This window comes from Artibeus jamaicensis, unplaced genomic scaffold, assembly GCF_021234435.1.
Source record: "Artibeus jamaicensis isolate MK-2021 breed Jamaican fruit bat unplaced genomic scaffold, CSHL_Jam_final scaffold_537, whole genome shotgun sequence".
NCBI classification, from domain to species: Eukaryota; Metazoa; Chordata; class Mammalia; order Chiroptera; family Phyllostomidae; genus Artibeus; species Artibeus jamaicensis.
Window position 1 is genome coordinate 22211827 of NW_026522047.1, and position 288358 is coordinate 22500184.

Sequence of the window (288358 nt, forward strand, 5' to 3'; positions counted from 1 at the left end):
TGACAAGGAGGAGCCGGAGGTGACAATCAGGACAAAACTTTCCAGGTAGAGAAAACAGCAAGGGCAAAGGCCCTGAGATTGGGGACATGCCTGTTGGGCTTGGGGAACATGAAGGTCCGAGGGTTGAAGAACAGTTGTCAAAGGGGAAGACTGCTAGAAGGTGTGTTTGGAGAGAGTGGATTGTGTCCTAATTTTATGGAAATCCACTAGAGAGTTTTATACATAATCTGAATTCTCTTTTTAAAAGGTCGTTCTGGCCACTATTTAAGCAGGATGTGAGGGGTAAGAGTGGAAGCAGGGAGACCAGGAAAAGAGAATTGTAGGAGACTACATTGGGGACAGGGTGCTTCCACTGGGGCCGTGATGGAGAAAGGATAGGTCTGGGGGACGTTCTGGAGGTGAGCAACACAGAACTTCTTGATAGATTTAAAAGGTACAAAGAGAAGAGGGATTAAATGTGACTCCTTGGTTTTTGGCTTGAGCAGCTGGGTAGATGGTATTGCCATGGACTGGAAGTTAGGGATGTGCGGGTTTGGATAGGCAAAGTCAAGAGTTTTGCATATGCTGGGTTTGAGATTCTTATTAGACATTCAAGTGGAGATGACAAGTAGGCATTTGGATCTAGGAGTGTGGAACTTCAGGTCAAGGCTACAATTTTCACTTGGAACTCATCAGCTTATAGATATTATTACTGTTTGAAGTAATGGGTCTGGATGAGTTCATTCAGAAAGTGTAGAGTGGCCAGGACCAAGCCCTGCGATGCTCTTACTTTTCGAGGTTGGACGTAGGAGGAAGAGGCTGCAAAGCAAATTGAGAAGACGGGGGAAAGCCCACAGATGGTACCCAGAGCTGTCTGTCTCCTGTGCCAGGAGAGCCACTGCACAGCCTGAAGGTGATGGCCCTGGTGATAGCGCTGTCCTTTGAAGAATTAACTAATTTGCTAAGTGACAAGCACTGTTTCTCTGCAGTTGTCTCTTTAGTATTTACTGTTCTTGCTTTTACCTATTTTGCTAATTTTATATAACTCTGTGCACAATAGTTATTTGTGCTTGTAAGTAAATCAAGTACTAGTTTGCCACTTTTCCCGTTACATGGCATCCTGTTAATGTCTTTGAGGCCGGTTATTGTTAAGGATGATTGTTTAATTTTATTATCGTTTTGGTTGACTTTTTTCACTTTCACTTTGGCTATATGGAACAGAAAACCTGGCCGTGGTAAGGAGGGCTTGCTTTTGCTGACAAAACAAGATATCTAAAGTCAGATAATCTAGCAGTTCCGTAATTCGACCAGAAACCCAGACTTATTCTGCCTTTTTGATCCACCACCCTCACCGTAGAGCCCCTTCCCTCACATCTGCCTGGTGGCTGCAAATCTCTGGGCATCGCATCTGTATTCCAGCAGGAAGAAGGACACAGAGAACACCTGTCCTGGCCGAATCTATTCTTTTTCATTAGGAAAACAATAGCTTTCTTTGAAGTCATGTTAGTCAAAGTCTGCTTGTATCTCTTTGACCAGAACTAGGCCAAATAGACATGCCAGGTTGCAAGGGAAAACGAGGAGGTGACTATGCATTTTTTTATTCATGTGTCATTCATTCGCTCACATTCGGACATTCAGCAGGACTTGAGGTGTCCTGTGTATGTCCCATCCTAGCCTCCCTTTAAAAAATCCTGTCTTTAACTTTTTAAAAAGTTAGTTCTTAAAGAATGTTAAACAACTTAATTTTAATTGATACACGGTAACATTAACCCTTTTCAATGTATAGTTATTTGAGTTTCGAAAGAAACAAAGTTGACTATTTTTAACTGTAAATGCTGATGCTCCCCAAATTGCTTGATATTTCCATAATGGAAAAGGACAATTTTTTAAAAGATTTATTTATTTATAGACAGAAGGGAAAGGAGGGAGAAAGAGAGGGAGGGAAACATCACTGTATGGTTGCCTCTCATGTGCCCCCCACTGGGGACCTGGCCCACACCCCAGGCATGTGCCCTGACTGGGAATTGAACCAGACCCTTTGGTTCACAGGGCAGCACTCAATACACTGAGATACACCAGCCAGGGCGGAAAAGGACAAGTGTTTCACACGAAAGACTAGTTTGAGAAAGAAGAGAATCCTTATCAAATGCACCTAATTGAGGCTTCCTGAGATGAGATGAAATGGAATAAAGTTCTAGAAATAAGGGTCCCCTGAGTCAAGAGGCCAGTTTGCATCTCAAGAGTACCTGACCTTAACCATTAAGTTTCTATTGGGCTCAAAAACCATCCACCCTGGGCAAGGATAAGACTTGGATCCCAGCAGGACAGTGGGGTGGTTTGACCAAATGCAAGGTTTTGTTGTCATAGTTGGGGTGAGGCTCAAAATGGAGGGACAGATAAACCAGCAAACAGCTGTGACATGTGCATGTTCATTAGCCATTTCCATCTCTAGCCTGAGTGATAAATGACATGATAATGAATGATATGGAAATTCAAGTAATAATTGTCAGGATAAAATTTACCATATTTGGCTCTGGCTGGTGTAGCTCAGTGGATTGAGCACAGGCCTGCGAACCAGAGGATCGCGGTTCAATTCCTAGTCAGGGCATATGCCTGGGTTGCAGGCCAGTTCCCAGCAGGCCAGTTCCCTGCAGGCCAGTTCCCAGCAGGGGGCGCACAAAAGGCAACCATACATTGATGTTTCTCTCCTTCTCTCCTTCCCCTCTAAAGATAAATAAATAAAATCTATAAAAAAACATTTGATTAAAAAAACGACCATATTAATGCAAAGTCTGACATGGCCCCACAATGTGAATATGTGATCATTTTATTACTAGCATTTATTGAGCACCTATGTCAGATGCTTACCATACATTTAATCAACCACTTGTGACCTGGTATGTTGACTCTTCTCTGGGTTAGGGGAAGGTGATTTGGGCTTGATGCTTCACTGTCAATTTAATGCAGAATGTGTTAAGATGTAACTCACATTTACAGACTTGCCTGGTTTTCATCTGTGCTCATTAAGAAAAAAAGAACAGCCCTGGCTGGTGTGGCTCAGTGGATTGAGTGCTGGCCTGTGAACCAAAGGGTGGCAGTTCGATTCCTAGTCTGGGAATATGCCTGGATTTCCGGCCAGGTCTCCAGCAGGGGGCATGTGAGAGACAACCACACATTGATGTTTCTCTCTCTCTCTTTCTTCCTCCCTTCTCCTCTCTCTAAAAATAAAATAAATAAACTCTGAAAGAAAAAAGAACAAGGGTAAAGTAAGTCATAAGCATGGTCAACACCTTTTATATTTCAAAATAAGTGTAGACAGTCAATTTTAGCTGCACTAAAAAAACCATTTAAACTTACATGGACCTACTTTAAAATTGATATACTCTAGTATCTCTTCCTTGCTTTACTCTTGTGTATATAATTTAACTATAAAGTTCATTCATATTTACATTAAGGTTTTCAGTTACCATTATTTCACTTATACTTTTCTAGAACTCTGCCACTATAACTTGGTATTTCTCATCTTTTCTGGGCTTTACTTTCCTCTGTAAAGGGAGGCATTGGGGTGATTATTTAGTAGCCCCAATTTTTCCAGCTCTAATATCTCAAGACAATAAAATATCGACTCTCTGCAGGGGAACAATGGAAACATAGAACAAATGACATAGGAGGCTTCTTTGGAGAGCAAGTTTTCTTTAAAACAGGGATGCTACTTAATGGGCCGTAACTTTGCTGTTGTTCATGAGTCAGCATGAATAAAACCTCCAGAGAAGGCTCAGTAGGTCAGATTTATCTAAGAAGACAGCTGTGTAATCCTGTATCCCTCTCCAACCCCGTGGCACTGCAGATACATGTTTCTGGCTTTTTGAACATCAGTCAAATAGCATTACCCACTTTGTAAAGTCCACGAGAGCACAACTTGAAAAATCAAGCTGGCTTTCTTAAAGGCTTCGGTAGAACAAAATAGAGCTGTATTGATACATGATCCACAGCTATTTTTCTCTGTCTTTAAGTCATTTCCATTGATTCTGTGATACTGGTTGGTGTGGGAAAGACTTGTACTAAAGAATTAAAATGGTTTAAAACTTAGTAAAAAAAGTTTTGTGCCATGACTTTTTATACCTAGTAGACTATCACTTTTTTTTGCTTGCTCTCCTTTCTAAGTAGTATTGTCATAAGAGGACTTCAAAATACATAATGTAAATAACCAGGCCAATGAGAGAACTTTCATTTAAAAACAAACTTTGAAGGTGCAGTTACTGCCTTATTGGGCTGTGCAAGTATTCTTGTCATAAGGCGACCCCCCCCCTCAACACCATGGAGAACCTTCAGAGCCCAAGGGCAGATAAATACGAACCTAGAGAAGTGACAGGAAGAGAAGAAAGGATGGGGATCCTTACTAAGAAAATAAACAGGCTGGCGGGGAACCTTGGAAAAAGACAAGAAACAGAGAATACTGAAAGTGTGCAGGCTGGATAATGCAGTGACTTTTTTTTTCACACCAAGGACTTACATTTCTGCTAATCTTCTTAAACATTAGGTTCTGGGCAAGCAATTAGGCAATTTAACCTTATTTAGAGTTTTGTTCAGACACAGCATGAGGCTGGGCTTGTAGTACTGTGTTATGTCCTTAGGAGAGAGAGGATTGGTAATTGATTTAGTCCTCCGGCATCTGTCCTGCTATTCGACCACCGTTTTCCCATTGTCTAGACTGTAAGGCACCAGAAGCAATTAAGTAGAGGATCAATGTGAGCAGACAGGTGTGCCCTAGTCACTTCCCCTCTTTACTTTACACCGCTCATAGTCTCTGAATTTCATACAAGCTATTTTAGAAACAGCAAATTAATGAAAAACAAAACTGAAGATTGCCAGTACTTCCCCCCTGGAAAGGTGATGTAAATCGATTCCTGAATAAACCCTTGCATGGTATAACTTTAAAGAGATCTCAGATCTGACACGTGGTTTTCGGTTCTAAGCATCAAAAATGGGGCTAGGAAATAGATATTCAAGTATTGCTTCTATTATCCTGTTAATGTTAGAAACAATAAACTTACCACGTCCTCGACCCCCACCATATTACAGAAGAGGCTGGCTGAATTTTGCAACAGGACTCCGAAGGGGAGAATTGGTAAGATCTTTGAAGCTAGAAATCCCCTAGGAAGAGGCTTCCCCACCTGTCACAACCTGGATCGTCTCCACGGAGGGCGCCGGGGACACCGCCGCCACGCGGCGCTGAGGTCAGCCTCTCCAGTCCTGGGAGAGCTCTTTTTATCCTAAATTACAGACTTTGCAGCCACCGGATATCCTCGCTGCAGAACTGGCAGTAGCCATGTGGCTGCACTCGCGTTTCCTGACAACCACTGCATTATTTCCACTAATATCCTGTCTCAGGCCTCTCGCTGGGCGACTCCGCACTCCCACCACCCGCCGCCGCTTCCCTGCGGATGGGTAACAACTCGACTGTGGTCCCTGTGCCCAAACAAAGCGGACCGCCATCCCCCTCCGAAAGTTGCTGAAATCACACTTGGCCACAGTGGCTGGTTTTCCCTCCCGACAGCTCTAAGTCACAGCCGCATAAATTGCTTGCACCCGGTAGATTTGGGCAGACTCGCAGCCCTGTGCTCCGTGCAGGGGTGGGGCGCCGGCAGCCGAGGCGTTCTCATTGTCCACGTTCCCCGCACCCCGCGGCGTTCCGTTCCCCGCCCCCCCGCCGCCCGCCCCCCTATCTGTGGCACACACGCGCGCAGGGCGAGCGGCGCGCCCGAGTCTGGAGCTGCTGCAGCAGCTGCTGCGGCGGAGGCGGGGCGGGGGCAGCGGGGCGGGCCCCGGCAGGCGGCGGGGGCGGGACCGGGGCGAGGCAGCCGGGGCGCCAGCGAGCGAGCGGCGAACGCGGCGAGCACCGAGAGGAGCGCGAGCAGCAGCATGGCGGGGCTCCGACGCCCGCAGCCGGGCTGCTACAGCCGCACCGCCGCGGCCGTGAACCTCCTGCTAGGCGTCTTCCAGGTCCTCCTGCCCTGCTGTCGCCCGGGAGGGGCGCAGGGACAAGGTCAGCCTTGCGCCGCTCTGCTGGCTTTCCCTCTTCACCCTGACCGCTCCCCACCCCCCCGCCCTTTCTTTTAGGGAACTGCTGAAATCTATTACAGGGCAAGGGGAGGAAAGGGAAAGGGGCAGGAGGAGGAAGGAAAGCGATTGCAATTCTCGGCTGATAACATTTTCTAACCGCAGCGTCCCCTCTCGCGCCCCCCGCCCCCATGCAAACAGAAAGCTGGGAAGTCGCGGGGCTCGGGGACCGCGGAGCGGACCGCTAGCCGCGCGCGCCCCGGAGCCTTTGTGAGCGGCCCCCTGGCACCCCCGGCGCAGCCCCCGCTTTGTGTGGCGCGCGCTAGGGCCCCGCCGCGGCCCGGCTTCCTGCAGCTTTGTTCCTCGAGCCTGGCCGCCCAGGACCCATCCTGCAGATGCCCGCCCCAGATGCTGCGGGATGCGAGCGCGGAGTGGCCCACGGAGTGGTCTCTCCCGATCAGTCCCCCAGCACGAGACTCCCCGACCCTGCATGCTCTCGCCTTTCTGTCACAGGGGCTGTCGGCACACACCCCGTCCATTGTGTTTGTGTCCTCGGCAGGCTTTTTTTGGGTGGCTTCGCTTCTAGAAGGAAAGGGGGACTTGTTTTGGTGAGGCGGGTGCATAGGGGACGGTAGGGAAACAGGAAGCGTTTCTTTTCCATGCATTAAAAACGCGGTGTATTTTTTGGTGTCCATGCAGCGATTGAGCCCTTGCCCAACGTGGTGGAGCTGTGGCAGGCTGAAGAAGGGGAACTCCTCTTGCCCACTCAGGTGAGGACGACCAGGGGACAGAGCGGGGATGGGTGTGCGAGCGTGAAGAGGACGGGAGGCCACGAGGCCGCTGGCCCCCCATTGGCACAGGCACTCGGGCCACTTTGCAAGGCAAATAAACGGTCGGGCCAAGCCCGAACACCTGGCAACGGTGGCCTTCTCAGCCTCCTCCTGCGCCATGTGACAGGGTGTGAGTCACGCCTGCCCCAAGTTCAGGAGGTGGGACCTAGGCCACCTCAGCAGGGCCTTGGCCAGCGACTGCTGTGTGGAGGGAAGGGCGGGCCCCTAGGCCAGCTGTGGTCTTGGGTGGGCGAGGGACACGTGCCCTGTTCTGTTAGTGAGCTGGCTCTGGGTGCCTGAGGACAGCAAGGATATTGATTTCAGAAGCATGAGCCAGTGGTACTTGCCATTAGCATTAAGTTGCTTTGGGTTGAAGATATGACTTTAAAGAATTGTCATCTTGGATTTTTTCCAAGTGCCTTAAATTTGCGTTAGGATACACTGTCTAAAGAACTTCAATTTCCTGTTTGGGCTCCTGCCCCCAATATGATACAATGATTACATTTGGAAAAATAAATACTAGCATTTTATTGGAATCTGTGGCATCGTATAGGATTTACTGCTGCTATAGACACAGTACTGCAAAGCTCTTGTGTTTAAGGGGTAACTTTTAGGAGAAATCTTCATTTGACTGTAGTTGTACACATTTAAATATAATATTGTGACTTTTTCAGCAGTTACAGTAGTGACCCCAAATGCATTTTTCCTCCTGGGGGAGAAGTGTTTTGAATTCTAAGGGAATATTCAGCTTGTGGGCCGTAATTTTTAAGATGTTCATTACTGCCACATCGGTGGCAGTGCTTAATTCTATGCTGTCTCTTGTGGCTGTTTAGAAAAACAGGATGTCTAGCTGTAAGTTTACTGCAGAGGCTGTGCAGTGTTATATTTCAGTTTTCTCCTTCCTATGTGAAAGCAGTTGGAGTGCTGGTTTTGAGATATTTGGAATATTCATTTTAACCAGGGCTAATGAATAACAGCTTCAAGGAGGAGAGGTGATTTTTTAGAGGAAAATTTTTCTGGACCTTCCCTAAGGCCAGCAGGCTGAATAAGACCAGTCCTTTGAGAAAAAGCCCCAGCAGGATGGGAAGCAAATAGTCTGCCCTTCTCTTGAAAGTTTATTCCCAAGTGGAGTCGTTCCCTGATTATAAAGAACAGATGTGTATTGTTGAATATTCAGAACATACAGAAGGATGAAATGAATAGAATAGACATTGTTTGTAATAATCCTACTGAGAGAACCACACCTAACACTTGAAGTATTTACTATTAAAAAATAAAGTTCTATTTGTCTATATCAGGTTGTTCAGGAGCAGCGTTTGTGACTTTTGGGGCTGGAGAATTCTTTGTTTTGGGGGTGCTGTCCTGGGCCCTGTATGATGTCAATCAGCCAGGGCATCTCTGCCTCCGCCCACCAGATGCCAGTGGTGTGCACGTCTCCCTCTCTTGCCCTCAGCTGTGACAGCTAAAACACATCTCGGGACAGGGCCAAAGGTCCCTGAGGAGCAAAGTTGCCCCAGTGGAGAAGCCCTGGTGTATATCTCTATGTATGTGCATTTGTACTCAATTGTAGCCTCTGTCTCTTACTGGTTATTGTTAGAAGCCAACCCAAGCTGAAGGAAAGTAAACTACAGACTCTGATGTATTACAGCATTAGTTGAAGATATATTCACTCTGCTCAGAGGTGGGAATGTCAGGCCTGTGATATGCTTTTATTATAGGCTCAGACATTATTTTATGAAATTCTTAATTTCTAGTTTTATTTATATAAATATAACATGGTTTGTTTTGGTAAAAATGTTAGACTTTGAACTTGGATGGTGTAGCTCAGTGGATTGAGCACGGGCCTATGAACCAAGGGATTGAGGTTCGATTCCGAGTCAGGACACATGCCTGGGTTGCAAGCCAGTTCCCAGTGGGGGATGCACAAGAGGCAACCATACGTTGATGTTTCTCTCCCTCTCTCCTTCCCTTCCCCTCTAAAGATAAATAAATAAAACCTTTTAAAACATGTTAGACTTTGAAGCTGTTTTTCTGGAATGTTCACTATAGAAGTGTTTATAACTAAGCTATTTTAATCAAAGCTGTATTGAAAGTGAAACTGATATTCAAAGTAATTTCCTAAATACTTTATCTCTACCTATATGAGTATCTTTTAGAGATGCTTACTCTGCCTATATACCTGGACTGGGGGCGAGGGTAGGTATAGATCTACCTGTAGCTATCTATCTAAACTGCATGCCATATATATGCATATGTATCTATCTAAACTATCTGCACACACATGCAGTAATGTATATATTACATATATGTAAAAGCTGCAGAGAGTTCTGAAGAAAGTTCTTTTTAGCGCGTTCTTTTCAAAGCACTTTGAATATCTTTCAGAAAAGTTTTCCTCATGTGTGTCACGGAGTCTGTTGGAAAGAGGATATATATATAGATATTATTTAAGTTTGAGGGATTTCTGCTTTGTTAACTTATAGGTTGGGTTCCTTTCTTTTGGGAAGAATTAAAGATGGCTTCAGAAGCTGAGATTTTTCAATTAGAGTTGAAATGGGAGGATCAGAGGATGTGGCATTAAAAAATCAAATACTAACATTTACCAACACTAATTATTTATTTTGGAAATGTTTTCTGTTGATTCTGGGAGAGGCCCACCCCATGGGTCTCTCAGTGATCAAGAACTTGAGAGTAATGCATCATTAGTAAAACAAAATGCAATGATGGAATGGTTTTAAACTGCCTGACTCTCTGCCCAGCCTCACGATTTGACTCCCTGTCTCATCCCTTTTGACCTCCAGCCTCAGTTTCTTCATTTGCAAAGTGGAGGTAATAATGGTGCTGATCTCAGAGAAATAAGCACCTTGAACCTAGGAAGCACTTCATATACAAGGCCCACCCCTTTTTACTACAAAATCATAAGTATGTAATTCTGTAATAAAACAATATCACACTCAGGGATACCGCATGACATTCTAGGTGAAGTGTTCAAATTGCTGTCCGTCTCGTGGGAGACATTCACACACCCTAGAGACCACATTCTCGCAGGTGTTACTTCTGCCGGACCCTGTACGATACCTGTCATTCTGGCAGCAGCCACCTGTCTCCCGGTGATTTGGTCGCTGGAGAGCATGGGGCTGGAGAGCATCCTGCTTTGAAGGGGCTGAACCAGTGCAGATAGCCTGGGATCGTTCTGTACCTTCCCATTGTACAGATAGATAGTATTACTCATATCTTTTTGTTATATGCTCTTTTATGTTGTTTAATACCTTGGTGTAGGAACATAAAAACTATCCATGGTGACGATGAGAAGGAAGAAAAAAATGTATGGTTTTATTCTTAGATTTACAGGATTTTTGCTTCCCTTTGACTTTGCTTCATGTGACCGCACTTCATCACACCATGTCCTAAGTGATGATGGGTGTAGAGACGAAACAACTGTTTCATTAGCTTACTGTCCAGAAGTAATTGCATGTGTGCGAGGCCCTGCCTTGTGCACCTTCTTCCTTTGCCTTCAAGGTCAAAAACCTCCTGTGATACCCTGCCATCTGCTTGACCTGAAGGCCTTCCATATTCTGACCTTGACTGCCTCTCTGGTCAGTGGTCAGTGTCTGGGACGCTGACCCTTGGCCGAGCAGGCCCAACACGGATCTGCTGAGTGAAGGAATGGATGCTGTTGCCTTACAGGGGTGGTGCTTTCTAACTTGGCAGTGGCACCCTCATTTCTCCTCGTTGAGTTTCTTGAGCGTCTGCGTTTTTTGCTTCGTCTTGTTGCCCTAACTTGGTTCCCCTAAAGAGGGCTTGGGGCTTCTAAGCCTGGTGGCCCCTATTGCAGCCACAGTGTTCAGTAGGCAGTAGGTGTGGAGTAATAGTCCATGAGTTCTTCCTGGGGAGGAGAGGCAGTTGTCTGTGTTGTCCAGTTCCCGTTCATAGGTTATTCAGTTCTGAAGATGGCAGGCCCAGGGCCTTAACCATTGGTTTTCTATTATTGTTGAATAATTACATTTTTGTTTCAGTTCTAGCAGCTGGAAGGGCAATGTAGAACTTGTTCTTTTAATCCCTTTAGTCTTTTCTGAGAGCAGAAGCCCCACTCCTGACGTCCCTGGTTTGGCTGGGGACACAGAAGTGGGTGCCGTGTAGGAGCAGCTGGTGCCTGATGCAGCCGCCCGGGGCTCCAGGCTGGGCTGGCAGGCTCCCCGCTCTCCCGGTCTCGCCTGTCCCTCTACAAACACCTCGCAGAGGGGTCTGGCCCATGGAGAGCCCCGGGATGCAGTGATGAATCACAAGGCCTCTGCTTTAAAAATCTCATGTCTTGTTGAACTTATCCTAAACGTGACACCTGAGTGTAGATAACGGAAACTGATAGAAAGCGAAACAGGAAATGGGCCACTGACTATGAGAATTCTTTATTATCTCAGGTACTGGGTTATGTAATGGCATCTTGCTCCAGTCAGCAAATCATTAACAAGTGTTTGGAAATATTTTTGTCATAGAGATTTATTTTTGATTTAATCTACCTCCACTATCAACATAAAAAAGCAATAATTAACATGGGTTGAATAATAACTGCAATTGTTTAAGCACTTTATGTGTATTCTCTGCTGTTAACATGGTAACAACTACAAAATATTAAGATCCGATTTTGCAGATAAAGAAACCGAGGCCCTGAGTTGTCATATAACTAACTGCCCAGGGTCTTCAGGAAGTGGCTGTGGTGGGATTTGAACCCAGGAGGTGTTAGCTCCAGAGCCTGTGCTTTTGGCCTCTACACTGTTGTAAGAATTTTCGCACTATCTGGCCAGAAAAATACATTGTGGGGGTAAAATGCCTGGGCCTAAGGGACATGATTTTCAGGTTCTGTTTTGATTTAGGAAAATTTGCCTAATGAAGTTTTCAAAAATGGTCATGCCCACTAGTATTTTAAAAATCTTTATTAAAACATTTTTATTGAGGTATAATGGACATATAACATTAATTTTAGCTGTAAGACAGAATGATTTGATATTTGTGTCTGTTGCAAAATGACCACCATATTAAGTCTAGTTAACATTTCTCATAGTACATAGTTACAAAAATGTTTTTTCGTGTGATAAGAACTTTGAAGAGTCACTCTTAGCAACTTTCAAATATGCAGTACAGTATTATTAACTATAGTCACCATGCTGTACACTATATCCTCCTGATTTACTTCTTTTACAACTGGAAGTTTGTACCTTTTGACCACCTCCCCCCATTTAGCCCATCCCCACCCCTGGCGGAGGGGGTGGGTTACAGGATTTGGTCCCTGACCTTTAAGAGCTTGGTGGTGTTGGGGAGATAAGGCTGGGAAGACCCTGAGAGGGCGATGAAAAGCTAAAATGTAGGCACTGAGGGGAGAGTGGAGGGGCAGAGTGTCCTGGGGAGATCAGCATTAGCAGCCATGTGACGGCTCCTAGCCTAGAGCCTCCCTCAGGGCTGAGGTTCAGTGTTTTGTGCTGCTGTGTTAACCTGGAGCCCAGAGCCCCTGCTGAAGCCTGGTTGTGGAGATGGTGATGGGTGTGTCGAGGTCGACTGACAATTGCTCGATTCCAGGTTAAGGGGCTTGGGACATATCTGCCCAGCAGTTGGGGAGCCGTGGCAGGACCTTGAGCAGAGACCCGAATGCTGGGTCCATACCACGTGGGTGGTGAAGTGATCAATGTTGAGGAAGATTGGTCTCTCAGCGATGCCCAGGAATGGATTGGAAGCTCACGTCTTAGACAGAGCACAGAGCCCCATCTGTGGTGGCAATGGTGGCCCGGGCAGCTGCTGGTGTGGGCTAGTTTGCTGACAGGAGGGATGGAGAAGAGAGGCCAGGTCCGAAGTGTATTTTGGGTGAGTGGGTGGGTCAGTATAGTTTGTGCTGAGGGGCCGAGAGCAGTGTAAGATGGCCCTAAGGTTTGCCTGTGGGTCAAGGAGTGTCACGCTGTCTTTGACAGAAGGAGAGGCCAGTTAGAACAGAAGCCACCTGGCAGGGACCCCTGATGTTGGTAAGCCTGTTGCTGGTCTTACTTGTTTTGGGGGAGACAAAGTGCACACATCCCAGGGACATTCGGCAGCGGGGCTGCAGCTGTCAGTTAGTTCACGCTCCACCCGTGATGGAGTGGCCGCTGCGTGCTGTGCTGACTAAAACCACGGGAGTCTTGGCTCCCGTGGAAAGATAGACATTTACTGAGTGTCTGCGTGTGTGACTGAGTGAGAAGTTGGGCTGGTGAGGGGGACTGGGCCCCACGGTTACACGTGTGGGTGAGCAGTTGGTGGGAATTCGCACAGAGGGGCCTGGGCCCAGGAGTCCTGGTAGGGACAGGGAGGAAGAGGGCACTGAGGCAGTGTTACCTGGAGAGCAGGGTCTGGGAGAAGCTAGAGGAACAGGAAGGGTTGGTGTGCCTGAAGAACAGCGACGAGCTTTAAGAAAGGATAGTCAAAGTCATGGCCATCAGGCAAGTTACAATGTAGTGTTCAGTGGGATCGGCTCTTCTTTCTACTTTTCTAGTGATGGCACATGTTGCATTTTTCGATGGGAAATCTGGGAGAAGATTTTGGAATCACTTTTGAGTGCGATTTTTATGCCATTTATAACATGTATCAGACTTTTTTACCTTGCTGTCAAAATATATCAGGTGTTCATTTAGGGAATTCTGAGTGAAAGAGTATACTTTCTACACTCGGGAATTTGAATTATTATTAAACTTTATCTTGTGTGATTGAACTTAAACCCCACTGGTTAAAAAAATGCTCTTGGAGAGAAGTGATATCAACTACTTCTGAGATCATGTTTAGGCCCGGATTGTAAACAGGCAGAATAGTTAGGATGAGAATGGAAGGAACACTTGGCAACTTGGGAGCGTCATGCATTATCGGTGTCATTCTTTCTCAGGAAATACTCACTGAAAGCCAGCCATGAGTCAGGCACGGTTTTAGATGTTCATTACATGCTCATCACTCCTGTGGGGAAAGAAAGAAAGAACTCTTTCTTTCGGAGATGTTGCGTTCCTTTGAAACAACTGTTAAAGCATGTTCTTTTTCAATAGGGTGATTCTGAAGAGGACATGGAGGAGCATTCTCAAGAACAGAGGTAAGGGAAGAAATGGGAGCAAATACCTGCTAAATATCCCTGCCCACTTTGGATGCTATCCGCAAAGGATCAGTATAAGTCTGTGCTTACATATTTAATATTTTCTGTAATGCACCTTTCTCATTGGCATTTGGGGTATCTGTATTCTCTAATAATATGACTTCATTTGGAAATAACGTTGCACAGAAAGCTGTTAAAACACACCCCCACGCTCCCGCCAAGTTCATTTTTCCCGTGGCATGCTCACTCCCTCCACCTGGTTCACACACATTGAGCATCAAGCACTGTCCCGGGGGCTGGACATAAAACACAAAACAAGACCTGGGTTGCATGTAGTGGGGCAGTTAGGCATTACTGTAAACAAAACAAAAGAATGATGCTTTTTAAAAGAACTATCAAGAATTAGATTGCTGTGGTGGAGAATAATGAGGTGGATAGGGGGGTCAGGGGGGGCCCCTTTTAGGAGCGCACATTTGAGCTGAGGTCTGGAGGGTGTGCAGGAGTATCCATGCAGCAGGCAGAGGGAGCGTGCTGTGTGCAGAGGGGATGGCAGGTGCAAAGGCCCTGAGGTGGGAAGCCCTGGCAGCAATCCAGGAACTCAGAGAGGGCCAGCGTGGTTCAAGTGAGAGTACGCTATGGTAAGACCTTCTCAGAGGTCACAGTAAGGGGATTAAATTTTACTTTTTTAATAAAATAAAATATAGTTTGTGGTATGAGTTGTTAAAGGACTTGAAGCAAGGGCTAGCAGTTGAAAAGATGTGAACTACCTTTTTAAGAGAATACTTTTGTCATGGGCAGTCTTGTCAGTTGTCAGACTCGGTGCTGCCTGGGCACAGGGGTGACCTTCAGGGAATTGGGTTCTGGATCCTCAGCATCTCCATTGTCTCATAAGATTGATTCGTCCGAGGTTGCACGTTATAGCTCTTTCCACTTTACCAAAAAAAAAAAATGGATGACAGATTCATCTGCAACTCTCTGGCGGTTTACAAATACTGACATTCAACAAAATTAAAGGAGGACCCAATAAAACTGGCAGTTGCTAGGTCATCAAAAGCTATTTTTAACCGTAGGTCTGAGTTTTGGATAAAACACTGAGGGAGTTTAGAGTACATAGAGATGATGCTGTCGCAGAACTTCTTCCCATGTCTGTTTATGTAAACAAGCTTTTTCAGTGCTCATATGAAACAAAAAAAACTAAGAAAATAAGGTGAAATTGATGCTAACTAACCCATGCATCACATTCTTGCAGTAAGTAATATTCACATGAATTATTGGGGCGAGGGGAGAAGACTGTTCATCCACATCAGTAAAGGATGCATTTTCAATAAAATTTGACTTATGTTTAATTACGCATCAAACATAAAATAAAAATAAATATTTTGTAACATAATAAATAATAATAAAATAATAGAACATTTTGTAAAAAATAAAATAAAATTTGGTAAAAATGCTGGTTTAATCAGTTGCATGCTAATAAAAATCACAATCACTCAGTTCAGAAGAAAATATTTAAAAATTATAAAGATTTTATTTATTTATTTTTAGACAGAGGGGAAGGGGGGGAAAGGGAGGAGAAAGGGAGGGAGAGAAACAGCAATGTGTCATTGCCTCCTATGAGCCCCACACTGGGGACCTGACCTGCCACCCCGGCATGTGCCCTGACCGGGAATTGAACCGGCGACCCTTTGGTTCATAGGTCGGCAATCAATGCACTGTGCCACACCTGGAGGGCCAGAAGAAAAAATGTTAACGCTTCAATCTTATGGTCACAGAAAAAATTTTTACCCTCCCCCCCAAATTTCAGTTTAAGTCCATAGGTTTGTTGCAAGTCTTTGAACACAAAGGTAAAATTCTTTGAGGGAATATCCAGCAATCTAGGAAAGCCTGTTTGTGTATTTGAAAAAAGTGAATGAATGATGATGGATATTGTAGTGGTGGTATTTAGATTCCATTGAAGATATTTTAAAAAGTGATTGAGTTTTATTAAAAATGCCAATATTTACAATATTAATGTCCTAGCGACCATTTAAACTCAGCATTTAAACTGTTAAATGGGAGATAACATTCGTACGTCGGGCAGAGTTCAGGGTTCGTCGCAATCCTGTTTGGGTAAATGGGAGCAAGGAAAGTGGAGGAGGAATGAGGATGCTGTGTCCGGCGAGGCCGGCCATGGCTGGGATGGAGGGATGTGCTACGTCCTGAGGTGAATTTTGCCGGGTGGCACAGATCCATCACCGACTCCGCGGTGGAGAAGGAGGAGAGGAGGAGTCACGGAGGGCTGCTGGCATTTGGCCGAGCATTTGGGGAGAGGATGACTGGGATGGGAAAGGATTTGTGGGAGGGAGATCAGGAAGTGTGGTTGGTTGTCTCCCAGGAATCTCAGGCTTGATGTAACACGTCCAGGCGGAGCTGGCAGGTAGGCAGGTGACGATGTGCTTGTGGAGCCAGGAAGGCCTGGGCTGCGTCTCCGGGGTGGGTGTGCCCGTCCTGCAGCGGGCCTGGTGGCACACGCTTTGGAGTTCGTTCGCTTTGTTTGCAAACGCAGTTCTCGCCTTTTTCATTAATTAAACTAGTTTCTTTTCTTTTCACCAATTTTCTGTCCTACTTAAAAGTATTAGTAGACTTTATGTTCATTGGTCTCTTTTGACTCAGTGTCAGATTATCAGAGCAGAGGTGTGGGGTGAGGGAGAATTATATCAGGGAATTTGAAGAGTGGCCTCCACGCTTTTTGTCGGTGGCTCATGGTAAGAGATGCAGTTTACATCATGATTCCTTACTTACCCATAGGCCTGTATGTGGATGTATGAATATATGTGTATGCCTGCTGATTTATTTATATCATAGTGCTTACCCTTACTGACTGTGATATATTCTATTTTCGGTTTCATTTTTTGGGTGGTAAAATACATAAGATTTACCATTTTAATCATTTTTAACTGTGCAGTTCTGTGGCCTTGAGTGCCTTCACACTGTTAAATGTACCCATTATTGCTATATGCTCTCCCCAGATATTTTCTATTTCTGATCATCGAGCACTGAAAAAAAAATGCTGGTTGCTGCTACTGGATTAATTCTAAACCTCCTTAATCATGATTCACAGTTCGATCAACTTTGATTTATACAGTATTTTAATCCTTCTGGTATAAAAAATTTCAGTAAGTTGCTATTATTTTATCCCTAGTTGCTTTCCTTTCAACTTAATTTCCAAGCCTCTTTGTTTTCTTTTGGCTTTTTACTTGGTTGAGGTTTGTTCCTTATACGTAAAGACAAGACCATGACACAGGTTGGGTGCTGCTGCTAGAAAACCTTCTTTGTGTCCGTTTTCTGAAAACGTGGCATCTGGAGTTCTGTCCAGTCAAGGACCTCTGTGAGTGTAATGTCCTTGGGAGGGTGAATTCCTGAGTACTTCCTGGTTCTTGCTGTTTATTTACCTTTACTGTGCACGTGGGATTTTTTTTTAATGAGAAGTTTAATACCCCCAAGGCTCATGTAATGTCTTGCTACTTTTAAAGTAAACCTTTTGCTTTCTAGTAGATGTAGATTTACAGGAAACTGTGGAGATGGCGAGAGGGTACCCCTCTACCCCACACACAGTTCACCCGGATATTAACATCTCAGTGACTGTGGTCCATTCGTCACAGCTCAGACACCGACACTGACACATGACTGTGAACCGAACTCCGCACTTTACTGGGTTTCCAGGGTTTTCCCCTAATGTCCCTTTTCTGAACAAGGAGCCTATCTTGGATGCCACCTTACTTTCAGTTATTCTGTCTCCTGAGGATCCTTTCGGTTGTCTCAGTTTGTCAGGCTTGTTTTTGCCGTCCTGACAGTGTTGAGGAGGACTGGTCAGGTCTTTTGTAAAATGTCCCTCGGCTTGGGGTGGTCTCATGTTTTCCTTGGAGGTCAGTTGGGGTTCTAGGTTGGGGCAAGGAGGACCACAGATGTAAATTGCCGTTCTCATCACATATCCTCTACCTACTGCCGGTGTGACATATTGCTTTGCTGTTGAATTTGGCCACCTGGCTGATACTATTTGTCAGGTTTTTCTTCTGTAAAGTTACTGTTTCTCCACCTCTTCCCATGCTGCACTCTTTGGAGACAAATCATTAAGTGGAATTAAGCTCCACCTGCATAAACTGTTGAGATTCCTTTTATATGGGAGATTTGTCTATTGTCCTTCACTTATTTACTTGTTTGATCATTTATTTATATTGCTGTAGACTCACGCATATTTATTTTATAGTGTGGGTTACCCAATACTGGATTTGCCCTGCTATTTTAATGTCAGTTATCCTTAATCCTACATTTATGAAGTTATTAGTATCTCCTTACACATTTTTCCAACACTTTCCTGTTGTTCATTTTAATCACTACCCTATAATGCCAACTCTTAGTGATATTAAGATGGATTTGAAGTCAGTAGGGTGAACACTTACGAACTCTGCAAAATGAATGCATTGTCACTGAGAGAACCCACACGGAGGAGCAGCCGCTCCCGGGGACTCGAGAAATAGATTTGACCGTGGAACAGAGTCTCAGTATGTCCCAAGAAAAGTGTGGGTGGTACCGACGTCTGTCACTGGAGGGAATCTAGGTGGTGAAGGAGCTCCATGTCCCAGCCCCCAGGCTGGCCAAGACAGGGCCAGGAGCGAGCCGCCGTGCACGCTGTGGTAGAGGGTTCTAGACTGGCTAGCCTACGAGCTCAGACACAAGTTTGGGAAAGCTTTCAGGGTAATTGGCCTCATTGAAGATTTTGTTTATAGTATCTTGATTTCATCTTCTGCTAATGCTGTGTAATTGTATTTGGTCAAAAGCCAGAAGAGCAATATTTGAAAAACTGTCTTCCTCGTTTCCTCTCCATCCCCATTTCCCTCCTGGGTGTTCTCAGATATCAGCAGTGACCTACTGCTTTGCTGAGAAGGAAGGGCTGCTGTTGGGACTGGGTGATGAGAGCAAATGAAAGCTGACTTCAGCTCTTACTAGAATCGAGCCTCTCTGGGAAGCTTGGCCGGCTCTTTGGGCATATCTCAGATAAGCCTTTTTGGGGCCTGTTTATTAGAATGTGCAAAGTTTAAGCATTGGCAGTGTATGAATAATACATTATTTCAGCTTTAAAAAATGACTATGGAAATACTAATTGATTAGGTACAGTGTCTGTGGAAATTTTTTGTTTTTGTTTCTTTTTTGGTTCTTGACTTTTTTTTTTAACTGTGCCTTTGTCTGATTAGTAACAGTAGCAAAATGTGCTTTCCTAAAACCATTTATATCAGTTAAAGGCAGATCCTGAGAGTCAGAACATGAAGAAAATCCTGTTAACCTTTCAGCAACATACTGAAAGATATAATTGCAGACAAAAATGACTTACTCTTTAGGGAAACTTTCTTAGGCAGTGGAGGGGATCTCAGAGTCCCCTCAGGGATTGGCACTACTCTTGACTTTTCTTTGTTCTCCTTCAGATCAAGCTGTGTTTTCAGCATAACCCCAAGTTCTCGACCCGTTGATAGGATCCTACATGTTGAACCTGAACATGCCTCCCCAGGATTCCACTGTGGACAGTTTCTCTTCCCATCTGGCATTTCCCTAGGTGATCTCACCCACTCTCTTGGGGTTTTATATCCTCTACAGGAGGAGCTTGAGCTAGGATTGTACCTCTGCCCCTGCCCAGGGGTCTTGCCTGTTCAGGTGCCCACAGAGGCCTTCCTTCCGCCTTCCCTGCTGCTAAATTAGTCTGTTAAGAGCTGAGCTGTTGTGCTCCTCTTCCCCCCTCCCTCCCCATCACAGCCCCTCCCCCTCTCATCCTTCCCCCTTCTCAGCCCTTCCCCTGCTCCTCCCCTGGCTGAGCCCTCTTAGTGAGTAGCAGCACCAATCAAGCATTCATTTAGATGAGTGAGAAATCTGGATGCTCCCCCGCCACTCCTTTCATATTTCCCATCCCCAGTGGACCATCAGGTTTGGCAGGATCCTCTCCCCCTGACTCCGTGTTATATGTACAGTTCCCCCAGCCTGCTCTCCACACTCCTCTTTGAGTAATGTATATAATCCATACATCCTCTCCTGCCAGTCCTCCTACAAGCAGCCTTTTGTGGAGCTCCTTACCTGGAGGGTGAAGGGCAGAGGCCTGAGTGTGGCACAGAAGGCCTTTTGTGATGTGTGCCCTGTTCACCTCTTTCAGCCTGCCTTCTCCTGCTTCTCGCTTCCCCCCATTCGCAGGGTCCCCAGACCCCAAGACACTCTTTTTCCCTGCCAGCCCCCCACCTGATTCCCTCCTGGGGCCTGCTCCACACCGCACTAAGCACGCTGGGCTCCCCTGCACAGGGCACTTAGCCTCTGTTTTGCAGTCGCCTTTGTCAAGATACCCAAGTTCCTGTCTGAGTCTCCATCCCCTGACTCCCCAGCACCTAACCTAGTGTACCTGACACCTAGGTGAAGAGCTGCTAATGGGAGAAATGCACGCTTCTGTTTTTAAATTTAAGTCTTATAAGTCGATTCCTTGTCATGTTTCGCATGGTCTTCATATCCAAGCTCATAAACTATATTTGCCATTGAAACTGCAGTACTGATACTAGTATGAGGTTCTGTGGTTTTTCAATTGGGTTTTTGCAGTTGGTGTGTTTTGAAAGAGAATGGGTGGTAACCCTCTCCACATGTGCCCCCCTCCTCCTCCTGCCAGTGCTGCGGGCCCCCAGGGGTTTGCCCAGTGAATGCGTTCAGTCACGGGCTTCACGGCCATAATGGGGAAGGGGAACTTTCTTCAACTGTAATAGAGCTCATAATTTAGGAAAATGGAGACAACCGTGCTTGAACAACAATAAAAAAAAGAATAAAAGCTTTGAAACGGGGTTCCTGGGATATATTAAAAATTCTTTTCAAACCACAAAAACCTTGTTGGGTTTTTTAGGTTGTTAAACTTTTAGTAAAGGTTTTTTTTTTTCCTTTTAGATTTTATTTATTCATTTTTAGGGAGAGGGAAGGGATGGAGAAACAGAGGGAGAGAAACATCTGTCGGCTGTGCTTGTGTGGACCCTGACTGGGGACTGAACCCACAGCCCAGGCCTGTGCCCTGACCGGAATCAAACCAGCGACCCTTCAGTCTACGGGACGATACCCCACCAACTGAGCCACCCCGGTCAGGGCTTCAACAAAGCTTTTGGTGTTTATGTAATCATTGAGCCCTCAACTGGAACTGATTAGAAAAAGAGCATCACAGGATCAGAATCCTAATTCTGATTTTCATGGAAACTTTTCCCCTTCTTAGGTTTATCCTTTTATAGACTCTGGAGCGATTAGCCTTGTGCTGATTTGTATCTTCATGTTGAACAAGAGAGTGGAACCACCTTTAGTAATTCCAGGTGTACTTTGAAGGGCTCATTGAGAAGAAAAATAGGCAAAATGTTTCATTCACGTTGACAATCTTGAACCAGAACAGAGGAACTGGGGTCTGGAGAGGCGTGGTGTGCCCGGCGGCAGACCAGGAAATGCCTTTGGGAGAAGGGGCTGATTAACTGGGCGCCGAAAGTGTGACTTTGTGGCGGGCTTCGTGCAGTCTGCTGCTTGGTGGCTTGACTGATCATTGCTACTCGTCCCAGTCTGTGTAACAGTAAAGGGACTCCATGGAATCCCATTCGGTCAAGTGCACATCCAGAAGAAAGAGCTAGGCAGGTTCAACAGCCCGGAGACCTGCCTGTGGAAGTGACAATGTGCTTATTAAAAAGCACATAAAAGCCTTGGGAGAAGCTGCTTTCTGATGAGTGAAGGTACCACCGTGAGCAAGAGAGGGTGGGTGTTTTGCCACGAGCACAACCCTGTCATCGGGAAAGTGTAGAGCTCTGTCGCTGCAGCGGAGCTGACATCGTGGTGCTCCTCTGATGTCGGGAGCACTGTGCTCTGGTTTGCTCTTTCCTCGGGGTGATGGGGTGATGAGCAATAGAAGCACATTTTGGGTGGGTCCCAGTGTATTGGCAGCAGCGCTGATTAGTTCTCTGAAGGGGTCTGGACATGTTGTGATGTCAGCTTCGTATGCGTGGTGGGAGGGCCTGGGGTTTCGGGGTTCAGGGGAGAAACGTAATTCCCCGAGGCAGCACGCTCTGTCTAGGAACACCGGTACGAGGATGGGGGCCTCCCGGGAGCTTGTTACTTTAGTTGTAAATGAACTGTCATCAGGTTATTAGTGTGTTGTGACAGGGCTCCGCACACGAAATATGACTCGAGAGGAATAGTGAGCGCCCCCCCAGTAAATGTAAAAAGGGCGACTGCCACTGAACAGGTAATTGCCGCGGTCTCACAGGTGTCCTGCTCAGTAGAGGTGCTTTGGAACCCTTTGTTTTATTAGGATTGCCTTCATCACTGATTTGTACATGCTACAAGGAAAAGTCTTGTTTGTTTATGGTACTACTTCCCTATGTTTTCACCCAAAGTAGTAGGAATGTGGTATTACAAAGTCTGTTATGAATATGAAAATTCTTTTTTAAAGATTTTATTTATTTATCTTTAGAGAGAGGAGAAGGTGGGGGGGGTAAAGAAACATCAGTATCAGTGTGAAACAAACATTGATCAGTTGCCTCTTATATGTGCCCCGACCTAACCCGAAATCCAGCATATGCCCTGACCGGGAATCAAACCTGCAACCTTTTGCTTTGTAAGATGATGCTTAACCAACTGAGCTACAGCAGTTAGGATGACTTGATCATTCTTTGAAATTAAAAAAAAAAATTCAAAATTTATTGAGATATTTTCATCATTTAGTAATTCCTCACTGGTTGTTCCTTTTTTTTCCCTCCTCCAAAAATCTTTTAGTAAAATTCATGCTTCCAGAAGACGGCCATATTTACCTCGTGGCATTACTTTCTGCGCTAGGCAGATACGCCAGTCTGAGCAACATGGATTCTGTGCCACTCCTGTTGTTTTTGTTCAAGTATTTCCTTTAGAAAACACAGCTCTGAAGGACACGTGAATTGTTGGCCTAAAACTAAACTTCCATAAACAGATGATGTCCTAACTGTGAAATTTCCAGAGAAACTCACAGGCGCTTTGGAGGTAGTTTCCAGAGAGTAGCTTCAGGAAAAGCATAGATGTCACATGTGGCCTCCCAGGTCTACCACTGTGCATAGGAGTCCGGGCAGTAATTTACCTGGAGGGCACACCAGGTCCAGTGTTGATATGGGGGTTGAGCCACCAGGGTGGATGTTGGTGCCTCGAGCTGCCACCAAGCTATTGCTACCAGGGGGAGTCCACTGGGAATCTCTGACCACCAGAGTTCCAGCTAACAGTTATGGTGGGGGTATGTGCTACTTTGGTGCAGTCTTGCTTCTGGGATCCTGATTCATCTTTGTCTGTTAAACTCAGGCCTTGCGCATCAGGTTAATCCATTACAACTGGATTTAAGGATTTGCTGTTGTATTGAACTGTATGGTTTATAAAGTACTTTTCCCAAGTATTGTCCTCAGGTAACCAGGTCTGCATTCCCATTTTATAGATGTGGAAGCAAGTTCATAAAGATAAAACAGCTTCAGATTGCAGAGCTGTGAGATGGCTGAACATAATCCGAGGTGTCTTCTCTTGGAGACGCTTATCTACCTTGCATCTAAACTGAAGGAGGCTGGGGACCGTTTTCCCACTCACGGATGCTGATTCTCTGCTCTCTGTAGCAGGAGACTCAGTCTAAGGTTGATGTTGGAAGCAAATGAAGCCTTTAATGAGCCCTCGTATCATGTGGTTCCTAGCAACCCCCTGAAGAACATGAGCATGGCTCGTGGAGGAAAGAACCAGAGTCAAGCCTTCAATTATCCTTTGTTGTGTGCTAAGTAGCTTTTTTTGGTGTTACACTATTTCTAGGTGTTGTTGCCCACTGACATGCAGTTGCATAGCTTTTGAGGGGATTTGGCAATTTTAAGGTTTTTTTTTTTTAGGATTTCTTGTGGATCACGTGCCATTGTAATGTGTGGTGAGAGGCGGCCTTTAGTCCTGGGGCGGATGTGTGATCCTGTTAGCTTGCTTTGGTTTGTGATTAGACAGTCAGCTTCAAGTAATAGAAAGCCCTGACTCAACCAGCTCAAACAATAAAGAATGCATTAGGTCACCTAACAAGAAGCCAGGAGGCCAGGGTGGTTCTGGGTTGGTTTACTCAGCAGGTGAGCGTCAGCAGCAGGCGGCCAGGTTCTTCCCACCTGTCTGCTCGGCCTGCAGCCCAGCTCCCCTCAGGGTGCAGGTGGACGGCAGGCTCACAGCCTGGCATCTTCCTGCTCAAACACACAAAGGCAGGCTACAAGAACCTTTGTCACAGGTCAGAGAATGGGTCCATACTCACCTTGAGCTACTCCCCGGCCTAGGGAGTGTTGGGACCCGTGGGACTGGGACCTGTGGGATCGGCTCTGTGACGGGGTTGACCCAGTTATTGGGGGGTGGTGCTCACTGAACACACCAGGACTGTGCCCATGTGGGAGAGGGGGTGTGCCTGGGTGCAGGCCAGCAGCAGGGCCTGCTGTGGAGCTTGTAGGTTGTGCTGAGTGAGGGGTGAGAAGTCTAGAGCGTGTTTCTCCAAGTCCCAGAATGAGCAGAATCAGCTCTACCTGGGAACCTGTTAGGCCAGTTCTCAGGCCCCACCCAAGGGCCACTGAATCAGAAGCTGTAGGGGAGGGGCCTGCGATCTGTTTTAACAAGCCCTCCAGGTGATCCTGATGCCTGCTCAGGTTTGAGAACCATTGGTCCCAGGGTAAGGCAGCTAAGGAAGCATGTTTCAGAATATACTTGGTTGAAGACTAAATAGTGAGAGGCAGAAATGGCATTGTAGGGAGAACAATGGAGGGCAACTGGGAGGTGGAGGTTGGTTTTCAGCACCACTCGCCAGCCCCGGACTTTAGCAAACCTAGAATATGTAGGTATTCTTTTCATGTTATCACGTTTCAGCCAGCTGGTCCCATTTTTCTAAAGCGAGTTCTGGCATGGTTCTGGGGGCGGGGGTAGGGTTCCAGGTCGAGCTGCAGTGTCTACCCACTGGGGTCCACCATGCCCTGGCATGCCTGGGGAACAGGTGGTGCAGGCCGTTGCAGGTCGGCTTCCAGGGGAGAACTGAGGAACTTTCTCAGGGATAATTCATTCATTATAAGGGAAGTGAGTCTGTTCGAAAGCCTTGGCCCAGGAACAAAAAGTCTCAGTTACTGGATGGGAGTGGCCGCCCACAGTACAGGGTGGTGTGTGTACTGAGATCTGTCTCCTGGCCCAGCTCCCTCTGGGCACGTGGCTGTGTGTGTGTGTGTGTGTGTGTGTGTGTATGAGAGACAGAGACAGAGATGCGCTGTGGGGGGGGGTGTTTGGGCATGAGGAAGGATGTTACTTAAGTAAAACTGAAAGAAGTGTTCTAAAAATTCTATGAGAAACTGGGGTGAGCACTGCCCACACTGAAGGGAACTTCCACCTCCTGCCTGGCTCCCCCCCACCCCCAGCAGCGCTGCCCAGGGCAGGGCATGGGTGGGAGGGCAGGAATAAAACTGGGACGGGGCCCAGGATAGCTGAGCCTGTCCTGTGACTCTCTGGGGAGGCAAGGCCTCCCCAACCAAACCACAGACTGGGGATTCCCTGCGGCCCTTTCTTGGTACAGCGGGAGCATTCGCCCATTGAGGGGGCAGGGTGAAGGAGGGCAAGAAGCAGAAACCCGAGTTCAAGTGTGGGATAGTAGTTTCCTGGGGTTGCCGTAACAAAGCACCACAAACTGGGTGGCTTAACACAGCAGAAGTTTATTCTGTCTCAGTTCCGTGGGCTTGAATCGGAAAGTGAGGTGTGGGCAGGGCCATGCTCCCCCTGAATCCTGTGGCGGAGTCCTTCTCTGCCTCTTCCTGGCTTCTGCTTGTCACTCCAGTCTCTGTCATCACATCCCTATGTGTCCCATGTCTGCACATGACTGTCTTTTCAGAAGGCCACCAGTCCTGTCAAGGGACTACCCACACCCATGTGGTCTGATCTTAACTAATTATGTCTACAGTGACCCTATTTCCAAATAAGGCCACATTCTGAGACACTGGGGGTTAGGACTTCACTATGTCATTTTAAAGGGACACAATGCAGACTATAACACACGGAGATTCATTTGTGAGCCCTTGTGAGGGTCCCCCCACGCCCTTTCCCTGCCCTCCCCCAACTCTGGGGCCCCCAGGAAATGACTTTGGTATTGGGCCTGTGCCCTGAGTGGCTGGCTGTGAATTTTCACTTAGAGCTGTGCTTGGCTGCTTCTTTGGATTGCCAGAAGTTCAAGGGCAGCTACGAGCCCCACAGGTGTTCTTACCAACTCATTGAACCTGGCCTTTTGGTCGAATGGCTTTTGTTTCTGTGTTATTTCTTTGCATATCTGTAAGGGCATAGCCAAGGTTAGTTCTTCATTTTATTTACCTGAAATGGTGAGCTCTGGGGACCATTATTTTTTTCTGTTGTGATTTTTTTTCTTGTGGGAAATAAGTGGGAAGATGGAGGAATATATCACTGTATACTGAAGCCTAGCCCGTAGGCGAAGCCTTGAAATCAGACCACGTCCCTTTGATTAGACTTCAAAAAATCCAGCCACTGACACAGGAGCCAGGCCCTGGGTGCTGCGTTGCGTCCGCCAGAAGCCCTCAGACTTGCTTCGTTCTCACTTGAAGCTCAGCAGACAAAGGCCTGTGGGTTGGTTGACTCGCATGCTGAAGCAGATCCTGTGAGCCGTTTACTGGTTTGGCGGGAGGATATTTTGGTGTTCCCTGGAAGTGCTCGAGTCAAGAGGAGTCTCTCTCTGCTTCCACATACGGTATTTGCACCGCAATTATCCGGGTGTGTAATGGTGCTAACCATAGGAATAGCTGCTGTGAATTTTAATGCTTCACCCATACGTCTACTTTCAGGTGGATAAATGTCACGTCCAAATTGCCTGTTACTTTGACTTTCATGTAACTTAATTAGCAGATTCATGTTTTGGGAAAATCTGATCTGTGATCTTGAAATTGGTTACGGTTGGTTTAATTCATGGTAATTAGGCGCCTTCGCAGCGACTATTCTAGTCATTAGGGGGCGAAGGTAATTTGAGGTTGAAATGTGAGAGTGAAGTGTAGAGAACGTTCACTCTCTGTTCCTTAATCTTTTAATCCATTTAACCTGGGCTGTAAATTCAGGCTTCATTTTAACTTGGAAGGATGGTTAGGTAGTTGGGCAGGGGTTGCTTAATTCACCACATTCACCAAATGAAGGGAGGAAGGTTATTGCGAGTCCCCTAGCCCTGGTAAAATTATCGTGGGGTGCGATGAAGCTTCATAAAAGTTGTGTTGCTCCTCATTGGAAAACGAAATTCTAGAAAAAATGAGCCTAAAACTAAGTTAAACAAGCAAGACAAAAACAAAACCCACACAGAGGTGTGTCAGGTGGATCGGCCTTGAGAGTTCAGAAATGTGTTTGGCCAATGGAACAGGGCTGATGGACACACGGATGTCCAGTTACCTGGCCCCTTGCTGAATGAGAGGCCTGTGTCGTTTAAACACACATGATTTCTACTTTATTTGTGCTTTAGAATTGGGGCTAAAAGGGGAAGCCAGAGAAGGGGTGAGGCTCTCGGAGACATGCCCACCTGTAACACTGAGCAATAAAAGGAGAGAAGTGGGGATAGGCAGGAGGTGGAGTGGGGAACTGGTAAAGAAGGGTGGAGGAGGGAAGAACATCTCTCAGTCTGGGTTGCAGGCCTTTTTTCTTGGTCTACATGCCCCTTTAGGGATTTTAATCAGGTAGATAAATGATTATGTATGTTAACCATATGCAATCAAATCACCAGTCTTTTGTGTTACTGTTTTCTAAGTGATCCATGTCAGTTTTTTGTTCCTTTGTAACCATTCAGGTGGTTAGTAAAAATCATTTTTATTCTTATAAGCCTGTTTAGGGACAACTTCAAATATTTTGTATGGTGTGTGCATTTATTTCATAATATTATAGTAAAAGCCTGCCATGCACATTCAGTACAGGGTGGGGTAAAAGTGGGTTTACAATCAGGAGTACATGAAACAGTTTATTTTTGTATTATTAGTTACTCATTACTGTATTATTTTTCCATATGAACAACTGTGAACCTACTTTTGCTCTACCCTGCATAGTTAAATCTCCAGGTTACTTTTTAGTAGTACTTTAGAGTGCTACTTATTTTTTGTTTTTTTTGGTAGAGTACTTTTTCTTTTTTTTTAAAGGTTTCTTTTGGTTCCCCAAATAAAGACTTTTAGTATCCAAAAGTTATTTAGGCTATTCTACTGTGTTAGTTTTCTAAACTTTTATAGCTCTTAAGAGTATTTTTCTTGTAATGTTTAGTTTGGGATATATTTGGCAGCACTCAGCACATGTCATTTCTGCTATAAAATAGAAACCTGATTACGAGGCTTTTGCATACATCTTATTATAAAAATTGAAGCCCTAACATTTTCATGGGAACTGAAGCCCTGAAAAGCTGAGTCTGTTCTGCCTTCAGGGAGGGGCCGGGCTGACTGTAGCATCTTGCTTTCCAGCCCTGCCCACGGGCGTCCCGGCTGCCCTGGGAGCTCTGTCCTCCTAGAGGGGCCTCTTGCTCAGACTTGTGCAAAAGCACCATGCGGGCAAGCCCTGAACATAATGCTGCTTTCTACAGTTTTTATTACACTGAGTATGTATTCCTTTTGTAGCCTAAAAATTTAACTCAGAGATTCACTGAAAGATGTTAATTTTTAAAACTCAAATGCTTCAGCCTACTGGCTTTTCTACACAGATGCTAACCTAGCACACTTTTGAGTTTAAAGTGTATTCTCATTGGGCTGTGTATTCTCATTGGAACCACTAACCTTGTGAAGCAGATCTGATCTGGCACACAGGGGTCGGGAAACCGAGATTCTGGGTGTAGAGAACTAACATTTATCAAACATTCAACAGTACCGTGTTTTTTAAAAAATAAATATTAGCTGATTTAATTTATAAAAACCCCCAAGAGAAAATAGCTTAGCCTCATTTTAGCGTGACTGTGGAAACTCATGCTGTCGGGTTTCAGTTCCTGTTCTAACGGAGGAGTGTGAGACCTGAGCCTGGGGTCCAAGGTATGGGGCCTCCAGGTTTCAATGTCTCACATTCACAGACACAGTGTCCATGGAAGTGACTAGAAAATCCTCACTTGTGTCCCTCTATTGGGACTAGATGACTAGACCAAGAAAACAAGGTGGAATAGTATTGTTTATCTATGTATACTGATAGGTTGTTAATTCATGTAAGCTGGGAAAATACAGTTTTGAGTTAGGTAAACTTTGACCTAAAGGTTATTTAAAAGAACAGTTGTTAAAACAATGTTTTTTTAAATTTATTTTTAGAGAGAGGGGAAGGAAGAGATAAAGAGAGGGAGAGACACGTTGAAGTGAGAGAGAAATACTGATCGGTTGTGTCTTTCACGTGCCCTGGTGGGGGCTTTGGCCTGCAGCCCAGGCATATGTCCTGACTGGGAATCAAACCAGGGACGTTTTGCTTTGCAGGGCACTCCCAACCAAATGAGCCACACTGGTCAGGGCTTTAAAAAAAAAAAAAAGTAAAAGAATACACATTTAGCTCAAGGGGTTTGATCAAAACATCCATGATGATGGTGACTTGCAATTAACATATTGGGTTGAGTGAGTGTAGTTGATTTTTATGATTAAATGCTTAGTATTAAAATATTTTCCTCTTGAGTTCATTATGAATTAAAAATAGAGGGAGCTAGTTGAAAGTTTGAGTTTTTGCTTACCCTTCTCCAAATCATTATATTTTCCAGATTAATGATGCTTCAGTTGGAGGGATTTTCAGAGGCTATTTTGAATCTGTATTATATTAATAAATAGGCACAAAACTTTGCTTAAATCACTGCCTGAGCCTCAAAATCACGCATGTAATAATATCTCAACTGTATGAAATTGGACTTGGGGAAAACAAATATTGTGCTGTAATCAGTGATTAAAAGACAGTATTCTGGTACCAGGAGACGGACATTGCATGGTTATTAGAAAGCCCAAAGCATGTTGGTTAAACTAGTAGGTTATAAACACAGGCCTGCTCTCAAGGGATGTATAGTTTTAAGAGAAGGAACACGTGACTTTGCTGACCCCATGAAGTACTGTGTGTTTATGAGCATAGTTTTTAATTTAGTTCTTTTTTACTTGTATTTTTTCTGGCTTCATATAATGTTGGGTTAGGGCTAGGGATGGGGTGGGGAGAACAGAGTAGAAAGTGGGACAAAGATGAGGGGGTTGAGGAGTAGTGGTGGGAGGGAGAGTAGCAGGCAGAGTTGAGGAGGAGATAGCTGGTAAGGAGGAGTAGGGGCAAGGAAGTTCATGAGCCAAGGTCAGGGCTGTTTGCCTGGAACCTGAGGTGGTTGGAAGCAGGCTGTGAATGAGGTGGTAGGACACAGGTAGATGCGGTAATGATTATGTGAGGCAGGGGATTTTTTTTTTCCAATCTCAAGTTGGGGATTTTTTTCCAATCTCAAGGTGGTTCAGGGCTGCCCTTGCAAACCCCTCATCTGGGTTTGAATTTGACTTTCTACTTACTAGCTGGTGACTTTTGGCAAGTCTCCAGAACTTTTCTGTGCTTGAGTTCCCCCTCCTTTAAAAGGTGGGTATTATGTTTAGTACTACCTGCTGAGTTTGTTGTAAGAGTTAAATAAATACAGGTTAAGGCATTTAGAGCATGCATGTAAGTGCCCCAGCCTTACCTTCTGTGAGGCTGAGAAGATGGTTCTTTGTTTTAGCTGTGGCTGCCTGATGTGAAAGGTACCCCATCTGGCCTGGCCTGTGCCGTTTATGGCTTGCAGCAGGGACTCTGTTTTCTTTTCTTTTTTCTTTTCTTTTCTTTTCTTTTCTTTTCTTTTCTTTTCTTTTCTTTTCTTTTCTTTTCTTTTCTCTTCTCTTCTCTTCTCTTCTCTTCTCTTCTCTTCTCTTCTCTTCTCTTCTCTTCTTTTCTCCTCTCCCTCTCCCTCTCTTCTTTTCTTTTCTTTTCTTTTCTTTTTTAAGGAACTATGCATTTGAGAAGCCAGAACTAGTACAGGGAAGGTCCCAGGCTCAGGGTTTGAATTCTGCCTGTGGTTTACTAGCTGTGTGATCTTGAGCTGCAGTACTCTCATCTGTAAAACTGGGACGAATAGTCGTACCTCGCCCCCAAGACTGCATGAGGATTAAAGCAGTTCGTGGGAAAGAAAATCTTCAGAGCACTGTACGCAGTAGGCAGCACATACCAGAGTGTGTGGATGCTTTAAAGACATTACCCCTTTAAGAGTTTCTTAAGGAGACAGTAGGATGAGTTTACAACGTCTATTTATATTGGGAAAATGAGAAATAATATGAATGTTTGTGCAACACTACATCCACATAGGTAATGTTGCAATAAAATGTTTGAAAGAGAAACATGTCCATGGGATTGAATTTTTTTATGGACAGAGGTCAACTAGACTTACTGTGTTGATCACTTCACAATTTATACAAATATCAAGTCATGAAGTTTACACCTGGAACTAGTATAATGTTTTATGTCAGTTATACCACCCTAAAATCATTTATCTTGAAGTACAGTATGAACATTGACTGAAGTGGGGGGGTCTGTGCCGGGTTCCCATATGTTGCTTTGTTTTGTCCTTAAAACAGCTCCCAGGGCCGCTCTAGAAAACACAGACTACCTGTGTGACACTGTCCGAACACACCCAGTTGTGCCAGCTGGAAGAAGACAATGATGTGAATGAAGTGTTTTCGTCTGGTAGCAAAATGTTCTTCCTTCCCTCCATCCCTCCCTCCCTCTCTTTCTTGCTTATTATACCATAGGTGCATTAAAAAAAATAAATAAGGCATTCGGCTTAGGGAAACCGGGAAAGAGCTAACGATCATGCCTGCTGCGGTCTGAGTGCTGGGAGCCAGGTAGAGTCCCTTCTGCTCAGGTGCTTCTCACCCACTTGTACACCTTGCTTCTGGCTTCAGGCCGCCTCACCGGAGGAACGGAAAGTTGTCTTCTTGCAAATGAGGACTGACGATGAGGTCGTGGGAAAGGGGAAAGTGAGAAGCGCTATTTTGTTCACTGGACTTGGGGACCGTTGAGCTGTCAGAAGAGTTCTCATGGAGCTGACCCCAGAGGGCTGATTAGGGAGGTGCTCTGAGCACTGGTCCGGAGACAGGGGTGCCGTGGCTGTGGGGGGAGTCCGGGTCTGCCAGTGTTTCCCCTTTAGTCCCTCAGTCCTGGGGAGGCGTAAGGGATGCCGGGGGGAGGGGCAGTAGCAATTTACCAGAAGCCGTTTCAGCATGTTGGCAAGGATGTGGCGGGACCTGGGCTGAGAGTGGGTTTCAGCCCTGGCCAGAAAAGGAGTCTCGAGATGAATTCCTAGAGTGCCAGCAAGGCCTTTGGATGCCCAGGCAGCCTGCCTCTTGGCTGGTGCAACCGAAAGGCAGAAAGGTGGTTGGTGGAAGAGAATCCCATTCAGAGTCAGAGTATCAAAACAGATTAGGCTGTGGACTTAATGGATAGGAATTCTTTAGAAAGGTGTCAAATAGTCTTGCCTGGGCATTACTCCAGAAGCCTGGCCTAAACCACAGCTTCAGAAAACAAAACATTTTCAGTCACTGAGCGCTGTATGTAAACAGCATTTTCTGTAGAAGCCTGGTGGACAAAAGAGAAATGCAGGCCGCTGTATTACCCCGGCATGGGGAGGCCCGCTGAGGCAAACGGATGTTTATGCCCCCACCCCTGCCTCGTCACTCAGCTGGGGTGGCCATACATGGCAGAGAAGACCAACCCCATTCTCCCCACCCCAGAAATGGATCTCAAGGCATCTTAAGTCACTACCCTTTGTACAGATGTGTGTGTGGTGTGACCATGGCAATGTCATGGTGGTCCCCTTGATTTTGCCGACAGATGAGTTAGAACTGGTTGTTAATGAAGACAGTTTGGAAGGGAATGCTGTTTGAGGACTTTGGGGCAAGTTTTCCTTACCTCTAAACAACACCAGTGAGGGCGTGATGCTAAGGCGTGATGCTAAGGTGTTGGCGAGGGGGGAAGATTCCCCAGCTCAGGGCCTTGGACCTGTACCTGTCCGGGCCTGTTAGGAACCGGTGAGCTTGAGTGTAATGCGCTTGAATCACCCTGAAACCATCCTCCTGAGCAGCCCCCTCTCGCCCCCGGCCTGTGGAGAAATTATCTTCCACGAAACTGGTCCCTGGAGCCAAAAAGCTGGGGACCACTGCCCTAACTGGTTGAGCCGCAGTCAGCCCGCCCTGGAACGGTCTGCTCCAGGGCTTCAGGTCCTGGGAGTGCAAGCACATGGATACTCTCCCTGACCCCATCTGAGTTGGGCCTCTCACTGCTGCAGGCTACGAACATCCTGTTACACTCCCGTGTTAGGCAGGCGTCTGCCCAACCGCCCCGGAGATAACCCGGCGGCTGTCCAGCCTAGCTTGACACGTTTTGCTCCGTGGACTCATCTACCTCCAGAGTTAATTTGATTAAATTGGGCCTTAGATTTTATGTTCTTTATATTTTCCAAGGCATGGTTTTGAAGCCTGCCCCTCAGGTACAGCGTGGCCCATGCCCATTGTTACTTTGGTACCGTATTGCCCTGTCCTGCAACAGGAAGTTGTCTGTGGGCCGAATTCACAGGCTTGAAATTGGAAAGTGATGACAGACATTAGCGCCTGGTTCTTTCAACACAGACCATGTTCTTTCCCTCTCTGCACGCTTTCGTCTGCGTTCACAAAGACATAACACGAAATACCAACATAATGAAATACTCTTCTGCAAGTTTCAAAAATAAGAACACCTTGAAAGAGCTCTGCAGTGACCACCCAGATATACATCTCCTGGATTTGGCTGCTTTGGATATCCTTGAGGCTTTCGATAGCAAAGGCGAAGGTTGCAACATTCGGAAGATTTGGGCTAACTGAAGAAGAATGTTGTGTTGCCTTCTGGGTCTCTGGGTTTTGTCAGATTCAAGGCGCAGCTCCTTTTCTGTCTGCCTGCCATTCCTGGGGTTTATGTGAGTTGCAGGAGGCGGGTGGGAGAAGATGGAGTGTGGAAAACGAACATCTCGCTCATTCACAGACGTTGCTCAGTGGGTCCTGGCCAGGGCTGGGGGTTTGGACGCATCCCGCACAGGCAGTTCTGTCCCTGCAGGCCTTCCTTTACATGCTTTTGCCCTTGAAGAGGATGAAGAGACTGGGAGGGGCCTTCCCGGTGCTGGGAACTTTTCCTAAAAGTCCACTTTGGGCTGAAAAGCCCAGAGGGAGCAGCAGAGCCAAGAAGGGCCGAGGCCAGCTTTGCCTGCTCTCCCACTCATTTCCGGTTCGCTGTTTAATTTGAAATCCTGGAACATGTGTTTTAGTGAATTGGTTAATAAAAATGTTTTTTGCAGGATTCTGGAATAGAGGCTGCACATTCTTTGGTACAGCCTGCGCAGATCCCTACACTATGTGAGTGTGAGAGGCAGCGAGTGTGTAGCGTAGTGTGTGTTTCTGGAGGTGGGTAGGGAGGTGGAGGGTGAATACAGTCCTTTTTAAACTCTCCTCACATGCTGCAGTCTTTCCCCCCTCAGTGTCTGTGCGGAGTGGAAACAGTGAGGAGTTGAGCTTCTGTGGCTCTCTGAGTTTTTAGGAGCTGCTCACTCGGCCCTTCTGGGCAAGACTGGGCTTCCCAATTGCCCTCATCTTTTTCTGTCTCGGTCACTTTGGAAACTAGTCTTTGGAAGCTGGAAATGGAGAAGTTGCCATTTAGAAGTTTTGGGACATAATACAGGACAGAGTCTGTTTCAAACTTTGCAGGTCTATCGGCTTCCAGCTTTGGCCAACCTTTCTTGGAAAAACAACCTGCCAGCATTGAGAGGACCCTGACAGGGCGGCCCCCCATAGCCGGTTCTGCATCTGCAGTGTGTGAGCATGCGGTGTGTAAGCCCGGGTTGGCTTTGTTGTCCTGCTCTCTGAATGCAGTCTTCCATCGAGAACCGGGACTGCCTCTCATTTTCTAAAACCTGTATCTGCTTTACTCTAGGCACAACTCAGTTTTTTCCTTTCTTCTTTTAGTATGTGGGGGTGAGTCAGACCTGACCTCACTGTTGCATGGCCCTAGGGCCGTGCTGTACATCTTATGAACACAGGTCCTGAGCAGTCCCTTTGCCAAAGTGTGCGATGCTCAGTGCTCAGGTGCTGGAGCTCAGAATCGTCCTTGGGACATTTGGAATTTGCCCCGCACTCACCTGCTTGTGTAGGCAAGGCCAGGGTATATCCTCCACTGGTGTGTCAGTCTCTACAGGTATTGTCGTAGTCTGTGCCAGTGAAGAAATAAATCCTGGCACCTTGACTGATTATTCATCTTCAGCTCGAACACTTCAGGTGATGGGGAGTTCACCACCTCTGAAACGGACTTCCCATGGTGAGCCTCTGTCATTGTGAAGACGCTCTTGGAGTCACATTTACCATCTGGGGCCCTTCTGCCAGTTGACCCCAGTCGGCCTTCTGAAGCCACATGGGACAAGTCTTTATTTTCTGCCAGATTCAGAGACACTTATGAAATCCCAACTCCAGGTTGATTATACCTAATAAATTTTTTAAAACTTTTTCCAGGCTAAACTGTTGTTCACTTTTTTCCAGTTCTAATGTTAAGTTGCTTAGAACTCTTTTTTTTTTTTTTAGCTTAAGTTCAGCCAAAACTGGGTAAAATGATTTAGTTGTCATCTGAATGGCACTGTATGTGGTGAATTAATTTTTTTCTTTTCTTTCTCTTCTTTCTTTTCTTCCTTCTTCCCTTTCTTCCTTCTCTTCTTTCCTTTTCTTTCTTTTTTCTTTTCTTTCTTTCTTTCTTTCTTTCTTTCTTTCTTTCTCTCTTCTCTTCTCTTCTCTTCTCTTCTCTTCTCTTCTCATTTTAATGAAGACTAAGAGTTCATTATATCAGTCACTTCTGGCTTGAACCATGTTGGTTTGATGGCTGAACAAAAACAAAAACACCCTTATTGCTCTCTTTTTCTTTCTTCCTTGTCTTTTTTTTTTTTTTTAACCAGGAACCGTTAGGTTCTTTTTCTCAATATACATTTAGGTGGTTAATTGCCTTCTTTTTTAAGGAAAAAAACTTTAAGTGTTTACATTTGGTCTTATTAATGTTTCATTTTGCTGATTTGGACCTACTTTAGCTGGTTGAGATCAAAGAAATGCACACATGTGTGCACACATGCACGCACGAGCGCTGTTTTCCTAATTGTGAAAATTGATTCCAGAATGACCATGTGACTTAGTCTCCAATTTCTCCCAAGACCTCATTTATTAGGACAGACAGTAATTTTAAAGGTAGAAAAGGTTTATTGTGAAGACATGTTTGGGGAAAGGAGCTATTAGTTGATGAGAAATTGGAAAAAAATTCTGGGAGATTGAAAATGAATGAGATGGTTAATTGATGGAGAGAGAAAAGCCTGCACCAGTAAAGATGAAGAGGGTCCCTAAGCATCCTTTGAAATCTCAGCATGACAAAGATGAAGGAAAGAGTCTCAAAGGTATTCAGGGGTGGGGTGGGGATGGTGGGCAGGGTTTGGCAGGGAATAAGCTGCTAATGAAGACATCACGGTTCTTGGACTTATGATCTGGCCACACTGGATGCCTCACTGAGGATATGGGACTGAGAACGCCCACCCCACAAGGCTGGTGCAGGTATTCAATAATGTATGTAAAGCTCCCACTGTGTTTTCAGGCACGTGGGAAGAACTCTCAGTGTGTGTTTACAGGCATTACTGCTGTTCTTACCATCACTGCTACTAATGTAATGGCGAAGACGTGTATCCGTTAGGATTTAGGGTTGCTGTCTGGAGCCAGAAAACCCAGTGGCATCGATAAGGTGTAAGTGGTGTGAACAAGATAAAAGTTTCCCTCTAGACTGCTGCCCTGAGGGAGCAAGGGGCGGCCCCGGGCTGATGGGTGGTTCCGGAATCTGGCCCCTGGTCTAAAATGACTGCTTACCTGTCAGCTCACTTCTTGGAAGTAGGCCCGGAATTTCAATGCACATCTCGTTTCTAGAACTTAGTCACGTGGTTGCACCTCAGTTGCAAGGTTGGCTAGGAAAAGAAATCTCTTCTACAGCCTTGTGCCTAGTTAAGAATTTCTTTCAAGGGGGAAGTGGAAAACAGCTATTGGGGCAGGCAGCCAGCCTCCTCTTTCTCACAGTCAGCCTTCACTTATCAATCCATTTCGATCCTAAATTTCTGGCATCTGGGATTTGTTTCAGTCTTTAAGAATGAACACACACACAAAAAAAAGAATGAACACAAATGTCCATTATCTATACACTTGGGTTGACGTGAATTATCGTGTGTTAAAGGAGGCATTAAAACCACGGAGACTTTTCTTATGCTGACATACCTTCAAGTGGCCGCTGCTGGAAAGGTGCAGCTTAACATTAGTTTTGAAAACATCATCAGAGAAGGAGAAAACTGGAAATGACTGAGACCGTCTTGTGAGGTTGGTATCAGTCATTCGTGATTTGGTTGGGAGACCATTGGCACAGACGGGTTTGACTATTAGAGGGTGCTCACAGGATTTGGTGTTTGTTAAGTTCTTGTTATTTGATCTCTCTGCCCTGGGAGTGCTATAGCGCTCCATGATCACTCCTGGGAAATCTGTATCTTTGATTTTTCACATTATTCACTTGTGTTAGGAGCATAGCTGGGGGTGGGGAGGGCATGACTCTGTTCCTAGATATGAAATTTCTAGAAAGCCAGTTACTACAAAGCCTCATCTTGCTAGATGACCCTTTTCCCCCATGGTCTTCCTGACCATGTTTATTTCTATTGACCCAAATACTTGAGATTTATTTTTAGCTGGAAAAATTCAGAGATGCCTGAAAGTTAATGTTAAACTCCATAAACTGTACATGCATACAAACAAAGGCATAATTTTCGTTTCTCACATTTGGAGAGTGCTTTCTCACTTAGGAACAGTCTCAAGAACCTCGATACTTAGCAGGTAAGTATTCATGTGATGTGTTCTATTGCTATAACTTTGTTGTTTAATTCACTTTTTTCCTTAGCCATTTTTAGAATGCAAAGGGGATCGCTTCTTGGCCGTTTGGCTAAGGCCAAGTGTAGAATGCAAAGGGATTTTCATATTTCAAGGATTTGGTTCTTATTCTTTTGTTTCCCTGTGGAGCATAACATAGTTTTAAACATAAACTAGGACAATATTAACCATGTTAAGATAGAATGGGGTATAGTTAAATGGCTCAAGAGGAAAGCTGTTTATAACAAAAGGAGTAGACCGTGTCTGAGTTACTGTTATTTTAAAATTTGAACATTATTTATACTCAGTTCTATTTACAGCAGCTACTAGGAGATAGCTTTGAAAAGTCTGTTAGGATATACTGTTAGGTAAACTGAAATACTAATAGTTCAGAAAAATTTTGAGTATATATTAAGTTAGTGCTTATTTCAGTATCATGACCAAAGCCAGGACAAAGGGTCAGAGAACCTGGGTCCTACAGCTTCCTAGTGGTGTGACTGGGGGCAAGTCGTGTGACTTCTGAGTTTATTCTACCACAAGCAAAATAAGGCTAGTGTCTGCCTTGCCAGTCTCATTGAAAGACTGTAATAAGATACTGGTTATGGAAGTGCTTTGAAAGTGATCAACAGTCATGAAATGTAAGGGTGTGTTATGGTAGAGTCACAGGTGAGACTGGAAGCAAGTCTTTACCATGGAAAGAAAACGCAGAAAACTCACATCCCTCAGTTCAAGGAAACCTATGACATCTACATCATTACTCATTCATTACTCATTACTCAGTATTGGGACTCTATTCAGGGGGTGACATGATCTACAACACAGGTGAGAAGAAAGCACGGATGAGAAAACATTCACAGGCTCTGGCACATTGCTCGGAGCTCACCAGAAACTTAGTCATTATGCTTTTTCAGTTCTGAGCTTGGGATACAGACGAACAGCTACATGAGTTTCTAACTTTACAATGCTAGTCTTTATAGTCTTTCTTCATTTGATTTACTGTGACTTCTCAGATTAAAACAAAAACAAAAACAAAAAAATCCCCAGCCAGCCAACCAAACAAAAAATGTTCAAACACAACTATAAGATACAACCAAAATTTGCTATTTGGACATTCCAAGTTTTCTAATCATTCTGGCTCAAACCTTGGCTCTCTTTTTTAAAGTTATGAAAACACTCTGAGCATATAGCAAACAATATATAGAAGGGTATAAATTGAAAAGTATGTCTTCCTCCCTATTACATATATGCAGACGCCCTGACATCACACCCAAATCCATTGCCCTGAGGCAATGCTGAATGTTGTCTGATTCCCCCCATCATTTCCTTATTCTAGCCATTGTTAAATGTGACTCATTTCCTCTCCTTGTATCCATTCTTAGTGTTCTCTTAATTCCGTCCTCGTTCAGGCTTCCCCAGTTCCCAACCTGGACTCCGTGGTCCTTGAACTGATGGTTTCCCTGCCTCCAAGCTGTTTCTCCACAGCCATTCTCTGCACGTGTCCTGTGCTTAGTTGCCAATCCCAGAATCTACTGTGTGTTTGAAAGGCTCTCCTTGCAGCAGGATACTGGGTCATACCCTGTCCCAGGTCTAGGCTGAGTCACATTGTACAACTGGGCTGGTGAGGGAGCAGCCACGACCCCAACTCGGCTCGGATCAGGAGGCTGCCTCTGAGGCCACCAGAGCCATCAGAATGCACGCTGTAAGCCGTGAATCCTTTGTCACATTTTGCTTCTCAACCCAAGTCTTGCTAGGAGATTCAGATGGGCAGAAATTGTTGTATATTCTCTGTTGGAAAGTCAGGATTCATAATCCAGAGAACTCTTCAGATGTGGACCGTATGTTCAAAAGATTCTGGCGAATCCCTAAATAAGAGGTCTGTAGCAAGGAGAAGAAATTCATCTCTCTAAATTGTCACTTTGACCATTGTCTTCTGAAGGAAAAGCAAGTGTGGTGGACATGGAGATGTGCTAAGCTGATAGCATGGACAGACAGCCATCCATCCACCCCAAAACATGCCCTTTGAAAGGCAGTCCACGCCAGTGACTGAGGAAGACATGGTTATAAAACCCAGTCGCTTCTGCCCAAGACTGGACAACCCTGATGGGCCGTAAACACTCCAAAGCTCTGTGTGCTGCTGGCCAAGGCTTTGCCGACCTACACTGCATCCTCACTTCCCTCTCCGCCCAGTCCTGCTTCTGTCCCCTCCCTTCCAAGGCGTTAATCCTTCGTAAATATCCTGTACACCAAAAGCCGTCTCAGCGTCCACTTCTAAGAATCCTCAGAAAACCACCTCCAAGAGCTTCCAGTTCCAGGGAAGGTTTCATCCCTCCCATCTCTGACCTTTCCTGGGTTTTAGTCTCAGGTCTGCAAACAAAATGTGAAATGTCAGGCCCGGTCCCTTTGCAGAAGTTTCCCGGTCACTTCTCGGGTAAAGGAAGTCCATTCTCTGAACAGATTCCACCACGAGAGTTTTTTTAAAACAAAAACACTGCCACTGCTGGCCTCACCCTACAGTGATGGATGAGAATATGGGCACCCAAGAGGCAGAACTGCTGCAGGGAGATTGCTTTGGGAATAGACCAGCCGCTGCTTTTACGGTGCCCTTGTTTTGCTCTCACTGACTGGAATATGATCCGTCAGGGAAGGGATGACAGAGTGCGTTTTGGGGAAGGCTGAATTTTCATTTCGAAATGAAAGTCCGTCTGACGGTGGGAGAGGGGGGTGAAAATACTCATCTTTAGGGGAAGGTTTTGATACCTGATTCTCATTTGTCAAAGAATATGTGTATGGAACAGCCCAAATGAGAATCAGACTTTGGATAGTTTTTTTTCTTGTTCTTTATACTGGGCTTCACTTTCATCCCCACCTGCCTTTGAACTTGAGGCCTCTCCATGCCTGAGTCTTAGAGTGAAGACCTTTAGATCTAAGAGGAGGCACACACCCAGGGGTATGCAGATGCCCATAATTTAAAAGAATTGATTTCAGATTCTTAGATCTTCAGTGTAATTAGTCCTCCAATTGACCTGCCTCTGAGAAAATGCCTGGTGGCCCCGGTGGCCTGCTGGCTCCCCTTTGACACTTCCCCTTTCAGAATTACGGTTCTTTACAGAGAAGACCCACCTCTCACTTACCCCTAATCATCAGGGTGCCAAGCAGAGGGATATTGATGTGGCTTCTGAGAAAATGAATGGCCGTACACACTGGGTAAAAGGATTCTTTTGTGAAGAATTTTCCCATTCTTTGAATAAAATCGAGAGAATATGGAATTGAGTAGTCAGCTGATACATTCTTGACAATTACGCCTATGGATGCATATTACTCTTCTTTGCTAGAAAAGTTCATTTCCATTTTTATCCACCTATTTCTTCGAACACGTTCTCTTAGTGTTTATATCTGTAAGAACTAAACTTCATTAATAGATTTCATGTGAAATCTTGTCTTCAGTAGTAATCTCTTCAGTAGTAATCTTCTACAAAGAATGAACTCATGGGAGGGAAAGTCCTTTCCATGCCTTTAAAATATACAACGCCAATTCAATTTTGCTTACAGTGAATAAGTTATAGTATCTCTTTTGGTCAGTTTTGTCTTTGCAACAATAATTGCATTTAACTCAGTTTAGGAGAAGCTTAACACTGATTTCTCTGGCTGAACACCTAAATCTCAGCTTGCACGCACACTTTTGCTGCAGAGGTATAAGAGATGTCTCAGGTTTTACATAGGTTTGGACGGAATACTCTAGGGAAAGTGGAGTGGAAGGATGAGATCCAGGAGAAAGGGGAATGAAGTACAATTTCCAATTCTTAAGGAGTTTATTCATTCTTTTAAAATGGATGTTGGTATGTGGGAAATAGTGATGGAATTTAGACCAGAATAGCTACACATTTAAAAGTGATGTAATGGTTTTATTTAAAACTGAATGTTACAATATGCCAGAAATCATATTTTCTGCAACCATTTAAAATTACAATGTGAAAATTTGAATGTTAACTTAAAAATGTGTGGAGTACATCATCTTTTCTTTCTCCCAAATCTTTTTTGGGATTATGCAAATAAAAATGTAAATAACCCTAGGCAGTAAGGCCTATTTCATGGGGGTGAGGATAATGTGGGGCACAGGGGCTTTTATTTATTTTTATTGGTTAAAAATACCCGAAAGATATGGTTGGATATTTCGAAGCCTCTCAGCAATATTTTAACAACAAAAAGGATAGTTGCCAACCTTTAAGATGGGGTCAAAAACCGCACACTCTTGCTTTCAGGATCATTTAACGTCTCCAGGCCCACCCTTCTCCTCTGAGCCTTGGTCAATGTCATTCCCGATGACTCTGTGTCCTCCGCCTTCCTCCTGCTCAAGAATCCCTTCTTTTACGCCATGGTATTTTGGTCATGCAGGATGTCCGTGTTCTCAGTAGATGGCAGTGGGGTTTTAACTCGACAGTTTGTCACAACTCAGGTATGCCTTCATCTTTTGCGAATTTTCACCGTTCACCTGCTGGTTGTAGTTAGGACGGCGCTTGGAGAGAAGGGGAAAGTACAAAGAAGTGGACAGAGTCCAGGTACTCTGTGGTCTCATTCAGGCGCTGCTGCCAGTGAGCTGCTTGAATCACAGGGACTTTGCAGACTGTCATGGTAGCCCAAGCAGAGAAGGGGGGCGGTGTTCATGCCTTTCTTGTTGCCTTTCCCAGAGCACATTTTGTACTTATTAGAGAGAACTGTGAGACTTGACTGGGAACAGCTTGCTTTTGTTGGTTCCAGGTCCCTACTGGGTAGGACAGCGGTGCTGCTCAGTCATTGTTGAGCAGCCAGTTTGGAAGAGAGAATCATCTCGTGAGTAACCTGAACGCTGAAATAGGACAGAAGGCATTCAGGTCGCTTTTCACGTTTCATGGGCAGTTTGGGTATTAGGGAAACAGAGTTCGAGCTCTTGTTCTCTTATTCATTCTCTGAGTTCTAGGACCAAGGTTTCATGGGAATGCAGAAGCTGTCATAACAGACAAATATGCACTAATCAACGTAGCCCTGTAAAGTTGGCCTTCATTCAAATGTGTCTTCTGCTACATACTGGCTTCTCGTCCACCCTTTTCTTATTGGGGCTGTGTCTTTGTGGTGGCAGTTGAAAGAGAGAACATTGACAAAGATGATGTATTTGATGCTTCAAAAGAGGGTAGTTCAAATGTCAAAGTACTAAGAGACGCCCTTGTGTAAATGAATAGGGCCCGTCTATATTTTAGCAAAAATTACCTTTTGGGGATCCCCTCTGTGTCCTGTCATTGCTAGAGTTTGTCAACAGTCAAGTTCAAAATTCTTAACTCCTGACTCATTCTTTGTTCCCACAGAGACTTCGGGCATGGTTAGGATTATAATAAACTTTATTAAATGTGCAACACTTATTTTTATAAGTCAGTTTTATGTTTTAAGATGTCTCATATGACTTACTCTTTTTCTCTCTCACTATTGTGGATGTTAAGTGGATTCCTTTGAGCAGCTTTTTTTTTTTTCCAGGTACCAGTTTTTCCTTGAATGTGGCACAGCACAAGCTTGGAAACTTAAGCCTGGGTTTGAATCCTGGCTCAGTCCCTTGCCCTGGGCAACCTTGGCCAAATAAATCTGTGCGAACTTTGCTTTCCTCCTCTCTAACATGAGACTAATGGTGCCTACCCCAGAGTGATGCTGAAAAGGCTTAATGGTAGAGGGCACCCAAGGCACATGATGGGGGCAGACACAATAGCCAGTGCTCCACAGCTGGACCAGAGGCCGGGGTTCATTATTTGTCAGGTTAATGCTTGCATCTCCGTTGCTTTGCACTTGGCATTCGTCTCAGCCGAGATGAGAGTTGCTTCTTAAAAGATGACAAGCAAGTCAAGAATGTGTAGTGATGTAAGCAGGAGGTCATGTTTCGGTTTTCAAAATGGAAATGGTTTTGTTTATTTTAAAGCTTATAACCATAATAGCTAATTTTTGAGTGCTTGCTTTTTGCTAGATGTTCTTTAAAGCCCTGTGCAAATGGAATCTCATTTAATCCTTCGAATAAAACTATGCACTAGGTACTGTTAAGATGGGTCCCATTACCATCCCCATTTTATAAAGCTTGCCAAGTTGATAAGTGTAATTAATGCCTGTTGTTAAATGTTTTTTTCTTTAGAAAAGACTATAAAATGCTAAGGAGAAAATTAAAGCCACTATAGGTACTGAGGTAACTGCTGTATTTTAATTAATTAGTTAACTTGTTGTTTGTGTTATCTGACTTTGATGTCACCCACTGTCCTCCTGCTGGTCCCCTGTAGTAAGAATTTTTCACGTCCAGGGTCCAACCCAGGATCACCTGTTGCATTTCAGTTGTCATGTCTCGGTAGCCTTCCTTCGTCTGGCTCAGCCGCAGTTTTTCTTTGGCCTCAGCTTTGACATTTGAAAAGGTGGGGGCAGTTACTCTGTAGAATGACCCTCAGATTGGGTTTGTCTGGTGCTTAGTGAGATGCAGGTCATGCGGAGGTGGCAGGAGCACCCCAGGAGATCCCATCAGGCGGCCTAACTGCTATTATTATTATTTTAAATAGCAGCTTTATTGAGATAAAAGTCACAGAAACCCACATAAATGCACCCTGTGAAAATGTATAACTTGTTGGTATTTAGCATGCTAGCAGTTGTACAGCCTTTGCCACTATCTAATTTTAGCACATTTTCATGGCCCCCAAAGGAAACCTCACACCCATCGGCACTCCCCTCCCAGGCGCCGGTTCAGCCCCCGGAAGCACCGCTCCACGTTCTCTCTCTCTCTGGATTTGCCTGCTCTGGGTATTTTGTATAAACAGTCATACAACATGCAGTCTTTCGTGACCGATTTCTGTCGTTTCACACAATGCTTTAAGGTTTGCCCACATGGTAGCACACATCAGCACTTCATTCATTTGCATTACCAAAAACTTGCTGTTGTATGGCTGTACCACACTTTGTCCGTCCACCAGTTGATGGACTTCTGGGTGTTTCCTGTTTTGGGCTACTTGCTGCTGTGAACATCGGTGGAGAAGCTTTTGTGTGGACCTGTGTTTTCAGTTCTCTTGGGTGTATATTTACGAGTGGAATTGCTGGTCCACGTGGTAACTGTGTTGCACTGTGGGAAACTGCTGTTATCTAAAGTGCCTGTACATTTTACATTCTCACCGGCGGTGTGCGAGGGCTCTCGTTTTTCTACATCATCACCAGTACTTATCACCCAACCCTTTGACTGTAGCCCTGCTGGTGCGTATGAAGTGGTACCTCGCTGTGGTTTGCGTCTGCATTGCTCTAATGCAGTGCTGGACATCTTTTTATGTACTTATTGGCCATTCGTATATATTCCTTGAAGAAGTGTGTGTTCAATCTTTTGCCTGATTCTAAATTGCATTAATTGTATCTTTCTTCTTGAGTTGTGTACTATAAGGTTTAATGTATTGCACCAGGATTTTTTTCTGTTAATAGAGTATAATATTTTTGCCATCTATTTTTAAATGGGATTTTTGACATATACTGTTTTACAATTTGATTCTTTTTTCCTAGTTCAATTTAGATGTAATCGATATATATCCCTATATAAGTTTAGGGTATACAGTATAATAGTTTGAGTACATATGTTCTGAAATGATTACTGTAATCAGGTTAGTTAGCATTCATCATCTCATATAGATATAATAAAAAATAAAGCAAAAGGAGAAAATAATTTTTTCTCGTGAGAACTTTTAGGATCACTCTCTTAAAAACTCCCCTGCATGTTACACAGCAGTGCTGACTGTGGTCATCACACTGTGTTTTACGTCACAGTGTGGTTTACGTCGCTAGTGCTTACTTGTCTTGTCACTGGAAGTTTACACCTCTTATTACCTTTCTCTGGTTCTCCCTACCCCCCACCATCCAGTAACAAGAAGATCTCTTTTTCTGTGAGTTTGGTTGGTTGGTCTGTTTTTTATTACACATGTAAGTGAGATTATACAGTGTTTGTCTTTCTCTGACTTACTTTACTCAGCATAAATGCCTGCGAGGTCTATCCACGTTGTTGCGAGTGGCAGGATTTCCCCATTTTTAATGGTTGAATAATAATCCATTGTGTGTATGTATAACAACTCCTTCATCCATTGCTCTGCTGATGAACATTTAGGTTGTTTCCCTGTCTTGGCTGTTGCAAATAATTCTGCCATGAACATGTGGGTGCAGGTATCTTTTTAAGTTAGTGTAGCTTGATGTTTTGGCTTTAATATAATTGATTATATACTTTTATTGTATTTATTTACTCATTGAATTTATTGGGTGACATTTGTTAATACAGTTACAGGTTTCAGGTGTATAATTCTATAATAATACATCCATATATTGTGTGTTCTGTATCTCATCTTCTTCCATGACCATTTATCCCCCCTTTACCCTCTCCAACCACCCCTCACCTCCTTGCCCTCTGCTGATCACCAGGCTATGTCTCTGAGGGTTTTTTATCTTAATCCCCTGATCTTTTTCACCTAGCCCTTCCACCCCTCCCCTTCGACAGCTGTCAGTCTGTTCTCTGTACTTGAGTCTGTTTCTATTTTGTTTGTTGGATTCCACATAAGAGTGAAATCATATGCTATTTGTTTTTCTCTGACTGGCTTATTTCACTTAGTATAGTGCTCTCCAGGTTCTTCCACGCTGTTGCAAAGGGTAAGATTCTCTTTACAGCTCACAGTAGTATCCCATTGTGTAAATGTACCACAACTGAGAGTAGTATTCCATTGTGTACATGTACCACAGCATTTTTATCCACTCATCTACTGATGAGTAAGGCACTTGGGCTGCTTCCATAGCTTGGCTGTTGTAAATAACGCTGAAGTGAACAGTTACTTGGTTTTTAAAGTTGATCTGAGTTTGGAACATCTGGAAAAGCCATTGTTAATTCGAGTGTACCTCTTTTCACGTGCATTCATTTACTAACGAAGTTGGCTGGTCTCTTCTTTGTTTCCTGCCCTTGGATTAGCTTCCCGAGCCTGGAGACTTCCTCCTGCGCCTCCTCCAGGTGGATCTCTCCCTGGAGGGACATCCTTGACCTGGGGAGGCTTTCCCACCCCACCCCCACCCGCACAGACTCAAACACAGTCTCCTTCTCACTTTCACAGGGTCCTTCTGAGGCCAGGGAGGGATTCTAGAAGTGTGTTCACATGGTTATGTTTTCTATTAAACCTCTGAAAGCAAGATATATTATGTGTTTTCCCCCCTTATACACCCCGCTGCCCTTACAATAGGTTTCAGCCCCACGACAGCTGGATCTGCCCCGGCCTAGGACAGGCTAGGTGTTCAATACAAAGTGGAGTTGAATGGAACTCGTGAAGTGTACTGCTGTTTTTTTTAGCATTTAGGCAAGGAGCCTCTTTGTTCCTCTGAGGCTTGGTTCCTGGTAGGCTCATGAAAAAGGTGGTAGCAGTGAAAGAGGTGCTCTTGGAAGGTTTTTAACATGTGAGATAAATTCTGTGTGCGGTGCGTGTTCCCACACCTGTTAACCAGGAGTCGAAAACCCGTGTTGGTGCAGTCCTGCTTTTCTGTGACAACCCAGTCGAATTTCTCGGGGCCCACGGAGCCCCCGTGCTACCTCACCGTGTGGCTCATGTCTCTTCGAGCCTCTGCACTGAGTGGGGGGCTTCTGGAACCCCATCTTCCATGTCTTGAAAATTTGCCCAACTCGAGTGATGGGGTTTCAAAGGTGATTTATTTACCAGTTTTCCCTATTTCCTAAGTTACTTTAACTGTATGTTTAATAGTCCAGTATGCTTTTGGTTGAACAGAATGTTTCTGACTTGTTTTTAGTGAGAGCTGAGACCTGGAGAATTGGGGTGAACACACGGGGCTTTAGTTTGACAGCCGGGTTCTTGTTGAGAACGGAGGTGGGTCAGCAGGTGTTGCGTTCTCACAGGTCCCCTAGAGCATGCTGTGCCCTGTTAATACAGGACTGAGCACTTGAACATAAAAACGTCTCCTTATTTCCTGAGCACCTTGGCGTAGTACTCTAGGATGCTACTGAGTATTTCAAGACAGCCTTTGGGTGTCACACAAAGCTGTGGCAGCCCGGCGTGGGGCTGGGCTTCAAGAGCCAGTGCAAAGAGAAAAATAGAATCAGAAGAGGCTGAGCCCACTGCCGAGCGAGGTCTGTGAAAGGAAGAAGCCGGTGTCAGTAGCTGAGAAACTTGTTAATCGGCTATAGAACAGCTTGAAAACGTAGTGAGGAAATTCATTTTTGTCTTAGCCGTAGCTTTTCCTTGACAGGAAAGGTATGTAACCAGCGCAAGGTGTGTGATGTTGCAGGGCAGGGAGACTGGTGGGACTCCACCCCATGGAAAGGGAAAATTGGGTGAGTTAATGAGAAATTTGCCACTGAGTACAGTCGTGCGTGACAGTTTCAAGAAGTAAGGACAGTCTCTGGCACATGCTGGCACAGGTTTTCTGTAAAAATCGATAGCCTCACTTGGTGCTCAGACACTATCTGCAGCGGCCGGAGAGTGGATCAGTGCGAGCTTTCAGCCCCTCGCTGGAATTTACGACTGCAAGGGACACACCGGGCTGTTTGCTGATGGGGCAGCCACCCCACAGGCCTGACTGTGGCCACACAGACGTGGAGAGACTTTAACCTGTGGTCTACTTGCGGCGTTTTAAACTTCTGAACACCTTTCTTACATTCCCTGAGATCGGGGAGGAAAATTCGGCATGTCAAGGACTCGTTAAATTGGTGATGTGACCAAGCAGCCTTAGGACAAATGAGAAGCCGCCGTGAGCGGGCAGCACGTGAGCTGGGGGTATGTGGCCGCTGCATGGGGTACCTTGCGTCCTTGGCCTAGAGATTTGGGAGGAAAAGTCCTCTGGGATTTCAACAGCAGCTGTCTGATGTCATGTGTAAATATTGTCTTTTGCAGTTGCTTGCTTGGGGCCAAGCTTTCAGTGAAAGTTGCTGAAGTGACAAAAGCTGTGATAGAAAATTATTTGGTGGCCGAGCACGTGTAGTTTTGAAGCCGAAGACTTTGTACAGCAGGTCCTCGAATAACCTCATTTCATTCACTGTCCTTTCATTATACTGCTGATGACGGGGGTAGGCATTTCGCTCATGTTTACATCGCTGGCCTGGGGGAAGCTGGTTTCGTTATACATCGTTGTGCTGGAAGTCACAGGAACTCTTGTGACTAAGGCTTCCACTTTTTAAAAAAGGTTTTATTTATTTATTTTTCAGAGAGGGGAATGGAGGGAGAAAGAGGGAGAAAGAAAGGGAGAGAAGCATCAATATGTGCCTGCCTCCTGTGTGCCCACCACTGGAGACCCGGCCCTTGACCCAGGCACGTGCCCTAGGCCGGGAATTGAACCAGGGATCCTTTGATTCTCAGGCTGGCACTCAATCAATCCACTGAGGCACACCAGCCAGGGCTTAAGGCTTCCACTTTTTATTCTTGCTACAGGGATGGTGAAGTTTTAGTCTGACATCTGGTGACATGAACACCTTAGAAGGAGAAAAACTGGGATAAAAGTATGGAGAGATTTGAAATTGCTATGGAAGGAGTTTGAATGTGTTTACCTGTTTGACTGTATTAGTTGAGACATATAGAATATGGAGAATGAGCTACCTTATTTTTGAAAAATCCTCACCAGAGGATATGTTTATTGATTTCTTTTTAGGGAGAGGGGGAGAGAAACATTGATATTAGAGAGAAACATTAATCAGTCACACCCCCTCCCCCATTCTGCACTGTATGTGCCCCGACGGGGGATCGAACCCACAACCTTTTGGTGGGCGGGATGACACTCCAATCAACTTAACCACCAGGTCAGGGCAGAATGAGCAGCTTTAAACTTTAATACTTGCGTTGACCTGGGAAGGAAACAACAGGCAAATGTAACTTTAAAGCAAATACGTGCATTTAGTACATATGTACTTTGGCCTATTTCAGTGGCAGGGACCAAGAAAACATGGCCCCTACGGGCAGGGGGACGAATTCCTGCTGTCCCCATCGGGCCGGGAGACGGAAGGTCACTACAAGTCCAGGAAGGTGGCCTGGCGGCTCCTTCCACACTTACTCCTTCCACACTTACTGTTTCACACGGGCTTTTTGAAGAACCTGCTCTACCAAGTGTATATTACGGGTGAGAAACAGGAATCAGTGTTGTAGACAAATAGGGAAGTGTGACCATCCTGGAGCACAGGGAGTTTACACGTTTATTCACTTGAAAACGAAACCACCAGGGTAAAGCCCGGGGCATAAATGCCAGCAGTCGTTTGCTCCGGGAAGATCTTGCCAGGAATTCATTGGGGGCCGGCCCCCGAGGGCCTCTGCCTTTTGGGACAACCACACCTGCTTCCTCATTTGAGCGAACGTTGGGGGTGGAAGGATTCTGGAGGCTTTAAATGTCCGTGGCCCACGTTTCTTGGTGCCAATTTTACTTAAGACTTTGGAAGGAAGATTTTCATATTAAAATAAGCCTAAAAGTAAAACGCTCAGTTTGCATCCATGTTAAAAACAGACTAGTCTTTAACTATTTTTCACACTTTAGGTAGGGAATTGGGAAGGTCCCGGATCCCTGCGAAGTGAATTGTCATGTGAAGGGAGTTTCTGGGGGAAGTTGGAGAAGTGATGATGAGACATCAGGAAAGGCCAGCCCCATGCGGCTCCTCTCCTCCTCCTCGGGACTGGGCAGGTTTAGAGAGGGAGCCACTTTCCCTGCCTGGTGCAGGTAAGTGAGGTGCCAGGGTTTCATGACTGAGCGGAGAAATCATTCATTGTAAACCATGGGAACGCCGCTTGAAGTATTTTCGCTTTAGAGTTAGTTCATGGGAAGCACTGTGGGGCTTTTCATGGGGACTGGTGGTGGCTTCTGCTTTTTCAGCTGAGGTCTTTGGATCCAGCACTGAAAACAGTGTCCTGAGCCCTGGCCAGGTAGTTCGCTTGCTCAGAGCATTGTCTTGATATACTAAGGCTATGAGTTTGATCCCTGGTCAGGACACATATAGGACTCAACCAATGAATGCATAAATAAATGGAACAATAAATTGATGTCTGTACGTTTGTCACTCTCCCCTCTCCTTTCTCTCTCTCTCTCAAATCGGTAAATAAACAAATTAAAAAAGTGGAAACAGTTCCCTGAAGTCACAGAGGTGTATATGTGCTGAAGGAACCAGTGGCTGAAGTGACTTGACTTTAATTCACCTTGGGATGCCAGTCATTTGTGGGTGTGACTTTAGTGGGGAAGGGTCCATCCTGGATGGGTGTGGCCAGCACTGCCCACAGGGTGGTGATGCACAGTCGTGAGCCACTGTCATCTGTGTAATCTTGGGCTTTCTTTCACGTCTAGAATGTGGATGATACCCACTCTTCAGAGTGGTGGTCCTGAGGATGGAGATGATGAGTCTCAGCTGGACGTGTTAGGGGCCAGTGCATGGCGGTGGTGGCCGTGCTGGGCATAATGGTTCTAATACCCCCGGGAGGGAAGACAGTGGCTATTTCTGAGGGAAAATGCTGGGCCCTGGCCTCCTGGGCAGGACTCACTCAGTCCATGTGCCCCCCCCATAATGTTTCGTTTAGTTCAGACTTGGATAGCCTCCATTATAACTGCCAGAAACGTCGTGCATTTCTTAAATACAGATGGGCCCTAGTTTAGACAGTAAATTCCTGAAGACTGTTTTTTTTAAAAAATGCATTCATTTAAAACATTTTTTACTTACTGATTTGAGAGAAAGAGAGAGATTTGTTATTCCTCTTATTCATTGGTTGATTCTTGTATGTTCCCTGACTGGGGATGGAACCTGCAACCTTGGTGTGTTGGGAGATGTTCTAACCAGCAGGTCAAAGACCGTACTCATTTTAATCGTGATAACTATGTGTAATACAAAATTCACCTTTTTAATAAATTGTAAGCGTAGAGGACCGAGGCATTGAGTATAGTCACATTGTTGTGCGGTCATTGTCACCGTTCGTCCACAGAACTCTTCATCCGTGAACTGCAGCGGTGCTTTTTAAACTGGCACCACCCACCTGCCCCCGGCTGCCCCCACCCCACCCCTCTGGCCCTTGGCAACCACTGTCCTGCTTTCCACTCTGGGTCCCTCACACAAGTGGAGCCACACGGTCTGTGTGCTTTGGGGACTGGCTCCTGACACTTAGCATTGTGTCTGCAAGGGTCATCCACGCAGCAGACGTGTCCTTTTGTTTTGTATTTCTCAGTCTTATTCTAGAAGAAATGCATGTTCGTTTAAGCCTTTTAACCATACAGAGAAGAATGAAAACATCCCGTAAGTCTCCGACCCAACGTGATTCTCACTCTCCCATGTCTGTGCCTCTCCTGGGGCTGGGTCTGCTTAAAGCAGACCGGGCTGGCGTAAACCCCCCAGGTCCGGGGGCCGTTGGCCTCCTCTTGGAGTGCGAGGGAAGCCGCTGAGCAGCAGTTCTGAAGGCGGTGAGAAGTGAAGCGTGAGTCTGTGTGGGACTGTGGTGGAGGAGTGGGGGAGAATGTGGAACAGCGAAGTGGGAACCCTCAACCGCCTTTTATGAAATGGGACATTCTCACCTTTGAAGCTCGAGCTTGTGGGTTTTGAGTTCCTGTTTTGTGCCCTTTAATTTCAACTTTCTAAGTTCACGAGTTTGTCATAAATAAGGTGTCCCGGCTTTCATGATGTGCCCACACTGGGCGACCTCACAAGGATAGTACCTCTCTTTCCAAGGTGGGTGGGTTGGGAGGGGATCTTTGGGCTGAGCACCTGGGGGAGGAGGGGACCAGGTAGAAGTGAAGGCACCTCTGGTCCTCGAGACTCAGCACAGCGGGGAGAAGCTTCCAGGAAGCTTCCCCTTCCCCCAGTCACCCTGTTCCTTCTGCCAGAACATTTGGGGCTCTGTCTGCCTAATTCTCAAGTCTCTTGTTTGTTTCCACCCAGTGAGATGGAGTTCCTTCAGAGAAAGATCCTCATGTTATTTCGAAATGTTGGATCTCCAGCCCTTAGCTGGGTGCTTTAGCTGTAAATATTCTTTAATAAATGTTTCCTTGAGGGATTGGAGAGCCTGCCCAGAAAGTAGCTGTTCCTGGGCCTCATTCTGGGCCATGCCCACTTGGACTCTGTCCCCAGTTCTCGAGTCCACCGCCTCTTTCCCTCTGTTTTTACCTGCCCTCCCCACCCACACTTCCCCACCCTCCCACTCCACAGACCACTTTCCACACTGGGTTTGCCTGAGGCCCTGCCTTGAAGTGCCTCCGTGGGTTAGGGTGCAGGAAATCCCCCGAGGCCTCCGCCCGCGCCTGCAGAGCTCCTGGGCCTTCCCGGAGCCTGCTCGGGTGCCTGGTGTTGAGCCTGTTCAGGACTTCAGGATTGAGTAGGTTTTCGCGGCTTCGTTTGTTCATTTAACCATCATGTAGTATTTCTGTGGCACTGTGTTTTCTTTGGTAAAAACAAACAAACAAACAAAGCCTAAAAACCATGTGGCTGTAGGATTACCTGTGGGTTTTTTGTTTTGTTTTGTTTGCTTTTAGCATTTGTTGTGCCTTTAGCATTTCATGTCAAAGACCCGAAATAGATTTTCCTGGGAATATCAATCTCAAACATTATGTCAGGCACTGGCAAACCATGATTATTAAAACTGTCAAAATTATGTTGCTTTTTAACTAGAAGCATTGGTGACATTGAGGAATTTCCCCTGTTGGTCTCATTGCTGTCTGTTGAATGAAATTCCTTCTAGAAGACATGAGGTTGAGCAGTTTGCCTAAAGGGAAGGGGAGACCTAGAGAAGGGGACAGTTGTCTCAGGAATGCAATGAAGAGGGGAGAGAAACATAATAAACAAACAAAAAAACAACCTAAAATTTTGAAGGGAAACAGCCCAGCCTTGTGTAGCAGGAAACCAAATCTGATGCAAGTCTGAAGGTAAGACTATGAGGTAAAAAGAAGAGGAAGTCTTTGAGGAAGAGGAATTAAAATTTTAGAGATGCAAAGACCGAAATTTGCGGAGGTGGTTGGCTAACGGTTTTGAAGGGTGTGTGGAGGTGAGCAGTCACGGGGGAGGGGGAGGAATGGTGGCTACTTCTACAAATTAGCCCCAGCTTTCCTAGTGGCTAAGAATGAACATAATGTTATCAGTAGGATTGTGGGAGAAGGTCTGCAGCGAGCCAGTATTCCAAGAGAATGAAAATTTAAGCCCAGATTAGGGCCCTCCTAATATCGCCCTCCTCCCTGCAGTTAGGCCTATGGATTCTGTGGAACATTTTATTGTTTTCCAGGCCAAGCTCAGGGTGATACCCAGGGACCCACCCACTCAGAAGAGGCAGCAGACAGTCAGTGGAGGAAGTCCCTTCTAGCCAAGGATCAGTCCTGCCCTTCGCTCTTGACACAGTTTTGTCCTTACATTCCTGCTTACAAAATTCATGGTAGTTGCAGCCAGATTAGGTCATTCATAAAAGAACGGAGAGAGTGGAAATCATCATCCCATCCCATCCTGTTCTGAGACTGTTTTACTGGCACATCTCACTGTGGGTGTGCCAGGCTGTCTTTACGTTTCCCACCTGTCACTTCTGTTTGACTTTTGTCGTCTCTCCTGCAAAAAATTGGCAGGGAGTTTGGCCACTGGCTGCACTAGATGGCCCTCCTGAAAGCTTTGCACCCTGAGGATTCCTTTCTACTGCTCGTGGGCCTGGCAAGGGCCTGGGTGCACCTGCCTCAGTCACATGCAAGTGCTGGTGGCCAGGGAGGAGCCTGTCCATGTCCTGTCCCACAGTGCTTTGTAAATTTTTAAAAAGGCCCCAAAGAAAAATGGTTGCTGATAACAAGCACCCATAGGGCATTTTTAATGGCTGACCCTGTTTGCAGGTAAAATGTGTTATGGGTGTTTTAAAGTTGCTTTCTGTATGTCCTATTTTGAAGGCAGTTTCTATAATAACAGAGTATGCTTTTTTTTTTTTTTGGTTTGTTTTAAGGGACTTTTGTCTAGTAGGTCGTGGACTGTTTGGTAGAAGGTCTGGATCCGTTTCTCTGTTGGCTTCTAACTAGATCCCTGACCTTGGGTGAGTCATCCTCTGGGTTCCCTGGCCTGGAGGCAAGATTTAGACCCTCTGGCCTGTAAGGTCACTTCTTAAATCAAATCCCAATGTTATGGCTTGATTTTATCCCTCTAAATTAATTATTTAGAGGGTTGGTAGCCGTGTCGTTGATTCTGTGCAACATTGTCGTTGCTGTGATTTATTGGGTGCTTTTGGCCAGGATGTAGCCTTTCCACTTCAAAGTAGTTGCCGTGGGAAAACAGGATTGGCTTTGCGTGTGTTATGTTTCTAGGAACAGGCTGGGGAGGGAGAGCGGGGACGCGACCCCTTTTCCAAGACCGCCCTGCTCGGCTGGCGCTGTGTGCTTCACGGTGCGGAGTGTGCTCAACAGCCCCCGTCTGCGTCTTTGACAGGCATCCTTTCACTGCGCATGCTCGTTTTCCCTGCCTTCCTAAACCACCTTGAGTTTGTTTCCCTGCAGTTTCATCTTTTGGGTTCCATCTTTTTTTTGAGGCTCCTTGGATTTTTTTCGTCCTGTGTGTTTTTAGAGCGCTAGCAAGCCAAACCATTAACATAAGCAGCTGCTTTCTCCCTTGGTCTGGGCCGGGTCTCCTTGGCAGGCTGAAAGCCATCGCTGGCTAAGGCCCGGCGTGAGCCGTCACTCACCGGCTTCTCCGGTCTCTGAAATGGAGAGCAGGGCGGGTAGGTATGGTGGAACAGTGTAGCCTCAACGTACTTCTAGATTTTATCATCAGATGACATAAAACAGGTTGCAGCTTGCCTCTTCAAAGAGTGGGTTATCGAGTTGTAAAAATGGAAATTTATTGATAGGGAGAACTCCAGTATATGAAAACAGAACAGAGTAAGGCTGTGTTTCAGCTCTTAGCAGTTGGTGTTGATAGATTTGTGTGGGTCGAAAAACATAAGTTTTATATTTACTGTATTCTTTTCCAGTGGCTGGGGAAAATTGTGGTATGTTTGAACATACTGAAAGAAGATGACTGGTTTTAAAATAGAGTGTACAGTCTGATGGCAGAAATGCACATAAACACACTCACCTGTGGAAATTTAGGGGAAAACCTCTAGGTTTAAAAGCAACAAAATACTTAAAAACAAGGTGAGAACAAGTGTCCATTTAAAAGCAAGTAGAGGAGAAAAAGGATCACTTTAGAACTTGTGGAGGAGATAACGTTCTCACTTCCATTTTCTCCTATGTTCTTCCTGCTTCCCTGAAAACCCTGGTCTTGGCTCTTGTAGGTTCCCTTCCCAGACATGTCTCATAATGTGTTTTCATAAAAGTTGCTGTATCAAGCAAAGCAGTTCCAAGGTATACCTCAGTGGTAGAGTTTCCTAGACTAAGAAATACTATGGGGAACAAGGGATTCGGTTGGGGTTGGGGAGCCAGTCCCTCCCTTGGGGAGTGTGGGAGAGAGATAGGGTAGACTTGGAAACTCAAGAGAAACCTTCAGCCAGTGTGTGCTCAACCTGGTATGTTGTAGGTCACACTGGGCCTTGCAATTTCGCTCCCTTTCTGTGGGGCTGCTGGGTATGAATTTAGTCTGGTCTGGGAGGGCTCCATCCTCTGGGCAAGGAGGTGAGGTCCTATGAGATGAAGAAGGTCCTTCCATCGCCATCCAAGGGGCTACCGAGTCCCCTCGTGGTCTCCTCTGTCCCAGGATCATTGGTGATTGCCAGGATATCTTGTGATTAATTTGATCCCGAGGTTTATGGGAAACGACACTTCATCTGGTGTCGGGGGACGTTTGACTTTCATCTCCAGAGAATGGAAATGTTCTGTCGCACACAGACTTGGTTGTAATTGCAGTAGTAAAAGAAATGATTGACTATTTTGAATTTTCTATTTTAGGGAATTGCACACAGCATGCTTCACAGTGTGGCAGGTGAGGTGGAGTCCTTTTACAAAAGAAAGTAAAAAGTTTCCATTTAAAACAAATGAGCAAGCTTTTGTGGGTGCCTCTGCCATCTAAAAGTGAATATGTAAAGTAAGAAGCCTGTGTGGACTCCTTATTTAGAAACAGATGGTGCCAGTCTGGAAGGGGTGGGTTACAAAAGGTGAAGAACCCGAGAGGAGAGGAGAGAAAGCTGAATCCTCAGGGTGGGGGTGGGGACCCTAATGCAAGCACAAATAGGATACCAAGTTAAATCTAGAAGTAAAAGTAGTTTATTCACAGGAGAAAATAAATTCAGAAGTCAAGGGCCCATGTACCTCTTTTTGATCACACCTGTGGTGTATTCCCAGGCCCGACTCCCTGCATTGGAAATGGCTTTGTTTGCTTTAAAGATCTCCCTGCACTTCCCACCCTGTCCAGGTGACAGTGGGAGATTTTCCATATTTGACATGTGCCCTTGTTTTGAAGTCACCCAGTGTATTGTATTAAGATCTGATTGCAAAAATGGGCTCTGTGGGCTGTTACTCAAGACGTCACCATATGTTCCTGTGCGAGACTCATGCATGCTTTTACAACAAGGACAGCTATCCTTTCAAATTTGAGTAGCTTATAGTTCATATTGGTGTCAAATATTCTGTTTGCAGCATCTAAAATTCTCGCTGTCTCTACCGCTCTTTTTCCTTAGGTCTCTGCTGCTCGTCAGAGGCGGTTATGCATTCATAGTATCTAATGCTGTGTTGGACATCTGGTCCAGAAAATGCTGTGTCAAAAATGTTGGTTGCTTTTGGGCAGATCTTGCTAATGTGATTATTAGAATTTTCCAGTGAAGGTGGTTAGTACATTTTGTATTAATCCTATCTGTTTAGTTCAAGTGTCATTAACTTGGTGAATGACAGAATTTGGGGGCAAACAGCCAGTTTATTGGATGATAAAAATCAGGAGCCTAAAACAAACAAACAAACAAACAAACAAACAAACAAACACTAGACAGGCTGCACTGTAAGCCAAATGGGAGAAGAAGAAATTCAGAAGGCATCATTAGACACCCTACTGGAATTTGGATTAGCAGTTGTCCCCACAGGAAGGGGGATGTGGAGAGAAAAAGGGCAGAGGAAGCCAGGCAGGTGAGAGAGACTTGGGGGAGTTAGAAACTGCTTGAAAGCGAGTGATGTATTAGTCTGTGTTACTGTTGGGGGCCTCTGTTCGGGGTAGGTTGGCATGCTGGACTCAGTTCTGATGACTGCTGGCAATGCAATAGCACCAGAAACACATGCAATTAACGTTAAGTTCAACCACCCTCTGGAGTGTAGCAGACAGTGAGCGATTCTTCCTGTGAGTTGACTTAGTATGCATTGGTTTAGGACCCAGGATGGTGGCAGACGCTGCTCCCAGGTCCTGGGGGTCACAGCTGGCAGGATATTCCTGACTCAGTGGTTCCAGGTAGCTCCCTGAGGTGCTGCACCTTCCCCAGGTGCCAGAGGTACCAGCACCCTTGGGGGCCAGTTTCCTGTTGTTTGGGAGTCCTTCCTGGGAGCCCAGCATGCAGCCTACTTCCTTGACCCTTTCAACAATCACATAGGTACCAAATTCCCTTTATAAACACCCTCTTTCTGCTTAAAATAGCTAGCTTATTTCCTGCAACCTGGCTCTCCCTGGGACTGAAGAATTTTGTAGGGAAATGAGCTGCATTAGAAACAGAGGCATCTCTGGAAGGGTCCCAGAATGAATGGCAGATAGATGGATAAAGGGGCCTGTGGCTCCCGAATGCACACACTCCTCCTGCTTTCCAGTGGGAGCAGAGACCGTGGAAGTTCTTGGGGGTGCTGTTCCCCAAATTCAGACTTCCGGGCTCTGTGCCCAGAGAACTAGCTGAGTCCTGGGATCCATATTTTCTTTTGAAAGCTGCCCCTGGTTCACTCTTGTGAGGGATGCCAAACTGGCTACCAGTGGCCCAGATTTCCTGACTCCCTGAGCTGGTGCTCACGATTTTTCTTTTTTAAGGGAGGAAATGTTTAGGAGCTAACATTTTTAAAGATTCCCTTGCAGGGGAGTTCCCTTTTCTTGAATTTAAAGGGATTAATTCTGAAGCTGCTGCCAGAATGTGGCAGTCTTTCTAGCGTAGGGGGTGTAGGACTTCCCTCTCTCGTTATTACTAGAGGAAAGAAATCTATTTCGAAAGTGTCACTGAATACTCAATAAAAATGGAAGTTGTTTGTAATGAGAGTTAAAAAGTTCACTAAATACTTTATTACAGTAGTTCGTTGAGTAAGTATGGCACTTGGCAGTGTAACACCCCATTTCGCTGTAGCAAGGACTGTTAGTGTTTTCTTATCTCTGTTTATATAGTTAAAGGAAAACCACAATGGAAGCTATTTAAAATAGGGAAGTGCCTCCTCTGAGAAAGGTCAAGGGACTCTTTGGAGAACAGGCGAATTAGAATAGTTCAGTAGCAGGAGGGCGCTGAGCTCTGAGGGCCAGGTGGTTTGAGGGTCCAGGCTCCCACATCCGTGAAGATTAACTAACAGGGCGATGGTGATGCCGATAGCTTGGTGTAAGCACTTGGTCTGCTCTTATTTGATTTCTTCATCCTCCCCCCAGCACCCCCACCAAAAAAAGAAACTAGTCTTGGTGTCTGCCCTTCCCTTTATCTTCTCGTGCTGGCTTTTGAAGGTACAGGCTCACAGAAGAAGGAAGTGGCCTTGCTCTCAGGTCTCCTCCTGCCCACTCGATTGAAATTGATTAGCCCTTTGAGGAGTGGAGCCCTTGCAGCAGCAGGGGTTATGTGTCAAACGAACCTCCTCGGAAGGGCAGCACCGTTCTTCCTCTGCAGCTGCCAGGCTGCCTGAAATGAAGCAGATTGATCTTGCACTTGGATAATAGGCAGGAATTAACTGCAGCTTGCAAAGTGCTGCATAATGATGGGAAATGTGGCCGGCCCTAATCAAAGGCATCTGCAGATGGCATTTTCACCGTGCAGAAGCCGCGTTTGTGTGCACGGAAAGGAAATGAGCTGGGAGGGATTGCCTGGGTGCACGTTTGAGAAGAGGCAGAGGGGGCGTCCTCTTCCCTTCCCTTCTTTGAATCCCAGCAGCACGCTTGAGGTTGGAGGCTGGTACGTTGTTCTCATGTATCCGCAGGGTTGCGCCGCTGTCACCGTGATCGAATATGAGAACATTTCTGTCTCTCCTAAAACAAGCTGTTGGTTCTTTTGTAAAGAAGAGGTAGTTTGTAGTTTATGCTTGTCTCCCGCACCCCTCCCACCCTGTTTTTGGTGAAGCTACAGATGGTCTTTGGCCTTTTGCAGAATCATCTTATTTTCTCAGAAAGCTTTTGTTTTCATAATTAGTCATAAAATGTATTTTAATGTTCCTGCTTTCCTGGACCCAACCTCATGAATTATATTTGAGTTACTGGGTTCATCTAACTACTAGCTAGGACATTTTCAGCTTCAGGTGATACATTTCAACGATTCAGCTTGAGCATTAAAAGGAATTTATTAGCTCTTATGACCCGGAAGAAAGAAGGTTGTTGGCTTTAGGGATAGGTGAGTTCAGGGATTCTTTCTCCGTCTCTCAGATCTCTTAGCCTCGCATGGGCCACATTTGCCCCTCTCCAGTGGGGAGATTAGATGTGGGGTACACATTCCCCATTGGTGCCTGAACCAGGCAGGCAGCTACAGAAGTGAGGCTGAGGGTCAGGTGCTCAGCTTGCCTCTACTTTTATAAATACTGTAGGTTTCGGTCTTCATTCTGGGATTGCGGATCCACTTGTTCAAGCAGTGGGACCAGAACAGCTGTCTCAGGCATTTGCAGTGACTAGTGTTGCTGATTCAGATGGTCAGTCCAAGGATTTGAATCAGACCCCGGCCTGGATGCTGCCTAGCCAAGGCTTGGCCAACTGGATCTCTTAAGGTCCTAGCTCAGTCCGCTCCACGATGTTTCAGTGTCTGATTCAATGCCGTATTTTTCTCAACAGGTCCGGTATCCTCTGTTTTTTAATTTCTTAGGCATCTCTGAATTTTATTAACAATCATAGCATTTGTAATTTAGTAAGTTACTCAAATTCATACCCTTGACACAACTAGACTTGACTTTTATTTTAAGGTGAATAAAAAATAACTTACCTGACGCTGGTTTATAAAACTGTCCTACTTCCCTCCCTCCCTCCCTCCCTCCCTCCCTCCCTTCTTCCCTCCTCCTTCCTTCAAACAATTTTGGAAAATTCAGGGAAAGGGAAATGGTACCCATGCCCCGCTCATCCTGACATTGTCGTGTTGACTATTCCGCTAATTGCCTTCTCATCTTCCTCTGAATATCTTTTGGTTCTAATCATGTTGCACATGACAGCTTTTCCCCCCACGTTGCTACTATTATCTTCGAAACAATTTTTATCAGCAAGCGGTACTACTTTCGGAGTTGGCGTTCATTGATACAGGGATTGAATGGAGAAAATAGCGTTTCAGCCAGCTGGTCTTTGCTTTCCCCTCTCTCCTCTGCTGCCAGGGCCATGCTGGGCTTTGTCTGGAGGTGGAGAGGGCTGGACAGAGAGGCAAAGGTGTTGGAGACAGGCTGGGCTGGGGCCGGCCTGGCAGTGGGGCAGTACCAACCTGCCGGGTGGGACAAAGGAAGAGCGGGCCAGGGAAGAGGGGCCTCTCTCTTACCCCAGTGACCTCGAGGCCATTCTTTCTTCAGTGACATCTTCAGCAACAACACTTCAGTGCTTTAAGAGTCTGAAAGAAAAATTACAATTTAAAAGGAAAACCCTTCATGCACTATTTGCATGTGAGTGGCGTCTGTATAATTAGGGACAATTAAACTCCCCGGGCTGAATCGAGAGGGAGGCTCCTGCTACTTGGCTGGGGGAGGGGGGGCGAGGGGTGCTGCCCGGAGCTGTCAGTGCCTTGAATGAGGCTGCAGGCGTCTGCCTCCCACCCCCACCCCTGTACGAGAATTTCTGAAGCACACCTTTCAGCCTTGGTGTAGACTGATTTGCTTCTGTAGATTCTGTAGAGTCCATGGAACTCAGCAGGAAACACTTTTGCTTTTCTGCTCCCATTGGAACTGACACTGGCTACCCTTGCCCAGGAAACACGCTGCTGGGCAATTTGTAAAGGTCTTGACAAACAGATTTCATCGAATCCTCCCAGTGGACTCAATGAAATCGGGGTGTTACTTTAATTAAGGCAGTGGGAGCTGAAGTTCTGATCACGAGCACCTAAGACCCATCTGTCCAGCTCGCTCGCCTTCATGAGTAGGCCCTGGGATCTTAGCACGTGTTTCTGCTGTTTTAACCCCCTTACTCCTTTTTCCCAACACTGACTAGGAATCAGGACACTGTCTCCCCCAGTTTTTCTCTGGGTTTTGCAAAAGCTCTGCTGCGTGAAATGATGTCAAAGGACGAAGATCAGGGAGGCAGCTGGCTTCCATTTTAGGGTGGGTGCCCCAAAAGGAGGGGAAGGAGGTAATGTATCCCACTAATTGAGGAAGTTTCAAGCAATCTTTAAAAGAAAAAAGTAGGGTACTTTTTATTCCTTGCCTTCACTGCAGTGTAGAGTGTGTTGGGTTCTCGTCGGCAAGGCCCCTTTTCTTCCTACATGGCCGGGTGGGGACCTCACCTGTGTGTCCCTTCTGGCACCTTGTGCACGTCTGGTGTGGGCGTCTCAGTTGGTGCTCCCTGAAGTGTCTCACAGCGGCCCTTGCGTGTTCCTGCACGGGGTCTTGTCCCTGCATGTGCAGCATGAGGCTGAATGGGAGGTTCTGAGTTAGGAGGTCATTTCTGTGTGTCCAGTCCTAAAGGCAGCTCATGTGTGGGTAGCACTTCTTAGTTCACACCCGCCTGTGACCGAAGCCACCAAAGGCCACCACCCCACCACATCCCGTGGCTGGCTGTTCCCAGTGAAAGGCAGCAGGAACCGTCCTTTCTTTGCTTAGAGTTTTCTTCATTTCGCCATCCGTTTTGGGTTATGTTCGAGTTACTTTTATTACTTTAGCCATTTAGCTTGTGATTTATTGGGGAGCTCTGGTTCTGAACCACATGAAAGGCAGGCTGCCGGGGCCTGCCTCCCCTGGGGCGAGCAGAGCCGGGGCCTGGAGCCCGGGCCCCGGCCAGTTGCCTAGTGTCCGTTCTGTTGAGCAGTGGCCTCTGGCAGGTTTTGGTGTTTGAAAAGGGTGAGAAGCTGTTCCAATTAGAATTAAATCGTGAGGTACCAAAAGTCTGAAGTCTTCAGTGGCCCACTCGCTCCAGAGCACCGCACTCCCTGGGGACGGGACCTGGGGTGCAGGGCGGGGGGCGGGGCAGCACATGGGAGCCAAGGGCCGAAGGGTTTCTGGAAGCTGCCACAGGGTACTTCAACTCATATCCCATTTGCTGGATCTTGGACCCAGGGCCATATCCAGCTGCAAGGGAGCCTGGGAAATGGGCCAGCTAACAATTACGGAAGGAGAGGGACATTAGGGAACAAAGAACAACCTCAGTCGTGGAACCCTGGAAATGACCATGAAACCATGAGCATTGTTTTTCAGAGGAAAACTGCTTTGGACATGACACATTTTTAAGTTACCACCTCCTCCCCCTGCCCCCCGGCCCCTAACAAAACCCCCCAACCCCTCTGACCTGTGTTAAGGAGTATTTGTTTTGCTGGGCACATTTTACACTGGTTTCTTCAGAGTCCGTATTCCTCAGGTTTCACATGAGAAAAACCAGCTTTTCTGACAGTGGGATTGTGTCACAGAGGCGAGCTTGGCAGTGGCAGGGCACGTCTGTGGGTCAGGGTGAGTCTGTGGGTCAGGGCGCGGTGCCTGCCGGTGTGTTCAGTGGGCAATGAGCAGTCCAGTCAAAAGAACTTTTACATACCTGCTTTAAAAATTATATTCAGAGGGTATATGCTTTAAAAGGAGAAGACTTGAGCTTGTGGAATAGCGTTACCCAGGTCTTCAGAGAAACAGCTCTGTCCTGATACGTGCGCCGGCCAAACTACCACTTGCTATGTTCTCCCCAGGAGGCCAAGCTGTAGGCCCCTTCCTGCACCTGGGCCAAGGTGGTCCTGCGGCCGGCCCTTCAAGGACGGTTGCAGAGTTTAGAATATTTTCATTAGATTTTTTTCCAACAGCATTGCCCATATTCTGTGCAGTTGCCTGAAGATTGTTCTGATGTATTTGCTCGCATTGGGATTTTTACAAAATGACTCAGTTCATTGTGGTCAAATTAGACTATTATTCTGTGATATGAAGGTATACAGGAATATTTTTTTTGTGTGAAAAGGAAACAGAATGTTTATTTAATGCTATTCAGGCCTAACGCCTCCACTAAAATATCAAAGTCCTTTAGGGTATACTCCTACACCCATACAGCTCTCCCTTCTTCCACTGTCCCAACTCCGGGTACCGTAAATCAGGAAAAGAGCACACGTCTGTTTTTCAGGCTGTTAGAATCGTCAGCTGTGTCAGGCAGGATCTCTAGTTAATCCAAAGTACTGTGGCACCTTCTCATGGTCCACTGGCAAGAGTTCTTTTGTACCCAGTTCTAGTCAAAGTCTCTCTTGCTTTCCAGGCCACATGGCCAAAGGGGGCACCCCAAAGCCGCGTGGGCCTCTTCTACCAAAGCTGCAGGGGTTCACACTCCACCAAAAACGCGTGTCTTTCTTCGTCACCTGGCTGCAGGGATCTCCATTCTGGCAAAGCTGCGTGATTTTCCCTTTCACCTGGGCAGTTATTGCCTCATGTCCTGGAGCCCATCTTTTCCAAGCTCCCACACAGGCACCAGGAATATTTTTTTAAGGTACCAAGAAACTCAGAAATCAGCTTCCGTACTTCAGCTTTTATCCCACCAACCGTTTATGCGCCTTCGTGTGTCTCTCCCCTCACCTGGAACTCCCGTCCGTTTTCACTGGGAGGCAGTCTGTCTGCCCCCCTTCCAGGCCCTGCTCAGATGCTGCTCCCCGCCAGATGCTCTTCCTGACCCGCCCTGCACTGCCTTCTCCCCTGCGCTCTGTGCTCCGCCTTGTACTGTCTGTGAGACTGTAGGCCTGGGAGCGAGGCGCCTCCCATCCCTCTTTGGGTTTGGGTCAAACTGCCTTGGTGGTGATACTGTCTTAATGCAGGTGGTGTGAGAAGCGAATGTCAGTGGGATTGGGCATCGGTGCTTTGACAAGATGAGTAAGTTTAGCTACCGATTTACTTAAAGGGTTAGAGATGAGCGTTACAAAAGGAGCTGGTTCATGTTCAGAGAACTGATATCGGAAGTTAGGTGGACACTTTGGGAACTCAAAAGTTGGCTTTCTAAAATAAGCTCCAGGATTGCCCGAACCTTCACTGTCCACTTGTGGTCGAGGGGAGAGTCCATCATCCCTCTCCCCCCATTCGCGCGTCGTCCGCGGGGATTTGTGCTTTGGCCTCCTGCCCAGCTCTGGCATCTGCCCGTCTGAGTCACTGTGAAGACGTCTAATACTGAACTACCTTTCCATGCTAACTTGTCCTGGAGCTGAAAGGCAGCACAAATGCATTTTGTATTTTACAGGTTTAAAAACATATTTAATTATTTTAACATATAGTAGAGTCTAGGGAAAGATGTTAAATCTTTAAGCCATAGATGAGAAGCCGTAAGGAGAAAGGAGAAAGTCGGGACAGAACTTAGGAAACAGGCCCTTAGTCACTGGCCTTTTCTTTGATTCGTTTTTGTGAAGTCACTTAACCACTTATCTGCAGGGGTCCTTTATAGCACACGAACTATGACAAGTTTAAGTGTGCAAATGTAATAATACACTGTAAGATTCTTTAACTAAGATGCAAATGTACTGCATTCTGATGATAAGATTCTGCTAGTGAGCCCATGAGGAGCGAGAGAGAGGGTGGAGTGGTGCCCGTGTGTCAAATTCCCGGACAGCCCGCCGCAGGCACGCGGAGGTAAGGGAGGCGCAGCAGGCAGGTCTCATCCGGGCTGCCTGGCCGGCCAGGTGGCCATCACTCACCGAGACGGTGTCACAGGGCTGTGCACTGATGGGGGGGATAGGGCAGGGGGTCAGCTCCGCCTTTGATTCCATCTGGACATGCCTGTGGACCCGCAGCAGGAGGGTGTCTGGCTCCAATGGACACGTGAGACAGGGGCTCAGCCGAGGAGTCCAGGCCACAGACACACAGGCTTGGGAAATGAATCAGTCAAACCGCAGAAACCAGCTCTGGCTGATTTAAGCAGACAAGGAATTTATTGAAAAGCTGTTGGGCAGCTTACAGAATCTCTAGGAAGACTTAAGAACCAGGCTCAGAAAACAAACAAGCCAAAAGGAGACTTAGCAGTTAGAACCACAGCCGGGACACGTCACAGAAGTAGGCCGCTGAGGACACTGCTCCCCTGCCAGTCACTTTGCTGCCCAGCTGCTGTGGTCACCCCAGAGCCATTCTCCACCTTCCTGTGTGGTGGCATCAGCTCCTGGTGCCTGCCCCGGGACACGATTCCAGCCAAGTCTAAGTCAAGTGCCAGCACCTAGCTACAACAGGGTTAGTAAAACCAGCAAGCGGTCCTTTCACAATCCGGAAGGGGTGATGGTGGGGAATCTGTGAGTGCAGTAAGGAGGCCTCGCTGCTGGCCAGACAAAAAATGGCAGATGTCTGCACAGGAAGCATCACCCAGTGGGTGATGAGTGACCCTAGAGGGTGGGAGTCAAGGAAGAATGAGGAAGCAGACACACACACACACACACACACACACACACACACACACACACACAGGAGATCGACAGGGAGATGAGAAGCAGCAGCCCTAGAGAGAGGGAGGAAGACTGGGCAGGATTTCCTGGAAACCAGGGCAGCCCTTCAGGAGAGAGTGGCCTGTGGAGAGATTCAGGAGTTCACAGCTCGTACTCACTGCTGACCTCAGCTAGAGCAGTCTTGGTCGAGTGAGGGCACAGGATGCCGGAGGGTAGGGGCCGGTGCGGTGTAGGGGCTCAGATTCCCACTCCGCCGCCCAGTGGTGGGTGGGCTTTGGTGAATTGTTTAAATACGCTAAGCGTCCCCATCCTTGTGTGTGGAAATGGCATAATATTACTATCCACACCTTAGTATTACGTGGGATAACAAAGGGCTGGATGCATCATCGGTATACTGTGAGTGCTCAGTGAATGTACTTGCTGTCATTGGTGCTTTTGCCAACAGTTTGACCGTGAAGGGAAGAAGAGGGCTTGCAGCAGGTGGGGATGCTGGGAGGGTTTTCTCAAGGGGGCGGGGCATGAGTCTCTCTTGGAGTGCAGGAGGAAGACGGAGCAGCGAAGGGGGTGGTGGGAATTTTAGAGAAGGCAGGATGGGGATGAGGCCCCGGCGTCAGTCCAGGACCTACCCAGAAAGGGGTGGAAGGGGTTAGTCTCAAGAGAAGGGACACCTCCTCCATGAGTGGTGTGAACTTGGAGGTCATCAGCAACCGAAGGGACAGTCTTGCATGGGGGACTTCTGTGCTGGCCTTGGGAAGGCTTGGCCATCAACATGCCAGGGCGGCTTAAAACCCCCGATATCCTGTTGTGGGCAAGAGCGCCTCCGACAGATCACTGCTGGTATTGCTCCAAGGACTTTCCTTTTTGCTTTGACCTTGAAATCTGAGGCTTTCTGATAAGAAACTAGGAAAATCATTCTACCAAATGACTCCTCCCACCCCCACGGTGGAAATTTAATGGGGAAAAATACTGGCGTCTGCCTTCATTGTTACGTGGTTCTTTACGAGTTGTTCATTTACCGGGAAGAATGGCAAGTCTAACTGGAGTAGGTGTGCCTGAATATTTCATATTTTCCCTCTCAAGCTTCTTGGAAGAGGAGTTTTTTTTTTAATGAAAATAAATGCAGAAAACAACTAACCGGTAGCACTACAATTATGATGTAGAAATTTATGACTCATGTGCTTATAGAACTCATTTTATAAATTAAGCCGTTCGGGCCATTTGTTTTTCCCAGAGGCCTTCAGGCCGAGGACTCCCTGGTAGGTCACAGAAGTGCCTCAGGCAGTGTCGGTGCCAACCTTCCTGGGAACCTGGAGGCTCTGCTCTGGAGTGGGCGAGCTTCAGGAACAGCTGCCCCAGGCTGGGACTGCTTATATCTGTGCGGGGGTCAATTCCAGGTTTATTGCATAACAGAAAAGTACCAGATTCCTCCACAGTCCCTGGGAATATGAGCAGGGTCCTAGAAATAGCTGTGTCCTGCTCAGGGTCCAAGGAGATGAACAGTGCAGGGCTCTGACCCTACCTTCCCCAGCAGTGGGGCCTGAATGGGCAGGCAGTCTCCTGACTCTGAACAGCCCGGTTCATTAGCATAGTAGGTCTCTCCTTGAAACCTTTAGACAATAGCATTATTTATGCGTGGTCCAAATTGTTACCTGCCTGAGTGTGAAATGGCTGCCAAACCTTTTCTCTTGTTCACACAACCTTGTTACCCTCATCCTGTGGCTAAAGCTCTTGTCATAGCCTTAAAAAATCTTTTTTAAACATGTGCTGCTTTCTGCAGGTATTGAAAGAGTTTACATTTGAAAGGCAGCTAGCTGTAGATGGCGGAGGGCCTTCTAGAGAGAGACGAAAGCCAGTCTGTTTAGGAAGGCAGTTCCACCCTCCCTGTAGGCGGTCAGTATTGTTTCTCAAATCCCTGTTGGAAGTCGAAGTTGTTTTGCACCTGCTTGGAGCAGCTTCTGCGGCCCCTCTTCTGACCCACAGCGGCGGCACCTTGAGGGGTGAGGTCCCGCACAAAGCCAGGGTACACAAGACTTGTTTCACGGCATGTGAAGGCAAGCGCCTGACTTCCCCACTGTGCGCGGTTCTAGTTCAGCGAAGCCTTGTTTGTTAACTGCGCTGCTGTCTCAAGGCTTCACTCCTCCCTGCTCTCTCCTTTCCTCACTGCTCACACTGGCCTCCTTGCTTTTCGCTCTGCACCCTGCAGCCCAGAGCCTGACGGCAGGCTAACTCTCCAGCATGGTCTCCTCGCTCAGATGGTGCTCCAGGTGTGGCCCGTGCATCTTCCCTCTTGCTGTTAGCCGTCCTGAAAGTGCTCTCCATTCGGCTTCCATTTATGGTAGATGTTCACTGAGGACCATTCCCGCTTTCAAGTCCACCCTAACTTCTTTTGTTGGCAGGGTTCTCCTTTTCTCTCTTTGAACGCTCTTGCTCTTTGAGTTTTGCTTGTCTAGCTTGGGCGAGCCTTGTCCAGCTTCCTGGATTTTAACCTCGAGGGGAGAATATTCCTGGAGGTGCGCCCCAACCCCCCCAGCCCCAGGGCAGCCAGGCTGTACTTACTACATTGCCGAGAGCTATGAGGGTGGGTCCGGAGTCCCTGGGCCCGTTGGGTGCTCATTTTGGAGAGGTGGAGCATGGCATTGAAATGATGTGTCTTGGTCAAATAACATCTGTGAATGGCCAGAATAGATCTCCATTACTGGATCTCCATTACTGGATCGAAGGTTTCTAAAGGGTGTGTCTGATATCAGCAAGTAGATGTAATTTCCCTGGGAATAAGGAGTCTGGGCAACCCACCACTGTTCTAAGGATCTCCGAGTCCCCTGGTCCAGCCCGCTCAATTTGCCAAGAGGAAACTGAGGTCTGTGTCACACGTGAGCTCGTAACACAACTACCTGACCCCAGGGCTGCTCATTCCACTGAAATTTCTTTTCTCTTGTACCAGCCACTTTTTGAACTGTGTTTGTTTTATATGCAGGGGAAAAAAGGTGGCCAAAGTGGAAAAAAATAGAAGGAGAGAAAAATATTAAAAGAAAAAGATGTTAGGTGATTTAAGGCCAAGATAATCTTCCACAGTAACTCGGTATGCTTCCTTGTCCACGTGTGCAGCTGCCGAGGGGAGGGGAGGCTCTTGGCAGAAGGTGGGTGTCGCAAGAAAAAGGGCTAAGAGACTGTGTGGGATGGTGTCCACGTAAACAAGAGCTCACTCACCTCAGACCATTATACTCCTAGTTCTCATCCCTATGCCTCGCTTCTGTTCCAGAAGCAAAATGGCCCCTCTTTTATTTTTCTTTTAATAAAGGGGTTTTTCTTATAGTTATCTTGTGGGTATAGAAAGGATGCATATTCCAAATGTGTCATACATTTACAATTTAGTTTTACAAGAGTCATGCTTTTATTTTATGCCAGATGAGGGGATCCCTAAGGCTGAAAGAGGTCCAGTGACCTTTGACATAAAAGAATCATCCATGTTATTAAGTGTCCGAACATGAAATGGTTCGTGCCAACTTCTGAGAGAAGGGAGAAAAGGGAGAAAAGGGAGAAAATTATCATTTATTGCAATCGCTCTTGAAGCTTAATTCACTTCTTTGACACTGTCAATTTAGAAATGAAAACTTTGACATCTTCTAAAACGGTGCAATTTCATAGTTAGCGTTGCTCGAGTATAATTGCTGATGTCCGCTGTTGACTAAAATTTGGTGGTTTGCGGTTTTTTTCCCCTGCTTCTGTCTTTATCAGGTACTTGAGGACACGTGTCTCTGTGTGAGTTTCTCCTCAGGTCGGTACCTCTGTCTGAAATGGTTTCACCTGTAGGACGCATCTCTTAAATTTGTAAGAGATGCATGAGGTTAAGTCTCCCTGTCGCTTGATGTAGTTTCCAAACTGAACAGTCAAAGCTGAAACTAACCAGTGAGAAAGATGGTTTGTTTTTTTAGGGAAAAAAACTTTGACATAGTTTTATTTCTCCACTGTGAGGTCAATAGAGAGAGACAGTATGTTTTAAGTTGGAGACATTCTGGGTCTTTCTACCTTACTGCTTTGATTTGGACCTTAAATGTCCGATTTTCACTGTGTAGGTTAAATGTCCTGATTATAGGATTTAAAAATCTGCTGTGGTTTGAGGTGGCCCAGGCTTATATTCATTTGTTTTATTCAGAGGTAATGACTCCTGCCCCATTTGGAACTTTCAAATCAGAGTCAACTCTGACTCTAAGTTCAGCTGGCTTCTCCCTCTGTTCTCATTGCTTTTGTTGTTGGATGAGAATCATCCTCTTAGTGATGCGATCTAGTGTTTATTGCATTTAATTGTTTGCCAGTGATGAAGCAGAGGCATTTTTATCACATTTTAAAATGAGACTCGGGAGGACTGCAAGGTGTAGATACTGTTGTCGTCTCCCCTTTCCAGACAGAGGGGCCTTGAGTTGACAGCTGGCCCACTCAGGATGGGGAGGTGGTGGCCTGGACTCTGAAGCCCAGACCCTCCGCAGGTGAGGCTGCCTTGGGTTCCTCGCAGGTCCCACGACCTTGGGCAGACCCGAACGCCAGACTGTGTTCATGTTCGTGACCTGGACAGATCTGCCTTGCAATTTTGATTCTGCCCCTAGCAACGGTGTGGTCTTGGGTAAATGAATTCAGTCCTACAAACCTTCCCGATTCAGAGGTTGGCTGTAATATCTGAAGAAAAATGTACTTCTGGGACACAGGGCAGGAAGGAGACTGTCATGAATTATTTTACTTATTACCGACACAGCAGCTTGACTCTTTTAAGATAGTGTTTGGCCTGTGGGGCTGCCTGCTTTCTTTCTCTTCTGGCAGGCTGAGCCCTGGCCAGCTCGGTCTGGAATAGGGCAGCCGTGGTGCGTCTGCTGCTGGAACCTCTTCATGTTTGTCACCTCCTCTGAGTCTTGAAAATATTCCGGAGGCGCCTGGGTGTGTTTATGGCCCTTTTTTTGAAAGCAAGTCGTGGAGTTTGTGCTGGCTTTTTGAGGTTTGAAAGGACCCAGTAGATAGCATACTTCTTCTCTGCTCAAGCTCAACACCAGGGAGAGGTTGGCAGGAGTTAAGCAGTTGGAGATTTCAGGTGTCACCTTTAAAATTAATATGGCTGACGTAAGAGATAGAATGAAGGAGGTACGGACAGAAGATAACAGAGGAAGGGAAAAGGAGTCTTGGGGGAGAGACTCCTCTGTCTAAGGGAAGCTTAGACAGAGGCAGGAAAATGGAGGGAGGAAGAAAGCACCGCGGCCAGGATTCTCCCTGGAAGATGAGGATTTGAAGGGCTCCTCTGGTCTCTGTATTGTTTGCCCCTCCCAGGAAAATGGGAGAGGGACTTGCTGAAGGTCACAAAGCTTCGGTTGGCAACTCCGATGTCCACTCCTGGACCATGCCTGGTGGAGGGCTCCTTGGTGGGAGGAGAAAATGGGAAGACTGTGTTTTGGCAAGCTTGCTTGAGTCTTTGGAAAGTCATACTAGTTACATTTCGGAGCTTCTTCACAGTTAAATATTTTTGGATTACATGGGTACATATGTACACATACATTCACACATATACATATAACATATACATACATACATATAACAGGGTCTGGTGCAAATAATGCCTCTTTATTATTACAAAATCATAAGCATGTAACTCTTAACAATATCACACACTCAAGCACACCGTATGATATTTTAGGTGAAACATTCAAATTAAAACTATAAATTGTTACACCCATGTTATTACCCTACCAGCCACACTCAACCAGGCGTTACTTCTGCTGGACCCTATATTTTATATTCTATATATTATATATGTTTTGTATTTTATGTCTTTAAGTATGCCTATAGATTGTTATACCTTATATTTTTTCTTTTATGTGTTCTCTTTATACACTTTTTGATAGGTTAATTTGTGGCTTTTTACTCCGAAGGACAATGAAATCATAATGATGTTTAGCAACTACTGAAAATGTGACCTGCCACACGTGGTTTTGCGTGGTCATTTTCCTTAAGTACACTGACCTGGCTCCAGATGCAGCCTTCAGGGGCCACCCAGCCAGGGGCCCTGCCCTTTCCTTGTTACAAGTCGTGTAACAGACTGAGGCCAAGCTTCCTTCTCTGCACTGCCCCCCCCCAACCCCCACCCACCTGCCTTAGCTGAATGTCATTTCTTGGATTTGGGCTTCAGAAAACAGTCATGTTATCTGAATTCATCCAGAAACGCAGCCTATTAAAAATTAAATCCACCCCCATTTTTGTCTGAATGCTCACAGAACTTTGTATGAGATATGAAGTTCTATTAACCATCATCTAAAAGTATCTTAGATTTTTTACAACTACAGAATGATGTTAGATTTCTCGTAGTCCAACTTGAGCATTGAAAGTCTGGTTCAGGTTCATTTATAAGGGGTACAGTTGTATCTCATGAGAGCTGTTGGCCTAAGCGTGTCCTCTTAGCTTAGCATTCAGATTTCAAAAGTACAACAAAAGTTAATCTCTCATTTCTTTTCTTTTTTTAGCTTCTCAGACAAACTATTTAGTGGAAAGGGTTTACATTTTCAGCCGTCAGTCCTAGATTTTGGAATTCAGTAAGTATCTTTTCTTTATAATTTTTAATAAGTTATTTTATTTGCATTATTTGCTTTCAGCATATTTTATATGTGTATGATGTGAAATACTTTAAAATATATTCAGGGTATCAAGGGAAATTAATGCTGGGAATTGTTAAAAGAGAATATTTTTTGTGCAAAGGAGAGTATAAAGAATTGTTTTAGCCCTTTTTTTAGTTTTTTAAACAAATGTACTTTATAGTAACTTATAGTGATTGGAATTTAATGGGAAGCTAATATTAATTTCCTGTTCTAAAACAGATCTGATTACTTTATAATGGATAAACTTTAAATATTGCTAGTTTCAGAATTCTTTTAATTAGATTCATTTTCCAACTCACTTTTACTGCTCACGGTGCTTCAGGATTCAAAGTAACACTGTTCAGACATTACGATTATGATTAAGAGTTTGGAAATGAGTTAAGTGGGGAAGACATCATACAAGCTGTGATTACTTACAGTGCATCGTGTTAAGAACCATGAGGTGAAGGAAATGTGGTGAGTGGCAGTTGAGGGACTAATCCGGGAACTCAGAGAAATTAAGGAGGAGAAGGGAGAAGCCCCGGGGAAGGAGGGAACTTAGGGACTCTTGTTGGCTGTGACAAAGTTTGAAACTTAAAGTGTTCAGCTCCCTGCATGCAGAATATTGCTGGGTTGAACAGGTAGAATTTCCAATTAGTAGAGTTTCAAGGCTGAGAGAGGGTTCAGGTGTAAAAGCGCTGCTTGCCTTAGCAGCTGGGAACATCACTCCTGTTTTACAAAGAGCTGTTCGGAGTTACAGGAAAAGTTATGTGAATGAAATAACCATGGTGTTAGGAGAGCATTGGGGTGAATTTTAATGGTGGTCTTCTGACACAGCCTTCCCTATACAACTGGGTCTTCCTTTGCATTTCCTTCTGATCATGGAAGGACCAGAGCTGTAGTGAGGCAGAAGGAATTTTCAACTTAACGCACCTGGTTGAGCTTTCTAGGAAGATTCCGTAACAGGGAGGAGAGGTGAAAGTGTGAAGGGAGATTGCTCACTTCATAAGACTCCGGGTGCCTGCTTTTTCACTTATGAATTTTTGTGTTTTTTTATTCTTTAAGTCAAGAAACTAAATTACAGGTGCTAAATTTATAATAAAACCTCACTAATTTCAAAATCTGGGAGAGCTCTTTGCTTTTATGGAAAGTCTGTATCATAAAGAGAAATTTTAATGTAGGATCTGCTTTTAAGACTATCTAGTACAGTTCAGTAGATATCAGGAGCTGGAGAGTAGTAAGTACAGGTAGATTCGGATAACAGTCCCAGGTCGCAGGATGCTGGCTGTGCATGATGTATTTGCCCTTCAGGAATATAAAAAGCCTGTCACTAGTGCCTGTTGTTGCATGTGTATATTAGCTACACATGTTAATTAGCTGTGTACTGTATATCACTTACCGGTCCTGATGGGTGAAAAAAAATGTTTAAATCCTTTGATTTGAAAAAGTTGTTCATTCTTAGACTTGAGTGACTTTTGGGTGATTTAATTATGTTTATGTAGTACTTTTATAGTTTTCCAAGTACAATCTTGTGTCTTGTTTGAATCTTATGTCAGTCCTGGAAGGATAGGTAGTGTGTGTGTGTGTGTGTGTGTGTGTGTGTGTGTGTGTGTGTGTGTGTGATTTTCCAGTGCCTCTGTTTGACCACGAACTAAAATGTGGTCATACATTTAATGCAGAGGGGTAGCACAGTGTGCCCATGGTCATTTCACTAGAAGCGACAGAATAAAACTTCTGGTTTCTAAGCCAGCACACACCATGCTATTTTTCTTGTAAACAAGATCTATGTGGGAATAAATTGTTTTCACTGAGGTTTTTAAAATCTCAGTCAGGACAAACTAGAGTCTAAATTTGAACACTTAAAACATTAGTCATTTGACTTTACAACTGACAAATGGCATACCTTAAAGGCCATTAGAGTAAAACTTCAGCCAGAGTTCTGATATCCTCCCTGCCCTAGTTCAGCTTTTGCTATTGTTTATTTTGACATTGACCTTGGGCAAGCCTCATCCTTTTTTGTAGCTTTGATTCCCCTGTAGGATGCCTAATCAGGATCATGTTATTCAGTTGCGCTCTGCCTATGTCTCAGGGTTTATTTTAATGGTTAATATTCTTCTGGTCCTGAGATATCAAGTGCTAATCACTCATAAATCACCCAGGGTTTATTTTAATCATCCTTTTGTAGTATTGAATTAATAGAGCATCTTCCAGTTGTCACTGGTGAAGGAAATGCTTATCCTCATAACACTTTTAAAAATAGAATTAAAAAATAGAATAAAAATAGCACGGTGGTAACTAGGTTTCAGCCAGCCGGCATTCTCTGGCCGGTCTGGTGAGTTTCTGGGGGGAGCGGTCTCGGCATCACAGTTGTGCGGACAATTGTGCGTAGTTTCTAACCCAGTCCTCCGGGAGTCATTTGTGTTTTTTGACACAAAAACCCTTCTCTTCCAATTATGTGGATGGATAGAAGGCTTTGAGGATAAGTAGTAATAACTTTGCTAGTGATTCTTACTATTTACTTAAAACCAGGGAAGTCCCTTATGTATTTAATTTAATTAAGAGAAGAGGCAAATGTGAACACTGTACTTTTGAGGTAGGACTTTATAAGGTGACCTTTTATGCTTCTGGTAGTATGAAGAAATTTTAGTTGTGTTATTTAAGAACACTGAAAAAATCAAGGTTTTAATCACACTGATGTGTATTTAACTTGTAACTGGCTGTAAAGGATTTACTTTTGAAAATACACATTGGTTGTATGAAACCTTCAATTGACACCCGTGATTAAAAGTAGGAGAAAAAGCTAGAAGAAAAATGCCAAGGGAATCCTTGGTGAATAATACAGTGTGCTGAAATCCCATTGTGTATAAGCAGAACAAGCTTTGCTTCATTTTTCGAAAAGCGCACATTTCTAATGTCAGAAATCAGAATAAAATCAGAGAAATACAGACATAATGTAGATGAGTTTTTTGCTGAATTTAGAACATAATTTTATTTGTGGGCCTTGCTAATGAAAACTGTATATTTAGGTCTCTGTCACTGAGGGCGTGAAAACTGGAGAAATGACTTCAGTGAAATTTGTGCAGGCTCTCTATGTATGGCAGCTAACTGAACTAGAGTGAATGTGACCTTGGGCCGTAGGAACCAGAGGGAAATGACTGGAGAACAATGGAGGGAGCTCCGGGAAGGTGGGCCAGACACCAGCTCCTTTTCCCTTGTGGTTCCTTTGTCAGAGCCGCCCTCTGGCTGGGAAAGTCCACCTGAAGGCCTTCCTTAGCTAGATTCTTCCTCCAAGGTTCATGGAAAATTACGTATGAACTTTTGTGTGAGCCTGTTTGTGCAGGGAGGAGCCAGACCTTCATCCTTCATTGGGGTGTTCAGAAGGACCGACGATATTTAAATGGATAAGAACCACTGCTGGAAAGAGATGCAGGGTTTTCATTTTTCTTAGAAGAATGGTCTTTAGCAACCAGTTAAGTGTTCCTTTTATAAGACTGGCTAGTTGAAATCCATCCCCCTCCCCCCCAAACAAGCCTCTTTAAATTTATTACTCAGGAAACAAACCCTAAGACAGTTGGGTTTTCCTATGAGTACAGTTTCATAACTGAACGTATTTTCATTTGATTTTGAGTCCCAAGTCAGACAAGTATTTTCAAGCATGTAAAGACCCAGATGGGTTGAATGCTTCTAACTCAGAAACCAGTGGGGCGCTGCTGTGGGTGGGTATCATAAGTCTTGTGGAAAGAAAAGATTTTTTTTTTTACTGTCATGGATGAAATGCTTTATTAATAATAGGATTTGATAATTGTTGCTTTGAATTTTGTAATGAACATCAACAGCTTTTGGGGTTTAAAGTATATATAGGGATGGTTGGATGGTTATATTTATAACCACACAGTATATTCTTTCCCTCCGATTCCCCTCTTAGGTTCCTGGGACACCCTGCGGCGAAGATTCTCTATGCTTATAACCCTAGTAGGGACAGCGAGGTCGTGGTGAACTCCGTGTTTACAGCTGCTAGACATTTTCACGTGCCTCCTGTTCACTGCAGGGTAAGTGTTGATGGACTCTTGGAAACTGTGCTGTGGCAGGCTGCCAGCTTTTCTTGCTTTCTTTGGCCTGAAGTTTTGACTTTCTGCTCCCTGTCTCCCCTTTTTCTGCTACCCAAACTGTTTCCTTCTGTGGGTTAGCATTTGTTTTTTTTCAGTCATTCATGGTCATGATCTCGGTGGTTCTTGTTATCTCCAAAAAACTGTTTAAGAGTCCAAACTAGATAGTAGTGGATGCATATTTAGTGTGGCTTTTTATCATTAAAGAAACTTAATATTATTTGTTTTGAAATGACTACCAGTGTTGAAGAATCTAGTAACTAATATATGTTTATAGTTGTGATCACTTCCCCTGGTGAACCTACTAAGATAGGTAGGGCTTTTTTCAAATGTAGCACTGAGAGCTAATGAATAGCTCCTTAATAAGCTAGTTTGCGCCATTACAGAGAGCTCAAGAACCTAGGTCCTGGTAGTTTTAATTTCAGTGGTCTTTAACTTTTAATGAAGATCCCAATTCCCAGTGGGTTTATGTACTTATTTTGCCTACTTCCGTCTACCTGATGCACTTTGTATAAAAATACTGTGACTAAGAAATGGCATAAGAGGCAGCCCAGTATTTTGTTTACGATCGTCTCTCCAGATGAATGCTGTCCCTGACCTTTATTTAGTGCCAGTGTGTGTACACTGGTGGTTCTCTTTACTTAAGTGGAGCTGGAACTGTTAGGTAAAGGGTGGGGAAAAGGAAAGTTGTGAGGCAGGTGACTCCAACCCGGAGGGAAAGGACTTGGCAATGATCTTGCCGTAAGTCCTAGCTGCAAGCTATGTTCTTTTTTTTTTTAAGATTCTATTTATGTATTTTTAGGGAGGGGGAGAGAGAGAGGGAGAGAAACGTTGATGGGTTGCTTCTTGCACAACCCCAGCCAGGGACCTGGCCTGCTCCCTCGGCCTGTGCCCTGACCAGGAATCAAACCGGCAGCTTTTCGGTTTGCAGGATGACACGCAACCCTCTGAGCCACATCAGTCAGGGCCAAGGCTATGTTCTTTGAATTATTCTCTTAGATTGCGATTGTTGATCGGGTTGGGAGATTCTTAGGGATTTCTGCTACTCATAAATCAAGCATGCAGAATATGCAAACATCTGTTCACAGAAATTGTCAAAAAGAAAATCTGTGAAAGGCAATTAATTCATCAAAGGGGGCATTCCCAACGGGTCATTCGGTTCCTTTTTTTCAGGTAATTCCAGCAATGGGGAAGACTTCCTTCAGAATTATTTTCTTACCTACTGAAGAAGGGAGCATCGAGAGTTCTTTATTTATTAATACCTCCTCATACGGAGTCCTTTCCTATCACGTAAGTGGCTTCTTCCTTCTGTCTCGTAGTTTGGTTGTTGACTTAACAAAGGGGTTTGATAGTTTAAAAAGAAGATATTTGGCTATGTTGCCACAGCCCAGCTTGTGCTATTCATGCTCTAAGGCTGTGTGTGATGCCGAACTCCCCGGGCTGCCCTGTTTTATGCCTCTCGTGGCACCGCAGGTGGCCACAGGTGGCCACAGGTGCAGAGCTAGAACTCCCACCGAGGACCTTTGAAGGGCACTGGAATCAAGTGGTGGAATCGACCACTCAGTTTTCTAGTATAAAATATAACAGGCTTTCAAAGCTCCCAGTCCTCACCTCAGAAACAGTCCAGGGGGAGGGAGCTCTGGGGGGGAAATTTCTAGAGACTCAGCCTCCTCCCCAGCTGGGCTCAGGAATAGTTCTCATCAGGGAACATGGATTGAGCACTTGGAGGCAGTTCTCAGGGGGCTCACCACTCATATCAAGGCACCAGGAAGGCTGAGTGAGGTTTCTTTTTGTTGTTGTTTCCCCAAATAGTCAGGAATCTTTATCTTAAGTTGTCCCTGTGACACCTTTGAGAGGACATGGCAAGAAGTGATTTAAGTGCTAAGGTCTACTTAACCATTTTTGTGGCTAATTCTTACTGGATTCCATTAAACTCATGGTCCCTCATCAGAAAAGGTGACTACTTAAGAAAGGGTCTGTCATGATGAGGAACATTCTGCTTGAATACAGCAACTTTTGTTGCTTTTTTTAAAAGACAAAATTAAGTATAATAATGGGATAAATAGAGTCCCAGAATACAAGTGTCCTTTGGAAAGGTATTTTGGCATTATGGCAAACACGTTTTAAAACTAAAAAAGGACTAATCTGCTTCCCCCGCAACCCCCTGCAGGTATCTGGAATTGGTACGCGCAGAATCTCTACAGAAGGGTCTGCAAAGCAGCTTCCAGATGCTTACTTTCTGCTTCCCCAGGTGCAGAGCATTCAGCTTCCACAAACACAGGTAATCATAACAGTGGACTTATTTAGAATGCTAGTCAACACCATCTTTGTAGCCCTCTAAATTTATGTATCTTTTGTAGAGTACATACAGCCTTTTTACATAATCAGAATGAGAGTTTGACTTTTTTTCTGCTTCTTTGAAAAAAACCCCAATGTTTATTGAAATTGTGTGTGTCTGCAAAGTGTCAGTGGAATCCGTGTGCTTCTTCCTTTGTTTGTTTTTAAAGAGAGGGAGAGAAACATCAGTTGGTTGCCTCTCACCCGCCCCCAACAGGGGACAGCACCTGTCCCGCAACCCAGGCATGTGCTCTGTCTTGGAATCGAACAAGTGACCCTTTGGTTCGCAGGTCAACACTCAATCCACTGAACCATACCAGCCAGAGCTGTATACTTCTTTTTAATGGCCATATAGTCCATGGTGTTGACATTTTATAGTTTTCTTAAAATCCTAATGTTGGTGATTAGAAATGTTCCCAGTTTTTCATTATTTGTTTTGTTTTATTTTGTTTTTTAAAGATTTGTTTATTTTTAGAGAGAGGGAAAGGGAGAGAGAAAGAAAGGGGAAAAACATAAAAGTGCGAGAGAAATACTGATCAGCTGCCTGACACCCCCCCCCCCCCAAATGGGGACTGGGTCCACAATCCAGGCATGTGCTGTGACTGGGAATTGAACCGGCACCATTTGGGGTCTCAGTCCACTGCTCTCAATCCACTGACCTGCACCAGCCAGGACATCGTTATTGTTACCATTAGGCCATATACATATTTTATAAGTTTCTTAGTTCCCTTTACATTGCCTGTTTCCTTGGGGTACGTTTAGTAAAGAGAGACCTGTAGCTAGAGACTGTGAACCTCTTTATAGGGCCCGTTAAATCTGGCCAGATTGGTTTTTAGGGAGACAAAGCCTCCACGGTCACCAGGAAAGACATCCGCCTGGAACATCTTACTGTCTTCCCCCCTCCCCGCTTCCAGTCCTGCCCGTGTGTGGCTTAGGGGCAAGAAATATTTTTGATGTTTTGGAAGGTATATAATGGTATCCTCCCATTCTTTTAATACACATTTCATTAATACCGCCTAGGTTTGACCATTTTTTCGCCTTTGATTATCCAGAGTTCCTTGTAACTCTGAATACCTTTCAAAATTACAAAAACTCTTGAGTCAATATATTATGAACCTTACCTGCTGGTTTTTAAAAAGTTAAAATATAGTCCACATACAGTGTTATATTTTAGTCTCAGGTGTACAGCATAGTGACTCAGTGTTGGCGTACTTATAACATGGTGGTTGTGATCAGTCTCGTCCCCGGCTGTGCCCGTCCAAAGTTGTTCTGATGTTATTGACCGCCCTGCCTTTCTGCTCAGTGAAGAGGAAACATTGCTTGTCAGTCACAGCGTCCCGTGGGTTTTCCTTCACTCAGCAGCCTCCTTGCACTTCTGCGTTTCTGTGGTCATGGAGCTTACGTGCCAATGGGCGCGGCAGGCAAAACGGATTCACTTGTAATGTCACGTCTGGGAGCTTCGTGACCACGTACAAAATCATTAAGCATTTTTAACGTTGTCTTTATTTGTATAAAGGTGAATGGCCCCTCCTGTAAGGATTTTAAGGAAGAGTTAGTTCTTTTACTTAGCAAATTTGGATTTGGTTGAAATCCAAAGACCAGTGGGGCCATATTGAAAGGTTTAAGCAGGAGACCAATGCGATCTGACCTGCATTTCTGTAAGAGCTTGAGAGAGCTGGGGTAGGTTTTACGTGCCTATGCCAACGGCATCATTTTCTTTCCTGTGAACATTTTCCGCCTTGTCTCAGGGCTGCCCTGTGGCAAAGGGGGGGCGGCTGAGAATGTCCCAGTTTTGAGGTTGGGAGCTTTGAGAGCCAGGTGCCGTGTTAGTGGCTGAACAGGTGCTGATGCAGAGACGGGTTGTTTGGGTTGCTTTCGTTAGTGGGGTTAATTTAGGAGGTGTGGAATTAAAGGTCTCACCGTGAGACCTGATTGATGAGAGCAGGCACATTATTCACCCTTCCTGGCAGATCCTATTGGCTGTGATGCCCGCTGTCCTCGTCCGTGTCCACGCTGTCACCGTCTCCCTCCTGGACACGATAGCAGCCCCTTTACTAGTCTGCCAGCCTATGCTCTGACCCTTCCTAGTCCTTTTCTCAGAAATGCAAGTTGGACCTCATGAGTCACCTCATTTCACACCTTTCTGTGCATTCCTCCTGGTCTTAGGGTTTACAGCCAGCGCTCACAGGAGGGGCGGCTGCTGCATGTCTGCAGTCTTGGGGCACAGCACTCGCTCTCCGAGTTCCAGGCACACCAGCCTGCCTGTGCTTGCTTGCACATGCTGTTGCCCCCGCTCCCCCCACTTTTCTTCAATTTAACCCTTATTTCACTCCTCCTTTATCCACTCAACTGCTTTCAGGAATCTTACCGTTTCTCCCCATTAAGTGATCGCCCACCCCATAATGTGGCTGCTTAGCCACTCTTTCCTTGACTCCGTGGAATGTATGCCCCACGAGAGCAGGGGCGATCTACCCGATTTGGCTCTCCGCTGTGTTCCTGGCCTGGCCCGGAGCCTGCACCGGAGGTGCCTAGTGAGCCGTGGCTGAGTGAAGTGCTGGCCTCGGCAGGCCTGCAGCTCCCCCGTCGGGAGCACTCTCTGTTGCCCCCTGCCCCGTGGCCCTCCATGGGGGGGACTTGGCTTTCCTTGGTCTTCGTGTTAGCTAACAGCAGACTCTCTCAGTCTGGTGCCTTTCTTCCTATTTGAGATTTTAATGTATTTTTTAACAGCTTTGTTGGAGATATGATTCATGTACCACAAAATTCACCCATTGACTACAATTCAGTGGTTTTGAGTAGTCACAAAGCCGTGCAGCCGTCACCACTACCTACTTCTAGAACATTCTCATCCCTCTAGTCCCTGGCGACCACTCTTCTATTTTCAGTCATCAGTCTTTTGTCCCATTCCAGTGCCAAATGGTAGATCATTGTATGGACATACCACAGTCCATATAGCCATTTATCGACCGGTGGACATTTCAGTTGCTTCCACTTTTTGGCGCTCGAAGCTTTTATACCTAGAGGTCTAGATGGGATTGGATTTTAGTATAATTTATTGAGTATTTTTAATTGATCTGGTGTAAACATGGGCAAAAGGGTTAAAAAAAAAGACCTGCGCCGGAAGATCCCTGAATGTGAGTAGTCCGAAGGTGGAGGCTCCAACACCCAGGCACTGCTCGGCTCCGCCCGGCTGTGCCCTGCGGAGCAGGGGAGGAAAAGCAGCAGAGGTATTTCATCGAACTGTGAGCCTGTATCAGAGCAGAACCTGGCAGGTGTGCTTCGCTTGATGTGCTGCTAAGGACACAGCTCAGATGGCATTTTTAAGGTGGCCATAAGCTCTCAGTTTCAAAACCTGAGAGAAACGTGAGTGGAGAGAATGACCCCTGGCGACATAAGATACTTTGCTGCTGCAAACCCAACAAAATTGCATCACGAGAAGGGAAACAGAAACAGCCGGTGGGTCCCTCTGTGCAGCACTGCAGTGTGTGTGCGATTCAGCACATGTGATGCACTTCCCTGCACAGTCACTGGGGCGGGAAGAAGCCGGACTGGGTTCTGGTTGTGTGCCAGGGTGGTGAGGGGCTGGGGCTGTAGAATAGTCTGGGACCTCAGCGTTCAGAGTGGGAGCCGTGGGTGCCTGTTCCCTGTGCTCTGCCTTACATCCCACGGCTGTTGTGTAACCACCTGTCTCTGCTTCATAGTCCCTTCGCCTTTTTCCTCCAGCCCCCCAGCCTCCCTCCCCTCTGGCCAGTGTCAGTCTGTTCTCTGTGTCTGTGAGTCTGTTTTCCATGTCTGTGAGTCAAAGAGTATAACTCTGTGAAAGCACTCTGAAAGGGGCATTATTGGCTATTTTGTCTTTTATAAAAGTATTATTTAGGAAAAACGAACAAAATAAGTCCATTTTATTGGATCTTATTTCTCTGAATAGGGGAAAATAATATTAATATCTGTGATATATAGGCTGTGATTGGTTCTGTTCTCTTAAATGAGTCTTAAGGTTAAGATCCCAGTTTGTTTTTTGGAATGATAAAAAAATATATCCATCTTGGGAAATAAACGAGTGTGTGATCAAAGAATTATCTTTTTTTTTTTTTGGTAGTATGGCTCTTTTCAGGCCTTTTGGTTTGCATCTGTTGCCCGTTCATATCTGAGTTTTGTGTTTTTTTCTGGCTCCACTGAGTTGGATTGAATGGCTCACGTCCTTCTGCTGAAAACAAGTGTTTGTGTAATTTGTCTTCTATCTAAAGTCTCGGTGGCCTGGCGTTTCACCGCGATCACCGAGTCAATGGAGGGGAGGGAGTATACACTTCAGTCTCTGCTGCACGTATGTCTGTTCTTGGGAAGAAAGCAGGGAAACCCAAAGAATTAAGATTGCCTTTTTCTCTGTACACCTTTTCATTTGTTCCTTCTTTTGTTGGTCTTGACCTTTAGGAAGTGAGAATTCCTAGCAGATGAGGCATCATAGTGAGTCTAAGTGAGGAACTGAGGTTCCTCTGCTTTGGTGGCAGTCTTGTCACCAGCTGGCACCTGGACTGTCCTCCCTGCCAGGCTTCCTCTCTTCTAGTCCCCAGGTGACACTGCTGCTGGCCATGGCTTCTTAAACAAACCTGTTCTTTATTTCCCTTGTCGCTGTGCAAACTGGGTCCCCCGCTGTCCACAGGATAAAGTCTAAGTGCCTTTACTTTGTGTGTACAAGGGCCTCCCTCACCTCATCGCCGGAACATGGTGTCCCTTCTTACAAACCAGCTCACCTCCATAAACTTTTACCGAGTTGAACTCCAGTTGTCCTTCTAATCCTGTCCTTCGAGACCCAGTTCTGACACCACCCCCTCCGACACCTCCCCAGATCCCCAGGCAAGTCTGTGCTGTAGTCCCTGTGGCACTTGGCTCAAGTCCCCGCCTTCACAGGTACCATCCCGAGTTGCCCCCCTCCCCTGCTCCTCCACGAGGCTCTCCAGGACAGGGTCTGTTTTTTGTTCATTTTTGCAGTCTCAGCATCAGCTTTGTGTTTAGTACATCGAGGGCCCCCGAGTTTTTAATAGATAGCTGAGTCAATGGGCCTTTGAGTTGACATCCTCAAATAGCACTTCTGCCCCTCGTACCATCTCAGGTTTGCATCATTTCACCTTTTTGCCACATCAACCGTTTGACCTTCAGCAGATTTACTACCAGGGCAGGCGGTAGCATTCTTATTTTAGAAATTGTAGACTGGACTTAGAGTTTAAGTTACGTGGTGGAGGTTGAAAGCAGAGCCAAGAAGGGCAGATCCAGCTCAGGGTGCTTTCAGTTTTTACCCAAATATAGGAAGTATTGTAACCATTTTCCATTTTTTTGACTCAGTAATTTGTGTTGCAGGAAAGATAAATGCACATACAATGTGTTTTCTTTTTTTGCAGCATTTTCTAATGGCAAACAAGAGTAGAAACAGTTTAAAGGCTCAACAGTGGAAAGATTTGATCAATTTGAGAATATCAACAGAGTAGAATATTGAGTAGTTCTTCCAAGTTATAATTATGAGGCTTACGTAGAAATCCCTGACAAGTCATTAGTAGGCTACAAGTTCGACCATGTGATTGTAACTCTAAAATGTATGATGGGGTATAATACGTAACTATAGTTGTATCGGGCTCATGAAAAAGCAAGAGATTCTATTTTTTCATGTTTTCTTCAGAACTGTCTTGGATCCAAGCTGCTGAAATTTGGGGGATTTTCGGTGATTTATTTTGTATTCTGTCTTCGGAATATTTGAAACTGGCACTGTCTCAGACTCCGGAATATAGGGTCACTATAGCAATAAGCTGGTCTCAGAGAGTTCAAAGAACTTATCATTGGAATCATTGTAAAATAACACTTATTGTATGAAATGGAATTACAATGCTACATAATAAAGGTGGGTGGTGGTGAGCTAACAGGATATTGACTTATCTAAAAGAGTATGATGATAAGAAATGATAATGCAGTTATAAGAAAACAGGGGAAATCAGAGAGCTAAAAACTTAGAAATATGCCCCAAGGCCCCAGTCACATTCAGCAAAGGTAACTGGGAAGAATATTTTTTCTCGTCGTCTCCTTTCAGTATTTTTTCCTGAGTGTGTGTGTGTGTGTGAGAGAGAGGAGAGGTCCCCTCCCCCACCACAGGGTCATGTCCCGGGATTGTGTAAAGGGGAGATTATTTCTGGGTATTCCGTGTGACACCTAAGATATTTCAGACCCGGAGTTCCTAACCTTTTAAGACTGGCACAGCCTTTGCTTTTGGAATAGTGATGTCAGGTGCTGGGCAAAGCCGGCAGCCCCCGGCCTGCGTGGGGCCTGCGTGGAGCCTGCTGCCCGGGAGGGGCCCAGGTTGCCCCCTTGCTCCTCGCCTGCGGAGGTGCTGGTCTCTGTCAGTGAGAGCTGGCAGTCTGGAAGGGAAGCTGTAAAATCAGGGGAGGGAGGAGAACAAGGAATGCTTTTTTCCATCACAGTTTGACAGAGGAGGAAGGGAAAGGCTTGGAATTGTCACGAACAAATAAGTTGCAAAAGTCTGGTGTAGGATTCGGAGGTGGAAAGTAGAGGGTAGGGAAGGATTAAAGGCCCTGTGGCTGCTGGGTTTTCCTGGCTGTCTCACGCAATTCATTCAGTGAAATAAAGCAGAATTTCTGGGTGGAACAGCTGAGAATTCCTACAAGTCTGCGTGTCATCCTAACACATTTAATCCCACTTCTTGTCTGGATAAAAGTTGTGTGCTCTTTCTTACCTAAAGACGATAGGCTGTCGGACTCTGGAGAGTTGTGACTGTATTCTAGGTAAACACATGCCATTACCTAATTTCCCCTACCACCTACCTCTGAATACAGTTTCTAAAAGCAGGGAAATGGCCTGAACCTAAAAAATGTCTTCTGTTCATCAGAGCCACAGGTGAGGATGAGGCAATGGAATGGGAGACTGGGAAGAGGAGGGGCACAGGGCTGGGGAGGAGAGGAAGGAAGAAGAGCCGCGGAGCCCAGAGAGGAACCCCAAGAGGTGTGGTGTGGGCGTCCCCTTCCCTCCTCTGTGCTTCACAGGTCGGGGGTGGGGGGAGGCTCCTGGCTCTCAGACCGGAGCTTCCTGGTCCCTCTTTAAACTCAGTGTCGGCTTTGCCTCTCTTTTTTTGCCTCCTAGGAGAATTGGCTCACTCCTTACTGAAAACGAAGCAGTCCCTGTCTTAGCAAGAGTAATATGGAAAGCTTATGTTTCTGTGCATCTGTGTTCTTGCACAATGATTATAAGCTCCATAAGAGCAGGAGTCACGTTCTAATCAATCTCTGTTTTCTTGTTCCCGAGCACAGAGCCTGAGCATACAGCCCTGTGGTAAATAAGGGCTTGCTCATTGAACAAATGACCTTGAAAAAGGAAGAAATCATCATCTTAGCTGTTTATGAGTTTGTAAGACATGAATCTTTTCTGATGTCTTTCAAAACTTCATTAGATTAGAGTGTTCTGTAAACTTTTGTTAGAGGACTTGAAGCTGTCTAATAGTTAGCACCTATCTTACTGGCCAAGGTCTGAACTAGAAGATCGATAAGAATCAGAAGTTAGAGAGGTGAAATGCCGCCTTTATATTACTGGAGTATTTAGGGGAAGAGATGGTGTTTCCTGGTTTTATGCTCATGACCCAGTGGGCCCAGCTGTTTCTAAGCCTGTGCCCCTCCTTCTCTGACGAGGATATCGTCTGATATCTGGTGGCTCTGCGTCCACTTTCCTGAGCTGTCTCTTCTCCCAGGAGAACCAAACTCCTCCTCTTTCTTTGCTGATCCCCCTCCAACTGCTGGGGCACACTGTTGAGCTCGCCCCTAGAAAGTTCTGACATGGGTTACACGGATTCATTAATAACCTGCTCCAAAGACACACGGTACCCAAGATCGAGAGTTCATGTTCTCGTCTGCTTCCCATCCCAGATTCTTTTCAATATGATATCCAATACAGCTTTTTTAAAAAATTTTTAAATTGATTATGCTGTTACAGTTGTTCTATTCCCCCTTTCATTCCCCTCCACCCTACCCCCCATCCCCACCATTACCCCCCCTTTAGTTTATGACCATGTGTCTCAAGTTCTTTAGATTCTATATTTCCCATGCTATTCTTACCTTCCCCTTTATCTATTTTCTATCTACTGTCTATGCTACTTATTTTCTGAACCTTCTCCCCCCTTCTCCTCCTCCCACTCCCCTGTTGCTAACCCTCCTTGAGATCTTCATTTCTATGTTTCCACTCCTGATCTAGCTGTCCTTTTAGTTTGCTTTCGTTTTAGGTGTGGTTGTTAACCAATACAGCTTAATGCAGCTTCTGCAATGGGATCAAATCATACTGCAAATGCTCCCATAGAAAACACCGGCGACATGCGGATGGTGCTTCGGAGATGCGCACAGTGCAACGCGTCAGAAGGTGGATTCTGAAACCAGGCCACAGGCCATGTTGGTTCTCAGTGACTTTGGCCAAATTACCCAGTCTACCTATGTCTTAGTTTACCTGTAAAATATGTCATAATAGGACTAACTCATAGGATTGCTATAGCTATTGAATAAATGGATACATGTAAAGCACTTAGAACTAGTACCTGGCACGTAGCTAAAATGCATTCCTCACTTAAGTTTTTAAGAAGTTTGAATGTAAACCCTCTCCTATTATGAAACTCTTGGGGAATTTTAAAACCCCAAGTTCAGTCCTTTGGCAAGGCATGAATGTTCAAGGCCATAGTCTCCATATCCAATTAGCTTGGCCTGTGAGTTAACATTCAAAGAATTTGAGGTTCTCCCCAACCCCTTATTTTTTAATTTAAATTTAATTTAATTTAATTTTTTGTCTTAGCCAGAGAGCTTCTCTGTGCCTAGGTATAGCAGCCATGGCCTGGGCCTGGTGTGTGACTTCCTCATAGGTTCAGGAATTGCAGTAGTTTAATACTAAGTCTCTCTTGAGCCTCACTTGAGTCTAGAGTTTTAATAAGACACACAAGAATATCAGATTATCAACCCGACATCCACCAGCTTTGGAATACTGCCCCTGCATCACCTCCCTCAAGATACTGAGCAAAAACTGTCCCTGGGACTTCTGTTTGCCCAGGGGGATGTTGGACAGACAGACAACATCACCTTGGTTTTAGCTTCACTTCGTACCAGTTATTCTGAGTCTGAGATCTCAGTATTTGAACTTGATGGGGAGAGACTGCTTGTCAAGAAGCCGATTTGGGACCTTTGGGGGTTAGGGAGCAGCCACCTGTGCACATCACCTCCTGTCTCTGGAAGCAGCCCCTGAGCTGCTCTGGTCTTCCCTGAGCTAGAGCTTTGCAGGGGTGGCAGGCTAGGTGTGGTTTTCTTTTCCTGTGGGCACAGAGCCCTTGTTTCTGGCACCCCGTGTTGAATGGAGTGCGGAATGCTGTTGACCTCTGTCTAGGGATGGAGCATCTGCGGTGGCCATGGGCGCAGATGGTGACGTCTGAGCATGCTACGGTTTCCTGTGCCTCCTACTGGGGGGTCATTGAGGCTTCTGGAACCCACTACTGAGGGAAGGCTTTTCCTTTTTTGCTCCAATTATTTCAAATGGAGCATTGCTCTGAGCAGATTCCTGGAGGGGAGCTGCTCTGGGTACATTGGAGGTTCAGGGTCTCATGAGGATAGACCGTGGCCGGGCGACACTGTCTGTCTCCTTGCAGGTTGTGAGTGTGCCCTTCCTTCTCCACAATTGGGGCCAGGCCTCCAGGATGTGCTTGTTATCCCAGGTGCCCCTATTCCTTTGACAGAGGCTCAATTGAGGTTCTAGCTGTTAACCAGCGTCTTTTACTGGTTTCTTTTTTTTCCCCTCTGATACTTGTAAGCTGCTACTGTTTGCTGGAATTGGTGTATTCCTTTTTTTTTTAACTTTTACTTTTTGGTCCAGATTTATATAGCTTATTCCTCTAGATATTTCTCTAGATGTTTTCTTGTGAGTTCTCTCAAAGCAAGAGAGGTAAAATCAATGTGTTCTGAGTCTGCTGAAAGCACCTACTGTTTAATAAATCTTCTCTTCCCTGCATTGCATTCTCTTACATAGGAGGCCTCCTCATTAGACCAACACCTGAACCAGGCCTGGGGCCAGTCGACCTAGCCCTGCCTGGTTCCTTTTTAATGGGTTTCCTCTGTGCTGTGCTCTTTCTTAGATGGAGTCCAATTCTGTGAACATCAAACAGATTCCCTTGGGGCACAGGCAGTGATTGTGTCTTCGTCTAAAATGCTCTGAACTTGCTGCTCTGATCTCCCCCGGCTGCCCTTCACAGCCCCTGCACATCTTGTGTGACCCTTGGTCTCAGCCTTTGAAGGTGCAGGTCCCGATGGCTCGTCCTGATGGCTCGTCCCGAGGGCCCTGTAGCTGGCTTTGCAAGTGTGTTTCTCCATGGTCCCTAGAACGGAATCCTGGTTCCTTTTGGGGGAGCAATTGCAGTCTGCTGAGATCTTGCCTGTCTTCCTTGTTTTTTTTTTGAAAGCTCCAACAAGCACAAAGATGTATGTTCCTCATTTCAGCCGGGTCCCAGGCGACATCACCCCTCTTTTCGTGTCTGTGGAACTGCACCTTCGAGGTCTCCTGTTCTGTTTCAGCGCTGTCTCCTTGTTCCCTAAGACGTCAGCTTTTTCCCAAAGGGCAGCCAGCCCTCTCTTCCTCCTGCGTCATCAGTCCGCCTGCCTTTTTTTTCTTGGTTTTTGTTCCTCTGGTTCCAGTAGGAAGACTGAAGTGTGTTTCTCTAACTTCCCGGCACCTCTTTGATTTCCGGAGTGGGCCCAGTGGTTCCAAGGACAGACCTTAGTGGTTGGCTGTCGCCTTGGCGCGTGCAACCATTTTGTCACATGACTCCTGTGACTCAACCCAAGGTGACAGTGTATCTCCTTAACAAGAATAACCTTCTTTCTTTTTATCTATAAAATCTGTCACCCTTCTATGGCTTTATCACTTTGGATCTTGAAAATCGAACGTGGTGGTTAGCATTTACATGTTTAGTAAATCTAATGCTGGTGAACTGGTGGGGGGGGGGACTTCTGAGTCAATGGACTCACCTCTCGAATTTCAGCTGCACCCTCACAGTTCTGACTCTTAGCCGTGAAGATGGTGCAGCAAAGCGGACCGGGGCAGCCTGTCCGCACTGCCCACCAGGACCTGGGCCCCGTAATTTTTTCAAAGCAGCAGGTAGTATTCTGGAAGCTCTATTTTGCAGAGTCCTGACTGGAATATCTTTTCTTTCCCTTTTCCTTTCTTATTTCTTCCTTTTTTGGTTTGTTTTCTTGTGGTAAAATATATATCACACAAATTTACTATTTTAACCATCTTTAAGCGCACAGTTCAGTGGCTTTAGACACATTCACAATGCGGTGTAGCCATCACCGCCGTCCATCTCTAGAATTTCTTCATCATCTCAAACCGAAACTCTGTGCCCAGTGAACACTTAACGCCCCGTTCCCACCCCCTCTCAGCCCCTGGTAACCGCTACTCTCTTCTCTGTCTCCGTGACTTTGACCGTTCTAGGTCTCCTCATAAAGTGGAGTCAGGCAGTGTTTGTCCTTTTGTGACTGGCTTATCTCACTTCGCATGGTGTCTTCAAGGGTCGTACATGTTGTAGCACCTGTCGGAATTTCCTCCCCTTCTAAGACTGATAACAGTCCACTGTATGTACGTACTGTGTGTTGTTTGTTCACTCATCCGTCAGTGCATTTTGGGTTGTTCCCACCTTCTGACTGCTGTGTGTAACACTGTGAACATGAGTGCCCGAGTATCTGTTTGAGTCCCTCCTGCCACTTTTGTGCTGTTGTATGTTTACTTTTTTGAGGAACCACCTCCCTGATTTCTGCTGCGACGCCCTTCATAGCCTCCTCCTTGCCACACCACATCTCCTTAGGTAAAAGCTGCGCCTCTGCGGCTCAAGGTCAAGCTACAGCAGCCTGCATCCGAACGCTTGAACTCTTGCCGAGCCTGGGCCCTGGTTCAAGGGCTGAGCCAGGCCTTCAGGACCCACCTGCCATTTGCTTAAGGCCCAGCAGCATCCAGCTGTATAAAAATAGTTGCCTTTGGACAGAACCCCTGTGTGCTGCGTGACCCACCAAGGTGGAAATCGCACATGGCTCTCTTGCAAGCTCCAGCCCAGGTGGTGGTAGTTAAAAGCCAGCCTCCCGAGTGCACAAGCCAGGGCCACCAGCTATAAAGATGTAGGCCACTGCCACGTGGTCCGACCAGGAGTCTCCGTACCTCAGTGCTACCTAGTTCTCTAAAGTGCTGTTTGTTTATCTTTCCAGGTTAGCAGCACATTCAGGGGGGCTGGGAAGTGATTGCAATAAGTGACACTTCTCTCTTTTGGGGGGTAATCAACCAATGGTGAAATAAGACAACAAGGATTTGAAGTGTTTTAGGAAAAAAATGCCTTCTCTTAGAAACCAAAGGTGGGGGATGAGGAGTTTCCCCTCTAACAGATTCGACGTGAGAAAAATACTGGCATTTAAATTGTTAGTTGTGGAATTTTACTGCTTTGATGCATTCACTGTGAAGGAACACATAACAATAATAATGCTCCCTCATGAGAGCCTGGTGCATACCCCATGATTGGTGTGCATATCTCATTTAATGTTTTGCATGTGGCTGTGAGTTCATTGATTTGGTTTTATTGAAGACGAAGCTGACTCTTGGAAAGCACAGGAATGTCCCCACAGTCTTGTGGCTGGGCTTCATCCTGAGTCCCTGTCGAACGCAGGCATGTGGCCACGCGGCCTCTTCACAGAAGGACGTAAAGGGAAAATGCTGTACATATACTTTTGTCTATTTTCCCTTGTAACAAAACAAAACAAAAACCTCATTTCAGCCAATTCCTATATATTTTTTCCAAATATTTTAGGGAGTAAGTTTGGCGACATAGGTAACTTTTGTTTTGGTGGTTAAATAACCGGAAGAAGGGTCAGTAGTAGCAGTGGTGCTGAAGGGGTGAAACACAATTGCTGTTTAACCCGAGGGTGAGCAACCACACAGTGCTCGCTGTTAACTCCACTGAGCCTGTCTGTGATGCAGGAAACACTAAACTGGGAGTTTGGTTATAGGACGTGAGTGTTGTGTGGAAGGGACCCAAGAAGGTGCTCGTTTCATACAAAGGTGTGTGATGTGTCAGATGCATTGTACCTAGCGCTGTGCGTGGGGGCCATTGGCCGGGGCGGACGCTGCGCACGTCGGCACAAAAGATTTACCTTTCTAAGGACCTCTGCAATTTAGCCCTTGAACTTGTGAAACTGGAGAAAACCGAGGAAAGTAGAATCTAAGATTGGGACTTCTCTATGTAATTCCTTGGTATTTCACAGGTTTTAGTCCTTAAATGAGAGGATTTCGTGTGTGGTCATTACCAGGATTGTTATAAGTTCATTCTGTCTCATCAGTATGTTATACGTTCTCGTACACTTATGTTGGGATATGGTTTACTCTTGTTAATAAAACTCATATAAACTGTCTATCATTTTTTCCCCGTCTATGTTTAATTACACACAGTCTACCCAAATCACTCTCTGCCCCAGGTCCCATCCACAAAGACCAATTTCTTAGCAAATAAAGGAAGGCAATTTTTTCCCTCTCTCTTATGCCCAATTACCTGAATTCATATCCCTTCACCACAAAACCAGGGACTAAAAGCCCTAAAAAAAGAGTTTTTACGTTGCTCTTTTGCTGTCTTTTGTATTATGCCTTGGTATGTTTTCTAATGAGTTTCCATGCTGAAGAGTTTTTAGGCTTTTAAAGTACCTAGGAGGAATAGACTTGGTTTATTCTGATTTACTTGGAAAAATACTGACTCGTATGAAAAGATCTGCTATTGTTTTCCATTTTTCCACTAACTAACTTTAGGACCCTTTGGTATAAGTCACTTATCCCCTCCAACCACACCCCTGCCCCTGTCTCCTAAAAGGAAATAATGATACCCTGTACTTAATGTGAAAACTAAGGAATTATTTGTTTCTCTTGGCTATGAAATTTATGAACTCACCTTTTCAAGTGGTATGGGAGGTAGAGAAATAGGTTGTTTGTTTTTCTTCTATAATCTGCACCGGCACATGTCTGGGGAAGGAGATGCCCCATGGCCATTACAAACAGGCCCTGCTAGGGTCCTTTCAGGGGGGCACTTGTATTCCCAGCGTGTGGTTGCCCCAGCTGGCTCCTGTTTGGGTTATAGTTTTCTTTTTAAAATCAAGATTGCAATCAATAGATTTTTTTTTAAAGAAAGACATGAACAGTTTAAATTTCTCTTTGGGAAAAATTAGCATCCTGCTTCAAGGGCGGTTTGCAGGCGCTGGAGCTCCCCCTTGTGGGATTCTGAAATATGTTCTACAGCAAAGGAAACGGTGTAGTGGGCTATTTCTGTTTTGTTTCCAGCTAGAAGAAGCATCTTAAAATGGTACATTCTAAATCCATCCATCCAAATTTAGCAAGTATGACAAAGTATTAGGATTTAAATTACATCAGGTGACTGTGAAATAGGATTTTAAATCATATTCCAAGTCATAATTTTGAACTCCTAACATTATTTCAACAAACATTATTCTCTAAAAATATTTTAGGGAAGAGAATTGCCTCACCAGTTTAAGACAAATGACTAAATTGTTGGGCTATAAGAACCCAACTTAATTATAAAGTATATGTTGAAAGTGTGTTGATATGGGTCTTTAAACTTTCATTGATAGTTTTAGGTCAGAAGCACATGCAAAATATCAGGTTTTGATAGACTTTAGTTTTTATAGCCAATGCTTATTAGTTTTAGTTTCTTTCCTTTTTCAGGCAAGCAGGTAGCTATGTGTGCAGTTTTCTTTTCTCACCAGCCGTGTATGGAGTGCTGATTAAATGGGAGGCATTGTGGTAAACCTGCAGACAAGGTGCCTACAGTCTGCTGGGGAAGACAGACCTTGAACAAGGTACTGCATTATAATGAGGAGTGTTACAGAAGGTCAGGTGCGAGGTGCTGTGGGTGTGAGTAACGGCACTTACCGCAGCTGCGGTGTCAGGAAACCCTCCCTGCGTGATGTTTAATCTGGGACACGAAGGATGGATCAGGTTTAGCTAGGTGGAGGGGAAGGTGAGTCAGAAATGTGGGTTCAAAGCAAAGGATCAGCGAATTTAGAGGTGGAAGGCAAAATACAGCAGAAAGTCAACCTGTGAGGCAGGAGCATGAACCAGTAGGTAGAGACTAGGCAGGCATCTGAGTTTTGTAGCTACAGTGGAGGATTTGGGACTTGGGCCAAGCAGGAAGTCTTTGAAGGGTTTTAAGCAGATAGTGACTTGACCTGATTTGCATGGTTGTAAACTCATTCTTTCCCCCCCTCACTTATTGAATTTATTGGATTGACACTGGTTAATAAAATTATATAGGTTTTAGTTGTACAGTTCTATAACACATCATCAGAGTGTATTGTGCGCTCACCACCCCAAATCGAGTTTCCTTTCTTCACCATTTATCGCCCTCACACCCTCTTCTCCAAACTCACTCTTGAGGCACTATGGACAGTGACGTGGAGAGGGCAGAGGTGGACACTGGGACACCAGGAGAAGGTTGGTGCAGCAGTCTGCCTGCCTCTGTCTCTCCCTCCCACTAGGGCTAGGGGTCCCTGAACTTTTTCTGTAAAGGCCCAGAGAGGAGCTGTTTTTATACGCCTGTATTGCAAGTACTCAACTCCACCATTGTAGCCTGAAAGCAGCCATAGAACATACACGAGGAATGAGGATCGCTGTGTTCCAATGAAGCTCTGTTACCCAGAGCAGGCAGTGGGCTGGAAGTGGCCCACAGGCATGGAGATAAGTGAATGGATTCCAGGGCTGCTGAGAAGGTACAATCAGTATGAGTTGGTTTGGAGTTTGTTTTAGGAGGGTAACTGAGAAGGTGAAGTTGGTTTTCAGGTTTCTGGCTTAAATAAGCACATGAATAATGGTGCTAAGAGGAGGCACAGAGCAAGGTTCACAGCCTTGGCTTATTTATATGAGGGAGGGTTCAGGTGCACGCCCTGTCGTTGGTTGGAAGGATGGGTGTGCAGAGAGGTCTGAGACGGAGAAACAAACTTCAACTTGTCCTAGAGCCTCCCTGCCCGCCCCCCATACTCACCCCCACCCCCCGCCCCACCACTCCTTCCTCTTTACAGAGAGTAAAGAGGGCAAAAGACAAAATTGAGAATAATTTCAACATCTGATGGTCCCAGGAGGAAGAGCCAAGGATGAATGAGAAAAGCTGAAAGGACAAATGGTTAATGGTGTTAAGTGGGGGGCGAAGGGTTGGGCACAAGGAGAAGTTTCCACTGGATTTGGACATGGAGGTTGTTTGTAACTTTGGTGAAAGCAGTTTCAGAGTAGTGGTGGGCTTCTTAAAAATATATGTCTTTGGTAGTAGGATTTTTTCCCAGAAAGACAAATTCAAAAATCTCTTTGATCTTGCGGGGTTTGGTTCTGTTCACAAGTGGTGGTTTTCTGTTTTAAGTCTGGCAAATACTAGTAATTACTGTACCTTTTAAAAAGACCTGTTGGTGAATGTTTGGTCCCATTTACAAGCTTGGTTAAACTTCTGAAATATTTTTTTTCTGTACTTTAATTGCCTGAATGACTATTGAAGTAGTTAAAATGGGTTTTTGTATAATGTGCTTAGGTAATTCCTGTAAACCTAACAAATTAAACATAATTAGGGTGATTCTACTTCTCACTGAATCTTCCTGGAGTGAATTAAGGACACTTGCCCGAGATTCAGCCAGCCCAGGATCTGAGGAATGCCTCCTTACCTTGCGGAGATTTTCTGGTGCTCTGACGGTGGCTGCGAAGCCTTGCGCCTTTTGGTAATAACCACACCAGACACATCAAACCCGGCAAAAGAGGGAATCTCACGGGCAGGCCCTTCAGAGCCACAGGCTGCACCACCCTTCTTCCACGTGCGCTCAGCGCCTGCAGGTGCCACCCTCTGTCCAAGGCGGCTGTGTCCCTGCATGAGACTCTGCCTTTCCTGCTTCAAGATAAGTCAGTGTCATCTCCTGCGGCTCCTAAGATCTTCAAACTTGATGAACTTCTGCCTTCTTTCATATACTTTGTTCCTTCCATTCACAGCTCTTCCACATATTAAAAATAGGATAAGCAATAGTCATTTGATCATAGTAGGAGACTTTAACCCCCTGTTGTCATCCGACAGCAGCCTTAAGTGACACATTGGACAAGATGGATTTAACTGATATTTTTAGAGCACTTCAACCCAAAGCAACAGAGTGTGCAGCCTTTTCAAGTGCACATGGGATCGGCATTATTTACAATAGCCAAGATAGTGAGGCATCCTAAGTATCTGTCACAAAGCGAGTCGATGGAGAAGATGGTGCATTTGTAGAATGGACTGTTGTTACTTGGCCATGACGAAGAGTGAAATCGTACCACTTGCAGTAGCACGGATGGACCCACAGGGGACTGTGCTCCGTGAGATAAGTCAGGCAGACAAAGACAAGTACCTTGTGGTTTCACATATACGTAGACTCTAAAGAACAAAGCAAAACGAACAGAAAAACAGAACAGACTTACAGATACAAAGGAAAAACTGATGACTGCCAGATGGGAAGGGTAGATGGGGGAGCTGGGTGAAAAGGTGAAGAGAGTGAGAAGTACAGATTGGAAATTAGAACATGGTCATGAGGATGTAAACTACAGCACAGGGAATATAAATAATAGTGTAATAACCGTACATGGTGCCAGGTGGGTACTGGAAATGTTGAGCGGAACACTTTGTAAAGTATGGGATTGTCTAACCACCGTGCTGTACACCTGACACTAATAGGAAATAATATTGAATGTAAACTGTAATTGAAAAAAATTTTTAAAAGTCTAGCCAGTTGAATTTTGGACATCTCTTAGGTCTTACCACTGCTTTTAAGGTCATTCTGTGGAGGAAGGCAGACGTGAGAACAGTTCATTGGCTTTTCCTGGGTGCACCCGCTTTAAAATAGCAGTGGATTCCTGTGTTGAAACAAAGTGTTCAAGAAGTATGAGATGCCGGGCTACGGCCTTCCTGTGTATATTTAGAACATACTCCTCTGCTTATTGCCATAGTCGGAATGCGCCTGTTGCCCAAGGGGAGAGCTTACTGTTTCCATTAGAATGTCAACGCAGTGACAGAACAGATTTTTGTTTCATTCACTGTTGTCTTTCCAGTAAGCAGAGTGACACCCAGCATTTAGCCGCTACTCAAATATTTGTTGAATGAGTAAATGTAGTTTCTGAATAAGCGATAGATTGTCTGCTATTCATGCTAGATTGTGCTGTTTGCTTGCTTTTAAGTCGTTTCCCCCCTTTTTTTCTTCTTTTAGGCAGAAACCACTAATGCTAGCCTCTTGCAGGTGCAACTGGAATGCGGTTTACATAATAAAGTGTGTCAGCGATTGAAGGTAAAAATGAAAAATTTAGTGTTTTCTTTCCGCCTTTCTTCTTGCCTCTTTGCTTAGAATTCAAAACCAAAGCAGCGCATTCTGTTCTCAGAAGTGTGCATGCCCCTACCTGAAGTGCTTTTCGTCCCTAAAATTTGAGATCACAGTGTTCAGATAATCTTTTGAGTTTTTCCATTTTTTTTTCCATCCCTCCCATCTCAGAGTTGTTATCTGGAATCAGATGATGTTTTACGGCTACAAATGAGCATAATTGTAACAATGGAAAACTCCTCGAAAGAATTTGAACAAAACACACAAGATTTGCTAGATCATCTTTCTATTATATATGTAGCTACAGATAAATCTGAGACCTCAGGTAAGGTGGAATATTGGAAGGTTTTTATGGTAATAAATCATGACTAACGCGCGTCATCATTCTTTGACATTCGCTTGTGGATTGTGTCACTGCAGTGAAACCCAGAAGAGCCCCCACTTTCGTTACTAAGAGAGACTAATAGCAACGGGTCCTCAACCTGCAGCTGCTAGTAAATTTTTGGAGTAAATGAAGAGGCAAATGCAAACTATTCTGAGTTCCCTCGGGAATAGTTTTCCGTGGCATTCTGGAGTTAGTAAAGAAACTAGTTTGGTACAAGAATCTAGTGTGAATATTCCCAGAGTATTCGAAGTCTTACATTGTGTTCCAGTTTGACTGATCTGCAGAGGCTCCGCCGACCAAAGCCTCCTGTCCTGTCCTTTTTTAAATAGTTGACGGGACACTGGTTGTCCCGGAGGCCTGACAAGTTAGAGTCATTTAAATTTCAGTGTTCGTTCTATGAGTTTCACTTTTGAAAATGTGCGTCCTACTTACCAGAAATAACCTCATTACCAACTTAAGTCTCTAAGAACTTTTCTTGGAGACACACATTATGTGATCCATGATAGTTATAATGCAGTATCTACTGTTATCCATTGGTCGTCCAGCCTATTCTGGTACATGAATGTGTACACACACACACGTACATATTCAGAGAAAGAAACAGCACCAGAATGTAGTTTTTTATCGGCAGTCTTCATTGTTGACCAGACATCATCTACTTTCCGGTCATCAGAACTGATTGTAGTAATAGTCATTCAGCAGGAGCGCTTTCCTGTCCTCAGGTTCCTAGTTTCTGCTGATTCTCCGAGTGGCCAAGTGGACATCAGTGTCAAGAAGACTCTTGTCCCACTTCTGTTGGTGAGGGTTAGAGGGGAGGCCACGTTCTGAGATCCCAGGGCTTCATTTTTCCCAAGTTTGGTTGTTCACATTAGGAAACCAGGAGCTGTCTCATCTACGACAGGGTAGCCTCACCGGAAACCACCTGGTGGTTGGTTGCATTCAGAGCTGCCGTGGTCTGGCCCTAACCTCACATTTCTCTGCTGGCTGTTCTGTATCAGTTAGAGAGCCTGGGTTGGCAGGTCAGTCTTTTCGTAAGGATCCTTTTTCTTATGACTTAAAAGAATACCCAGCAGAAAATAGCTCCCAGTTTCAATTGCAGTATTGAAAAGCGAGTTATTTTTTTTAGAGAAAATGTGTCATGTGTGAGAATGAGGTGGCTTTTGTTTCAATCTCACCCCTCTGATTCTTTTGGACAGATGATTCGGCCGTAAATATGTATATATTACACTCGGGAAACAGCCTTCTATGGATTCAGGTAATGGTAAATGCCTACATCAAGTACACGTTAAACTCGCAAGTGTGCGTTTTGTTGCAGAACATGAGGGCTTTTCAAGGGCAAATACAGGAACACTTGTCTCCATGCCTTCAGCCCACTTTCCCCTGCTCGCACCCACTTTGGGGTGCAGGTTGTCAGCACCCACTTCAGTCTGCTGTAGCCCCATCTGCTAAGCAGTTGCCGTGTGAATGCCAGTCTGAGCTCCTTACTCATCGTAACAGAGTTGAGCCAAACGAGACCAACAGTGGCCGAGCAGAGAGTGGTGATGCGGGCTTTTTTGTTGTTATAGGACGTCCATCATTTCTCACAGAGAGACGCTCTGTCTCTGCAGTTTGAACCGGTACTCCTGCCTTCTTCTACAACGAACTTCACAAAAATCGCCTCTTTTACTTGCAAAGGTACAGATTTTCAAAATATTGGAGACCGTCTTCTTGTTTTTGTATTGATGGCCATTCTTTCCGTGAAATGATTTACAGCCACAGGTGAGGCAGGGCTCTAAGGAAGGGGCTGGGCTGGCTTCCAGCCGTCGCCATTCTATAGAGAAAGTGGTTGTGGAGGCCGCTTGTATTGGGGACTTGGAGTTTACAGTGAAACGCAGTGGGCGATTTGGAAGACCAGAATGTAAATGTGTTCGGAGAGAACCCCCGTCACAGAGAGAGGCTGTGCCGCCCCAGTTTCGATTCTCCATGTAGAGTGTGGGGCAGAGGGGCTCCGGATGCCAACCCAGTCCAGCCTTCGGGTTCTTACAGCTGAGGTTCCTGTAAAGAGATGCAAATGCATTTTAAACATGAAATCGTGTCACTTACTTTGAAAAAAATTTAATTGAAAGCAACAAGGGAGATGTAAGTTATTACTTAGATTGACAAAAATAAAAAAGATCGTTAATCTCCTGCGTTGGTCATGATTAGCTTTCGTGTTTTTGACAAGAAGATAAATTGATACAGGTGTTTTTGGATGGGAAATGGGCACTCTGTGAAAATTTAAAATGCCCCTGTGTGCTCTTCGATTTTAATTCTACCTCTAGGAACTTACCTACAGACACACATGTATTCAAAGCTCTACCTACAGAAATGTGCATTGTGTGTGACTGCAGAACTAATGCGAACATCCACCGGGCGGAGACTGGTTGTGTAGTTCAGCTGTGGGGTGTACTCCGCAGCTGTCAGAAAGCACACGCGGACCTATAATGTAGGCAGCAAGTGTGCATGTGGGTGTTTTAAGGGTATCCATGTACTTGCTTATGAGATAGGAAAACTGGAAAAACGCTCAAGAATCTGTTAGCAACTATTCATCTAAGATAATTGGGAAGGCAGGAATGAAAGGTAGATTTCATTTCTATACTTTTTGTTCATGTTAGAATTTTTTTTTATCATACATCTAACTTTAAGAAAAAAGAGTTGGGTGTTAGCATTAGAGTTAAGTGCAATACCAGTGATTCAATAGCGCGGCCTCGCTCAAGGACAGCTGGTTGTTTTGACAAAGCAGCGGTGTTGTGCCACGCATTCCCACCTTGACGGAGGCGCTCCTTCTTGTCATTGAGGTTGTATTTCTCTCTTGCTCCTGCCTCCACATGCTCCCCCGCCCCCCACCCAGCTGAGCCCCATTCATCACTTCTGTCATCTCTGGCAGACCTGAGGGCGTTCCTCTTACTTACGGTGCATGTGGTGAATGCAGAGCTTTGTCAAATAAACGCCACAAGCACTGACCCTTCCCCCCCAAAGAAGAAGTGAGAGGTTGGCTTGCGAAAGGGGGGTGGGGTGGCGGACACCCCGTTGTGGATCGTTGGCAGCCATCCAGTAAAGAAGAACTATGGGGTTCGAGAAAGGTTTTACCATTTATGTCTGATGCACGACTTTAATGGAGACAGAAAAAGTGAAATAGTTAAAAAGTTATGAATGACACTCATATCTTGTTCTTGTTTAGGCGTAGCGAAAGAAAAGACACCGACGCTTGACATTTTATTTCTTTGTCCCTCGAAACAGCTACTCCGTGTGACAGTGGAGTGAAAGAAGCCGTGAAGAAAGCAAAGAGCAGGCCGACGCTAGAGGCGTGCCTCTCCTCTCCGGTGGTTCCAGGGTAGGTGAACTCCGCTTTCCCTGGAATCCTATGGTGTGTGTGTGTGTTTAGAAACGATTGAGAAATATAATGAAGACTCATCTGATTCTCTGGGCTTGCCTGGCTCGCCTTAGCACTGCTGACAACCAGGGAAAGGGTTGTTAGCGGAATGGGAAAGGAGGAGCTGAATGAGTCAGTTCACGAAATAGGTTCCAGGCCAGGCAGCCAGGTGTGGGAGAAACTCCCGGCGTGTTTCTCAACTACGTCTGGGTCCTGGTTCCACCTCTGTGAGCTGTCTGGGTTCTGGCCCTGTCGTTTCCGCTCTGGCCTTCCGTGCTGTGCTTGTGGGAAGGAAGGTTGGAGGAGGTGGTCAGTAAGGTCATTCCCAGTGTCTGCATCAGTCTCTGACGTGGCATGATGCTGCTCTTGCAATCAGAGGCTCGTTCGAGGGCTGGCGGTTGTCTTGCGCTCAGGGCTGACGCCTGCACGTGCTGTGTTCACAGGTATTTCAGAATGGACTCGTCTGCAGCCCAGTTCCACCTGGAGACCCACGAGAACACGTCGGGAGTGTGGACGGTGTGGTGCCTCAGCCACTTTGACCGCAGTGTGGTGTTGAATGATGTGTTTGTGCCCAAGGAAGCCAAGCGCCTTCTGAAGGTACGGCGGTACCTTTTACCAGGTTTTGGCCTATTTTAAGCTTTGTTTATGGTCAGGTATTCTGAAGTTAATATTTATAAAAGTTAATATTTACTTGCCAATTTTAAAGCAAATAATTTTAACATTTTCAGTATTACTTTTAGGATCTCTCTGTCTTTTTAAAACTATTATTCAAGGAAGTCAAAGGAACTGGGATTTATCCTTCCAGAGATATTTGCTCTTACCATTATGAAAAAATTTTATAATGTATAATTTGTACTAAAAGGGTTGTATTTAGTAAAAATAAACCTGGTTTATGATAAAAAGTAGGTTTTTGCAAAACACCACCTATGAAAATTACATGATTACTTTTGTGAAATTTATAAACAGTTACATTTTAAATATTACTTGAAGTCTGTCATTTATATACAAATACAATTTTTGACCTAGAAATCACTGAGTAAAATTATATTTCTCAAAATATAGAAGTTTAGTATTACACCTTATAATGATTTTAATCATAGTTAATGTTAGGAAAGTAATTTCTCTTGCTTCTTCTTCTTCTTCTTCTTTTTTTTTTTTAGATTCTGAATTTCACTGGCCCTTTATTTCTACCTCCAGGCTGTTGGAATATATTTTCTTTGAAATTTGCTGTTAAAGACATTTCCATAAATCTATTCACCAGTGTATTTTTGACTACAAACACAGGTGCCATTTTTGCAATACCTCTACAGATTTACTCTGCACCGACCAAGGTATTGTTTACAAAACTATATATGTATCATAATTTTTGTTGTGATTACCATTTCTCATTATCAACCTATAGTGCATGGGTTTTACTAAGTTAAACTCACGTCCTTTATGGCTCTCTTTAAGGATGTTACCAGGCCAGTCATAGATGGTGCATTGTTTAGATATAGAAATCTTTATTTGGGAAACATTACTATTTATCATCAAGTAATTTGAGGTTCTTGAATGAAATAAGGCACCACAAGTAGATCAATTTCATTTCCATCAATTTCCAAAATGTGTGGAATGTGTGTGGGCTGTAGAAAACACAGCTCTTAACTCATGCTTATAATGATGTCAAAAAACTGAGATGGTTAAATGCTCTATGTAGACTTCCGGTAAGTGACTCGCAGTTGTCATAAACCTTGAAATTCTTTAGTGGACCAAGTCTAAAGTCTGAAAGGATTCACAGTTAAGAAAATGCTTTCTAAAATCTGGGTAAATGGTATCTAATTTAGATCTCAAACATGTCTCATTATTTTTCTTAATGTTCCTTTCTTTTCATTTAGTTGCTGTTATTGCTTCTTTTTGATCCAAGCTGTTCTGTATGACGCTGGGTTCTGATTTTCCACTATGAGACATCCATGCAACCATCTTTATGATTTTTCTCACTTATTAGCATTGGCATTTCATAGTTGGAAATGCCTCATGTTTAGCTATGCGCCTAAAGATAGGACTTCTGAAAATGAAACAAAATGTTAGGTTAATTTTGTGTGTGTGCATATTTTGATCAGGAAAGGTTTCACAGAAATTTTCTTCTTTTAATCAAGAGGTGTTTAGAGGGAGAGTCAGCGTGGGAGGGAGCAGGCAGGTGTCAGGTATGGGTGGAAGTAGCAAAGGTGTGCTTTCCTCACCTGCAGGAAATAGGACATTAATTTGAGTGTCCTGAGTAGCTTAGGAGTTACCACAGGTCGGTCTGCTTTTCTCAGAGGGTTCAAGTACAGTTTTGGTAAAAAACCTACTAAGAATATCCTGACACTGATTACACCTTTAATTCAGAAGGCTGGTTGGTGTCTTAGGGGCCCAAAGGTTGTCACTGTGGGTGTTGATTATTGAACAGAATCCACCATCACAATCCTCCCCGGGAATGAGCATTCAGGGATCCCATTCAAGGATAAAGGAAGACAAGGCCACTTTCTAGTTGTTCAGCTTCTGTTCAAATGAAAATTCACTACGGCGGAGGCCAGCGTCTGCTTTGCATTTGAGTGCATTAGGATTTTTATGTTTAGTGCTGTGTTTTAAGTTATTCATATATTACTTTTCAATCTAGGAAGGGAGTCTGGGTTTTGAAGTGATAGCACATTGTGGCATGCATTATTTCATGGGAAAGTCAAACACAGGTAAGTCTTTTGCCCCGAGGCTCTCCGTAGAGCTCTAGTTGGGGGTCGGGTGGGACGTCATGAGGAAAATCAGCATTCGTAGATGAGATGATTAGTCCTGGGAACGTAATTGCATCATACGCTGTTCTGAAAGAGCATGCTCCTTAACAGAACAACATGAAATTGTTCAGAATGCTCCAAAACCATGCTGAAGTCCTTGTGTAAATAATGCCCCCGTAAGTCCCTTGTACTTTGGAAGGTTTTCCAGACACATTATTCAGTCATCTTTGGCTGATCAACCTCGACACTAGGAGAAATTGGAAGATTAAAAAAGGTTGACCAAAAAAAAAGGTTGACAAAATGTTATTAAGAATAATATGGGCTTGCCTTTGCAGACTTTAGCTACAGGAACATCGGCATCTTACGGGGGTGCTCATTGTTGAGTGAGACCGAGGCCATGGTGTTGATGTGGAAGCTGTTTCTTGTTTTGTTCCTACCTTTTGGTTTATTAAAATGTTAAATTCAAGGAGAGTATTATAGCACAGAAGTTTCTTTGGGGAGGTCCCCTGTTTTTCCCTGAGATGCTCTTTAGCACAGACGAGACTGAACAGAGAAGTGGAGAGGGTAGGCTGAGCAGGAGACCAGTTTATAGATATAAAGGCACACCTGTGGGTGGAGCCCCTGGTCTCGGCCCTCTTTGGAGGATTTATCCATCAGCATTCTACATAGTAGCCCAAGGGACTTCAATGATGACTAGCAGTTACATGGAAGCCATTTAGCCTTTGAGATTTAAAGCTGTTAAAAATGTTCTGAGTGTAATTTTAACCTCTTTCAGGCTGTATCATGAGCCATGTGTCTTTTCTGTTACTACCTTTACATAATTCGATTTAGTTTTGCTTTCCACATGTTTGTTTGAGTTGACACATCGTTTGCCATTGAGGTGGGGGCGGGGCTTGGAGCAACACAGCCAGAGGGGAGAGGGCACATCCCTCTGCAGTCCTCGCAGGCCGAGAAGTGTAACAGTCAGCCTTGGCTGTGTTTACGATGGAACTGTGCCTTCTGTAAATGTACGTGTGGCATCTGATCTGCTTTTTAGAAAATCCTCATTGGGAAGGCAGCCTTCCTCTGGATCGGTCTACCTGGGATGTGGATTTCGAACTCGCGAATAAATTGTACGAAAGATGGAAGAGACTTAAAAATGGTGATGGCTGCAGGTAGGGCTCCACCTTTGTTGCTTGTGTTCAGCACTGTGGAGACACAACTACATACAACTTCGTTGAGATCGCAGCACTAAATTTTGAGTAATTGATATTTCTCCCTAGTGTTTTTTTTTTAGGCAAATCTCAAACCTCAGAAAAGTTGAAAGGATAGTGCAGTGAATACTCAAATATTGCGTTTGGATTCACCAGTTCTTCTCACCTTTGTTTGCTTTATTTGCCTCTGTATATTTCTGTGTGTGTGCGCACTTCATCCTCAGCACTCAACCCTCAACGCTTTACTCGGAACCTTGTTTTCCTAGGTGAATATTCTGGTACAGATAACCATAATACCGTTATATACCCAGCAAACTCAACATTGATCCTGTTATACTACCTAATTAATATTCAGTCCATACTCAGGCTTCCCTTGTTTGCCCAAAAATATTCATTATAGCTGTGTTTCTCTTTTTCCCTTTTTTTGAAATTTAGGATCTATTCAGGAGTTAACGCGTCTCCATAATTTTCTTTAGAGTGGTGTCCCCACCTTTCTTCATCTTGCATAATGTTCACATTCTAAAGAGGCCTAGCTGATTGTCTCATAGAATGTTCAAGACTTTGGATACTTTCTAATTGTTTCCTTGAGTTTGCATTCACGTTAGACATTGTAGGGAGGAGTACTAAAGATGTCATTGATCTTGTGTCCTTCTCACTGCGTCACTGCAGGAGGCACGTGAGTGTCATTTGTCCCGTATTGACATTGCTGAGTCATTTAACTCCCCATTGTATGTGTGAGAGCTCTTTCTCCATGGTGGATACATTTTTCCCTTTGCAGTTAACAAAGATGGGTATGATAAATTTGAGATCACATAAATTCCCTGTTCTTTAAGAATGTACCACCCATGATTTTAGCATCCATTGATAATCCTTGTTCTGATTAGTTTTTAGATGGCTACAAATTGATGATGTTTCTACTTACTTTCTTCATCTTAACTTTATTTTTTGAGCATCACTATGGATTTTCTGGTCATTACCATCATTATTATTTTTGATGCTAATCTGACCCACCTCTGGCTGATGGGAGCCCCTTCAGGCTAACTTGGGGGTCCCTTTGACATGTTCCCATCATTTCTTGAGCACTTTCTTGCTTTCTAGTAAATGTACCACAATCCTCTTGTACCTTCTCTTCCCTGGACCCCAAATAAGCCATCTTTCCCAAGACCCCTTGGTCCTGTGAGTGGGGATGATAATACATTTATCAATTCCCTCTTTTTTTGTGTGTGTCAAAATTGGTTTTCATAATAATTTCTTTACACATGACACAGGAGGAATGTTCTAGGAATGACTCGGTTCACCCACTTGAAGAAGCCCAGGGAGCCAGAAGCCTTCATCTCCTTCCTGCCGCGTTTGGTCACGGAGCCGGGCCTCGTGTTGAACTTCAGTGCCACTGCCCTTCGGAACAGCGTGGTGAGGATCCTGTTGTCAGTGACAGCCCATTGCTCTTGAGTTTTAAGTGACCAGAGTCTTTCCAGCTTTAGAATATTGTTTCAGAACCAAAATTAATTTGAATTCAGTTTAAATGATACACACATGCCATTCGGTGCCTAGTAGGGAGGTATCGGAATAACAAAATAAGGAACAAAAAACTCTAGGTGTACTGAAAGCACACAGAACAAATACATCTTATGAAGTTTGTGTCCAAGTCAAAATCTTTTCAGTTCAGTAAGTATTTAGCTGCAAACAACAGAACACTGTGACTAACACTGGCTGGAATAGGAGTCAGTTTGTTTCTAACAAACTCTCATTAACTCTGGGAGTTAATGAGAAGCATGCAGGAGAGAGGCCCAAAGCTGGTGAAGTGGCTCTGTGATACCATCAGAAACCCAGGCTCTTCCTCTCTGTTCACACTGCATCCTCAGGGTGCTGATTTCCGTCCTCGACAGGGGTGGCAGTGAGCAGGGCAAAGGGAAGGCAATGGCACCAGCCGAGTTTCATTTATGTCTCATAAGCCTCATTGCCAAAGACGCATCTTACTAGGATCAAGGAAGTCTTTACACTTCGCCCAACACTCGTTGGATTGCTTAGGGATGACATTCTATGACTATAACATTTTTTTGATATTGAAATAATTTTAACGTAGAGAAAAGTTCCAGGAATAATACCAAGAATGCCCAATTGCCCTTCACAAAGAATCGATCAATTTTTAACATTTGCCATCCTTGCTTTCTTATTCCTTCCCCCTCCATATGTGTGCGTGTGCACACACACTTATTTTTATGAGCCCTGAGTGAGTGTCAGACATTATGACCCCTGACCTCTGGTTACTCCAGTGCAAATGTCCTGAAAATGGGAGCATCTTATAGACCAGACTATACTTACCCAAATTAGAACATGTAACATTAATTGTAAAGTGTTGTCTCATCTGCAGTCTATATGCGTATTTTTCCAGTTATCTTGCTGAAGCAAACACACACACACACACACATACATACCACCCCGCCTCCCTTGGAGCACGATCCAGTTCAGGACCTTGATTGCGTGGTCGAGTCATTTTCATTCTTTCATCTTCCTCAGCCTTTGTCTTTCATGACATAGACAGTTTCAAAGCATGCGGCATGTTTATGTTCCAGAATGTCTTTCAATTTGATCTCTGCGATAGGTCCTCCTGCTTTGATTCAGGTGGTGCAGTTTTTTTGCAGGAAAACTGCAGGGGCGATGCTGTGTTCTTCCCAGGGTGTTGATTTTCCTTTCCCATTTCCAGGTGCAGTACTTTGTGGTGAAGAACCCTTCCTCCCTGCCAGTCTCCTTGCAGCTGCTTCCTCTCTCCTTGTATCCCAAACCTGAAGCTGCTGTGCATCTGCTCAAAAAATGGTAAAGCACCAGTCATGAAGACTTTCTGATGGCTGTCTGGGAAACACCGTTCAGACGCCTTTAAAGCCCTTCCGTCTTTCACTCGGACCCTCTCTGTGGGTGGACGCGGTATTCGCCCATGCGCCTTGGGCACCCAGCTCCTTGGCACACATAACTTGTTGGAAATTACCGGTTCTGTTTGTTATGTGGCGGTTTGGGGGTTACTATGTCAAGTGCAGTTCCCAGCAGAATATCCTTTTCTTGATCAGTGAACCTTTACAATCATGATGTTTCACAAATACTCTTAAAATTTAGAATCTGAATCACAATGCTCTCTAGGCACACATGAGAAATGAGTGTAGTGTTTTAGTCTCATGCTGTTAAACAAGCTAAGCCGATGATACTGTTAGTTCTTATCTTTTATGTCTTGTTTTCCCATCATTACAGCTTTGCTTAGAGTGTTCCCTCCTTTCGGCTCAGCAGGATTTCCCCTCGTCCTTAAGTTGTTCAGCTTTAGCACTACTGACGTTTTTTGACCCGACGGTTCTCTGTTGTGGGGAGGGGCTGCTCTGGGCCTGGAAGGCTGTTTATCAGCATCTCTGACTTCTGCCCAGTAGATGCCAGAAGAACCTCCTCAGCTGTGACAACCCCAAATTTTTGTAGATGTTGCCAAATATCCACTGGACATTAAACTGGGAGATGAAATTACCCTTGGTTGGGAGTGACTTCCTAGCAGGTTCCGTAGATGCGAACCATTTGGAGGAAACGGATTGCTTGCCACTTTGAGCTGCCGTCACCATCTGCCTCTTTACATTCCCATTCCGTGCTGCCAGAGTCTTTCACTGAGCACTCACAGTGTCAGTGTGCCAGGGACGGTGTGGGGGCTGGGGCAGAGTTGTTACGTGCAAGTACATGTGCTCACATACATAAAATCCGTGGATGCACACACATTTTATTCTTGATTGGTGATTTGAATGCTGTTTGAAACATTTTTTTTCTCTTTATAGGTTTGGCATGGACACGCAGATGATTAATTTCACAACTGGTGAATTCCAGCTAACCAAAGCTTGCCCTTACCGGGTAGGATGTCTTTAAACAGAAAAAACAATGGCTCACAAACTAGACACATAGCATAGGGGCCTCGCTGATTTATGTTTCAAGGGTCTTTACATCCCTAATATATGTGGCTCTCTTATTTTTATAGTCCAGGCATTATATATATATGTGGCAGGTTTTTCCAATTAACTAATACAGGAGGAGCCCCTGGTTCATGCTCCCCTGCAAATCATTTAAATTCGATGGTTTAGATTCATGTAAGTGTAGAAATAACAGTTGAATCAGGGCTATGTAGAAAACCATAAAATTTGAGACCCCAGATTTCGTACTTCTCTTAAGATTCCTTGGCCCCTGTCCAATTCTTTTTAGGGCCAAATAAGATATTAAAATCAAATACATTTAAAAAAAAGATCTCTTACAGAACTGGCTTCATGTTTTTAGCAACTCACCCAATTTCTGTGATAGTCACCTCATCTATGAAAGAGGATTTCTCTGAAAGTCTCAAGCCTCTGGGCCCTCTCGAGGTCGCGCATAAATCCCGAGGAGTCGGAATAAACATGTCATGTGGCGAGGATGTGGTTTGACCAGGGACTTGGCAGCCTCGTTCTTCAGTTTTCACTCCATGGTTCTGTGGCTCTTTGTGTAGAGCTGAGTTTTTCCTTACAGGCACTCTGTGTGGGTCCATCCATTCAAACATGGGGCCTCTGTTAGAGAACAGTACACACATGCCCATACAAACACACGTGTATAGAACCATCTTTCTAACACGCACAATTTAACTGCCTCGGCCATTTTTTTCTTTCTCCTCACTTACCTCTCCGAAGATACACTGTAAGCTCTAGATTAACTTGAACAACAGAAAAAGGGAGACCACAGATGACCTCCAACTGAGTTACAGAGTTACAGTGAAATCGATCAAAGCAAGTTTTTTTTTTTTTTAAGATTTTATTTATTCATCTTTTAGAGGGGAAGGAGAGAGGGAGAGAAACATCAATGTATGGTTGCCTTTTGTGCGTCCCCTGCTGGGAACTGGCCTGCAAGGAACCTGCCTGCAACCCAAGCATGTGCCCTGACTGGGAATCAAACCGCTATCCTCTGGTTCGCAGGCCTGTGCTCAATCCACTGAGCTACACCAGCCAGGGCTTCAAAGCAAGTTTTTGAGTGGCTTTTCACTAGAGACTTAGCTACAATAGGAAACACACAAACAGCAGACGGTCCTTTCTCTTTGCAAGTGGTCCAGGCTGCGTGGCCTTGCCTTTGTTAGTGTGCCTGCCCCGCTCCATCCCCAGCCGTCTCTCAGGGTCTGTGGAAGTACGTTAGTCCCAACCCCGAGAGCGTGCTGTTCCCACTAGTACTGAATGATAGGTAATCTGAAATTCCCAAAATAATGCTACTTCCTTTTACCTAGAAATATTCTATTCAGATTTGAACAAATGGTGTAACTCGTTGGAGATAGGTTTGTGAATCTCTCAGGGAAGATTTCCCCCGCCCCCAAATGCACACCTCTTGTGGTAAAGGAAATTACTACCATTGTGATTTTACTACAGTGATAAAAAGCATGGTCAGTGTCCGTGCTTTTGAGACACTTCAAAACTCAACTTAAAATTCTGATTAGAGCACTTTGTCATGTAAAGAAAGGGCCTGTGTTCTAATCATGTTGGTTTGCTTTTGGAAATGTCATCACTTTGGTTCAGAGTGTGGGGAACTGGACATTCAAGCTTCCAAATCCAGGGTGTGCTGTGTTCTTGCTCTGTGACCCTGTGACCCTGGGCAAGTTATTTCACATCTCTAAGCCTCATCTTTCTCACTCGTAACAGTGTTGAAAGAGTTGGTAAGGTTTATGGAACGCTCAGCATTTTATACAGCTGATTGCATTTCAGCACCTAGCATTTGAATACCATTTAATAAATGGTGCTGTTATTATTATAGTTTTAATGCTAAAAATCAGCAGTTTTCTATTGGATATTCACATTGTACATATCAAGCAGGTGTTTCCCTTTCTGAGGTTTGTGATTCTAATGCAAATGCATCAAATACTATCGCTATTTCTTCTTTCAAGATAGCATGGGAAACACAACAACAGAAGGATAAGACAAATTTAAAAAATTAAAAAGATAAAAAAGAGAATTATTGCCATACAGATTATGTAATGATAGCTCTAAAAAAAATCAATTGTTTTGGACTAAAAAGGACTCATGACAAAACCACGGGTGGGCGGGATCAGGGAAGGGAGGTGAGGAGGACTGGGGGCGGTGTGGGGGGGGGGTGTCGGGGCAGACAACTATACTTGAGCAACAATAAAACAATTTAAATAATTTTTAAAAATCCTTTCTAGTGAGAAGGAGCTAAACCCCTCCCCCCCATGGAAAGAGAGAAAATGATAAAGAACAAAATCTTGAATATTAAATTTAGGCTGTAAGATTTATTCAGAGAAAGAAATCTTAGAATAAAGGAGGATATGAATAAATGAAGATCTTTCTCCTGAGTGGAGAGACTAAATATTGTATAATGAAGGTGGTTTCTATATATACTTAAATATTAAAGAGAATTTGGGGTTGCACAGCGGAGGGGTGGTTTGGCAGGATCCCTGTAGCGTTCAGGTAGAGATTTTGGGTCTAAGCGATGGTTTCCACTCCAGGCATCTTGGTGTGGAAGGCTTCTTGCCCAACTCTGGCCGGGCCAGGAGGCAGCTCCCCTTTCCAGAACCCATGTTGCTGTCCTGCAGCCTCCGCCCGGGGTACTGCAGGACTATTTATAAAAAAATAGTCGTATTGGTACTCTAAAATGCACATAATGAAGACAGAAGCTTGCTCTACAGGAATTGTTGAATTGCGCTTATTAAATTTGCAGGGTACGCATGCCGAGGAATCCAGGTTTGGCAGCCTCCACTTCCGTTTGCAGCCTTTGGAGGTGAAAAGGGTCGGTGTGGTTTTCACGCCAGCTGACTATGGAAAAGTTACCTCACTCATACTAATCCGGTAGGTGTGGCCTGGTCCTGGAGTCTGTTTCTTTCTGTCTGACTCATCTGCCTAAATTTTTTCTTGCAAGAATCCATGATCTCTTTAGCCAAGAATTGGCCCTCACATCTTAGGCCTTCAGTGATGAGGCAGTGTTGCTTGGTAACCAGAGACAGTGGCCAAGAAGAGAGGCAACGAGAGGCTCCATAGTTAATCTCTGCCTCAGTCTCCTCCCATGCACCACAGGGCGTGTGTGCCCAACTATCCAAGACGCAGTGCATCTCACTCAGCATCTCATCTGCTGTTCTCACAGAGGGCAGAACCAAACACACACACACACATACATTTACTTCCCTGTCTCAGCTCAGAAAAATAATTAAAACACTGCTGTGTACATTTCATTCCACAATGTTCGGATGTGCACCGCTCTCGTATCTGCCTGTCTGGCTTCCGAAATTCTCAGTGGTCCCAAAGGACAGTGGAAGAAGTGACTACTTCAGCTCATTGGCTCTTTTTGCTTCTTTTCCTTCCTTTTAAATGAGCATTATATTGCTAAGTGATTTAAGCGGCTAAATGTTTTTTCTTAATTTTTAAAAATCTTTGGATAGTTTTTGTTGAAAGTCGTCTTTCAAAATTTTCAGTAAGCACAGGTCTTTGTTGAAGCTCTCTGCATTGGTGAGAAGTCTAACACATTTAATATTTAATAAGCGACAGGTTAGTTATTTTTTAAGCTTTTCTAGTATTAGATTAGCTGGCAATGACTTTCCTATTCTGGACTTCCTTTAGTATATTGTATGAGTTTGTACCTCTGGGAGTGAATGCCATCAAAAGGAAAATGGACTGACAGTTCTATGAAGCATTTTAACTAACACGCCTAATGTTCTGATGACGACATACTTCATTTTAAACACATTCTCTGTTGAAGAACTGAGGTTGTAGGAAATGTAGCTATGAACTTTACTTCATCCCAGTTTAAACTCTCCCAGACTCAAAAAGAAAGCCTAGTTAATTTATTTTGGGGGGTGCCTTGTTTTGATGCATAATACTTTTCTCTAAACAATATCAATTGTGTAACATCACTTAAAGGCTTTTAAGTGGCAAATAAAGGGTTTTAATCATTTGGTAAAGATGTGAACATATCTATTTTGCCTAATTATAAATGAATTCTTTCTCTGCTTCTCTAGTATTTACATTAATGATGACTGGCTTTCAGTCTGGTCTGCATCATTCAAGCATCATTTCCACTTAGCTTTTGCAACCTAGGAAAACAAACTGTAGTTAATGACAAGGCAAAAGCTAGTCAGAATTACTGTTTGACTAATAAGAACTTGAGTAGAGCACCTGACTGGTGTAGCTCAATGGATTGAGCACAGGCCTGGGAACCAGACAATAGCGGTTCAATTCCCAGTCAGGGCACATACCTGGGTTGCAGGCCAGTTCCCAGCAGGGGACACACAAGTGGCCACCGTACATTGGTACTTCTCTCCCTCTCTCCCCCCTCCCCTCTAAAGATAAATAAATAAAATATAAAAAAAAAAGAACTTGAGGAGATAGAAATTATTTGTGGGATGATATTTTAAATCTTTTGGTTCAGTAAACAGTAGGATTTTATTTCTAGAATTATCCCTAAGGCAGAATTTCTTATAGTCCAATTACTGTGAAAACACCTTAGTTCACTGTGTTGTAAACAATTTTTATCAGTTTGCCTGCATTTGCTAGTGTTTCTCTGTCTTCCCACCCCCTATATATTTATTTAGTTTTTTCCTCTTGAAGGTTGGATTTAATAACCACCCTGATGGCTGGTTATTAAATTCATGGGTTTAGATTCTTGGGCTGGGATTGAAGAGCAATCATAATCATTCACTCCTTCTTGAACAGTCAGCTCTAACTCTTCTGGGCTTAGCCGCTTCCATTGCCTGTGAGGTGGCCAGAGATGCTACATAATTTAAATTGACATTCTTTTTAAAAACATTAAAAATGTTTTTGGTAACTAGGAGGTTGTAAGTTCAAGTGCATGGTGTCTTGTGACTCTGTTGTAATGCCCTTTTGTTTGTATCTGCTTTCACTAAAGGAACAACTTGACCGTTATGGACATGATTGGCGTGGAGGGATTCGGAGCGCGCGAGTTACTGAAAGTGGGCGGGAGACTTCCAGGTGCAGGAGGTTCGCTCCGGTTCAAGGTGCCCGAGTCCACGCTGATGGACTGCCGTCGACGTGAGTTCCTGTGCATGGCACTCTGCTGGGGCTGCTTGGCGCTAGAGCCAGGAGAAAAAGTGTTCTATGAGAAGATTCTTCTACAATTCCTAAAGTAGATTCATTGTGTTGTTGCAAATGATTAAATCAGGCAAACATCTGAGCCTAAATGGGTTGGAATCACTCAATTAGAGCAATACCCAATGTAAATGTATTTTAGATCTAGAGGGGAAAAGTAATTGCTAAATTACTGGCATGGTGTTAGATATATAAGATAAAAAGTATGAACCTGTGAATTTGGCTATCAGTTACCTAATCTAAAAAATCACAAATGACAGAAGACTACAGGTATGTTCTCTGATGGAACTTTTTGCAGTAATGGAAATGTTCTTTAATTTAAATTTAAGTAGCTATATGGGTTCACTGGCTACTGTACCAGACAATGAGATCTATACATTTACTTAAGTGTCCCATTGGAAATGTCTAAATTATGCATGCATTTCAGTTCAGTGCTTTTAAACTGCTTATATTAATTTTAAGAACTTTCTCAGGAACTAAAAAAATAAATAAGATATAAAGTATTTCTGGTAAATTCTTTTCCTATTATTTTTAATTTCAGGAACACACTGAAAGCATTTTAGTGTAACAATATGTTTTCTATGGAGCAAGCTGGTTGGTGAGATTATTGGATAACTTGTAGCAATTGTTTTAATGCCTGATTGGTGGGTTTTTTCCCGGATTTTCTTTATTTATTTGTAGAGACATGGAGAAGGGAGAGAGAAAGAGAGGGAGATAAACATGTGCTGAGAGAAACATAGATCAGTTGCCTCTCACACACTCCCAACTGGGGACTTGGCCCAAAGCCCAGGCATGTGCCCTGACCGGGAATCGAACCTGTGACCTTCCAGTTCGCTGGCCGGCATTCAATCCTCTAAGTCACACCAGCCAGACTTTTTTAAATTTAGGAAACTATGCTTAATGAACACTGTGAAAAAATTTTTTTTAATATGTCAACATATTTTTTTCATTGTTGTTCAAGTACAGTTTTCTGTCTTTTACTCCCCTCCCAGCCCACCCCCCAGTGCTCCCCACCTCCCTTTCATTTCCACCCCCCTTAGTTGTGTTTTCCGTGTGTCCTTTGTACTAGTTCCTGTATACCTTGAAAAATTTTATTACCCATTTTGCATTAAAAGTCTTTCACCATTTTTCTATTAATTCATTCATTCATTCACTCGTTTATTGATTCCTTTAGAGTTGACCTAGAATTAGAGTAATATAAAAACGATAGAACCAGATAAAATATTAATCCTAATATAACAAAGAAAATATTAGATAGTGGGTTATAAATTTATAGGAATGTTTTAAAAAACGAGATAACTCTTCCTTTTTAAACACAAAATGTGCTTCCATTTATTTTCAAAGGTTCAACCACTTCCTGTTCATGTAGTAGGGTCTCGGAATGGGTTTCTAGTAGCTGTGGTGGCCCTTGCACAGGGGCACACGCTTGTCCTCTTTGCTGGTCCCTGTCTAGCGAAGACGGAGTGAGGACGTCCGGGGCTAAGGGTTCCGGGGCCTGGGGGCGAATCCAAATGATTTGGTTTCTGAGAAGATCATACTTTTAACCTTAACCTTTAATAAGTGAGAAAATAAAGGAGAGATTTTTATTACTTTTGGTACCTAGGTAGATGGTTTAACTTAAGAAAAACTTAACTAATTATTTTTATTACATTTTGGTGGTATAACAAAATCTATAACTGTTCCAGAAATGAGATCGATGTCATGCTTTGAGCTCACATTGGATTTTCTTTTACATTTTAATAATGTGCATTGGTTTAATAAATTATTGTTGGTTCAATAAATTATTTTAAATCAGTGTTACAGATCATATATACTGAATTTCCCCATTCATTCTCACTAGAACTGAAAGACAGCAAGCAAATTTTATCTATTACCAAGAACTTTAAAGTTGAGAATATTGGACCACTTCCTGTCACGGTCACATCTCTGAAAATTAATGGGTACAACTGCCAAGGTTATGGATTCGAAGTACTGGACTGCCATCCCTTTTCCCTGCACCCAAACACATCGAGAGACATCAGCATTGTGTGAGTACGGAACTTCAACCTCATTGAAGTTCTGGGATGTTTTTAATGTCCGCTGGGCAGGGGGACGTCTTATTTTCATTGGTAAACCATCTTAAGTTGTTTTTATGTAAGCATTTATCTTGTACAGGTAAGAACTTTTGGTATTATGATTACTATGTCTTGTGCCTAAAATTAAAGTTCGTGAACATGAATCTTTTGTTGCCAGGTTCACTCCAGACTTTACCTCTTCCTGGGTCATTCGTGAGCTGACACTCGTCACTGCGGCCGACCTGGAGTTTCGCTTCACTCTCAATGTGACCCTCCCTCATCACCTGTTGCCTTTGTGTGCAGATGTAGTTCCAGGGCCCAGCTGGGAGGAGTCCTTTTGGAGGCTCACGGTCTTCTTTGTCAGGTAAACCATCACCGTCTTCACTGGCCTCCTCTCACTGAGTGGAGAACCATCCAGTCGTTGCATGAATGTGGGCAGTCAGAGCACGTGACTTCAGAGGAATTTATATCAGTTTGAGAACTTTGACATAGGAAGTAGAGGAAGCAGTAACTGGTGAGCTTTAAGATACTAGGAAACGAATTGTAAGAGTTTCATAGGACCTCTAGGACAGTTGTGCGCCCTCTGTGTTCATTGGCAGTCATGGTGGCAGATACAGCTGTTGCTCTTGCTGGTCCAGTGGCAATTGAAATTGGTGATTAGAAGGCTAGAACGACCCTTTTAGAGTTATTCTATCCTGGAACCATCTTTAAAATTGAATGGAAATGTCAGACTTATAAATATGCACATTTTTAAAAAACAGGTTTTTTTAAAAAACATTTAAGAAATGTCAGAGAACATGATGTCATATGCCTTGTAGAATTTTAATGCCGTATCTGTAGACATTACCTACCACCAATCACCGATCTTCTATAATAAATGCAGTGCTTTGAATGCCTGTTAGAACGATGCACTGATGCACCTCCCTGCTTTTTTGCTCAGTTTGTCCCTGCTGGGTGTGATTTTAATAGCCTTCCAGCAAGCACAGTACATCCTCATGGAGTTCATGAAGGCACGGCAGAGGCAGAACGCCAGCTCTGCCTCACAGCAGAACAGCTGTCCAATGGACGCCATCAGCTCTCATCCGCACAAGTAAGAATCCTCGTGCTGTGCAAGGGTGGTGGGGCGTTTCCTGCCTTTGATATCACTCGTTTCTGATTTTATTTTAAGGTAATATTCCAACTTCATTTCATTATATTTCTTTTGCTATGGTGTGATGGCTGGAACATTTCTCTTATGATAAGGTGGACTTCATGTAAGGACTTGGTTTATCGAACTCACGGAGCTTTAGAAGAAGCAGGGTAGAGCTCTAGACTCACCACACCGAGTGCTGCCTCTTTCTCGGGGATTCCCAAACAGAGAGGTAGAGTTTTACTCGGTGTGGCTTTATGTTTGCTGTTTTTTTTCTCTTTGATTCAGAAGCAATTGCAAGAACTTTCTCGATACCTATGGCCCCTCTGACAAAGGCAGAGGGAAAAGCTGCCTTCCAGTAAGCAGTCCGCCCAGCAGGATCCAGAATGCCGCAAAGAGGAGCCCCGCTACCTACGGCCACTCTCAGAAGAAGCATAAGTGCTCAGTCTATTATAGTAGACACAAACCCAGCACACCGATCACCAGCAGTGCCACCGTGGCCACTGAGGACAAACAGACCTCAGCCCTGGCCAGTTCCCTGTCTGCTCCAAAAGAGGACGCGTGCACCGAGATAATGGCTGAGAACTGGACAAACCTCAAATATCCAAGTGGCATAAATGTCAACCTGCAAAAGAATTTAGCCTTTCCCAAGAACTTATTGAATAAAGAAGAAAATGCACTGAAAAACACAATTGTAGTCCATACCACTTCTTCAGAATGTCATATGAAGGAGGGAATACAGACATGTATGTTTCCTAAGGAAACGGACATTAAAATTTCAGAAAACATAGCTGAGCTCAAGGAGCGAGAGCTTGGTCCTCTGAAGACCTCGAAGAAACTACCTGAAAATCATTTGCCAAGAAACTCACCTCAGTACCAGTCAGACTTGCAAGAAATTTCCAGGAAAAATCATGGTAATCTTTACATCCTCCTTGGTGGTCTTTCCCTCCTGTGTGTCTCCAGTCTGGGTTAAATGGGGTTTGTTCTCACCTGGGACTTGAGTTTTCCTTGTGGTGCTGAATGTGTAGTTCGTGTGCAAAGTTTTAGTGAAGGTGTAAGTGTTAAAATACAGTTTCTCAGGTGAAAAGCTTAGGACCAGGCTCCACGTTTTTAGAAGGCCATGGCTAAGAAGTTTATTTTTTAGTATATGTGTTTAAGAGGGATGTACATATCATACTTTATTGTCAGAAGGCTAGGGACACCTTTTGCCAATTAATTTTTATCGTGGCTTTTCATACTACTTGTAAAAGTCAGTCAGCCCATAACATGTTTCCGAGTGAACAGAACTTACCAACTTTCTGTGTTTAACAGCCGCTGCCCTCTCATGGTCCTTGGCCTGGTTCCTCCCTCACTGCGTCCCTTAATTAAAAGGAGACAAGTGTTCTCGTGTAGCAAATACAGTCAATGACAATGTGAGCAAAACTAGACTAGGAAGACTAACTACATATAAAATGGTCATTAAGCCTTAACTGATCCCTTTGCCCTCTGGCACCAAAGCCTGTGCTTATTTTTTCTGGTCCATTCTGACCATTCTCAGATACACATTTTTGTATTTGTTGAAAGTCAGATTTTTGACTCATTTTAATCTGGAAATACCAGTTACCTTTGATCTTATTTGACGCATCTCTATATAAATAACTTTGTTTTTTTCACTCCTTGATACTGTGGAGAAGGTACAGAAATATTATGGACTGGCTAATTCCAATGAGCTTTATGCATTTAATAAAACACTCCAGCTGAATTTGAGGTGTTCTATGCACGGACATCTTGAGTTTGAAAGAAAGCCGGAGTCCTCCGAGTGAGACAGGGTTGGGGCACCAGGTGTGCCTTCTTCCATCCTGTTTGTACCCTTTCCCTGGCAGCAGTGCTTACGGTCGAAGTGGCCTCCTGGGGCAGGGTCAGCACTGCCCCCCGTGTCCTCTGCCCCTGGCATGTGAGCACGCCCTCTGGACCATGCACTCCACCAGGCCTTTCAACAACGTCACGGTGCAGCTTGTCGGGCGGTGCTATAGGTGGGATGCCTTGGGTTCCGTTTCTGTCCCAGACACTCGAGGGCCCAGACTACAAAACTGCTGTGACAGGTAGACGTATGGGGTGAGACCAGCTGGGCTTGCCTCTCCTTTCTTTCTGTCATTTGGGCCTGAGTGTATCTGACGTGGGCTGACTTTACGAAATCCTGGTCGGAAGGGATGGTGCTGCCTCTGTGGTCTGTGGTGCCCTTCAGATGTCTGGATGGATGTGCCTGGGAAATGCAGGGGCCATTTCACTGTGGGTAGACGGTGGGGAGGGACCTTCTGCTGCATCACAGTACTTCGAGTTGGTGCAAATGTACGGAAGTGGACCAGCAGTGTAGAGCGGGAGTGGGTCAGAGGACTGGCATGCGTGCTTCAAGACCACTCTGTCCCAAACTTGGTGGTCAGTGCTGAGAGTTGAGCGTAGATGACCATGTAAACGTGATAGCACTTCAGCAGGTGTGAGTAAAGTTAATATGAGCATCCATAAACGTGGGGTATGCTCATATCTTTCCAGATGGTGGATCTGCCCAGAATCTTTGTGACCTGTGCAGATAACTGGTCTGTTCCCATTGCTTTAAATGGAAACATTTCTCACTACAAGAAGTTTTTTAAAGCTGCTTTTTTGTGCTGGATCAGCAGCATGTTCAGCGGCATCAGGGTGACTGTTCATCAGATCAAATACGAGTTGATGAAGGAGCTTTGGCCCCTCACCACGTTCGTACCCGCAGATTCAAGGTCCCGCCGCACAGGGCCGTGTTCCGCTCTGTGCACGTGTGAGCAGGAGGTTCCTCCAGGGGAGACGCATTCACCGACATGACTTTGTTCTGTTTCTGTTCACAAGAGGACCTGATGTGAACAGAACTCTTCTAGGGGAATGTCAAACAGGTTAAAAGTAAACAAATGGCTGCCATCAATTTATAATTGAAACATTTTAACGAATTGAAGACTTTAAAAATAAGAAAGCCCTGAGAAATCTAGGGGAAGAAGTTTGTAGTTTGATAGTAGGATTTGGAGTTCCTTAGTAGCATTAAAGGTTTGGGGTTCTTTTTAAAGGAAAACATTGTAATAAACTGGCAGATGGTGAAGAGACACACAATCAGGAGGGAATCCATCTGCGAGGCACAGAGAACACTTGAAAATGGGAAGCCATGTATTGAAGAACCTTCTGAGTTTTCACTTCCAACATTGAACATCGGGTGGTTTTTTTTTTTTTTTTTTACGCATTTTACTTTGTGAAAAGCATGCTGCTGTCTCCATATTTTTTTTAAGATTTTATTTATTTAGTTTTAGAGAGAAGGGAAGGGAGGGAGAAAGAGAAGGAGAGAAACACCAGTGTGTGGTTGCCTCTCCTGCGCCCCCCACTGGGGACCTGGCCTGCAACCCAAGCATGTGCCCTGACTGGGAATCAATCTCGTGACCCTTTGGTTCGCAGGCTGAAACTCAGTCCACTGAGCCACACCAGCCAGGGCTCCATATTTTTTTTAAATTCTTTTTTATTTACTGATTTAGTGGGGAAAGGAGAGAGAGACACACAGACAGACATCGATCTGTTGTTCCCCTTATCGATGCATTTGTTGGTTGATTCTTGTATGTGTGCCAAGGGGGTGGAACCCACAGCCCTGGCGTATGGGGACCCCTCTCTAACCACCCCAGCTCCCCAGCCAGGCCTGCAGTCTCCATACTAAGATCCTTTCTGGAATCCGGAGAAAATCTCTTCAGTCTTGTCAGCCAAGCTGAGCGTACCTCATGGTTGGGGATCCTCTTGGGAACTGACACTCACTCACGTGCAGACGGTTAGTGTGTCTGCCGCGTTCCAGCCCTTTTTCTCCCAAAGTGCCCAGGTGATCTTGGAAACAAGTCTAGTGACACGGTCACTGGCTTTGGGAGTGGGGAGGGGCAGGGCGTGCTCTCTCTGCAGAGGACCTGGAGGATTGTGACTTCACCTAACGGGGCTTTTCTGTCCGTGTTCCCTGCGTACCTTACCTGTGGAAACAGTGTTTCAAGGTGCATCTAAATGGCTCTGGCTGCAAGCTTATCTGGGTGGCGGTGGTGCTGAGAAACAGTCTTTTCCGAAGAACAGAAAGTGTGTGCTGACTCCTTCCTGCCCCTTTTCTCTGGCCTCCTTCTGAGAGGCCCAGCATAATTCAGAAATTAAAGTCCCCGGTGGAAATGAAGTCTGCCGACAGATTCTCCCGGGCTGTTTCCACACTCTTGTGTTTTTTGGCCTCAACTTGTCAAACAGCTGGGAAACAGCTACGTTTTTCCAGCATTTCTTCCATGTTCCAGCATCTTTTGACCACCTGATAAGAGTAGGGCTGTCTGTGTGATGTACATGATCTTCGAAATGTGTCTCTTTTCAAGTGTTTATAACTTTGGTGTTTTAATGGTGTGATCAGAATAGCACAGATTGAGAATTAAGGATAAACTGCTGCCGGCCTCAGCACTATGACAGGGCACTAGGGAGCAAATTGTATTATTGCTTTCTGCTTATAATAATGTCAAGAATAACAAACCTTTACATTTAGTAATACCCTAAGCCTTGAAATTAACATGGAAGTTTTCACTGAATGAGATGCCTTCAAAATTTCTGAAATACCAGTCATGCAAAACATAGCCTCGTTTACTTACATATACTAACAGCTTGAAACGAGAATCTAGGGGTTTACTCCAAATATACTGCGTGGTTAGATCTGATGCAGTAAAGCTTTAAGCAGTTACTTTGTTGAGCTTACTTGTTCCTTGTTCTATTTGTTTTTTATCTTTGTGGCTTAAACACTCTTACTGTGTGAGGTACATGTAAGAAAGTTGTGTAACACCTAAAGTAAGCAAGCATGCTGGATACGATGCCATGGATTGGCTCCATTTTTTTTAAGCGAAATGCGCGTGTCTGGTATTTCTAAATTCTTGCCTATTGTCATGTTAGAATTGCTCAAAGGATTAATGAAGTGCTTGCTTTTAGAATTCATCTGATTGTCCCAATCCTTGGCCCCACAGAAGGTATTATTAATTTCCTGAGAGTCTCTGCTTTACCACTTTTGGGGGGTAGGTTAGTGCTGAATATTACATTTGGATCTTTCCTAAGAACCTTTGATGACCAATACCTTAGTGCTATTCTTGGCCCGAAGAAAATTTATGAAAATCCATTTCCTTGTGAATGAAGACTGGAGGAAAAGAATGGCACTTTTTTTTTCTTTTTTTTTTTGCAGAGTATCTGTATTCTGTCTCATACTAATGGCTTCCAGAATCCAAAGTGATGTTTTTATGATTTTCGTTTCTGTTCTGGACCTCGTCTCCTTTCTCTTGGCTGGATACATTGTTTTCCTTGGTGGGTGGCTCACACCCCCTTTGTGTCCTAGACGAAGTCACACTTCCCCAGCATTATTATAGCTATGTAAACATTTATACAATATTTTTGTTAACAAAATAAAAGTATGCTTACCTTGTATTTGTTCTTTTAAAAATGTATGCATCTTGCTTTGAGCCAGTTTAACTTACAGCTTCAGAGTTTCAGAATCAATCAATTAAAAAAAAAAGGAATTTCGGAATCAGAGGGAATGACCACTCCTTTCATTTTGTGAGCGAGACAGGACCCTGCGCCTGCCCCGCTTCAGGGCGACTGCAGCCTCTGCTGGCTTCTGGGGGTGCGTTCGCCTCCCGGAGCCCACAGCCTGCTTCACTGAGGACTGTTGGCACTGTGCATCTGAATTGGTCTCAGGTGGCAAAGTTGTCAAAGAATCTCAAAGTAAAAAGGAGAAGGTATTGAAATACTTTGTTTCATGTCACAACACTGAGGCCAGTTAGTGTAGAGTTGAAGTTGATATGACTTTTTTTTGGTAATAAACAATGGAAGAAGAAATGCACTTAAGGAAGTCACTTGAAAGAAAAAAATGGAGAAATTATGTTTTCAGATGAGGTTTCTGCCAACCATGCCTGGGCCATAGGATTCATCTGCTGCTCTTCCCTCAGCTTCTGGCCTGCCACTCCGGGGCGGTGGCTGTGCCCCCTCAAAGGGCCTGCCCTGAAAGAGTGCGAGTGTGTCTTTTGATGCTGGCCCACTGTGTCTGCTCAGGTTGTACCTTTTTAACATTTGGTTTGGGTACGCAGGCGAGGTGGTATTTTCATTTTATAAATAAGAAAACCGAAGCTCTGGCAGCTTCAGAGACTGACTTGCTCACAAAATGAATTAGTGGCTGAGTCCTGAGCAGAGCTCAAGTCCTGACCCCTCTGTCTCCTTCCCCTAGCTTTTAAAAAAATCATGGTAAAAGAGGAGTAACATAAAATGTACCATTTTAAATGATAAAGCTCAGTGGTATTAAGAACATTCACCTTGGCGTACAGTCGTCACCATGCCCCATTTCAGAACTTCTCCATCCTCCCCAACGGAAACTCTGAGCCCGTGGGACAACAAAACCCATACCGCCCCCTGCCCAGCCCCCGGTAGCCAGCGTTCTATTTTTTACCTCTGGGAATTGATGGCGCTAGGTCCCACAACCAAGTACAATCATATAACATTTGTCCTTTTGTGTCTGGCTTGTCGCACTTGGCATGATGTCTGCAAGGTTCACCCGTGTGGTGGCATGTGTCAGAGTTTCATTCCTTTTTCCTACCACCTTAACCATTTCTGAGTGCACAGTTCAATAGTGTTAAGTATATTCATGTTGTGCAAGGAATCATTTATTTTTACAGCTGAATGGTATTCCGTTGTACATGCACTACATTTCATTCATGCATTTATCTCGACATTTGGGATGTTGGTATCTTTGATGTTTATGAATGTTGCCCCTGTGAATGATGCCGTGCCCCTCCCTTTTACCCCCTTGACCTCTCTTAAAGGCTGTTTGCAGACCTGTTAATATAAGGGCGTTTTCACCTGTAAACAAAATACATTTCTAGAGCCTTGTGGATGTCAAAACCAATCCTTAAGTCTAAATCCCATCAAATGAGACTGTGTGGTATAAGAAAGAGACTTAACTATGGGGAATATGAATGGAAATAATTAGCTAGACATTGAATCATTTTTATTTATTGAAGGAAATAACCAGCAAGTGCCTGTCAAGAATGAAGTAGACAATTGTGAAACTTTGAAAAAGCTTGACACAAAGTCTTCTTCAGAAAAGAAGATTCACAAGGCATCTAAAGAGGACACGTGTTCTGAGAGACAGGACTTACCTTCTGTGGAGGTCTGTACTCTATTTTTTGTTTTTTTTTTGCCTATTAGAACAAAAGCGATTTTGGGGGGTCTTAGAGTGCAAATATCTGTGTAATAACTGTCATGCTTTTTAAAAAAGATAGTTAACAGTGATAATTGGTGAGTTGGGTATATTCAGAAAGTTTTATTTATCATCTAATTGTACAGGAGATATAATTTTTTAGGGACATCAGACAGTGTTTACTCTCAAGAGAGGCTGTTCTTAAGCAAATGGGTCAACTCCTGGGTAAAGAGGAAAGAGTAGAACAAGGGCACATGTCCCTGCTCTCTACCTGTCACCCAATATCAGTTTTTAGGGCATAATCTTACCTAAAAGCAGTAGCCAGAATCCACAGGAGAGGGATGCCTTTTCATAGGAAATGCCAGGTTACTGATACAGGGGTGGCTGGACTTGGATGTGAGAAAGTGTAGTAGCCAGAGGGAGACATGGAACCAAAGCTTGAATGCAAGTCAGGCCTAGAGCTTATGATCTGGGAGTTGTCCTGTAGAAGTTAGAATTGAAGGATGACCCTGAGTTCTGCGAGGCGTGTGCAGAGAGAAGAGCCAGGGCCTGCATCTGAACCTTGGCCAGTGTCAAGGCTGCAGGTATAGCAGGTGGTGCAGGTAAAGGTCAGCCGAGCGGGAAGACAGGGCATGCCTGCAGGAGCAGAAACAGTCATGGACTGGGGGATGGGAGGCATGGATGGGGTTAGGAATGGGAAGCCTGGCTGCTGCCCTGCGCTGAGGTAGAAACCAACCCTGAGATGTGCTGACTTCACAGCCCCACAGTCTTACGTGCTGGGAGGAGCAGTTGGAACTAGTCATTCCAGGTCCCTGCGGTTTGAGGGCCATAAGGAGGAGGTGGCCCAGAGGGACAGTGCCACAGGGTGCTGTTGCTGCCACCCATCTGCCACCTGTGTGGACATCAACCCCTCCCCCCCGAGTCTGCTCTCAGCTCTAGGGCCAGGCTAGCTCTCCACACTGAGCCTTTGGTTATGGCAGTTTTCTTAATTTATTCAAGTTAGTTATCTTTCGTCTTTTCTCTCTCGCCCTGGAGCTCAGACACTTCTTGCACTGGGTCCCAGGCATTGCCTGTGTTCCTCCTTCCTTTCCTGGCCCATGAGACTGTGCAGGGCAGACATCTGCACCGAGTGAGTGGTGGCAACCAGCGGGACAGCCAGGATGCCGCGAGTCGGGGGGACTCAGGCTGTGCTCTGTGGGTCAGGGCTGTCTCGTGTCGTCAGCCAAGATGGATTTTCCGGTGCAGCATCAGGGCTGCCACCTGCCACTTCTTTGTTGGCTCTGCAACTCACTCCCAGTTTTGTTGAAGTGGCCCTTAGAACCCTGTGCGAGGATACTTTCCATTTCATTGTTGGTTTGGAGAAAACCGTCCTCAATAGACACATTCCCAAGTGCATTGCTCAATGTTTGTTTTTTCTAGAACATTCTTGGGGCCTAATTTTGCAGCTTAGAAAGTTATATAAATCTATAGAGTACTTGGGGAGTATTCCTCTAGATTTATTGGCAAAGAAGGTTGAACCCCAAATTTGGGAACCACAGACTAAATTTTGACCATAGGCTTGGCTGTTTATTTTCTTTTCAGCAGATTTTCTTCCTTAGTAAAGGAATTCATGATTATCATAGAAAGATAGAGATGGGAGAAAAGATCTATCCAAAATGAACCACTTTTCACATTTTCTTGTATTCTGCTTTTCTTTGCAAATTTCTAAAAATTCAGGATCATTATCATGTTTATGTAGTTTTATCATAATGTTGTAATTCTAAAAATTCTCGCATTAGAAATGAATAGGGAGTTTTGTTTTCAGTGGTTACATAACATTCCATCACTTAACTGCATCATAATCTGAACCATTCTCCTGCACTTGGACATCGAAGTTGTTCACAGCTTTTTATTGTCATAAATAACACCACGATGAACTATTTTGTTCTGAAGTCTTCCCTAGAGACCCAATACCTCCTCATGGTAGCTTTGTAGACTTGGAATGAAACAGTATCAGCCCGCTCCTCCTGTGTGGACAGGTCGCTGTCCAGGAAGGTGGTGGCAATTTCCTGTCCCCACGCCTGACGCATGCAGACGGTGAACGCTGGTTTTATTCTACTCTCGGTAGCACCGTTTTTTGTCTGTTTGTTTGTTCTTGTTTCTGGCAAAATCTCGGTTGGTCTGGTAGGTGAATGGTTGTGTTTGTTTTTTCATTTGAATGTGCTTTTCTTAATTGGGAAAAGTGACCATCTTCTTTCATTTCATTTTTTGTAGAATTCTTAAAACACAAGTAAAAAAATCATCCAGTCCTACGGTGACATTTTTAAATAAATTTTGTAGACACTAAGAAGTAAGTGTCCAACTGCTCAGAGACGGGCGCTGTGAGCCCACCCTGCCCGCCTCCCCGCCCCCACTCAGCCTGGTTTGCAGGCATGAACATTTAGTGCAGACACACTTGAATTTTTAAAAACAAAAGTGGAAAGATGAGATGTCAGCTGGCCTAAATTTGCCTTTCCTAAAAACATACTTTATTAAATAATTTGATGAGCGCTTCATTTTTTTTTTGCTTTTTTCTATTTCTTCTGTGACTTTGCATTTCCTATTCTTTGCCCAGTTTTCCATTGAATGTTAGTGTTTTTTCCTCATTTTCTGTAAGAACACATGTAAGGCTATTAATTCTCCATCAAATATGTGTTCCGTGTTTTATTTGTTTGCCCATTCCCTTTTATTGTTATTTGCTTTTATTTATGTACAGTGGCTTTAAGAATGGTTTGTGCAGTCAGTATGTGATTTCTCTTTTTTGGTTTCTTCCTTTGCTTTTATTAAAACTTACGAAATCTCACTTCCCTACCCAGCAATCTGTTAAATTTTCCCTTCTATCAGGGAGGTCTCTTTCTAGACCCAATAGCTATAATGGTCACAGCTAAGTCTTCCATAAACTGCTGACTGCGTGTCAGGTAGTTGAATCCTCACGGTAGCCTTCTGAGGAAGACTAGGGGAACCAAGGCAAAGAGTGGCCAAGTAGCGAGCCCGTGATCACACAGCTGGGAAGCACCGGTGAGACTGAGCCCGGGCAGTGAGGCCTCAGAACCTGGGATCTGGCTCACTGCTACCCTGCTGGCCAGCCCAGCAGTTTGCTCGTTTGTCCTGCCCCCTGCGTGACCCCTCTCCACCAGAAAGCAGAGCCGGAGCCAGGTTGTCTCTCTTCTTCCTCTCACTTCTTGACAAGTGTGCTACTTTGGTGCTCTGGTTCACTTTCCCCAAACTATTCCATTTGCTGCTTCCATTGTAGGCCTGATCCTCTCTCTCTCTCTCTCTCTCTCTCATACACACACACACACACACACAGCGCCAAAGAAAAAGGCCATTCATTTTTCATTCCTCTGTATGTCTTCTATCTTTTTCCTCTCATCCATCCCCTTTCCTGTCCCGTCCTGCATTTGCTCACGGGCGCTGCTTCCTGGCTCTGCGTGCAGAGTGTGCGGCATTGTCCTAACATTCGTGGCGCCTGGAGAAGGAGATGGGCTCCTGACCACTAAGTCCCTCCTCTCTGTGGTCCTAAAATTCGTATCCTCTTGTTTGCCCATGGCAACAGAACTAACCAGATCGGTATGAAAAAGGCCGCCAAGTGTAGGAGTGACTGCTGTCTCTAACTGCACTTGGAGACTGACCCTTTGTTTGTGCGTGACCCTGGAGGGACAGAAAGGCTGGCTCCAGTCCTAGCTTGAAAAGCTTCTCTTGGTCCTCAAGTGGACAGACAGGGCAGGGCAGGGCAGGGGAGAAGAACCCCACCCACCCTGTAAAGTTAGAAATGCACAGGGAGCAATCCATGCACAAATCCGGTATGTTTGTCTCTGGATTGCCTCTGACCGGATGTCTTTAATGCCTGTCTAGCAGTCAAAACAAGGTCCTGTAGAATACAGCTTTGTGTGTTTAACGTGTCATGTTTTAAAAATACCTTCAGGATCTCAAACAAGTTCATATATATTTTAATTGGGGGGAAAAATAAAGGAGTATAAAGAAAACAAATCCCATAATCCCACTACATACACAGTTACAATGTCATTTATTTGTAGAGTTTATTGTAATAAACGTATTGCTTTGATCGGGACACGAGGCTTTCGACACCCCAGATGTAACATGCAGGCATCAACGACCTTTTATTTTTCTTCCAAGTCCTGTGTGTAGTAGCCGGGTATATGTTAGAACCTCATGGGTTCGTTCCCACTCTGATGTCTGGACTAACGTCCTGAAAAAAGAAGTAAAATGAGCCTATCATTGCTCTTTGTGAAATGTGAATCCTGAGGGTTGGCAGGAAGAGCTAGGGGATTGGCCTCTGTGAGGTCCCTGGGAAGGGGGGTTTCTCCTTAAGAGGCCTGGAGTCTCAGTGTGTGAGCTCCAACCCCCTGCCCCCAGTCCCCCCACCCCCCCACAGTGCCTTTGCTTCAGGGGGTAGTGTGGTGGAAGGAGGAGAAAGAGTTAAGTATTAGAAGACAGTAAACACATGAGTTACTTTAAAACTTTAAAGGATAAGGGAATCCCCCCTTCTCTGGGCCTATTAAGAGACTATGCCGAACATTTAAAAGAGGAAAGAACCCAATGAAAAAATGTTATATATTAAAAATCTATAATATTTACATATATATAAAAATATATAGTTGATCCTTGAACAACTAGGGTTTGAACTGCATGGGTCCAATTGTATATGGATTTTTCTTTTCAGTGAATAGTGTAAATGTTATTTTCTCTGCCTTATGATTTTTCTTTCTAACATTTTCTTTTCTCTAGCTCATTTTTTTGTAAGAATACATACAACACACAAAATAATGTGTTAATCAACTGTTCATGTTGTCAGTAAGGCGTCCGGTCAATGGTAGGCTCTTAGTAGTTAAATTCTGGGGAGTTAAAAGTTTTAACAATTACGTTTAGATTACCCATGAACTATGCATTGGCAGTCATTATCCCAAGCTATTTTAGTGCTGACAAATTTTGTAACAGAGATAACATGAACTTATTCTTTGTAAACCCAGGTAAACTAAGTGTATTATACTGAATACTTAAAAAAAAAGTTAAATGTGGATTTTCAACTACATGGGGGGCATTGGCAACTCTAACTCCCACATTGTTCAAGGGTCAATTGTATATGTATGTCCTGCTAAATTGTTTTTTCAGAACCACATTTGAAAAACATTAAGCATATTCTTGCCTTATTTACTTAAAAAACTTAAAGCAGCCTGGAGCATTCTCTGGAGACTTGGCCGTTCTCCTAAAGCGCATCTGTAAACACAAAAATATGAATATACAAATTACTCCTAAGTTGGGCTTTTACACAATTTCCCTTCAGTGGTGATTCATGGGAACTGTACATTCCAAGTTAACAGGTGAAGGCTGGAGATTTATTGCTGCCAAAGTTGACTGTGAATTGCTAACAGATGTTTTTCCATTTTCACGCCTTAGGAATTTTGTAGGCAATGTTTTCTTTTTGTTTTTGCGTGGGTTGAGGGTTGTAGAGAGAGAAGGAAAATACAAACAAACTAGAGTTTGGGAAATGTATGTCTCAGTTTTTGCAGTGTTTGAACATTTTGAAATTCATATAGAGTTGGTCTTTCAAAGTTTATTTTAAAAAGCAATAGACCCCCCCTTAGTTTTCCAGATTAATCTGACCAAATGTTTTATGCAAAATCCTTTAAAAAATCATAGAGTTTTTAAAAAGTATTAATCTACTTAGTTTAAGTTTTTTTTCTCTCTCTCTTTAGCAAGAAGATCCTTATAGGAAGAAGAAGCTTCAGGAGAAAAAAGAAGGGAATTTACAAAATTTAAATTGGAATAAAAGCCGAACATGTAGAAAAAACAAGAAAAGGGGAGCCGCTCAGGGCTTGAGGTTTGTAATTTCTATAATTCCTTGAAGATTTGGATCTATTTTTTTACTCTGTACTTTGCATTTAGCTCTTATCTTTTAAGGTTATTTTTGTTATGTTGGCTACAATGATGTGAGACGGTAGATGTTTGTATTTTGAGATAAATGTTCTTTTCCTTTTCATTAAATTTATTGGGGTGGCATCGGTTCACAAAACCATACAGGTTTCAAGTGTAAGCTCAACAAAACATCACCTGCATATCCATCATCCCAAGCTAAGTCTCTTTCGGTCCCATCATCCCCGTGTTGCCCTCTTCCACCGCCCCCACCCCCGGTCCCACTGGCTGTCACCGTGCTCTTGTCTCTATGTGTTTTACCTTCTTCCATCCATGTTGATTTTGAGAACATTTATGTGTTTTTGAGGTCAATGTTCTTAAACTTTATTAATATTTTCTGGTTGTGTTTTCATTTATTTTGTTAAAAGTACCTTTGAGTGCATAGATTTTTCAGATTTTTACTTTATAAAGTGCTAAAAGCTGTGGGAGGTTTTAGAGGAAAAGCTTAAGTCGGGCTCCATACCAGGACCTGCCACGTGAAAGGGGGTGGTCGCCACTCCGGGCCACTGCAGGTCCCTCCGGCAGCAGCTGCGGGGAGGGAGGGGCCCCTACGTTCCATGGTCGCTGAGAGCCGGGAGCCAGACAGGGCCAGAGCCGGGCTGTCAGGTGCCCTCCTGTGGCAGCGCGGCTACCTCCGGGCACTGGATCTCCCTGAGCTTCTCTTTTCTTACCATTAAGATGAAGGAGCTGACAGTATTTATCTGGGAATCCCGGATTTCTGTGTTTCTGGAAATATTCTTCAAATCTAATTTTATGGACGTTTCTCAGCTTCAGGTACCGCTCCCCGCTCCTCACCCCCCGCCCCAAACCAAGGTCAGTAGTGTGTACACTCGAACTCCAGGGGCTAAAGGAATTCTGTCTCCGAAGGTTGATTTCTCACATTCCACACGTGTCCTGGCCGAGAGCCTCCAGGAGACGTGGCCCTGCCTCTTCCTCTCTGGGTCTCGAAGGAGCTTTTCGTTTTCTAGGTATCCCTTCCCTTCCAGGGCCCCAGTTTAGGAAACTTAGCCCCAGCTCCCTGACTCTGGAGACTACCGTCTGGGCGCTAAAACCCAGGCCCTGGGCATTAAGCCTGTTACTTCCCAAGTAATCCCTCTATCCTCACCTCCTGGCTGTTTCTCCTTGTGAACATCTGAGGACTCTCTCTCCCCTGAGCCCAGCGAGGTACTTAAATGTGCTTCTGTACAGTTGCCCCCTGGCAGCTCTAGGTTTGCCCGGGGCCGGGGTTCTACCTTGCTGCGTTTCCTCTTGTTAGTGGAAGGGAAGTGTGGGCAGACAGCTGGCACTGTGGCAGTGACCTCGATGGGAAGCGTGTGGTACTGGTGGCAGTGTCTGTCCTGGTCCCCCGGCAGCTGCATCTGGAGCTCAGACGCTGTGACTCTGCGGCGTGACGCGCTCCCGGGCCAGTCTCGTGTGCACTCCGTGGAGCACTGGTGGGCGACTTCGTGGAGAACGGGTGGGCGACTCCGAGGGGTCTTCTGGCTCTGCTACACCTCTGGCTCATGTCCAGCGATCAGCAGCATGCAAATATGAAAAAAAGCAGTAAACTCTTTGTCAGTTTGTTGTTAATACTGAATACTAACTGTGGATGGCTAATTATCCTGATATATAGGCCAAAAAGATCTAGGCTAAATTGATTGAAAGCTGCAGTGCAGTATCCTATAGAAAGGAAAAGTTATACCTTGTATTCTTTTATTTGTACTTTCATCAAAGTTTTATTGACTAATATGGTCACTCTAAAGTTTTATATTTCCATGATATGAGCCTGTAGAACGATGTGAAATTAGAGTGTAATTTCACCAGTTAAATGTTATATATAGTTGAATGCAGATTTCTGACATGCTGAAGAAACAATGTAAAATAGAGCTTTCAAGGATCATGTAGCTAATCAGGATGTTCTGAGAATATGATGCGGAAGAAGTAGGTAGCTGCTTCTGTCTATTTCCTCTTTACCTTGAGCGGTCAGAAAGCAGTGAAACTGTGTGCCGCATCTCACCCTGTGGATCTTCTTAACTGCCATCCCACAAACCTTACATGAGGCCCGAAATTGCGCCGTGTGAAATAATCACCCAGGTATCCCATAGCATTCTGTGCACATATGGCCATTTACAAGGTTGTGTGACAGTTCTTCCCTTACGGAGTTCATGGTCTAGTAGGAGAGGGGTTACTATTGGACCATAAACTCTTTGGGGGAGGCACTCTGTCCTTTGTAGACACCACATGTTTTCTACCAATACCTGGCACATGGTTGTCCCTTAGTAAATGTTTGCTGGATGAACAATTAAGAAAAAAGCTGACCAAATGCTCAGCACCCTCCCCCAGACACCAAGGAAGACAAGCCAAGAGTCTTGGATTCTGACCCTGGACTTGGCCGCTTACTAGCTGGCCCCGAGTGACTCATGTATCCTGTGGAGTTTCAGTCTTCTTACTGTAAAATGCAAAAATAGACTAAAGGACCTCCAAATTGATTCTAGTTCTAACACAGCAAAATCATTTTCTTCCGGATACCTTCCCTTTACTCATCACCCTCCCCCATCAGAGCCAAAGGGAGAGGTCTCCAGGCGGTCCCTGTTCCCATTCTCACCCGTAATAAGTCTCCTGGAAAGCAATATGCACAGATGTATGATAACACCCGAATGTGGCTTTCTGTGGCTCTTCCAGGCCTTCTGAGCAGAGCGAACTGAACCTTGTGTGCACTGAATTCGAAAGGTCTGAGCTGAGCCGCACCATCGATGTCAGGAGCTGGTGTCCGCAGGAAAGCTCCGGGGAAATGTGTAAGACGGGCGCCGGCATCAGAAGAAGCTCCCCCGTGGCACAGAGAGATGCAGGTATGGACCCTGCTGAGCTACCAACGGTGCTGCGGGGGGACTTTCATGTCCTCGAGGAAGGAGTCCCTGTGGGAGAAGTGGCATCTCGATGAGATGATCACTTTCCAGGCAGCTCAGCTCACTAAATCCCGAATGGAAACCTTTCAGGATGAGACTAGAAAGCTAAGATTCTCTTAAGCCTGGGACAGGCCCCTGGTGTTGCCTCCTCCTCCCTCCCAACCTTCCTGAAATCTGGCCATTCTCCACTGTCCTCATGCAGCCTGTTGAAGGTTAGAATGGTAGCCTTTGTCACAAACCTGAGCCAGCTGGTCACTGGGAGTACGAGGCAGAGGGCACCCAGTGCTAGGTCCTGTTTAGGGCAGAGCTGGAGGCTAAAGGGCCACTGAAGTTGCCAGGGCAGGTGGAGTATGGGTTGGGGGCAGGTGTGATCCCGCCAGCCAACCCCCATGTTCCCAGACACATGCCCAGGCCCGTGTACACAGGGGGCAGAGTTAGTGGGATTCTGTCTTTGTCTGTTGTTCGTTCCCTAGACACTTGTGTTGCTTTTTGGTCTTATTGGAGCTTCTCCCCACCCACACATAAATAACACTTTGAAGCTCTTAGTGGGTATCTTCATTAAAATGAGGGGGGAAATTACCTACAAACCTCAGTCCAATAGACTAGCCTTGGTTTTATTTTTTTAATTTTTTATTTGACTGATGAGAGAGAGAAAAGGTTGGAGGGTGGGGACATCAACTGGTTGTTCCTCTTATTCATGCCTTCACTGGTTGATTCTTGGATATACCCTGACTGGGAATCAAACCTGCAACCTTGGCATATGAGGGTGACAGTCTAACCAGCTGAGCTACCCAGCCAGGGGTGGCCTCAGTTTTGTTGATAGAAGTGTTTGTTATTCCCAGAACCATTTTTAGGCCAAGGTTATCATTGGTATGGACCAAATAAGCCCCCAACAAGTTTAATTGCCCGTCCATAGGCAGAGGAGACCTAGCTCATCCCTGCTGTTTTCTCAGCGTCCCATCATTAGTTTCAGGTCACTTCGTTCTTCTCGTTCAATGAGCAGAGTTAGCTGACCCTGAAGTCGAGCCTTGCTGTCTTAGGAATTTCACCTTTCTCCTTTGATCAGAAATGACATCGAGTTGAAAATTCAGCGACACCTGGGGTCAGCTCTCCTCTCTTCCTTCCCGCAGAGGGTTACCTCCAGAAGCCCGGGAAGAAGCGTGGGGAGAAGTCGTGCTCCGATTCCAGCTCGGACTGCGGCAGCTCCTCGGGCAGCGTGCGTGCCAGCCGGGGCAGCTGGGGCAGCTGGAGCAGCAGCAGCAGCTCCGACGGGGACAAGAAGCACGTGGCGGGCCCTCAGCACTTCCTGCCGGCCGGTGAGTCCTGCTGGCCTGCCCGCACTGGCCTCTCCTACCAGCAATGAGGCTTACGGAAGGAGGGCTTGTCTGAGAGCCCAGGGCACTAGCCATGTAAACCTGGGCAAAGCATCATGTGTGATTTCAGTCTGTTTCTCAGCCTTTAAAAATCATTATCAGGTTCCTACCTTCCCCGGGAGCCTTGTGAGTTATTGTCCTCGTAATCTCCATAAAATTGTAATGCCACCGAGATTCAATGTAATCTGTTTAATACTATGTACTGTGCATAAGAAGGTAAGATCTTCTCCAGAAATGCCCCAGTCCCGGCCCCTAGGGGACCCACGTTGACAGCGCAGGGGCGTGGGTGAAGGCAGGCTCTCCGAGTTTTCCAGGCAGCGTGGGTGGTCTCCACAGCCGGCTGAGCACAGCTCCGTCCACTGCTGAAGACAGTGGGCTTCATGACACTAACGCAAGGGTTTTTCAAATTCGGTCCTTAACATTAACGCAAAATAGAAGCGTGGCTTTTGTTAGGGGGGAAAGGCTGACAGAAGGATGATGAAAATTTGAGGGTTATGTAATATCGGGAGAATGTCCTCAATATAATTAATGGTGTAAAAGACCAACAAGGCAAAGTATATATGAGATGTGACCTCAATTTTGTACATATATGTACATGTAAAAGAGATCGTAAACACTGTCCCTCAATGTTGATAATGATGTATAATTATAGGTGTCTTATATTTTTCTTTTTTAAATGATGTTTATTCTTATAGCTTTCCTACAATGAACATGCTGCTTTTATAAACTGGAGGGGTCTATTTATGTAGCAAAATTTCTTTTCTCAGGAAAATCACCCTTAAAAAGTTCCGTAATAGTCATGGTTTCAGCTTTTTCTCCATAATTACAACATTATTAAGCCAACATGTATAAACGTAAATGTTAGGTTTTATTACGTTTCCAGTGAAAAGATAAAAGACGCTTTAAAAATCACATCACTGAAGGTGTGACTATCAGTGTGAAGTGAGAAACCAGTCACTCGTTCGGGGTTAACGACATTGGCCCCGTGCGCATTATAATACATCATGCCGTTGAATCACGTTTGTGAAAACTGACGATTGTTTTTTTTATGCAGGAGACCGCATGTCACAGAACGACTTCCCCTCGGACACGCCCATCGCCCTGAACCTTTGCCATAACATCTGCAGCCCCACGTGAGTGTTCAACCTCGGCCTTCACTGTATGTTTTGGGTACTGCTGATTCCAGCAGCATGGTTCTTCCTTGTACTTGGTTCTGTGGGTTAAAGTAGGAGAGCTTGGTAAGGATATATATAGGGAAGTAAAATCCGACTTTACAGGTAATTCAGAAAAAAAGCAGGATTCTACTGAGTGAACACGGCTCATGTCAGGGTGCCTCTGGTCCTCTCTGTGATGTGACCACGTTAGGAAGTCCCCCCTCCTGAGGGTACAAGGAGGAAACTATACTTACAGGAAGGATGGGCGTCATCTCCCTTTTGCTGGGACTTGAAATAATGCTGAGCGTGGGCCACCTGGTGGATACACAGTGTTTACAGCCCCTCCAAATGACGCTGACAGACTAAATAAACAGCACCTTCCACTGAGTGGTGCGGAGGGCGTGTAGGAGGAAGGGTTCGGCATGAGGACAGGAATTGGTTCTCTTAAGGCATCGGCCGCGTCGTGAGAGGATGGGCTGGCGTTAAAATTAAATTGGAGAGTTGGTGAAACAGGCTCAGCTGAGGTACAAGGAAGGCTCTGTGAGAAGTGTTTTTGTTACGGGAAGAGAGTGAGCCAGGGGTCAGGGCTGGGTGCCAGCAGGTGGCAGGCAGAGAGGAAACTGTAGATGACCATCTGGACCTCAGGTCGAATGGTTTCATTGTTGTTTATTAAAGGAGGACTTTGCTGGATCTTGGGAATTTAATATTCCTCAGCCCTTTCCAGGCTGTGTTCCATTATGTCTCTAGTACGTGTTTTTCTTGGGGGAAGAATCCATGTAAAAATTCAGTCACACTTGATTATGCAAATTCAGTCTTTCCTTGTACGGAAACAATGAGCAATCTTCATTTTCTCTCTTTCCCCAGAGGCATGAACAATCTCCCGCAATATGCAGAACCTCCCTGTCCCAGTCTTCCTGCCGGGCCTGCAGGCGTTGAAGAAGAGAAAGGTGAGGCTCCTGTGTCTTGCTCCAGACACCAGCCAGGTGCTCTGTGTAATGGGCCGAGGGGCATGGGGCATGGTGGGGAGGCTTGAGAAGACAAGCTGGTTGGGTGGGGCAGAGCCATTGCGCCAGCATCCTCTTCTCTAAGCCGTGTCAGTGGGCTTCTGTGCACTGGGAAGACACCTGCCTTCTGCAGCGGCATCGTCACGAGCCTCTGACTTTGGCTCCCCCCTCTGCGCTGACACCGAGCTCCCTCCTTATAGCTGAGGTGCAGGGCCCGTGGCCCTGGGGTGGTGCAGGGCCGCCTCTGCATGTGTGGTTCCCCTTTCCCAGCAGTGAGGCCCAGGTGGAGGGCACACCAAGGGCGAGTTTCAAGCTTCTTAGCCTACTTCTGCTTTCCTCCTCCTTCCTCCTCTTCCCCACCTGCCCATGCCCTGCCAGTCCACTAACGAGCCTTGGCAGCCTTAGAGACCAGCCTCGCTCCTGCACCAGGCCTGAGGCGGGGTGTCCAGCCCCTGCAGGCCCCCACTACCTGGGAGAGGACAGCAGCCGGGAGCTGGAAATGGGAGTGGGTCAGAAGGAAACCCCACTCCCACCTGGGGGCCTCTCTCTGTGGGGGGGTAGCTCCAGTCCCCCCTCATTTTTCTTCTCGTTCTGTGTTACCTCCCGTCGCCTTTGTCTCCTGCTGCCCCCTTCCTACCTGAGGGTCAGGAATCACAGCAGGACAAGCCATGACCTTCACTCCCACATGTGACCTTCACTCCCACATGTGACCTTCACTCCCACGTGTGTACTTGCTGTTGTGTATCCACGTTATACTGATTGAAAAGCTTTCTACACACTGGAGCAGGTTTACTCTGCAAGTTTAAGGCTTCTGTGCTGTTCTTCGCATACATTTTGGACTTGCTGCCAAATTATCAATGGAAATAAGTTATTTGTGAGCTGGGTCTAATGACTAGGCCAGGAAAGTCAGCGTTTTCCGACTTTAAAAAAGCCAGTAACTTGCTCGGGCAAAGTCTAGGCCAGGTTTCGATGGGGACTACCTTTATCTTTCAGGCAATAGAGAAGAGAGAGGATTTAGTTAATGGGGAAAAACAAAAACTGTGTCCAAACAGACCTTACCGTGTGACTGTGTCTTTGTTGTCGGTGGGGAATTCCACGCCCTATCGTGCCTTACTCCATGGGCTCTTGCCTGTGTGTTTCAAGGGTCCTTTATCTTGTTCCTGTGAACAATCTGCAGTTACTTTTTAACCACCTGTTACAATCCTTGGTTAGGGTGAGGTCACTAGAGCGATGACCCTGTTCACAATTACTGTCCACAAAGCACTGGTCCCACCGCTTTGGACTGCCCCTGACCTGTGTCCGCGTGCTTTTGTTCTTGCCCAGCTTCAGTTCCCTGATCCATGGTTACCGGCACAGCCTTGCTTCCTGTCCCTTTATTCACCTTCCAGAACCTCAGCCACGGTTCTGCCCAGTGCTCCAGCTTCTCTGCCTGCTCGCGTGCCGGGGAGCCAGACCGCAGAACGGCATCCACACACGCCGACCAGCTGCTCTGCGAATTCGTGACCGCTGGCTGCGTGTGGGCCCCGCTGCGGCAGTCCCTGGTCCCTTCCCCCGCCACTCTTTTCCTGACCACACTTCCAGTGCCTTCTGCCTCACGCTCTTAGTTGGTCTTGCTTCCTGAGTAATTGGGAAAGTGAGAAGCAGTTGAGTCCTTCGGGAGGCTGCCACAGCCCATCCGCCTGCTGGCACCATCGTGAGTTGTCAGTGTGACCCTCCTTTCCAAGGACGCTGTTGAGCACATTTTCGCACCCCTCCTCCCTCATCAGTTTTTCTCGAATCGGCAGACGAACATGCTGCATACGGTCCTTCCTTCTGTGGCATCTGTGATGCTGGAAACGCGGCCACGTCCAGTGCGGTGATGGACCCAGGGAGCAGTGCGGCCGGTCAGGGAGGTGTAGGTGATTCCAGTCCATCTTCTCAGACCTTGGCAGGGGCTTTGACCTGAGTGGCTCAGAAAGTTCCATCAGAACCCAAGATTCATCCTCATATTTCATGGCCCCAAAGGGGTCTTCTGCCTGCCATCTGCTGCTTGCCAAGCGACAGACCAACCAAACATCTGGGCCATGGATAATAGCCTAAGAGTCAATGAAAACACACAAGTCCAAGAGGAGAGTTGGCCCTGAGCTATGAGACCGCCGTGGGTCAGCCCCCGAGCAGAGTGACCGTGTGTTCTTGCTTCCCAGTGGGCGCTGAAGTGGACAGTGGCATGGCCTGGTGCACACTGTCAGGTCTCAGCCAACCCTGCCACCAGGGCGCCAGGCTCGGGGGAACCTCAGTGAATTGAGGGCCCCAGTGATCTTTGCTTCGGGGAGCAGCGAGGGGGATCGAGTTTCTCTGGAGGAATAGCAGCCATTATTTGCCCCTGTAAAACTGAGATGTGGCTGGGGCCCAGCCAGGCGCTCAAGCATCATCGTGTTTGCTCTAATGCCCCGTGGTCCCAGGTGTCTTGGGGGTGACTAGGACAGGCCCAGACACTCGTATACAGTGTGAGTTGCATCACAGAAGGAACCTTGAGCTCAGAGAACCCATATCTTTTATAACAGGCAGGATACACACCTCCCTCTGCCCAGAGGGAGTCACTGCATGTTGCGAGCCTTTTGTTTAGCCAACATCCTTAAACAGGTAGTCCAGAAGAAAGGCATTCAGGGCCTCTGCTTCCGGGGTGCACAGAAACGTGAGAAGCCGTGGAGGCTTCTGTCCTGGCAGTCACTCCCCTCATCCCCCACTGCTCACCTCGTCCTTCTGGCCACACAGTGTCCTTGCTGCTCCGGACTCGAGCGGCACATTCCTGCTTGGGGGACTTCACAGCCAGCACCGCTCCCTGTGCCTGGAGTGTGCCTCCCTCACGCGTCCTGGGCTCGCTCCCCAACTCCTTCCCATCTGGATGGCTCGGATATTCCCGCCATGAGGCCCTCGACCGCCCTGTTTAAAGTCCCCATGGCCGTCATCACAGCACTTGGAGTCCCGGTCGTGCTCTACCCTGTCCCCTTCTGTCCCCGCCTGCCCTCTGGAATGTGCACCCGTCTGGCGCTGAGCTGGCATCTGTAACGGGGCCTTGCAGAAAGCATGGCCCTGTGTCCTTGTCAGGTCATTGTAAGTGTCTCGTCCGGGTCAGGAGACAGCCGTACACTGTCTGAGGTGAAGGTCAAAGCAGTGTGCTCTGTTTCCGCTTTACATTCTGCAAGAAAATCCCGAAAGGAGTCGGGAAAGCAGACGTGGTCAGTGTGTGGGGGTGACGGAGGGCGTTTCCTGGAGGGAAGAAGTGGGACTGAGAGGCCTTGCTCTCTTCCTTAGGTCTCTACCCGCCTGGAGACCTGTGGCCCACGCCGCCCGTGTGCGTGACCAGTGGCTTCAACTGCGCTCTGGAGAGCACCGTGCCCAGCGTGATGCAGGGGCCAGCCCCGGTTCATAATAGGTACAGGTGTCTCGGCTGAGGGCCTGCGGTGGGGATGTGGATCCAGCGGTTAGGTGGTCCTCAGGGTCCAGGGCCAGGCTTCCCTCCCCAGCTGCCTTAGCCAGGAGTTACCATCTGCCTTTTGGAGTTTCATTGTGATGCCTGAGAAAATAACAACTCAGGAATTGAGGGAAACGTGAAAGGAAATAAAAGTGATGTATAACACAGCTGGTGACCACAACATTACCTTCCTGTTTTATAGTAAAAAGATGAGCTATTGCTGTATTAGAGGCAAAATTGAAAAAGCTATCACTCCTAATCCCCACCCCTGACAGGGGTGAAGGTTTCAATGAGACTAGCCGTGAACACATTTAAATTGTTAGATTAAATGATTTGAGTATTGAAAAATAGGCATAGAATGGCTGTTCCTGAAATTTGCTTATGACTGTTACTATGTCGTTGGATGACGAAAACTTGAGAAAATGTTCATGTCTGTGCGTGATCACAGAACCCACTTGAATTCTTGGAGGGAGGTGATTGGCTTATTACAGAGGCATCTACTTCCTCGTGTCTGCAACGAGCATCCGCTCTGCAGCCAATCAGAGCGTCACGAATCAGAGCCCTCAGGGTTGTGATTGCTTCCCTAAGGCGAGTGCCGGCCTTGCTCCGAGGGAAAGGTGGGCGTTTCATAGCAGAACATGCACAAGTCCTTCAGGTGTGAGCTGAGACACTTCAAGGTGGTCCAGTGCCTCTCCCGCAGCTCTAGTTAACCATGGCCTTGGCTTCTGCCTCCGGTCAGACTTCGGCCTGATTACAGGGGAAGTGTGCTCCTCGTCCGAGCCATCCGCCCTGCCATGGGGTGCCGTAGATGATGAGTGTGAAGTCTGTCTTTGATTCCGTGACTGGAGAAAGCACCGTCTTTTTGCCATGTATAATGCGCACCCACACCTTAGCACTAATTCCCATGTATGATGCACACCCTTATTTTCGCCTCAAAAATCTGGGCAAAAAAGTGTGCATTATACACAGTGACATACAGTACCTCTTTTATTTTCCAAAATTGGGGATTTAGCAGTGATGAGGGTGCCAGGCAATGAAACTGCTTTCCTCTTCCTTTGCTCGCTCCGTGGACCTCTGTTCCTGAAACGGGACCTCTGGTTTTTTGCAGCAGTTTCATTGACTGGAGCGCCACCTGCGAGGGCCAGTTCCCCGGTGTGTACTGCCCCCTGGAGCTGAGCGATTACAACGCCTTTCCAGAAGGTAAGTGCCATGCGTTCATCCTCGGAAAGCCTCAGGTGGAGTGTGTGGCCTTAGGCTCTACCTGCAGGAGATCCTGCCTAAAATGAAGTTAGATAGAGTCGACATAACAGTGCATTAGTTTCAGTGTACAACCTAATGATTCAGTATTTGTGTATTTCGAGAAATGATTACCACACAGTAAGTCTAGTTAACACCCATCCCTGTTCATAGTTAACAGTTTTTGTTCTTGTCATAAGAACTTCAAGATTTACTCCTATCAGCTTCTAATATGCAAGACAATGTTATTAACTTCAGTTACCACAGTGCACGTCAGACCCCCAGGACTGACTTATTTACAACTGGGAGTTTGTACTTTTTAACCCCCTTCACCCATGTTTTCTGCTCCCCAACACCCCACCTCTGCAACCAGCCATCTGCTACTGTATTTGTGAGCTGTGTGTGTGTGGTTGCTGTTTATGTTGTTGTTGCTAAGAATGTGCCTTTAATCGTGCATAACCTTTGAGAATGACCTTACAGAAGGAGGCTGCTGAGTGCCTTTGCTGGGGTCTAACTCTGCATACCTGCCATGTGTCATTTTATGTGGCCTCAAAAAGCCCTGTAAACCTGGGCGTCTGGGGACTTCTACCAATGACCCTAATCTATTTCGTCCTTCAAAGAAGACTGGGTCGTTTGGATTTATGTGGATCATCGACAGGGGGGCTGGGGCTTTTGTTGTGGGCGGTTCTCTTCAGACAGGCAAGTGCACGTGAGCGGAAGCCTCCCACCTGCCTGTCCCTCTCATGTGCCCGCTCCCTGGCCCCTGAGAGGTGCTGCAGAGGAAGGAACGACGCTTGCAGGGGAAATTGTGGAAAATTGCCGATGCTTGGGTTCAGTCACCTGTCATAAAAAACAATAAGAGATATGAGATTTCCCAATGAACTGGAAAGTGCTGTTATTGTACATTACAGTATGATCATGATTTCTCATACTAGAGCTACCTTTGCAGAGACAGAGTAAACCGTGTATTAGATAATTGCACTTTGTGGCTTTGGAAACATGCATTGCTCCATGCTAACCACAGGGGGGTGCTGTGGCAACTTTTCCCTATGCTCATGAGGCTTGTGTGTACTATCTTCTTAGCTAAGCACTTGGTTTGGCGTTGCTTTTAGCAGCCCAGACCTCACATATGCAGGTGGTGGAGGTTGGCAGGACAGATAATAAAGTAAAATGTTAAGGACTGGGAAGAGCCTTGACACTATGCAAATCTATAGTTGCGTTATAGCATATTCTGTGTATTAGGAAGATACCCATCAAATTATCAAATATAGAGCACCAACCCCAGAGGCAGACCTCCCGCACTGAGGACTTCCCAGGTGATGTGTCTCATAAACAGTGTTAAACTTGAGAGTGACAGTGAAACTCCTGGTTCACACCAAGTAAGCATGTCATGTCTATCTTTAGTCTGTTAATATAGTGGTAAGGCCAGGAAAGCTTTTTTTTTTTGCTGAGAGAATTCAGTTTGTGCCATAAAAATCTTGACCTGTGTCATTGTCTCCCGTTCTTTTAGAAAACATGAATTACCCCAATGGCTTCCCCTGTCCTGCTGAAATTCAGACGGACTTCACTGATCACAACTCGCAGTCTACCTGGAACACGCCCCCCAGTGTGCCAGCCGCCTGGGGACACGCGGGTCTCCTCAGCAATCCGGTCAGTGCTGGCCCGCCTGTGCTGGGGCCCTGGGGCAGCTCCCATTCTCTCTGGTGGTTCTGAAATCCTGGCCTCGCTCAGCTATGGAGTTGGGTTCAGATCAGCTAAAGCCCACCCTGTGAAGGAGCCTACCATGTAATCAGACAGGGAGGGGCTTGCTGACCTTGACATTCTAGCCACTTCCCAACCATACCAAGCAGTGATGGTCTGTAGGTGAAATTGAATTGGGGCCAGGAAGCCTTCTGGGACACAGCCGTGGTTAAGTGGCCCGCTGACCTTTCCGTGGGTGAAAAGAGATAGGACGAAAGTTGCAGAAAGGTCATCACTCAGTGTCCGGGGACTGCTGGCCCCAAGGGCTTCCTGCCTGGGAGCACCAGGTGTGCCGTGTGTGCCGTGAGTGTCCTTCTTTGCTTAAAAGCACAACACCTTCCCCCTCTCAGATCCACTCTGGAGTTTTCTACAGTTTACACTCGAACTGTGGGCGCTTCCTGGGGTGGAAAATCAGTTTATCCAGTTAGATGAGGGTCCCTAAAGGGAGTTAAAGCAGCCCAGGTGGTTGAGAATAGATTGATAACATCTAATAACTTGGATGGACACCATTGTGGTGTCCGCTTTATCCTCGACATTGCCTTCTAAGACATCTTTTTTTAAAGAAACCTTATTTTTACCCCCCTTCTCCTTCACACTTCAGCCCTACCTCACAAGCACCCGCAGCTTATCGCCGATGTCCGGGCTCTTTGGTTCCATCTGGGCCCCGCAGAGCGACGTGTATGAAAACTGCTGCCCCGTCAACTCCGCCTCGGAGCACCCGACTCACATGGAAAGCCCCGCGGTCATGTGCAAGGAGTACTACCCAGGGTTCAACCCATTTCGTGCCTACATGAACCTAGACATATGGACCACCACGACCAACAGGAATGCGAATTTCCCCCTGTCCAGGGACTCCAGTTACTGTGGGAACGTGTGACAAGAGTTTGATTTTTAAACAATGTGAATAAACGAGCTTGTGTTTTGATGACTAGTGTAAACTGGTTCTTGGGATAGATTATGGATATTGGTGAATATTTTGGCACTTTTATATGAAAATAAACCTTTTAAATGAAATCTGGGCACGTTATTTTTTTAAACCCTTCACACATCTGTGGTAGAAACTAAGCATTCGTACATTATCACTTTATAGCTCAGAAAGTGTGGCAGACATGCCAAATGACTTAAATCAGAGCAAGGGAGCCTTCCTAGGAAGGTAGGAAGTGACACACGGAGTCCCCCAGGGAGCTGGCGCTAAATGGAATGGACGTGCCTAGAGATTCTGATTTTATTGGCCAGTGGCTCATGAGATCTGAATGTTTCTTTCCAAGTTCTCCATTGCCTGTCAAGTGCAGCCGGGTGGTGAGGACTGCTGGCTGGGAAAGCCCAGCTGAGCAGCTAGTCACCTGCCTGGGTGGACCAGGTGTAGGGCACAGGGCGGCTCTTTCTGGTCCTGGTGGTTGTGGCTGCTGGGGCGAAGCCGGGAGCCTAGCCCTGTTCTGCCTGTCCAAGAGTGTTCCTTCCCTCAGGCCAGTCACTGGGGCAGCCTTACTCCAAACACAAGTACTCGGGGGGGTTAGGTGCTGAGGCACATTTGCCGCTGGTGTGTGTGTGTGTGTGTGTGTGTGAGATTCAATGGTGGGATTCTGCTAGTGTGTATGAGCTTTGAAAACATGTCGAACTTTTAATAAAGTTGTCTTATTTTTACACTTTGCTTTATCTTTATTGCAAATTCAGTAGGAGCAATGTTGAGTGGAATGCGGGGTTTGCTTGCTTTGCATTTATTTCACTTTGCCATACGTGTATGGAGCCTGGGACAAGGAGGGCACGCGTCCTGCAAGTCTGCAGCTGCCTTTCTGCAGGGAGCACCACCAAGCAGGCTGGGGCTACTAGAAACTTCTGGGGTCACCACATTAGAGTCCCAGTTTGGGTAAAGCATACCCCCAGCCCCTAATACTGAACAATGTTAGAAATATGCAGGTTCTAGGTTCATAGCCCAAAGATTTGAAAGCAGGGATTTGAATGAAGGTTTGTACAGCCCTGTTCATAGCAGCCGAAAGGTGCAAGCCCCCCAAAGGTGTGTTGATGGATGGATGGGCGTAGAAAACATGGTAAATACATACGAGGGAGCACTATGCAGCCTCAGAAAGGAAGGAGATTCTGATATGCGCTGCAACATGTTTGTACCACGAAAACATTCTAAGTGAAATAAGCCAGTCAAAAGACAAACGCCATATAATTCTGCTTCTCTGAGGTACCCAGTATGGCCAGCGTCATGGAGACATGGTGGAATGGTGGTTACTAGGGGCTGAGGGGGAGGGAGACACGTGGAGTTACTCTTTAGCGGGTATAGTTTTAGTTGGAGGAGATGTGAAAACACTTCTAGAGGCGGGTGATGGTGATGGTTGCACAACAATGTGAATCTTTATGTCACTAAATTGTATATATAACAGTTAAAATGGTAAGTTTTGTGTAATGTATGTGCTACCACAAAAAAGTAATTTATGTTGATGAAGAAAGCCCCAAAGCATTTTCAGTGTCAAATTCAAAACTTTCCCCTTGGCAAGCATATGAAACCTTAGATGTATGTTCCGCTCAGTCTCACGGTTGATCTAATTTACTTCCCTGCTTTCCCTGATCCCTCAGTTCCCCATCAGGAAAATGTGAGAAACCAAAGTTTTCCACTAAATACAAAAGAAAGTGTTTATTTGTTTAAAATATTGACTGAGTACCTTCTAGAAGCAAGGCCTGTCCCAGGGGCCCAGAGAACAGGAAAGACCAGGGCCTGCTATTCTGGCACATTCCAGAAAGGAGGGACAGGGAAGAGATAAACAAAATATTTGGAGAATATTTCAGATACTGCTACGTGCTATGAAAGCAATTAAAGGGTGATATAAACTAGGGGGAGGGGCAGCAGGTGGTCAGGGCAGTCAGGGCAAGTCTCTCTGAAGAAGTCAGACATGAACGACCACAAAGAGCCAGCTGTGTCAAGTTCAACAGGCTAAGCTTTGAGCAGAGGGAAGGGCAGGTACAAAGACCCTCGGGCAGGAGGCCAGGGTGGCTGGGGCCTGGGAGCAGGGGAATGAGGGGAGGCCACCAGGGTGGCAGAGGCTGCATCCACAAGGCCTTGTAGGCCACCAAAAAGAGGGTGGGTTTTACTCAAAGTACGGTGGGAAGCCCCTGGGGTGTTCTAAGAGAGAAGGAGGTTATCCAATCTGAGCTTCAAAGAGATCACTGACAGCTGAGTGGAGAACGGGTGCTGTGAGTGCGGGAGCAACAGGAACAGCAGCTAGAAGTCTGGCTACAGCAGAGCTGACGCAGAGAACTGGTTCGTTATGGATGGTGAGGTGGGGTGGCGGCAGCGTAGGAAGATGGACACCCCTGGTTGGGCCTTGAGAGCCGGTCATGGCGAGGCTGTTGAGGCAGGAAGAGCATTTTGGGAGGGTCTGGTTGGAGGCAGGGTCCAGGGTCCTGAGCTGGACAGTGTGAAAGACCTCTCTGGTCTGAGGTCTGTGACTATCTTGAGTGAAGTCACAGAGGCAGTCGCATCTACAGATTTGGAGCCGAGTGAAGTTTAGGGCTGGGGACATCCACGGGGGCATCTTCAGCCTATTGATGATATTAAGGCAATGGGTGCATGGGGCCTCTGGGGGAGGAGAGGAATATCGAGGACTGAGCCTGGAGCACCCTGTGTTCAGAAGTGGATCAGAAGGGGAGGCAGCAGAGGAGACTGAGAGGAACCACTGATGGGGCAGGAGGAAGCCAAGAAGCAGAGTGGGCGCTGTGTAAGATGCTGTGGGGGGTGGTCCGACAAGGACAGCGTGGACACTGGCTCTGCCAAGTGACAGTCACTGGGGTCCACTCCAGCTGGAGTGAGCTGGCGCAAGTCTAGGAGGTGAGTGGCAAGGGTCATTGTTCTGTCCAGCACCAATGATGTGCGAGCATCTTCACTCCAACGTGTACAAGGGCGACAAACAAACTGGACATGCATGTTCTGCACTAGGTAGTACATACAGGTGCTGGAATTCCAAGCAACCTGTCAAAACTATTGTAAGAGTGACAGGGAGAGTGAAACAGTAGGACACAGTTACATCCATATGATCCCACCCTGAATATGGGGGGGGGTGAGGCACCATCTGGTAGGTGGGGTGGAGAGTGATTTTCATTTTCTATGTCTGTGTTTTTGTATTGCCTGTTACAAACATGTGTTACTACCACCCCACCCTCCCCCAAAGACTTTTAATTAAATCTTAAGGAAAAGTATATTTTATTTAACAATGGGGAAAGGTAAGTATGTTAAAAACAAATGCTAGAGTCCTAATAAAGTTTTCATCATGCTGTAAAAGGACATAATTTAAAGGCAAAGGCAAAGTGAAACTTTCACTAAGCATTCCCTAATAAAAATGCTATAAAATGAGGTATGTAGTAATTACTTGGGTTAGGATTCAACACACATAAGAATGCCTTTAAATACTCACATAACCAACATACAAAATGCAAGACAGTCTAATTACAATTAATCAAAATACTGGACAAGTGGTATAAAAGTCACCTTTAAAATACAACTCTGTTAAAATGCATGTACTATAATATCTGTGCAAACTTAAGCGAACATTTAAAAATAATTGTTTTGGTGTGACCCAGATATTCGAGCAATTTAGTGCTTATCCTGGGGTCCAGGTAGGATGTCAGCAAGTCAGAAGGTACTGAGTATTTATGGTGGAGAGTGTACGTAGTGTTTGTAAAACTCTTGCTTTAGAAACTAACACAGAAAACTTCAGCCAGTATTATCACAGGATCATTTCATCGGGCTGAGTGTTTATTTATTTACAGTGGTTGTAGAAATTATTTAAAATCCTTTGAAAATTGAGGGGTCAGACCAGGCATGGTGACATTGGGACTGGACAGGCCCCACACCGGGGTGGGACATGACCGCATGGTTCAAAGTCTATAATAAAAGCCATTCCCACAACCAGAGGAGCAGGCAGTGCTGAGTTATGCAGGTTCCTAAATCCGTCACGTATTCCAGATCCACCGTGCTCCTGAAGAGAAACCAACCACTTGTTTGCTTTCCTTCTTTAATTAAAAAAAATTATTAAGTCGAATGATATGTCCAAATCCAGGATTGATTTTGTAGTAGTTGGGATAGGTGAGGTTATGCCGCGGTAACAACCTGATCCCCCAGCAGGCCCAGGTGCCACTCCAGTCGTCCCGTGATGTGACTCAGCAATCCAGGCGACTTTGCTCTTGTGACTTTGCCATCTCCACACGAGGTCTCCTGTTGGCCACTGCAGACGAAGGTGCTTGGAGACACTTCACACCGGCAGGGAGGTACGTACATCACCTCTGCTCACAGCCTGTAGGCAGGAGCTGGCCAGGGGGTCCCACTCAAGGGGAAACAGAGGCTCCCATGTGTCTGAGAAGAGAGCAGGATATTGCTGCACACAACGAATGCTTAACCACATGTGTACGGTCTTGGAGAGAGTTTATTTCTCCTCCGGTTGGAGAGATGTTGGTGCCAAACTCCCAGGGCAGCCCATAGGCCTTCAGCCTCCACCTGGGAAAGGCCCTGGCATGCCAGAGAAGGGCAGACCTGGAATCCCACTGCTTGGGCCGTGCCCTTGGGAGTTCCTCAAGGTCAGCGGCCCATTCCCTATGGTTCCCAGCCCTCCGGCTTCCATCTACTGGGGGACTAGATTAAAACAGTAGCTACTGGGTTTTTTGTCCCTGCTGGGAGCCCACCTGGCTCAGCAAACATGGCGTTCATTCCCTGTGTGATCTTTATTTCAGAAAAATAAAATTTAAGACAGTAGGCACAAATCCATGTCTACTGCTGAACAGCTATTCAAAAATCAGTTTGGGGGAGTAATAGTGTGCCTGTAACAACACGGCTGTAAGGGGCCTGTTGCTGGGTTAATTCTGAAGCAGAACTTTGCAAACCAGGTAGTGGTTACCCTGGAGGTAAAACGCCGGCTTGCTGATGGGAAGTGAAAGTCTAATCAAGTTCTGTTCGGGGTTGGAGTAAAGGCCGAAGCAGTTTCGAAACTCACGGTTACACACTGGCTGAGGTGAGAAAGATGTGCAAAACGACTGTGGCATATTCTTCTAGCTGAGTCAGCCTCTGGGGGCCGGGAAAGCTGGACGCTAGTGGACAGGCAAGCGTGAGAAACGCCAGGGCTACGTCAGCACAGCAGCAGGTAATGGGTTTGAAAGGGAGGTTGGGAAATGTTTCAGGGAAAGGGAGCTGTCAGGACCAGGCGGAATGAGCTTGGCCATGGCCCTGATGGTCAACGCCAGAAGCTTTTTCTCCTACCCAACCAGAAATGTTGCTTAACAAGGACGCTGGGTGACCCCCATGGCCAGCCCCGCCCCCTTTTTTCCCTTCTCCCTGGCCTAGCTCCTTCCTCCACCTCCGCATCTTCAATGCCTAATATGAGAATGACTTTTCTATATACTGCGGGCTCTTGTTTTGCTTTTTAAGTGAAAATACCTTTATTTTGGTTCCATTTGTTGTAGAAAGTGTAGATGACCAAAAAAAAAAAAAAGAAAAGAAAAAAGAAAATCATTGTAATCCTACCACTCACAAGAAGCACTTACCACTTTGGTATGTTTCCTTCCAGATGTGTGTGTCTGTGTGTGAATTCACAAAAATGGGATACACACACTCTCCTGGAATTGCTTTTCTCACTTAAAATTTTGTGAAAAGCTGGACCCATTTCTCAGTGGCTGTTAGACATTTTACTGGCAATGTGGAACACAGTGAACAAGAGGGGAGTTCAATGTTATCTGTGTTTTCAAATAATGAGTAACTTCCCTAAGATCACACCCTAAGATGACCTAGTGCATACTAGCACTTGAACTTGAGTCTATGTGATGCTAAAACCCATGTTTTTGCCACACCAGCACCTTATAGTTCATTGCAGAATCCACTAGAAGAGAGTGATACTGGGCCCTCAGACACCCCAGTGGCCCAGGATGGAGGAGTTGCCTTGACCACGAGACATTCAGAGCTAAAACCAGGATAGTCCTGGAAAATCAGGATCATTGGTCACCGTGAACTGAAAACATGACCACTGTACTTTTTGAATTGATATTAAATACAGGCTGAGCCAACAGCCACGAAGTCAGCCGGGCGAAGACTGGCTATTGAGATACCGTCTTAAAACGCTGAAGAGTAGGAAGAATGGCACCGAATAAGAATAGTGAGTGGTTTCAGTTTGCAGACTACCTTTCACTTCTACCATCTAATTTAATCTTTTAAACAGCCCCTTAAAAAAGTAACACTCCCAAGAAACCAAGGCCCAGAAACATTGAATGACACGCTCAAGACCACCCTGCCCAGGAAGGGGTGGGAGCCCACGGTTTCCTGTGGCCTTTCTTCCTACTACTCTTGGTAAAAATGTCTTTGAAAGTATGGAACTCTTTGAAAAGAGTCCATTTGTTATTTAAGGTCTAACCCTGGTGACAGGCAGATGGTTGATCGGAAGCTCAGCGGGCGGACAGAACATGGTGAAGGGAGAGAGAAGCGCAGATTGGTAGTTGGAGAATCGTCCTGGGCGTGCGGAGTGCGGCGTCGGGAGTGCAGTCGGCAGTATTGGGACAACTCCGTGTGGGCCAGGTGGGCACTGGAGAGACTAGAGTGGGAGGGCACTCTGTAAAGTGTATGATTGTCTAAGCAGGACGCTGTACACCTGAAACCAATGCAAAATAACACTGAAGGTAAAAAAAGAAAACAAATGTTTTTAAAAGGAAAGACGAACATGGGCTAGGGATTTATTTAGATGTCTGGAGTTCAAATTCTTACTACGTTTTTTTACATGCTTCTGTGATTTCTCTGAGCCTCAGGTTGCCTATCTGCAAAGTGGGGTCATAATGTTTCCCACTGGGATGCTGAGAGACTTCTGCCTCATGGGTAATGTCGTTGACACTGTCTCTCTTCCCCAAGAGACTGCGAGCTTCTCGAGGGCAGGGACCATGACGTGTGTGCCATTCACCACAGTGACTAGCACCATGCCGGGCAAAAGGAACTGCTGATAAATACTTGTTGACCAAAAACATATGTCTAGCACCTGGCAGATGCTTGATAGTTATTGCTCTTTCCCACCCTCCTTTGTCAACCTTTCCTTGCTAACTGGCTTTCTGGACAGACGGCATGGGGCAGTTCTTGTACCACAGGGAGTCCAGGTCCTCCTCAGCCTGAACTTTCATTTCCCAAAATTGCAGTTTCCTTGTAACAGCATGCAAGAGTGGAATTTCAGTGTGGCCCCTCCCCGGATGGCCTGGGGTGAGACAAGTTTTCTGTAGCAATTTCTGGCAAGCAAAGTCCCAGAAACACAAGAACAGCTCTTCTTGTGTTTCTGTGAAAGCTGGGGAAAACTTTCTCAGTAGGTTGTCCCTCATTCTTGGAAAAGCCAGTAATGTCCCTTTTCCTTCCCTAAGTCAAGTTCCATGCCTCTCTGGCCTCCAAGAGAGTAATGAGTAAGTTATTGTCGGGCCTGTACATTAGGCCTGGGGCCCTCCCTTGACGAAGAGGCAAAACGCTTCCACAGATAAAATTTCCAGGAAGAGGGTCCCACCTTCCTTGTCTATCCCCTCCCTTTGTCTGGACTCTATTCTCTACTTCAGAGGGGCCCCCTCCTTCCAAATCCTTTTCCTTCACAGCCCCAGCTGAGCCTGCCCGAGGCGATTCTCTCTGCTCCAAAACGGCCCTTGGAGGGGGCGTTGTTGGCATAGAAGCTCTGCACCTGTGCCAACAACACTCTGGTTTTCCGAGAGAAACTGAGCTCGTCTAGTTGGTAGGAAAGAAGCTGTACTCATAGGGATGCAGAAAGCCGATCATATGCCCATGTCTTTGGGTACACCAGGTGCTCTGGGAATGTTGCTGTATTCAATGTCGTTTTATTAGGATGGTGATGGGGAAAAACATAGATTCCCAGATGGGACCGTTGGCTGTGTGGAGAGTGAGGACAGTGCGTGTTCTCTCCACGTCCACGTGGGTTCTCTCCAGGGATTACGGTTTCTTCCCGCATCCAGAAAATGTGCTCATGGGGTGGATTCCTGTTCTGCGTTGTTCCAGTCAGGAAGCAGGTGGAAAATAATTCTCTTACTTGTTTTTTTTTACATTTTCATTTATTTATTAATATTTGACTAATTTTAGAGAGAGAAGAAGGAAGAGAAAGAGAGAGAGAAATGTCAACTTGTTGTTCCACTGGCTGATGGATTGATTTACCAGTCAACCAATTGGTGAATTCGTTGATTTTTATATATGCCCTGACCGGGGATCGAACCTGCAACCTTGGCATATTGGGATGATGCTCTAACCAGCTGAACTACCCAGCCAGGGCTCTCCACTTTTTTTTTATTCATCCTTCTTACATGTATATCTAGCTCACATTTATTTCAATGTTTAATAATAGAAGTGCTTTGAGTCTTTATTTAGAAGTTTTGGCATCTAGAAATAGGACGCAGGAATTTAACTTTTGGTAGTATAAATCAGTCTGTAGTAAAATTGGTTTTGTTACATGTCATTTTGCTTAAAACTGCAGTTTTGAAGAACCAATGGAAGACATTAAATGAGGACTTACCGTACTTGCTTCTTATCAGAGGAGCTTAATCCAGGCAAACATTTCTGTGGCACAATATCCATAGAGAATTTTTTGTCCAGGTAGTTCTTTCCAGGTCCTTTAAGGAATAATTCTCTCTTTGTGATGTTTGTCTCTTCCAGTAAAATGGTGGGAGGGTTGGGGATGTTCTGTTCCATTCACACCTCTTCACCCACCGGGTGTGATGCTGTCGTGGGCCAGACACAGGACAGGTCTAGGATCTGACCATTTGAGTGCCGACCGTCATCTGGTCATTTTCCTGTCAAATGGTTTCAGATGAGAAACAAGTGCTTTTTAGGAAAAAGTAGGGCTAAAAATTTAAGAAGCTCTGCAATTCTGTGTGCCTAAAATTCCTCTGTCAACTGACCTACAGTCTTCTCATTCACCCCATCGTTACACACTTCTATCAACCTGCTGTTATTATTCACGTGCCTATGTCATTGCGCATGTTTGGACAAGCAGCTTTGTTTCTCCACTTGGTTTTCTAAAACAATCACATTTATTCATTTGACTCTACTTACAAACTCACACCTAGCACTTACAAATGCCAGTCACTCTGAGCTTTGCACATGGTACCTTGCCTAATTTTTACAACTGCTCTATCAAATTCATTTTACAAAGAGGAGAACCTGGTAAGGACCATCCACTTAGCAAGAGGACCCAGAATCTCTGTTCATAGATACTGCACCACATGGCTGTCTGTCTAACTCCACGTTGTCATAAATGCTTTTGAATCACTCTTTGAAATATCACTTTTCACATTAAACAAGAGTTACAGCACCCTAACTTTCTAAAGGCCAGCCTGGATGTCTGACAAATGAACAGTTAAGGTCGGGCTAGACCTTGTCATACCCATAGCACCCTCACAATTGGCAAGGTGGTATTCCTGCTGTTCCCTGGTTACTAAGGTGAGATTTCTGCTGTTCCCTGGTTACTGAGGATGCCATTGCTAATCTTAACAGATTCTGGGGCTTGGAGGTCATGGCTGATTGAATCAGGAAATAGAAGAATAACTGTGAACAGAGCAAGTGATGATGTGATTTATTTCTCCCCAGGACAAGTGTTCTCATTATTTTTACCCCAATCCATCAACGGTTTGATTAGCTTGGCTTGTCCCACAATGAACTAAAGATGGAACTAAGCTCCCCTAGTTTAAATCCTAAGGCCTTTCTTAGGAATAATAGCTAACACTGAGCAGTTACCAGATTTTAGACACTATACTCTGGAAAAGGCTTATTGTCCCCATGTAAGAGATGTCAAAACTGAGTCTCATGATCTGCTCAGACATAAAGCGGCATCTGGAAGAGGCATGATTTGAAACACGTCTCTGTGACGGCAAAGTACTTGTTCCTGTGAGTCATGCTCTGCTGGTCCCATGATGACGTGTTGATCCGTATTGATCCCATGATGGCGCGTGGACACGACTGGATTGTGCTGAGCCCTGGAAATCAGTCGTCTCAGCTTTGAATCCATGGTGCACAGGCCACGCTTGATGGCTGCCCCATGTCAATCCTGCAGCTGATTTATGGTAGGAATTCAGTACGGCCTGTAGAACCAGCATGGTACATATTTAAGAACCTATATTTTAGCATGTTCACAAGAAATGAATGGAACCAGGGATGAAAATGAAAACGATAATAATAGCTTACAAGTACTGAGCTCTTTCCGTTTGCCCGGCATTCTGTTAGGGACAGGATGTGCAACCCTCCTGTGAACAGGAAGGAACATTACCTGGTATTCAAGAGTCTCCCTGTACTCAGCCTTTTTCTCAATCATCACTTTACTTCCTTCTTGGACTTAAAATAGTAAATGACATCATTTCGGGCAAGGTTGTTTTTGCTTAAGATTCTCACATGAGGCAATCGTATGGGAATTGTGCAATGCATTTTGGGCAACATTTGTGTTTAAAAACCTAGGAATGAAATGGGTACACATACAGATCCACATATGTACTTTAAAAAGTTCAGCTTTTCTATTAGTTGAGTGTTCAGCCATGTTCTCATTGAATAAGAAGTCTAGCAAGATTATGAAGCTCAGGAAGCTGCCTATAAGGATCTCGCGAAATGCATGGCATACTGGCTTTGAAATTAGACAGATTGAGGTTCCAATCTGAACTATGTCACTTGGCAAGTTCTTGAAACTTTCCGAGCCTCTTTGAATTTAAAACTCAGATAAAACCTGACTCATATACTTGTTACAGAATTAAACAAACACACATAAAAGGGTGAACACAGACCCTGACACAAGATAGCGTCTCAACAGAAAGAATCACCTCACACACCTCATTCCCCACTTTGGATTCCACCTGCTAAACTTGACTGTGTTCTTCCTTTCAGCTCCGTTCTGTGCCCCATTTTTCTAATTCTCTTTCCCCTGATATCTTGATTTATGCATTTATTCAAAAGTTTTTTTTAATTAAAATGTACTATGTACAAGTTACTGGGTAGCACTGAGGATACAATGCTGAGCCAAACCAAACAATTCCTTCTTATGGCCTAGTCAGAGAGGCATGTGTAGTCAAACAATCGGGGTGATGTAGTTACAAACTATGCTAAATGCTATGAAGGAAAAGAACACACATATAACTAAAGAGTAGGGAGAGTGAAGGTGAGTAGAGACTTGAAGGAGAAGTGAGAGTGTCAACAGCAGGGGATGACTGTGTTGGAGGTAGTGGTGATGGGGATGGTGAGAGAGTTAATCAACTGAGGTGGTGGTGATGGTGGAGTTGATGGGGGTGGTAGTGGTGACAATGCTGGACGTGCTATTGGTGGTGAAGATGCTGGTGATGATGGATGGGATGGTGGTAGAGGGTGGCAAGGACAACAGAGGGAACAGAACGTGCCAAGACCTGTCGTGGGTGGAGACTGCATGTCTGATAACCCGAAAGTCTGATGTGGCTGGAACACAGACAGAAGGTGCGAAGGGGAGAGGCCGGAAGTTCAAACAGACCCAGCGGGGACTTCTTGGCTGTTAAGTATTTGCATCCTAATAATCCTAAGGACAAATTGGAAGTCATAAAAAATTTTTAAACATGCCATGGGGTCAAATGATCTGATTTTCATTATGAGAAGATCATTCTAGATCTCCACTGTTCAATAATGGTAGCTGCTAGCTATAAATGGCTACTGAATACCTGCGACATCGCTGGCTTTAGTGGAGACGTGCTGTAAAAGATGGAACACACACTCGATTTTGAATACTTGGTAAGAAAAAAGAGTGTACAATATATCATTTCAAAAATATTGATGACATATTGAAATGATAATATTTGGGGTTCCATCAAAGGTAATAAAATCCATTTTACCCATTTCTTGCTAACTTTTTAAAATGTAGCTACTAGGAAATGTAAGATGATGCGAGTCGCTCGCACCTGTGGTTTCCTTTGTCTTTTCACTGGACGGCGCTGCTCTGGATGCTGTAAGTAGAGGGAGCTGCAGAGGAGGCAAAGGAGATGAGACCCGGTAGGAGGCTGTTTTCCTAGTCTGGGCCAGAGGTGAAGGTAGCTCGAACTAGGATGATGGTAGTAAGAACAAAAACACTTGGGTGGACGTGAGGTTACATCAGCAGGACTAAGTGCTGGAGCAGATGGGGGATGGTGTACACGTGTTGAAATAAAGAACACTAGAAGAGGACCGGCATTGGCAAGAAATATCATGACCTAAGATTTGGACGTGCTGAGGGACCATGCTCTGAGAAACCCAAGTGGAAATATGTCTCCAGGAGGAAGTTGCCAACCTAGGTCCGGAGCTTGAGAAAAAAAGCCTGGGCAGGAGACTTAAGTATGAAAGGCATTGATTGACATAGACACAGTCACAAACAAGATTCCTTAAGAGGAAAGTAGACAGTGAGGAGTGGCCTAGGACCCGGGGCAACAGGGTTGGGAAGGATACACTTGAAAAGGAGAGTTGGGAAGGAAAACTAAGTGTGTGGGGAAGGGACTAGGAGCTTGGTGGATGGTCACAGACACAGGAGGATACCAGGTCAAGTGGTGTGATGTGAGCCCAGAGCATCAGAGCAACTGGTTTTCTACAAAGGATTAGAAAAGCAACGGTCAGTGAGTCTCACCCTTGATGGGGGCGGGGTTCCTGGCTCTGGCTATGCCCTTCATGGAACACTGTGGGACAAGAGGTTTCATCCCATCAAAGCAACTGGGATTTAGCACCAATCAGCTCCTAGTAATCACAGGGGCTGGGACTGTTGCTTGGTGAACAATGTATACACCCTCGGTCTCCACCAGTGACTGAAGGCTCCAAGGAGCCATAGCTGAAGGAAGTGGGGGACATGGGCAGGACACACGGGACAGGCTGAAAGACAGGACATGACTGAGGCTGGCGGAAACGGTGCTGACGGCAGCCAAAGAGGAAGAGCAGCAGTTCACAGGGGGAGGAAGGGAGGAGTTGGAAATTTTCTTCTTAAGTGACTCCAATTTCATTTTGTCAAGCTGGCTTTTTTTTAACATTCTTGAAAATTTTTGTCTGCAGGATTTGCTTCGGCTTTATGATTTTATATCCAAACTACTAAATTTGTCCTGGCTGGTGTGCCTCAGTGGATTGAGTGTGGGCCTGCGAACCAAAGGATCGAGGTTCCATTCCCAGTCAGGGCACATGCCTAGGTTGCAGGCCAGTTCCTAGCAGGGGACACACGAGAGGCAACCACACATTGATATTTCTCTCCCTCTCTTCTTCCCTTCCCCTCTAAAGATAAATAAATAAAATCTTAAAAAAAACTACTAAATTTGCAAAGTTAAAAACCTTGTCTTTCCTTAAGCTAAAGCTTTTAGGGCCTACCAGCTATTTATAAATCTATCCGATTTAAACATCACTTTAAAGGGGAATTTGGCTTCTGTTCGATCCTATTTACAAACATAGCTAATGAAACTTTAAAACAGTTTAAGCTGCATTTATAAGAGTAATGTATTTGATATCCTCCAAAAGTGTCTCAGTTGTTTGATAAAATGAAAATTTCCTGAGTTCTTATATAACTTTTATAACTAATGCATGTGTAAATATGATGGACTTTAAGCTGTCTTAAATGTCTCAATATGTAGCAAATGTTTCAATACATAGCTAATACAATAAATGTTTCAATACAATATATTTCAACAAAATGTTTTCAAGCATAGAAAAATTTCAATTTAAAATTATAAGCATAAAGTATACATATTAAGTTGGAATTACAAGCCTGGGCTCGACTCTAGGAGACCAAGTTCTTTAAGATGTGACAAGTCTTTAAAAACCAAGTATTTACAGATTCCTTAACACAAAATACTCATGTAAATACTAAATTGTAAGTTTTCCAGAGATTGCATTCAGAAACCTTTTGTCCAACACCTCCAGCCTTTAAAAGAAACACACACAGGAAACTATTACCTCATCAGACCACTTAGGGGAATTCCTTCTTGGTTCACCACTGATGTTGGCCAGGGAGGTGGCAATGTTCTTCTCTGTGACTCCGACTGGTTCACACTGAACCCTAGTTATGCCTTACACCAGGGACTGAACCCAAAGAAGGCATTGGTCACATAGCTCATGCCCCTGGGTTTGAGTCATTATGACCTCAGTTTTCTGTCCACATAATAGTTGGCAACCCTACCCATACTGCCATGCCACACGATTGGATTTAGCAGTAATTTGATTCTTAAGATATTTTGATATGCTTTCCCAGAAGCTCCAAAGAGTGCTGAACTTGATAAAATCCTGCCTTCTTTTTGTATTCTTTTTGCCTGATGAGGCCACACAATTCTTACAGGCATTAAAATGATACCGGTTGCTCACCCATGATTTTGCCTGACTCCATGACTGGAAATCATGCACAATTATTTCTCCATTCCCATGTTTAACTGCTGTCAGCTATTGTGTGGCAAGGGCAGGAAGTCAGGGTGAGGAACCAGTGGTCACAATCCTGTCCCTTTCTTCCCCCTGTGTGTCTGCAATCGCCATACCAGATGTTTATGCTCTACTCTTCCAGACCTAACCGGTATTTCGAAAAGATGTGTCAATTCACCCCTCCGCAAGCTTTCCTTGGTTGGTTCTGCCTGTGTTTCGGGGAACAGAGAGGCATCACTGCAGAAAGGGGAACCAAGCCCAGGGCCTCTTGAAATGCACATTCAGCCACATTCAGCAGATGTGTGTAAATCTGGAAGCCCCCTTTCTATTTTCTAGTAGGATTCTTGCAATGGACGGAAGTAGTCCATATTTAGCCCTGTCTTTAAGAGTCCTGTGTATTCAGACCTGTCATACACTAACGTACAGAACACATCACCCTCCTGCTTTGGCCCTTTGCTTCTGGGACAGTCCAGCAAAGCACTAGAGGAAGAGTTTCTTTCTTTCTTTTCCCGCTTTCCCAAATTTTAGATTCCTGAAGTATTTACAAATTCTACAATTTTTAAAAAAACAGACTACGGATTTCTCTTCTGAATTAACTTAAGATCGACTGATGCCTCAAATCCCCAAGAAGCCTGAAATTGATGTAGAAGATCAGTACTTTGGGCTGACGTATAAAACAGTCCATTTTACTGAGAGGTTTTGGTTAATCTCTCTCTCTCAGAATAAATGTGAAGATCATTCTGCTGGGACACCTTGATTTCTGAAATCAGTATAGTATGACGACTTTAGAGTTTACTCCTCAAATGGACTTTGTGGAAGCTGGGTGGTGAGTTGCTCCGAACTGCTGTGGGGTGATGTTAGAAAGAAGGCAAGTTGCAAATGATTTTGCCGGAAGGGGTAGTAAAACCAACCGAATACGATATTAGAGGATTTTATGACATTATGGTTCAAACTCAGGTAGTTTGGACTTCCTGAATTAAGAAACTTAGTTTTCTTGCCATCAAGAAATAACTTAGAGCTCTCTTGTTTGCAAGTGAGAGAAATTGGTGTAAAGTTATTAAGGTAAAGGAGGAGGTTTTATAGTGAGGCAGAATGACCTGCTACGGAAATAGATGTTTTCTCCTTTCTTTTCTCAAAGGGCCAGCAAAAGGCTAGCTCCTCAATTTTGGAAGTGAGTACCTATCCTTTGCTTCTAGACAGAAAAGGATTTTTTAAAAGTCAGTTTTATAGAGATAACTTCTATACAATAAAATTTGTCAATCTAAAAAATTTAATTTGATGAGGTTTGACAAAGACACACAGTCATGTAATTAAGCAGCACCCAATCATGATACAGAACATTTCCATCACCCCCTGAAGTCACTGCTCCTTTGAGGTCAGCAGCTTCTCCCCACCACCCCCACTTGGCTCCCTGGTATCTCCACGTTCTGTCATAGTGTTGCTTTGTGTAGCATTTCATGTAAATGGATTCTACATATATGTTTGTTTGTGTCTGACTTGTTTCACTTAGCATTATGCTTTTGAGATCCCTCCATGTTCATGTGTATATCGGTAGTTCTTCATGTCTATTGCTGAGTAGTATTTAATTGCCTGGACATAAAATGCTCTATTCACCAGGTAATAGATATTTGGGTTGTTTCTAGCTCAGACTAAAGTACCTTCCTTGGTGTGGACTTACGTTTTCGTACCTTGAGGGCAAATATCTAGGAGTGGGATTGCTGGGTCACAGAGTAAGTGAATGTTTAATTTTATAAGAAGCTTTCAAACTTTCCCATCGTGGGTGAAGTATTTTGCATTACCACCAGCAATGTAGGAGACCCAGGTGTTCTACATCCTTGCCAGCGATTGGTGGGCTGGTGCTGTCAGTCTTTAATGTTAGCCAATCAAGTGAGCCATTCTAGAGTAGGGCCATCTCAGTGTGGGGGTTCTCCCAGTTTTGTTAAGATGTAATTGACATATAATGCTATATTAATTTAAGGTATAATGATTTAATATGTGTATATATTATGAAATAATACCCCAATGATTTAATATCTATCACCTCACATAGTAACAATATTTTTTCTGTGTGTGATGAGAACTTTTCAGATCTACTCTCTTAGCAACTGGCAAATATCCAACAGAGTGTTGTTAACTACATCACCACAGTTTTCATGACATTCCCAGAATTGCCCAACTTCTAATGGGGACTTTGTACCTTTTTCTCGCATATGAAACAGTCAGTCTGGCTCTGAGAGGGTTTGATTGATCTTTCAGGTTTCCAAAACGTTTGTAAGTGAGAAACACTGCTTTCCATACAAACGGGACTTGAACCGATGGGGTTATTATATCATAACTATTTATTTCATGTGTTTAAAAATATATGTGAAAATGCTTTGAAAACATTAAAAACTGAACTGTCCCCAAGTGAAACACAAGAACATGCTTATAATTTTGCTGAGTGTAGAATAACCTGCATGACCCTTTGTGGGTAGATGCATGATTTCAACCTGGCTTTGCCAGAATATTCTAGTAGACTTTGGGATTACAAAGCAATAACAATAACAACTACAATAAGACTAAAGTCACTCTATACAGTTCAACTAGAGAAAGAAGAGAGGTTTTAGTTTGGGGAGGGGAAGCTGGAAGGAAGTTTTCTCAAGAACATGTGAGGTAGAGAGGTGGAGAATTTAAACTAATAAGAATGCCTTTTCAGGCAGCTGAGAGCGTGGAGGGCCAAGGATAGAGAGAAATAGCCACACATTCAGAAAACTGTGTGGAAAATCATACTCCATCCTCTCAAGTTCACATTCACGCCTATTGATTAAGTTCGCCTGATGTTTGAACCTGTAATGAGAATTGGGGGTGTGGGATAGGGGAAGAGAAAGAACCTGGATTTAGGGTAAAATTCTGGTTTCACATCTCAGTTGCCCATGTGCAAAAGAGAAGCAAGAATGGTCCTTCAGCCTCCAATCCCGATTCGTGAAGATCACATGTGCTTTACTCATATTAAGGCAGTTTAATTTTTTTAAAGGTACTGGTATATTTTCCTTACGAAGCCTTCCTCACTGCCTGAGACAAGCTAGTTTCTGTGGCAATGAAGAAAGCCAGTCTAGGACTGTTTTTGCAATTACCTTGAGAAACAGGGAAGGAAGGAACGGCTCAGGTTTCAAATCTCAGCGGCCTGTGGCTCCCCCCATCTCTACGGTGAGACTGGGGATGGGGGGCAGGTGCTGGAGATCGTGCGGCTCCAGGAACGGCCACAGGGCGCGGGGTAGGAAAAAAACAAAACCGAAACACCAAACGTGGGACTGTCCTTACCTGCTCCCCAGGCAAAATCTTGCTGTATTGATCCGGGGAGCACAGACTTGCGGGTGCAAGCGGACCCCGGAGACCATATTAAGTGTTGAAAAGGCGGGGAAGAATGAGAAATGGGATTCACAAGCCTGAATTCCGGCTTCCAAGGAGGGAAAAGAACGGAAAAGTGGAGTTTAAAGATGGTGTGTTTCGGGGTAATGTGAGGCTTGGATGCCTGAAGCTTCAAGAAAATGCTGGTTGAGTAATCAGCCTTCTCTTGGGTTGCGAAATCTGCCCCAGTGCTTTGGGAAATCCCACGAGGGGCTTCTAGCATCTCGGTTCTTTTTCCTGCCCCGCGACCCCCAGGCAGCCTCCAGCGCCCTCCTCGACCCCGGTCCGCGCCAGCTGGAGGTCGGGGCAAGACCCAAGCGCACGGACCTGCCCCTCCCGCTGGTCGGGACCGAGGTCGCGGTCGCGGTCACCTGACAGAGCCCGCCGGGAAGGGCGGGCGCGGCGGCTCAAGCGCAGCCTCCGGGCGCTGGTGCCGAGGTGGGCACGCCTCCCAGGCTGGGCGGGCCCGGCGGCTCCGTGGCCCCGGAGCCGGAGCCGCCCCACCGCGCGCACTTTCGCCTCACTCTCCTCCTGGGGCCCGCGGGGCCGGTCGCGAGGCACCTGGCGGCGGCTCCTGTCCCCCTGGTACGTCGGGTCGTTCTGGTGGGTGCCGGGCAGGGGCGGACGGGAGAAGGGGGCCCCAGACGGGTCCCCTGCTGCTCACCCGGGACCCCGGCCCGGAGGCTCAGTTCCGGGCCGAGGGGTCGCGGGGTGCGGCGGCCAGCGGGGACCTGGACACCCCTCGGCCCCACCCTGCACGGCTCCGCAGCGTGGACAGGCGAAGTCCGGGCGGAGGTCCGCCCTCGGGAGAGGCAGAGGCCACTCGGAAAGGGACCGGGGCACAGCGGAGGCCGGGCGAGCGCCCTTCGGTGTCTTGGAGGCACCTGGGCGTCGCTGCGGGGAGCTTGCTCTGGCTCCAGGCCGCGGGCAGCCGCGTCCCCCGGGGGCCGAGGTGGGCGGTGACCCCGGCCCTGGGCCCGGACTTCCCAGTTCCCCAAAGGCTGCTCTCCGGCCAGTGGCTTCTGTGTGGCCTCCCCTCCGCCCCCGCACCGTGTACTCCGAGCGGGTCGGGGAGGCGGACCTCGGAAAAGCTTTCGAGGTTGCACCTGTGCATCCGGCTGGGGGTGTGTCTGCGCGAGCTGGTTACCGCCGGGGTCAAACTGCTCAAGGCTGGGTTTTGGTCACAGGGGCTTAGAAGTAGGGAAGGTTCAGGATCCTCAAGCCCTAACCCGAGCCTGGCCTCTGCTTGGGGGCGGTCTTCCAGCTCGCCCTCTCGCGCCCGTCTTCAGTTCCTTCAGTCCTTGGACCATCTGAGTTATGTCAGATGGGATGACAACTAATCAGTTATGTTTAGAACATAACGCGGAGCATTAAGCAGAGACGACTTTTTAAAATCAGAATGCTTTGACGCTCTCCTTTTAACTTCTTCAACTTCTGCAAATGAGAACTTGTGTTTGGAACTTAGGTGCAAGCCAAGATAGTGTTTTTCCCTGTAGGGGGTGGGGTGGGGGGAAAGGGAGAGAGAGGGAGAGAATTTAAATCTGAGATGGTACAAATCTTGCAGAAGGTGTTATCGGCACTTTACTAATTCAGATCTGTATCAGAAAGCATCTGGTAGGTAGGGTGACTGACTTGAAAGTAGACACCAAAAAAAAAAAAAGGGAAATGGCAAACATGGTGACTATTTGAAAATGACTTACTCACTAATATTTTAAGTTTCTTCCTGTTTTAAGCACAGAACATTTGCATCTTTACACTTGTTATAATGTCAGAATTTGACAGTGTTTTGGACACTTCTAAGCTATCAGTTGATCTTTTGCTTTTTAAAAAAGAATTTGGCTGGGCTGGTTAAATATCTTGTTTTGATTAACCTGAGTGAGAAGAAGTTGTTTACTTCTCCCAAATAGTTGGCTTGTTTGTAAAAAAAATTTTCCCTACCATGTCACTTAGAATTTCCATTATTCTTTCTTTACACTGAAAAGCCACACCTGAATTTCTGAGTGCCACACCTGAATTTCTTGTACCTACCAATAATTGGTAGGTACAAGATAGACAGAGGGATGTGAAAACTAGTATAGGAAATGGAGAAGCCAAAGAACTTAATGCATAATCCATCGACATGCACCAAGGGGGGCATTACTGGAGGGAAGCAGGGTACTGGGTGGGGGGACAAGGGGGAAAATTTGGGGCAACTGCAATAGCTTAATCAATAAGATATACTTAAAAAAAGATAAAGATGAAGTCAAGAGTGCATTGTCAAAAAAACATTCAAGTCTTCTTGCAGCCTGTTCTCACCAAGTTTATTTTTCATGTTGCTAAAGAACATGTTTCGGGGTACCTCTTTCAATGAGAGTCTTGGCATAAAAGTCTTCTTTTAGTTTTTTGAATGTCCAAAAATATCTATCTTTCTTTTGCTCTTGAATGATCATTTAAATGGGTATAGATGTCTAGGCCAGCAATTTTCAACTGGTGTGCCACAAGAATTTCTAAAACATGCAGTACCTGACTATTTAGTCAGAGGCACTGACCTCTTTCCCTTAGAGTTCAAAATTTAAAAAAAATGAAAACAGCCAGTACAACAATAGCTGTCCAATATAAGTGAATCAAAATTATACCTATTTTTCGGTTAGATCGGCAAAATATATATGTGTGTGCGTGTGTATTTGATGTGGTGCAGAATGTTAGTAATTAGTTTACATGAAATGAAAAGGTTGAAAATTGCTAGTATAGATGGACAAGTATGTTTTCTCAGCCCTTTGAAGATATTTCATCATTTTTGGGCCAGGTGAGAAATTTCTTTTCTTTTCTTCTATTTCCTTCCCTTCCCTTCCCTTCCCTTCCCTTCCCTTCCCTTCCCTTCCCTTCCCTTCCCTTCCTTTCCTTTCCTTTCCTTTCCTTTCCTTCCCTTCCCTCCCCTCTCCTCCCCTCCCTCTTCCTCCCCTCCTCCCCTCCCCTCCCCTCCTCCCCTTTCTTTCCTTTCCTTTCCTTTCCTTTCCTTTCCTTTCCTTTCAGTATACATTTGTAATCTGACATTCTCTTCAGTTCTGAAATATTTTTTAGTTATTGTATCTTCTAACATTTGGAGCCGCAGCAGCGTATATGGCCGGCATGGGGTTCTGGTTTCCTGCAGGAGATTTCTAGTAGGCTGGCTTCCAGCTAGGTTGAGGCTCTGGGTCAGAGGGCAGAGATTTTTTTAGGTTCCTGTTCACATAAGATGCAGCCTTTTTTCTGTGCATGGCTTTATGGAGAGTTTACTTTCAGTTCTGAGCTCTGCACTAGACCATGAGTTTCTTCTCCACTCCTGCTTTACCAAGACATTACAGCCCTGACCCTAATGGGAGTATCTGGTTGTGGTTTCACTGTGGGCCACAGGGTTTCACTTCCTGCCTACCCTGGATCAGCAGATGCCTGCAGCATAACTCACCTCTAATACCAGGCTCTTTTCTCAGACTTCCATCCTGTCCTCGGTCTTGGATGAATAATTCATCACTACCCTGTCTTCTTCCTGAGTTCTTCAAGCAGATGGTTTTCATACTTTGTCTAGATGCCCGTCCCTGGTTTGGATATAACTCCATGCAGTCCAACCCAAGCCATCCCCTTCCCCTTCCCCGTGTCTTCCACAGAGGGTTTCTCTGTCCCAGTGTGGTAATGTATTGAGCAAGGAACTCCGATCTTAAGTGCCATGTTGTTTACTGCAGTTTTAGCATCACCAGTAATTATTATTGTTGAAAACTCACGATGCTATGGTTACCATATAGTAGTTGTATGAAATAGCCCAAAACCTATGTTCTTATAAACTTTATATTTTAAGGTGAAAATATGAGGAAAAAATAGATGTATATATTTCTGGAGCTCTGTGCTATGTATTACAAAGTGGAACACATCAAATAATTTTGGTTGCCCAATACAGTTATACTAAGTGGATTTTTTTCAATAACCGATTAACCAGAATGACAATAGAATAAATATAGTACCAAACAGCAATGACCCTTTCATCTTAATTTTGTTGATTTTAGAGGCAGGTACAGTACTAGGTCCGTCGTCTTTAGAGTCATTAGTTTCCATTGTCTCCTGTTTCTGCTCTCCTCATACTCGTTACCTTTTTTTCCTGTATCACCTGGTTGCTTTGTTATTATGCACTGAACATTGTATCTGAGAAATTGTTGACAGGCATTCGAGGTCTAGGGTGATGCTCTCTTCTCCTACCGGTGCATTCCCTTTGCTCCTGCAGGTACCCATGAGCACTAGCGTTCCAGAAATCAGGTTACTCCGTGTTCAGAGATCGAGACTGTCTGAGCCGTCCAGATCAGTGCAAGCTGTGCTGCATTCTCAGTGAGGGTTTGTCTTTAGTTCCGCCTTGCTGGTCTCATCCGGGACTGTCCCAGGCCTTAACCTTTAACTTCCTGTCCTTCAAGGCCATCAAAGTGCTGCGGCAAATCAGACTATGTTTGCTGTCTTCAAAGTGTTAGAAGACAAGATTGAAAGTTTTGGGAGAGAATTGGAAACTAAAAAAGTAACAAAGTGCAAGTGAAAAAGAACCAAATACAAATTATGAAGATGAAAATGGCAGTAACCAAATAAGTTAAAAGCAGTAGGTGGATCTGACAGTAGTTAAACATAGCTGAAGAAGGAATAATTAAGGAAGAAGCGTCTCAGAAGAAACCATCTAGACTGAAACTTGAAAAACACTAAAATATGGAAAGAACAGAAAAGAAAGTGACCTGGAGGATATAGCTCAACCAATGAATGTGTAGATGAAAAGTTAGTGCCTTAAATAGGTGTATTAGAAGTAAAGAATGGCTGAAAGTTAATGAGCAAATATGTACCTCAAGAAACTAGAATCAGAAGAGTAAAATCTAGAAAAAGCAGAAGGAAGGAAACAGTAATATCAAAATAGAAGTGAATGAAATAGAAAAATAGAGGATCTATAAAATGAGAAGTTAGTTTCTTTTAGAATGCCAATAAAATGGTAAACCTCTGGCAAGATAATTCAAACAAGCAAGCACAAATAACTCATCCAAGGACTAATACCGGACAATGGACTATACAGGTTCTGCAAACATTTAAATGATGAGAGGATATTATAAGTAACTGTGTTGATAACTTTTAAAAAAAAGATAAATTTCTTGAAAAATACAATTTACCAAAACTGAAAGAAGAAAAAGAACATTTGAATAATTGCATAGCTGTTAAATAGGTCAACTTAATGGGTTTCACAAAAACAAGATAAACGAACAAACCATAACGACAAAAATTACAGGCTCTGAATGTAGCATTGATTCATTCGGCCCAGGGAAAGAAAATTGGCAGGGCAAATTAGCTTCTCAAGGGGGGCGCAGGCATTCTAAACAAAATCTTAGTAAATGAAATCCAACAACATACAAAAAATAATATATCTAGATAAATTGGGGTTTATTCTAAAAGTGCAAAATTGTCTTAAGACTAAAATTGATTCATGTAATCACCAGTGTTTATTAACAGGGTAAAGGAGGAAATTTTTATTATCTCAATAGATACAGGAAGAAAAAAGATCTGATAAACTCAACACTCAGTAATCAAGAAAATTAAGTGAAAGTATAAAGATTGGGCCCTGGTTGGTATGGCTCAGTGGATTGGGTACCAGCCTGCAAACCAAAGGGTTGCTGGTTTGATTCCCATTCGGGGCACATGCCTTGGTTGTGGGCCAGGTCAGGTCAGGTTCCCGGTACCGGGCATGCAAGAGGCAACCACGCATTAATTCCCTCTCTCCCTCCATTCCCCTCTTTCTAAAATAAGTAAACAAAATCTTTAAAAAAAAGTATAAGGATTGCAAAAAAGAAGTAGGGTCATTATATCTGGGTGATATGATTGTATATTTAGAAATTTTAAAAAAATCTACAAACTGTGGAATTTCTAAGTCCATCAAGGTTGCTCAATGCAAGATAAATATATAAAATTTAACTAAATTTATACATATGGATGTATATGTCACATTTAAATACATAATACCTTTTTCAAAACTCACAAGTATCAAATGCTTAGGAATAAATCTCACAAAATATGCCCAAGACCTCTATGCAGAAAACCATAAAATATTATTGTGATAAATTAAAGAAATCTTAAATAAGTGGAAAGATATGCCATGTTCAAGGATTGGGTGATTTGAGATTGTAATGATGTCAACAATTCCCAAATTGATCAACAGATTCATGGCATTGTCAGTTAAAATAAACAGGTTTTGCTTTTGAAACAGAGAAGCTGATTCTGCAGTTTAGAAGAATATGCCAAGGACCCAGACTAACCAAGACTCGAAGAGGATAAGGAAGAAGGACTTACTCTCCTGGATATTAAAATATATTTAACATAATGTGTTACCGGTACAAGGACAGACAAAGACCAGAACAGAGGGCACTGAAACAGACCCGCCCCCATGAGAACATGTGACTGTTGGCAAAGGTAATATTGTCGATTGTTTTCCCAGGATGATCTTTTTAAAAATGGCGCTAGCTCAATTGGAAAAAAAAATTAATCCTGTCTGCTTCCTCAGATATGAATTCCAGGTAGACTGTAGGCCTTAAAGTAAAAGACAAAACAGTAAAGATTTTAGGAAATAAGGAATATCTTAGTGATAATGTAAGAAAGAATTTTTAAACATGTCACAAAAGTCACTATTAAAAAACAATAGAAATTTTAAGTACATGCATTTATTCAAAGATTCCACTAAGAAAGTGAGAAGGCAAACCACAGAGTGGAAGAAGATGTTTTGAATTCATCTATCTTCCATTTCCAGAGTATATAAAGAGCTCCTATAACTTAATAATTGTAATAATAACAGCCCTGTGCCATATAACATTTCAGTTGGACCACATGAGATGGACCAATGATGGACCACATATACGATGGTGGTCCCATAAGGTTATGATGGAGCTGAAAAATTCCTATCACCTAGTGACGTGGTAGCCGTCACAGCGCAACAACGCAACACTTACTCCTGTGTTGGTGGTGATGGTGGTGTAAACAAACCTACCATGCTGTCAGTCATATAGAAGTACAGCACACACAGTTACGTGTAGTGCATAATTTAGTGATGAGTGATGATAACAAACAACCACATTCCTGGTTTATGTATTGATATTTACTGCACTATGGTTTTTATTGTTATTTTAGAGTGCACGCTTTCTATTTATATTTAAAGAGTTTGCCGCGAAACAGTGTGCAGTGTTCTCCCAGCAGCAGCCTCATACATTTTGTGTTTACCCCCTCTCTGGATTACATCATTTTCTCTTATGTGTGACATGGTCTCATGTTGTTCTGTGCAGTAACATGCTGTTCAGACTTGCACCCTGGGAGCGCCAGGCTACACCACGTAGCCTGCATAGTGGACTTGTGTAGGTGCACTCTGTGATGTTTACACAATGACGAAATTGCCTGGTGATGATTATGAAATTACAGTTGATCTATACTATAAAATGCTGTGATTCATTGGAAAAAATCAGAAATGTATTTATATACTGACATAGAAGTCAAGCTTTTTTTAAGATGAGAAATGAAAATCCAGAATAAATATGCATGGTATGACCCCAGTTATCTAAAAAAGAAAGGAATAGAAAGCAGAGACATTTGTGCAGCTAAAAAAAATCTGGCTGCAACAGCAGTTACATTCCAGACCAAGTATGTATTTTTTAAAATTTATTTACTTATTTTTTTAGACCTGGGGAAGGGAGGGAGAGAAACATCAATGTGTGGTTGCTTCTCATGTGACCCCCACTGAGGATATGGCCCACAACCCAGGCATGTGCCCTGACTGGGAATCCAACTGGTGACCCTTTGGTTTGCAGGCCGGTGCTCAATCCACTGAGCTGCACCAGCTAGGGCCCAAATATGTATTAGTGTTGGTCATCTTTTAATTTTCTGTGCCTATAAGTTACGTAGCCTAGACCTTTATAATCTTTCAGATTCTATGGGAACCTAGGAAGGTGGGAAATTGATTTTAACCTTGAAAAGTTTTGTTCTTGGAGTTAATTTTTTAAAAAAGTACAGTTAATTCAGTGATCAAACACAGACAGAAGAGCACAGACACATAGAATGAGAAACCTGAATAGAGCTCAGGGAGGACTGGGCAGAGAGAAAGTGTCGGCTTCATGGGTGGAAAGTGTTCCGACTGACAGCTTTCTTTCCCCCATGTTCATCCAAATCGCCCACCCAGAGGCAAGCACTGCTTTCTGTCTTAATTCTCTGCAGGAAGAGAAAGGTCTCATGGTCTGATTGTCCCTCAGTGCAGCACACCACTTTGTTCTGACTGGCGTTCTCAGCATCCTTCCTGCCTGCTAGGAGCAGCTGCCAGACAGCATTGACCTTTTCTCTTTTGATCAACCAGCATGTATTCCTGGAACTGTGTTCTGTGAATAGTTGTCCAGTAGGAGCTGTGGTTTGGCTCCCAGGTCTCTAACTCACAGGGGACCTCAGACAGGGAAGAGGCACCCTTAAATATAAGAAAGCTTGAAGTGTAGGAGCAGGTGATTATAAACTGGCATGGTCAAGTTTAGCCCTTTTTCTTAAGCTGCTTGCTTGTTCATCCTTCCATTCATTCATATACTCCTTCTTTCAACCCATGTTGATTGATCCCTGCTCTGTACTCCCAGACAGCATTGCACTTTTAAGTCATTGCACAGTGGCAGTGTATATCTGTGAGTGCTGCTGAATGTGTCAGGGAATTCATTCATTTATCCTTTCATTAATTAATTAATTATTAAAGTGAATTCCTCTTCATTCATTCATTCTGGTTGCCTCTCAGTTATTTCCTGGTAGCTCTGGTGTGCGCGCATGTGTTTGCACGACACTTTACAAAATGTTTCTTGAGACCTGCAGTTGCAATGTGTTGTCAAACACAACCACTCACTTGAGCCTCTTTTATTTGTAGGTTGAATCCCGGGATGACGTCACATCTTTTGTGGACAGTGTGGGTCTTGGGGGCCATAATCAGCCTGTCCAAGGCAGGGACCCTGGGTCAGGCTTCTTCTCTGACCTGTGACCCCACCGGTGTCTGTGATGGCCGCTCCAGATTTTTAAGCTCCATCCCCTCAGGGCTCATGGCCACTGTGAAAAGCCTTGACCTGTCCAACAACATGATCACCTATGTCAGCACCAGTGACCTGCAGGTGTGTGTGAACCTCAAGGCTTTGAGGCTGGGGTCCAACAACATTAATACCATAGAGGAAGATGCCTTTCACTCCCTGGGGGGTCTTGAACATTTGGACTTATCCTGCAATCACTTATCTAGTTTATCGTCCTCCTGGTTCAAGCCCCTCTCTTCCCTGAAATTTTTAAACTTACTGGGAAATCCTTATAAAACACTTGGGAAAACATCTCTTTTTTCTCATCTCACCAATCTGAGAATCTTGAGAGTAGGAAATGCTGACAACTTCACTGAAATTCAGGAAAAGGATTTCGTGGGGCTCACTTTTCTTGAGGAACTGGAGATCGACGCTTCCAATCTCCAGCGGTATGGGCCCCAGAGTCTGAAGTCCATTCCAAAGGTCAGCCATCTGGTCCTTCACATGAAGCAGCCTGTTTTCCTGCTGGAGATGTTCCTGGACCTTTTAAGTTCATTGGAGCATTTGGAACTGATAGATACTCACTTGAACACTTTCCGTTTTTCAAAAGTACCCGTCAACGTAACCAAGACATTTATTAAAAAGTTTACATTCAGAAATGTGGAAATCACTGATGTTAGTTTTCAAGAAGTTGTGAAACTCTTATATTATGTTTCTGGAATGTTAGATGTGGAGTTTGATAACTGTATTTATAGAGGAGTTGGTGACTTTGATATCTCTGTTCCGGACACAGTCAAAGGTCTAAGTAATGTAGAGACATTAACAGTACGAAGGTTGCATATTCCAGATTTTTACTTATTTTATGATCTGAGAAATATATATGCATTTATAGGCAAAGTTAGAAGAATCACGATAGAAAATAGCAAGGTTTTTCTGGTTCCTTGTTCACTTTCTCAACATTTGAAGTCATTGGAATATTTGGATCTCAATGAGAATTTACTGGTTGAAAACTTATTGAGAAACTCAGCCTGTGAGGATGCCTGGCCATCCCTGCAAACCTTAATTTTAAGGCAAAACCATTTGACGTCATTGGAAGAAACTGGAGAAATTTTGCTTAATCTGAAAAATCTGACTAACCTTGACATCAGTAAGAATAATTTCCATCCTATATCTCCAACTTGTCGGTGGCCAGAAAAGATGAAATACTTGAACTTATCCAGCACACGAATAGACAGTTTAACTGACTGCATTCCTCAGACCCTGGAGATTTTAGATATTAGCAATAACAACCTCAATTCATTTTCTTTGACAATGCCACACCTCAAGGAACTTTATATTTCTGGAAATAAGTTGAAGACTCTTCCAGATGCCTCCTTCTTACCCATGTTACTAGTCATGAGGATCAGCAGAAATACAATAAATACTTTTTCCAAGGAACGACTGGATTCTTTTCAAAACCTGAAGACTTTGGAAGCTGGCGGCAACAACTTCATTTGCTCCTGTGAGTTCCTGTCTTTCACTCGGGAGCAGCGGGCACTGGCCCAGCTCCTCACTGACTGGCCTGAAAACTACCTGTGTGACTCTCCATCCCACGTGCGGGGCCAGCGGGTGCAGGACACCCGTCTCTCGGTTTCTGAGTGCCACAGGGTGGCTCTGGTGTCTGCCATGTGCTGCGTCCTTTTCCTGTTGATCCTGCTCACGGGGGCCCTGTGTCACCATTTCCATGGACTGTGGTATATGAGGATGATGTGGGCCTGGCTCCAGGCCAAGAGGAAGCCCAGGAGAGCTCCCCAGAGGGACATCTGTTATGACGCCTTTGTGTCTTACAGCGAGCGGGATTCGCACTGGGTGGAGAACCTGATGGTCCAGCAGCTGGAGCACTTCGACCCTCCCTTTCAGTTGTGTCTTCACAAGCGGGACTTCATCCCCGGCAAATGGATTATTGACAATATCATCGACTCCATCGAGAAGAGCCACAAGACCATCTTTGTGCTTTCTGAAAACTTCGTGAAGAGCGAGTGGTGCAAGTACGAGCTGGACTTCTCCCATTTCCGTCTCTTCGATGAGAGCAACGATGCCGCCATTCTCGTTCTGCTGGAGCCCATCGAGAAGAAGGCCATTCCCCAGCGTTTCTGTAAGCTGCGGAGGATAATGAACACCAAGACCTACCTGGAGTGGCCCACGGATGAGACTCAGCAGGAAGGGTTTTGGTTAAATTTGAGAGCAGCAATCAAGTCCTAGGTTCCTTTGAGAAAGGCCACTCTTGGTCTGGGGGAGGTCTTTTTATCACTAGTTACAACTAAGTGATAGACACAAGTATACATAAGCCACATGGGGACTTGCTAACTAAAGATACTAAAACTCTTCAATTTTTATCTAGAGTGCTGTTTTATACCAAGTGCTACCAGACTGGAAAAAAAAATGGCTTTGGTTTTTCTTTATCACAGGAGATAATCATGATCTAAAGCCATTTTTGACATCTGAATTATCTTTAGCAAATGGTTTCATTCATTAGGAAACGCACAGATGAACAGAAGACTTCGCGTGTACGTGCACTCATCTCGCTGCTAGCAGACTCATCCGTGTCTGCTGAGGGCATCGGCCACCCCCCCGGCTGTCTCCTCTGTGTGGCTGCTCTTGTGACCAAAAGGGCAAAAATTGGGGTCACTCAGCCCCAGTATTGCTGTTCCTAGAAAGAAGCGTTGTGTGTCTCCATCGAACTTTTTGGGATACAAAAATGCCTAAAAGGCTGTGTTTTCATGTGAAACGGGCCTGTCTGTCTGTCTGTCTGGGTGCTTGATAGGCTTCTCCAGCCATTAATGGCTTGAATGAGGATAATCAACACAAGATACAGTAAATTATGGTTTTCAATGAAAATCAAACTAATAAATAAAATACTCAGTTCAGAAGAATTTGAAAGAAGCCTTCCATATTCCTGACTCATTTTCTTCCATCCCTGAACTATGCGAAGGTCTAGTTTGTATCTAATTACTCCGGCTCTCAGTTGCTCCCTTCTGGTCTGTCGCCCCTGCATTGTGGTGCTTTCTTCTTTGAAAAGTCTTGACTCTGATTCTAAAAAGGCCCTCCTCTTTTTCTTCTGAAAAATAGTCCCCATGAGCTAAATAAATTTTAAACAAGTATAAACCTAGACATTCCTCACAAATATGAAAATATTTGATACACAATAATTAAAAAGATAGACAATACTTCCATGTTAATTTTTCTAATCTAGATGTAATAATACATGACATTTAATATAACTAATGCTATATACGGACTTGGTGCAATTTTCTTCTCAAGCTGGGAACCACATGTGAGAGGAAGTGAACTTCCTCTGACCTTCCTCCGTTCTTGGCCGGAACTGGGTTTGTGTGGTTGGTTGGGCTCCAGAGTCAAGAAGGTCCTGGGTTAGTAGATATGTATCTTTGGGCAAGTTACTTAACCTGACTCAAAATATTTTCCTGTACTGAAAATAGGGATAATGATATTAAAATCATGGGGTCTGATGCAGATATTAATGTACGGTAAGGTAACTACACCCCTGAGCACATGCCCCTGGGTCACTGTTCCCTCTGGAGGGGTGGGGGGGCAAGCCCGTGGGAACAGGAACCACAGGGTGCTTGCTTGGGGTCACAGGGACACGGTGGTAGCTGTTACTAGTTCCAGGAAGTAAATCCTCTTTTTATGTATTATTATTTGCAAATGGATATTTTTTCTGTAATGGGTGTAAGGGATCCTGTTGTTTGCAGAAAAATATCCCAAAGAAGTAAGTTAATTAAGAGCATAACAGGCTTTAGTCTTTGGGACACTCAATAAGGTTTCTGCTCGCTCATACGAACTCCTGGGAGAGTGTTAGGGAGGAACCAGCCTAAGGAAAAAAATGGCGAAGTTCAGGAGGGAAACTGGAGGGGGCGCCACAGAAGCCAAGCACAAAAATGGATTTTTTTGCTTTACTTCTTTCTGCATTAAGTCCAATGCTAATTGTCATGAGAACTAGACAGTTCAGCATGGACTTGATCTGTTAGATTGAATTGCAATAATTTATACAGCAATAGAAATAACTTCATAGTTAATTGACAGATTCAAATAGTTTTAAAATGAGCTTTATGTTTCTCACTGAAAAAGTTAAACATGTTCACTGTGGAAATTTTGTAAAAGAGATAAGATTATATAAAAGAAAGTAAGAATCAGCTCTTACCCTTTCACCTTTGGATAACCACTGATGACTATATAGTGTGTAGGTCTCCAATATTTTATATATGTATTACTTCAAACAACTGGGATTCAATTTTAAATATTTAAACTGCATGTGGAAGAAAAGACTGTAAGGGTAATACACTGGTTTTCAACAACATGCAAGTGGATTGGATGTCAACCTGGTGGACGCAATGTTTTGATTTATTTTAAAAAGTTTATGCGGCGATGGTGTGGCTTTCCAGAATGGGCAAATAGTAAAGTCAGACAGGAATGGGGTGGACAGGACAAGGACACAGTGTTAAGAAATGACATGTGCTATTTGCAGGCATTGCTCTTGTTTCCTGGAAGAGGTGAGTAGATCCCCTGTGCCCTGTTACTCCCCCTTATCCCTGGCAGTAAAAGCCCTTGGGAAAGGCTATGCAAAGGGCCACGTGGCTACTTCGTGCCTGGGAAGATGGAGGAGGAGGCTGGAGTTGAGCTCTGTTCCTGGTGGGCCATAGAACAGGCCCCTTCTCCAACAGGGAACAGGAGAGTTGGTGGAAGGAGAAGCAGCCAGTTGAGGGGCTAGCCTTAGGCCCTGAGACAATAAGGGGATGGCTGGACCATTGCTCTCAAGGGCAGACAGTGGCAGGAGACCCTGTTTGCCCCTCAGTCCTTTTCCTGTCCTCCTGAAGCCCCTCCCCTGCCTTCCACACCAAACTTCCCTTAGTTAGAGTCTCACTACGGAGACCTGACCCCACCCTCTGACCCCAAATCCTGGAGCCCTGTCTCCAGCTCTTTCACCTTCCCCGGCTTCCTCCCTGGTGGAGCCATTGCACCAAATGCTTAAGTTCTAGGATATTTCTGATGGAATGTTTTGACGTTATTTTAAAAGATGCCCACTGCAGTGAGTTCTAGTCAGTAGGGATTTTCTAAAACATGACCATTTTAGTGGGCCTAGCTGGAAAAGTGAGTTGTCATTTACATGGTTTCCACGGTGAAGTGCTTTCCCTGCTGCAAGCATCTCACATACAAGGGCTGTCTGGTGGGCGGGGGCTCCTCTGCCTCCAGGTGTGATGCTGCCCAGGGGAGGCCTCAGCCGTGAGTTACACGGAGTCAGAAGCTCTCACGAAGTGGCTCAAATTGCTGTGAGGCTCTGTTATCTCTACAGGGACCAGAGTGAGCCTTGGGGCCAGAGGGACTCAGCGGGCCTTTGGCTTGGTACTTTTGGTTGGGTGTGGCCAACTGTTTGAATCTTTGCTCAGTGCAGCCAGATCGAGGTGGAAGTTTGTGCCGCTGAAAGGGGCGAGGATGGGGACAGTGGCCAGCTCCGAGAGGACCTCCCTGTCCACCCCACAGCACCCGTGGCACCAGACTGGGGTTCTTTGAACTCCACACACACTCCGAATACTGTCTCTATACCCAAAAGGCCCTCTCTGGGTGGTGCCAGCGTTAGAGGTCTTCCTGACCAACAGACTTTTTAGATGTAGGGTTTCTCTGTGCAAAGTGGTTTGTTGATTGATGTAATTAGGCCGCAGCGTGCTCTCTCCTTGGCTTGATTCTGGGCTTTGCTGCTTCCTACACATGGGACCCTGGCCAACCTACTCAGCATTCCTTCCTGTGATTGCTTATTTCTAGTGGGTGGATGATAACACCAGCTTCTAAAACAGTTCTAAAGACTGTCTGAGATGATGTATTGATGTTTAACAGACATGGCACATTAAATTCTCAATATGTCATATTATTGTTATGGATGTATTAGATTTTCTAAATGTCACCTCCAAATCTTCCTTCTTATGGGGGATGCAGGTTCCTAGAGCCCCAAACCCCTTTGCTAACCCGATTGCAGGTAAGCCAGAAAAGAAATTGTGGTCATGCTTCAGAGCAGTGTCCACAAAGGAAAGGTTGTCCTCGGGTTGGAATGGATGTGATGAGGCCCAGTTCTTTGTGGCTGTGTGTGGCCTATTTCTGAGCCTGAACATTGCTTTATGGACAACCCGACTGTAGTAGAGAGGAAATGCCCTTCTCCTTAACTGCTAAGCTGTCCCTTAGCCAGGGATTGGTGCACTCTGGGGGAGGAACAGCTGGTTTTTATACTGTGCTGCTGCCGGAGACCACTCCTCTTGGGTTTGCCTTCTGCACCATGCACATTTGCTGGACCAGCTTTCTTAGCTTGTAACGAAATCCTCCACTTCCAAATGGAAAATTGCTGAGATGTGACTTACTTATAATATGGTAATTAAGCAAAGATCTATAAAGATCATCAGGGACACTGCCTCTTGTCAATATGAGTTTCTTTATCCTTACTGCTTTTCTAGAAGAAAAGGGGTCCTAGTTAGCCTCATCCATTGTTTCTCTTCAAATGGCAGCTGGCTCTGCTTAAAATGAGAGTGGAATGTCTTGGCCGTCAGACTATTGCAGGGCTCAGACATGTACAAGCAGGAGGAAGCTGAGGTGGGTGCACTGTGGGCATGAGAAGCAGAGGGCTCGGGACCCCAGTCATCTGAGATGTATGAGCCATGGGTCTAAGGAGGCAGCATTCTGAGTATTTTCCATAGTGAAGTTTGTTGCATTGAATGAGCGGATATGCACAGAAGGACCCTGTTCACCTAGGGTTATCCATTATACAGAAGAAAAGTGAACTGTTTTCATTGAAATACAACGTAGATTCTATCCAGGGGATGATAGGAAGTACATTTCAATTCATCCAAAACTTAGATCACTTCACAAGTCTTACAGAACTTACTACATTATGGGAGAAGGAGGAAGGGCACCGGCTGCCTGTTTGCTGATGGGGAAATGAGGCCCCACAAAGGCTGCGATGTCCAACAGGCCGGTGTCGGTGGCCTAAAAGTGGGATGAAGCTACAGCACTCACAGCCTGAATTCATTTGAATTAATTTACTTGAATTTCAATCTTGATCATTACATTTATTGATCTGATTTCCTTCATTGTATATTCTTCCTTCTCCATATTAAAAGGATAAGTTGGCTTCATTGCTGCCACTTCTTTAGGCAAAAACAAACATCTGAATGGCTAAATAATCATAAAATAATTCACAGTCATTTATGATTTATTCGCCAACACAGATCAAAATTTGACATTTTCTTATTACCATTAAACAGATTTTTTAAAAAATCCCATTTCAGTTTTATCTGGATTTGGATTCAGACTTTATCTAAAGAACAAGGACAGTGAGGACAATTGTGGGCACATTATAAGCACTTTGGAAAGATTTGCAAATGATATAATGAAATTATATAAATATTAAGAGGCTGACATGGTCATTAAAGTGATCAATGGAATATTAAAACCTCATTTGTTATGAGAGTAATAAGTTGTCAATGTCTTACGGTCTATCATATATATACCCCACGTGTGGTTGTTAGAAATGCAGACTTCTAACTCCTGCTCTACTATAGAATGTGCATGACAAATTCTACTGGAATCAAACAAAATGCTGCACTAAAAATAAACATGCAAATAGTGCTCTAGAAACTTAATAGTTTCACTTCTCTTTCTCCAAGCCTTCACTAGCTAATATCTAAAGTAATACAGTTTACAGGCATGTCTGAATCACCATTAAATAATGATTGTGAGCCAACAGCCGTTTAGCAAATCTCCAAATAGTTTTGTCGCTGAAGGCATCGTCCTCCCCCACCCAGGAAAATGAAAATTAGCTCTTCTTTTTAGTGTTTACAGTGAAGGAGATGGCGGAGTAAAGGCAAAGGGGATACCTACCGCAGTGTTCTCCCCACGAGGGGCTTCCGGGTATCTCTGAAGAGGATGTAACTGGTAATGACTGAGAACATCCCCCACATGGACAGAAACTGCCACCAGTAAAGTTTTATTGTGAAATACAGAGGGACAGCCCACATCTGCAACAGGGTCACCAGCTGTTGGAGAAATGAACAGAAAGTCTCTTTCAGTGACTTAGGGCCCAGAATGGCATGTGCGTTATTAAATGATTCGCAGCGACTCTGGGGGAATCACCTCGCCAGTGCTGTCTTTTGGTAACACTCAGCTGGCTCATCACCCAACTGCAAACTATATGAATGTGCACAGTTCTGGAGCCTGGAGTGGATGGGCACAATTATCTGAAAATTTGAATGGGAAATAATCCAAACTCTCCAGCTTCTGACACCTGCTTTCCTTTTCTGACACCTGCTTTCTGACACCTTTCCTGCTTCTGACACCTGGATATTTCAGATGAAAGCAACTTTAGTCATCAATGGCTGTGATTTGGGACAAACGAGCCTCCTTTTGGTTGTAAAATGGGAGAAAACTGTCTGCCCTGCCTACCCGTGCTGAGGTGGGGATAATGGCTGGGAACTCGCTCTGCAGAGTCCTATGTGAAGCTCAGGGGCTGCTGTTACTGTGCTGCACGAGTGAATGCAGTGATCTTGGGAGAGGAAGTGGTGTCAGAGCAGCTTCTGGGACCACTTCCGTCTGTGGTCCCCGTGCACCTGCAGGATTAAGCCCTGAATCCCAACTCTGGGGTTACCTCCGGCCTGACTGCTAGATTTGATTATTGGCTTTCCTCTTTGGTTTCGGGTACCTTCTCCTGGCAACCCTAAGATGTGGGTCAGACCGTTTCCTCTTCTCTGTGTGTAAGCCCATGTGGCCTGGACCAATGACCTGAATCCAAGCAGCCTTTGGATGGCTCTGTAAGCTGGCTGGCCTCGGTCCCACGTGGCAGAGAGGAGGCTGCAGTGATGGGCTGCACATGCGGGCACATGACTTGTTATGGTACCACAGTGACTGACACTCCTATTCTTTAGGTCGGGCCTAATACCAGCTGTTCGCTGGTCCTGTGAAAAGCGGATAGGTTTAACAACAGCAGTAATCTCTGGGCATTCATGTTTCATCTTGTCTAGGCCGAGCACCTATTTGCTCAGCACCAGTGTGAGAGGGGAATGGCAGGGAGGTTTTGTCTCAGGTGCAGACTTTGGTAGTTCTTCCTGGCAATGCTCTGTTGAGGAGGATTCTAATAGACCCAGTCTTGGTTTTGTGGTAGAGTATCATGATTGATTAATTATGTCTGCCAGTGATGTAGAAATAGTTGTTGAGCTATGCTTGTCATTTGAGTATAAAAAAGACTGGTGTAATTTATTTGTTTCCTTTACTCTCCTTATATTTGTGATAAAAGGAGGTGTCTTTAAAAAAAAAGAATCTGTGGATGTATTTTTGGATCTTTTAATAAGATCTTTGTTATAATAGTCTAAAGGTCAAAGTTATTACCAAAATTATTTGATAGGACTTGAAGATGTAAATGAAGAAGGCAAAGTCACTGCCATCCTTCCATCTGTGTCAAATAAGAAGACGTTTCCCAGACTTTTCATTCTCTTTTTATTGCTTTATTGGTTTTTATTGCTTTACTGCTATATATCACCTGGATCTGAAATCTTAGAATTGCTCTAAATCTTTCAGAGAACAGTACGCAGTTGTTATTATACATATGCATTTGAACAAAAACATGCACAGAGCAAATCTGAAGTAACTATCTAAAGATATAATGTTCTGTAACCTGCTTTTTGTTTTTGAACTCCAGGCAGTACTTTCAGGTTACGTACTTTTTATTCTTGCCTGAATTAGGTAATTGCTTTAATTTTCCATCCTGCTTTGTGGTATGGTCAAAGCTAATGAGTAGGATTGCACCTTTACTTATGAAGTTGCTATATATGGATATAGATATAAATAGAGACAGATACCCAAATAGGAACAACAGGCTTTTCTTAAGGAAGTAGAATAGTTTTCATGAGGTCCAGAAAGCACAGGCGTTCAAACCGAGAGAAGGTTTGCTCCCTCTGGCATTCAGCACTAGCACTTGGACCATCCACTGTTGATGCTGAAAGTGTGCAGCTCCTTAAAATCTCATCAGCATTTTGGTCATTCATTTCCTTTTTGCTTATAATGGTGATAGTTATCTATGATATGTTATAGGTTTTGAATTTTTTTAGTTTACTACTTCTGATATCAAAGAAGGAAATGAATATGAACCCCACCTATCATTTGCATTTCTCATCTTTCTATTTTAAGACTTTGATTCATCTTTTTATTTCCCCCACACACATGCTGAAAATTTTTTTAAATAAAAATTAAATAGTGAAATTAAACCAATTTATTTTAATTCACTGAAACTACTGTGCTCCTATATTTTATACTTCAGGTTTTAAGTCAACCTTTACAAGAATAATCCACTTCCTCGAACTGGTGGAGTTACAGTCTATGATAATTTGAAGTGATGATTGGACTATATATTTATAAAGCCAGTTCTTTCTCTGTGGATTTATACATACAACCTATTTCTAGAAGATCTCAAATTTCCCTTACTTGGTGCCTGGATTTAATTAACAGAGAAAAACAATGTTCAAATGTATAGATAGGCTACTTTTAAAAAATAGGCCTTGGAGAACAGAAATAAAAGGAAAGCAAAAAAGTCATTATACTGTATTCTGTATGCAAATATTTAATTTCTTAATTATCTTTAAGGTGTAAGCCCAGCACCACATTTTCTCAACATCCAAGGAGAAAGGTCAGAAATTTGCATTATGAATTCAACAACTGTATATGGAGAAGTACTTTTGAAATGAGGGCCACATTTCATAGCAATTTAAAAGATTCTTTATCAATTTCCAGAGCAGTGAAAACGTCTCCGTTTTTAAAAGTAACTGCCTCCTGTGAAATGTGGGAATGTTGTGCCTCATAAATAAACACATGAAATATGTGAAATTGAGGTGCACGCAGGGAACAGAGGAAGCCTGGCAACTGGGACACATTAATAATGCCAGAGGGGTCACCATCTGGGCACGTGTGTATAAAACACATCTGCACGACTGGCCGAGGGCAGCCCTGCATCTGGATCCCATCTCCCGCATTCTCCCCACCCTACATCATGGCAGGAGGAATGTCCTGATGACTCAGAGGCTGCCCACTGGTGCCATGGTTTTTCTTTTACATGCACACAAAGGTTCTGAAAAGAATTGCAAGTTAAGACAAAACAAACATATATTTTCATTTGTCTATTTGTATAGGATGATGAATGGGTCATACAATAAGGAAGGAAGGAAGAAAGGAGGGAGGGAAGGAAGGAAGGAAGGAAGGAAGGAAGGAAGGAGGGAAGGAAGGAAGGAGGGAAGAAAGGAGGGAAGAAAGGGAGGAAGGTAAGTTCTGTATATATGTGATGCTCATTTCCTTTGTACCGCAAATCCCAAACTACTGTGTTTGCAACCCTTTGTATACGTGCCTGCATGCATTTATGTGGGCGGGGTGGAGGGAGAGCAGGGGCACGCTAGAGGTAAGCAGAAAACCATCATGTACATAAATGACTCCAAGAAATATTGTGCTATCAGTACAAAGGCAATGAAGGAAAGTGTGGACATAAATTGAAGAAGTAAAATTATGGAATCCTGGCATATGAAGGATTCTTAGAAATTCACTTGGTCCAGATTTTGGTATCTTCAAATCAATTGAGTGTTGATTTTACTATTTAACTTGTTAAAGGAGATTCTGTAATGTATGTAAGTATGTATTTGTGTCTTGCCTCATTTTAAAAAGATTCAACAGACCTAATACTTGATTGGTATAGTACTACTGTGTTCTAGTGTTTCACGGCTATTCATAGGCAGGAAGTTTGATTTAAATAGAGCAGTGTTTCAGTCGATGGCAAGTGATCATCCAGTGTATTGAGTCAAGTTAACAGTGTGTCTGAAACCCGCATTCTGTGTACGCAGTCATCAGGCCTTCTGATGATATGAAGGGAAGGGGGAGGATTCTTTTTTGGCACTCTCCCCTACTCCCTGCAGACATGAAAAGTAGGATACATAAAAGAAGGTGGAGAGGGTGGTGTTGAATGGAATTTTATTTTTAATTAAATGCTGTTCAAAGCATTTGGAAATAATTTAACTTTGAGGCTCTGCTTATGTCTACACCATATCAACACTGTTAGCTGGAAAGAGAAAAATTCAAATATCCAGATGCTCCGTCTATATTATGCTAAAAATATGAGTATTTGGAAGCATCTGGGTGTTTAAGCTGCTTCCCAAACCAAATTAGAACTTTCCATTTTCTGTTTACTTTCTCTCTGAACTCTTTGGTGTCACTTAAGAGCAGTCAATATTATATTTTTAAACTTTATTTTCTAAATAACCTGTTTCTTTTGCTTTGTGTATTTATATTCAGCTGCTGTGGTATACATGGCCTCTGCAGACCCCAGAACGCAGCCTGTCTAGGTAAATTAAATGATCATTTCAAATATAAACCTATTGTTAAAAGCTGTATCTGAAAGTGTTCTCAGCTGTTTGGACTAGTCCCTCACCTTCAATGTACATGGTTCAACTTATGCATGCAATAATGCGAAAATAATACTTTATGTGTAAGAAAAAATACCTTCAGGGTATAAATAAATGTATAAATAATAGTTGGTATACAAAGCTGTTCACACATATTATTGTGTGCATTTCCTACTTTTTTAAAAAAACTTCCTCCCTTGGCTTTCTGTAAACTTCCACTCCCACCATCTGCCGTGAGTTGCATCATGTTTTCATCCCAGTACACATACATATACAGCAGTGTCAGAATTGTCAGCCTGCACCCTCATGGGAAACAACTTTATCCACTAGAGTGCAGCGCCCATGTGCAGTTCCCAGGGCCTTCACCTTACACAGACTCACCTCATTTCCAAAGGCACCTGGAGCAACACCTTGACCTCCAGGGCCCTTCAGTGAGGTTGTTTCATGCATTTGTAAGGCAGTTAGATTCTCTCCTCACCATCTGTATTTCTCCTGGGGATCCCCAATCTCCTAAATGATTTTTAGAAGTTTGCCTACCTTAAGGTCTACTGCTTGTGCTGTACAGTTCATTGGTACTTGACAGATGCGTCACATCTTGTATCCAAAGTTACAGTACTACACAGATCAATCTTACTGCCCTAAAATTACTGTTTCATTTGCTCATCTTCTTTCCCTCCCTGAAGCACTGACAACCATTACAAACAAAACAAAATGAAACCAAGCACCATTTTACTGTCTCTAGTTTTGCATTTTTCAGCATGTTGTATAATTGGGCTCAAATAGTATGTGGCCTTTCATATCGGCTTGTTTTACCAAGGTTCCTCCATGTCTTCTCATGGCTCCATAGCTCATACCTTTTTATTGCACAATAATACTGCATTGTATGGAGGTTCACAATTTGCTTATTCATTCGTATTTTAAAGGACATCTGTTGGTTGCTTCCAGTTTGGGGTGCTATAAATACTTGGGTGCAGCCCTGACAGGTGTGGCTCAGCAGGTTAGGCATCGCCCCACAGGGTGAAAGGTCGCTTAGATTCTTGGTCAGGGCACTTGTTTGGATTGTGGTTTGGTCCCTCATTGGGATGTATACGAGAGGCAAGACGTGTCTCCCCCTCTCTTTCTTTTTTCCTTCCCCTCTCTCGAAAAATAAATATTATCTTAAAAAATATTTGGAGGCAGGTTTTTTTGTGTAGATGCAGGCTTTCAATTGAATTGGGTAAATACCTAGTAGCGTGGTTGCTGGATTGTAGGGAAAGACTGTGTTTAGCTTTGTGGGAGGTGGGCAAACCGCCTCCAAATGGCTCTGCAGTTGTGCATTCTCATCAAGAGCACCTGCTACTCTGCAACCTCATCAGCACTGGGTATTGTCGGTGTTTTTGGTTTTAGCCATTCTAACAGGTATGTGTTGCATCTCATTGCTTTACTTTGCAACTTCCTAATGACATGATGTGACATTTTTTTTCATATATGTTACGTTTCAGATATTTTGCCATTTAACTGAGCTGTTTTCTTATGATGGTGTTTTAAGTATATTTTAGATAATGGTTCTTCATTAGATATATATTTTATAATTACTCTCTCCTAGTCTGTGGCTCACCTTTTCATGATTGTAACCCTGTCTTTTACAGCACAGGGTTAAATTTCAATAGAATCCAACTTACCAATATTATATTTTTTTCTTGGATCATGCTTTTGGTGTTGTATCTAAAAACTTATCACCGAACCCAAGTTTACCTAGATATTTTTCCTGTGTCATCTTCTAGAAGTTTTATAGTTTTGTATTTTACATGTAGGTCCATGATTTGTTTTGAGTTAATTTTTGTGGAAACATGTGGATTCTAAGTCTGGGTTCATTTTTTTACATATGGATGTCCAATTGTTTCAGCGCCATTAATTGAAAAGATTATCCTTTCTCCGTTGAATTGCCTTTGCTCCTTCATCGTGGGTCGGTTGACTATACTTGTGTGGGTCTATTTATGGGTTCTCCTGTTTCATTGATCTATGCATCTTTTCTTTTACCAGTATCACATTGTATTGATTACTATAGCTTTACAGTAAGCATTGAATTTGGATAATGTGAGTTCTCCAATATTGTTCTTCTTTAGTGTTCAGTTTGCAGTCTGGGTCTTTTACATTTCCATATTAACTGCAGAATCAGTGTGTTGATATCCACAGAATAGCTTGCTGAGATTTTGATTGGGATTGTAGTTGGGAAAAATCGATCTTGACTATATTGAACCTCCCAATCCACAAACACAGATTATCTTTCTATTTATTTGAGATCTTTTCAGTTTTTTTCATATAGAGCTTGTGCATATTTTGTCAGATTTAATCCTTAGTACTTCCTTTTGGGGAGTACTATGGTAAACAGTACTGTGTTTTAATTTCAAATTTCAATTGTTCATTGCTAGTATACAAGAAAGCAACCGACTTTTGTCTATTGACCTTGTGTTCACCACCTTGCTATATATAGTTATTTCTTAGTTCCAGGATTTTTGTTGTTGTTGTTGAATTTGCAATATAGGCAATCATGTCATCCATGAACAAAGGTGGTTTTATTTCTTCCTTCCCAATCTGTATATCTTTTATTTCCCTCTCCCTCCTTTTTTTGGTCTTATCATACTAGCCAGGATCTCTAGTACAAGGTTGAATTGGAGTGGTGAGAGGGAATATTCTTGTCTTCTATCTTATCTTAGGAGAAAAATATCCAGTTAATATTAGCTGTAGGGTGTTTTAAAAATAAATATTCCTTATCAAGTTGAAAAAAGTTTCCCTCTATTTCTAGTCTGCTGCGAGTTTTTCTATGAATGGGTGTTGGACCTTGTCAAATGCCTTTTCTACATCTATTAATACGACCATATGGTTTTTCTTCTTTAGCCTCTTGATGTGATTGATCACATAAACTGATTTTTGTGTGCTGGACCAACCTTACATACCGAGAATGAAACCTACTTGGTGTAGAATTCTGTTTATATGTTGTTTAATTCAATTTGATAATTTGTTGAGAATTTCCCATTTATGTTCATGAGAAATACTGGGTTGTAGTTTCTCTTTCCTGTGATGTTTTCATCTGGCCTTGGCGTCAGTGGGTGTTAGTGCAATGCTGACCTCAAAGAATGATTTCTGATTTGGTCCCTCTGGTTCTTCTTTCTGAAAGAGATTGTGGAGACTTGGTATCATGTCTTCCTTAAAAGTAGACCAAACCCTCTGGGCTTGGTGCTTTCTCCTTTGGAAGGTTATCAATTATTGATTCAAGTTTTAAAAATGGATCTAGGCCTATAAGATTATCTATCTCCCCTGTGTGACTTTTGGTGTGGTTTGGGGCTTACACTGTTTTATCTAAGTCATCCAGATTTGTGGGCATAAAGTTGTTTATAACATTCCTTTATTTTCTTTTTATGGCCACAGGATCAGTAATGATGACCCCCATCTCTAATATTAGTAATTTGTGTTCTCAATCTTATTTTTCTTGGTTAGCTGGCTATAGGTTTATGAAATGTATTGATCTTTTCAAAGAACTGCCTTTTGGTTTCATTGAGTTTTTTATTGATTTCATTTTTAATTTTTATTAATTTGTGCCCTTATTTTTATTATTTATTTTCTTTTGATGTGTAGCTTAACTTCTTCTTCCTCTAGTTTCCTGAGACAGGTGTTTAGTTTACTGACTTTAGATCTTTTTTCTTTTCTAATATATGTAAAAATTTCCCCCAAGCACTGCCTTTTCTATATCCCACAAATTTTTATATATTCTATTTTCATTTTGTTCAAATTACCTTTTAGTTTCTTTTGAGTGCTCTTTGACTCATGTGTTATTTAGTATTGTGTTATTTAACATCCAAATATTTTGGGATTTTTTCAGCTTTCAGGTGTTGATTTCCAGGTTAATTTTTGTGATCTGTGAGTGTACACTTGACTCTTCAACAGGGGGTTGGGACACCACCCATCACCCCCCACCCGAAAATCTGCATGTAACTGACATCGGCTCTCCCTCTGAAAGAAGTGTGCACCTAGCCTCAGACCTCAGATACTGTCTCCAGTCCACAGTTGTTCGAATCAACAGATACGAAACTTGGGGACATGGAGGACTGACTATACTTATGGAAAACAATCTGCACATAAGTGGACCAGTGAGTACAAACCTGTTTGTTCAAGGGTCAACTGTACTTGACACGATTTCTGCTCTTTCAAATTGGTTTTGGTGTGTTTTATGGCCTCTAATGTGGTCTATATTGGCGAATATTTCATGTGAACTTGAGAAGCCTGTATACTCTGCTGTTGTCGGGTTGAATTACTCCATTAACGTCAACTGGAATCAGTTGATTGATGGTGCTGTTCAGGCCAACTGTTTTCTTACAGTTTTCTGCCTGCTGGATGTATCAGCTACTGAAGGAGGATGTCGAAGTCTCCAAATATGATGGTGAATTTGTCTATTTCTTCTCACGGTTCATCAGTTTGCCTCATATAGTTTGATCTCCTATTGTTAGGGACATTTCGTTAAGCATTGGTATGTCTTTTTAAATAACCGATCCCTCTGGCATTATGTAAGGCTGCTCTTTATGCCTGACGATTACCCTTGTTCTGAAGTCTGCTTTGTCTGAAATTAATACAGCTTCACCCAGATTTCTTTTGATTAGTGTTCACAGGACATACCTTCCTCCAAATGTTTGCTTTTAACATAGCAGTATTTTTATATTGCCAATAAGTTTCTCCTGAAATTCTATGTTCATTTTTCTATTTTGCAGATAAGAATGTATCTTAAACTATGGTTAAGATACATTGAAGAATGTATCTTAAACTATGGTTAAGATACATTGAAGGACCTTTTTTAAATATGAGAGTATAATTAATGAGGTTTAATTCTAGTTTCCTTCATTGAAAAAGTTGCAATACAGGGGTGTTTGTTTTCACTAACAAGATGATAGTGACACAATGGCAAGTTGATGCATTTGCTTAAAAGACAAACAAAACAAGATTCCTTCCTCCTTCTAAGTAGAATGTACAAAATTGGCTAAACTTAATTGTTATTTGGAACTGAAAAGAATTCCCTTAGACCCTGTGCTACACAGAAAATGATTTTTATAATGGGTCAAAGGAAAACAAAATACTGTCTAAGCCAGCACATCACATGTGCTGGCAAGTCTCCTTACCAATGACCAGCCCGAGACCCAGACCCACGCAGAGTGGTAGGTGAGGACCTTCTTCCTAGGCACTGCTCCTCCATAAAGGACACACTCAAGTCTCAACCATTGATTATCAAAATGCGGTCCCAGGACCATCTGGGAACTTGGTAGACATGCAAATTATTTATTGGGCACCTGTCGAATCAGAAACTCTGGGGATGGGATCTGCAAATTTGACTTAAGAAGCCCTGCAGGTGATGCCGATACACCCTGAGACCTGAGAACCATTGTCCTAAACGGTGCAAATGCAAGGTCTCAGGCCCAACAATGCCCAGCAGATGCCCCTGAGGCCAGGAGGGGGCAACGTTCTAGTGGACGTACTTGGGTGGGATTGGTCTGTGAAAATGCCCCGCATGGAAAGTGGCTGAGTCCAGGGCAGTGTCCGCATTAGCACTCTTCCACCGCTATGCACACCGCCAGGGCCACTGCAGTGCATTGCCAATGGAACAAAGTTAGATGGCTTCGACCTGTTATTTCTGGCTTCCCTAATTCTCTCCTGGGCCATTGGCAGAAGTTGTTGATGCACAAAAGGAAACCTGGTTTACTTAAGCCAGGACTTCTCAACCTGGGCACCACGGACGTTTTTGCCATGAGGAGCTGTCCTGTGCGTGCTGAGTGGCATCCCTGGCCTCCAGATGCCGGTAGCAACTCCCATCCCTCTGCTCCTCCCACTAAGGAGGATAAAAAAACAGTTCCCAGATGTTGCCCAGTGTCTCCTGGGGCCAAAACTGCACCCACTGGAGAATCACGGACCTCAACAAACCATTTTCTTCAAAGTGGTAACAACAAAAAAAAAGAAAGAAAGAAAGAAAAGGAGGATGTGGCAGCAAGAGGAGCAGGCTTGCAGCAGATGCCAGGGTGACTCACGTTGTAGGACCGGCCATGCCTCTGTCTCCACTGCACCAGCACAATCTGGGCAACAATCAGCATGGAGAGGAAGATCAAGATCATCTCCACGTGCATGGACTTGTACATCCTCTCCTGTTGCAGGCTGGAACCAGCAAAGGGAGTCATCTGCAAAAGGCCTCAACCTTTGCACATTTAGCAGGAAAACATAGACTGGGCTCACAGGAAGCAACTGGGGATTCCAGAGGTAAGGGTTTCTAAACTTTGACTGTGAAGTTTTCCTCAGTTCCTTTCTTCCCCCAGGCTTGTGGGGAAGGCAGTGGGAAGGGGGAGGCTGAGTTTATCAGCCAAACCAATTCTTCTCAGCCCTCAGCGTCTCCATGTGGTTTTGACCTCAGCCTTGTCCTTTCAAGTTAAATTATAGGGAAATAAGTAAGTAAGTAAGTAAATAAATAAATAAAATCATTGATGGGCCTGGAAGAACCTGGGTTCCAGTCCTTGCTTGGCCAGCTTATCGCCGTGTGGCCTTCTGAAAGTTACTGACGGTCTCTGAGCCTCAGTTTCCTCATTTGCAAATTTAAAATAAAGGTACCTCTGTACCTCTGCAAAACATGTCTGCTATTTTATTTGCTACTAATAGTAATAGTAATAATTAGACTGAATCATATAAAATCAGTTTTGAAAGTCAAAAAATTTTAAATATTGGTAATTTCTAATATTCTCAAGTAAAAGGATATCCCGCTGATGGTGCCTATGGAGGGCAGTTGCCCATGAAGCTACAGAAACTCCTCAGCGAGTTGTATAAATTGTCTTCATTATAAGGACAAAGAAGATGCTTGAGTATTACCTTAGATAGGCACACACATTCAGATGATGGCTGCACGTTCAAGTTTTTAGTTGGACTCTTAGTTTTGCACAATGCTGGAACAAACCACAAAGATGGTATCATGTTGCTCATCTTCCTACAGCAGAAGTGGTTTTGAAGAAAGCCATTCGACCTTGGCTGTAAGTAAAAATCAAGGGGGAACTTTTAAAATCGAAGTGCCCAAGCTGTACCCTACATCAATTAAATGAATTAAGTGATCAGTTCAGTGCCCTTATCAATGAAAAACACCATTGCTGGGTATTATGGGCTGAATTATGTTCTCCCACCCCAACCCCAAATTCATATGTTGCATTCCTATTCCCCAGTGCCTCAGAATGAGACTGTATTTGGAGATAGAGATCTTAAAGAGGTAATTAAGGTAAAATGAGGTCCCATGGGTGGGCCCTAATCCAATCTGACTGGTGTCTTTACAAGAAGAGGAGATTAGGGTGGGAACTCACAGACCTTGTGGAGACCTCCTGAGGGGGCAGTCATCTGTAAGCCAAGGAGAGAGGCTTCAGAAGAAACCAAAAGCTACTGACACCTTGATCTTGGACTTCTAGCCTCTAGAACTATGAGGAAGTGAATTCCTGTTGTTTAAGCCTCTCAGGCTGTGGCATTTTTTTAAGGCTTTACTTTAGAATGATCTCATTTATTTTTATTTTTTAAAAATATTTTATTTATTTATCTTTAGAGGGGAAGGGAAGGAGAGAGGGAGAGAAATATCAATGTATGGTTGCCTCTCGTGTGTCCCCTGCTGGGAACTGGCCTGCAACCCAGGCATGTGCCCTGACTGGGAATTGAACCGCGATACTCTGGTTCGCAGGCCCATGCTCAATCCACTGAGCTACACCAGCCAGGTTTGTGGCATTTTGTTATGGTAATCCTGAGAAAAGGACACAGATTCCCAGGTGGGCATCTAGGCATTAGTCATTTTTTAGTAAGTTTACCATATAATTTTAAGATGCAGCCAAGATTGAGAACCACTAACCTAGAGGAAGAAAGAGCAGCTCAGGGTCAAGATTAGGGAAGGAAGGGGAAATGATGAACATTGACGATCAATAATTTATAAATATTGGTTAGCATTATCTTTCATTCCCAACGAGGCACCATCAGCCACACAATCTCTTCAAGTTTCCACTTTCGGCTGGTTACAGCTGCACTGAGCAGAGGACCAGTCAGGAAACACTGCAGGGTGATGTTCTGTGCCACAAAATAGTACCTTTTAAAGGCACTTGCTGGACGTGTTCACTAGCATTTCTACAGAGCTACTAACAAGAGCAGTGTCTCAGAAAAGGGCCCCATCCAAATCCCAGGGGTGCCCCCTGCTGGAGAATGTGCAGAAATAAACCCTGAAAGCCTAGTAAATATTCCTGCTTTCCTTCAGCTTCTTTGGAATGGAATCTTAGAAAGTTAGCGCTAGAAAGGTAGCGAAGATGTACTGAATGCCTTTATGGATGCTGACCTCCACTTCAGGTAAGCATCCTGAGGAAAATTACATGGTTATTAGTTTCTGTGTTGGAAGTCGAGCTTAGGAGACAAGAAAGATTTCTAGAAGCTCATTAAAATATACTCATTTCTCTGAAGAGATGGAAAGTAAAGTAAAAGGTACAAGAATTTAGTTATAAGTTTTTACAGCCCCAAATTCAAAATAACTATTTAATATTCTACATAATGAATATAGTTTCAATTTATGCCATATAAATAGGAGAGTAAATCTCTCATAAGGTAAAATAGCACTTGCATTAGATATAAAACCAAATATGCTTTATGACATTATTCTAATTTGTGTATATATAATGAAAATGCATCTCAAATAGTTAACCTGTGTGGAAGTACTACAGAAAGTATAAAATAGGTATACAAATTTAGTAAGTATTTTCTATTTTGATTAGGAATACATTCATGATTGATTACCATAAAGCAAAAAAGGAGGGATGTTTCATGTTGATTTCATTTCATATGTTGCCCACAGGGGGCCATGACCCCATGATAGGTACCAGAACACAGAGGAAACAGCATATAAAGAAAACCAGATGTATCTTGTGCCTAAAATAAATACTAAGTTGACACTGCCTTACTTTGAAGAACGTAGAAACCAACTCTGGGGGCTTGCACACAGCACCCTGTGGTCCTGGTCTATCCTACCTTCACACATCGCCGTGCCAACTCACCTTCTCTATCCTGGGAAACTGACAGCTAAAATGACGGCTTTATTTAATTTCGCAAATGGTTAAGATGGAAATCGAATGTTTAGTATAATGGCAATAAAACAATACACTAATCACTTACTTCCACTCATCATCCATGGGAAACTTTGTGTGAGCGGTCTGTAGAACATGAAGACAGCCCGGACAATTCAGGATGAGAGCCCTAAGGAAATGTTTGCTTACAGAGTTCAAACACACCCCCCCCCCAAACAAAGCAGTAATCAGGCCACCGTTAATCAATATTTGAGAACCAGAAAGGCAAAAATAGGCAGTGTCACCCTGGCGCCTGGGGTACAATGTCTAAACCCAAGAAGCCCCCAAACCACATGTTTTGCTCATGTCTCAAATAATGCCAAATGAGTAAATATCATCTCTAAGTTCAAGGTTTTAGAGACAGATCTGACCAGAGACTCTACTTGTTTGGGGCATCTTTGTGTCATCTCGCTAACTTAATTTAAAACCTGGTCCTGGGGAAGGGGGTACCTGGCCATGCCCTTGCAGACTGGCCTGGAGAAAACAGAGACCGTGCCCTGGAAGGGCTGCTGGATGACCTCCTGGGTGCCAGGTGCTGCCTTCCGTGGAAACCGAGAGTGCGCTACATTTGGCCTTTTGAAAGCTAAAAGCCAATCATGTGCAGTCACCCAGGAGTCTGGTTAAAACATCCATTTTAATTCAGGAGGCCTGGTAGGGGACTGAGACTCTGCATTTCTCATTGGCTCCCAAGTGACACATTGACTGTGGTCCCTGGATCACACAGCTTTGCTGCAGCCGGTTAAGGGAAAGGCTTCGAGTCCTGCCTAGGGCTGAGTTCACAGAGGTGCTGTGCCTCCTGAGGGCAGAGGCCAAGGCGTGGATGATATCGGCTTCGAGACAAAGCAAACGTCAACTGTAAAAGTGACTCCACCAGTCTCCTGTGCTTCCTGGTGGGCAGCTTTCCATCTGGAACCTCCTTCGGATGGTCTGGGTTTGTGACCAGCAAGAAAGCCATGGAGTTTCCGAACAGAACAGATCCCAAATGCACAGTGTGGTCCACAAGGCCCACCACAACCGAGCTCTCCCTTATCTTTCACAACAAACCTTCCTGAACCCTGGAATTCTGCGAGTCTTAGTGGGTATCACCCACCCCTGCCTCTCCCCAGTGATCCCTTCCCAACATGTTTTTGTTTTTTCACCTCTGAGCAATTTGGTCTGCTGTCCCCTCCATCTAGAATTCTCATTCCCTCTCATCACCAGGTGGCCAGATGTCATCCATCCTCCAAGGCCCCCCTCAAATGCCACGCCCCTCATCATCTTCGCCCATCCCCCTGCCAGGAACAATCCGTTTCTTCTCTGAACCTATTTTAGGGACAGCAATCTCTCCCCACCCTCTGGGTTACTTTTGCCCTGTATTGCTTCCCCCCAAGGCTGTGAGCTCCCAGAGGAAAGCCCACCTCCAGTTGCATCCCCTCCAGCCCCACTTGCAGCACAGCCCTTGGCACCTGGTCAAGGCCTCAGGATGGTCCAGTGAAGGCAAAATAACGGCTGGGTTTGATATCACCACCAGCGAGCCCAGCGGTTCGTGGAGCTCAAGCATCAGCACCTCCTGGGAAATAGGCTTGCAAAGGATCAGGCCCTATCCTCCCGGTGAGATACGGAGCCCAGCCTCCTGCGTTTCAACCAGCCCACGCAGGGATTCTGATGCACGCTCCAGTCTGAGAGCCATCGTCAAGCCTGACGTAGACCCATCATCTCTCGAGCTGGCCTCCGATGCCCTTGGCCTTCACCTGGGCCCTGAGGGTTTCTGCCCTGGGAGAGAAGAGGAGAGAGAGGCACAGGTAGCAGGGAATAGATAGGGACGAGCGGGTTCAGGACTGAGAAGTGAGAGAGGGAGAGGAGGAGCGAGGAAGAAAGGTGGGGAAGGGGCAGAGGAGGAAGAGAGGGGGAGGAAGGCAAAGACAAGGAGATGAGTTTGGCTTCCCCACAGTGGGGCGGGGTCAGCATCTTCCAGTCAGTTGCTGGCCCGCCACGCAGGGCCGATTACACCGCATGGGGGTGGGGGCTTGGTGACCAGCCATTGTGGCCGTTCAGCCCCTGCGTGAGCCTGGGGACCCTGACTAGGTGCCCCCTCTGCCTGCGCTGGGCGCCAGGTACCTGCTCACGCTGGAGCGGCTCCTCCAGTCCCGCCTCCGCCTTGCGTGCAGACCTCGCGGCCATGCCTTGGCCGGCAGCACCGGCTCGGCTCGTAGGGTCTCCTGGAGTCCGCAGACCGATACTCCTGGGACGCAGGAGCCACGGCGGGAGCTGAGCCTGCGGTGGCCGGACTGGCGGCTCCGCCCCAGGCTGTGCGGTACTGGCTCCGGGAGCCTCCTGGCGCGCCTGCCCCTTCGCCGCCCCTTCGCCCTCCACTCACGCTCTGGCCTTCTCTAGAGGAGGGAGCTGAAGGTCATGACCACCAGCATGACTCCTGAGACCCTTTGAGTCAAGGGCCTCTCTGTAGTGAATCAGTCGTCAGCCCTCACGGCTCAAAAAAGGTCCTGGGAGCTGGAGCCAGCGGTGCTGTGACCAGGAGACAGGGTCTGGGGACAGGACAGAAGGACAGACAGCTCAGAGGTCGGTAGGTAGAGATGTGGGGAGTTCCCGAGAGAAAAGGAGACGAGAAAGGGAGGGAGAAAGAGAGATCGGTTTCTTCTCAGCTCTCTGCTCCAGAGCATTTTTTAAAAAGATTTTATTTCTTTATTTTTAGACGGGAAGGGAAGGAGAGAGGGAGAGAAACATCAATGTGTGGTTGCCTCTCATGTGTCCCCTGCTGGAAACTGGCCTGCAACCCAGGCATGTGCAACCCAGGGAATCGAACCATCATCCCTTCATTCACAGGCCCGAGCTCAATCCACTGAGCTACACCCGCCAGGGCTTCTTCAAAACCATTTATCAGAAGATGAGTTCAGGCGGTTGTCCAAATGCAGGGAGACTGAACCTCTGCCCATCCACGATCATGTTCCTTACCCTGGGCCCGCCACCCTGCTTCCCTAGATATCCACAGGTTTAATGGTGTGGAACACCTCCCTAAAGACAAACTGGGCCCTCCAGAGAGGTCAAAGGGGAGAACCTCCGCAGTGGGGGGAGGATGCAGAGCTTCCTGGCTGCCCTGTGGCTTTCTGGCCACCCCACCTGGCTTCTGGTCTGTCTCCATGGGGCGCTCTAGCCCAGGATGTCCTGGAGTTCTTCTGTATTCTCTTGTCACAAGAATGCCTTCTAGATGTTAAATTATTTATTGCAGAGTGGCTCTCTGCAGCCTTCCTATCCACTCCCTGATGTCACTCATTAATTTTTCCCTTCTTACTGACCTTCTGAGGCCAAGGGAACCACCTTGGGCCAGTGGTGCCACCTAATGGTTGGATCTTGCAGAAGTCTTCTTTATTGCTTTACAAATGATCTTTTTCAAGAATTATTCTCTTTTAATTTACTCCTTTCCTCTTTCCTCATGTCTTTGTAACATTTACAAATAAAATGTGTATTTGCCCCTCAGGATTACAGCTGAAGTGGGTGATTAAAAATGCCTTTCAGCAGGTGCAGTGCTGGTCACATGGAGCAGGGCGGAGGAGGGAGAGAGTCTGGACAACAGGTGGGCCATGCCTGTGTCAGAGTGATGGTGATAACAGGTCAGCCTAAAGTGGGGGAGGGCCTGTCAAATCCAAACCATCCAGGAAATGTGCGTATCCAAGGGCTTGTCTGAGCTCAGAGATCAGTAGGAGAGAGCCACCAAAAGTTGTGCACTCCGGTGATTCTGGCGGTTGGGGACAGACTGATTAATGGGTAATCATTCCTAAAAGGAGAGCAACACTGAAGCCAGGTCCTACCTCGGCTGACGAAATGGCTGCAAAGACATAATCAGGCTAACTCCCTTTGAGACCTCCTCCAATGCTCCTGCCCCAGTCCTTTCTGGGGGTGAGGCTGACTTTTGATGTGCTGGCTCTCACCTCTTAGAATGGACAGAGCTTGTGCCGGTGCCCTTGACCAGTTTTCTCAGGCCCCTCACTTTCCTGGATAGACCTTTCCCTCTTCCTTTAATTAGATCTGCCTTCGCATAAGTACTATTCTCAAGACAAATGAAAGCTACTCAATTTTATTATTTGTCTTGTTCTTTAATTATTAGTATTTATGTTACTGATCTCTACTCTTTTTGTTTTGGCTAAAGTGTGTAGTGTTTTGCTCCTTTATGGTTCTTCGGAGTTTTGTGAGCTGGCCTGTGGCCCTAATGACCATTTATAACATCGCCTCTTTGGGAAAGTGAATTCTGCCTTTTGAACCAGAACCTTCCACTTGCACGTTTGGAACACAGTCCATCTGTGAGTTGGTAACTTTCTATTAATGTCTCTTGGCCCAGGGCAGCCCCACGACCAAATGACATGTGGTTTAAGGTTCAGGTGACAACTGGTTCATTGAATATGTCAGCTGGAACTCAGCTTTCAGGTTCTCAGGTTCCTGGTGAATCTGGAGCAGAGGGGCCGCAGGGTCCGCACGGTCAGACGACAGCCTGCACGGGCTCCTTGCTCCCTGTGGGGCCAGGGCACATTCCTGCTTTTCATGGGTCACCCTGCAGGTTTCAGGACTGAGCCTCTTCCGAGGGCCGGTTTTTCAGTGCTATTTAACAATCGATTTTGAAAAAGAAGAACTGCTTTCAAAAACCAACTCTACTTTCAAGGCTGGAAGTTCAGCTAGGGTCATTCTAGTTTATTGAGTGCAGAGGCGCTCTCAGCAGGAGGGAAAGCCACACTGAAGTCCTCCCAGGGGCCCTTTCCCCTCCGCTCTTCCTTCATTTTCCTTTCCCGGAGCCTCCTCTTAGAAAGTCTCGTCTTTACTCTGCTAGACAGCCTGGCCCAGGCAAGCCAGTCTTTACTGTCCTAACTATAAGAAGAGTTACTCTTTATTAAATACCTACAGTGCCAGTCACTAGGCTAAGCACTTTATGTGTCTGATGTCATTTAATTCTCAAAATGACCCCGAGTGACAAGTGTCACTGTCCACCGTTTTCAGATGAAGACATTTAAGTTAGAAGAGGTTAACTGGTTCCGTCAAAGAAAGTGAGGCAGCTGTACTGCTGCCCGAGCCCTGGGGTGTGTGGCAGGCCCGCTGCTTCACTGGGGCACCCCCAGGAAACCCCATCCTGCTGCAGAAGTTGTATTTGTCATTTCCAGTTAAGACCAAGGCCTTGTCACCATAATTGCTACACCTCAGGTTCACTGCAAAGATCACATTGCACCTCTGTTCCACAGAACTCACAATCTCACACACACAAAAAATACTGTTTCTATTTTCTCTGGACTTTAGTTATTTGTCCTACTTGGGGGCTTGAAACAAGATCAGTTACAGAAGCAACGACAAAAAGGCGTGGCTACTTTCTGCGGGATTTCAAAGCCTTCTAGTGTATACTTCTGGCCTTACTCATTGCGCTCCCTGCCTATGATAACAGCTAAAACTTGGTATCGTGCCTACTAATGCCAGGCGCTGTACGCAGACTGAATCCTCACAACTACCTGAGGCATTATGTGTACTGTTATGTCTTTATTTACAATGAAGGACAAACAAGGAGTCTGGGCCCTCCCCTCTGCTTCTGACACGCTCTGCTTTACTCACTTTAACCTGCAGAAGTCCCTGTTCTCTCACGAGGCTTCCTAGATCCCCCGTGGGCATGCATTCCTCTCGATCCTTTGCTTCCGTAGGCTTCTGCATTTGTCTCTAGTCCAGACCGCCTTCTGTTCAAGGTGCTGGTGCACCACCCATCTCTGGTTAGCCACCGCTGCGTTGCAGAACAGTGACCCTGTTCTAGCCAGTGCCTCTAGCACAGCGCCTGGCCTGGAGCCAAACCTAACTGGTGGTGTGGCCACATTTCCAGGTCATCGCGCTTGAGCCCCAGGCCTCTTATGGCCTCAGGAGGGAGGGTGAGGACAGCTGGCTTCCATTACTTAGCTCATCTCCTGCAGAGGTTCCCCCAGGAAGGAGAGGGGGCTCTTGTCTTGTCTCGGTGGCCACAGACTTTCCCATTCTACCCACAACAGGACCATTGAGAACTCTGCACACCCAGAAGGACTTAAAATAAGAGGCCGAAATCATGGCTTTAACATATTCCATGCAGTTCAGAATGTGTGTGCACTGCTTATTGTTTCACAGTAAGGCGTCATTCACCAGGACAGGGACGTGTTTTTGTTGTCACTTTGAGATGCTGAGATGTAGCTGGGAGAAGAAGGCAGCGTAAAGGGTGAGGCCTGAGTCTGTTCCATTCTACCTGTTCTCTTAACTCTTGCATTGAATGACCATCAATTGGGTGTTTAGCCGCATGATTTTAAAAGTATGTGACCCACGTGAGTGCTAGAGATATAGTTGCTTTTCAAATTTACTCCATAAATGCAGCAATCCTAGCACGTTATGTAAATAGTTGGAATAGTGCACACATGGAAATAAAACACATATTTACATTATTTTAGATGATCAGGCAAATGGAATATCAGGATTTTGGGTTGTTTGTTATTGATTTCATCTTTTCTTAAGAAATGATTTTAATTATTCTGAGTTACTAAATGGCTATACACAAAAAATTTGTGCTGGGTATGTCAAATTATGATTTAAAAAAAACTCTCATATCTTGGCATAAAATTACTTATGTGTGTTTAATTTTTATAATAAACATAGTTTGCTGTGTCTCCAAAGAAGAAAGGAAGTTTCAGGAACCATCTGGATAAGATAGTAGGTAATTTTAGGAGCAGTTAGACAGTACTAATTTAAGATTTCCCTGAAGATCTTATGAATCCCTGTCAAAGTGGCCGCAGTTTGGGGGGCAACTTTAAGTGAAGAATTCAAAGGAAGTTTTGTCCTGTTATCAATGTGGAGAAGGGTGTGTGCGGTCTCAGCAACAGTCGGATTGGATTCCACCTCTGCTACTGACCCCTGAGGGCTTTCTCAGGGAGTCTCTATTCTTGACCCTTCTTTGCTGTTGTGTCCATATTCTAAAAACGTCTTTAAGGCATTATTAAGAGTGAAATGAGAATGAAAAATCTCTTGGCGGTGTGTCATCTGGGTAAAGAATCACGAAAGAAAATGGTCAGAGCTGGTAACCTGAGCATGAAACACTCATTGGGCTTGGGGTGGGTTAATTATCTTTGCTTTCTAAACGGCCTGGGGAATGGAAAGGACACCAGCCAGCAGCTACCAGTGTAAGAGCTATTCATTCATAAATGAAAGACAAGGCTGCAGAAGGTGAACTTAGACTCGTTTTAACGCATGTTGATTTTGAGGCAGAGATGTCCACAGTTAGAAACTAAACCACGCTCGGGAGAGAAATTAGGAACAGAGGCAGATGTTAGGTGTTTGACAGTGGCGGACTCTAGGAGTGAGGGACGTTGTCCCGAAAGTCTGTAATGTGAGAAAAGAAGGAGGTCCAGCATTTGGTCGATAGTCCAGACAATGGGAGTTTGAATCCAGCACAGTTGGCTACAAATCTCAGCTAACACACACTCAGTCACTCGCCATGTGACCTTGAGCCTTGGAACATCTGACTTTTTTTTTTTTTTTTTAAGATTTTATTTATTTATCTTTAGAGGGGAAAGGAAGGAGAGAGGGAGAGAACTGGCCTGCAACCCAGGCATGTGCCCTGACTGGGAATCGAACCGTGGTTGCTTGGTTCCCAGGCCCGCGCTCAATCCACTGAGCTACACCAGCCAGGGCTTTGACTTTTTTTTTTTAATAACAGATTTGAGATACAATTCACATATTCAATTCACCCTCTTAAAGTGTATAATTCAGTGGCTTTTGGAGTGTTCACAGAACCATGCAACCACCACCACTATTTTTTCAGAGCATTTTCGTCATTTCTGCAAAAAACCCCAGTTCATTAGTACCCACTCTTCCTTTGCTCCTTCCTCTGCCTCCTAGCAACCGCTAACCTGCTTTCTGTCCATGTAGATTTCCTGGCTGTTTCATATGAATGAAATCATATGATATGTGGCCTTTGTATCTGGCTTCTTTCACTTAGCGTAACGTTTCTAAAGCTCATCCATGTTGTAGTGTTTTTCAGTACTTCACTTCTTTTTATGGCCAAATAAAATTTTATTATATGGTTATACCATATTTTGTCTCTCGACTCATCAGTTGATGAACACTTGGGTTGTTTCCACTCTTTGGTTATTATGAATAATGCTGCTATGAAAATTCATATACAAGTGTTTTTGTGGATATTTATTATTAATTCTCTTAAATATATATCTAGGAGAACATTGATTGGTCATATGATACCTCTATTTTCAGATTTTGAGGAACCGCCAAACCGTTTCAGACTAGCTGCACCAGTCTGCAATTCCACCGGCAGTGCACGGGGGTTCTGATGTTCCCATGCCCTCGCCAAACAGTTATCATTATCTGATTCTGTGATTCTAGCCATTCTAGAGGGCGTGAAGTGGTATCTCATTGTGATTTTGATTTGTGTTTTCCTACCAACTAGTAATGCCAAACATCTTTGCATGTGGTCATTGGCTATTTGTGTATATTCTTTGGAGAAATTCTTTGCCCATTTTTCACCTGGCTCATTGGTCTTTTTCCTGTTGGGTTTTAAGAGTTTCTTAAATACATTCTGGGTAGCAGTTCTTTGTTAAATACATGATTTGCAAATATTCTCTCCCATTCTGTGGATTGTAAACTTTTTTGACGTTATGCCTTGAAGCAGAAAAGTTTTATATTTATATATGAGGTCTGTCAGGAAAAAGTCCAGCCATTGTTCATATAATGAGAACAGGTTGCTCCATATTGCTGTAACCTGGCAGCCAGGGAGAGTGGACTGGAATGCGCATGCGTGGACAATGAGGACTTCACTGTACTAGTTGGTGGGGGCAGTAGACGCCGTTGAGTGAGCATGTGGACTGTGTGGCTGTTGCGTTCAAAATGACTGGGTAGAGCAATAAATTTGCATCGAATTTTGCCTTAAGCTTGACTATTCCTCCGTAAGACTGTTCAGATGATTCAGAGGCTTTAAGGGATGATGCAATGAGTGCAGCACAAATAAAACTGTGGCACAAATGCTTCAAAGATGATTGAGAATCTGTTGAAAGTGACCCATGTTCTGGAAGGCCTGCAACAAGCAGGACACCTAAGAATGTTGAATGTGTGTGGGCTGCAATCAGCAAAGATCTGTGTGAGGTTCCAAGGTGACTACTTTGAAGGAGAGTGAGGTGTGATCGTCCTATGTACAATGTTTCTTGTATCTTCTTCAATAAATGCCTCTATTTTACACAGCACGTGGCTGGATACTTTCTGGACAGCTTTTTTTTTTTTTTTCTTCCTTTTCCTTATGTACGGTGCTTTTGGTGTCCTATCTGAGAAATCCTTGCCTAATCTCAGGTTGTGGAGATTTAGTCCTATGTTTTCTTTTTTAAAGGATATAATATTTATTATATATTTTCCATAACTATTTAGTCTTCTTATACCCTCTCCCTGCAGCAATCACTACATGGTTGTTCATGTCCATGAGTCCTTTTTCCTTTTTGCTCAATCTCTCCACCCCCAACATTCCCCCAACCCCTCACTAGCTGTCATTTGCTGTCCATCTATGAGTCTGTCTCTGTTTTGCTTGTTAGTTCAGTTTGTTCATTAGATTCCACATATGAGTGAAATCATATGGTATTTGTCTTTCTCTGTCTGACTTACTTCACTTAGCATAATGCTCTCCAGGTCCTTCCATACTGTTGCAAAGGGTAAAATTTTCTTCTTTTTTACAGCCAAGTAGAATTCCATTGTGTAAATGTCCCATAGTTGTTTTTTCCACTTATCTACTGATGAACACTTGGGCTGCTTCCATATCTTGGCTATTGTAAATAACGCTGCCATGAACACAAGGGTGCTTATGTTCTTTTGAATTAATGTTTTGGGTTCCTTTAGATATATTCCCAGAAGTGTTTTATAGTTGTAGTTCTTACATTTAGATCTGTGGCCCACTTTGAGTTAATTTTTGTGTATAGTGTGAGGTAGACGTCCAACTCCATTCTTTTGCACATGGGCATGTAGTTGTCCTGGCAGCATTTGTTGAAAAGACTATTCTTCCCCTTTTGACCAGTCTCCCTTACTCCTTTTCTTTGTCTCTCTCTTTCTGTCCTGGTACTCTTGTCCAAAATCTATTGATCATAAATATAATGGTTTATTTCTTGACTCTCATTGTATTCTTTTGATCTGTTTTCATGCCAGGACCACATTGCCTTGATTACTGTATTACTTGTATTTAGTTTTGATATTGAGAAGTGTGAGTCTTTCAATTTTGTTCTTCTTTTTCAAGATTGTCTTATCTATTCCTGGTCCCTTGAATGTTCATGAGAATTTTAGAATCAGCTGATTAATTTCTGCCAAAAAGGCAGCTGCAAAACTGGTAGGAATTGTACTGAATCTGTAGGCCAATTTGGGGAATTATTGCTCTATTAACAATATGAAGTCTTTTCACTCACGAACATGGGATGTCTCTTCATTTCTTTAGCTCTTTAACTTCTTTCAATGATGTCTCATAGTTTCCAATGCGTAAATCTTGTACTTTTGTTAAATTTATCCCAAACCTAAGCTTTGTATTCTTTTTAATTCTATGGTAAATGGAATTCTTCTAATTTCATTTCTGGATTGTTCAATGCTAGAGTATAATCAATTTTTGTATGTTGGTCTTGTATCCTATAGCTTTGCTGAACTTATTCATTAGTTCTAATAGTTTTTTAGTGGATTCCTTAGTATTTTCTATATACAAGATCATGCCATCTGCAAATAGAGAGTTATTTTACTTCTTCCTTTCTGATCTGTATTCTTGTGCTCTCCTCTCCCTCCCTCCCTCCCTCCCTCCCTCCCTCCCTCCCTCCCTCCCTCCCTCCCTCCCTCCCTCCCTCCCTTCCTCTCCCTCCTTTTCTCTCTCTCTCTGCCCCTTCCCCTCCCTTCCTCCTCACATACCTTCTCTTTCCTCCTTTTCTTTCCTCTCTCTCCTGCCTTCCTTTCTTCCTTGTCTTAACAGGCTGACTAAAACTTCCAGTAATATGTTAAATAAGGGGAGAGAGTGAATATTACTTATTTTGTTCCTGATCTTAAAGGGAAAGCATTCAGTTTTTCACTATTACATATGATGTTAACCATGGGGTTTGTGTAGATGGCTTTATCAGGTTGAGGAATTTACTTTTTATTCCTCGTTCATGGAGTGTTTTTATCCTGAAAGGGTGTTGAACGTTGTCAAGTGCTTTTCTACATTTATTGATATGATCATGTGGTTTCTCTTTATTCTATTAATATAGTGCATTACATTGATTAATTTTCATATGTTAAACCAAGCTAGCATTCCTGGGATGAGTCCCACTTGGTCACGGTCTATAATCCTTTTAATATATCTGCTGCTGGTTTATTGAGGCTTTTTGCATCTATATCCACAAGGAATTTTGGCCTGTGGTGTGTTCTCAGGACTTCTTTATCTGGTTGGGCTAGCAGGGTAAACGAGCCTCATAATACGAGTGGGGAAGTATTACCTCCCTCCTTCTATTTTTGGATGCATTTGTAAAGGGCTGATATTGGTTTTTCTTTAAATGTGTGTTAGAATTCACCAGAGAAGCCAGCTGGGCCTGAGCTTTTCTTTCTGGGAACATTTAAAAAAATAATTCAATCTCTTTCCCTATTATAGGTCTATCTAGATTTTCTATTTGCACTTTTGTTATTTTGTGTCTTCCTAAGAATTGGTCCATTTTGTGTAGGTTATTGAACTTATTAGCATACAATTGTTCATAGTATCCCTTGTAACCATTTCTAGTTCTTCAAGGTTGGTAGGAATATCTTCTTTTATTCCTAGTTTTAGTAATTTGGGTCTGCTTTCTTTTTATTTTGGTCCATCTAGCTACAATCATGTCGATTTTCTTTTTAAACAATTGACTTTTAATTTTATTCATTTTCTTTGCTGTCTGTCTATTCTCAATGTTACCTATTTGCTGCTGTAACTGTATAGTTGCCTTTCTTCTGCTTGCTTTGGGCCTAGTTTGCTGTTCTTTGTTCTTTGAGGTAGAAGTTCAGGTTGCTGCCTTGAGATTTTTCTTTTTTTAAGGTAGGCATTTACAGCTCTTTCCCCTGCAAATTACTTTAGCTGCATCCCATACTTTTTGGTATATTGAGTTTTTTGTTTCATTCACCTAAATTTAAAACACATTTAGTACTGTGTTGTTTAATTTGTACATATTTGTGAGTTTCCCAAATTTCCTCCTGCTATTTATTTCTAAGCTCATTCCATTGTGGTTGGAGAATACCCTTTGCAAGATTTTGGTCCTTTTCAATGTGTTGAGGCTTGTTATATGGCCCATGTGGTCTGTCCTGGAGAATGTTCCACGCACACCTGTGTGATGAGTGCAAAGATCTTGGGGCTGACTGAGATGGCCATTCTCCAGTTTATTGGGTGGTATCTGGACAAGGTTGCATGGGAGGAGAAGCTCCTTACAGTTGGGGACCTTCCAGAGATGGAAGCCACCATGCAAAAGGGGAAGCGGGTAGGGGTGATCCCCGAGAAGACCGGAATGGTGGGGAGGGGCTTAGGTGTCTAGGTGATGTCACTTAGCAGCCAGGCGTGGGTGGGGCTGTGAGTCAGAGACTGCTGAAGGGCAGTGGCAGTTTGGGGCCACTTATAACCACAGGGTCTGTCTCATCTCTGGCCAGCAGGTAGTGGGTGCAGTTTCACAGGGTATGGAAAGCAGACAGGCTCTAAATGGCTAAACATATGCTTATTTTGGATGTATTTGAAGCGATTGGATCTGTAAGAATTTGAATTTGGCTTTGAGCTAACACTGCCAGTCTGCTGTAAAGAAGTAAACAGTGTAAGGGCTCATACACCAAGGCCAGTTTTGGCCCATTTATACAACAATTTGAGAAAAAATGTGTATTCTGTTTGGTGGGATGTTCTATAAATAGATGTTTGTTAGGTCTGGTTGGTTTAACATGTTGTTCAGGTCTTCTGTTCCCTGTTGATCTTCTGTCTGTTTCTTCAATCTGCTATTGAAAGTGAGGTATTGAGGCCTGTTGTCGAACGCCCCAGTTCTCCACCTCGCCCGCCTCTGCACACCCCTCCCACCGTTCCTTGCCTAGATGATTCCCTGCCATAAGAAGTAGTTCGGCATTCATGCTGGTGGTCTGGCCCTGCTGGACAGGGGGTATTTTACTGGTTTGGGGTGGTTTTTAGTTTTTTTTTTTTTCCCTAGCTTCACATCCCAGGCGAGGAGCCAGGCCAGGATGTGAGAAGGACCACACTACTGCACTGAGAATGTCTCCCTTTTCAATTCCAGCAAGACTTGTTAGACGTCCAAAACACTGAAGAGATTATTATGGTCTCCCTACGCCATCCTCCTATTTTCATTCTGAAAACCAAGAAAGTACTAAATTATTTATATTAGGTTTAGGTCAGTGTACAATGACCTGGTTTTCCCCTAAGATGACTGTTTTGATGCTTTTAAAGAAATAATTTAATTGGAAACATCCAATGCTTCCCCCCCTTTTTTTTTTTCTGGTTTATGGAACTCCTGCTTTACTGAGAACCTAAACACGGTGTTTTGCCCACGGTAGAATTCAGTGCGGCGAGAAAGTCTCCTTGTCTCCCAGGACCTGAGGCCCAAGAACTTGGTGCCTGGCTCCCAATCGCTCCTCCCACACCCAGGGCGACACAGTCAAGGCTGCATGTACATCCTTTCCTCCTGGGTGTCTGTTGACGTCTTTCACCCACATCCAAGTGCATTGCTTCACCTCTTACTGCTGAGTTTTGAGAGTTCTTTTATATATTCTAGATACAGGTCCCCTGTCAAATATGTGCTTTGCAAGTATTTTCTTGAATCTGTAATCCATCCTTTCATTCTCCTAACATGGTCTTTGTTTCTAAGGTTCACTGAGGTATAGTTAACACATAGAACAGTAAGGCATTTGAAGTGGACATTGATCTGAGTGTTTCTCCACCGGCTCCTCCACTGTCTTGATTGCTGTAATTAAATAGTAAGCCTTAACATTGAGAAAAATGATTTCTTCCATTTTTTTTTCAAAATTATTCTGGCTGTTCTAAGGCCTCTATTTTCAATGTAAATTTTAGAATAGGGTTATTCCCATTGACAAAAAAGCTTGCTCAGATTTTGATAGGAATTGTATGAAACCTGTAGATCAATTTGAGGAAACTTGAGCATCTTTACTATGATGCGTCATCTGTCTTTCTCTTAGTGTTGGCTTTTCACCACCCCTCCCGGCCCCCACCGTCCCATGGACACTCTTCTAATTGTGGCTCTTCATCTGAGGGTTAGACTCTATGGGGGTTAGAGGGGACTGGCATTTTTGCAGCGGCTATTCCTTTTCATTATGAAAATCTCTGGGAGTGAAAAGGACCACGAAGAGGCGTGGCCCTTCGGGTTAGGGTGGGGTTGCCATGTGGCTGCAACCGAACTGCTGAGAAGGGACAGGGGAAGGAAGGTCCTTTTCAGAGCCTGCCAACCTCTGCCCCCCCGCAGGGTCCCCAGGGTAAAAATTTGACATGTGAGGCACAAGGCAGGAGTCTGGTGGCGTGGTGGCGTGGGGGCGGGGAGACATTTTCTGAGTCACTTACACAGACACTTGGAAATGCTGGGAGGTGGCACCTCAGGAAAAAGGAGGTGACTTCTCTTACACAGTCCCCTTCCCAACCCCTTCTACTACAAAGACAGAAGACACGTAGGTAAAACAGGATGTGAAGTTTATATACAAGAATATAACGTTTATCTGAAATATTTACAATGTTGGTTAAAGCAATATTTTTACAACTTTTTCAGGTCAACTAGTATGTATATTACAGGTAAGCTACAATGGTTTAATTTGCAAAAATAAGAAAAAATGTTTTAAACAAAGCTTAAAGGACTCAGGTCAATTACAAAATTTGTCTGTTGTGCCCTTTATTCAGTGAACTCATGCTATGATGGTTAATGTGCTTTTTATAAATGGAAGTCCTCTACCTGGAAATGCAACACATGCTACAGTTGTGAAGTCCCAGTGAGGGTGTAAAATGACATGTAACTGTTATAACACTTAGGCGAGGAGTCTCAGGCTGGAGCTGAGAGATGTTGAGATAACAGCCAGCTTTATCTCAACTGGGGCTGTGACCCACAGCCGTTTGGGCCAGACACAAAAATGAAGCTATTTGGACGTTTATGGCATCCTCAGCAGAACGTGAGAGTCAGGTGACCAGACCAAAGAGGGGAAAAAAAAAATCAGACCCAAGTCACAGTTGTACCTATTCAAAACTAACTTTAAAGTGAGCTATTTTAAAACTTCATAAAAATATGCATGATTTTATTAGTTTGAATATTTCTACAAGACACGTCTGGGTTTCTCCTTAATGTGAAAACAGGTATCCATTCCTGAGGCCTCCTAGGGCCTTATAACTCAGGAAATGCTGGGGGTGCAAATGTGCAAAAGGCAGGGGGCGCTGCTCCAGGCTGGGGCCAGAGCTGCAGGGACTGTGCTTGGGACAGAGAGCTGAGGCCTGCGCCTCGGGGTGGAGGTGGCCAGCCGAGCCCTGGGGCCGGCCTGTCGGGGCAGCCGGGGCACCACCACTAGCACTGCAGCTTGCGGATGCTGCGGGAGATGCGCTTGAACTCCCTCTGCCCCTTTTGCCACCGCTTCACCGAGGTGATCACCAGCTCGCCGCCCAGTTTCTGCCCCATGACCAGGTAGGGCGCGTTGATGTCGTTCATCTCCTCGCAGGTACACTGCAAGCTGTCTTTGAGCCACAGCACCGACTTCTTCAGGTCCCTTTCGGACACCCCGTTCAGCTTGTAAATGGTCTTGCTCTTGGTCTCCAGGATGATTTTCGTGTCTCTGTTGATGTAGGTTATCTCCTTCACTTTTATTTTCAGCGCTACCGAGAAGGGATGGAATCACTCCAGTTACAATGAGGGAATACAGTCGAGACTGGGAGCTCTCCTCACCCGACGCCACTACACATTGGCGACATGGCTTGGCAGGGGAGCAGGAGAGCTTCCTAGAGCTCAGGGGCCTTCAGGGGCTGCGCAAAGGGGGTTGGGAAGCGGGGGCAGCAGGTGGCTCCATTTCTAAAGCCTCAAAGGGTTTGCCAGGCACTTTGTTTCAAATCAGCCGTCCTTTCAAAACTCCCTTTGTGGGACTCAATGAACTTTCGTCCCAGCCCTGGTGTTTGTGTGGAGGTCGCATGTGGTTTGTGCTCTGCTCTCCTCAACAAATGACTTCCCCTATTGGAAACGTCAGCATGAAAAGAAATGCCTGATTCTTAGGTGAAACCTGATCCTTCTGTGGCTGTAAACTTTAAACTCAATTAATTACGTTGGATAGATTTTTGGACAAACCTGCAAGGAAATTATATCACACAATCATTGTTTTCTAAGGAACAGACTATAGGGAAGGAGAATTGATCTTACAGCTGCATTTGATTTGGTAAAGTAACTAGGAGAAAAATATCCAAGACTCTTTTTAAGAGCACATGTTTCGCTGTAAAAGTGTTTTTCTGACGACCTCATCTTCATGTGCTATCATTCGCCCATCCAAGGCCAGGGCGTTTACAGTTCATATATGTACCGTTTCCAAAATGGATATTAGACTCATTAGAATGCTAAGACCAAAAGTAAGTGGTTTACATAAAAGACACATTTTAGAGTCATAAACATCATGCTTTGGGAAAGAAAACCCTGCAAACGTCCATGCTGGAATTACATTTCAAGAATCCACGAAGGCAGAGAAAGCATAGGATTTGAAGGTTGGAAGGAATCACCCAGTTAAACATCTCTCGTTGGCACAGGAAGAATCTGGAATCCCGAGAACTGGAGTGACTTACACAGGATCACCCAGGTAGATAGGGTCCCCGCTGAGTGGGAGTCTCGGAACACCAGGTTCTCCACCTCCTACGCCAGTGTTGGTGCGTAGGGCAATTCCCATTTTGTGTCCTGGCTGGCACATTAGCTCACCCCGCTGTAGTGTGTCCTGAGACCCATGGTGCCGTAGACCGTTATCCTGCACAGATGCACCCAAGTCTAGCTTCCTGACTTTGATGGGGTTTAATTCATTGCTTAAATTAGTAACAGAGGAAGAGATATGTGTGAATGTGAGTATAACTGCTTTGGTGGTTTCTTTCTCTCTCAGAAAGAGAATTTCGCTAAGGATGGTTTTTCTAGTCTACTGGGAAATGACCAAAGCTCAACCACGTATGTCCAGGATGCTGTGACTTGGCCAGCCATTGTTTTGTCTGATACACATTTGAACCACGGTTCTGAGTTCTCAGGGTTTATGAGACTTAAATCATGGACTGTAAGGTGTAAGGTGTGGGGGTGATATGTAGTGAGCAAAGTGATTATGTGTTGCCTAGAAGCCTCATCCAAAGTACAGAGAGAGCATGCGTGATTTTACCTGGTGAAATTAAATATTCTTGAGCTCCAAACATTTTAAAAAATCATCACTTTGGACCATACTTTATTTCTCATACTTCTCTAGCTTTAAGATCACCAGCTTTGCTAAATATCACCAACAGTAGGCACTGCCTCCCTGGATTTTCAGCTGAGACCGAGTATAGGGAACGAAAGCCCCAGAATAACTTCTCCTGCTCTGAAGATGCGAACAGGGATGCAGGACATGGTAGTCAGAGGAGATGACACCATCCAATCCAATGACAAATTGTCCTCAATACACAAGCAGATGGCGTGAGCCTTTCTGCCCTCAGTACTTTTCCCACTGAAACAAGGAGGTGTTCAACACTTCCTCTGTGCTTCAGGTGTGCAATGGCGAAAGAGTGTGATGTTAAATATGCCAGATTTCTACCCTCATTCCTTCTACCCTTCCGTTACTCTCCCAAAGTACAGAGGCAGTGTGGAATACCGCTTGTAAACTTGCAATCCAGGTTCATTAGCCCTTTTGGGACAAAAATGAAGGTGGGGAAATAGAGAACAAAGCTGCGACGGCCTACATGTGTGAATGTAACGACTGCCATGTTGTTTCGAAAGGGATTCTTCCCCAGGGAGAACACTAGCATGCACACATACCCCGGCCCCTGTTTTTTGGCCCAGGCTTGACAGAGCATCCTTAGGAAGGTCTTCTGTAGGGGAAGCAGCAAAGCAAGCAGATTATACATGTGAGTGAGTGTGTGCGCATGGTCTCTCATGTCAACTGTTTGGAGCCCCATAATACAACCAGCTTTTTCATGGAAGCAGGAGAGCGATCTGGATGAAATCTAGTGCAATGGATACAAGCTGTCAGAAGATGATCTTTTATGTAAACTTTAATATACATTTTATTAAAATGATATTTTCCTCTCTTGCCTTTCATCCTATCTGGTAGCGTGGAGGCTAGGCACTGAGTTTTGGTAAGGCCCTGGGATTGCTGTTGCCAACATGCCTGGCCCTGAGAGTTGTGTATATTTTATGTAAACGTACAAAATGCTATCGTCCTATTGGTGGCTCTTGTTGAGGGGCAGTATTGGTTGGGACAGAGTTGCCTTTTCCCCCTCCCTTCCTTGGCAATGTGAAGTTTTTCCTAAAGCTGTGGCTCTGGTTGTTCTGGCACCAGCTGAGGGCGAAGCCGGGACCCTTCCTGGAAGAGACCTGAGGTTGTAAGGAGCACCGTTAGGATTATTCTCAGAGTTCAGGGACCTGACCAGATCTGAGACTTCTGGGAGGACATTCTTCAGCAGTGGGGGCTGCAGTGATTCCTCTCAGTCCCGAGGACTTTGTTGAGGACATAGAAACAGGAATATAGATCCGTTAGAGCCCCACTGTTTGATGGAGTGGGGATCGTATCTGTTTACTGCTAAGTTCAGCCTTCTGCCTGAATGGAAGTTTGTAAGCGGTACCAACCACTTAAACATATCAGAAGGTCTCTGCTTTTGGAATGGGATGAAGGCCAGAAAGCTCAGGAGTCTGGACAAAGTTCTTGGCCAGTCCCAACTTTGAATTTGGCATTGACCCTGTGTCTAGCTGGGCCTGAGGACAGCAGATAAGGTGCTGATAGAGTCCTGTATGGACAGTCTCCAACCCTTTTCCCCTAATAATATTCTCTTAAGGGCAGTGACTTACACTCTATGGAACTTGGGTAACATATCACACATTATTTATTGTCCCCAAGCACCATGTCATCATGGATCTTTCATGTGGTTTGCCAAAGTAAATTCCTAAGCTTTATTTCTTCTTTTGAAATTTAAGGAATCCCTCCTCCAGTTATTAAGGCAGTATCTGGGATATAGTCACTAATGGTTATGAATCAAGTAAGAATATTTCAGTTTGGCACTGGACTCCGTTTCTATTTGTGGACAGCTTAATGCCTTCAGTGTGTTTGCTGGGGCTAAGATTCCCCTGTTTCCGTCCTTGGTGCGCAGGTCCAGGGTCAGAAAGAGAACACGGCCCAGGATCAGGCTCGTTGGCAAGAAAAAGGCAAAGTAAAATGAAAAAATGCCATTGAAAATTAGTACTTGAAATAATTCTCATTATGTGATTACTGCTTAAATGAACCTCACCTAAAAAAGATACAAGTCAACAGAAGACAGAGTTACCTAGGGAGGAGACCAGGAGAGAGCAGGTTAGGTGACTTTAGACGAGGTGAATGGTGGTGGTATCTCTCCCAAGCTTTATCTAGTAACAGCTTCATGATTTGTGCCTTTAAGTGTTGCTGGTAAGTAAAAGTTTTCAAATGTGAAATCTTTTGTTGGTTGTGGTGTATTACTTACCAAAGTCATTTTTACAAAGAGTTTCCATTATGTCGTTGTCATCCTCGTTTTTATTTTTGCAGGCTTCACAGACCTTAGGAGCTAAAAAAGGTGAAAAAAAATGGTAAGTTTGCTTAAAAGAGAACAGCAGGTGGCGTTTTTATAAACAACTCGGAGGGGCTTCCCCAGACAAGAGTAGCAATTGTCCTGGAAGAGCGTGGCTTCTGCCTCCTTCATAAAAGAAGGACGGGTCGTCCCCATGTCTGTCTTCCATGCCTCCCCTTTTTTGATGCCCCCAAAATGCCCATATGAAGTGTTTAATACATGATGAATCCCAAAGAAAAGGGGCACTCGGGGCATTGTGTGCAGGTGTAGCTGCAGTTAACTAACTGGGACAGGTTTCAGCTTTTTAGCCCTTTTCCCCCAACTCAGTCTCTGGCAAATTTGTTCCCAAAGCTTCTCTGAAGAGAAAGCACCAGAAGACTCTGGAGAGATTTTGGAAAACATAACCACAAAAACATGGCCGAAAGACTGTCCTTCTCTGCTGCAGGACACCAGTGCCGCTGGGACTCTGCGGGGCTCCTGAGCAGGGCTGTGTGTCTCTGGAGGGGCATTTCAAGATACTGTGAAGTCTGCACAGGGAAAGGTGGCAAGTGGTGCCCAGGGCCACGTGGGGGCTTTTTGCACCTTGGAAACACCTGCAAGCACAACAGCCTTCCCTAAGTGGCCCTGCATCACCTGGTACTTTCTGTCCAGCTTGGGCTTAAGCAGCATTTATTTCATTTTTATCTTTGTCCTTCCTGAAGGTTCTTCATGCTCTTTGTTTGCTTCAGATTCTCAAAAACAAACACACAAAACAAAAACAAAACAAACAAACAAAAAGGAGCCAACCAACCAAATAAAAAAACCCCAAAACTTTTCCTGAAGCTCACCAAAGTTGAAGCCAACTGTGTCTGGCATCTGACCCAATCTTCTAAAACAGTCTAATTTCTTGGGAAAAGGAAGAAAAGAAAGCATACTTCCTTTCTCCCACTTATAAATGTTCTGTCTTTCAAATTTAAGTGAAACTTAATTTTCACAGAAAAAACTTTATGAGACTCATGATAGAAGAGTTATTTGTGAAATCAGAGAAATGGCAGAGCATATTTTGAAGACCATAAACTTTTATTTTGAAGGGAGAAAGTGGCATTGGGGACAAAGGTAGTGTATGACGTTGGTGCTGATAGTGGAAAGAAATAAAAACAAAAGCAACACATATAAAACTGCCTTTAACTCCCCTCACTCAAACAAAATGAAACATTTCCAATTAGGAGTTCCAGGAATGTATATAAAATGTTACTAACCTGTACTGGTTGGCCTGTGGTGTATGTTGGACAAATGTTTAAAATATGCCAAACATTTGCAATAAATTAGAAATCTAACCAATAAGATGATTGCATACTCATGGCGACTGCCAGGAAAGATTGCTAAGCAACTCTGCATTTTCTTGAACTAATGATGGCTGTAGGAAAACAATTAAGAGATGGAAAGGAAGATGCTGCTGCAGCCCCAGAGGGATTAGGAAGCCCCCTTTCCGTCCCAGGGGGGACCTGAATCGGCTCAGACACACTGTGTATGTTTTGTTTTCAGGAAGAATATCAAGAGCCCATGAGGTTTTCATTGCTTTGATGGTTTTTGCACAGGAACTCCTGCTCTGTTTTCTAAAAACTTGGGAAACTCTTTTTTTTTTTTTTGCATGGTTTTCTTCAGTTAATTAAAACCACTCCTAAGATAAAAGCTGACTGCTGATAGAAAACGATTCCTGGAGATTCCCTTTATGTCCTCTTCCTTAGACACCTGAGCAGTTACAACCCACGCTCAATTTTCAACACCTCTGAGCCAGCCCTGCTTCTATTTCCCAAACCCGAATTGGCAAAGAACAGCAAGTACCTTAAGAGACAATCTGTTGTGTGGGTTTCAGCTATGCTGTCTGTACCCACAGTGCTCCTGTGCCTAGGAGCCGGCCCAGCCGCCAGAACGTGCTGTGTGAGGCTGAGCAAGAAGCCTCTGACCAGACGCTCCCCAACGCCTCCACACAGGGCCACTTCCAACGCTCTCAAAACTTGGGCCCTCGTGGTAGCAAAAATAACTGTGTATCTATTAGGAATAGATGCCTTTCCGTTATTCATTATCTTTCTGCCCCTAAGAAAGATGTAACTGGTGTGACTCGGACAGGGAATGAGAGGCTCAGGTTTGTGTGTGTGGAAGGCATCTCAAATTTGTCCTGATGACACATCGGGGCAAGGAAAGCACTCGCCCTGCCAGGAATGGCATCGCAGGGCCTCTGGATCCCGCCTGGAAAGTCTTAGCGGAGCTCGGAGCGGGGACATAAAGGGGAAGGCTTACCTTCTTCGGTGGCCGGCAGGAGGTGGTCGCTGCTAGCGAGGGGGATGCAGAGGTCGTTGTCCTGGGGGAAACGGTCGCACTCGAGCATGTCCGGCCAGGGGAAGCCAAAGGCGGACATGACCGGAGCGCAGCGGTCCTTCACCTGGACACAGAGCGAGTGGCACGGCTGGATGATTTCGTCCAGATCATCGAGGCACACCGGGGCGAAGAGCGAGCACAGGAACTTCTTGGTGTCCGGGTGGCACTGCTTCATGACCAGCGGGATCCAGGCTCCCGCCTGCTCCAGCACCTCCTTCATGGTCTCGTGGCCCAGCAGGTTGGGCAGCCGCATGTTCTGGTACTCTATGCCGTGGCACAGCTGCAGGTTGGCGGGGATGGGCTTGCAGTTGCTGCGCTTGTAGGAGAAGTCGGGCTGGCCGAAGAACAGCCCGCGCGCAGAGCCCAAGCAGCAGTGCGAGGCCAGGACCAGCAGCAGCAGCGAGCCGGGGCCCTGCGGCATGGTGGGCGCGCGAACCCCGGGGGGCGGAAGGAGCGATGCCGGGGAAGCGTGAGGCGGCGGGGGCCGGAGCTCGTCCCGCGCCGGCTCGCTAGCTTGGTGCAGCGGGGGGCCTGAAAAGTGGGCGGCGGGGCGGCAAGAGCACCAAGAGGCCGGGCGCGGGCAGGACTGTGCGGGCAAGGAGCTCTGTGCTCGGCTTTTTGCTGCAAGCCCTCGCGCAGCTCCGGGGGGCTCCGACCCGGGGGAGCAGTGTGAGCGGCTGCTGGGGCCCAGCCAGAGTTTTCTTGGCCTTTTTAATGCAAATCTGGAGGTGGGTGGGGGGAGCAAGGGAGGAGCCTGTGGAGAGTAATCTGAGGAGGGTTGGTCACTACTCACTTGGTCTGGTTTTCCTTTGAGAATGCCCCTTATGCACTCCTTGGAAGGAAATTCTGGCTGCCCCCCACAACCCCTTTCAGAGGCTGCCGAGCGCGCGCTCTAGAATTGCTCTAAACAAAAAACAAATAGACCAGCCAGGCAGCTGCGCCCTAACAGTGAGCGTGCGGGGCGGGGGCTGCGAGAGGTAGGGGGTCGCCGGGGGCGTGATGGGCCGCCTCCCTGACACGTCCCGGCGGGAACCCACTCCATCCGCAGCGAGGCCCGGGCCAGGGTTGGTTTGACCCCATCCTGCAGTTTCTGCCTGGCCCCGGGCAGCACGGTGGAACTGCATCGCGGGGCACCAGCCGGCAGCCATCCAGGGCTTTGTGCTTTGGGCTTGCACCTGGGACCTGCCTGCCTCAGGCCGCCTCGCCTTGGTTTCATCTCGAATTCCCAGACACAGTCACCAGCCTGGCCCATCCCGGACGGTGTGCTTCCCTTCCCTTGGTCTTCTAAATATCAGAATTATCAATAAAATCATAGGAGCAAAACATGGAAAAGAAAACGTCGGGGTTGCTATTTTGTTGGGGTGAGTCTGGGTTTTGCTGTCGTGGAAACGCCTCTGCAGCGTCCTCTGAATCACGGCTCAGAGGCATCAGGGGCCCTAACACACGCAGGCCTAGTAGCGGGGCGCTCCAGGGAGCCGGCGGATGGGCCCCACGGCACTGAAGGGCTAGTGCTTGGCAAAAGGGACTGGCAGAGAAGGAGCCAGGTGGGCAGGCTGGGAAGGAAAGAGAAGCAGAGGAAGGAGTTCTGCCTAGAGATCCATGAGAGCTGGTCGTGGCCTCGACCAAGTTGGTTCAGTCATCGTGCATGTGTCAACACCGTGCTGGCGCCTCGTGTGCCGAGGTGAATAAGTCGGCGGGGCTCTGGGGCTCTAGTGCAAACGGTAAGTCCACGGCTGTAAACTGGGACTGGGGTGCCAGCAGAGGGAAGGTGTGTGCTGGAGGTTTCCTTTACGTTAGTCACCCCAACTCTTCCCCGTGGGTGGGTCATCTCGAAACCTCCCAAGTATGGCGGCAGTGCGGAGCCAAAGAGATAATACCGAAGTGCGAGCCGGTAAAATTCTTTCTTATGTAAGGTGGGCGCATTGTTACTTCCCAGCCACTCAGAGCCTTTAACAGGCTGTATTCGTAGCTTCCCGTTTCCCCTCTTTCAGAAAAGATGTTTTGACCTTGGCAGTGCCCCCCCCCCCGCCCCCTGCTCCGCCGCATCCAAGTCGCCGGGCTCTCTGTGGGTTCCACTGCTTAGAAGGGGGGGGTTGATGCTTGGGTGGCGAAAGCTCGTTCTATTATCTCCTGGAGAAAGTCGCCATCTGGAGGGAGAGAGCATCGTCTGGACAAGAATCTTGAATCCCCGAAAAGTTGAGCTTCCATTATTTTCTCCTCCGACACGGGTACTCTGCCCGAGAAAAGCCGGTGCTGGGAGTGGCGGCGCGGGCAGCAAAAGGCCGCTTTTCCGCAGAACTGGTCGTGGGTCTTTTCGTTTCTAAAACCCCAAGAGACCGAAAAGCCCCGCTCTCCAAGACACACTATTTTAAAAATAAACCCTAAATAAAACGAAAACATCCCGAATCAGACAGTTAATCAGAGCCTGAAGTGGGAGAGATGCTGGGACGTGAGTCTGGGGGTGGGATGAGGGCCCTCCCGACCCAGCCCCAACGCCTTCTCCCGGGGTCGCCTCGGTCCCTCACACATCCTAGGGCGGGGCTGTAGATGCTCAGAGCTGGTTGACCTTGCTGGAGGCGGGGCACCACCGCGCACCGCGGAGCCGCGCGGCCCCGAGCAGCCCGAGGCATTGTTTGGGGATCGTGCGCAGCCCCGCTGGCCGCCAGGGGGAGCGGGAGACGCGCTGGAGTCTCCTTCGCCTTCGCGCTTACTGTCCTGCTCTTACTTGCCCGGCTCCGGGGGTCCCCTGCCCTCCGCGCACTCGTGCCACCCAGCGTGGACTTCACCTTGCATAGGCAGTGCCATCTTCCCCACTCTGCGTCGCGTCCCACTCCCTTCCCCGCTTGTTAGTGCTCCCGCGAGTGCACGCCCACGTGACAGGCCGCCTGGGGGACCAGCTGATTGAGCGCGACTAGAAAATAGTCTACGGAAGCTGAGATGCAAGAGCGGACCTAGTGAAAAGCGCACAAAAGCGGGTGCGTGGTGACTGTCGCGGCGCGCCTCCCCAGCCGGGGTCGCTGTGCCACCGCTGAGAGACTCGCGCACGTGGTGTAGCCGCGCCCCGGCGCCTTTATTCCCGCTAACTCTGCTGCGCTCTGGGTTGGCCCTCAGGCCTACAGGTCTTCGCAGATCCTTGCCACTTACGGAAAACTGCCAACAGCTTTCGCTTTTTTACAAAGAGAAGCAATGCTCCTCACCTCTACTCTCGTCCACTTAGTACTTGCCCGTTTTAGGAACGGAAACTATTCACCCAAACCCAGAGTAGGTGGTGGTGCGTGCCCACTCCTCCGGGCAGCCTACTTAAAGCGGGCTGTTTGCCTTTGGGTCACTGGTGATGGGATTGGAACTCTTCCTCCCACCCTGGCCTCACCACACACCAAGATCCCACCCTAACGCTGCAGGCCTGCTGAAGAGCCTTGACAAGAGGGGGTTTGGCCCCGCTGCTGTGCTTTAGTGTTTCCGGATGTTCAGGCACAGAGAAAGTTCCCGCTCATCTCGGCAGAACAATTCGGCTGTGGTAGGTGCAAGAGTTTCTGTGATGGCAGGATCGCGGCTCTCATTGTCAGAGATTCTGCTCTGCTCTGCATCCAAGGAGAGCCGGGGACATGGAGCCTCCTGCTCCCACTCTCGAATAGTCAAGTTAAGGCATATGGACTCTTTTTAAGAGGGAGTGCAAGCAAGAAGGGGGAGAACAAGTGTAAAGTGCCTGTTTCTTAACTCTCAAAATCTAGCTCTGGCTTCTGAGGGCCAGCCCCAAATTGAAAACAGGTTTCTTAGCCCCCAAATAACTGCACCCGTGACCTGCCCTACCTTTTGGTTGGAGAGCTTGTGTTTCCCTTTGTTAGGCAATACAAAGGTCTCAAGGTCTGGCCCTTTCCTTACTAAATGTTATTCTTGCTGCATGTAAAAATGTAGCACAGTATTTTGTGGATGAGCTCGACCGGCACTCAAGTGGATACGTTTAGCCAGCTGCAGGGAAGAAATCAACATGTAATTAACTAAATAGTGTATATAAGCAACGGCTAAGTGTCCCTTCGGGGAGACAGCTTTAGATTGGAATCCCTTGTCTCCTTTAATTGCTGCAAATAAATCTACCTATGGACAACCACTTCTCCTGGAATAGAACACCCCAAGCAGCAAACCCCTTGAGTGGGCTAACACCTGCTCCTTATTAAAAGGCAGGGCCTCCTCAGAGGTTTTAAGCAACTCCTGAGTGGGAAAGGATGCAGTTACCTAGAGCAGGCACTAAGCGGCCTGGGGAGCCTGGTGAACAGCCAACTCCCTCAGCCCACGTCAAGTGACTGTGAGTCCCTGTCTCCTGAAATCCTCACTGCCACCCGGCAGGTGGGTGTGACTATTATTTTGCCAATTTGTAAGTAGTCTCGAGGAAACTGAGGCAGGGAGGGGTTAAATAACTGGATCCCGGTCACACCGTGAGCAGTCCAGCTGCTGGTGTTACACGTTAAGGCTTTAGGTATGCATCTTGACCTACTGGGTGTTTTGCTTGGCTTTCATCCACAGGCAGTCTTGCCGGGTGAGTAATGTCACCTTCACCTCCTGGGAGGGTGGTCTGGGGACGTTCCTGCTGCTCTGGGGCGGTAGGGCCCGCCAGCCTGAGCACATTTCTGTGGGATTCGCTGCAGCCATCTGGTGGCGCCATTTCCCAAACTGATGGTCCCGCTGGGGTTGCAAGTCGGGTTTTTTTTTTTTTACCCTGTTGAGGCTCTGTGATGCCACATTTTATGTGTTGGGCGTGACGCAGGCCGCCTTTCCCGGGTGCGTGTGTGACCTCATTTTTTTTCGGCTGTGGCCCTCCCTGCACCCGCGCCCCGCAGCGAGGACGCGGATCGCTCTGGATGGAAAGTTTCCGGGGCAAACGCACGCGGGTCGGGAACCTGCAGCTCCCCAGCCAAGCGCTCTGGGGTCCCTCCGGACCTCGGACCCGAAGGAGGCAGACGCTGATGTCCGGTACCGAGGTCCTGGCCTGCAACTGGAGAGCCTTGGCGTCGCATTTTAAAAAGAGTTTTGTCTAATGGCGAGCAGTTTACCAACTGCTAACCTGAGCTTGTACCGCGGATCTTCTTTAAGATTTCCAGGACATTGGGCCCCTGATCGAAATTGGAAAAGCAAACGAAAGGTCCGAGGAGCTCTGGCTTTGGCGGGGGCAGGAGCCGCGAGACGGAGGCCTGGCCCTGCGCCCACTGTCCCAGTCCCCGCTGAGGCCGACGCGGGTCTCAGCGCCCCCTTCTCAATGGAATGGAGAGCTGGCGGAGGAAATTCGCCGGAGGGGCGGCGGACAGCGAGACTGCGGTCGGCATTCTGCTGCACGCTGGAAGCAGGGCCAGGGACAATGGTTCCCAGGGGGCGAAGCAGGAGCCATCATCCCTGGGCACCTGGTGGGCAGAGAAGAAACTGCGAGGAGCGGTGAGAGCTCCCTAGTCGGTGGGTCCTAAGCCCGTCTGAAGCTCCAGAGCGTTTTGTACCAAGTACAGATCTTGCCCAAATGAGAAAGGTCTGGATGGATACTTTTGGAGCTCAGTAGAATGACTTAAAAATTTCACCTACAATGATAAAGCACTGCAACATATATCGTCATTACTTTTATTCTTCCCCATCTATCTGCACGAGTGTTTTAGTCAACAGCTGACTTGGGATGGACCGAGAAAGCTGTTTTCTATACTGTGCTCCTCTCAGGAACACAAAGCGGCACATCAGGAGGCTGTCTGTGGTTGGTGCCTTGGTGGAGACCCAGTTCGTTTCTTTTATTCCCTGGAAGATATCTATTGGCCCTAGACATTTTGGGAGAAAGAATGGGGTTAGGGCAGGTGTTGCTCGACTTGCATCCCTGGCTCTTTCTGCTTCCAAAAGAAAAGCAAAAACAAACAAACAACGCTTGGGGGCCTGGGCGTTGGGTGATATTGACCTTAAGGAAGGAAACTCAGTTCTGTTGGGTGCACAAACCCTCCCCAGCCAACTTCCGATTGTGGCATAGGGCTTCGAATTTGCTGGACGCGTAGTCGTTCCTTGGTGTTTGGGGTTCAAACTTTGAAACTCATGTCACCTGTGTACATCTCGTCTATTCTGCACTCTATTAAAGTAATATTTACGGAGCGCTTCTTACAGGCAAGGAGCTCTGCAGGAGACCTTTTTCTCTCTTCCCTGCCTGTTTCTTTTCAATTTCCTGTCTCTTGGTTCTAGTAGTTTACTGCTCACTGATGTGTTGCAACTGCTGATGAGACTCTTGAAATGAAGCATCTCTTAATTGCTCACATTAGGAAAGCCTGAATGGAAACAGCAAAATCCCAAGGGCATTCATAGAGGGCGGTCCAGAAGCCACAGAGTGTCTCTTGGAAGGAGGACCGGCTCCATTGTCTGATCTGAACAGCAGGGGTCACTGGCTAAGCTGGTGTCTCACTCTGGTGGGAATTTATGGCCACCAGATAAGAGCACAGAGTCAATGCAATAAAGCCTGTTGGCTCTAAAGCAACAGATGGAACCCGAGTTTCTGCACACATGTACGGTCTTTTCAGAGACAAATCCCTGGATAAAAAGCCCTTTATCATTCTTACTGAACTGTTTTTAGGGACGCTGTTTCATACTCTGTGTCTCTCTGTTCAGGTCTTTCTTTATAACGGGGGAGTTTTGTGCTGCCCAAACTAAGAAATTTGTCATATTCATTAAAGTGATTCATCCTTTTGTGACATACTCAGCTTCAGTAAGTCACAAGTATTCAGAGCAACAAATAAATCCATAAATTAGAAAAAAAGCGTTTGTTTTTGGTTGATTTAGGGCTAACAGTGTAACCTATAATTTCAAACTATAGCATCCGGCATACTCAGACTCAGCACTGTGATTGAATTTATTAGCAGTAAATATTAGCAAAATGTCATTAGTAAGCCAAATATTTCTTAGCAGTTTGTACATCTCCAGTGGCCCAATGGGGAGTGAATTATTACATGGGAATAACATGTCCACATGTTTAATTGGACCTCTGGTCATGTCCAGTCTGGGAAATGTCTAGTGAGCATCTCGGGCATGTCATCCAGCACTTTGCCATTTTCCCTTCGTTTTCTTGAAATCTTAATTAATTAAAGAAATTCATAAGAAGTTCTGCCCTAGAAGAAAAATGGAAGAAAAGAATGCTTTCTGAGTATAGCTAGTTCATTATTATTTGTACTGGTTCAGAAACCCTTTCCCACGTCCAAGTTTGTCTGGATTTGAGCTTCAAAATGAGCAAGATTATCTGAGGTTTCTTATTATCAATTTCTTCCCGGGAATAAATCCTGAAGATGTGTCTTTAACTCCCTTCTGTTTGCCATCATCAAGCTGAACCCTTTTACTTGTTGTGCTAGTTGTACATCCATTTGGAGGACCTAGGTTTGGTGGGGTGGGGTGCCGTGGGGGGTGTGGTGGGGGTGGGGTGCAGTGAGGGGAAAGAAGAATGATCTTGCTTGTACCTGGCTTCAACACCAAAGTTCTTTCACTTTGGGTGTGTGTGTGTGTGTAAAAGCATATTATTCCCTGTGATTTTCTCATTGTACCTGAAAGACTTGGGTGGGTAATCACTGAGACAATTTCCGTGGAATGTTGTCGTTGTCACCCCATCATCTTTTGAACCACAGATGATGTGATTAGCAGCCTAATGCCTTAGAGAATGAATCCCTCAAGTTCCTTGGGGTTTAATGCCATCCATCCAGTCAAGAGATTGTTGGGCCTTGCCCTGGCTGGTGTGGCTCAGTGGGTTGAGTGTCATCTGGCAAAGCAAGAGGTCTCTGTGTCCACCAGGCCTGGCCCAGGTTGGGGCGTGTGCGAGAGGCAGCCCATCGATGTGTCTATCTCACATTGTGTTTCTCTCCCTCTCTTTCTCCCACCCTTCCCCTCTCTCTAAGTAAATAAATAAATAAATAAATAAATAAATAAATAAATAAAAAAGATTACTGGGCCTCTATATGTACTATGGGGGTAATTCAAGGTCTCTGTGTTTAAGGTGTTTATGGTTTACTATTTGTAGGTAAAAGTAGAATTTCTGGTTCTCTGCATGTAGCTGAAAGGTGAAGATGGCACATGCAGCTGAGGATAAAGACGTTTTCCCATGGCACTTGGATGAAGGACTAAGAAGGCCATGGAAAACCTCATGAAACAGAAATGTGTTGCTGGAGAAAGGAATGACGAGGCCCAGGAGAAGGATCCATGTGCAGGTCATGCCTGAGAACTTTGGTTACTTTTTGAATGGTGATGGAATATAGTCTTTTACATTCATAAGCCATGTTAGAAACCACAGGGTCAGAAAAACCTTACGTAAAAGATCTCGAGAGGCCTGTTCCTTGCCCTAAAGAAGACCCACTTAAACTAACAAAGGGAGGTGACATTCTGTCCAGTTTATAAATTTACTTTTAGAGAAGAATATTCAATGTTTTAATAACCCTAAAAAGTAATAAGTACTCAGGGAATTCTCATTAACCACCAGCTAAATGATTTATTCTACCCAGTCGCATTTCCCAAATCAACAGCAGACAATTAGGTAGAAGACTAAAGGAAATGGACTGAAAATTAAATCAAGTTAATATGAAACTTTCATTTTTTACTTACAAATTGCTTCCCCCCAAATGCTTCTTTGTTGTTTATAAAAGTAGTACATGTAAAAAACTTTGGCAACACAAATTATAAAGAGGAAAGTAGAAATTTCTCTAATTTCACTGCCTAGATCTACTCCCTCCAAAAAAGAGGAAAAATAGTTATATTCTTCTAACTTCTGAGAAAATTACTATTCATAAAGCTTTATAAAAGTGCATTCAAATGATGCATTTACATTTGCAAGAACATTTCATAAGTTAACAAATGGACATCTATGTCATAAACAGGTTAACTTTAAATATGGTACACAAACTATATTCACTTTCATGAGTGGATTCCCCTGGACCGATGTTTCCTCTCCAGTTTCTCACCGACTCATAGGCGGCCCTGCTTTTCCAGCAGCTGATTGTGTACATCAGGAGTGAGATGGGTCTGGGGTAAGCACCCCCTTGTCCAGAGCACCTGGTTCTCCCAGGAACCCCTGTTTGATCGTAATATCTCTGTCCCTTGGATAGATTGGCCACAAATCAGAAATGGTTTTTGTTGTATTTCTCAATATGATATTTCCCATATCAATGTGGTTGAAAGGGGGAATTTTAGATGTTCAAGGGGGAAAAAAGCCAATGGAGCTTTTCTCTGAACCTCAGAAATGGCATAGCTAGCACTTGAGGAGGCTTAGCTGAGCCGTTTTTCCCATTCATGTATTTCAAGTAACCCTCAGTGCAGAGAAGAACGTACTTTGGGAAACAACTTTCTGGTTCTTGGAGAACATACTTGGAAGGGTTAATTCTGCCTACCACGGGGGTGATTGACAGGGTAGGTGGGGGAAAGCTGAGTTGTAGTTGAGGGTTATTGCTCTATGAGTTCTTGCGCTGGTGGGTGTGGTTCATGCGCAGGTGAGAGTTGTTTGGGAAGGGGACTGTGTCAGGATACATCCAACATTTGTGTGAGTGATGCGCCTTTTTACATAGTCTGTGCCCACAAGACATCTAATAAGAGTCATCACGCTGGCGTGAGATAACTGGAAACTGGGTAACATGTACCTGTCTATGCCGGGGCAAACGTAGGTTACGGTTGTTTGTATAGAAAAGTTATATACTAATTAACAAATAATAATAGAAGACTAAACTCTGTGTATCTTTTACTCATAACTATCAACCTTCTTTTGGCCACCTCTGTATTCTACTTTTAGGACTAGTTTAGCTAAAATAGATTTTAGGTTTGTAAGATGCATTGGGGTGTCCTTTATGTACAAGGATGGTCTTACTGAATATTGATCATTAGGTTGTGTGCCATCCCTTACTTTTGTAGAAGTAAAAACCATGCATACCGATTTATGCAAATTATCTTTCCCAGTTCTTGTACACATTAGTACTCACTTTCAAGATGTTAGGGGTTAAAATGATGTTTGGCCATTGACAGAGCAACTAGTTTACTCAGAAATTGCACGTATGCAAGTCATGGATACAGCACTGTGCCAGTCAGGATGGGTTAGGTTATACTGCTGTAACAATCATCACTAAAAGATGAAGTCTGTTTCTCACTAATGCAAAGTTTGCTGTGGGCTCAGGGTGGGCAGGAGGCTTCCAGGGAGTTTATTTTCCCAGCTCAGCATTCCCAGCTGTTTTATTTTATGGCACTTCCATATCAAAAGGTGCTTCCATAATTGCTTAACAGGTGAAGGGAAGGCTGGTGAACTCATCACTAGAAGTTAAATACTTCCATTAGAAAGGGATGATGTCACATACACTCACATTCCATTGGCCAAAATCAGTCAGAAGCCCACCTCTCTCTTTAGAGGGTGGAACGTGCAATCCAGCCCTGTGGAGAAGAACCGGGTATGAGGGAGTAGCGGTACCACCTACCACATCTGGGTACACATTTCCTGTCTAATTCCATGATTTGTATTGAGCTTAAGCTACTATTGCTGGTCAAAATCGTCAAGTGATGAGTAAACCCTGGTAGGATTTATAGGTTGATATGCTATAAAGTTGGGGGCAGTGAAAAAATTGACAACTGGAAAATATTACTGAACATTTGTTGCTATGCTTTGATTGGTATCAGAGCAGAATCTATATGACAACAAGCTACGTTATGATCTGATTCCACTGCATTTGTAACTAGCATTGCCAACTAACATGAAGAAAGAAAACCAAACCACTGTTAGGAGGGTTAGAGAAATACAAAGCTGCTCCCCAGAACTGAGAGGCCAGCTGACAGGTCCCAGGAAAGTTTTGCATTTCTAATGGGAAGTTTCAATGAACTTCCATCGGTGTTTTGCACAGGAGCACCTACAGGAAATAAGAGCATCACCAAAAGAACATACCAAAGGAAATATGCTTTTAAAATGTGATTGTATTATGTAGTGAAAGGTGATACTTACAGGAATGTACCCTGGGAGAGCAGAACTCTTTTTAAGAAAGAAAATGACTTTCTGAATTGATTTTTTATAACAAAATCCTTGAGCAAACTGAAATGTGTTGGGACTATAGCTAGGAATACATATTTATTATATATTTTGTGTAACATGCATTACTGGTCTTCACGGATTAGCTTTTCTTTCTTTTTTGTGTGTGTGTGACATTTTGAGGTGATCCAACTATGAAAATATGTTCAACGAAATGTGAATTGCCAGGAAATCAGATAAAGACGGTAGATTGAGGGAAGGAAGACAAAGGAGCCCTCTAAGCTATTTGGATTCTCTTTTCCATGGAACAGGGAGTGCCCAAAAGAGGAAGAACGCGCCTGGACTTCTCAGGGGTGGGGGTCAGAATCTTTTTGTCACAGAAGGAGAAATGAGGATTACAGATGTTTTTGTTTTCTTAGATTCTCTTCTTCAGCATAGTTGCAACCCAAGAAAGCAAATCCAGTGCTTTAACTTGAGATACATGTCTGTTACTGGGAAAGATCGGCTTCTGCCGGGCTTGTGTCTGGGGCAGGCTGACCATACACGCTCAGACTGGGTTCAAATCTGACTTCACTGCTTTCTAGGTGTGAGATCCCGGACAAGTTACCCAACTCTCCAGGCCTCAGTTTCTTCCTCAGCCAAATGGGATACTCACACACCTAGTGAGCACTGAAGGAGGACAGCACCTTGAATATGAGTAAATAGTTTATGTAACTACTGTTTATTATTTTGTCCACCGAGTAGTCGTTCATGCGCCATGTCAGCCAACTCCACTCATAGAGGATTCCTCTGGGGACTTATCACGTGGGTGTAATGAGGTGTGAAGCGACTCGCCCAGGTCAAAAATAAAGCCCCCAAATCCCTAGGAGAGTTGGAATGTTGCCACTCAGCTGCGAAGGTGGGGGCCAGGAGGGAACTCCATGCCATCATCCCAGGAAACAGAAAACAAATCTGACTTACACTTTATGCACATTAAAGTGGAAATCGTGCTCACTAAATTGGAAAGAGATCTAATTATTCTAAAAAGGTTGTTACTGTTGTTGGAATTTGAATTTTAAGTCAAAAGTTATATTACAAAATAGATGACAAGTAGTTGAAATATTAACTGAGGGAAACAGTCTTGGCACTCCAAGAAAAACCCTTGTAATGAATCTTCACTGGTAATCTCCTTGGGGTAACCATCACTAATTGGAAACATGCTCTGTCAACCCGTCAAGATTCTAAGTCTGGGGATGGTGGGAGTCTATGTGTTTTTGCACAGCCACAGCCCCAAGACTGAGCGGTATGTGTGCATACAGCAAGTGTATAATTGATCTGGTTGTTATTATTACTCTGCAGTGAGGGCTGAATATAAAATCGTACACTTTAGGCAAACACAGAACAAAAGGATTTCCGGGAAGGGAGCCATTGTCTTTTCCAGTCACACGCCATTGTTGAGAGACGATCCAAGTGCAAAGAGTGAATTTGGTACTGACAGGGTGAGCCACAGCATCTGGAGTCTGGCCCTCCACCCTGGGCCTTGACCCTCTCCATCAAAAACAGTAGGCAGATGGTGCTCGTAGGAAAATGATTCAAACAGTGTAAGAGCACAACCTTGTAAAATCTACGAGGGCAGCATGACTCGAGTTTTGCAGAGAAGTTCATACTGGGTGTTGTCTTCGGCATAAACACATTTAAATTGTTGTGTATATGACATAATTCTCGACCCTCCATCCCTAGCCCCATCCCACCATGCTGACCAGCAGGGTCCTACGATCAGTTTCCTTCCTGCTTTCTTAGAAGGCTAATGTGCTGAGAAGTGTTACTTTATTATGTGATTGAAACTTTGCTTTGCTTTCTAATAACTGTGTATATATATACACACACACCATACATTTTAGTATTTTTACCATTTTGAAGCATACAGTTCAGTGGCATTAAGTCCATGTGTTAACTTTTCAATCAAAGTGCTATTCACATTTTGGAGAGTGCACTTTTCATTAGCATTTTTACTCAAGGGGGACAGAAAAACAGGGATGCTTTTATTATTTAGTGGGTTCTCTCAGCAGCAGCTTTGTAAAATGATTTGTTGACATAGGAAATAGAATTTATTCATCAAAGTGAAAATGTTGTACTATTAGCAATAGCTCTTCTTTTTTCTTCTTTTTTTTTCTTCTTTTGCTCTTCTTTTTTCTCAACAGAATTGGTTAGACTGGCTCATAACTCAGTGCAGACCACAGTTCCTTTAGCTCAGTCAACTCTTTACAACCAGCAAGAGCAGATGCAGATTTGCCGACTCTTGAGGTTGGTGGAAAATTCTAGAATCCTGCTTTCTTATAGTAACTGTGGCTGTTCAAAGATCAGCCCACCTCTTTGTGACCATGACAGGAGACAAGGGAATATCACCTTCTTTGTTCTCATCTGGTAAGACAACTCCCAGACCTTTTTTTCTCCCATTTGGTAAGATTTTATTGGTACTTTAAGTTCCTCTTCAAATACTCATCTTCAAAAAGTGGGGGGAAAGGATGTCAGCATTAAGAGACCGCATGTTTGAGAAATTGAGGAGCCAAGTGAAGAAGGGGCCAGAGGCAGTCAGGTGAAAGTATTTAAAGGTGCTTTTGTTTTTGTTTTAATTTCTAGATAGGAGACCACAATGTATATTTGATAAGAGAAGTGATGATTCTCTTCCATAGAGAAATTGAAGTTTGTAGAGAAAAGTGATAGAATCTAAGCATTGGAAAAGGTGTTTGAGACCATCTGGTCTATTCCTGTGCCCAGTGTAATGTCTCGGACACAGATTCATCCAATTTCTATTGGAACACACACAGGAGTGGGGAGCTCCCGCAGGAGCTCTGGGTCAGGGTCATCTCACCACCTTCACTGTTTGCGGTGTTCATCAGGCCACCTTCATTATAGGGAAGGATGCTGTAGTAGTCTGCTTCACCTGCCATAGCAAAATTCCACAAACTGGGTGGCTTAAGCAGTGGAAATTTATTTCCTCAAAGTTTTGGAGGCTGGAAGTCCAAGATCAAGGTGGTAGCGGCGTTAGTTTCCTGAGTTCTTGCTCCTTGGCTTGCAGGTGGCTGCTGTTTTGCTGCCTTTTCACGTGGTTGTTCCTCTGAGCACCAGCACTCCTAGTATCTCTTCCTTTTCTTATAATATCAGTCATGCTGGATTAGGGCCCCGCCCTAATACCTTCATTTACTTAATCATCTCTTTAAAGACCATATTTGACCAGGAGCTCTGGAAGATCAAAAAGAAACCTTGTCTTCTCCACCTTGGGCTGATAGAGTCTAGCATGGTACTTAGCACATAGCAAGTGCCCATTGTTCCAATGACCCCAGTGAAATGACCTGAAATGCATCTCTTCAGTCCTTGGGCTGTCATGTCAGAAACCAAAGCAGGATCGGATGAAAACTGTTGGAGAAATGAGAGAGGGCAGCCTCATGAGAGTGTCTGGGCACATCAGATAGGTCTTAAGTGTGTGACTGTCTTTTGAGATTTCATACTTACCAGTAAGAAGTGTTCATGGTCATTGAATGGCATTCATATTGGAAACAGGTGGCAATGGTAGTGTGACAATTTCTCTTTTCCGAACAGTGAGGGGCAGATCATTGAAGATACTTGATAAAGCCACGTTCGAATGGTTCAATGAATTGCTCTTTCTATTCTTTGTAGACAAATATTGCCATTGTTTATTTATGACTTGGGGGAGGTTTATTATATTCTAGGTGACATATTCAAGGAGGCATGCTCTTTCATTATTATCTCTTTGCCCTTCTCATTTAATGATCTTTACAAACTCTTGGATGTAATGGGCCCTTATTTAGCAGTGGAAGGTTCATTCTGCTTGACTAATGATGTATTGCTCAGTTTCACCCGCCACTGATTGCTCAGTTGGTGGAGCGTGCGTCTGGCTTCCCTGCTTCTCTTTCTGTCCTCTTCTTTCTAATGTCACAAATGCCCTTATGTGGTGGGCATTTCTATTTCCTCCATTTGCTTCCTTTTTTTGTTCTGATGTTTCTTTCTATTTTTTTCATGTTGCTATTAATTTTGAAAGGTCAATTGTTAAAAATACACCTACCTCCATGAAATAAATATTCCAATGCATATATTATTTTCATGTTCACTACCAATTTTTTCATTTGTACCTAGTTAGGTGAATACGGAGGATAAGGGCTATCCTCCTCGATCTTCAAATACCGCATAAACAACACTAGAAAGGTAATTCTTCAGGGATGAAAATAGGCATGAATAAATGGACACACTTCAATATTGCTTATAGCAACAGGAATAGTTTAACTTAGTTCCCAAGCTAAAGGTCCATAGGCCATTTGTTGATGGGCAGAGACCTACCCAAATTAGCAGGTAAAACTTTTTCTAATGTTGAGAAAGCTTGATGTTGGGGGTTATCCAAAAATGACATTAATTTCCATAAACAGTGTAGGAGATTAAAAAAGTGAGACAAATCTCACCTTGGATGTGTTAAAGCAAAATAGTTATGAAAAATACTGGCAAACTGGTAAATCTACAACAGTGAAATCCTGTTGTCAATGGGATAGGAAATCCTCCTCAGAAACATCAGAAAAGTATGTAAGTCCTCTTTAGAAGAACAATTAATGATGGCCTTTATTCAATGAACTAAACAGGGTTAAAATAATTTAAAGTTGTTTCTCTGTCTGAAACTTATTGGATTGTCAGACTTCCAGAAAGTACTCAGAATATGTTGCTAATTTTCTTCAGATTTGTACATTTCTGACTTTTTACACCCTCACCCACTCTAAGTGTACAAAAATATGTGTACAGATGTGTATATTTTTGTTAGTGAGAACTGATAACATGATAGTTTTCCTACGAGAAGGGTGGTTATCAAACTTTTTCAAGATTGGGACCATGTTGCATTTCACTGTTAGAGATGAGGTCATGTGGTTGGTGGGGGACATGGTACCATTGAAAGACAGAATAGACGCTTCTTTCTGTAATCTCCTTGTTAAGTCCTGTTTTTGTTATAGAACTGAATACAAACATTCAGTCTTTGTGCTCTCGAGAGAGGCTGTCTATTACGAGGCTCCCGGGAGAAGTTTTCTGGGTGGGCCAGGGCTTTGCTGTGATAGTTAAGTAACAGCAGCAACAATGGCCACTCGAAACACCTGCAACAACACTGCCACCCGTGAGACTTGTAAGAAACCTGTGTTGCCTGCCCCCCTCCCCCACAGCGAAGTGATGAATAGATTCCCCCACACTGTCCCGTAAGGTGATGATTTGGGGACATTTTCAAAGGGAACAGGCTGCCAAGATCAGGTCTCCTAGTGCATGACCTCACTCCTGAGAAATTCCAGTAAGTTATTAAGCAATTTTATTTTTTTTACAAGGAAAATTTCAATTTTCCATTCCTGGATCGTTTTACACGTGGTACTTGGCGACATCATTTTTCACTCAGGCTCTGGGACGCTGCCCCTGCACTCTGACAGGCTGAACTGAGCAATAGCCTGGAGCGTGATGCACACAGACATCCAGCGAACTCGGCTTCAGGGGCCACGGAACATGTCAATGACACTAGCTTTCCAAGGGAAGCAAATATTCCCACTAATGTAATATCCGAAAATATTTGTGTATAATCTTCTAATGTCCATGAGATTGGCATTGGAGACTGGAAAGGTGACTCGGGTGGTCACAGTACATAGAACATTTATGTTCTTTGACGACCAACTGACCTCTGGGCTCCTGGGAGCCGTTTCCAATGGAATGGAGAGCAGAGAGAATCATAACTATGTCTCAGCCCTGGTTCATCACCCAAAAGGGACCTGTATTTCTACATGTGCCCTTATAAATCTTTTAGCTAAATCAGGGCTCAAATGTAAAACCCAGTTCCCTAGGGAACTTTATAATATAAACCAAAGTCTGGTTTGGGCTGATTTTTGGTTCTAACTTCATGAAATGAATTTACTCATGATAGTTATAGATTCAGTACAAAGTCTTATTTATTTTACATGACACCTAACAACAAAAACAACACAAAAAGCAAATGAACAGAAAAGCAGAAACATCTCTTTAATACCTTGTAACAGGTAGATCAAATTCTCTATAAATTTGTATTTGTGAAAATATAGTGTATCGGCTGATAGACTATTCAGAGGAAGTATCATATTTTGGGGCAATGCAACCATCATTATTTTGCTTGATTTTCCTTTTTAACCAAATAATGTTTTTACCTTCTTGTACTCTATACCCCAAAGGGAATAAAGTAATGGAAACCTGACAAACTGGTTTTTTTTTTCTGGTTGTTCTTGTGTCCCAGGACACCCATAAAACCTACTAATTCAGTAGAGTTCAGTACAAATTAAATCCTGAGTAAGTGGTATTCTGGAGTCAACCTCCAAAGGAGCTCCACCCTGATGTCCCCAATTTTTCTTGATGTCTTGCCCCCAAAGAAAGAGATTCTGTTGATCAGCATTATGGGAGCCAAGCCCTTCTTTAAAATCCAGATTGGCCAACATTACATGTCAAAGTCCAGACAGAGTAATGCATCACTCACTAATGAAGAGAGGGGGACCATTGCGCTGAGGGTCACTGGTTATAATCTTTTTTTTTTAAAATATTTTATTTATTTACCTTTGGAAGGAGAGAGGGAGAGAAACATCAGTGTATGGTTGCCTTTCATTTGTCCCCTGCTGGGAACTGGCCTGCAGGGAACTGGTCGGCAACCCAGGCATGTGCCCTGACTGGGAATCGAACCGCGATTGTCTGGTTCGCAGGCCCATGCTCAATCCACTGAGCTACACCAGCCAGGGCTTGGTTATAATCTTGGTAGCTCCAGTTCCATAGCTGGTTTAGCTACAGATCTTTTCTATATTGAACATTTGATTCCTGATTTCATCCTCTGAATTTGCCTGGCAGAATAAGTTGTTGGGAGCTGTTAGCTAAAACTATGCTGTCTGGAAATGATCCCTGGGATCTCGAGGACCCTACAGAGATGCAATAGAAAACCCAGGGACTTCTGAGTGCCACATGAACTGGGGAAAACAGTAGCTTGTGTTTTCTGGGGGAAAGGTGACTCTGTATTTATGTAATCATTTCAATTACAATGCTGCTTATTAGCTATAAGTCTGGGAAGTCATAATGTTCATAGAAACCTTTCCAAAGACACATACGTTACACAGGGAATAGGGTCACACATTTGCAGAACTCAAGGCTTATTGCGAGGGGTACCTCTCTCACAAGTCAGAGTCCATGTAGGAAACGCCGCTGAAACACACCTGCTTGGCTCCTGTATTCTTTCTGTCTGCATCAAACACTGCTCCTCTCTCAAGCCGGCAGAGGCTCTTTAAGCCTTTATGGTGGGATGTCCCCTATACCTGGCCTTGTAAGCAATAAAGGTGTGTGTTCTATTTACCTAATAAGAAAGGGCCTCGGCAAGCAAGTTTGCCATATTAGTGATATGCTTTTGTATTTTAGTACGCAAGTTATGTTAGAATGATTTTTTTTGGTTTGAGTGTTTTTATTGATTCACTTTGAATTTCCAGCTTTCCATTTAGTTGCATTGAAAACTAGTTTTCTGTTTTCGGTATGTGCTAGGGGCCAGGTTCAAAAGGCTGCCCAGGATGCTGTGCATGAAAAAGATGGAGGTCATACAAATAAAGAGTTAGCACATGGGAAATTTTAACCTCGGGAGAAATCAATAAATGCACATTAAAATGAGATTTCCACCCCCCCTGTGAAATGATCCAAGAGTTGAAAAAAGAATGTTAATGAGGCTCTGATGCCAGGGTCTGTTGCTGCCCTGCTGTAGCCGTGCCTGTCCTAAGAGAGAGCTAAAGCAAAGGCCCTGAGGGAGGGATCAAGGTTGGAAGCAGCAGGGAAAGTTTTTGGAAGGATTAGCACCTGAGCAAGCACTTGGAGGAGGGGTGCAATTTAAACAGAGCCGGGGTGGGAAGGAAAGGCAGGCCCCTACTGTGTGATTAAAGGTGGTACCTTTTATTCCACCATGTTTTGGAGATTTATCCCTCCTGGCCTGTGAGTTCTATCTTGGACATTTGAAGGTTTTTATAGTATTTCATGGGATGAATATATAATTTATTTACCAATTCTCCTACTGATGGATACTTAGATTGCTTACAAATTTTCTGTTGTCACAAAGCTACTGTGAATGTCTTCGCTTATGTATTCTTGTGCATGTTTGAGAGACTTCTCCCAGTGCACACTGGGAAATAAGCTTTCTAAGTCATGACTTATGCACTGGGTAGTTCAGTTTGCTACCAAAATGTCTGTGCTGATTGAAATTATTCTCAGGAGCAATGTGGAGGACTCTTATTTTCCCACGTTCTTACCCTTGGTATTAACAGGCATATATTTTTGCCAATTTGATTGATATGAATATCCCGTTAATTTTTTTCAGTTCCCTGATTATGTCTGGTGATGTTCAAATTTTGGTGTTTTTTTTTGTATATTTATGGGCCATTCAGATTTCTTCTTGAGCAAATTGCCAGTTTTTCCCTATTTTCTGGTTTTTAATTTTTTTCTATTTCCTTACTGAATTATAGGCATTCATTACATGTCATAAATGTCATGTATTTAAAAAGTCAATGAAATAAATTGCAAATATTTTCACTTCCTCTGGGTCTTATTTTTTAAACTTTTATTATGGTCTCATTTCATTCAGAAGTAATTTTAATTTAGGCAAAATTATGAATCTTTTTGTTTATAGTTTGTGTTTTTTATGACTTGTTTAATAAATCCTTTCTTAATATATTTCATAAGGGGAATATCCTAAATTTTTTCCTAGCTATTTTGCTTTTCATATTTAAGTATTTAGTTGGCCTGGATTGGATTTTTATGTATGGTCTGAGATAAGGATGTCATATTTTTTTTCCCCAAAGACAGCCAACTCTCCAAGTCTATAAATTATTACTTTTCTATTTTCTTTTTATGTATTTATTACATGCCAGGCAGATTCATACAGACGTCCATGAGCCAGAGCTACAGAAGCCTGCAGCGGCCAAGTGTGTGCATCCACTGCTGTGGACCTGGCTTCTCCGGAGCTGCCTCTTAATGGTGGTGAACACAGATCTTAGTAGAGATCCAATTCTTTCACATATAAACAAAGCAGGGTAAAAAGAATATTAAGAGGAAGAATCAATTTGAAGAAGTGGATATTGAAATGAATTTAATTGAACAGAAATTTGGGATAGAAATATAAGCTGTTCAATTTCAAATGTCCGAATAGGCTGGACTATAAGACTCTGTACTGGATTCTGGAGATAGTAGAACAAAATGAAGAGGATGCTTAATAACACAAACCCCAAGACCCTGGACTAAATAAATTCAAAAGAACAGTATCAGTGAGGAGCAAGGTTTGTGAAAACCATTGACTCTTAGGAGAAGAGCTGCCTGTAGGTAGCAACAGGACCTTAACTCACTCAGCCCCATTCCCATGGGACCTTTCCCTTGCCTTCTCCTTTTAAAGAGGCTGAAATGCTAAATGCACACTTTTCTCAGACACTTTCTGCCGGGGGTGACCTTGTGGCTCAGCTCTGTCCGGGGATGCAAGTGTACCACATTTCTTCCCATGCAAAAAGACAAAGCTGCCCAGGTTTAAGACCTTCAGCCCACTCACCGTCTTCCCTTCTGGAGGTTGGACATTCGGTCTGGACGTGCTGTAGCCCCCTGTGGTCCTAAGGACAGGGACTTGAGGCATGCTGAGCTACTCCTGTAAGCCCGGGGGCATTTTCACCTGTAGACTTCATGTGGCCAGAGGTAAAATAAAGCCACTATCTGTGCAAATTCCTGAGGCGAAAGGTTTTATTTTTTAAATTCATTTACAGCTGAACACATGCCTACCTGACACTGCTTTGATACCTCATTCATTTCTTCATTTAGTATTGGTTATCACCGAAAACTAACAGCACTGAGTGTGTGTTACTGCAGTTAGGGAAGATTGAACAGAGGAAGGGAAGGGAGAAAATGGCACATGTTTCTTGTGTATGTAGAGTTTAATTTATAATAGGAGCAAGCAATATGACGTGACCACGGATTACAAGGCAGTTTATAATAACTGCCCCAGGTACTAACATTTGGCCCCAAGTTTTCATCAGCTGATCTACAAGCATCTGAAATTCACTGTGGCATCTCAGACGCTACAGGGACATCTTTGGGCATCAAACATTGGGTCCTCAGGGTGCATGTCATGTGCTTCTAAAGTCACACTGGGGCTCTTTTACAGTGTGAAATGTCCAGTGGTACATTTTCTACTACAGAACAGTCCATAGAAAGTTTGTTTGGAGCTGTAAGACATTTGATTCAAGAAACACAAGCATTCCAATCCCCCCTGTTATAGCTATAGGATAGTCTGTCTTTTACTGATATTTCTGAAAGCCATAAGCAGCCTGCGGCCATGTGGTGTCCCAGTGTGGTGCAGGCAGGCAGGCCGGACACAGGAGACAGAAGGCAGAGAAAGGCACTCTCACAGCCAAGGGTAAGGGTCAGTGTGTAAACTCCAGGGTCTGGTTGTTTTTGTTTTTCATCCTGGTATTCCTCATCATGACTACTTTCTTGTTTGCACATTTCAGAGGCTCAAAAATGTTTGGTCTTTCTGATTGTATGTAGTTTTTCTTCACTCTGACAGGACATGAGCTGAGGCTACAGAAGAAGCAGTTGAAAGTTTCAGGGGGCAGGGTTAGGGGAAACTTGCCCACTCATTGGCCTGGTATTGAAATGTCTTCCCTTGGAAAACCCTCCAACTGAGATTTCCATTCGATCCTCCGTTAAACTTCTTAGCCCAAGATGGCTCAGCTACGGGAACAGGATGCCTTGTGTTTTTTAGGGTTTGATCTCTAGCTCATAGAAACATGCTGTAGGATGATGTGGTTTCAGCCTATTTGTTTTTTTCCTACCTTTTTTTGAACATTATCATTCTTGATTAAAAATGTCATGCTTACAAGATCAAGAGTTTGTAATAAAAATTTTTTATTACATGTAAAGTCATTTAAAGTGTTTTTGTTTATTTCAGGGATTGCTTAGTCCATCTGTGCTAACCTCAGTGCAGCTTTCCTTGATATAAACAGAAAGGCTTTAAAAAATCCAATGAATCCCAAGTGTTGGTTAACATTAGAATTGGCTCACACTGAAGTTCATATTGAACTCAGGACAAGTTTATCTTCTGAGGTTGCTTTGACTTTGGGGAGAATAGATATTGGCCCTTTCCATGGAGAATACTCTTTGGTTGACTTGTTTTTCTTTTCCATGATGTTAGAAGGAAAATCTGTCTAACCAGAAGGCTCACTTCTTACTAAAAGAGGTGGTCCATCTATGGTATCACTGGCTGGAGAGAAAGAATCTCAAGGGCAGTTGATCTAGCACCAGCCTTAGGCTGGGAAGACAGTGCTTCTCCTGTTTTACCCGTGATACACCTGTGGCCCCAAGAGGACCAAGCAACTTAGTCAAATCACTAGGGCGTGATGCTGACGATGGTATGGAAATGCTGATGGGGGTGTGGTGTTGCGTAGGGTTGTGAGAGCAGGTCCTGGGATTCCTGATTGCCAGTCAAGTCCACAGATCTGTGTTACAGAGCTGGCCTGTGTCAGCTGCTTGAGGGCTCCTTATGCTGTTCTGTAGGAACTTGAGATGAAGGACTGGGCTGGATATGGGAAGGGAGACAAAGCTGGCTTGCTACTCTCTTCTCTGGTAATTGTTCACTACCTCTGTCTTTCCAAATGTCTTTATTAAAATATTAAAGAAAAATGTCCATTTTTTTCCTCCCACAACTTGAGTCAGTTCTCTGCTGTGGCTTCTTTGCTGACTTTGTTCTGTAGTAACCTTTTTACATTGCCATATTTTTGATTTCTCCTTCCCTGCCTTTTATTCCCTGAAGTTCACAAAAATATCCAAGTCCTTCCCACATTAAGAAAAAAACTCTATTTTTCATTATTCTTTCATAGTCTCACTTCAGGAAGCAGTTGTCTACATTTTCTTTTGCATTTAAACAATTGAAATATATTTGACATACAACATTGTGTAAGTTAAGATGTACGGCATAATACCTTTATGCTGTATTGATACATTTATGTATTGCCATGTGATTGCCATTGTGGCACTAGTTTCTCTGCTTAACTTTTCTCACGTCTTCACCACTAATTCACGTTGAGCCAACTACAATCCTTGCCTTGACCATTTCACGTAACTGTTTGTGTCAAAGGTCACCTTGATGCCCCAGTTATGAAGCTGAGTAGATTCTGTTTTGATCCTTCCTGTTTGATTTCTCTATGGCACTTAATAATTTATCACTCATTTTTTTTTTGAGGGGGTTGGTTCTTGAAGTTAAATGGTATAATCTTTAAGGTAAAATGTAGCTTCTTTTCCTACATTGACCTTTATTTATTAACACGCATATCCATTGAACATGTGACTAAACCCAATCTGTTAAAAAACTAATGAATAGACTTCATTATTTTTAGAGAAGTTTTGGGTCTACAGAAAAGCTGAGCAAAAGTGCAGGGAGTTCCCAGGTATCTCTTCTTTCCCCTCCCACAGTTTTTACCTCTTGCTGCAGTGCATTTGCTACAGCTGGTGAGCCAACACTGATACAGAAATTGCTGACTCAAGTCCGTAGTTTACATTAGGGTTCCCTTGGGTTGTGTTGTTATGTGGATTTTGCTAAGTGCATAATGTCACGTATCTACCCTTACAGCATCATACAGAATAGTTTCACTGCCCTAAACATCTCCTGGGCTCCACCTATTGATTCTTCCTTTCCTCCCCCCGAGATTCTGGCAACCACAAATCTTTTTACTATCTCCTTAGTTTTGCGTATACTCAGAATCATACAGTATGTAGCGTTTTCAGATTAGCTTCTTAAACTTAGCAATATGCACTTAAGATCCCCCCATTTCTTTCTGTAGCTTGCTAGCTCATGTACTGTTACTGAGTAACATTCCGTTGTATGGATGTACCACAGTATGTTAATCCGTTTGCCCATTGAAAGGCACTGTGGCTGCTTCCACGTGTTGGCAGTTATGAATAAAGCTGCTGCCGACATCTGCATGCAGGTTTGTATGGAGACAAACAATTTCAACTCCTTTGGGTAATCACCACTTAATTTTGCAAGTCGATTGTTCCTTGATGTTCATGGCCCCCCTTGTCCTCTGGCTTCCCTCCTACTCTTTGTCTCTTCATGTTTCCCTGTGCTGATGATGCCTCTTCTTCTGCCAGGCTTGGAATGACGGTCTCTCCCAGGGTCCGGGTTGGGCACTTTTGTATTCTCAGTCTCTCACACCTTCCTTCTGGGCGGTCTCTTCTAGGACTTTAATGATTGTCTCCCCGATGTGCTCCAGACCTGTGTTTCCATTGCAGACCTTTCCCCTGAACCGCAGACCCGTGCATGGCCTTACTTCTCCTGTGTGGTTCCCTTGAACCACAGACCTACGCATGGCCCGAGTGTCTCCTATAGAAAGACTCGGGCAGTGCCTGGCAGAGGAAGGGCATCTGATTCCAGGGGCCATTTCTCACCTGGAACTGAAAACATTGCCATTTTCCTGACATACCATATATAACTGGGGAGGCCTTCCTACTCTATTTCCTCTGTTGCAGGGGTTCTCAGCCTCAGCACCACTGACATTTTAGACCGGATGATCCTTTGTGGTCGGGGGCTGTCTGTGATCTGTAGGATGTTCGGCAGCAGCTATGGCCTCTATACACTAGAGGCCAGTAGTACCTCCCCATTCCTCCCAGGCTGGGACCATCAAAAACATCTCCAGACATTGCCAAATGTCCCCTGGCGGTGGGGTGGGGAAATGGCCCTCCTTGAGAACTAACTGCTCCAGTTTCCTATGCTTTCCACTACCGTGTCTTTTTCACATTTCTGCTTCTCCGTGAATTATCCTTTCTCAGCGTGAACACCAGATGAGCATCTAGTTATCCTTTAAGACTTGGCTCACCTATCTTACAAAGTCTTTTCTCATATCCTTCTCCCTTCTTGTTTATAGAATTACCTCTTCCTTGGTGCCTCGCTGTCCTTTTATGATGGTCCCATGCTTGCTTATTTACATGTGTGACTCTCTGTGTGGTGAGCTGATTAAGGGTTGGCCTCATGCTTCAGTCTTTGAATTCCCAGCACCTTCACAGGGTGAGGTAATTAAGGCTCAATTTAATATTGTTAAATAAATGAACCATAATTGCCCCTGCTGGTCAGAATCCTCCATGATAAAGTCTCATAACACCATGTGCAGCTCCTTCAGAGAACTAATTACAGTTACCATTTTTCATGTTTTTTAAGTGTGATTGTTGTCTTTCTCTTTCTCTAAATCGACCACACTGGGCTCTGTGAAGGCAGAAGCTGGAGCTGGGTTGAGGCATCACTGAGCCATGCAGTGCTTGGCACTTACTAAGTGCTCAGCACACATTTGTAGAATGAATAAATGATTTCAGGAAACAGAACAATAACTGATGTTGGCTTAAAAATGTCTTCATAGGTATTACTCTCATTTAATAATCACAATAATACTGGGAAAAGGTATTGTTTCTATCTCATAGGTGAGAAAACTGAAGAAGCTCTAGGAAATTAAATATCCTAAGGTCTCCCGCGCCCTGACCTCTTGTGTTGCAGAATTTGTGCCCTATGTTACTTCTTGTCCATATACCAGATTTGGGGAAATCAGCAAATTTTTAATGGCATAGTAAGTGAATAAATACCTACGTGGTGGTTCTGTATTTTATTGGCTCAGGGAACAAGCCTTTTTATATCTAAATGAGACAAGGTCACTGGAATTTACAGCAACTGGTCATAGCCATATTATCAGCCCTCTAGTAACACAAACATTGTCTTGACTTTGAACTCCAGCAGGCAGCCTGAGAGAGTCAGTGCAGGCAGTTTAGTGGTCCAGTGGATGAATGTACCAAACAGAAGAAGAACTTGAGTGTTTTGAAGGATAAAATGCTTCCTCTGTTTAATTTATAGTATAAATAATTGATGATCCATATCAGATAGAGAAGGCCTGGGCCAGTGATTCTTTAGCCTTGTGGCTACAGAACCCTTTGATGGGACAAAGATGACTAGAGACCCTTTAGTGCCATCTTTTCTCGGCACTGGAAACATGGGGACAATAAGTTTCACTAATGTGGAAGTGGTGGGACGAGTGAATTTATATGTCTGAGAGCCCAATGTGGGTAAATTATTAATATGGTTCTGAAATTCAGGAGAGATGTGAGTGCATCCTGAACTTGGATGCGATAGGAGACCAGCTGAAATTCTTGCAGAGCACTGGGGTCCCCAGGCCGCAGTTAAATGTCACTGACTAATTCACCCCGGATTTTTACTCAAGAATGCTAATGAATCGAATCCTGAAAATAATCATATACGTACATAGAAAATATAAAAAGAGATGTCAAATTTGTACTAACATCCTTTGCAAGATGCATTAGAAATGAAAATAGGTTCTTCTTGAGGTAGACATTTGTTACAACCAAGTGATGCTGTTGTATTGCCAGGCCAGCTCGGTGAAGGCATTCAATGCTGTTTTGTTTTTTTTTTTTTAAATGAAAATGGAACTCTATTCTCTTATTTGAGTGCCCAACTGGTGAACAGCTTCCTGGCACAAAAAGCCTCTATTTCAAGTAATACTTGCTGGGATCTTGGAAAATTACCTATGATGATACCAAAGGGTAATCTCTACCCTATAATTTTACATATGATAGAAAAAAGGACGGTATGAAAAGGCATGTGAGGAGACACATGGAATTCCAGTGGAACATTCTTGATGGGGCTAATAGAGAGCCTAATAATGTTTGACCCACCTTTGAGACAAATGTCAAGACTGAAGATAAATGGGAGTGAAGGGAAGTGATTCTAATAATAATGTGAATGCATGAGGCATCAATCTTTGAGTTACTGGTCACTGATTTACTGATTGATTTCATGGCGAGATCTTCCTCAAGGTCATCTTTCGAGATGACCTTGTTGCTGAAAATTATGGTATTGGGAAAACATGTAGCAGTGATGAGAGCGTGTGAAGAGTTGCCCTGTGTGAATGTGTGTATGTTACCTGGGGATATTGCCACTCTGCGTAGCAAGGCAGTTGTGTTTTGTTCTTGAGTGAAGAATGAAATGGAGCCCTGACTGGGTAGTTCAGTTGGTTAGAGCATCGTACCGACACACACGGGTCTCGGGTTTGAGCCTCGGTCAGCAGTGCACAAGCAAGAGGCAACTAAATGATGCATAAATAAGGGGGGCAACAAACTGATGTTTCCCTCCTCCCCCCCATCCCTCTTCCCTTATAAAAATCAATCAATAAAAAATTTAAAAGATATAATGGAAATTTATGAGAATTTCTCTTTGGCCAGAGAGCCTTCTATTTTGTCCTTTCTGACCTGTATTCTCACACTTATGACCACCCACAGGCAAATCCAGGAGAACCAGAGACGACAGTTCATAGACTGAAAGACCAGGATGAATATGTGTGCATTTCATTTTAAATGACCTTTTTTTTAGGGGAATTAATGCTGTGGTGTCGGAAGGCATGCTTTCATTCACAAAGCATTTGCAAGATCTATTATGTGTGAGATGAATCACATGTAAATATTTGGTAGAAGTAAAGCAAATTTACTCCCTGCAAAATGGACTCGGTGGTGGGAATGGGCCCAGTGAGAAGAGGCTGTTTTACTTTGCTAAGCATCACCGACAGAGCTGCTTATTCTCTGAGTCTGGAAGAGACCCAGTGGGATTCAGTTTTATGAGGTTTAATGTAAAGGTGTTGTATTTCATGAGATGAAATCATAACACAGTGGGTTGCAAGAATTTTGAGAGATTATTTTTTCAGAGTGTTGGCAAGCACCATTCTCCAGGGACTTTTGTGTCTAAAAGAGAAATATAGATCTTCTTTCATAGGATTGAAATGATAACTAATCTTAATCCTTTTAAGATGGCTGGTGAGGCTGGTTCAGAATGCGTGTAGCAGGTCTGACCTCCACAGCTGGCCTTTGTTGAACCAGTGACTTCCAGTGCATCCTAAAACTTTAGGGTACAGGGGCAAAGCGTTTTTGGGTGCCCCTTGACTTCTGACCCATGATTAAGAATATTTCTACTTATTTATAGATCCTGCTTCACCTTTAAGCTTCACATGCACAGTTTGATTAACCATACATTTTGACAATCCAAATGAATGTTTGGCCAAGACAGGGGAATGCTATCGAGCTTTTACCTTGGGTTTCTCTCCTCTCCTGCTCTTACATTTTCAGCTGAGAAAAGTTCTCTTTGTTTTAGAGAAAGCTGAGCCATTCCCTTGACTTAGGTTTGACCTTTTTTACTTTGTTCTGGAACACATATAACTGTCCTTAGGCTAAACATCTCTCTACTTTTGTGACCGCTTCATCTCCAATTTCCTTGCAATGCAACATCTTGAACCAGGTTTCTTGAGAATGCCAGGAAAGAAACAGGACACGGTGGGGGGAGACCTGGTGCCCCTTCTGATTTCCTGATTTTGATGTGCATGGAAGGGAGGTTTTGTTCTCTGCAGCTGAGAGCCTTCTTGAAACGTGGTTCAAGCAAGAATGTTCTGGAAGCGCAATTAATCCAGCAGGGGAGTCTCGCAATGCTGATGTATGCCCTGGTGTACATAGCTGTTTTCCCAGGGAGATTTTTTTCTTCCCTCATTTCAGAAATAATAGACGCAATCTTAAGACTTTCAAAATGTTCTGCAGCGGCTGACATATCGTCTGTAATGATAAAAAGATGTGCGCATCAGCGCAGATGTGTTTGTATCAAATCGTGTGCATGATGTATCTCACGTGGAGCCTCTAGTGAATTCTCATGGTCATACTGATGAAATGAGTGTTGTGGAGGAAGGGAGGGAGGAGTTATGAGTTATTACCATCAAGGAACAAATGTTACATTCCTTATCTTTCTCAAATGCTTTCCTCCAAATGCATGTCAGAGCAGGCTGTCATCCGGAGGGAGGGGGGAGTTTGAAGAGCTGGGGCATCCTGAGCAAAAGGAACTAGCTCATTTGCAGCTGTAGACTATCAGCTATCACCTTGTTTCCCAGACTGGCCTGCTCACCTGGGGAGTGTGGGAACCATGGAGATTCCTGCAGACCTATCAAGTCAGAGTCTCCCAGGGCAGGGGCCTAGGAACTGCAATTTCTCACCAGCAGACGCACTGATTGCTATGAACAGGCGAGTCTGGGAATCACTCACCTTATATAATCAGGATGAGCCTTTAAAAAGGGTGGATTCTGTGTAGGGGTGGTTGGGGGGCTGTGAAGGTGGATGATAAATAACATCGTCAAAGGGAACGTTGTAGCTGTGTTTGCTGAGAAGCTGCTGGGAGAACATTGCCCTCAGGTTTCCTAATGTTCTCAAGGCCGCAGCCTGTGTACTTCTCTCCAAGCTGGTTTAAGAAAGACCCTTGTTTTTCTCTGGGAAACTGGTCTGGTGTCTTCCGAGAGGAGACTTTGCCTCAGTTGTCAGCAAACATGACGCTGGGTTGTTGCTCCATCCTGCTGCCACTCCTCTTGTGGGCGGCCTGTGAGATTTCCTCTTTCTGCCATCGTCTTTCCTTTTAAGTCACTATTTTGCTTCATTTTATGGTATTGTTCTATAAGGTCCTTCTAATCTCTTTCCCTCTCTGAAGATGGCGGAATATGAATACAATAAATTGAACTCTCAATTAATGGTTGGTAATAGAGGGAAAATGAGATGATGGCTTAAATGATGGCTGACTTAAATCACTTTCATCTGGATTCTGAGTGTGTTGTAGCCGGGCTGCACCAACAGGTACTTCATCCTGGTTCCTGCCAGTGACCAGTGTGGGTCAGGGAGAGGACCAGGGGCCCAGGTTGATGACAGATATTTGGGAAAGTGCCTATTTTTAAGTTAATCGACACAATTTTCTTATGCAAATAGTTTTTGTAAAGGTAGGGTGTTTTTTTTCCTCATTTTTTCCATAATTCACAGATACAGGTTTGCTTAGAGCTATGGTAGGCAGCATTTTTTTTTGTTCTCACATTAAGATAAAAATACACGTGGGGGGGCTGGGTGAAAAAGATGGAGGGGAATACAGTCAATAAAGCTGTGATAAGTTTGCACAGTGGCAGATGGTCACCAGACTTCGTGTGGTGGCTACATTGTAAGGTTTCTAAATGCTGAATCACTACGTTCGTTGTACACCTAAAGCTAATATATACTGGGTACCAAATACTTAAGTAAAAATACACCGAGTAATACATGAAAACATAAAACACCAAGTAGAATGAGTTATAATAAAAAGCAAGACCCTCAGTCCATCCTCTCCAATAATAGTCCCTTTCAGTTTTCAGTGCTGTTGGTGGCCGGCCACCTTGACAATTCCGTTGTCTTTGAACTGGCCCCCTTTGGCTCTGTGCTACATTGAAATTTCATGATGCCATGCCCACAGAGGTCCATGCTGGTTTTCTGGGCAGTAGATACTTCAGGGCCCCTCACAATCAGAGGACTCACTTTCTTCCAGTCAGGGAATATTTGATCATTATTTCTCTAATAATTTCCTGTGCTCCATTCTCTCTATTTTAGGACATCCCATGGGGTCATACCTCCTAGTGCCTTATTTTTTTTCTTTTTCTGCTGTTTAGAAACAATTCTTTTTCCACCCTGAAGGTAAACACTGGCTGATACTGCTCTATGAGCAGGGTATAATTTCCTATCCATCCACTTTGTTTTCAGCTCCATTTCTCTGTCTTTCATGCTCTTCCATCTCATTTTTAGGTTTCTTTTGGGAAGACCCTCAGTGCAGTCTTACCCTGCACATATTTGGGGCTACGGCTATTTCTGCTCTGTTTCTTCCTGAAATTGCCCCCTTTAGCCCCCTCTCTTTCAAAATGTGTGTATGAGTTTATTTCTATGTGGATTTTTTTACTTTCACCGGGTCCTGGTGTATTGGTTAGCATAAGTTAGATGATGTTTTAGTAACAAACAAATCCTGAAATCTCAGTGGCTCAACACAATAAAGCTGTATCTCTGCTTCATACAGACTCCAATCTGATGTTCCTATTTGGGCATCTGCTCTGATTGGCTCTCCTCCAAGCTGTGAGTCCTGCACCTGCAGACAGGTAGGCAGGGGAGAGGTAGAGAGATAGAGAGAGAGAGCGAGAGGTTTTACAGAAAGGCCTTGAGGTGTGATAGAGCATGTACCTGGGTGGACTTATCAAGAGAAGTTGAGAAATTAAGTTGAGCCATGTACCCATGAAGGCAAGGAGAACTGGATATGAAGGGTCCAGAACAGTTTCTAAGACATTTATTAGAAGGAAAGACAGTTGTGTGTGTGTGTGTGTGATTTATCATCTTGAACTAGAATTACTTCTTATCCTTTAATTGATTTTCTTTCTCCCAGTGGGAATCAGAAGGGCACCATCAGGAAGGAGCCAAGGATGAACTTGGTATGTGAACTTCTCTAGACTTTTTTGGATTTCCAGACTTAATAGGCTGAAAATAAGTATAGCTTATAAATGATATCTTTTAAGGCAAGGGTGTCAAACTCTTGCCTCTTATTAGACATTCAGAAGTAAATGGGTTGAGGAGGATGCTGTTGGGGCCATATCTTGAGACTGGGAAGGGATGACAAAGGCAAGACAATGAGAGTGTATTGCAGAGAGAGGCTGGCACGTGTCTACGACAGTCAGAGCTTCAGTTAAAGCCAAACAAGGGAGTCAATGATTGTTACAATCATTAAGGAAAAAACGCAACCTCATGAGTCTTTTACACTTCAACCTTTGAAGCATGGAAATGAGTCCATCTGATCCTTCCTGAAAATACATTTTGAAAGGAGAAGGGAATAAACTTAATGTCTTTGAGGCCTGGCAACCAGGAGATGACACTGAAAAAAAGAGACAGAAAGGAAGAGGTGGACGATTCAAAGACAGGCCTCCCCTGTTTCACTAGGGTGTGATGTGCTCAGGGCGATGGACTGGGGGCAGCAGGAAAGGGGGCAATGTACAGGACAGGTTATGTGTGGAGGCTGTTCCCCAGGGCAGCGTTGGTGAGCAGGCCAAGGCTGGGGAGAACAAGCGGTGTCTAGGGTGGGATGCAGGTGTGTGTATGGAAACCACGGCAGGTGGATCGGGCTGCCTGGGTTGCTTCTTTGACCAACAGTATTTCAGCAACATCTGCAGACATACTGCATTTTAGAGGTGGAGGCTGCAGGGATATATCAACAGTGGGATTGTCAGGGATGCCTCAGCTCCTAATTCTTTCTGTGTCAAAACTTGCCAACTCTGCAAAAACATCCCGAATAAAAGGTACAGTTGATTTACTGTGTCTAGGTTTAGAGTAGAAGTTTATATAATCTATTGGTCAATGATACAGAGAGAGCCAAAAATGTGACAGCAGGGATTAAATGTCAAGCCAGCTGTATCTTGTGTGACCATTTCTGGATGATGTGAAATATCACACTGTCTTTGGTTTGGAGGCATAGTAACTTATTTGGATTTTTTTTTCACTTGAGGGGGTAAACTCTGGTGTTGAAGATTCAGTTGAAATTTGATAATTCAACTTAGTAATTAGACTCTATACCGGGCGAGTCTCTTTCTTTTTTTACTTTAATATGGAAGAACAAAGAATACATTTGAAAACAAATTCCCTGATTTCCAATTGCTTTAGATCTCTCAGGGCAATCAGAGCTATTATTGCCTAGAACGGGCTTGGCAAACACAAGCGAGTCACTAGATCTCAAATAAGTGAAATCATCAACCTTAAATGCTGCCATGTTGGGTTTCTTCCTTATTCTTTTGAAGCTGTGGCCAACCTTTATAATTTCTTTTTTTCTGCACTAAATTGTGGGTATACACTCTGGAAAGTATTTCATCATGAAGCAGATGTAATACTGGCTAATTTACATTAAAAACTGTTAGGAAACCTTTGCTTTTCAACAACCGTTACTCCTATCAATAATTTGTCCTTGATAGCCTAACCACACAGAGAAGGAGATGATATCCTATTGTTCTACTCTTAGCGGTTGCCCCAAAGCTGAGAACAAAGCAATAAATGCCTCCCCCATTTTAAAGAGGGAGCTGGACACATCCCTGCTGGACTGAGTCAGAGGCTAGCAGAGCCCGGCATGAAACTATTAACCCATCAGCCCCATGTCAGCCTATCAGAACTCTGGAGGGTGAGTTGAAGAGAGCGATTAAGGTAAAGAGTAAGATTACAGATAAGATAAGGTGTGCATCAGCCCAGAAGGTGGAGTCTCTCTGGGTGTGTTTGTGTGTGTGCATATGTGGGACATATTTCAGGGGAGGAGGTGTGGCAATTCAAGGGAACTGTTCATGGAGGTTGGGGACACCCTTAAAAGGAGGAGAGTCTGTCACTTCCCTCTCTACTTGGATGATTGCCGGGCCACAGAAATTCATGGGCTGCCCTCGGTGCACTGGAGGGTGCCCCTGGGAGAGCTTTCTCAAAGCTGTCCAGCTAAGTGGAAGGGGCGGCAGCAACAGGGCCTGTGCTCCCAGCGGCAAGAACACCATTTTTCAGGGGCCATTTTCATGGGACCTTCCTAAGGGGATGAGCTTCAGGCCTGAGGCCCTTCCAGAGGTTAAATCTTATTCACCACTGACTTCAGACCCATCCTGACACATGTCATATTGCCTGCCTGACTGTCTCTGTAACAGTCCCCCCATTCCATCCTTTTGGACACCTGGTTCAGCGGAGAATGAAAACAGTCCTAGAAGAAAATCAGCGGGACTGAACAAGGAGTTTGAAAGGGTGGGTCAGACCAAGCTCGAGACCTGATGTCAGGAGGGCACAGGGGACCAAGGACCACAGGAGTCCTTCCTCCCAAACCTGTGTGTGCTGTGAGAGACAGTGCTGCCTGTGAACGGGAAGTGACATACTCATGCCTCAGGACCTGCTGACCCTGTAACTGTGTGTCCATCCCTCTTCTGAACAAGGAGGACATGAAAAGACCTATTTCCTAGGTCATCTGGAGAGAGATAGTAGTGGCAATTGTAAGATGAAGACGGCCAGGAAGGCTCGATGCTGGCCAGACAGTGAAGGCAGAAGCCTGGGACAGTCATGGTCAAGAGCTGACCTGGTAGGTCATCACAGGAGGTGGTGGTTTCCATTAGTAGACAGCGATAGCATTGGAACCCAGGAACCCTGGGGCGGTGTGATGGAGAAAGAAGTTGGAGCACAGTTGGAACACAATGGCTCAACTGAGAATGGACTGAGATTAGCATCTTTCTGCCCTCTGGGGCCTGCAGGCTGGATTGGGCCTTGGGGGACCCCTGGGTGACACAACAAATTCAAATGTGATTCACCCCCAAGGGGGATATTTGGAAAGTCATTGTGATACTTATTAGCTAGCCCTTTAGAAAAGAATGGACAAGTTTTGTGTCTTTTTGTATTTAGTAGGCTTTTAAAAAGTTTTGGCCAGACTATCACCCAAGACTAAAATCTCTAAAATTCATGAAGAAGTTAATATGGAGCAAGTCCAGGGCTGAGTAGAAAAAGGAAAAGAAGTCCACCCTCAATGCTGTGAGTATTGCCTCTTTTCTGGGAGAAAGTACTCCCCAAGTGGAATTCACTGAAGAGCACTGGAAATGGTACAGCGGCCTGTTTTATGGGAAAGAAGTGGCACCCATGCAGAGCTGAGGGCTCTCCCTTCCCATTAGATAGATTTCCTAGATGGCTCCGGGGCTCCTGTGCAGCCGTCGATATACGCCGTCCCCCACAGAGAAGCGTGACATGATTTCTTTGTTGAGAGGAATTCCAGCGGCGGCATACTCCATGACCCTCTAACCTCCTGGCCCCTTTCCTCCACGTATCCTCTTTCCTCTTGCCTTGTTTTGTTGAGGGATTTTCTTTTGTCTGCTTCTGCTTCATTTGGCCAGCCGTCTGCGGGCCTTTGGCACCTGGGACGGTCTGAATGTGGCCTTTGTGTTTGGTGAACTGCACCGTGCTCAGCCAGGCAGAGATGATCACGAAGCTTTTCTATAGCTTCCTAACTGCAAATTGCTCAGTCATTTTGTCTCCATAAGCCCTTTGTGCTAGTGGCAGGGCCCCCATCGCCCTTCATTTTCCAGTCGAGAAGGCAGACGATATGCGACTTGCTCAAAGACACATGTTGAGTTGGGACTCTGCCTGCTTGGCCATGAAAGACTTGCAAGCAAAGACAATAGTAGTGAAGCTGAGCTGGGAGGAGTGGGTTTCACTGGGGTGGGCTGAGTGTACAGCTTTCTGAAGAAATCCTGACCCTCTAAATGGAAGGTGGGGAAGGCTTGCTGGTTTAAGACCTCAAGGGAGACTTGAGCCACAGAGAGGAGCTTGTAAACTCAGATCAGTTCTGGGCGGTAGCGTTTATAGAGACATTATTTTGAGGAGCGCCCTGTCTGGGTTCCTTGAGTATTTCAGGTGGGTTATTCAGTCAATGGCGAGTCCATAAAGAAGTCAGAAGCACACAGCCTGAACTCCAGACCTGCCCCCACCTGTCACAAGCACTTCTTCCTCTCCCCTCTGCTATCTTCCCTCCCCCGAAGAAAGCAGGTGCCCATGTTTTCTGCTTCACTAAAACCCCCTTGGTCATCAGGATTGAGGCTCCCTCCTGGCTTTCTTCTCCTCTGCTGAGCTGTCCTTTTGTGAATCTCCTCTTCCTGGCCATACCCAGGGTTACTTTCTGGCTTCATGTGTAATTTTTTCCTGTAACGTTTGACATTATAGATTATCCCGTGCTCTTAGACTCTCCTCTTCTCAATGAGTCCTGTGACTCACCTGCCTTTGTCCCTTTCTCTGATTGTCTGCTCCCTGTCTCCTTCACAAACCCCTTCAAATGTATCCAAAGGTGTTCTCTTACCTTAGTTATGTCTCTTGGGGAACTCACTTGTTACCTTTACTAACCCACGGTTATGACAATAGGACACCCAGATCAATAATTCTCTACTGATTCCTGTTTTCCAACTTGTTACTGGACATTTCTAAACTGGTAACACAATGGCAGCTGAGGCCAAAGTACGTAACACGGATTTCATCATCTGCCCTCTAAACCTGGCTTCTTCCTCCCGACTTCCCATTTCTCTTAATCATGTCACCAAGTGCAAAGTCCTGTGGCCATCTTTGACCCCTTTCTCTCCTTGTCTCCTGTCATCCAATTAAGTCCTGTCACCTCCTCCATCACAGTGCACCTGGAATCTGTCCTTTGTCCTCCCATTGCCACAGCCCTGGCTCCGCTCCTCTGACCTTTGCCTCCCTCATCTTCATCACTTCCTAAGTGGCCCAGCTGGCCTTCCACTCTCCAGGCTGTCCCCCACAATCCACTTTCTGTGGATGAATCTTCCTAAATCTCCAGTTGCACAGTTATAGTTTCTTTGTTCACATTACTTTCTGGCTCAGAAATGATCAGTGGTTTCTTATTGCTTCAGAAACCAGCTCCAAGCTTAACTGCCTCGGGTCCCTCTGCTCCTGGACCCTGCCGTGTGTCTAGCCTGTTCTCCCTCCAGATTTCTCACAAGACTGCTGCATTCAGACTTAAAATCCTGAAATGTTCCTTGGTCCTTTTTCACATCCTTGCCTTGGTTTACAGCATTTTCTTCCTCTCTGACACCCCTTCTCTTCCCTTCATGCCCAATGCTTCAAAATCCCCCATTCTTCATGTTCCAATATATATGCTTCATCCAATTTCAGGAAAGGGAGAGAGGCAGCCCCTACAATATACAATGGCTACTGACTCGACACACTGAGTTGTTCTCAAGCCTCTGTGCTCCCTCCGCGGTGTTCCCAAAGCCAGGCTTGTCAGCCTCGGGACACTGAGGTCTCCCGGGAGCTCTTCCGTGCACCATACCCAGGCTGCTTCCCAGACCAGGTAAATCGAAATCTCTGTGGCTGGGACCTGGAATTTTTTAAACCTCACCCAATGATTCCTACCTGTATCCAAGGATGTATGTCTGCTAATGTGACATTTTGGTAGATGATTTTAGTAGTACTGCATTTGTTTCTTCATTAAGCTGTTGATCCCAGGGGGATTTTCAGTCTTTGCAGCCTTCATGATGTCTAGCACTGTTTCTCATCCTCGGCGGGCTTTAAATGAATTTAAGAACGAGAGACAAATAAAGGGGGTCATTTTTTAGAGGGGGTTGCACATGGGCTCTGTGATCCCACAGTGGAAACGGTGCATCAAGAGTCTCTTTGACGTAAAACAACCCAATTCAAGTGGTTCATACAGTCCAATTGTATTCAAACAGTTAATGTGCCAATTAAGTGTTTATATTTGTCTAGTGGTGCTATATCTTGCCCATATATAATAGCAATTAATAAAATGCTGTGTATACTTCAAATACCTTAGATGAGTACCTGTTCTACCTCATGGATTGTTATTAACAATAAGCCAGTAAAGCTTCTGAGGGAGGGGAAGCCTTAAAAAGCATAGTTAACTATTATTGTTAATGAAGCCACATTTTTTTGAAAGAACTGAAACATAAGGAGCTTTCATGTGATGGCTTCTCCCTTTTGTGAACACCATTGACTGTATTAAGTCAGATGGAGATCTAGCATTATCTTGGGCATATCTGCTTCTTTCCATGTACCAGATATCTGGTAACGATGTGTGAATATTGAAGAACTTTAGTTAGTTTGTGGACATGGGAATGCATTTAAATACATTCTGTACTCGGGGTGAGATTGTCCCTACAGAAACTATAGAAAGGAAAGAAGGAAGACGGCTGAGCTAATTCCTTAAAAATTTTTTGTTTGTTTGTAAAAGCACAGGCTGTCTCACAGAGTGTGATTTAATAGCTTGGACTCTGGAGCCAGACCAATTTGTGTTCCAACTCTGGTTTGGTTCACTAGCTGGATTGACTTTGGACTGAGTGCTTGGCCTCTCTTAGTGTTGGTGTCCTCACCTGTGTCATTGGAAGTGACCATCTCAATGTTGTAGGGAGGGTGGTAAACCAAAGAAGACCATCTATATAATATATGTCAGGTAGCTGATGCTTAGGACCTCACAAAAGTTCCTGTTTTTCTAAAACACCATAGGGATTTTTTCCCCTATGATTTTAGGAGAATTTCTCTTGGCGATTTTCAGGGCACACATTTTATTGGTCATTTGTAGACAGAAATATGGAGTTTCATTTTGGATCTGAGGTTTTCCTTTGTCTTCAAACCACTTAATAATTTCCCTTTTTCTTTTGTAAATTCGTTGAATTCCTTTGTAGTATCTTTGCCATAAATTCTTTGCACTACATATAATTGAAATCAAGCAGGACTTACCATAATGGTAAAACACAGTGGCCCTCATAGGAGGAGAGTCAGGCAGGATACTAACTTGACCTCCAAGACATTCATATTTCCATTTGAAACAAATTCCTGAACTGAGTCCTCTTTGCAGAAGTTCTAGAAACACAGACTGAGAAGTTTCCATGCTTTCATAAGAAATGAGTCTTTGGTGGACTTTTCTTTCATTGATTGTCTTGTGTGTAGATTGTCGATTGCTTGAACTAGTCACAGTAGTCTCTTATAAATTGAAAACAAGAGTTCGCCCCTCATTCTAGGCAAATCTTTTCACAGGCCACTTTTGAAATTTTGAAAAAAGTTTGGAATTTTGTTCAAACAACTGGCAAATAGATTTTCCTCCTCCTGCTTGTATGTCCCTTTCCAAATCCATACATAATTTGTATAGTGCGATTTTCCATCTTCCTTATTTTTCCTTACATACGCACTTTTTATGCAATCTGAAGTTGATTTATTAAGCATGAAACTGGGCCCTTTGCTGCCCCACTTAGAGTGACTTTACAAGTTCAGCTGGACCACAGCTGAAGTGTGCCCAAAGTTGATGTTGGGGATTATTTACATTGAAGTAAAATCAAATTTATGGATTGGAGAAGGAAGTCTAATGTTTACCTGTCTCCTCCCTAAAAGCCAACTAAAATCTAGGAAAAAGGAAAAGTATCTGAGGAGGTTTGGGTGGACCCCACCCAAGTCATCTGATATGACTGGTTTGGTTCGTCACTTATGGGGTGAATGCAGAGCCAAGTTCATCTGGGACTGAGGATAGCCGAGTGAACCTCTAACACTGGAGTATAATCACCTGAGCATTTTGCTCAGATAGCCTGGATCTTTCAAAAAATTATTTTATAAGAGACAGATAAAATGTATTTTCTATACATCCCAACTGTAGTTCTCTGAGTTTCTACTCACTGCTCAGCATTTCCAGTTCCTGGGAAACTCATTAGGCTTTATTGTTGTTTCTTTTCTGCTTCCTCCATTACACACTCTGCTACCCAATGGGCCACCGCATCTTCAGGTTTCCAGTCCTTGGAATTTTGCTCCCCAGTTCCAGAGCTAGGGAGCCAATTTGCATTCCTTCATTGTCCCAAAGTCCTTCCCCTATTCGGAAGGCTTCAACTTGTCTACATTTATCAAGAGGCAAAAGGAATGTACCACTTTGGCCTGAAAAATTCCTTGCTGAGTCCCCACTCCATTAAAAGAACATAATACTATTTGGGAGAATTCAGCCAATTCCAATTCATGGGCCAGAAGGGACCAGGTGATTTCTGAGAGAATCTTTTTGTGATTGTTTCTCTTTAGGTAGTGGCTGGGACAATTTGGAATTAACCGCATGCATTGATTGTTTGTTGGTATTACAGAATGGAGGCCTGGCCATGGTGCTCTGTTGAATGTTGCCCATCTTCACGTATTTCGATGAAAGAGTCAGTGTGGATGTGAGCTCGTGGATCAAGTTTTCCGACCACAAACACAGATGGCATTATCATCTGAACACTTGGGAAATCTCAAAGTTTGTGTTTTAATCCATATGGGTTTGACCAGAGTTCTTATACGTATTCTGTGGTCAAATTCTGTGGCTAGTCATAGAGTTTTTGAATTAGAAGGAACCTTAGGGGTACCTAGTTAGATACGCTCCTTCATATTCCACCAATGAGAAAATGGGGTTTAGATAGGATCTTTGAGAAAGACAAATCTGAGTTCTCTTTTAGCTTAACTTTCCTCACAAGTGAAGTTTCTTTATCTCAACATTTTCAAAATTAGATCATTGCCCCCTTCCCCACATTTGACACTCTTACTTTCCTTTGAACAGAGCAGGTGAACCAAATTCAGTAAAAATGGTAGATAAAGATGTTTCCATTTAATGCAAGATTTAATGCAGGTTTTATCCTGAGTGGAGGCAAAGAGGAAACATTATTGGTAATAGTCATGCTCCGCTTAATTAATGCTTAATTCATTATAGTCCTGATTTGTTTCCTGAAAAGTAGTCAGTTGGTATGAATATGCCCAATGCTTCACTCCTGAAAATGGTACCCTCTCAATTTTTTGTTCTTTTCTTCATATAAAAGTCCTATGAAAGAATGCCACTTCAATATTTTTCTAACAACTTTGTAGAAATGTAAATCACATACCATACAGTCCAGTCATTTAGTGTGCAATTCAATGTTTTTAGTATACTCACAGAGTTGTGGAATCACTGCCATAATACATTTTGGAACATTTTCATTACCCCCCAACCATGACCCCCAAAACCTACACCTTTTAGCCATCACCGTCCCTTGATCCCTCCTTCCCCAACTGCTAATCCACTCTCTGTCTTCATAGATGTGCCTATTCTGGACATTTTACACAGAAGGAATTATATAGTATGTGGTCTTCCATGACTTTTTTTAAAATTTAGCATTCTGTTTTCAACATGCGTCCATGTTTTAGTGTGTATCAGTACTTCAGTCTTTCTTATGGTAATATTTCACTGGATGGTATATCACATAGTGTTTATCCATTCCCCAGGTGATGAATATTTGAGTTATTTCTGCCTTTTGGCTATTATAGATAATGCTCCTGCGAACAAAAAACATTTGTGTACAGTTTTTTCTGTGATCTATGTTTTTATATCTCTTAGGTATATACTTAGAAGTGGAATTGCTGGGTCAAATAATGACTCTACTTTTAACTATTTTGAGGAACTACCATATTTTTTCCCAAAATAGCTACACTATTTTACATTTACATCCTCGCCAACACCTGCTGTTATCTGTCTTGTGACTAAAGCCATCCCAGAGGATGTGGAGTGGTATCTAATTGTGGTTTTGATTAGCATTTCCCTAATTACTAATAATGCTGAGGACCTTTCTGTGGGCTTATTGTTCATTTGCATTTCTTTGATAAAATCTATTCAGCTATCTTTAGTAAGAAAATTTTGACTGAGAATGGTTAATAGGGGGTTAACATGTGACTAGAAAAGCCCAAGAAAAATATTTTATTCTAAGTGGTTATTATGAGTCTTGTGAATTGAAAAAAAAAGGCATTAGAGGAACCAGGAATGTGTGTATAATCACACATATTTGTACACATTATATAGACACACAAATGCATATCTAAAACTATGTTTCTATAGTTAAATATATGTTACTTTCCCCAAAATTACCGGAGCCAATAAAAGATGAATAAATATCAATTCACTTGTTTAGTTGGCACTTGCTTTGTTCTAGGCTCAGTTCAAAGGATGTATTAAGTGAATAAAACAGCTTAGATAACTTTAGGCAGGTAACCCAAAAGACCTTATAGCAAACTTGTCACCCTGTGTTCTCCCTATAGCCACCTGCATATGGACTATGGAGTCCTGAAATGGACAAAGTCCTCTGAGTCACCTGCTCTACCCTTTTGAACATGAAGCCAGGAGCCTTGCTCTTCAGTGCCAGTTCAGCTTGTCCACGGCACATTCCTTGTGGTTGGCCCACTGCCTCTGCAACAAATGTGTCTCCCTAAACTACAATTTCCTTTCGGCTACTGTAACCCTAGCTGAAGCATTCATTACTTTATACTTGCATTATTATTTTAGTTGGCTTCAGAACTCTGGTTTCTGCACTTCATTTTATCCTGAAGACATGACAGGATGAATATTATAAAACAAAACAATAAAATCCTCAGGTTTTATTATTTCATCCCTTTGCTCAAAACCTCCACCAACTCCCTTTTCTTATTTTATTAAGTCTGTATGTTCTGCCAAGTTCAGAGTTCTCTATCACATTGCCTCTCCTTGCCTCCATGAATCCGTTCATTAATTCACTCAGTGCATATTTCTGTGTGCCAAGTACTATGCCAGGGCTGAAAAGAACACTGTGAACGTGGGCCGTGATCTCAGGGATCATGCTGTCCAGCAGTAGCCTGGAAAGTAAACCATAGACTAAACACATTTGGTCATAAAGGGAGCTTAGAGCGTGGGTACACCCTCTCACTGGGAATTGATGAAAGCCTTCTTGGAGGAAGTGGCAGGATGTGGATCCAGTCAGTGAAGGAGACGATAACACTGTTCCAGTTGGGAAAAGTTGTGCAGCAGAGGATCAGAGGTGAGAAAGAGCCCACTTACCTGTTCAAGGGAGTGAAAAGTTTAAGGCAAAGTTGAAGGAATGGTTGGAATGGGATGCAAGCCAAAGTGGAGAAATCAGTCATGGAAAGGATGAAAGCATGGGGCGCTCCTTTCATGGGGCTGGTGTTGGGAAGCAGAGGCAGCTTCTTTCTTCTCTGATGGCTCTTACTTTTCCTGTAAAGCAGGAGCTGAGGCGCTCGGCTTCAGGTGGGAGGTAAGGGTTAGCAGTGAGTGGTCTGAGGAAAACGAAGATGTGAGATGGCCCCGTTAGGGCAGAAGCAGCACCCCAGGGTGGTGCAGGGCCATGGAAGTGGGGCGTGGTGAGCCTGCCCTGTGGGGTTGGGGATGCAGGCTCTGACTAAGACACGCCTGGGTTCGAGGTGCCATGCGTCCCCGCTCTGACACTGTGTGTGTGGCTTTGGGCAGGTATGGAACGTCTCTGACGCACGGTGTCTTTATGCGGTGGAGAGAATACTCATACTGCATAAATGGGCTGTTTATGAAGTTGTTGAGAGGGTTCCATGAGATAGCTCTTGGCATAGTGTCTGGTATATAGGCAGGAAGTACTTAATAAATGTTTTCCATGATTGTTATTGTTATTATTATTATAATAGCAAAACACCAGTTTGGTCTGTGACAGTGCTAAGCAAGCACAGGACAGGCATGGAGAAGGTGGGAAGTTGGACGTACAAAGGGCTAGGCTTTTCCAGGATACACGATGGAAAGCCAGATGGGCATGTGAGTTGATGAGGTTGGCAGGGGAGTGGTTAGATGATGGAATCAAAGCTGGGTGTATGAAGTGACGTCAGATGGGGCTGATCGGTACGTGTGTGGGGAGTAACTCAGAGAACTACGACAGGAGATGATGAAAGAGGAGGAAGTTTGAATGCAATATTTCAGAGGTGGTGTGAAATCACAAATAAAGATTCTATATTAGTATGCTTGCCAACTGAAGGGCTCGGACTTGATGATTTGTCTAGTGAAATCTCTCCTTAGCTCTGAAACCCTGTGGGTCAGGCAGATCCAGGAACTGAAAGCTTAGATGGATTTCTGGGTCCCCTACAGTTTGGGGAATATAAAGGTTGGTGGGAAGACAACAAGCCCGGTGCTAAAGTGCTCAGTTAAGAGGAGAGCGATGGAGAAGTATGGCAGATAAAGATGACAATGTTGAAGAGCAGTGGGTTTTCCCCAGAAAATTGGAGGAGGAATGATCTGGAAGGAATACTGGCGAGTGAGAAAGATGACTCCTTCCATCTCTCACCTTGCACTTGAAGGCTGTGGGAAAATGTCAGACTGCAGGTGAGAGAGGGAGGCTGAGAAAACCACGTCTTCAAGGACTGGCCAGGTGTCTCTTCAGGCGAGGAGGTTGAGGATGGAGGGTGGTTGTGGTCCTGAGGCAAGAGTTTTGAGGGTATCATGGGAAGCTGGTGAATGAACAGGCCTCAGCACAGGGCAGTGGAGAGGGGAGAAGAGTGGGCGTACCTCCAAAAGTTCTTTGAGGTTTTCCGTGTGAAATTAGTGGTGATTGATTCCATGAGGTTGAAGAGCTGTGCCGAGTGACATTGTTTATTATCATCTTCGTGGTTGACAGTAACACAAAAATTTTAAAGATAAGAAGTACTTGGACTCGAATACTAGATCATTAAAGTCATATTCTGAGTAGAACGTTCTCTATTTAAAAAAAATTACTGCTATACCTTTCAATGTGCTAATAACCAGTGGAGTTTTAGTTAGGATCTGCTCGATTAGAGAGATGGCTGTCAGCTGTTCCTGTGTGACTTGACCTAGAAACGTTCATGGTGACCTGGAGTTGCAGTCATTAGCGTCCCAGGGTTTTCCATAATTTATAAGAAAGAACTTTGTAGGTTTCAGCAGTAATGCTTTCAGCAAATATGATTTTCTTTCAAATGAGAAATAAAAAAAGCAGATGAACTTAACTTTCTCACTTTCAATTTTTGAATAAAATGTTTCTTTGTATGCCCTATTTTTATGAAAGAAATTGTTTTTTAATTTTTCCATTTATAAGTATATGCTCATTGAAGATATTTTGAAAAATCTAATAGGAACAAAGTAAAGAAAAAAAGCAAGTATTTCTCCATATCTTACCACCTGGGTGGGGGAGGGAAACCATTGTTAACATTTTTATGAACAACAACATATAAAAACTGTTGGTGCAGAACTTAAAAAAAACTACAGAGAAAGGTTGTGATATGTGGTTTAAGGTTTCTCTGAGTTTGGGTGGCAGTATTTTGTTTTTGTCCACGATACTTGGTCTTTTTCTCCTGTAAATACAATGAAAGTGTCCTAGCTTCTCTGTGGCAGCCAATTCACCAGGTGGCCTCTGGCATTTGCTGCTGGTACCACTGGGGGAGGGCAGCTGCTTAGCGCCAGTCCGGAAACTCTTTTTTATATGCTCTGTGCTTGTTAGAAAACATTTACTTGTGGTCAGATTTATGGTTTAAAAAAGCCTGATAAATGCCAGCCGCTCACTATACAGAGCCTCTTAGCTTAGGGACACTGTGTAAGGAACCAATCCCGAAGGTTTCAGACACAGAAGAATATCTTTCAACAAGAAATCATCGCCTGAGGGTAACAGGCATTAGCGGGATTGTCTGTGTGGGTTTTCTTTCATTGCAGAATGACTCGAGGTGTTTTTTCAAGGATGTCTCACAAACCCAAGCAGCTCAGAGCTGTCCCTGTTGCTGGGGTCAGGCCTGGGAAACCCTGCCAGACCCGAGAGAGCCTTGCCGTAGCTATGAGGGGCAAGCTCTGAGAACACTCTTTCCCAACAGGATTCCTTAGCTTGGGCTTCTTTGCTGGAGTGATTCGTCCACATACTTCTTGCTGCACCCTGTGCTAACTGTCCTGTGCCTGGTCCCCCCCAACCCTGTCCTCTTTGAGACCTTTCTCTTCCCTGGCTGGTTTCCCCTTGAAGTCTCAGCCATGTCTAGGCATTCGCCACCCACAGGCCCTGGTTCTGAGGCAGGTTTTCTGACTCGCTCCATGTCTGAGCTCATAGGGCCACCTTACTCATTTGATGGGCAGCCACGAGATCGAATCGCTTGGCTTGTCAATAAAGTGATATTGTCTGCAAAGGCTAGAGGATTTCACGGACAGGCTCTAAATTGTCCTAAGACTTCTATGCCTCCCCCATAGACATCTGTATCCTGAGGGCTAAGGATGCTTAGCCCTGTGCCGCCTCTAAGATGTTAGTGTCAAGAGAAACCCACAGCAACAGGTCTTCCATTGTTCTTTGAACACTTCATCAATGTCTTTTTTTATTCCAACATAATGCGTGCAGTAAGTGTACACAGACTTTGGGCACAGTTCCCGGTAAGACCCAGTTTAGGAAGTTGAGTTTCTTGAAGTGAATGCCCTTAAACTCTCCCTGAGTCCCGGTACCTCATGGCAAGTCTTTTTGCCCAACCAGAGTCCCTGTGTGTGGGGGGGGGGGATCTCAGAAGGAAGGGCCTGTCCCGCTCTTGGCTTTATAGAAAATGTGTTGTAAGCCTTTTCTGTTTTTCTTTTTAATAATACTTGCTCATTATGCAAAATGCAGAGATGTTCTTTAGAGCCCTTTGTCATGTCCAAGTACAAGTGGGTTCTTTCTGAGATTTCTGACTGAGGCCTCATATGCAAATCTCTGCTCCTCATTTAAATCAGTAGGTACAAGACTGACATTTAAAAACAGGCCACTAACATAGACAAAACCAAGGGAGAGGGTGGAAGCAAGGGAGGGAGGTGGGTTTGGATGGGGTGACGGGGAGTGGTGGGGAGAAAATGCAGACAACTGTAATTGAACAACAATAAAGCAATGTAAAAAAGATTAAAAAATAAAAACAAAACAAAAAACCAGGCCACTAGACTGTGGGTTCAGGATGGCCAATTAGGTCTCTCAGTGGGTTGAATGATGCATTGGAAGCTGTTCCGTGGAGGGTAGAAAATGCAGCTGCAAGCAAAGAGACAGAGCCCAAGGAGGCAGAGAGGTCCCCAAAGGAGTGTGACTGTGCTGCCCCAGGTAGCTGTCACCATGAGTAGCATTGTCCCCAGTGATAACATGTCAGTGAGAATACTAAACCGCACTCAGATCTGGAGTTCCAAACAGCCACAGAGGTAGCAAGCAAAATGGGAAGTGCTCTGCTAACAGTGCATCTATAATTATACCTCATTTTATTAGTTGCAAAGGGTAATTGCATCAAGAAAACTCTCAATGCAAAATGTATGCTTCAGAGATAGCGTACCTGTCACTCTGATAGAACAGTGTGGTGGAGAGGTTTCAGTAATGCTAAGTGACTTTCTAGCACTCATCACTAATGAAGTGTCATATGGGCCATAGGTAAACAGGGCCAGTGGAGCTGCCAGAGTCAGGATGTTTGAATCCTCCCCAGACTCTCAGCTCTGTTCATCTCTCAGCTCTCTGCCCCTAAATGTCTTGAGGGAGGGGAATGGCTTTGCAAGACCAGGCAACTAGTTACATTCTTGGGACTGGATGCTCAGGCAGCTGGTTTTGAAAGAGCTGAGGTTCAGGCCAGCCCTGGTACATGCTTTTTGGCAAAGTGATCATAATACCATGCCCTTGCCTTTTCCAGACTGCCTGCTGAAGTCACTGGGCCACTGCGTGTCATGCCTTTTCCCATTTAAGCAACATGAACACAGATCTCCTACTGATGATTATGATGGTTTTCAGCAGTGACGTTTAGGAGCCAAGAGATGCTACTGATCAAAGTCTGTATCATTGACTATTGTAATTTTCTTTTTACAGAAAGAAGATTGGACTGAATTACCTTTATTACTAAGGTAATTCAAATAGGAAGAAGAAGCCATAGTGCTTTACATAGACATGCTTGGAAAATGTTATTGTTAGTGGTGAGATTATCCAGAAGCTTCCAATATCTGTGTCCTTAGTGGAAAAATGATGAACAGGTTTCAAATATTTTTTATATAAAATGGCAGTCTTCATTGTCATAGTTTCTGTTTTTATTTATTTATTTTTGTCATGTGGGTCATCACTTTGAAAAGCTGTTGTTAATTTAAGAAATGATTGACTATTCTCAGGGCCAATGAGGCAGCGATTTGCTATATCGGAAATTATGGTTTTTTCTTTACTATATCTGGTAACAATGGCCTGTAAATTACACAATGTGCATATCAGTTGGTCAGACCTTCCTACCTTAAATTTAAAGGGTGTTTTAATTCTTGGATCATTCACGTGTTAATCTATTTATTTCTTTATTCATAAGCACTTGTCAAATGCATAATGTATGGCAGTCACCATTCTGGACTCTGTATGCAAAAGCAAATGAGGCACAGTCTGTATCTTCTAGTGGGAGAGACAGGTTTACAAGCCAGAGTTATGATGTGAGGTTTGGACTGAATGACAGAGACAAGAAGATGTCGTGAGAGGCCTGGCTCGGCCAGCCTTTCACCCCAGCTGGGAGCCCTGGGGAGGCTCCGAGAACTGATACTTGGAGGATGAGGAGGTTTAAGAAAGGACATGAAGGGGCAGGGGGGGAGGATCCAGACTGAAACTAGTTCCCTGGATTTGGTAGTGAGGGGCTATCGTGATATTGGCCAGACCCATTTCGATGGAGCGGTGGGGGTAGAAGCTGGATGGCAGTAGACTGTGGAATGAGCAGGGAGGGAAGAAGTGGAGATGAAAGAGAATGAGTGGGGACAGGCTGGATGGTGGCTTCAAGATAGTCCTGGGGTCACAGAGGTATTTTATTTTTCATTTTTAGGGCTTGTAAAGTCTGTTAATGTTCCATAGCAAAAGGAAGGGCAAAGAGCCAGAGGGAATGGGCGTGAGGGCGTGAGGGCGTGAGGTGGAGACGGTGCACTGGAGAGGTGATGGGAGCCAAGCGTCCAGGCAAGTCAGCAGGTCTTGCACAAATGGTGGAAGCCACTCCAGAAAAGCAGCTGGGTTGGCCTGGTCTATAGAGTGAAGCTTCATTTTTGGTGTCCCTTTAGTATAAAAGGACAGAAGGCATCCTCATCTTGATCTGGAAACCCTTTGGGTGGGAGACGAGGCAGAAATCACAAAGCCTAGTGTGGAGGGAATGAAGCAGGTGGGGACTGGCAACCCGGAGAGTCTCCGTCCTTCTGAGGGAGCAGCTGCTCCAGGGCCCCAGCCTCATCAGTCGAGGAAAAACAGAGGTCCAGTGTTACTGGGTAAGAGGAAGCCAGAATTCTCAATTTTTATGTGACAGTTCCCAATTTTAAAATATTGTCAAATATTAAGCAAACAAGCAAAAACGGGCTATGGGTTAAACAAAATATGTCTGCGAGCCTAATCTGGCCCCTGGGTACCACTTTGCAACCTCTGACTTGGAAGACCTCTTTCACGGGTCAAGTTTATTCTGGCCTTTCCAAGCATCAAATCTATCCTTCCTGTGTAAATACAGAGAAGAACGTTAATATGGAAAATGACATGGAGAGTGGGAGAAAAGAAACACAATAATGCATTGAATCCTCCCACATCTGGTTACGTGCCCTGACCTCTCTAGGACTTTAATTTTCATGAGTTGATTCCCTATGTCCATGCCTATTAGCTAAACTTTCTTTCTGCATTTTAAAGTCCTCTGAAAAGCTGGATTGCTCCAGGAACCAGGAAAGACTTAATTACTTAGCTTATTACTAAAAATAAAATGGAAAACAGTAATTTTTTTCTTAAATTGGGTTCTGAGATGACAAGGCAAACCTGAAAAAAATTACAGATACAAACAGATAAGATCACTGTGTGTGCCAAGACAAACAGAACCTTATAATTGATGCTCTGCTCAGCCGTGACTTGTAATCACTTTTTCTGTGGCAGGATGATGACTGACAAGGCATGAAAACCAGAGAAAATACAGGCGAACCCTGCATGAAGGAGGAGGTAAGTAAAGATGCTTCAATGCAAAAATTTGATGAGATAAGTTATTAAATGCACTAGAAGAGTGGGTCACAACCTTTGGTGTGTGTCAGAGGCTGCTCTGAAGCCTCATTAAGACACTGGTTGCTGGGCCCGTCTGCAGTGACTGATTAGTAGGTTTGGGAGGGGGTGAGAATTTGTACTGCTGGTAAGTTCCTAGGTGAAGCTGATGATGCTCTTGGTTCAGGGACCTTCCTTTGAGGTCTCTTGGTTTAAAAATGGGTGAAACCATGGTATGCTTCTGGACCACTGGCCTGAAGATTGGTACTAGTTGTGCGAAAACAGAAGATTGGGCCCAAGTAGGAGATACGGTTTGTCATGGGTGGCCCAGGTTATCTGTTCTCTTTCGGACGTGGTTGTTTCGTCTGGGGTGGTCTGGGGATGTGTTCATTTGGCGGCACTGATATCTTGATGATCCAGCTGTTAATGATCAGCTCCCAGACCCACCCTTAGGTGCTGTGTCACGAGGTGGGGGGCTGAAACTCTGCAGACCACCTTCCTGCTATGCCTATGGGCTCCCTGTTAGGTTCTGCCAATAGGGGGTATGAGGGGGAGTCTGCATGATGGACGAGGAAGAAGGTCTTACTCTGGTCTACTTCTTGTACCTGTCAATTTGGCCCCAGAAGTGGTCATTCATTTGGAGACGGCAGCTGGTTCCAGTTTCTGGTTCCTATGCCCCCTGCCCCCTCCACCAACTCTCAGGATCAGGCTCGTTGCAGCCCCTCAGAGAGATAGCTCCATGTACCCATTGCCTTCAGGGTCACTGTTCCAGGCTTCCCGTGTCTGATGATCCCAGCTGTTTCCCTTCCAGCTGTTTCCCTTTGTTCCCCAGCCCGAGGGTGGCAGCTGCCTCCCGTAGTAATGCTCTGTGTTCAGGGTTCCCTTTTATTTTTTCAATCTTCCAATATTTGTTTACACAATTCTCTGTATTAAATTTTCTCTGTTAAAGGAGCAACAAGTGTTTTTGTTGTTATTGTTTTGTTTTGCTTTTCTGACTGAACCATGATATCGACAATGTCCAACTCATGGCAATGCGAGGCTCCATCCCAGGCTACTGCCTTCAAATTCCAGAATGTGGCTAATATCATGGTTTCAAAAAGTGCCTAGGAAGCATCTAAACTGCTTTCTTTCTATGACTGTAGTTATGTGGAACAGAATCAGAATCATCTGTCTGGTTTTTAAAAATGCACACCCCTGGGCCCTACCCCCGGACCTTCTCTTTTGCATTCAAGACAAACTTTCTAGGTGAGTTTCCATGCTGGGCGTGGGGATTAATTTTACGTGTCCACTTAGGAAGGCAGTGGGGCCTAGTTGTTTGGCCAAACACTGGTCTAAATGTTGCTGTGAAGGCATTTTTAGATGTGATTGACATTTAAATCAATAGACTTTGAGTAAAGCAGTTTGCCTTCCATAATGTGGATGGGCCTTATTCAATCAGTTAAGGGCTTTAAGATCGAAGACTGAAGTTTCCGAAAGAAAGAATTCAGCCTCAGAACTGCAACAAAGAAACCCTGCCTGGGTTTCCAGGCTGCTCTGCAGATTTGGTACTTACCTGAATTTTCTCTCAGGCTTCTGGGCTTGCCCTGTGGATTTTGAGCTAAGGAACTTGTGAGCCAGTTCCTTAGCATGAATCTATCTGTCTATCCATCCATCCATCCATCCATCCATCCATCCATCCATCCATCCATCCTATTGGTGTGTTTCTCTGTAGAACCCTGACTAATAATAGAGCCACAGAGGTAGGCTCCGGAATCAGCACTTTAACCAGCATTTGAGGTGATTTCGATGTGTTGAGCTGTGAAACTCTCTAGCGAGAGTTTTAGAGATCAGTGAACCCTGTGGAAATGGTCACCAGGCACTCCGGAACAGTTAATTCATTTGTGCATTCATACATTGACTCTTTCTCTGGAGCTACCATGCATGGCCTAGGAACTATTTTAGGCGCAGGGCTTATTGCCCAGTGTGAGGCAGCTCGAAGCAGGTCTCTCCAGAGTACTGAGGTCTCAATCCTAAGGACTCTTGGAGACATAAGAGACATCCAAGCCTGTAGAGAATTTTTATAAGCATTTGCTTGAACCAAACTGACAGCCTGTGCTGGGGAGTAAGATCCCAGTTGCTCCCAAGAATAAGTTTGTAGCTTTTATTCCCTTGAAATGAAGGAAGGGCCATAAGGAAGATTGGAGAAAGGAAGATCGAGATTGGATTATAGGAAACAAGACTGTGCTCCCTTGAAGGTTAATCCCACTTCTAGTATTTTAAAAGTATGTTAAACTAGATGCGTAAGAACAATGGGTGAGTTAAAAACCTTTCACTAAAGTAGTTACAGGCTTGGAGCATGGCTATCCACCACAACCTGGCAGGAATTTAGAATTGGGTCAGCCTGAGAGGTTACTCTTCAAAGTAGCCCCCTTTTTTTTCTTTATCCACACTCTTAAGGGGAGTCTTTTTGAGCAATTAAAAAAAATAAGCCTTGTACACATTTTAAAGGTCTATAGCTCCCCTCTTCCTTGTTTTCACACTAAAATTTTTATTCTAGCCATAATATATACGTACCTTTATGGTGACTCCATACTTTATGAATATTTATTTTAGTCTTAGAGTCAGGTCTCTTGGCTTTTACATGTAAGAGCCTTTCTCTTATTTCAGTAAAAATATTTTAAATTAACTTCAAGTAGTACTTATTATGTGCCAGGCCTTATATTAAATACTTCTCAGAAGTTCACAGTTTAGGGAGGAAGAGCCTGATATCAAGCCATTGGAATCCAGCTGAGTTGTTGTAAAGGCATGTCCGTGGGACCCCGGGAGGATCCGCAGAACTTCGTTCTGAAGCTGGCGGCAGGAGGCAACCTCTTCTCCATTTGTCCAGTGGGCGTGGCCCTTAGATGGAGTTATTTTGTATAAGGACTACAGAATCAAGATGTGGGCCCCCTGTCATTCTGCCCTTCAATTTGGGTCCTGAATTTAGTTTCTGTTGGCTTCTGTTTATCTGGTGCCGGACTCATTGCTGGAGAGAGAGAGAGAGAGAGTGTGTGTGTGTGTGTGTGTGTGTGTGTAGATGAGGAGGGACGTATGGAAAGTGAAGTTGTTCCAGGAAGATAACATGGCATCTTGAACTGACATTTGTTGATATTTCATTATCCTTTTGGATTTTTTTGGTCTCTGTCTTTGCCATGCTCTGTACACTTGAGAATAAAGTGTTATCACCATATATAACGAATTAAGGTGATAATGATTCTTTCTGATAATATGCCATTTTTCTTTGAACGTTGTTTTAGTAAATGCTATGTTCCCAGTTTCTTGTAAGAAATTGATCTTCCAAGGTATCCCAAAGGACTGTGCCGCCTGTTTTACGTGCAGACAGGAAGAGCTGGAGTGGACCGGTTGCTACAGGGTACCTGTTCCTGAAATAAAGAAGATTCGTTTACATCCTCAAACACAATTTTAAGTTCCTGCTTCAAAATGTACTTTTGAAGACAGTTTTTGAAATCCCATGGCCAGTGTTCAAAATAATTGGGTAAAGGAAAGTTAATGTTTGATTTATTCACCAATGGAAACAGGAGAATTTATGCATTATAAATCCTTTATGCCACAGTATTTGAGTTAGTCATCTTTTATGAAGATGAAGCCAGCAAAAACATCCTATTTGTATCCAAATTTTTAAACCTTAAATCATTGCATTCTACTTAAGAAAGAAGCCCTAGTCCTTATCATTTTGTATCTTAACTCTTTATTGAAGTTATATATATATGGGTTTATAAATATATACACAGAAGTGTGTACAGATACACACAGACACAAGTAATCATGTATCATAAATAAATATGTCCTGGCTGAACTCACCCCTGTAAGCAGCACCTGGATGGATACATAGAATACTATGTATTCCATAGAATTCTATAGAATTCCATAGAATTCTATACACAGAATAATATCAAAACTCAGAAGCCCCTTTGTGCCCCCTTCATCAAGCCCTCTGCCAAGGGTAACCACTATCCTACCCCCCCCAGCATAGATTAGTTTCACATTTTTTTGTATTTTATATAAATAGAATCATACATTATACATTATCTTACATTTTATTTAATTACTTTGATTGAATGTGTACTTTGAATAGTGTTGGACAACTTTTGAATAAAAGTAGGAGGCCTTTTCAAACATGAAAAAGAATATAAAATATTCATTAATAATTTTTTATATTGCTTACATGTTAAAATGATAATATCTGGGGTATTTGTTTAAATAAGATATGTGAGTAAATAATCATTTTATCTGTTATTTAAAAATATGTCACTTAGGAAATTCAAAGTTACATACAAGACTTGCATTGTATTTCTCTGTGGAGCATTGCTTTAAAGTGTCCGTGGGGCCGAGAGGGGTGAGCCCCTCACTCAGACAGTGAGGTTCGGAGTAACAGCTTCTCGATGATGCCACCGAGCTTTCAGTTTCCCATGGGAAAGGCTTCTGCTCTAAGCTCCCAGGCAAAAGGTCCGTGTGTCTGTAGTTTCTAGATTTTCGGGGGAGACAAAGACTTGCTCACCTTGCTGTACTTCTCCGCACATCTTCAGAACAAAGTAACTTCATAAACGCCTCTTATTTACTTGTCTTCCAGTGCAGGTCTTGGTTCGAATTGCTCCTCTGTTTAGAAGGGGCCTCCTTTCTGCTGGGTGGCGGCACGGACCATCAGGGGGTGCCTGACCCTCACCTCTTCTCTAGCTAGAACAGGCATGGGTTCCAGAAGGTCCGATTTGCAAAAGGTTATTACAAGTCAGTATTTGGTTTTCAAGCCATGTCAAGCCACGATGGTGGCTGGGGTCCTTGGTCAGCTGGTGAGTGTCATTTCACTCATGCTCTCTCTGAAGCCTCCTATTGTCATTTCTGTTTTGATTATGCCAATTAGAGGCTGCAGGGATTATGGTAGTCGCCATGAGGGACAGAAAGCCCAGTTTCTGTCATGGGAGGTGGTGGCTAAGTGGTCCCCAATGATCTATGGATTCTGCATGTTAAAGAAGAACATTCAGCCACTTCTTAGACATTCAAATGGGGTGAAATAAATAACTGGTACCATGAAAATGTTAGGTTAATCATTGTACTCAATGTTTGTAATTTGTCTTAGCATCCTCTCTCCTGCCACCCAGCATCTATATCGTTGGTGCAGAGAAGGTAGGGTGCATGTGGGGCCATGAACAAAACCAACATGAATTCCTCCTTCACACAACTTACATTTTAGTTATTGGGTGGACAATATACTCACACTTATTAGAAGGTGATAATTAATATGGAGAGACAAATAGAGTGCTTTAGGGGTCATTTGCTGGGAAGATACGTGATGTGTGGCACTTGCATGTGGAGAAATCTTCCCCACAGACCAGCAATTCTCAAAGCGTGATCTGGGTTCCCAGGGGTTCTTGACATCAAAACCATTTACATCACACTTGCAATTCTGAGATGTTATTGCTTTTTTAAGCCTCATTCTTACAAGTGTGCAGTGGAGTTTTCCAGAGAGCGTGCTGGAGCCCAGACTGACTGCAGGAGCTGATGGAAACCCAGCGGACTTTTATTATGTCAGACGTTAAGGAGATCTGTAAGCATGAAACGATGCTGTTTTTCTCATTAACTTTCTTCCTTGTTCTGAAAAATGTAGTTAAAGTTTTCATCCACACGATTTGGAAACTGGTGACAAGGACATCTGCGGAAGAGACACGTGGCTAGACCTCTCCAAATGGGTGGAGCGTGAATGTATTTGTGTTCCGTATGGATGTTCACTGAAGAGAGATCTCAAGAAGGGCGAGGGAGACAAACAGGAGGTCCAGATGGCTGGCTCTGTAGAATTCAGTCGGTTTCTTTCCCCAGCCGCCCCTGTCCTTGTCTGATCAGCTCATGGATAAAGTGGCTAAAGCAACAGAACTCGAGGTCATACATGGTCTCAGCAACACAGAGTTCCACGCAGCAGTTAATGGGGCCCTAGCACAGCCAGCAGTGGGAACAGCATTCAGCCTTCAACAGGGAGTCACTCCCCAGAGGATCAGCCAGCCGCTGTTGTCAGATTGGTTACGTTGTACCACTTCTGCTATAGAAGAAGGGACAAGCTTGTTCTCACTAGAATATAATCTTACTCTGGGTACAAATTTGCCTTTCCTGCTTCTTCCAAAACCACTGTGTGTGAACTTTAAGAATGCCTTCTTCATCAGCCTAGTAGTCTACGCAGCATCACTTCCAGCCAAGGGCCTCCTGTTAAAGCATGTAGACTGTGACAGTGGGTTTCTGCTCCTGCAACTCACTGGTCCTACCAAGTTCTCCATCCCTCTAATGCAGCTGGCCAGATAATATGGTGGAATGGCCTTTTAAAGATTCACTCGTGGGGCCAGTTGGATGGAAACACCTCGCCCGTCTGAGGGAATGTCCTCAGAATGGTGTACACATTCTAATGAAGTGACTAATATATGGTGTTTTATCTCCCATAGACTGGGCTCGTACGTCCAGGGAATCCAGGAGATGGAAATGGGAGTGGCTTCTTTCATTAATAACACCGGAATTTTATTTTATTAGCAATTTTTTCCCATCTGTGACTTTGGGTGATGCTAGTGCAGCAGACTTTGTTCCCAAGGGGGGAAGGTTCCACTAGAGGACACAGCAGTGAGCAGTTCTATGACACTCAAGTTGAAACTGCCACCTGGCCACTGAGATGATGAGCAGTGGTGGGGGGATGGGTTCTGACCACTCAGGGTCGTTACTAAATAGTGGAGGCAAGGAAGAATGTGTGTGGGATTTAGGTGACCCCCTGGGGAGCCCCTTTGTGCAGTCATGTCCTGTGACAAAAGTCAGTGCTATGACTGCCCAACCAGGCAGAGAACTCTGACCAGTTAAGGTGTCTGCTGAGGCCCAAAGGAATGCAGAACGGATAGTAGAAGACATAAGTTATGCATATCAGTAAGACCACATGATTAGTTGCAGTAAATAGGATTGTAATATTATGAGTGTTTCTTCCTTACTTTGAGATATATATCAAGGAATTCTTTGCCCCTCTTCCATTTTCCTACCATCTAGACTTACATCTCAGTCGTTAAGTTAGAGAATATCAAAGGGCAAATACGACTCAACTAGAATAACAAAGAGCACCAAAAGATGGATAAAGCGACTTTGTACCCTTTGTGGAAGAAAGAATTGGTGTTGAAGTTTGGACAAGAGTTGCATAATGTTAGGTAGAGGCATGACTTTGAAATAATTTGTATTTGGAAGTTAAATATAGTTAAAAGAGACATGTAGACAAGGGGAGGACCGCGGTGGCTTTGTTATGTGTCAGCAAGGCCAGAACTGAGTTTCCAGAGTCATTTCCTCTGTGGTTTGGGGTTGGGATGAGGTTAGGGTCGACTTCAAAAGAAATGTGCATGTGATTTGGAAGGCGGAAGCGAAGCAGTGGCCTCACACTCTGAGCTGGGTGGGAACCACAGGGCACCTGCGGCTCCTGCCGAGGAGGCAGTTCTGCAGGCTCACCTGGTTGATACCACGCAGCCTCTGGGCCCGCGTTCCTCAGTGCCTGCCAGATTTCCTCCTTCAGGTTCTTGTAATGTGTGCATGGTGTCATGGTGAAGGGCACCAAGTCCTTCTGCACATCACTAAGGTGACTGGGGTTGGAAGGAGCGAGAAACAGACACAGGTTCCAGTTTATCTTCATGGGTTCCCCAACTTCACACTCATTCCTCCTTTGCTTGTTAGTTCTCAGCCTGCAGCAATCACCGGCTTGCACCAGACACGCAGGGGCAAGAGCCTTCCACTGGAGTCATGATGGTTACACAATTGCATAAGTTCAGTATGGCAGATCTCCTATCCCATGTTGCTCATAGGGACATTGATTCTCTGTGACAATTTTTTGTTTAAACCCTCATGGATACAAATGGATTCTGTTTTTCTGTAAACCAACCTGGACCAGTATATAATAATTTGCAGGAAAATGGTCCAACTTTCAATTTCACTTAATGGACAGATTTTAAATGAATGTATTTATTTAACTTAAGAGTTTATTCTGTGCTGCTTCTTTATCAGCAAACATTTGTTTCCTAATCTCTTATCACTAATTGATATTTGTATCCAATCAGTGTTTTCCAGACAGTGCTCAGATGCAGCAATAGAGAAGGTTGGTTCCTGCCTTCAAGAGCTTATGGAAAACATAGACATGTAAATGGCTAATGTGGCTCTTATTGCCACCTTTCCACTAAACTGCTCTTTAACTGTTGTTGCAGATTGATCTTTGAAGACTCCCTAATTGCCAACCCAGTAGCTGTTTGCTTGGAGTTGAACGGGCATCCTCCTGGTCACCACCCTTTATCGTTTGCAGCCCCTGAGTCCTTCACTCTTGTTGCTTCTTTCTCGTGTCTGTCGCTTTCATTGCTACTGACCTAGTTTAGCTCCATCTGCTCTCATTCTGTGCCGACTCTCCGCCACCCAGCTGTGTTCCTTTGGATGCGTCTCCCTGCGCCCCCTCCCGCTGCTGCCTCAGACGTTGCCCATGGTTCCCTGTTTCTCGAGCACCGCCTCTGAGGCTCTCTAACATCTGTGCCCAAATCTCCTGATCTACACTTACCAGTTTACTTTCCTACTTCCCACCTTCCCTGGACTTTGTGGCCATTTCTTGGTACTTTACTAGCTAAGGGCTGACACCACTGTTTCAGTCTGGAATGTCCTTCACTTCTTCTCCAATTGAAATCCTTTCTACTAGTGGAGTTTTGGCTAATCACCTCCCACATTAACCCAGCAGGAAGGAATCGTTTATTTTTCTGTTATTCTCCACTTGCACTTTTTCTGTTTTGCATTATAGTTATTATAGTGATTCTGTATGTGTTTTCCACCCCTAGGAGGCTGTCACCTCCACAGGCTGTTTTACTCATCTTTATGTCTCTGACAATAGCATCCAACCAAGGAACTGATGATGCCAGGTGCTCAATAAATATTTATTAAGACATATAAAGGGGTGAGAAGAAAATCACTTCACCTGGGGAGGAGGATGCACACAAAAGTAAGGGAGGAAGAATCCTCACCAAGTGGGGCCCTCCATATAGTACTTAGAATCTTGGACTATTAGAAAAAAACTTTTCCAAGGCCCAGCAGGCAAGGGCAGGGATGGTGGGGGTTTGTATGAGAAGGGAGTGGAGCTCCGTGATACAAGATTTGAAACACTTTTGACTTCAGCAGTCATTCTTATACTGCACCTTGTGGGAAACTCGTCTCATTTTTTGAGAGATTCTAGGCTTGACTGATTCTAGCATCGGCTGGATCTCCATTCTCTCAGTCTTCATTTCTCCTTGATCTCAGAGCCTGCTGGGCAAAAATGAAAAGGTAGCTGACCTGTGGAGGGATAATTGAAGTTGGAAGGATCTATCGTTTGATGTTTGAAGGATCCATCGTTCTCTTTCTCTGTCTCTGAAATCTCTCTGTGTGTCTTCTCCTTCAGTAAACATGTCTTCTGGTAGAAATCAAGAATCTTAAGGGTTATTATCTTATCATTGTAAGGGTCATGAGTTTGGCTGACCATAAACCCTCTCTCTGCACACATACATGTGCCTGTACATGGGGGACTTGAGCCCAGGCACATGGGTCTGAATGGTGTTCTGCTGTGTATCCATTGAGAAGGCCACTTGCAGAAGCTGTTCATTCATGACTCAGTGACTCAGCGAGGAGCGGTTTGCTGGGCTTGTATAAACGACTAGGCCTCTTTGATCTGGCGACTCTGTAATTTTGAAAAGCTTTAATTTTTTTCCACAACAGAAGAACAATGCAGTTTACTTTATAAAGCAGAGGCAAGTTATTTGTGAGTTGTTGCAAAATCCCACAAGCGACAGCAGCCCAGGGAGGAAAGGGCAGCATGGGCACCCTGCTGACAACTCCCTGGACAGATCAGCAAGAGCTGGGGTGCACCATGAGTGCAACCACATCCTCCACAGAAAACATTAAGCTTGAGAGTGGAAGAGGTTTTCTTTCTTTGTTCAGGCATCAGAATTTCAGAGCTTACAACCCGAGTGATTGTAGTGACATGATTTTAGCACTGGAAGGTCTATTGTTATTACTCTGGCTGCTCATCTTGTGGAGGAGCTAATTTCTTTTAATTTAGGGTTATTAGCACTGATGATATTTGCAAACAAGGAACAAATGTTACTGTACTTATTGTAAGGTGCATTCTATGGGCATCTTTTTTTTCAATTACAAGTAATTGTGAATAAAGTTGATGTATAGCAGGGCAATTCATATTGCTCCCACCATTTGAAGAATCTTAACAGTGCTATTCTCAGTGTCAAAGCTTTGATTTTCCAGTTGGGATATTTTATTTTTCTGTGTATTATCTGTGCATAATCTACTTAGATTTTATTTTGGGGGTCTGCTGTCCTTGGCAACTCAGATTCTGGGTCTGTTGTCATACGCATGTTCATGGCTTATGCTGAAGTATTTACTCAACTAGAGGTCTGTTCTTAACCAGAGTTATCCTTTGTTGCAAGACTCAGCCTGGATCAGAATCCAGTCTGGTTCCCTGATACCCAACATCCTTCCCTAGAGATGTTTGCTGGCAACACTATATATTTTTACCCATAATCTAGCATGATTTTTCACTGAGATCATGTTTTAAATTTCTAAACTATGTCTAGAAGAAATTGACTACATTCCTGAAAGAAGTGTGAAGAAAAGGGTTAATTCATGTTGGCGTGTTTATTTGACAGCTTTTCTAAAGATCTTGATTCATGTTTTGAGCATTATTAGCTCCACTCTAGCAACCAGCCAATGGTCAGATTTATCTTCAGCTTAGTGAGGGAGTCTGGATGCCTGGAGACATGAGGCCACTGAGGCCAGCCTGTGGAAGGGTTGGGACTCTGGGCCTTTGGGTCTATTTCCCTTGGTCACTAGCCATGTGTTCTCCATGACCCCTTTCAATTCATTCTCTACTAGTGTTAGCCAGGTAACAAACAGAAAATTTGATACTGAAGATTTTTTTAAAAAATTAAAACTTGTACTTTTTGGCACATGTTATTCTTATGGGGGAGAAGGGAATGTTCCAACAGCATCTAGACCTAAAAATGAACCACCTAATTAGAACAAGATTTCAAAAAAATCTTGTTTTTAGAAACAAGAAGTAGGAAAAAAAGCACTTCTTATTTACTGTAGGTGCCTGTAATTTCGAACTTGAGAGTTTTATATAAAATGTTTGAAAAAGAAATAGTGTAATAAATGTGCTCAAGATTGAGCACTAATTGAACTAATTAGTCCCTCTGCTGAGAAGAAAACGAAGAGTGCGCTGGAGTCTGTGTGAGGCAGAGTCCCGAGTGGAGGGGGGAAGAGAAAGAGGGTAGGAACTCCTTTCTATATGGTCCTCCTCATGCCCGTCTCGGTGAAAGCCAAGTTTAATTGCACACGTGGCCTGTTGTAACCCTTCAGAAGATTTTACATGGCTCACCTGTGCTCGTGCACACCCTCCAACGGTCTGAAACGAATCTTCCGGGCCTTGAGATTTCCTGCGAAATCCAGGGGCTCCTACGCGCCCACATTTTCTTCTCACTCGAAGCACGTTGCTGGCAAAGTCTGGCAGCACCGACAGACTCAGAAAAACGGTGAGGCAGACGGTGTGTCCTTCCCTGGGGGGGCTTTGGGACACTCAGTTTTATCTCTAATGCGTATGTGTCCTTGCTCAGTTCATGAATAAAACCCATTTTTCTTTGTTTTAAAAATAATTAATTCATCTAGATAACAGTAGAAAATCATTTGCCCGAGAGGCACTGAATAGTATCTTGCCTTCTCTGAGCTTCAGTTTCCTCCACTGTAAAAGACGTACACGACACGTTTCTTTCCACCAGGAGAATATTCGAGTCTATTTTTAGTCTGTTACTAATTCAAACAAGTGATCAAATTTTCTCTATACATGTGCAGGGCGATTTCACTACTTATCTGGGGGGGGACTTCCAAATTGCTCCCATCTCAGACACTGAGATTCGGGTGTAGAATTTACTTTGAAGCCACACACTGGCTTTGTTGGGTGACTATTGATTTTTATTTATTTTTAATTAATTAATTTTTATAATTACTAAGCCCTCTATGAGCAATACTTCATAGCTCATAGCTCATAAGAAGTGTTGGAGGAATTCTGTGATGTTCATAAAATCTGCATGACTGTTAGACCAAATGGTGAATAAACATCAAGTTTGGATGTCCCTACCAGCAACTCTCTGCAAACCCGGGCCACACTCTTTGTAGCCATTGCTTCGGGTGCGGAAGCAACAGAGTGAGTTATTTCTCAACCTGTAGTTCTTTAAACTGAGAGCCTTAAGGGAGCATTACGTTTGGGTTCTGAAAGAATAAAATCTGAACTCTCCTTCACAGTGACAAGTTCCTGCTGTGCCTGACCCGTGCTGGTGAACCTGACATCACCTCCCGCACCCACACCTCTCCACACCAGCCAGCCTGCTTCTTCCTGTCTGTCCCTTGGGCACTGCCAGTGACTACCCCAGGAGGGCCTGAGCATTTCTCTAGCCCCTGACCAATTGCTTGGTCCCCAGGTTTCCATAGCTGCCTCTTTCTTTTTGGTTTTTAATTCTTTTTCTTTTAAAGTCTTATTTATTGACTTTTAGAGACAGAAAGGAAGGGGCAGGGAGAGAGATTTGTTGTTTCACTTATTTATGTATCATCGATTGCTTCCTCCATGTGCCCTGACTAGAGATGGAACCCGCAGCCTTGGTGTATCAGGATGATGCTCTAACCAGCTGAGCTGCCTGGCCTGGGCTCCTCTTCCTTGCTGTTTGAGGCTCTGTGTATGGTCGCCTGGTTAGAATGATCCCCCATTCTCACCCCATCCCTTGTCTCATCATCATCCACCCTATCATGTGGCTTTATTTTCTTCACTGCAGTTAATGCTAGGTAAAATGATTTTGATCACTTACTTGTTTAATTGCTTTATTGTCTATCTCTCCCTTGTGAAATGTTATTTTCTTTTTTTAAAATTTACTTATCTTTAGAGGACTTCTCTCTATCTTTAGAAGAGTCCCCTCCTCTCCCCTCTGGGGATGTGGGTATCCATCCTGCCCAGGCAGTGGTGAAGGTCTGGGCAGACACTCAAGAGCCACTCATGGGGTGGACTGGCCTCCCCCTAACATGGCACAGAAATCTGGCCCCTGCATTAGAGTGTGAGGAGCCTGAGGAGTTCCCTGTAGCCTACAGGGGATTTCCACTGGATTTAAATTAAGTTGACTCTTGCCAGTATTTGTCGTTCACAGAAAGCTGTATTTGTCTCACTGTGAAACATCTCCACAGCTATATGGAAGGGCTTTGAAAGTTGGTACATTTGTCCAGCTACAGTGGGTTTTATAATACAGTGCAGAGAAAAAAGGTGACTTCGGGGAAGGTTGGAATTCGTGTTTTAGCAGATGCCCCAGGAAGAGAAGGTCTGTGGATTCCACCGCACACCTGACCCTGCCTGGAGTGTGCTGGTGGTGGTCAGAACGCTAATGTGTCTCGCATGATACCACTCACAGAAACATCTCCGAGTCCTTCACCTGAACCAATTCACTTAATCCTCACAGCTCCCCAAGTGTGGTAAGTCTTATCATTGTCCTCACTTTACACAGCGGGGTGGGTGCCTTGCCCAGGTCCACAGCCAGCAAGTGGTAAGCAAGACTGAACCTGGCACCCTGGCACGAGAACCCAGGGTGGAAGCCACTACACTCTGCCACCTTCTTTCAAAATGAATGAAATTGGATCCACCTTTGAGGGAAAGTACTACCAGGTGGAAGAAGAAGGAGCAGGCAAGATAGACTTTCGCCAAGATGGAGGCATAGGTGGAAGCACTGCACCTTCTCGCACAACTAAGTTTAACAATAACAAAGTTTTAGCAACAAAAACGCAGCCAAACCCCAGAAAATTGAACTACACGGAAGTCTGACAACAACGAACCCTTCAGCCAAACTGGTAAGAGGGGCAGGAAAGAGGTAAGAGGACCCAGCAGCAGAGCGGGGTTGGGCAGGAAAGATCCACTGGACTTACCCAGGTGCGTGACCCAGGTGTGCCAGCAGCCATGGGTGGATCCACTGAGGGCGCAAGGCTGTGGACCCACTGAGGGCTGATTGCAGTCACACATTCGTGCGCAGATAAACTGTTGAAGGAGTGAGCAGTGAGACGGACCGCACAGGCCCCAGAGGCAGGAAGCAGCAGAGGGAACCACCATTGTCCCTCTCTGACTCCATCCCCACATACAGCATCACAAACCAGTGACCTGGGTAGCCTCACCCTAGTGATCACCTAAGGTGCCTCTCCTCATACGTAACAGGCACAAACAGATAAGAACATGGCTCAAGAACAACTCAGAGCCCAGAGCCTATAAATCTAAGTGATGAAGAAATAGCTAAACTTTCAGATGCACAGTTCAAAACACTGGTGATCAGGATGCTCACAGAACTGGTTGATTTTAGTCACAAATTAGAGGAACATATGAAGGCTAAACTAATTGAAATGAATGGAAATACACGGGAAACCAATAGTAATGGAAAGGAAACTTGGACTCAAATCAAAGGAGTGGCCCAGAAGGAAAAAAAATGACCAAACAGAAAAGGATGAAGAAACAAGAATTCAGAAAAATGAGGAGAGGCTTAGGAACCTTCAGGACATCTTTAAATGCTCCAACATCTGAATTATAGGGGTACCAGAAGGGGAAGAGGAACAGCCACCAGTGGAAACCTTATTTGAACAAATAATAAAGGAGAATTTCCCCATTCTGGCAAAGGAAATAGACTTCCAGGAAATCCAGGAAGCTCAGAGAGTCCCAAAGAAGTTGGACCCAAGAAGGAATACACCAAGGCACATTATCATTACATTAGCCAAGATAAAAATGAAGGAGAGAATCCTAGAAGCAGCAAGAGATAAGGGGACAGTCACCTACAAAGGAGTTCCCATCAGACTGTCAGCATATTTCTCAAAAGAGACCTTACAGTCAAGAAAAGGCTGGAAAGAAGTATTCCAAGTCATGAAATCCAAAGACCTCCATCCAAGATTGCTCTATCCAGCAAAGCTTTCATTTAGAATGGAAGGGCAGATAAAGTGCTTCTCAGATAGATCAAATTCAAGGAGTTCATCATCACCAAGCCCTTATTATATGAAATGTTAAAGGGACTTATCTGAGAAGAAGAAAATGAATAGTGAAAGGACAACAAACTCACAGTTATTAACAACCATACCTAAAACAAAAGCAAACTAAGAGGACAGCTAGATCAGGAGCAGAACCATAGAAATGAAGATCACATGGAGGCTTAGCAACAGGGGAGTGGGAGAAGGAGAGGAAGGGAGAAGGTACAGAAAATAAGTAGCATAGATGGTAGGTAGAAAATAGATAGGGGGGAGGGCAAGAATAGTATGGGAAATATAGAATCTAAAGAACTTGAGACATGTGGTCATAAACTAAAGGGGGGAATGGTGGGGGAGGGGGAATGGTGGGGGAGGGGGTGTGCAGGGTGGAGGGGAATGAAGGAATAGAACAACTGTAATGGCATAATTAATAAAATATATTTAAAAATAAAAATAAATAAATAATGAATATTTAAGAAAATGTATTTATCTTTAGAGGGGAAGGGAAGGAGAGAAGAAGAGAAAATATCAATGTATGGTTGCCCCTTGTGTGTCCCCTGTTGGGAACTGGCCTGCAACCCAGGCGTGTGCACTGACTGGCAATTGAACCACGATCCTTTGGTTTGCAGGTCCGCATTCAATCCACTGAGCTATACTAGCCAGGGTGAAATGTTATTTTCTTGAGAATACAAACTTTGTTTTGGTTACCACTGTATTCAGCAAATATTTACCGAGTGGATGAATGAATGGAAGCCGTACACCAGCACTATCCTACAGACCCTTTCATAATGGAGAAAGTGGTCTATAATTTGCTCTAATATGATAGTCACTAGGTCACATATACCCACTAAACACTTGAAATGTGGCCAATGTCACTGAGAAGCTGAATTTTAAGTTATATTTAATTGAAATTAATTTACAATTTAAATAATCATATGTGGCTAGTGGCTGTGATATTGGACGGTGCAGCTCTATTCTGCCTTTGGTACCTATGATTGAGTCAATAGCAAGATATCAACAGTCATGTCAACAGCAAGAACAGGAGCAACTTCTGGAATGTTCTCCTCAATGATACTTTCTCTTTTTGTTTTTCAGTGGGACTCGTGGGTAGAATAATCTCATCCACTAAGCCCATGAAGAATCACCTTTTGGAATATAGTTTTTAGCATCCTTCAGTGGGAGCAGCAGAGAAAATTCTACTGGCTGCCCTATGCTTTTTAGGCCTGGCCTCTTTATTATGTTTTCCTTCTCTTAATAACCTGTTAGTTGTGTGGAGTTGTATATCTAATAATTCTTAATAGATAAGACATGAAGTGGTTTTTGATGAAAAGAGCACTATTGAATGAGTGAGTTTAAAAAAATGAATTTTGTGGGGAGACAGTCACTGTTCTGCAGGACGCTTACTCCACACTGTAATTTATTCAAGGAAAGCGAGGGGAACCAACACCCCCTTTCATACTTGAGTCAGAACAAAGCTCTTTTGTAAAGAAACTGTTTATGTACCCTCAACACTTGCAAGGCATCATTTGGGGCGTATTACCTCACAGGTGATTTACATTTTCTGTTTAGTATCACTTCTTTCCCTCAGTCTGCAAAAGGAAGTTGAATGGGGAATTTTTTCCAGGTTTGCAGCTTTCCGCTGTTTAAGCCTATGGAAACGCTCCACGTCTTTGCAAGTGTGCTGCTAGGGGAATAACAGTTTTAAGACTGCAGACTTATCCATCGTTTATCATCATTATATGGTGTCTGTCAACAGAAAACCATTTCCCAGAATCCCGTAAGGAGTTGCTCTATGAAGAAGCATGGAGTCTTGTGACAAGAAAAAGGCATTGCCGTGAAGAGTAATAGAAAAGGGGGTGGGGGGATAAACAGAAGCTTTTAGAGCTAATTCATGGCTGGCGTCATCTCCATTAGCATTGGGACTGTTTGACGTTGAGTTCAGAGAACATACCCAGGGCTGGTTTCCATCTGTCACGGTGATTAATGGGAGTATTGTTAGGTAATAATAGTTTAATAACATAGCTGGAGCCGAAGAGGCACACCAAAGTGTATATGTAATTCTAAAACCAAGGGAACTGTGGGTAAAACCACAACAGCCAGGAAATTGGGGTCCTGTTCCCAGCTCTACCACTTAGAAGGGGGCCAGGGAGAAACATTCTCAAGGTAAAGAGGGCTAAAATGGTCTACCATGGAGTGTAGAGAGCTCTCAGGAAGAATGGCGTCTTGGTGATGTGATGTACCTATATCTCAAGAACTGAAAAAGTTGGTTAAACCATAATGGCTGTAAGACACACTAGCTGGGGTAACAATAGCCAGTGCACCAAATAGGGAAATGGCTAATTCTTTATGTTGATTGACTGGATTCGACTATTGCAAGTGGTACCCAGGTTACATCACATAATGTGATCCCACAATCAACTCAGTAGCCATGTAACATTGATGTGAAACCAAAATAGTCAAATGTGTCTTGCTCTTGTAAGTCTGTGAGAGGCAAAATCTTGTCCACTTGTCACAATGTATTTCAGTGAAGTTGTCTTTTCTCTGGGGCGGCAGCATGCGTTGGTGGCCCAGGGACCCAACATGACCCCCATACACTCAGAGCCTTTACCACATGGGCTTTCACTCTATACCGTTGGGACATTTTAGTGAAGAAATCACTTTCTGTACAGAAAATTGACAACATGAGACTATTTGCATGTTGGCTTTCCTTCCTGCCAAGCAAAGAGCCACCTTACCTAACAAGGTGCTGTTTGATTTTTACTCAGACAATTTCTGCCAAATGGATCTGAGCATGAATGGAAACAACTTTCAAAAAGTAAGAGTGGGCTTACGTAAGAGGGGAGGACAGAAACTGGCCACATGCCCTTCTGGACTGGTGGTAAGCTTTGACCTCGTGGGTTACTGCTCACTGTTTAGTCTATCACGGTATTGGCAGAGCTTGAGCCCTTCTGGGATAGGGGCAATCCAAGGTGCACTAAAGCTGACAAAAGAATATTGAAAGTGAGTAAGGGACTAAAATCCAAGAGAAGGAATAAGAAGTTTTGATTGTTTTCCTCAGTGGTGTAGACCATATTTCTTTTCCCTCCTGGTTCAGGGTATACTTCTTTCCTCACTTCCAAATGGATGCAGTGAGGCTCAGGAAACTAGAGCAGAGTGTAAGATTTTCTAATGAGGTATAGGATTTTATTATATGTTAGAAAGATGGTGGATATTCTTCATCATCATCAAGGGGTTACTTGAAAGTGGTGAAGAAAAATCATTCCTATCAGTCAGCCGCAGAGGAGAGATGACGCTGGGTGTCCACACGAAGGCTTCTATTTAAGTCTGGTCTCAGTTGGGGTTGTCTATAGGGCACAGAGTTAAATGTGGATTCCAGTGTGTGGGAGTGCAAGGTTTTGTGCTTGCTTTTCCTCCCCCAGCACCCAACCAAGGGAAGGAAGTCTGATAAGAATGGATCAAGGTCAAGGATATTTATTGGGCCATGGTATAAGGCGAGGGAGCTTTGGTGTAATTAGATCTGAGTTCAAGGTCTTAACTTGCGATGGTCTCATTTCAACCTTTTCCTTCCTGGGAAGCTTGTTCTGCCCGACACAGGCCTTGTGGGTGCAGGTCAGACAAACTCTAGGCCCTATAAGGAAACTCTTGCTGTCCTTTCATTTCTCTCGGCACATTTCCTTTCACTAAGCCTTGTCTGTCATCAAATGATAGGATGAAGGGGTGACTTCTTTGTGGGCTGGGAAGCAGAGGCTACTTCACCTCTCTCTGGCATACACCGCAACACTAACCTGGGGTTTGGGACTAACCCCAGGTCAGGGACTAACCCCTGGACTAAGGCCTCTTATTAATGACAGAGCACCTTTGCCTGGTCTTTCCTGACTATACATTGCTCTCAGAAACACTGAAGGAGGTGGCTGGCTTAGGGGTCATGGATCCCAGCTGTTATTCAGTTTTTAACTCAGCAAGACAATTTACAAATTAAACACTGCCAGTGTCTGTTTTGAGTCTGCTCATATTTCTCAAAATAAACTGCCACATTTTCTATACTTCTAGCTTGTGGACACACAGATGGACCTGTCTGTGATTTTAGGCACAAAAACTGAAAGAATAAAGTGACCCAGTACAAGGTACTTAGTCAAGGCAATAGGATGAACGCGTGTTCTCTCTTTTTCACTCTCTTTTGTTAGATAATCAAACTATAAATCAGCACAGTCGGCTTGGAATATGGCGATGAGCATTGGCTTAAAAGTCAGATGCTGGGTTCAACTCTTGGTTCTCCTCGTCGAAGTGCGTAGCCATGTCAGTTTTTTCATTTTACAAAATAAGAGATACAAGTAGATAATCTACGTGTTCCCTTTCGGCAATGCTGGGCTGAGACAACAAAGTGAGAACTCAGGCAATTCTAGGACAATGTGATGAAAGACTCATTTGCTGGAAATAATGTTACAACATACACACAAAAATTCTAATAGTTTCATTTAAAAGGTTAAGTTTTAGACTCCTTACTAGTGAACTAATTAGAAAAGTTTACCCACTGTTAGTTGAGGCAAAATCATTTAGGGAGTTTGTATGTTTTACTTCAAGTTGCTATATGATTATTTTAATTCTTGACCGATTTTGAAAACAAAGACCATACCATTTACAAAGTGATTACATGTTCTACAATATTTTATGATCTATTTATTTTGTATCCATGTTATTCTCCAAAGGTATACTTTATTATTCTTCAGATCGAATGCCTGTTCATTTGTGTTCCTCTTTCCAATTTGTCATCTCTCTTGACAACCTATTCTTGTCACTTTTGTTATGGTCAGCTCTCTGAGACCTCTTCAAGTTAGCTACAGTGGGTGCTAATGTAACTTTGGCTTTGATCTCCCTAAGGGCCAATTGTTTTGCCCTATTCTTTGGTCATAGTGGGTGCCTTTTCTCAGTGAGCCTGTGAAAATATGGACAGCTTTGCACAAATCCGTCACTTCTGTTAGAAAATGGGAAGTGGGCTTTCTCCTTATTGTGACAGGTCAGTAATAGTGAAATCACTGTTGTCGGGGTAAGAAAGTACAGTGTTTGCCAAGAGAAATCATTTTGGTGTCCCAGAATGTCAGAGTCACATTCAGATGTCTGGAGAGGGGAAGCAGAGTGAGGCAGCTGCTTGTGGTTTTGCTGCCGGGTTTCTCCCAGGCCCCCCCTGACTCCTTCCAGGCACTGGACGGAGGACGATGTTCCGGGGCTGGTTTGATGAACTGATGAGCACTGAGTCCCGTATACTCTTGCAGAGCAGCAGACTTGCTCTCAGAAGGGGACCCCTGTTTTACAGCCATCACTTATGCTTTCCATTACCGCAATTTCTCAGCTGAAGAAAGTTCTCTCCCATTTGTATGTAGAGATGATTTTCATGTTATATTGTGAAACTATAAGTATTATGGTTTCTGGAGCGATGTGCCTTTCTGAGCAGGAATTTCCTCAGATTTTCAATCTGAAATTGTTACAGTGGGCGTTTGGTAGAAGAATCTGGGAAAGAGTTCATTGTTTGTCATGGGGGACAAGGTTCCTGTCCCTTACCATTAAAATCCTTCCCAGAGAAAGAGAAGTATTGAACCCAAATTGGGATATATGGGTATTTTTAAAGCTATGGAAGTTTAGATGTGTGTGATTAGAAAAAACTGCCCCCTCCCTTTTTATATTCCCTATGTCTTTATAGCAATTTTAAGTAGGGCAAAGAACTGTGTTGTCCTTACTGGAACATTTGTTTTTGAGACTTGGAATTTTACCCTCCTAAAACCCAGTGATTTCTTGTGCAGGGAACACATTGATTCAGTGCAGAAGTTCCCCTGTGTGAAGACTTTACTGAGAAATTTCCAAACCCCATATTTTATTCATTTTTTGTTGGTGGTTACATGTCCCAAGTGCTGTTACGCAAAATAGAGACACACCATAAAACATACAGGGTATATAACCTGGCTGAGTGGAAGTGCTTTTTAGAATTTTTGTAAGAGGGGAGTTTCTATGTTTTGTTTGTCTTTGCATTCTTTGTGCTGGGGCAGAAACCCCCAAAATCCAAAAGTTGGTCTGGTCGCCATTGTCCTCAGTAAGATCTGCTGAGAGTCTGGGCCGCACCTTCTTGCTGTTGAAAGTCTTTATAACCTGGCTAGGCATTAGGCAGCTTTTAAATTTGGCAGGTCTCTGGGTTCCATTAAGAACTCATTTAAATCCTTTCTCACTTGAGCCTGAATTTTAAGTACCCTTCCTGGATTTCAATTAGGATTGTTACAGAATTCAGTGAGGATGGAAATTAGATTAATATGGAGAAACAATGGAAAAGATGCCATATGAGATAATTTATGACCCACATATCTAGATTTTACTGTAGGCATCAAATGGCTAATAATATAGGAATGAATTATTCACCTGATAATGCATGGTGCAAATGGCGAAGCCAGTGCATACTTTGGAAAACTCTAGTAACAATAAAAACACGCATAGTTTTATGGCTCTGAAACAAATTGCCTGCATCACCTGAAGCCAAGTTTAGTTGAAATAACTAAACTAATTAGATAAGAAATAATGAATGAAAATAAATATAAAGGTCTAGGTCAGGTGAAGAAAAGCTATATATAAAATCTGTATGTTATATTTGTATTAAGGTCTTGTTTTAAGGCATGTGAGAAAGGAAATTGCAAATTAAGTCTGGTGCTACATATACTAAGGCCAAAGTTTTAAAACTGTACGGTATTGTTTGGCATAAAACACCCTCTTTCCTCAACCCCCTTCCCTCACTCCCAACACAAAACCAACACTGTTTATCATCTCAGAGCTGGACTAATGTAAAAGGTAAGTCATTAATTTGACCCTGGTTGACAGCTATTTTCAGAAAAATAATGAGTAATTATTAATGCATAGTTCACTTCTCTTGTAGAACTCTTAAATTAAAACAAAACAAAACAACCCCCCCAATCATTCAGTAAAGGTGACCTTTTTTTGTTTTGCTGTTTAGTTCCATGAATTGTAACACATGTGCAGGTTTGTGTCCCTACTGCCACCACAATCAGGTTGTGAGTGGCTTCGTTGCCCCTGTGATTCCCTATGCTTTCCTTTTATCACAACCTTCCTCAGTGTGGTGGGATATTTTTTACAGTTTTATGCAGAGGGTTGTGTGTCATGGAAATGGGTCCCTAGGTCATTTCTTTTGGCTCATTGTGGAGTGTATTCTCTCCTCTGAGCTTGGCAGTTGCTGCTGTGTTCACTGCTTCTACCTGAGTGTATTATGTAATTGACAAAGTTCTCCAAAACTCAGTGGGATTGGGCTGGATATGATTATCTGGTCCAAAGGTGTGCAGAAAACTTGCTGGGGTAGAGCTTCAAATCCCTTAAACCGACCTGCCTAGAAATAAGCAAAAGCCCAGGGAGGAGCCTGAAATTTGGGATGGGTGGGATTTAAATCCGGAGAACGAAAAGGGAAAAGAACATTCCAGGCTAAGGAAGTGCATGAGCAAAGGACAGCGGAGGGAAAGTGAGAGACATTGGTAAAAACAATGGGCACCTAATGGCTGGGGTGAACGCATGTGCAGAGGGGGTAGGGGAGCCCAAGACTCAAAGGTATGCCAGGATATGGATTTTGTAAATTGATGGAGGGGGAACCCTGACTCATTTCTGAGCTGGTGAGAGATTTGACCTGCAAGGTGCTGCCAGAAGAATAATGTATAGGACAAACCAGACTTGGGATATCCAGAAAAGGATCTCAGTGACACCACAGTGTCTCCTTTGGTTACTTCTCAGCAAGGATGAGCCGGATGTTGGTATCAGAATCCTCTGAACATGTTTTGTGCTTCAGTACATAGAAACATGAAGAGTGGCTTGGAGACTTCACATGGGTCAGTGAACACACAATCCAATATATAGATGATGTGTTGCAGAATTGGACACATGAAACCTATACAATTTTATTAACTAATGTCACCCCAATAAATTCAATAAAAAAATAAAAAATAGCCCTGGGCAGTGTGGCTCAGTTGGTTGGAGAATCATCTCATGGACCAAAAGTTCGCAGGTTCTGTTCCTGGTCAGGGCACATACTCAGGTTGTTGGTTCCATCCCCAGTCAGAATGCATAAGAGAAGACAACCAATCAACGTTTCTCTCTCACATAGATGTCTCTCTTTATCTCCCTCCCTCTCAGGTAAGGATAAAAATAAATAAACAAAAAATAAAGTAAAAGTAAAATAAAAGTTATTTCAATGAATAGATTAAAAAATAAGGAGTGGCTTGTATATCATTCATAAAACATCTTTTGGTCACCAGCATTAAGTTTAGAATTAAAGAACCCCTCTATCTAGTGTTAAATGGACACACCAGGTGGCATTTACCTGATTATTAGATTCAAGAAGCCAGTGCCTAAAGAAGAAGAAACTATTATCTTTATGAGACCTATTCTTGTCTTTTATAGTACATAAAAGAAAAATAGCAAAGGCGTACCTCAGATCTCCAGGAACCTATTCATTCATTCAGGAGACATGCTTTAAGAACATGTGCTTTGTGTAGGATGTGGACTCTTGGAGCCCCATTTGCAGGGCAGGCTAGCCTCCAGGAAGCTGTCAAAG

General features: G+C 44.5%; 3 protein-coding genes and 1 long non-coding RNA gene across 6 annotated transcripts; 2 read left to right on the plus strand and 2 right to left on the minus strand.

Moving 5' to 3' along the window:
* Window positions 1–2987: 2987 nt before the first annotated feature.
* On the minus strand, window positions 2988–5631 carry LOC128626373 (uncharacterized). Its single transcript, XR_008390306.1, has 3 exons — window positions 5034–5631; window positions 4337–4407; window positions 2988–3219 (listed from the first exon to the last, which is right to left on the minus strand). It is a non-coding gene; the product is annotated as an uncharacterized LOC128626373 (long non-coding RNA).
* Window positions 5632–5847: 216 nt separating this feature from the next.
* On the plus strand, window positions 5848–145024 carry TMEM131L (transmembrane 131 like). 2 transcript variants are annotated; one of them, XM_037168121.2, is made up of 35 exons: window positions 5848–6025; window positions 6739–6809; window positions 13916–13959; window positions 73039–73107; window positions 77075–77198; window positions 78429–78545; window positions 79426–79536; window positions 97907–97984; window positions 98186–98339; window positions 99596–99654; window positions 99965–100073; window positions 101658–101751; window positions 102234–102387; window positions 102951–103121; window positions 104426–104495; window positions 105571–105688; window positions 106996–107137; window positions 108432–108541; window positions 109528–109600; window positions 112427–112554; window positions 114605–114747; window positions 116645–116831; window positions 117037–117222; window positions 117799–117948; window positions 118276–118901; window positions 125034–125182; window positions 130948–131072; window positions 133826–133992; window positions 135180–135365; window positions 136477–136555; window positions 137441–137523; window positions 140875–140995; window positions 142143–142234; window positions 143781–143920; window positions 144612–145024. In XM_037168121.2, the coding sequence occupies exons 1-35, from the start codon at window positions 5902–5904 to the stop codon at window positions 144885–144887; spliced, it is 4830 nt and encodes a 1609-aa protein (XP_037024016.2). In that variant the 5' UTR covers window positions 5848–5901; the 3' UTR covers window positions 144888–145024. The 2 variants fall into 2 exon arrangements, with proteins under 2 accessions (XP_037024016.2, XP_037024017.2); XM_037168122.2 differs by having other exon boundaries at window positions 118279–118901.
* Window positions 145025–163165: 18141 nt separating this feature from the next.
* TLR2 (toll like receptor 2) lies at window positions 163166–177756 on the plus strand. 2 transcript variants are annotated; one of them, XM_037168087.2, is made up of 3 exons: window positions 163166–163346; window positions 168994–169196; window positions 171661–177755. In XM_037168087.2, the coding sequence occupies exons 2-3, from the start codon at window positions 169171–169173 to the stop codon at window positions 174032–174034; spliced, it is 2400 nt and encodes a 799-aa protein (XP_037023982.2). In that variant the 5' UTR covers window positions 163166–163346; window positions 168994–169170; the 3' UTR covers window positions 174035–177755. The 2 variants fall into 2 exon arrangements, with proteins under 2 accessions (XP_037023982.2, XP_037023983.2); XM_037168088.2 differs by lacking the exon at window positions 168994–169196 and having other exon boundaries at window positions 171661–177756.
* A 30304-nt stretch (window positions 177757–208060) lies between these two features.
* Window positions 208061–216402, minus strand: SFRP2 (secreted frizzled related protein 2). The gene is made up of 3 exons (XM_037168119.2): window positions 215425–216402; window positions 213061–213141; window positions 208061–209238 (listed from the first exon to the last, which is right to left on the minus strand). Exons 1-3 carry the CDS (start codon window positions 215921–215923, stop codon window positions 208934–208936), a joined length of 885 nt encoding a protein of 294 aa, XP_037024014.1. The 5' UTR covers window positions 215924–216402; the 3' UTR covers window positions 208061–208933.
* Window positions 216403–288358: the final 71956 nt, after the last annotated feature.

Excerpts from the sequence above, each read along its gene's own strand:
- TMEM131L (XM_037168121.2), top strand. The coding sequence starts at position 5,902 with ATGGCGGGGCTCCGACGCCCGCAGCCGGGCTGCTACAGCCGCACCGCC. Across the intron at positions 13,960-73,038 it reads GAGCATTCTCAAGAACAGAG|CTTCTCAGACAAACTATTTA; the intron begins GTAAGGGAAGAA and ends TTCTTTTTTTAG. Across the intron at positions 133,993-135,179 it reads CGTGGCACAGAGAGATGCAG|AGGGTTACCTCCAGAAGCCC; the intron begins GTATGGACCCTG and ends TCCTTCCCGCAG.
- SFRP2 (XM_037168119.2), bottom strand. The coding sequence starts at position 215,923 with ATGCCGCAGGGCCCCGGCTCGCTGCTGCTGCTGGTCCTGGCCTCGCAC. Across the intron at positions 213,142-215,424 it reads CCTGCCGGCCACCGAAGAAG|CTCCTAAGGTCTGTGAAGCC; the intron begins GTAAGCCTTCCC and ends CACCTTTTTTAG. Across the intron at positions 209,239-213,060 it reads TCTTTGTAAAAATGACTTTG|CGCTGAAAATAAAAGTGAAG; the intron begins GTAAGTAATACA and ends CCTTCTCGGTAG.
- TLR2 (XM_037168087.2), top strand. The coding sequence starts at position 169,171 with ATGAGAACATGTGACTGTTGGCAAAG. Across the intron at positions 169,197-171,660 it reads ACATGTGACTGTTGGCAAAG|GTTGAATCCCGGGATGACGT; the intron begins GTAATATTGTCG and ends TTTTATTTGTAG.